Source organism: Pristis pectinata, chromosome 6 (genome assembly GCF_009764475.1).
Source record: "Pristis pectinata isolate sPriPec2 chromosome 6, sPriPec2.1.pri, whole genome shotgun sequence".
NCBI classification, from domain to species: Eukaryota; Metazoa; Chordata; class Chondrichthyes; order Rhinopristiformes; family Pristidae; genus Pristis; species Pristis pectinata.
The window spans coordinates 89,947,396-90,208,302 of NC_067410.1; the positions used below are offsets into that span (position 1 = coordinate 89,947,396).

The 260,907-nt window shown below is 40.4% G+C and overlaps 2 protein-coding genes across 6 annotated transcripts; one reads left to right on the top strand and one right to left on the bottom strand.

Annotated features, from left to right (window-relative positions):
* Positions 1 to 44,207: 44,207 nt before the first annotated feature.
* Positions 44,208 to 99,466, bottom strand: psmd2 (proteasome 26S subunit ubiquitin receptor, non-ATPase 2). The gene is made up of 21 exons (XM_052017868.1): positions 98,980 to 99,466; positions 92,792 to 92,848; positions 92,255 to 92,419; positions 87,638 to 87,759; positions 86,159 to 86,383; positions 82,568 to 82,726; positions 78,316 to 78,460; positions 76,670 to 76,730; positions 68,073 to 68,219; positions 67,889 to 67,995; positions 66,551 to 66,678; positions 64,022 to 64,109; positions 63,430 to 63,592; positions 59,223 to 59,324; positions 53,723 to 53,868; positions 52,757 to 52,840; positions 50,937 to 51,105; positions 48,999 to 49,093; positions 47,970 to 48,096; positions 45,624 to 45,742; positions 44,208 to 44,632 (listed from the first exon to the last, which is right to left on the bottom strand). Exons 1-21 carry the CDS (start codon positions 99,094 to 99,096, stop codon positions 44,450 to 44,452), a joined length of 2,709 nt encoding a protein of 902 aa, XP_051873828.1. The 5' UTR covers positions 99,097 to 99,466; the 3' UTR covers positions 44,208 to 44,449.
* Positions 99,467 to 117,806: 18,340 nt separating this feature from the next.
* Positions 117,807 to 242,765, top strand: LOC127571963 (endothelin-converting enzyme 2-like). 5 transcript variants are annotated; one of them, XM_052018739.1, is made up of 20 exons: positions 137,176 to 137,654; positions 138,714 to 138,827; positions 141,727 to 141,813; positions 153,826 to 153,970; positions 158,168 to 158,383; positions 192,291 to 192,415; positions 202,962 to 203,108; positions 203,448 to 203,513; positions 205,623 to 205,811; positions 207,549 to 207,691; positions 214,050 to 214,164; positions 216,881 to 216,991; positions 218,231 to 218,329; positions 223,099 to 223,176; positions 223,895 to 223,998; positions 224,496 to 224,606; positions 224,708 to 224,775; positions 225,869 to 226,059; positions 230,864 to 230,959; positions 237,596 to 242,765. In XM_052018739.1, the coding sequence occupies exons 1-20, from the start codon at positions 137,652 to 137,654 to the stop codon at positions 237,770 to 237,772; spliced, it is 2,385 nt and encodes a 794-aa protein (XP_051874699.1). In that variant the 5' UTR covers positions 137,176 to 137,651; the 3' UTR covers positions 237,773 to 242,765. The 5 variants fall into 5 exon arrangements, with proteins under 5 accessions (XP_051874702.1, XP_051874699.1, XP_051874704.1 ...); XM_052018741.1 differs by lacking the exon at positions 137,176 to 137,654 and adding an exon at positions 137,673 to 137,687; XM_052018740.1 differs by lacking the exon at positions 137,176 to 137,654 and adding an exon at positions 137,858 to 138,027.
* The last annotated feature ends 18,142 nt before the right edge of the window (positions 242,766 to 260,907 follow it).

Below are 260,907 nucleotides of genomic sequence, written 5' to 3' on the forward strand. Positions count from 1 at the left end.
AATGGGACATTAAAACAAAGTATTGGCTGACTTTTTGGATGGACCGAAACAGGTTTTACAGCTTGCAGAATTTGAGGTTCTAGTTCTGAGCCAAATTTATCTTTCTGACATGAAATTGCATCTGTCCCCTACCTGTCCATTCCATTGTGCTTTGCTTATCTATGTCCTCTTGGGGCATATCAGATTCCTCAGTACAGCTTGTTCTACCCCCAGCAATAAATCTTGCTGTACATCCCTTAATTCCTAAATTGACATTATTTATGCATGTAGTAAATGACAGCAGACCAAATACACATCCCTGTGAAACACAACTTACCTCACCTTTCAGTGCATGAACTTCATTTCAGCCCTGTTTTTTTTCTCCCCTTAAACAAATGTTTAAGATATTTCTCATATCCATATAACTTTACCTTTGTCATCAATGACTTAATCAGTTCATTTCAAATGAATGAAATACAATAAAACTGCAAAACAAAAACAGAGTGCAAGAACTATTCAGTAGGTCAGGCAGCATCTGTCCAAAGAGAAACAGAGTTAACAGTTCAAATCAATGACCTTTCATCAGAACATTTCCAATGATATTCGAATATCAATACAAAGCACATCTAAATCGTATACTTTATCTGTCACATCACTTAAAATTTCTCCATGGTTAGAACTGTATGAGACAATTTTTAGCATTCCCTGTTGGGTGGTCCTATTTAACTAATGTTTTGACAAGTGATTAATCATTTAATGTGTTATTAGACAGTCTAGTAATCAGAATCAGGTTTATTACCACTGACATATGTCATGAAATTTGTTGTTTTGCGGCAGCAGTACATTGCAAGACATAAATTACTCTAAGTTACAAAAATAAATAAATAGTGCAAAAGAGGAATAACAAGGTAGTGTTTATGGGTTCATGGACTGTTCAGAAATCTGATGGCGGAGGGGAAGAAGCTGTTGCTGAATCATTGAGTGGGTCTTCAGGCTCCTGTAACTCCTCCCCAATGGTAGTAATATGAAGAGGGCATGTCCCGGATGGTTAGGGTCCTTAATGATGGATGTCGCCTTCTTGAGGCACCGCCTCTTGAAGATATCCTTGATGGTGGGGAAGGTTGTGCCCGTGATGGAGCTGGCTGAGTCTACAACCCTCTGCAGCCTCTTGTGATCCTGTGCATTGGAGCCTCCGTACCAGGCAGGGATGCAACCAGTTAGAATGCTCTCCACTGTACATTTGTAGAAATTTGCAAGAGTCTTTAGTGACATAACAAATCTCCTCAAACTCCTAATGAAGTAGAGCCGCTGGTGTGCCTTCTTCATGATTGCATCAATGTGTTGGACCCAAGATAGATCCTCTGAGATGTTGATACCAAGGAACTTGAAGCTGCTCACCTTTTCCACCACTGACCCCTCAAAGAGGACTAGTGTGTGTTCTCCCGACTTCCCCTCCCTGAAGTCCACAATCAATTCCTTGGTCTGGCTGAGTGCGAGGTTGTTGTTGTGACACTACTCAACCAGCCGATCTATCTCACTCCTGTAAGCCTCCTCATCGCCATCTGATGGCGTTTGCTATCAACTCAATTCAAGACTCACTGGCCTACAATTTCTGGTCTTATCTCTGTCTCTCTTTTTGCACCTCATGTGCCTCTGTTTTATTTTCAATATATTTTGGAAAACCATAGAACAATACAGCACAATACAGGCCCTTCAGCCCACCATGTTGTGCCAACCTTTAAACCACACTTAAGACTATCTAACCCCTTCCTCCCACATATCCCCCCATTTTAAATTCCTCCATATGCTTATCTAACCATCTCTCGAACTTGACCAACATACCTGCCTCCACCACCGCCCCAGGCAGCGCATTCCATGCATCAACCACTCTCTGGGTGAAAAACCTCCCTCTGATATCTCCCTTGAACTTCCCACCCATTACTTTAAAGCCATGCCCTCTTGTATTGAGCATTGGTGCCCTGGGAAAGAGGCGCTGGCTGTCGACTCTATCTATTCCTCTTAAGAGTTTGTATACCCCTATCATGTCTCCCCCAATCCTCCTCTCCAAAGAGTAAAGCCCTAGCTTCCTTAGTCTCTCCTCATAATCCATACTCTCCAAACCAGGCAGCATCCTGGTAAATCTCCTCTGCACCCTTTCCAATGCTTCCACATCCTTTAGGCAACCAGAACCGGACACAGTATTCCAAGTGTGGTCTAACCAGAGTTTTGTAAAACTGCATCATTACTTCACAGCTCTTAAACTCGATCCCACGACTTATTAAAGTTAACATCCCATAAGCTTTCTTAACTACCCTATCCACCTGTGAGGCAACTTTCAGTGATCTGTGGATATGAACCCCCAGATCCATCTGCTCCTCCGCACTACACAGAATCCTGTCATTAACCTTGTACTCGGCCTTGGAGTTTGTCCTTCCAAAGTGTACCGCCTCACACTTCTCCAGATTGAACTCCATCTACCACTTCTCAGCCCAGCTCTGCATCCTATCAATATCCCTCTGCAATCTTCGACAGTCCTCCACACTATCCACAACACCACTGACCTTTGTATCGTCAGCAGACTTGCTAACCCACCCTTCTACCCCTCATCCAAGTCATTAATAAATATCACAAAAAGTAGGGGTCCCAGAACCGATCCTTGTGGGACACCATTAGTCACAGCCCTCCAATCTGAATGCACTCCCTCCACCACAACCCTCTACTTTCTACAGGCAAGCCAATTCTGAATCCACACGGCCAAGCCTCCCTGATCCCATGCCCTCTGACCTTCTGAAGAAGCCTACCATGTGGAACCTTGTCAAACGCCTTACTAAAATCCATGTAGACCGCACCTACTGCACTACCCTCGCCAATCTTCCTGGTCACCTCCTCAAAGAATGAGACATGATCTTCCCTTCACAAAGCCATGCCGGCTGTCCCTAATCAGTCCATGATTCTCTAAATGCCCATAGATCCTATCTCTAAGAATCCTTTCCAACAGCTTACCCACCACAGATGTAAGGCTCACTGGTCTGTAATTCCCTGGACTATCCCTACTACCTTTTTTGAATAAGGGGACAACATTTGCCACCCTCCAATCCTCCAGTACCATTCCCATGGACAACGAGGACTCAAAGGTTCTAGCCAATGGTTCAGCAATCTCCTCCCTCACCTTGCGGAGCAGCCTGGGGAATATTCCATCAGGCCCTGGGGACTTATCTGTCCTAATATTTTCTAACAGCTCCAACACATCCTCTCTCTTGATATCTACATGCTCTAGAACATTAACCTTACCAACACTGTCCTCAGCGTCATCAAGGCTCCTCTCCTTGGTGAATACTGAAGAGAAGTATTAATTGAGAACCTCACCCACTTCCACAGCTTCCAGGCACATCTTCCCACCTTTGTCCCTATAAACTATAGTTTCTTCTCTACCTTCTTTACAAAAATATGAATTCTTGAGTACCTTTGGTATCATTTCCCTTTCAATAATAATTTTAACTAACTCTTCCAACCCCAATTTGAGGTCTTCTATAATCCAAGTATCTCAAGAAACTCTCAGGCGGAATAATATTCTTACCATTTCTTCATTCTCCCTTAACATTTTATTTTATTATATGAGGAACAGGATGATTCTGAATTTGCATAACTTTTGTGAAAAATATGTATATAGAACATAGAAAAGTATAGCACAGGAACAGGCCCTTTGGCCCACGATGTCTGTTCTGGCAATAATGCCAATCCTAATTAATCTCACCTGCCTACATATGATCTATATTCCTCCTGCCTGTCTAAATGCCATTTAAACATTGCTATTACATCTGCTTCCACCACTTCCCTGGCAGCACATTCTAGGCACCTACCACTCTTTGTATAAAAAACCTGCCTCGTAAATCTTCTTTAAATTTTCCCCTTCTCACCTTAAAGCTTTGCCCTCTAATATTGGACATTTCCACCCTGGGAGAAAGACTTTGACTATCTACCCTATCAATGCCCCTAATAATTTTATATACTTCTGTCAGGTTGCCCTTCAGCCTCCAACACTCCAGAGAAAACAATATAATTTATTTATCAAGTTATCTCCTTATAGCTAATACTCTCTAATCCCAGCAACATCATGGCGAACCTCTTCTGCACCCTCTCCAAAGCCTCCAGATCACTCCTATAATGTGGTAACCAGAACTCTATGCAACAGTTCAAATGTGGCCTGACTAAAGTTTTATACAGCTATAACACGACTTCCTGACTTTTATACTCTACACCCTGACCGATGAAGGCAAGTATGCCACATGCTCTCTTACTTGTGTTTCCATTTTCAGCAAGCTATGCACTTATACCCCAAGATCCCACTGTACATCAATGCTCCTCAGGGTCCTGCCATTTACTGTATACTTTCCTCTTCTATTTGACCTCCCAAAGTGCAACTTGTCCAGATTAAGCTCCATCTGGCATTTCTCTGTCCATATTTTGAACTGGTCTATATCCTGCTGAATCCTTTGACAACATTCCTCACTGTTCACACTCCACCAATTTTTGTATCATCTGCTAATTTTCTAATCAGCTCATCTACGTTTTCATCCAAGTCATTTATATATATCACCAACAATAGAGATCCCAGCACTGATCCTTGCAGAATACCGCTGGTCACAGACCTTCAGTCAGAGTAACACCCCTCCACCATTACCCTCTGTCATCTATGGCCAAGGCAATTTTGGATCCAATCTACCAAGTCTCCATGGAACCCATGTGCCTTAATCATCTGAGTCAGCCTACCATGAGGAACATTGTTAAAAGGTGTAGGTAATTAAAATTCTGCCTCAGCATATACTGATATGGAGTGTACCATAGCTTGAATAATATTAGTAGAATGTAATTTTGCATTCCACTGGTAAACATTTTCTATACTTCTGCACAGAGAGTGGTGGGTGCCTGGAATGTGCTACCAGTGGAGGAGGTGGAAGCAGATATGAAAGGAAAATTTAAGAGGCATTTAAATGGACACAAGAACAGGCAGGGAACTGAGGGATATGAACCATGTGCAGGCAGATGGAATTAGTTTAATTTGGCATCATGGTCAGCCCAAACATGGTGGGCCGAAGGGCCTGTTCCCATGCTGTGCTTTTCTGTGTTCTGCATTCTAGGTTCTATCACATCATCAGCTTTGAAAAGTGTGATACTCAATAGGTTTTGGCTCAAGATTAGGAATGCCAAGGTTAAGAGTTGAACATCCATTCCTGGAAATCATGAAACTGAATCCAATAAATCTGGTAAAGTTTGTACTTGCACCAGGAAACATCTGTATTGCAAAAACTCAACTACTTGCTTTTAATTACAAGTAACTCCAGTGTTATTCTACATGGTTGAAGTTAACAAATGAAGAGATATTTACTGAAACATTCATCCCCAATCAGTACTAATGAATACTAATGGCAGTAGTATTGAATTTAATGGAACCAAATTTCAGAAGTGGAGAAGAATATGCTGCTGACAGAATAAAGCAAGATCAACACTAACCACTGGGGACAAATTTCCTGGCATCTGCCTCAGAGGAGGACGAAGAGAATTGCCAGATGCAAATTCATTCACCATAATGTTTTGTAACCAATTGACAACAACTTAGATATTCTAAAAGCAAAAAACTACTGCAGATGCTTGAAATCTGAATTAAAACCAAAATGTTGGAGATGTTCAGGAGGTCACGCAAAATTTGCTAAGAGAGACAGTTAATGTTTCAAGTTAATGACCTCATCAGCTCATCAGTTCTGATGGGGATCATACAACTGAGATATCAACATTGTTTCTCATATTTTTCTCATTGAGATAGAAGGATGCCTTTCAGCCCTTTATGCCAGATCTCAGTCCCATTATCCCACATATTTCCCTGTATTTCTCAAACCCTAACCTATTCCCCCACACATGTCCATAAAAGCACTCCCTCCTTCCCTATTCTCCCACCAGCCAGCTACTTCGGGGTAATCTATGTGACCAATTAAGCTAACAACCAGCATGTCTTCAGGATGTGGGAGAAAACCAGAGGACCTGGGGGAAACCCACACATCCACAAGGAGAACATGCAAACTCCACACAAAGAGCATCGGCAGTCAAAATCAAACCCATGTTGCGAGGCAGCTGCAATATCTGCAATACCTCTGTGCTACCCCTAGTGCTGCCTGATCTGATGAGAACATTATGCATGGTAAGGACTTCTTAGGGAGTCCACACCGCCTGATATCGTACGTGGACAGGACTGTTTAGAGGGATGGAGCTTGGGAAATAAGAGCTACCCACTACTTTCATGGCTACTGTCAGCTGTGTGCACTCCCCTCACTCCAGCTGAACATCAATGCAATAATGCTACTACACAACCAGGACAGCAGTACAGAATGCCTTTAGTCTGCTTAAAGATAAGCTCCAACTATTCAAATCAGTCTAGGGGTCACTACACTATACAACCCACATTGTAGTCTTCTGCATACTCCAACAGAGGACAACTGATGCCTGAGGACCATAAACGACAAGAAGAAGGCTAGCAGGAGATGAAGGATGATGGTGATTCTGAAGGGGGGATGTTCCTGTTCAATTATATGCACCGGATTGTTACAAAGTAGAAGGGAGACAATGTCTCAAAAAGCAATTCCCTTATAGAGGCAAGGTTCACATGAACGCCCAAAAGATGTGAACCTCTTCACACTCCATTTGCAACCACTACCACAGTACACAAATAAGGAGTCCAGTGATCCCAGATGAGGCTTCATATTCTCCTACATGCTGCTTTGAAGGTCTACCTACACTCCTTACATCAAGGAATTAATATCTGCCTTACCTAAATATTCTTCTATTTCCTGATGGCACACTATTTTTTTTTCCTTTCCTTTCTTCTCTCTGGTTACCTGAGTTAAAATAAGATACTTTAACTAAGACAAATGTTTTTGTGGTTAAATCTGTCTCTAACTTAACAAATGACATTGTTACCTGATGATATCAGCATGTAGGAAAATAATAAAAAGGATTTCCCACTTTTTAAATATACCTAAATCCGAGGGTGGAAACAACAATTATTAAGTGGATTTTATTAACTTAAAAGATTCATTATTTATCATCAGTTTAACATCAGTCTTCTTAATGGTATAAACTACCTTGATATTTTTGGCAAAGTCCTTTGTAAAAATATCAAAAAAAGCTGCAGATGCTGGAAATCTAAAACAAAAACAGAAAATGCTGGAAATACTCAGCAGGTCTCCAACTTGAAATTTTGACTCTGTTTCTCTTCACATAGATGTCGTCTGACCTGTTGAAATATTTGTAAAACTATTGGGTTAGTGGTTCAACATCGTTAAAACATATTACCATTTTTTAATAAGTGGAAATTTATTGACAATAAATATTAAGATAAAGAGCTGGAATTAATTTCTATTAAATATTAGAATCAAGAGTCGAAATTAATTTTTACAGACTTACTTTTGTGAATATAAATGTAACTCCGAAAGTTATGTGACAATAAATATGTAATAAAATGTAAAAGTAAAATCCACCTTACATTTTAAGGCAAGTATTTACATCGAGGTTTACAACTCTCCCAGGAGTATCTCAAAACATTTCACGTGAATTAGTTTGGAAATGCAATAACTTGTTAGATTGGAAATGACTGCTATCGTTTTGGACAAAAGAGGATTCCATATTGAAGGAAATAACTTGTTAATACATTTTAAGTTTGCTTATATGCAGAAGACAAGTTGGACCAGAAAACCTTTTGTTGGATATTTAATGTCTGTTTAAATCACTAGAACAGGCAGATATGGCTTGTCATAATGGTCTTTGCGCCCAAAGTGAGTGTAAACACCATGTTGTGAGTCATTTACATTATTGGATCCACACAGACCTTTGTCCCTTGTATGTGGAATTTATACGTCATGTTGATTCTCTGCAAGCTCTTTTCCTAGAAGACTGCTTGCGGGAGCTGAACTGCTAATGCCACTTAAACAGCAGCATTCTTATTTGAGAACACAGGGAAGGATTTCTGGTGGATAATCTGGAGAAACTGAGCCACTGGATGCTAATGCTGTGCTGAAGTTGTTAGTGAAGGAACAGGAGAAAAAGAGAGTTTCTTTCCTGTCTTAAAAGCCATAGTCTACCAATACTAATCTGGCAGGAGTTTGATGGGGTCACTGATGTCTGCACCATGAAGAAAGTCACTTAAGTAATACTACAGAAAAGGTTTCAGTACTGAAGACTGTATAACCTGTCTGCCATTTCCTGCTGTCCCTTACAAAGCATCCAAATATTGTTACAGCCAATTAACTACTTCCCATGTAGAATTAGTTCCCATGTACTAATTTGTGGGCCACATCCCCTGGTCCCAGATTGATGACAATGAAAATATTATGCTCTGAATTTCCAAAAAGGGTGCTTTTAATTTCCCCTTTAAACATCAGGAAATTTGAGACTCAGGTGGGAATGCAGAAGCCCAGAACTTCCTGATAGGTTTTCACTGGGATTTAGCCATCTATGTTGCACCACTGGACTCAGTCCAGGGGCAGAATGCCAACATCCTGCAATTCCTCTGCACTTACGCTGGGGAATCTGCTTTGTGCTGGGTCATGAAGGAAGTAGTGGAGGGGAGAGGAGTGTTGAGGCTGGATTGATGCCAACTGTTGATGCGAGAATTGGAGAAGTGAAGACTTGTAATGCTGACTGCTTCTCTTGAGAGACCATGAAGTACAGCCTACATCTATCCAGGCCCCTGGGAGCTTTCGAAAATCTCTTTACTATGCTCAGTGAACTTGTTTCAGGTCCTTTCATGTCTGGATGGAGCAAAATTTTCCCTCTTCACCTGACCTCTTCAATTAGCACCTTCAGGGTTTGTCAGCCATTCAGTTCTGAACAATTTCTGTTTCCAGTGATGAAAGTAAAAAATGGTCCATCCCTCTCAGAGACACTCTTGGCCTGTATACGTCTGGTTGCCCTCTGGAAGTGGGCAGGGAACTTCTCAGTGAGATTCTAATAAAATCAAGTAATAAAATACCTAAGGTAATTTATAACTCCAAATGATGAATTTCATAATTATCCCACTACCTGAATCAAAATGGTAGGTCTTTGCATAGCAGTAATAAAGGTTTTATAGGAGGATTAATAGCACTCCAAGGTTTAGGGTGGTTGTTTATATGCACAGCAGTCTGTTCGAACTGTTCTGTACAATAGTAGCAGTACTTTGATACATCTTAACGATACTGCAAATCTTCACAGGCAATCAGTGGCCATTGGGGGTAGGAAATACCTAGACAAGCTGAGAGACATTTTCTGTGCAATGTCATGACACACAGGTGAAATTATGAGTTTTTTCAGTAATGTCAATGACAGCTTCATGTTGTATGTTGGTAAACAGAAAGAAAGTCCATTTTCCCAGCCATACTGAAAACAGTGACAACTTGTATCTACTTCTATTTGTAAATAAATCTGCTACATGCACAAAATATAACCCATTGACAATCAGATAACGGTACATTATGTGGGGTTTAAATTGGATAGCAGAGGAAAACACTTGTTGGTACACAATAAACTCATATCCGTAAGTGTCACCCAAAGTTCTGTTCCCACCTCATTATCATGAGCCACCCCTCACCCTCACTTTGGTAAATCAGACCACCAGGCTGTGTTCCTCATCTCTGCGTACAAACAGAAACTGAAACGTGAGGATCCAGCACAGAGAGTCGTGCAGTGCTGGTCTGAGGTAATAGATGAACTTCTATGCAACTGCTTTGAGTCAGTGGACTGGTCCATGTTCAAAGACTCAGCTGCCAGCCTTGATGAGTATGTCACCACCATCACAGACTTTATCAGCAAGTGTGTTGAGGACTGTGTACCAAAGAGGACAATATGGGTGTTCCCAAACCGGAAACCATGGATGAACCGGGAGATCCACTCCTTACTGAGGTCAAGGACTGCTGCACACAAATCTGGTGATCCTGACCTTTACAAGAAATCGAGATACGACCACTGAAAAACTATCAAGAATGCCAAGAGACAATACCGGTTCAAAATAGAGTCCCAGATCAGCCGTCAGTTATGGCAGAGCTTACATGCTATAAAGGACTACAAAATAAAATCGGACGGCATAGTCAACAACAGTGCATCCCTTCCTGATGAGCTTAATGAATTCTATGCGTGTTTTGAACAGAAGGGGAGTGAATTGTCACCTCACACCCTGCCAGCCTCCAATGCACTTGAACCCATGGTCACCATTGAGGACATAAGGTCAATCTTCCAGAGAGTGAACCCGAGGAAAGCATCTGGCCTGGATGGTGTCCCTGGCCGTGCGCTCAGATATTGTGCTGATCAGCTGGCAGGGGTATTTGCAGACATACTTAACCTCTCCCTGCTTCAATCTGAGGTTCCCACCTGTTTTAAGAAGACCACTATCATGCCGGTACCTAAGAAAAGCAAGGTAACACACCTTAATGACTACCGACCGGTGGCTCTGACATCCACCATCATGAAGTGCTTTGAGAGGTTGGTCATGGAATGCATTAACTCCAGCTCCTGGAAAACCTCGACCCACTGCAATTCACCTACCGCCATAACTGATCTACAGTGGATGCCATCTCCATGGCCCTACACTCATCTCAGGAGCATCTGGACAATTTTGACTACTGTTTATTGACTACAGCTCTGCCTTCAATACTATAATTCCAAACAAACTCATCTCCAAGACCTGGGACACGACACCTCCCCCTCCAACTGGATCCTTTACTTTCTGACCAACAGACTGCAATCGGTGAGGATAGGCAGCAAGACCTCCAGCACAATTATTCTCAACACTGGCACCACAGAAGGCTGCGTCCTTAGCCCCCTACTCTACTCCCTATATACTCATGACTGCGTGACCAGATTCTGCTCTAACTCCATCTACAAGTTTGCAGATGATACCACCATAGTAGGCCATATCTCAAATAACGATGAGTCGGAGTACAGGAAGGAGATAGAGAGCTTAGTGACATGGTGTGATGACAACAACCTTTTCCTCAATGTTAGCAAAACAAAAGAGCTGGTCACTGACTTCTGGAAAGGGAGCGGTGTACATGCACCTGTCTACATCAACTGTGCTGAGGTCAAGAGGGTTGAGAACTTCAATTTCCTTGGAGTAAACATCACCAATAGCCTGTCCTGGACCAACCACATAGATGCCACAGCCAAGAAAGTTCACGAGTGCCTCTACTTCCTCAGGAGGCTAAATAAATTTGGCATGTCCCTTTTAACACTCACCAACTTTCATCGATGCACCATAGAAAGCATCCTAACTGGATGCATCACGGCTTGGTACGGCAACTGCTCTGCCCAGGACCACAAGAAGCTGCAGAGAGTTGTGGACACAGCCCAGCACATCATGGAAACAAGCCTCCCCTCCATCAACTCCATCTATACCCCTCACTGCCTTGGTGAAATCAAAGACCCCACCCACCCGAGTCATTCTCTCTTCTTCCCTCTCCCATCAGGCAGAAGATACAGGAGTCTGAGGGCACATACCTCCAGGGTCAAGGACAGGTTCTATCCCACTGTGATAAGACTATTGAATGGGCCCCTTATATGATGAGATGGACTCTTGACCTCACAATCTACCTTGTTATGACCTTACACCTTATTGTCCAACTTCAATACACTTCCCTGTAGCTGTGACACTTTACTCTGTATTCTGTTATTATTTTTACCCTGTACTACCTCAATGCACTGTGTCATGAATTGACCTGTATGAATGGTATGCAAGAACAATTTTTCACTGTACCTTGGTACAAGTGAAAATAACAAACCAACACCAATACCAATTTTAATTTCCCATCAGCACTAACTGGCTGCTTATTGTCTTAGCACATGTTCAGCAGGCTGAGTTTCAAGAGCATCTGGTAGCAGCTGAAGGCAGCTGGCCCAAACTGAATCCATGTGTGTAAGCACTCCATGGCTAAAGCTATTCCAAGGTTTTGAGAGCTACCTGGAAACCATGGCAATTCCTGGGCAACAGCAGCCATTCCAATTTTCAGACGCAATTCTGGAGGGAGAGGTCCATAAGATGGAGAGAAGGAAGGGCTGCCTTCCCACAGGGGTCAGGTAGTCTTTCAAGTTCACAGAAGAATATCACACAGAGAACACCACAAGGAAAATGTATGGAATTTTGCAGAAAATTGATTAACTTTGTGTACTTTGTCAACATCATGAGAAGAATATCACAGTTGAATCTCCCATCAACTGCACCCTCATCTCTCACACACTCTCATCAGTCACCTGCCAACAACCTCTTCAATAAGGGCCACACTCCTACATTCTTGTTCCTACACTCCTACATAGCCCAAGCCTCACATGCAGAGCTCACTGTTCTGACATGGCACAAGTATCACACAGATGTCACAAACCCACTTCAATCTCTTGTGGGAGAAAGTGAGGGGTAATTGGCATCAAGACCAGCAAGCTGTGAGCTATATGCAGGGTCTAACTGCTCACTGCCCTGGAGGACATTATTCAGCTGGGCACTAACAGAACTGGCCTGTGGCCACACAAAGACCATTGAAGATGGTGACGTGTCAAAACACTCCTCCACTTGTGTCCAAATCCATTCACCACAATCTCTTTTGAATTATAATCAGTAAATGCTGAATGCATGAACCCTTTAATTCTCCATCCACACTCCCCGTCACCTTCAGTTTTCCTGTTTTTCAGAGTCACTGGAGTACCAGCTGGACCATAACCAGTCAGCAGTGAAGTAGATACCCAGTCACTCAATGTGACACACACGCAGCCACTAACTTTGATACTGGTGCAGCAAATTGTAGAGGTCAGATCTGCACACTATGAGTCACTGGGCATGAGAATCCTGAAGCCAGGGCAATAAGAAAGGTAGCCCAGCAGCCAGTTCTCCAAAAGCTTAACGTACACGTGAGTTTTGCACCAGGGGACTCAGATGAGGATAGGTGGGGTGACCTACGGACAAAGGCTGATGGTTATGTATGTAGTCTGTTGGCAGGAATGGCTGAGTGAGGGCAAACAGCTTTTGGTGGGAAATGGAGCCTATTTCTTTGACATGGAAATGAGGCTAGTTCCATATAAACACATATGGATCCAATCATCATGCAACATCTGATGGCCGATGTCTGAGCTTCCATTGCACAACAGGCAATTGCCGGCCATAGTAGGCAAGGCCTGCATGTAATGTACTTGAGAAGTTGGTGGCAAAGCCACCTTTTTGAACTGTTACAGTCCTTCTGGTGAAGGTACTCCAGAGGAGCCAAGAAGCAGTTTTGCGGAAGGGTCAATGTCCTGAAATGTTAACTTTGTTTTTCATTATTGCTTAACCATCATTTTGTATTACTAATGCCACATTAGTAATAAGTAGCGAGTTTCAGCATTTTGGAGCATTAGTCATATATTTCCAAGCCAAGGAGGTTTGTGACCTTGGAGGGAAACAGGTGGTAGAGATTCTTGTTCACAATGCATTGATTTTCTCGATGGTGGAGGCTACACCTTGGTAAGTGCTACCAAAGAAAGGAAGAATGTAGAATGGTGAATGCAAAATCCATACCCACTGCCCGGGCTCACACGTGCTGTTGCTACCTGAAGCTTTGTAACAATAATGAATGCCTTCTTAAGACTAAAGAAAATATAGAACATAGATTCATAGAGTTATACAACACGGAAACAGGCCCCTTGGCCCAACTCACCCATGCTGACCAAGATGCCTATCAATGATAATCCCATTTGCCTGCATTTGGCCCATATCCCTCCAAATTTATCCTATCCATGTACCTGTCTAAATGCCTTTTAAACATTGTAATTGTACCTGCCTCTACCACCTCCTCTGGCAGCTCATTCCACATACCCACTACCCTCTGGGTGAAAAAGTTACTCTTCACATCTCCTGTAAACCTTTTCTCCTCTCACATTAATGACAATGACATTATTGGATTGCTGTAAAACCAACATGTCTCATGATAGGGTCTATCAACCCTATCTATGCCCCTCATAATTTTATAAACTTTTGTAAGCTCACCCCTCAGCCCCTTTCGCTCCAGGGAAAACGGTCCTAGCCTATCCAATTGCTCCTTATAACTCAAGTCTTCCAGTCCAGGCAACATTCCTGTGAATCTCTTCTGCACCCTCTCTAGCTTAATCATATCCTTCCAATAGTGTGGTGACCAGAACTGCACACAATACTCCAAGTACAGACTAACCAATGTTTTGTACAACTGTAACATGACGTCCCAACTCCTACACTCACTGCTTAACCGACGAAGGCAAGTATACCATACACTTTCTTCACCACTCTGTCTACCAGTGTAGCTGCTTTCAGAGAACAATGTACTTGTACCCCAAGGTCTTGCTGTTCAACAACACTCCCCAGGACCCTGTCATTCACTGTATATATCCTGGCCTGGTTTAACTTCCCAAAATTTATCGCTTTGTACTTGTCTGAGTTAAATTCCATCAGCCGTTCCCTTGCCCACTTTCCCAGCTGATATAGCTTCTTAGGTAACCTTCTCCGCTATCCACTACACCAACAGTTTTGGTGTCATCTGAAAATTTACTAACCATGCCACCTACATTGTCTTAGTAGCTAAGTGGTTACTGAACCAGTTATGCACAAATGACCTGGAAACTCATGTTGAAATTACACCACAAGAATTTTAAATTTAACTTAAATTTATCTAATTAAATATATCTGAAATAAAAAAAATCTACTGCAAGATGACAATGACATTATTGGATTGCTGTAAAACCAACATGGCTCACGAATTCCCCGAGGTAAGGAATGTGCTCTCCTTATCTGGTCTAGCCTACACCTGACTCCATTTGGTTGACTCTGGCAGTCAAGTATATTTACGGATAGGCAATAACTGTTGATCCTCACAAGTGAGGCTCACATCCTGGGAATGAATGAAAGAAGAAAGCAAAAATAAACTTCTGCCTCCTACACTAACTTTATACATCCCCGTGTGATGTAAAACGCTGTGTTGAGTGGACTGAGGTAGCATTTTAAAACAAAGTGAAGTGGATTTTTGACCTGCTATGTAAACTGGCATTTGCAAATGCAAATTGAGCTTTTTCTATAACTGGTGGGAAAACCAGATTGCCAGTTGTACACTGTGCAGCAAGTTGATAATCTACCTGCAGAACTTTTGCAAGTTAAATATGTCAATATATGGCACAATTACACCAGCTCTCCTGATTTGCATCATTCATATTAGAGACATACATATGGTGATAGCAACTGGAGTCTCGTAGAAAAGATATAGAAGACATGGTCCAAATGATCTCTCACTGCCTTTTCACTTTGACATATGTCTAATGAAAATTACTTTTTTACAGTTCTTTCCTGACTGATTTTATTTAAAATATTTCATGTCAACTTGACCTGTGCTGAACAGTACTGAAGGTAAATCATCATTGCCAAAATACTTTTAAAAAAGTCATATTGCAGGCCCAAACACAACCCTGCACCAAATACATCTAGGTGGCCCTGATCCTTTGTTTTAACGGGCTTTACATTCTTTATACCTGGTGAAACTACCATTTTCTAAAAGGTGGAACTTAAAAAGAAGTGTTGCCATTTCACTCAGTTACATCAGCTGATTTTTCAGGTTTTGTACGAAAGCATGTACACAATGCCACAAAGTCTTCATAAAGCTAGAAAGTTTACATTTTTGATAAAGACCTTAAAGAACATAACAAAGCAGATCTCCGTCATGCAGTTACACCAGATTCTGCTGGCACTTTCAGCTGTCATTTGTCTTACATTTTTCAGTCTACTAATTGTTTCAGCCCTGCCTTTCTGTTCCCTCTTTGGTCTACCAAGGGCCAAATGTATCACCATATTTCCTAATGATGGGTATAAAACCAAAACTTAAATTATTATCTCGTTGCTCATATTCCTATGGAGCCAGACTCAGCTGAACGATGCAAAGGTTTTCAGGCTGGCTATCCAATAACTCAGCCAATGGAGACTGTGATTCAGAACTAAGGACTCTTGCATCAGCTCAGGGATTTCCTATAGTCAAAAGTCTGAAAAGATTGTAAACTTCAGTAGCATCTTGAGATATTATAATCAGTGTCAGTGCTTTGGGTGAGGAATGGGCAAAATCAAAATCAGAATTGGTTGTGTTGAGGACTAACTTACATACACTCATCTCTTGATTAAATATAAAAATTTCATGATGTACTAGAGGTGCCTGGCATCAAATCTAAGCTGAACATAAATCAACATCTTGAAAATGGAACAGGGTAAGTTGAAGGTAGCTGCCTCCACATTCTTTATCTTCCACACCATTGGGTAGAATTCATGATACATCTATGAATACTGCCCAGTCTGCCCAACCTCTTGAAGAAAGATTTGGAAATGTTTCTCTCGTACTTGCTTCATAGGTAGACCAAGCTAGACATTGGGGAAGCATCTAATATTGTGTACTTATTGATATGCATCACGACTGAGCACCTTCACACAAAACATTGCAGTTACCAAGGGTGTGAAATAAAATGGAAAATGCTGGAAATCCAAAACAAATCCCTAGCAGCTATATATTTCAGTGGATGCTGACAGAGCTGCTGCATATTTGATTTTTCCATCAAGGTATCCTGAATGTTTCGTCTCGGACTTAAATTGCCTCTATACCACCTAACCTTACTAGAGCTAATCCTAGACTTGCTTTGTTATGTTTTTTATAGTCTTTAACATAAAATACAAACAACCTAGCTTTCTGAAGCCTTTGTGACCTAATGTGTGCTTGGTTTGGTATAAAACCCAACAGATCAGATGGTGCAAGCGTCAAACCTCAGTCAGTGCTGTATTAATTGATGTTAGCAGATGACATCAATGTTACAGAGTCATAGAGAAATAGAGATGTGCTGCACAGAAATGGGTCCCTCAGTCCTCCAGGACAATGCCGATCTTTTTTTCCCATCTATTCTAATCCCATTTCTGCACATTAGGACCATATCTTTCTTTGCCTTGCCTATTTAAGTATTGGTCTAAATATCTCCTAAACATGGTGATTGAACCTGACTTCACCACCCCCTCTGGCAGTGAGTTTCATTCTCTCGTAATAAAAAAAATTCCCCTCAAATCTCCTTTAAAACTAGTTCCTCTCACCTTAAACCCAATGGACTCTTGTTTTTGATATTCTACCATGGGGAAAAAAATTGCCTCTCTACTCCGTCTATGCCTTTAATAATTTTATATACCTCAATCACCATAACTAATGTCCTCCAAAACCAGCAGTATCCTGGTGAACCTCTTCTGAATTCTTTCCTGTGCAACCATGTCCTTCCTATAGTGTGGTGACCAGAAATGCACACAATATTCCAAATGTGGTCTAACCAGTGTTTTGTAAAGTTGCAACACAATCTCCCAATTTTTATATTCTATGCCTTGACCTATGAAGACAAACATGACAAATGCCTTCTTCATCACCCTATCGACCTCTGTTGTCACTTTCAGGGAACTATGGATTTGAGCCCCAAGGTCCCTCTGTTCATCAACATTCCTTAGCACCCTATCATTTACTGTATATGTCCTACCCCTATTTGGCTTCACAAAATGCTTCACCTTGGACTAATTGGGACTAAATTCCATCTGTCAAGGCACCATCTGATCCATATCCTGCTGTAACCTTAGGCAACCTTCCTCATTATCCGCGACACCATAAATTTTTGAGTCATTTGCAAACTTACCAATTATACCTCCTACATTCACACCCAAGTTGTTAAAATATATCACAAACAACAAGGATCCCAGCACTGATCCTTGCAGTACACCACTGGTCACAGACTTCCAATCAATAAAGCAACCTTCCACCACCAGCCTCTGCCTCCTATGATCAAGCAAATTTTAGATCCAAATGGTAGGCTCACCTTGAATCCCACATGGCTTAAACTTCTGAACCAGCTTACCATGCAGGATATTGTCACATGCCTTACTGAAGTCCACGTAGATAACATCTACCACCTTCATCAATCTTCTTAGTTACCTCCTCAAAGAATTCAATCAAATTAGTGAGAAAGGTTTTCCCTACATAAAGCTGTGCTGACTTTCCCTAATCAGCTCTTGGCTTTCCGAATGTACATAAATCCTATCCCTTTGGATTTTCTTGAATAATTTCCCTGCCACTGGCATAAGGTTCACTTGCCTGTAGTTACCTGTCTTATCCCTGCTGCCCTTCTTGAATAAAAGAACACTGTTAGCTATCCTGGAGGAGAGAAGGAAACAAAATCATTGTACTGCTCAGTGACCAGACTAGGAAGGGTAGCAGCTATGTTTAGTGGATAAAAATGTCTTTCTTTCAAAATTATACTTTATTTCTAACATTTGTAATACACAGTATAATGCAGCACATTCATTTGTACAGGACTTCCTATTTATGTACAAGGTTTTTATAGTACCTATGTAACATCAGCTTTCCTTTAACATAATTTCTGTGAGCAAACAGTCTGAGATTTTTTGCACTATTTCCAGCACCCGCCCCCCCCCCCCGACCCAGTGAAAAATGGAGGGAGGGGATTCCTCAAGGAGTCTTCGCAGCGGCTGCACCAAGCTCAGCGCATCCTTCAACTTGTTCTCAATCTTCAAATGTGTCAGGCTGTAATGTTGAGTCATGGACAGCACTTTCCCACTGATCAGGTAGACCTGAGGGCATCTTTCATTGAGCTAGTGATCTTCCTGCGGTAGTTGATGTTTGTCTCTCTATGCACCCCTAGAACAGTCCTTGAAGCACAGACTCTTATGTTATGCAACTATTTGGGAAGTAACTTGACAGAGGTCACTACCTCCCTTTCCAGACCTTCTTGGCAAATGTACACTCCATAAGAACATAAATGCAATATCATCCACACCACAGCTGCCTTTTGGATAGCATGTAATGGCATTGAGACTCTGGCTGTGGAAGAAAGACTTGACAGAAGGCTTCTTCTCACCACCAGCCAAGCAAGGTCCCAGCGCTTGTCTAAATGATCTGGTAAACTTTTGAGTAACTGCTCAGGGGACTGTCCAATAGGACCCATTAGGTCTCTCCTGCATGGCTTTAAGGAGGTTCTGTGCAGACCATGGCCTTTTTTGACTTTTAATCGAAGGCGTTCTTCTGTGCAAACCTTTCCACAACTGAATGGAATGTTCCACTGCAGCATGCCCAGACCCTTGGTCAATGCACAGCTTGATGCAGCCGTACACAAAGGGAACCCCCAGGACTAGGGCCACATGAGATACAATTTCCCCCTTTCTTTGGAGATTTAGGCATTGCATCTCTGGGACACAATCCAGATGAAATGAAAGATGGCTTGGGTGACTGCTGCAGCCCAGGAGTGGGGAATGGGCCACACCTACACCGCATGCAGCAACCTTGCAGCTGATGACCAGGTTTATTCCCACAAGGAGCGGCTCTCCCACAGTCTCAGTCTCTGCCTCACCTTGGCTGTATGCTCCACCCAGTTCTTGGTGCAAGCCCAGCTCCTCCAAACCAGATTGGATATGGATATGATTAAAACCAGGGTAACCTATGAATCTTCTGAATTGCAGTAATAGGCTGGCACTCAAGGGTTAATTTTCTGATGACACATTGTAGTACAGAGTCTTCCCCAGTGTGAGTGCAGCCTTGGAATCCATGGACTAGTGCCATATCATTCTCAGTTCACGTGCATTCATTAAATCTTCCAGTCGCTGTCAAACTTCTTCCATCTGTTTGGGTCAATGTAGAAGATTCTGTGACACCCTTTCCAAAGAAGTATACGGGCTTCATACTATCCAAGGGCAAAATACTGCAGATGCTGGTAATAGAACATAGAACATAGAAAAACTACAACACAATTCAGGCCCTTCGGCCCACAAAGCTGAAATAAAAACAGGTGCTAGAAATATTTGCCAGGTCAGGCAGCATCTGTGGAGGGAGACACCTGGATGATATTTTACGTCAATGACCTCTCATCAGAAATGGGAAAAGTTATGACTATAACATGTTTTAAGTGGCAACGGAAGTTCACACAGTGTTAGCTAATAATAAGAAAAAAAACACATCAAAACAGGTAAACTAGATGTTCACTTCATTACTGTTTGAGGAACTTCTGGTGATTAAATAGATTACTGCACTTTTCTGAAAGTATCAATGACTGAATCCTAAAAAAAATTCACTGGCTCCAAAGCTCTTTAGCCATTCCAAGGTTGTGAATTAATTTCGTTGGTTGTTACTTCCTTTGTTTCCACATTAACAATTGCCACTGAGTGGGAAGTATTGAAAAGCTGTTGCATAATCTATTTCACTTTCTCTAAAAGTGGGACAGGAATACTAGTATTCAAATCTGCACATGGCAGTTACAAATAAATTCAGTGATTTGTGGCGACTCACCGTCTAGTCGGGCGAACCGGCTCGGCAGTCGGGTCGCGCGGCGTCGGAGCGACGAGGCCCAAGATGGCGGCGGGCCTCGTCTTTCCGAGCGACGGGGAGAACCAGCGCGCGGGAAAGTCCTGATGATGTAGGACTTACGTCATTGCCGGTTGTTTTGGGCGGGAACATTCTCCCTTAAAGGGCCCGCGCAAGGCGGAAAAATAAACGAGTTCTGTTTGGCAATCCTCCGAGTAGAGTCTTGTTTTATTCCGCGGTAGCAACCGCTACATTGGTGACCCCGACGGTCCAAACGGCTTTTGGACCCGCGAAATGGACGACAGCGCAGCAGCCAATGCAGTGGCCCTCAAGCTGGCCACCTTTTGGACACTTCGGCCCAGCGTCTGGTTTGACCAGGCCGAAGCGCAATTCCACCTTTGGCAGATCACCTCCGACTCCACGAAGTACTACCATGTGGTTAGCTCTCTGGACCAGGAGACAGCCGCCCAGGTTGGAGACTTCATCCAGTCGCCTCCGGAGGAAGATAAGTACCCGGCTTTCAAAGACCTTTTGATCCGGACCTTCGGCCTCTCCCGTCGTGAGCGCGCCGCCCGCCTGCTTCATCTGGATGGCCTGGGGGACAGATCCCCATCCGCCCTAATGAATGAGATGCTGGCATTGGCCGAGGGACACAAGCCATGCCTGATGTTCGAACAGGCCTTCCTCGAACAGCTCCCCGATGACATCCACTTGTTGTTAGCTGACGCCGACTTCAGCAACTCCCGTGAGATGGCCGCCCGGGCAGATGTCCTGTGGAGGGCCAAGCGCGAGAGCGGTTCGTCCGTCAGTCAAATCACCAGGCCGCGAGCCCAACGCCCGCCTCGCCCGGCCCCAGCAACCGAGCAGCCACGCCCCAGGAATGCAGACGACGACACGGGTGACCAGCTGTGCTTCTACCATCAGAGGTGGGGTGCGGAGGCCCGTCGATGCCGCCCACCCTGCAAGTTTCAGGGAAACGCCAGGGCCAGCCGCCGCTAATCGCTACGGCGGCTGGCCGCCGACAGAGCCTCCTCTTCATTCAGGACAAGAAATCTGGACGGCGTTTCCTTGTTGATACTGGAGCGGAGGTCAGTATTTTGCCCCCGACAGGCCGCGACACTCGTGACAGGCCACCAGGTCCTCTACTCAATGCCGCCAACGGTACAACGATACGGTCTTTCGGCACCCGTACGCTTCAATTACACTTTGGCGGCAGCCGTTTTACCTGGACCTTTACCCTTGCCACCGTCGCCCGACCACTCCTAGGAGCCGATTTCCTTCGGGCCCACAACCTGTTAGTCGACCTGCGAAGGAAGCGGTTAGTCCACTCTAGCACTCTCCGGACCTATCCCCTGGGAGAAATCAGCCCACCAGCCCCGCGCCTGGACTCCATTTCCCTTTCTGGCAATGATTTCGCCAAGCTCCTAGTTGAATTCCCATCGATTTTGGCACCTTCGTTTACAAATTCTAGGCCCATACACGGGGTACGACACCACATCATTACCACAGGGCCACCCCTTCATGCCCGTGCACGACGATTACCTCCAGACAAGCTCCGCCTGGCAAAGGAAGAGTTCCGTCACATGGAGGAGCTGGGGATTGTTCGCAGGTCAGACAGCCCCTGGGCCTCCCCCCTGCACATGGTCCCCAAAGCCACCGGAGGGTGGAGGCCCTGCGGCGACTACCGCAGGCTGAATGACGCCACCACCCCGGACCGCTATCCCATCCCTCACATCCAGGACTTCGCAGCGAACTTACACGGGGCCCGCATCTTTTCCAAAGTGGACCTCGTTAGGGGATACCACCAAATCCCGGTCCATCCGGATGACGTCCCCAAAACTGCGATTATCACCCCATTCGGCCTGTTCAAATTCCTTCAGATGCCGTTCGGCCTTAAGAACGCCGCGCAGACCTTCCAGCGGCTGATGGACGCGGTAGGCCGAGACCTGGACTTCGTGTTCATTTACTTGGACGACATACTGATCGCCAGCCGTAACCGCCAGGAACACCTTTCCCACCTCCGCCAGTTGTATTCCCGCCTCTGCGATTTCGGCCTCACAATCAACCCGTCCAAGTGCCAATTCGGACTTGACTCTATCGATTTCCTCGGCCACAGAATCACCAGCGACGGGGCAACACCCCTACCCGCCAAGGTGGATGCTATCCGCCATTTTGCCCGCCCCGACACAGTCAAAGGCCTACAGGAATTCCTTGGGATGGTCAACTTTTACCATCGTTTCATCCCTGCAGCAGCCCGTATCATGCGCCCTCTGTTCTCGCTGCTGGCTGGTAAGGGCAAGGACATCACCTGGACTGACGAGGCTGCGGCCGCTTTCGTTAAGGCCAAAGACGCCCTGGCAGACGCCACGATGCTGGTGCACCCCAGGACTGATGTCCCGACTGCCCTCACGGTAGACGCGTCCAACACCGCGGTAGGTGGGGTACTGGAACAGCTACTCGAAGGCCGCTGGCAACCCTTGGCATTTTTCAGCAAGCACCTTAGACCGCCCGAACTGAAGTACAGCGCTTTTGATCGGGAACTTCTAGCGCTGTATCTGGCGGTCCGGCATTTCCGATACTTTCTAGAAGGCAGGCCTTTCACCGCTTTCACCGATCATAAGCCTCTGTCCTTTGCCTTCTCCAAAGTCTCCGATCCCTGGTCAGCTCGTCAGCAGAGACATTTATCCTACATTTCCGAGTTCACAACTGACATTCAACATGTCTCCGGAAAGGATAATGTCGTTGCTGATGCACTTTCCAGACCAACCATCCACAACCTATCCTTGGGTGTCGACTACACGGCCCTAGCTGACGCACAGCAAGCCGACGACGAACTGCCCAGCTACAGAACCGCAGTCTCGGGTCTGCAGCTCTGAGATTTCTTGGTTGGTCCAGGTCAGCGGACCCTACTTTGCGACGTTGCGACTGGTCAGCCCCGCCCTATAGTCCCTGCAGCCTGGCGGAGACGCGTTTTTGACTCGGTACATGGGTTGGCGCACCCGTCCATCAGATCTACTGTCCGACTGGTCGCCAGCAAGTTTGTCTGGCATGGCCTGCGCAAACAGGTCAGTGAGTGGGCCAGGACTTGTCCGCACTGCCAGACGTCAAAAATCCAGCGACACACCAAGGTCCCACCACAGCAGTTCGAGCCTACCCGTAGGAGGTTCGACCACATACACGTCGACCTCGTGGGCCCTCTGCCGGTTTCAAGAGGAGCCCGGTACCTCCTTACCATCGTGGACCGGTTCACAAGGTGGCCGGAGGCAACCCCCCTGACTGACATCACAACTGATTCCTGCGCCCGGGCTCTGCTCACAACTTGGGTCTCAGGTTTTGGCGTTCCGGCCCACTTCAGACAGAGGCACCCAATTCACTTCCAGTCTCTGGGCTGCATTAGCGAACCTGCTAGGGACGCAGCTGCACACCACCACGGCCTACCATCCTCAATCCAATGGGTTGGTGGAATGTTTTCACCGCCATCTGAAATCGGCCTTGATGGCTCGCCTGAAGGGTCCTAACTGGGTTGACGAGCTGCCTTGGGTCCTGCTCGGCATACGCACTGCCCCCAAAGAAGACCTCCGCACTTCGTCAGCTGAGCTTGTATACGGGGCGCCACTAGTTGTCCCCGGGGATTTCATACCTGCCCTTCCGGACCAAGGGGAACAACCCCCAGCAGTCCTACAAAGACTGCGTGAGAAGCTTGGCGCCTTGGCCCCGATTCCCACCTCACGGCACGGTCTAGCCCCATCCTGCCAGCCCAAGGAACTACGGGACTGTAAGTTTGTTTTCGTTCGCAGGGGCACACCTCGGGCGTCATTGCAACGACCATATGAGGGACCGTTCCGAGTCATACGGAATAACGGATCCACTTTTATTTTGGACATTGGAGGCAGGGAACAGGTTTTCACGGCGGACCGCCTCAAACCGGCCCATTTGGATCTACAACAGCCTGTCGAGGTTGCCACGCCGCGACGCAGAGGCCGCCCCCCTAAGCGGCAACTGGCACAGCCCACGGACCTTGGGGACTGTCTCGCCGGTTCTGGGGGGGGGTTGTGTGGCGACTCACCGTCTAGTCGGGCGAACCGGCTCGGCAGTCGGGTCGCGCGGCGTCGGAGCGACGAGGCCCAAGATGGCGGCGGGCCTCGTCTTTCCGAGCGACGGGGAGAACCAGCGCGCGGGAAAGTCCTGATGATGTAGGACTTACGTCATTGCCGGTTGTTTTGGGCGGGAACATTCTCCCTTAAAGGGCCCGCGCAAGGCGGGAAAATAAACGAGTTCTGGTTGGCAATCCTCCGAGTAGAGTCTTGTTTTATTCCACGGTAGCAACCGCTACAGATTAAAATTAAACCCATTTTATATACCAATGTAAATAGCTTCCCATATGTTTGTGTATCTCCAGTTTTGTCACCATGAAGTTAATTACACAAATATTCTTGGTTTTATTACATTGGAAAATTTAGGATTTTTAGTGAGGATTTTTGCTATTTTTTGGTTACAGGATTTAATACTATGAATTTTTCCAAGAACATACATTATAATTTTTTAAATATTTTATCTTACACTCAAGTGAATGGAACATAACAGATGAAGATTTCATCTTTTCAGTATTTCATTTAATGATGCTGACAGAGACATCTGAAGAGTGCACATGCGCAGTTAAACATGGAAATCCAGAAGCTACCGTCAGTGATTCTCTGCTCCTTCATAGAATGCATCCTTGTTACAGCCTTCAGAAATTATGACCAGATAACAATTTTAGGACTATTCTCATTGTATAATATCCTGAAAGTGTTGCATGTTGTGTTGGTGAATTTTCAGAGGTTTTCTTAGCCATAAAACTGCTGAGCAATTAACTTTGACTCAATGGATTACAGTTCCCTAAAATTAATACTTAATGTGATGAATGTTAAAATAATAGTATTGAGTTTTTCCAATCCTTAAAAAATGATTTGTTAATAATATTTCAGCTTTGACAGTAATCTCATAGAGTGTGAACTTACAGTCAATTCTTTACCCTGTGCTGTATAAAATGTTTAAAACATTATTTTAACAAGTGTCCTTTTTACTTCCTGGTTTCCTGACCATAAGAATTCTTCAACATGATTGACTGGTTAAACAGCTTGATGAGATTACTGTTGGTGGACATGAAGGATCCTTTTGGACTGATACCTGATAGCAATGGATGAAGTCCAAGTCATAAATCCCTTCATTTTTGTATGCAGGATTCTTCAAGGTCAACAGTGAGTGCTGCATTTTCACCACTGACTGCAAAAACTCAGGCCTTTGCATTTTCCCTTTTGTAATATCTGGACTCTGTGTTTCCCAGTATTCTCCATAAACCTTTCTTGTTTCTCTTAAACAACATCCACAGCAGAAGCTGGAAACCTGTTCAACAGGTTTAGTCTACACTAGGAAAAGAAGAACAACCCATTGTACAGACTAGTTTTTCTCATAAATAAATTCTAAACATAATTCCTGGTCCACCCTCACCAATTAAGTTACAATAATTAGCCTACATAAATGAAATCCAGTCTTTTCATTATTCTATGAACATCAATCAAATAATCTCTGAAGTATAAAGACCAAGCTCAATGAGGCTACCTGGGCAAGTGAAACATTTTAAACAGGGATTAACTTCCCTCCAGCCTCTCCAAACCCTTGCTATCTGCCACCAGCTGAGTTGACCAGAACTAGTATTGGTATATTAATTGCAGCCTAACAAAAGTCTTGTTCAAGGACAAATAATACATAGTTTTAATATAAAAGCAAAACACTACATATGCTGTTCCAAGGCGAATTGTCCTCCGAATACACTGTTGAATTTTGTTTGCTTTAGCCACAGATAAAATAGTTAAACTATCAAAACAGCAAGTAAATACAGCTGTGTTTATTAACAGGTGGTTTAAATGCACTATTCCAGATTACATTAGTTTCCTCATACCTTGAGGGCAAGTACAGTCAATTGGCTTATGATATATTTTATTTTCTTCTAGTCAGTATATTTTTTACTAGACAGTAACAGTAAATTAAATAATTTCTATCTGTTGACTCATCTATCTTATCATTAAGTGAAGAGGCCATTGAGGATTATTTTGAGTTGGTCTCAGAGATTCAACATGTATTGTAAACATTGCAAGTGCATATGACTTCAAAGTGAATTGGTGGGCCAGAGGGACAGAAGACCTTTCGAAATGATGTTTGCTTTCTTCTTGCTGGTAGCTTCAGAGCACTAGATGAAAGCTGATGTAGAGTCATAGAGTAATACAGCATGGAAACAGTCCCTTCGGCTCAACCCATCCATGCTGACCATGGTACCAGTCCCAAGACAGTCCCATTTGCCTGTTATTGGCCCATATCCCTCTAAACCCCTCCTATCCATGTATTTATCCAAATGTCTTTAAATGTTGTTATTGTCCCTGCCTCAACCACTTTCTCTGGCAGCTCATTCCATATACACACCACCCTCTGCGTGAAGTCTTTGCCCCTCAGGTCCCTTTTAAATCTTTCACCTCTCACCTTACCCACCATGCGTTGTACCAACTCAACTTATCAATTTACCAATCATGCCTTGTACATTCACATCCAAATTGTTTATATAAATAATGAGAAACAAAGGACCCAGCACTGACCCCTGTGGTGTACCACTAGTCACAGGCCTCCAGTCCAAGAAACAACCTTCGACCATCACTCTCTGCTTCCTACCATTGAGCCAATTATGAATCCAGTTAGCTCTCTCTCCCTGGATCCCATGCAATCAGAACATTTAACCTTCTTTGGTTATATGGAAAGTACCATGGATTATCTCTTTTCCCATATTATTGTAATTCCCAAATGTAAAAATCACCTCTCACTACTGGGGGCCAGAGGACTCCACTTCTCTCTTGCAATTGTTTTGATATTTACCCATAGAAACACCATTTCCTACTTTGCAAAAATGACTGCACTTGAAAAGCATTTCATTGACTCTAAAGTGCTTTGGGATGTGGTAAGACTATGAAAGATGCTGTGGCAATCCAAATCTTTCTTTTTGACTGAGGTAGTTACTGTGCTGTTGGGTCAAAGAAAGCTGACTAAATGAGGCTGGGTGCAAGAAATTCCTGCAGAGACATTAAGAAGAATTATAACTGGAAGTGGGATTTGGCCTACACAAGGCCAATGGTTGATTTCAAAGAAAGCTCTCTGGCAAGTTCATACAACCATCACTAATATTCAACCCATTAAGCCCTGGCGTTAATGTGGTGAATTTGCATCATACTCTTTGCTGGGCCAATACTTCTTCATTGAGATGAGATGCACAAGTGGACTCCACAACTAAACCACCATCGGATGATTGGCACTCAAGGGAGGAGAGACTAGAGGGCCATGCGAATGGAGATGGCTTTGGATGGATAGGAGGAGGCTCGAGTAGAGCATATCTCCAACATAGAACAAAAACCCTGTATCTGTGACTTTCAGTTCTCCTGTGATACAAGCCAACCTTTCATTGGTCTTGCTGCCTGTATTTTATACCTTTTCCTACTGACCCCTATTCTCAGTTTCCAACTTCTCAATTACTAACCCACTTTAAAAGATCACCTCTCAATTCAGTGTACTTTGATTTTTGATAAGAATCTTGTGTGTTATTTTTCCAAAGCCCTGTTGGAAAACATCCAGAGACATCAAAAGCAAGCAACCTCCCGAAAAAAATTAATCTACTTTCAGTTATATGACCTATGCTGACTCTATTTTTCAGCTATCATTCATCTATCTGTCCAATCACTCCCCCGTGTTGGTAAATACACAGGAGCTGAGAGATCAGCTGAAGGTTTTGTGATGATCTGGAAGCTCCCTCACTTCTTATATAATATAGTGGCTTGTGTGTTTCTGATGTCTAAATGGTGTAAGCTCACTAGACCCATCAATCCACTTTCCATTCACATGTGCTGCATTTACCTCCTGAGCTACAATCAGTTCCTTGATCTACTTAGCTCTTAATGCTGCACAAGCAACATGCCAATAATTCTCTTCTTTGTCATTGATGTCAAGGGATTCAATAAATAAGAATTTATTAAAAATCTGCATTCAACATCTCCATTTATTTCATGTACTGCACATATTTTTAAAGTTTTCCACATGGAACAATCATTTAGGTCATTGAGAGTTTTTGTTAGAAGTTTCTGAAACTGTTGCTTCAGCACAGGCCTCGATGGAATGGAGCCAATTTTTCAGTACACAGTCATCAGCACTGAAGTCTGCCAAAGCTTGTGCAACCTTTGTACTGTAACCTTTTATTTCAGATACTTGGTGCATGAGTCTATGCACATGTCTATGAGGGAATGCTGGAGTTAAAAGTACTGTTATTATATATAAAATAGTATATATAAAAGCTAGAAAGGGTACTGAAATGATTCACAGGAATGTTTCCTGGACTGGAGGGGTTGAGTTTTAAGGAGAGACTGGATAGGCTGGGCCTGTTTTCCCTGGAGCGAAGGAGGTTGAGGGGTGATTTATAGAAATTTATAAAGTTATGAGGGGCATAGATAGTCTAGTCTTTTCCCCTGGGTAAGGGAGTCTAAAACTAGAGCACACAGGTTTAAGATGAGAGGGGAAAGATTGAAAGGGGATCTGAGGGGTAAGTTTTTCCACACACAGGTTGGTGCGTATATGGAACGAACTGCCAGAGGAAGTGATAGAGACAGGTACAATTACAATGTTTAAAAGACATTTGGACAGGTACATGGATAGAAGATGTTTAAAGAGATATGAGGCAAATGCAGGAAAATGGGACTAGCATGGATAGGCATCTTGATCAATATGGACAAAAGGCCTATTTTCATGCTATTTAACTCCATGAATCTACTGCAAACCTAAACAAGAGGCTAAAGTGTGGAGGGTTGGTGTAGCCAGCTTGGCGGCTTGTGGATGGTGTCTACAAAATTCTTTTTGCTGGAAGCATAAAATTAAGCTAGCTCTGACTGGCCTGTTTTCTGACGTGGAGGTCGGTTATTTTTAGTTTATTGTTTGTCTCCAGCTGCAGAAATTCTCAAACTTCAGGTGGGAGTGCCCTTGGCAGGATCTGAACAAATTGTGGTTTTTCTTCCGTCTTGGGCTAACCAAGGCAAAGATCATTTCAAAAAAAGCTACAGTGAGGGGGAGAGACTACATGTGGTTAATTTAGGCTTCTTATCCAAATTAATTTCATGATATTTGGGCAGTGGGTAGTTGGACAGCTGTTTCAGTTTGTGAGGGGACTATTGGTTGCAGAGAAGGGGAATGGGATAGTTACACCTTCCTCCCTTCCTCTGTCCACAATCGTTACAGGCAGAAGAAGATCAGGATGGGAAAGTTAATCAGTAAGCTTGTCAAACCCAACGTAAACCCATAACGAGTGCACAGACTTTCAGTTTAAAGAGGCAGGAATAGCACCCTAGGTATGGGTGGGAATGTGATTATAATATTTAAACAAAGTTTGCTTCTGTAGATATTGGGAAATATTTGAATTTAGTAGCTACGTGCCAAATTTCCTCGGCTCATGAAACCCACTGTTAAAAGGAAACACGAGCTACCAGCTCCAGCAAGTTAATGATTAGTATTATTGAATATCATTCCCTTTACAATGAGAGGGAGTTTGGCAATACTTAAAGAAGATGAACAGGAAGAGGTTGACCTTACATTGTATGAAGGAAATGCCTCTGGTCACACTCTAACTCTCACTGAACATTCTGGTACAAAGTTTACTCGACAGCAACAAAATCCAACAAAGGCTCGGCAGAAAATCTGACTAATGCGCTTCTCAGCTTCTACTTGCGATGTAAACCTTGAACTGCTTTCCTGGGGGTTCAGAGAAGTCGAGCTATTTATTGAACCAATCGGTTATCACGGACTTGGCAAATGACCTATGTGTGAGGTGTAATCTGCAAATTCCAGGCCTGAATTTGCATACCATAGAGGGATTGAAGTAATCCATTTAATTGCTGGCTATCTCCCCTCACACACAACTTTAATTAAACTGCACTTTTTCCTTGTTGCCTGTTCTAGCCATTCAAAAAACAAATATTGGTGGTCCATGAGTTCCTTTCCAGTTGCTCAAGCAACTTTCTGTTATGATCTGTTGCTCCTCCCTCCATTTTCTAACCCCTGTGGTGTTCAGACCTGCACAAGACTTTTAGAAGCCCCACCCTCAGGATCTCTCTCCTTGTTGCTGCACATTCAGAACCACCTGAATCTCCATCAATTCAGTCCCACCCACCCAACACCTTCATAACAACCTTCTCTGACTGTCAAGAGCAGTAGCCTTCTGTTGCAGGCTGAAAAGACAGCTGCATGGTAAGGAACTGGAGTAAAGTAACATTGAGGCCTGCCATTAACCTCAGCAGGACCACCACATTCCAGGCATTTCTGGCTTTCCAGTTACAAAAACCTGCCCCTCCTCCCTCTCAGTACATATTATGGTACAGGTTTTGATGCCTAGAACATGATGTGAATGCAACCAAATGTCATCATCAGCGGTCATATTTCACTTACTTTTACTGTTACAAAAAAATGTTTCATAGGCTCAAGGTCAATTAATTTTGGAAGTTTTCAATAATTGTTTGCAGCTTGAAAGAGCTTTCAAAATAAAAGTTTTCAAGAAGTAGCATGTGTAAGTTAAAATGGTAAGAGTGAGTTATACCTCTATTATGATAGATATAATAAAACTTGAAACTTGCAGAGGACACTTTGCAACATTGGAATCCTTTTTACCTTGCGGGCATGAATAGCCTTTGAACAATTCCTACAAAGCAAAACAAGCTTCTTGATTAAAACTACAAGTTCAAGTGTCCCTCCCACAGCTCACGGTGTCAATATTATACAACACAGAAGACAAAAATTTACTTCACTGAAAGAGTTAAAGTTGTAGCCCCAATATTCATGGTAGTTTTACTATCAAAACACAGACATTTTTTTTGAAAGAAGTAGATTAATTCTGATTATTTTATAAGCTATAAGAACATAGGAAGAGAAGATTCAGCCTCATAACTTAATGTATTGGTATTGAAGTTCATGTTGTGTTTCATTTGTTGCCTCTTAATTTTATGATATTTTGTTGCAGAACTGTCATTTGCCATGTATTGTTTTCCAGGTAGTGAGATGCTTCAGTGGATTATCCTGTCTGGAACACACAGCGGGTGAATGGATAATGATTCACACCAAAGCTGTTCCTCCACTCAGCTGTCAAACTTAGGGAAAAAGTGTAAAAATGTTAATTTACTAATTTGTGACTTCTTTTTAACTTTTTCTTTCTGTCCTTGTCTATGTCATTCATTCATCTCAAGAGAATTTTAGCTATTTTGCCAATATTTATTTTCATTCCCCTGCCTTTGTTATGTCCCTGTCCTCACAACTGGATTTCATGTAGTTCCTTTACTTCTTCCTTTCCTGTGGTGAACACACTTGCTAACTTGTCACTAGTCCTATTGTCATGATCAGGAGCTCATTGTGAACAATTAATGAGTGAACTAATGCTCCTTGGAGAGCTTGAACCTGAACAGCTGTCCCCTTTAGAAAGTGTAAATGATGGAGCAATTTTGTAAGCTCAAGTCTATGTATTAGTTTCAGCTGGCCACCCATTTCTGATTGAAATACCTTTGAGGTAGCCTGCAGCCCGCTGAAGTTCGTGTAATATTTTGCAGTATCAGTTTATTTGAATAAATAGCATAAACTCCCAGTATAGTGTTGAAACTGAGCCAGCAACAACCAGATGTGGACACACAATATGTGGCCACAATGTACTTTGAAATTAATTTTTTCATTATGAGACTTAAGGATGAAGACCAAAGGTTTTAAATTTAATAGATGGTATAAGGAGCTAATCTGGGCATAACAATATTGGAGGAACAGAAAATATGAATGAGGGATATGAATAATTTCGATTTTATCAAATATAAAGAATGGGAATTCTGCAAGAAAGTCATTAGCTTTGTTGAGTTTAAGGGTGATGAATGCCTAAGAATGAGGTTCAGCAGTTAAGGAACGAATGCAGATGTGGAGGCAGACAATGTTGCAGAGGTGGAAATAATGTGATGGTAAGAATATAGGATCTGAAAGCCTGCTCAGATAAAATGGAAAGACTGGGTCAGCCTGATAGAGTGTCACTGAGCCAGTTGGCATCAGTGGCCCTTCTCCTTCCCCATTTAGATATCACCTATTGGTACCATTATCCAACCCTATCTCACATAGGGCAAGTCGTGCCTTACTAACTTGATTGAGTTTTTTGACGAGGTGACGAGGGTGATTGATGAAGGATGTGGATGTTGTCTACATGGATTTTAGTAAGGCGCTTGACAAGGTCCCTCATGGGAGGCTCATCCAGAAGATTAAGATGCATGGGATCCAAGGTGAATTGGCTGTTTGGATTCAGAAGTGGCTTGCCCATAGAAGACAGAGGGTAGTGGTTGAGGGGACTTATTCTAGCTGGAGGTCTGTGACTAGTGGTGTTCTGCAGGGGTCCGTACTAGGACCTCTGCTGTGTGTGATGTACATAAATGACCAGGATGAAAATGCACATTGGGGGGGTCAGTAAATTTGCAGATGATACGAAGATTGGTGGTGTTGTGGATAGCGCAGAAGACTGGCAAAGGATACAGCAGGATATAGATCAGTTGCAGATAAGGGCGGAGAAATGGCAGATGGAGTTCAGCCCGGCCAAACGTGAAGCGTTGCACCTTAGGAGATCAAATGTAAAGAGAAAGTACACTGTCGATGGCAAGACCCTTAACAGTGTTGATGACCTGAGGGATCTTGGGGTCTAAGTTCATAGCTCCCTGAAAGTGGTGACACGGGTTGATAGGGCAGTAAAGAAGGCATATGGCGTCCTTGCCTTCATTAGTCAAGGCATTGAATTCAAGAGTCAGGAAGTTAAGCTGCAGCCTTATAAAACTTTAGTTGGGCCATATCTGGAGTATTGCATTCAGTTCTAGTCGCCCCATTATAGGAAGGATGTCGAGGTTTTGGAGAGGGTGCAGAAGAGGTTTACCAAGATTCTGCCTGGATTAGAGGGCATGTGTTATGAGGATAGGTTGGACAAACTTGGGTTGTTCTCTCTGGAGCGGCGGAGGCTGAGGGGAGATCTGATAGAGGTTTATAAGATTATGAGAGGCATAGATAGAGTAGACAGCCAGTATCTTTTCCCCAGGGTTGAAATGTCTAATACCAGAGGGCATACATTTAAGGTGATAGAGGATAAATTCAAAGGAGATGTGCGGGGCAAGTTTTTTACACAAAGAGTGGTGGGTGCCTGTGATGGTGGAGGCAAATACAATAGGGGCATTCAAGAAGCTCTTAGAGAGGCACATGAATGTGAGGGAAATGGTAGGATATGGACACTGTGTAGGCAGAAGGGATTAGTTTAGTTGGGCATTTTATTACTAATGTAGTTGGTTCGGCACATCATTGTGGGCCGAAGGGCCTTTTCCTGTGCTGTACTGTTCTATGGTCTATGTTCTACAACCACCTCTTTTGAGCTGTCTTAACAACTGAAAGCTGGAAAAAAAATATTGAATATATACATTGATATACAGAGAAGGTTATAATATCAGCCAAGTTGTAAGTGGATTAGTTTTCTGAGATCCTGCAAATGATTCAGGCTGATGTTATTCAGATTGTTGCATAAATTGCCTGACGGGTAGCAAGGTAATTCTGCTGGTGATCCAATAATGTTTATTCTTAAACCAACACCGTGGAGAATGAGAAGCAACACCAATGAGTCCCAATGAAGGCTCTCGGCCCGAAGCGTTGACTGTTCATTTCCCTCCATAGGTGCTGACCTGCTGAGTTCCTCCAGCATTTTGTGTGTTGCTCTGCATTTCCAGTATCTGCAGTCTCTCTTGTGTCACTACTGAGAATGATTTCATTAACATTAATTTCAATGTAGTTTCCCTGCACTTTCTGGGCATAAATTGACTTTGGCTCTACTTGAGTTTCTTGGAGCCACATTCAGCTGAGTGCTCCTTTGATGTCACTCTCATCTGGCAGTCACTCTCATCGCATTTCTGGAATTCAGCTCTATTGATTGGTGGCAGTTTGACGAACAATAGTTGCCGTGGGTTCATGTGCTCTGCCTTTTGCGAACAGCACATGGGTGAGCAATTTTGCATATTGTTGGGTGGATGCCAGAGCTGTAGCTGTGCTCAAACACTTTAGCTCCATGGAGAACAATGTTTGGCTGGTGGGATTAGTGCATCGAACCTGCCTGCACTTCCAGTCCATGGTATATTCGCCACTTCCACAGCTTGCAAGGTCTGCTCCTGGCCCAACTAGCTGCCTGCCTATGCTTGCCACGCTAACCGACCTGAACATCCTCCAAGATTTTCTCCTGTCTTGAGAAGTTTCCAGATGACTTGGACTCCACAATGCTTGTGGTGTTAACTGTGCAATCTTGATTGGTTAAAGAATGGATTTTTATTTGTATGCTGCATTCAGAAGGATATTCAGTACTCTTTTAAAATTGCTGGAACCTCTCTCTAATTAGTAAGGAGACAGCGTTTTTATTTGAATGGTTCAATCAAAAGACAGCGGTCACTAGCTGTCTTAATGGCTCCAGTGACTACTGGCTTTTGATTGTACCATTCAGATAACAACCGCTTCTTCTTGGCAATCACGGAGACACACCGGCACTTAAAAAAGTATGGGAGATGTGGAGTCATCAGCGAGATGGAAAGCAACACTCAAGACATAGCAAATAGAGCAGTGAGGGGGCAGCAAGGGGGCAAATGGATCAGTGAGGATTCTGACATTTGTGCGTTTAAATATAACTGAAAATATCAGTATCCAGTTATGCATGTTTAAAATGAAATATGCTTGTTGTGAGTGGCCCTTGGCTTGTAAATCTGACTTTTTCTGTAAAAATAGTTGTGCACCACTGGTTTACGTTGCAATAAAATCAGTTTTGGAGCATAGGTTTTCGGCTTTATGTGTGGGGCATGTGGTTATTGCTGTGTCTGGTGCTCTAAGGCAAATGTCGGATAGAGTGAATTAAATTGGCTGAAGACTGCCATCAGTGGCGGTGGAGCCTTAGAAAGCAAGGAGGATCATCCATTCTGTCCTGACTCAGGATAGTTGCAAACACTTCAGCTTTGTCACAGACTGGGCTCCACAATCAGTGCAGATGTTTACGGGAACCACGCCTCCTGTTAATTGTTTGATGTGGCAGGATGGCAGAATTTTCATGTGAATGGTTGTTTTTGAGATTGGTTTGCTTAGTCTATATTGTGTAGTGGACACAAAGGCTTTTTCTGTAGATTTATCAAGTTAAAACTCATGTTCAGGTACTGTTCCTGACACGCTCTTTAACATGCCTTGTTGACCCAGTGATGGTAATCTGACTTGCTGGTTCGGGCTGAGTGACGGTTATGTCATTTTTGAGATGCTAGATTTATTCTTAGTTCATCCCTCTTCGCACAATGCTTGTGTCATTTGTCATGACGGAGGGTATCCTCAATGTGAGGGCAAGCCCAGTCTGACAGCTAACTCTTCAAGACTTGGTCAGAGGCGATATCAATAAGACACTCTTCACAATGGACATTGAACCCTCACCCCCACCTTCTCATACAGGGTGCTTTCTGTGCCTTTTCGATTCTTTGTGGTAGCTTCAGGTTATGATTAACAGGAACTGATTCATCATCTGTTTGAATCAATGAGTTTACATGGGGTCATTTTCCAACATTTAGGATTCCTCCCTCCCAACTCTGTGTCCCATTCTGTTATGCAGTAGTTCTCTTTTGGAAGAAGTCACATCCAAGGCTGGTGATGGAGGATCTGTGATGTTGGCTGAGAGGCAAATCTGTAAGTATGCCTTTGCCAGGCTGTTGCTTGACTACCTGTGAACTAATTCTCCCAGCCTTGGTAAATATTAGCTAGAAAGGCTCTGTAATGCCAACTGGCTTGAATGTAACTTTGTCATATGCTGATTTGGTGCAGGTGAGTGGTCCATCTGTTGTTATGCTACTTAGGAGTTGATTCGGCTAAAAAGGCTAAAAAGGCTTGGTAGGCCAATTCAAGAATCAGTCATATTAGTATGGGATTGGAGTCACAGATTTATGTAAGGACAGCTTTTTGAAATTAGCAACAGGCTGACAGAGAGGCACACTCAAACAAACTGGTTAAACTTACACTTGTCCAAATTGCACATTAATTTCATGAATATATCATTGTAACTTCCTGCTCCAACTAAACTACATGCTGCATCTCATAATTCAAAGTCATCTGCAAATTTAATGTATAACCTTCAATATCTTCATGTGAAGTCATAGTGTGTAAACAGTCGTTACGGGATGATCAATCATTCTGTTAATAATTTAGTACAGGAAGCATTGTGATTTTACAAAACAAGAGGAACATAAGAAATAGGAGCAAGAGTCAGCCATCTAACCCTTTCAAAAACATGGGTGATCTTCTATCTTAATATAATTTTCCTGCATTATCCTTGTATCCCTTAATTCCCTTGATGTGCAGAAACCTATCAATCTCTGTTTTGAAGAACCTCCACACTCTCTGGAGTAGAGAATTTCATCATCCTCTGAGTGAAGAAATTTCTCTTCATCCAAATGGCCTACTTCCTATTCTGAAACCGTGTCCTTCATTCTTGATTCCTCAGCCATGGGAAACATCCTCCCTGCATCTACTCTGTCAAACCATTTAAGAAATTTGTACATTTCATTGAGATCTGCTCTCATTCTTCTAAACTCTAGAGAATAAGGTCACAGCCTATTCGACCTCACCTCAAATGGCAAACCTGCCATCCTGGAACTAGCCTTGTGAATCTTTGTTGCACTCCCTCCGTAACAAGCACATACTTTCTTGGGTAAGGGGAACAAAACTCTACACAGCACCACAGTTGCAGTCTCACCAATACATTTGCAATATCGCTTTCTTACTCCTGTATTTAAATCCTTTCATAATAAAGGCTAAAACACCTTTTGACTTCCTAATCACTTGCTGCACCTGCATGTTGGATTTCAGTCCCTTTGAACGTCAATGCTACCCACCATTTAAAAAATACATTGCCTGTTATGTGGATGACCTCATGTTTTTTTTCCATGTTCTATTCCATTTTCCATGTTCTCACCCATTCACTCATCTTGTCCAAAGTCCACAGAAGCCTCTTTACATCCACCTCCTCATTCACAATCCAACAAGGTTCATTGTTGTTAGCAAACTTGGAAATATGACATTTGGTCCCTTCCATCAAATCGTTGATATGGACTGTGAAAAGCCAGGACCCACGCACTGACCCCTGCAGTACCCCAGCAGGCACCGCCTGCTAACCTGAGAAAGATCCATTTATCTCCACTCTTTGCCTAAACAATAAACAATTCCCAATCCATGTCGGTATATTTCCCCTAATTCCACATTTTCTAACCAGTTGAACAATCTTCTGTGTGGGATCTTATTGAATGCCTTCTGACAATCCTATTATATCACCTTCACTGGTTCATCTTTATCTATTGTAGTTACATCCTTAAAGAATTCCAACAAGTTGGTCAAACATGGTTTTCCCTTCATAAATCAATGCTCTGTTCAATCCTTTTCTCCCCCCCACAGTGTTGTGTTATTACATCCTTCATTATAGATTCCAACATTTTCTTTACCTCTGACATTAGGTTAACGGGTCCACAGTTCCATATTTTTTCTCTCCCTTCTTTGTTAAGTAGTGGTGTCAGATTCGCTACCCTCCAATCCACAGGTACAGTTTCAGAAGAGGATAACTGGAGCATCCACTGTTTCTAAAGCTACCTCTTTCCAAATTCTTGGATGTAAATCATCAGGTGCTTGCGGTTTATCAGCTTTCAAGATCACCACCTTCACTCGTACTATTTTTTGACTAGTACTTAGTTCCTTCAATTCTTACTTAGCTCTTTACACTCTAACTCATAGGTTTTGTTTCTTCTTTGACTGCAGACACAAAGTAATTATTTAATTGTTCTACTACTTTCTTATTCCCCATTACAAAATTCTCCTGCCTCTGTCTGTAGGGAGAATCCTATTATCCTGGCAATACATAAAATACTTGTCCAAACAGTTCCCCTGTGTGCTTTGGAACTGTCAGGCTCTGGTCCATGTTTGAAACCCAAGATCAAGTTGCAAGTTGTATTAGGTAGGAACAGGAGAAATGGATACAAGAGGAGGGCTGCAGACTATGCAGCCCCATGATCAAATTGATAAGTTGCACAGGTGGTTTTAAATAAGTGGATATATCAATTGAGGATTAGTAAACTGCTGTGGGGCAGTAGTTGGAACTAGTTCAGACCTAATCTCCAGTGCTTTCTGTGCAGTGTTTGCACATTCTCCGTGTCTGTGTGGTTTTCCCTGGGTGCTTTGGCTTCCTCTCACATCCCAAAGGCATGCTGATAGTTTAATTGGCTCTTATTAACTGCCCCTTGTGTTGCTGGGTAGCAGGAGAATCAAAGGGAGTTGATGAGCATGTCAGAGAAAATAAGTTAAATAAGTGGGGGGATGGATTGATGGGCTCACTCCGAGGGTTGGCATAGACTTGATGGGCTGAAACACCTCCTTCTATGTTGCAAGAAAAAGTGAAATATGCAGCTTGTATGTCTGGAAAATAACATGTAATCCTGTATAACTTCTTCCATATTTTTGCAAAAGATTTAAGTGGGGAGCTAATGTGGAAACTCTGAGGAATAGGCAAAGGCTTCCCTGAAAGCTAGCTACAAAAATACATTCTTATAAATCCATGATTTGATTGAGAGCTTTGACAAGGTTTCTAAGAAGTAACCTGTAGTTGCTGAAGCACTCAATTTCCAGCTGGTGAAGCCATTAGTTCTGTGGGAAACACTGCACCTCAACACTGCAGTCAGAAATCATATTGGCAATGAACTCACGCATTTTATGGGGCATTAGAGTGCTTGGATCTGTTGTGAGCTAAGGGCTCAAGTTGCAGATTCCCATTTATAAATATTTATTTTTCCTCTTGGACTTTCAACCATTTCACCTTGCTTTCCAAGTGAATGGGAAAGATTTGAATGAACAGAGCACTCTCATACTACTGCATTGAAGTGCCATCCTAGATTAGATTGCGGCTCTAGGCTGGGATTTGAACCCACAATCTTCTGACTCAGAGGTGAGAGTGTACCATCAACCAAGGCTGACACTGCAGAACCAGAGAGAACCAAATGCTAGGAAACCAGAATCTGTTTCTCTTGGAACAGTGCCATAGGATGTTTAACTTTCTATTTGAGTCACCAGAACGAGCAATGGTTTTACTTTAAAAAGAAAAGCATCTGTGACTATACAGCAATTCCTCAGGCTTGCACTTAATGTCAACTTAGAAATGACTTTAACTTCAACTCAGTGCATGTACTCCCAGCTAGTTAAACTGCTACACAAATTCCTAATAATTTCATATTTTCTTATAGCATAGGAGGCCATTTGGCCTATAGTCAATGCCAGCTCCCAGTAATCATATTCCTCTTATTTTCCTGTAACCTATTCTTTTTCACATGTCCATCAATTCCCCCTCAACCATCAATTTTCTTGCCACCCATCTACAGGAGGAGTAATTTATCTACAGTCTGCACTGGAGGTTAGGATCAAACCTGGGTCCCTGGAGCTGAAGCAGCAGCACTATCTACTCCATTACTATGTTGCCCTGAGCACATCTTTGGGAAGGGGGGGGGGGGGGGGGGGTAACTGAAGCACTTGAGGTCTTGATAATATCCAGGTCACTAGAGATTTGAGAAGCAATACTACCCACTGCATAACTGTTCCATCCTGGAATTTAGATTTCCAATGAGGCTATTATTTTGCAATCAATCTCAGTGCAAACTGAATTCTATCTTGTAGTAACATTTCCTCTTGCATCTTGAGGTGGGGCATTAACATTTACACATAAACCACATTAATGGGACCATCAGTTATAGACCTATTACTGAGCAATTGGAATTCTTCCCACTCTGGTCCTACCAGTGTACTAATAAGCCATATAGCTTTAAATGATTAAACCTCAGCACTACTGTTGTACAAACATGGAAGTTCCTAAGCTCCAACTCTTGCCAAAATTTTCCCATGTTCTCCATGATTATGTTGGGTGTGTCCCAGAAAGAATGCTTTCTGTGTCAGAGAAACTCAAAGAGCTCAAGCTATTAACTTGCTTAAGACTGGTTATTGTTTTTAAATAACAAAAAGCAGCACCAATTGCTCCACAGATGGTTTAATCCAAGAAGGATTCAATAATCTGATAGCTGTTAATATGCATTCACATTTTATTTCATTTTGGTAACCGATTATGGTTTTCTTCACAAATTCTAAATGTTATTATAAGTTGAAATTATTTTTTAAATATTTGAGGGCAGAAAACATTTGTTTAGGATGAAAGTTCCCGTCAAAACCATTGGTGGAAGCAGAATTCATCATACATATAATTTAAACGTGGACATATATTTTGAAAAGTTTAAAAGGGTAGAGGGACAGAGCAGGGATTTGGGATTAACTGGATAGTTACCTTACAGCCTGCACAGGCATGTTTCTAAATGCTATGAATACCAAGTCTGAAAATTCTGGCAACAGTATTTCATTTCCACCTCCCCTTCTCTCCCCACCTCACCCAATTACTGATGCTTCACGTATTGTGGAAAAACCCTGTCCCAGAACCCTCAAAAACCAAATAGACACATCAATGGCAATCAAAGATCAGGGATAGACTAATGTATTTTGTGTTCAAATTCAAGACAATGCATATTTAAAGTAGAATGAAAAATATAAATTAAATATCAATTAATTATACAAGAGGAATTTAGGTATAATTTATTATTCAATGAAATTTTCCAGTCAATATAGGCTGTTATTGACAGTTATAGGACAGATCTCAAGAACATGTGAACTTAGATCAAAACAAGTTTACTAATTTTGCACAGGTCATACTTCAGATTTCATTTGAAATCCTGTGCACATCACTAGAGCCTTGAGGGATATATTGGTGGAAATTGTAAGCAAATGTGATATACAAAGTGGCCTTAAATGGATGACTTGGAGGGTTACTTCAGAGGACAGTAAAGTCCCCCACTTTGCTGTGGACCTGTGGGACACATCAAAGGCAGCAGAAAATTTCCTTCCCGAAAGGACTTTCATAGTGGGTTTCAAGACAACCTGGCTGTTTCATGATTACCTTCACTGATTCCCAATTTAATTAATCTAAATCCAGTGATGAAATTTCAACTACTCTCTCTAAATCATTAGTCCAAACTCTGGATTACAGATTCTGCTAAAGTGCCATCCTACCCTTTATATAGGCAAAATCATAAAGACTGGGTCAACATTTGTTGGTGTAAATTATCTTATATCATTTGGTTAATAACAGCATAGGATAAGAGGATCTTATAGAATTTTCTTTACCAATTAAATTTATGACCAGAACAAAAGCAGAATAGGGAAGATGTTAGGGTGAAGTAGGGTGAGGATGCAGAGGAAAAAAATCAAAAATAAATTGCAGATACTGGAAAAGGTAGAGGAAAATAGTTAGAATAAGGGACCCTGAAAAGTCATGTCTTTTTTTTAAAATAAAACTTCTGGGACAATTGGCTATCAATAGGCACGAGTCTACGAGTCTTTACTGTTCATCTTCTGGGCTGGGGAAGTTTAGTGGAATTTCAAGAACAAAAATCTCATCATTAAAATAAGCCCTGCAATAAATATCAGTCCTTACTTTCTGCAGGAAGTTTAATTTATCTTTACATATGGAAAAATACTTACCACTTTAATAGGATTGCAGAATTGTGAACCTTTAACTTTTGCAATGCAAAATTAAATCTGCTTTAGACCAAGATGGGATATTTGTGGGATAAATTAGTAACTGTGCACCAAAAATGTAGCTTTGGAATGATTACACACCCTCATGGTCAATCATACAGACATGTATACAAATTCACTTTGTACTTAAATTGACATATGTATATTTAAAAAGCACATCAGATCTGATTAAGACAATTCAAAGTTACTTTTAATTGACATTAAAATAATTAAACAGAGTTGACGATTTGTGCAAAGTTCACAGCTAATTTTAAAGGTATATTTTGAGAGACTCTGAATTATTATATAAAATAATTGTAGTATTGACAGGTTTTACTAGACAAAGAAAAATAACTAAACTTGCTTCAGTATCATGTTAATTTTGCTGCTTCCTTCCATGCAGAAGGTATCCTATGCTGAGCTCCAGCCCAAGAACCTTCCAGATAATGTGTGCTTAAATTTTAACATTTTGGTTTTTAGCTCGGTTTTCAATTGAGGAGTGCTATGGAACAGAGGGACCTAGGTGTACAAGTACATAAGCGGCATCACAGGTAGACTGGGTGGTGAAGGCAGTGTTTGACATGCTGGCCTTCATCAGTCAGGGCACTGAGTATAGAAGTTGGGACTTTATTTTACAGTTGTATAGGAGTTTGATGAGACTGCACTTGTGAGAGTATTGTGTACAGTTTTGGTCACCTTGTTATAGGAAAGACATTATTAAACTGGAAAGAGCGTAGAGAAGATTTATGAGGATGCTGCCAGGACTTGAGGGCTTGGGTTATAGGGAGAGGTTAGGCAGGTCAGGACTTTATTCCTTGGAACATGGGAGACGGAGGTGTGACCTTATAAAAGGTGTATAAAATCACAAGGGGCATAGATAGGGTGAATGCTCAAAGTCTTTTTCCCAGGGAAGGGGAACTAAAAACTAGAGGGCATAGGTTTAGGTGAGAGGTGAAAGATTTAAAAGGGACCTGAGGGGCAACTTCTTCATGCAGAGGGTGGTGTGTATATGGAAAGGGCTGCCAGAGAAAGTTGTTGAGTCAACTACAATAAAAACATTCAGAAGACATCAAAATGATTAGGAGGGGTTTAGAGGGATATAGCCCAAATGGGTGTAAATGGGACTAGCTTGATCGGCACCATGGTCAGCATTGGACGAGTTGGGCCGAAGGGCCCGTTTCCATGCTAATCATCACCCTTGGCGAAACCATATTTTCTATTAAAAATGCCTTTTAACAAATGCATCAACTTCATATTTATATGATAAATTGTACCAAATTGTTAAATAATAATTTTGTTGGAGTACAGAAAATATGAAGTTGAATGGGACTAATGAAATTGCTTCCCTGGGAGCTGGCATTGACCTAAATGGCCTACTCCTGTGTCATTGTAAGATACATGATACCTGCACACTCGAAGTCATCTACTGAAGCCTGCGTTTTCACTAATACAGGTTTATTCCCCTCCCCAAACTCTTATTGAGATCCCCCCCAGTCACATTGCTGATTGTCATATTGAATTAACTATCCACAGTTAATAGAATATGCCAGTCGACAACATGCTTGTCAGTCTATATACAGCATCTGCACTATAAAAGCCACATAGTTATTCCAAATTTTATTGTTGACATTATACTGCCAAAAGATTTATCAATGTAAAAAATAATAAAAACTAATAAAAGTAGATCATTGGGTGACAAAGAGGGTGGGGGTTCCTTCAATTGTCAGTAAAACAAAAATCAAACCCTATATACACCTTTCTCAAATTCCTTTTCTTCATTCAAAAAACACACCAGAGGGAGGAAGAGAGATTGTTGCAGTTAAGCCCAATTATTTTCTTAACTGATTTTCACTTGCATCAAAAATTTGTTTCAATAGGGATCAAGTGGAGCTTGATCAGAAACATGGAAACAATTCATTTTGTTCTGTTTGTACAAGATGGTTTGAAAAGTTTTTTTCTGATCTAAATGTCCCCTCCCTTTGATAATTAGTTTAAAATGGTTATGTTATACATCATATGCACTGATAACGTTTAATATGGAACATTAAGTAGAACAAAAATCACTAAAATATTAACATTGCAAACAAACCTAGATTTATGGACCAGAAATAAGTTTATTTAGATACAGTAGAATTATAACAAAATTTAATGAAGTACATCCATCATGCGACAAAAGTAATATAAAATATAGAAGCTCTGAACCAATACTCAAAACTGGCTCAAGAGTAAAGTTGACAATATTTCACCAATGGACCAGCAGTATTTGCAGGCATAGATTTATGGGTGACTTCTCCAAAAGAAATTCCATATACAGAGGGCCAAATATTAGCTAGAAACTACACACTATAATTGGGATTTTTGCGCAAAATGACAAACCCCTCAAGGATTGGGGTTAGAGGTATGTACTCTTCAGTTGCCAACTCAGCTCTTTCACCATGTGCTAATAGCACAGGTGTGGTGTGTGTCTGGAATCCTGTGATAGTCTTGGGCTTTCCTGCTTGCCCTACGACATCCACAGCCTGCAACAAAAAAAAAGTTAATAGATCTTTAACAATCCGACTTGCACTTTAGATACCCAGTCCTTCTCTATTTCCCCTTAAGCCTGTCTAATATTTCTCCTAAAATTGCTTGCATAAACTACAGTGATGTGGAAGAATAGTGTTATTTGAGCTCTAATATTCTTCAGGCACTAGTCCAATACTTATCACAATGCCTCCCAATCTAATACCTACCATCCACGCTCCCCACCCATGCACCAAGAAAAAGGAGGGATAGAAAGAAAAGATTAGCTATTTTCAATTTTTCGTTCCCACTGATATCAGCAGACTTTGAACTTGATATACAAGGTATAGTGCTTGGATACTTATACTATATGGCACAGCCAACATGTCCATTACTAAAAACACACATTAAATGAAATTAGATAGGAAGGAAAGCAGCTTGAATTTAACTATATATACTGATAAGTGTTTAAACTGACTAAATCTAACACATCAGGAATTTGCTCTTGAAAATAACTCTAACGAACAAATCTACCACCTTGCACAAACATGCTGTCTGCAAGAAAAAGTACAAAATAAGGAAGTATTGCTTCTCTGTTTTTCCAACCATAATCTCGTTTTGCTGTTGGAGACTGGCATCATCAACTCATTCCATACCTTTTGTAATTGAAACTTTTGAAATTGAAAGGTTTTTTTCTGTTTCTCATCTTTCTTTTTGGAAGATTTTACCAATGCAACTTTACAGATAACTTGTCTTCTATTTTCCCCAAAGGAAGAAGGATGCAATCAGAAACCCTCAACAGGGAAGTACAGTTATGAATTTAAACCTAAAAACTCTAAAAGAAATTGTCAGGACCGATGTGTTGCATCTGCATTCTTGACAAGTGCAAACAACTCAATGTTCTGTAGAATTTGTATTTTGCTGAAATGAACCACACTCTTTATAAGAAAGCTAATATTGGAAGCATAGATTTGAAAATAATGATGACTGCAGCATCTAAATTCCTACCTGGCCAACACGGACCGATACCGGCAAAGGATGGAGCTCTTCGTCGAAAGTAACTAGCATACGAGGCTGCATTGCAGCAACCAGTCCATAGAGAATATAATGAGACTTCCCAAGAATTACTGCAAATAAAAGAAGTATTTTTAAACTGCTCACATCAGTTAAGCATTTTTGCTTTTTTTAAACTTCCTATGTTTTCAAATTTTGCAAAGGTTGTATTTCCCCAGATTTAGAAATGGGCTGATAACGGGCAAGTACAGTGCACCAATGACAGACAATGACATAGCTAACTTCAACAAGACAGTCTAACCATAAACTTTCAGTTGCATTAACATCACTAAATCTTGCATGATTAACATCACGAAGGTCAAGATTAACCAGAAATTTCACTGAATTAGACACAAATACCACAGCTACAAGAGATCAGAAATGGGTTAGTCTGCAGCAAGTGACTTACAAAACTCATCAACAAAACACAAGTCAGGTGTGCAGCGCCAACATTATTCAAGTAGTTCAATATCATCGAGAACAAAGCAACCCATTTGACAATCTAAAAATTCAGTCCCTCAACCACTGGTAAACTGCGGTTGCAGCGTGTAGCATCTGCGAAATCCATTGTAGTTACAACTTCTTCAATGCCACCACCCAAACATGCAACCTTTGCCTGGAAGGATGAGAGCAGCAGATGCATGGGAAAGCCACCAACCTCAAGTTAACCTTCAAGTCACACACCACCATGACTTGGAAATATAAACTCCTTCATGGTCACTGGCTTTAAATCTTAGAATCCTCTACATAACATGGCAGTAACAATTCAAGAAGGGCAGTTAGGGACAAATGATAAATATTGGCTTGTCAGCAATGCCCACATCCTGAAAATGAAATCTACATTGCTACAGTTATTCTTGCACTTGCCCATGTTAAATGAACTGTATAAGTTTGGATTTATTCATTTAAGCACTAAACTCCCTTTCCAATATCAATGCTTTCCCTTTTGCGAATCAGCATGTTTTTCTTTAAACTAGTGTTTTTCTTTGGGTACAACCTTTGCCTACAGTTTACCCATTTCACTTCATCAGATGCCAAAGCTCAAACATTTTTAACAATGCAACAAGTGCTTTTAAAAACAGAACATGCCAGAAATACTCAGCAAGTCAGGCAGCATCTTTGGAGAGAGAAAGAGAGGACTAAAGAAAATGCACAATTATTTACCATCAGATCTGGGATTACTTTGGTACTTCAGATCATTCTGCATTTTCACTGCCTTAGCTATTGTAACCTTGTACTACCACTTTTTATCGTTTAATCTCATCCTTCCAGAGAGCCTCCCTTTTGTTCTGACCTCCTGCCCTTCTCAAAGTGTCCTCTCTTAAGGTTTTTAAAAAGATCTTTTAAGTTTTAACTATTGACAGATTCTAGGAACTCTAAAGGAATAGTATGGTGTTACAATTCATCAATGATACACCAAATATACACACAACCCTTTTATACTTTCCACTTTGCCTTCATTATTTTAATTTTCTTGTGAATTCCTTTAATTGAAACAGCTGTCAGCATGTTGCTAATTCAATTACTTCCAAGTAAAATCTTTAACCAATTTCCCCACCCTAGCTCAAATCTAAGCTAACTATCTGCTGCCACTGTGAACCAAACACAAGGACTGCAGTTTAGTATATAAGCATGTTGAACAATATGCAGATAGCCCAAAATTACTTCCTCAAAGGAAACTAAACAGAGGTACAAACTATTGTTCCACTGAAACTCTAGATGTTAGTAATACGAAATGGTTTAAGAATACCACCGGTGACAGTGAAATTGTTACAAGAAAATAAAATTTATTTCAGTAATTAACGATGATACCTTCAGGTGAAAACAGAGATGAGGGACTGAAATCTCTCAAAATCTCCACCCAGAGAACTCTGGTTGCCAAGACTTTAATATCCAACTCTTACTGTATATCCAATGCTGAGATTTTTGTACAGCAAGGGGAATCATGTGGAGACTGGCAGGGAAATTGAGTGGAGGCCAAAGATCAAATCAACCATGATCTTATTGGATGGCCTATGCCTGCTTCAATTTCCAGCATGATGTCAAAGCTGGTTATTTCAGACTCAATTAGACAGGTGGCTTCAACATATTGGGCTTAATCTCCAGCACTGAAGGGATTGGTTTATTTAAAGGAGTTTCAAAAGGGACAAGATTAGATTTTAAAAAGCTGATGATAAGTGTAACTTTGAGGGCTAATTTCAACTTCATGATGTTCTAATTTTATATTCTTTCAATTTTTAGACATCAAAATATTAGTAATAATTGTTAACCAAAGCTTTACACAGTAACCTGAAAACTTACTGTTCTTTACATCAAGGAAAGAGACCAGTACGGTGAGAAGACCAGCCACTGCTACTTGGCTCATTAGTTGTCTATCACTGTGGTATGGACAGAGTGTGAGTGTTCCTTTTCCAAGGTGAGTCAAACCCTAGTCACAAGAACACAAAACAAAATTCAATGTACTTTTGACATCAAATTCCTAATAAAATATCAGTACAGCAAAGGCAATTAATAGAATTTTATCTATAGCTAATCCAGATATATTCATTTTTTTTTAAAATGCCCACTAATGCAATGCCATATCACTGTCAAATATTGCACTGGCTAGCAATTGGACAAGATGGCTACTGTCACTTTTCCCTTCTAGTGAATCAAGTTGCTCCACCTAGTGTTCCAAGTAAGAATCGATCAAATGATTGCAATTGAAAATAAAGATCATCATTTAATGCATGAGCTCAAATGTATATTCCAACATAATGTGGAAAAAAAATACTCCCTCCTGGCAATGATCATGGTTCATTTCTTCCCAGAGAATAGACTTAATTAACTGTTAGCATTAACCATTTGGAAAAAAAAACACCAGTGTACAAATTAAAAATTTAATCCACATCAGCACAAATCTATGGCTTTTTCACTTCACTTTTTCAGACATTATTCTCCTTTATTGAAGGCATAAAAAGTTATTTTGCCATTGTACAGTTTTGCTTGCATACCAAGTTTCTGCTGTACCTTGATCAAATTGATACTATACATCTGAGCCTTGTCAATGTGATTCCTTCCATTTACATTTTGATTCACATAAAACAGAGAGTGCACCAATAAATACAGATCAAAAACTCGATTTTATAGGGGGGCAGTGACAGAATTGCTGGTCACTACAATATTTTAAAACTAAATACATCTTGGGATTGATTAAAAGATTAAAATGTGCAAAATAGTTGATAAACAAATTATTTGAGTTGTACATCAATAGGTATATGTCAATGTCACTTCAAACTATTCACTACCCTAAAACCATAAACAATTATGATGCAAGAACAATGCACCCACCTGTGCTATTCTAACCATGAACAGATTATTTGGATCCTTCGCATGGTACTGTGCTAATTGCCTCAGCATGGCAGCCAACCTGGCATTGTTGGTACCTTAAATAGAAAGATTGTCAGTGCAGTAGTGTACCAAATATACTCATTCACAGCATTTATTTCAGAAAGTCTTGCAATACAAAAAAAAATCACCTATCCTGACAAGGACTCTAAGGAAGCAAAGCTCCAAAAATAGGAGGGTTTATGAATACTACAGAAATCAAACTTGTACACTGAGATGTACAAACTGGAATGAGGTTTTTGAGTTTGACATTAAATAATTAAAAAATGAATGGCAATGTTAGGTTCAGATATAGTTTGGATCAAGACATCCAAATCTTCAACACGTCAAAATAACAAAGGGAGAAAGCTTTTGGTGGCTCTAAATCAATAACATTAACATTTAGCAGGAGAGATTATCTTTTATTTCAAGCCTGTTCAAATAAAGGAGTAGTTGTATTAGATCACTAATGTAAACTGTTTCCATTATCAGTCATGTTTGCAGCACTGCTCAGCATTCACAAGTACTAAAACGGGACTCCGATGTTCTGGAATGGCATCTGGGCAAGTCACCAAAATTAATACTATTACAACACTTATGTATGACACACTGCAGGTGGATTGTGCAAGATATGAAAATGCACAGAAATAAAGGAATCAAAATTAAAAGTTGCATGGTGAATTAGTTTTGCCAGTTATTATTAGTGGCCATCAATACTGACAACATTATTTCCAATTCAAATTCTAAACGAAATGTTTCGAGCCTCGGCTCAAAATGTAGGCTTCTAGCGAGAGTCCCAATATGAACAAATATCAAGGGGTTGTATCCCACTCAATTAAGGAACTAACCACAAGGCAAAGTACATAATGCATGAAGCAGAAGATGGCGGCTTTGAGGTTTCAACCAATGGAAAAAATATTGAATTTTTAGTACCATGATTTTAAGCCAATCGTCAAGCTTTCTGGCAACTTGCGTTGTCTTGTCCTCTGAAGTAGTTGAACAATCTTTGCCAGAAAATACCTAATCTCTGCTATCAAATTTTAAGAGGGCAAGTGAAGTTCTACTGGAACATTTATGAATTCAACTGAATGCCATCAAAGGATAAAATCTACAGAAATGAAGCATGAACCGAACTTGCAAATTCATCACATCTTGAATGGCAGTACAGTTCCTGCATGTCATAGCTCACATTTATACAGCCACATGCACAAATAGAACAATATTTCAAAGTACTTTAGAGATGCAATCAAACAAAAATGGAGGCCAAGCCAAAGGAGGAGACATTGGGAGGAATCAATAAGAACTTTCTCCCTTTGTGTAAGAACAAGAAATGCTATGAGTGAACCTGTGCCAGGTAGATATCGTGACTGATGTCAATAACTAGACAGGTTTGTTAGCAACCAAAATTCATTCTGATGTTTCAAAAACTAAACATTTAACCTTAAACAAAAAAAACCCTTAAATAATTAGACCTACTGGAGTGTGCAAAAGCATGGTTGTGGTCAGAATTGTTAGCAGGCCAAAACAGCTTATATACTGCATAGCACCTAGTTTGGAGTCATATCGCTGGAGATGTACTTTGTATCTTTCAAAGCTACTGTGTCTATGACTTCCTATGTCAATTTGGCTCAATTGTGTGCTTAGGGGATCTCAGGACTGGCAATAGTTTAAAATATATAGAAAAGTATTATGTTGCTAATTTTTATGACTTTAAAGAATAATAAGCATCTTTTAAGAATATTGATGGTACAGAATCAAATTTTCACTCAATCATTCTGCTCATCTCAACACGACAATGAAGTTTCATGATACCAGAAAGCTATCTGAAGGCAGATGTGGCATACTTCTATCATTTCCACTTGAATGGTTTTAGTTGTAACAGCATTACTGTACATTACTTACCACTTCCAACCATACCCATGGCAAAGATAGAATTATGAGAAACTTCTGCATCAGCATCATGAGAGAACTTGCTCAAAGTGTCCAGTATACTCAACCGTGGATTAGAGACTGAAATCAATGCCAGTGCCAATGGTACAGCCCGTCTTAAAGTAGGCTCACCATACCGTAACTACCATAAAAAGAAAATCAACACAAGTCTTAAAGGGTTATAAAACTATGCACAATTTTTTGTACACTGTATAGTTTTAGTTTTATCCTACATTACAATTAAAGTGGCACAAGTGTCATCAGAATAATTTATTTTGGTGACATGCGGGCCTTTGACAAAGCCAGCAATTATTATCCATCACAAATTTCCTTGAATGTAACATTATGCTTGAGCATTTCAATTGTTAGCTAAGAGCCAACCTCATTGCCAAGGGTATGGATTCACATACTGGTTAGACCAGATAAATATGAACATTTCCTTCCTAAAAGGACATTGCTAACCCAGTTAGGTGTTTGAGACAATCCAATTTCCCCAAAAATCATCATAGAATTTGAGTTCAAGTGCCTGGATCAATAGTCTAGATATCTGGATTATGGGTATATTAGCTTAACCATGATGTTACTGTACTCCTTTCAATTAAAAGGATAAGGAGGTCACTATTTTAATTCAGGGCATAGGGAGTGAAGATGAATGTGATGAAGACTTTTTAATTCCTTTCAGAGGATGTTCGAACAATGAGCGAGAGATGGTAATACAGTGAATCCTTGTCCCCTTTTAAGGGTGTTATATTTATATTCTTGAAGCGTTTCCTGAATAGGTCATATGTCATTGATCTTCTCCAGGAGATGGGCTTATGCAGTTACAACAATTTAAAGGATAGGAAAAATGTAGAGGGATTCCTGCCTATGCAGGTAAATGGGATTAGTGTAGACAGGCATCACGGTTGGCATTACGAGGTGGGATGAAAGGACCCATTTCTGTGTTGTACAATTCTGTGAATTAGAAAAAAGACAAGTGAGGATTGGTTGAATGGCATTGTCTGAGAGCAAATGCCAAGATCTTCATCCAACTGGCAAGTTGCTCAAGTTCACTCAACTGTCCTAGAACCAGTCTCTTACATGGTATTGGGGACAGAGGTGGAGGTGGGGTGATGGTGCTGGGAAGGACCTCAAATTTCACTAGGAAACCATCTTCCAGTGGTTAGCTGTCACTCAGTGTAACGTAGGGCCCGTCTGAGCAAAATTCACAAGAGAGCTGCTGAGTTGCTTTTAGTGCCTGCACGTAGCTTACTGACCGTCAAAAGACCATTGCTGACGTTCACAAACATTCAAAATCTAGCTAAAATTAAAAGTAATGAAGGAAATGTTACATTATTATACATTAAAAATAAACACTTAGCAATACCACAAAATAATTAATTAGTATAGAAAGTTAGCTTGCATTTATTCTTCTTTCCCCAACCAATTTTAGAACAAAACTGAACTCCATGTGGAATCCAATGGAGGAGTGCAAATGCTTTTTTGGATCAGCTATTAGCTGAGCAAGAGTGTGGGAATACCACCTTCACTCAGGAGTCCTGGTTCTGCTGGTCAGTTATGAAGGTAAAAGACGTAATGTAAGCAAGACCATGAAGTTAGTTAAAGTATTGCATGTCTCAACATTTTTAAAGCACTAAGCCCAAAAACATCAACTTATTTAACATAAATATGGAGTTCTGTTTGATACTTAATGGGGAGAATTTCTCCTTGTAAATTAAGACTTGAGATATGGTCTTAAAATGACATTATCAAAATGACAAATAAGTTTCTAAACCTGCACTTATCAAACTTACGAGATGTCCAAACGTGCGCAGAGCCATTTCTGCTCCAATCTCTTCTCCCATGGCAATTAAAGCAATACCAAGCACTGCCACCCCCTTAAAAAGAATGAATTACAAAATATTTGTATGGGGTTGTTGGTTGTTAGTCATTCTGATCACCAAGATCATTAAAATGTAGTTCACCTGCATACTTTTTAATACATTTTCCTTTTATTTATTTTTCGTACACAACTATAACAAATTAAAATGAATCTTAATTAGAATCAAAGCTTGTCAAAAAAGGTAACTTTTTTTGGATACATATTGCCCTGAACTAATTTTAATTTGGAAGGGCATCATTTAATGGTTGTAATGCCAATCCTAGTTGCCGATGAACAATTGTAAGGGCATCTTATTTAGAAAGCCTCTTATTTTTTTTCCTTATCTTGTTGTACGAGGTTGCCTCATACTTCAGAGGTCAATTCACAAGGTAAAAATCATAAAAATTAATCATGAATCATTTGGCACATTTTCTAGTTGTTTACTTCCCAAAAAAAATGACCCATTTCATTCATGAGGAATTTTCAAATGAATAATTAAAATCAAATTATGTCATATTTATTTAAGTAATTTATATCTCATTCTCTCTCCCCCTATTTCTCAAATTCTATATGTTTAATAAAAATGAACTGAGTCGGAAATAATTCAGCAATTTTCATTTCAACACATTGGTGGAATTTGATTTTTGATTTTTTTTTATTTACAGCGTGGTAACAGGCCCTTCCGGCCCAACGCCGCCCATTTTTCTTTAAACCCAAATTAACCTACCCGTACGTCTTTGCAATGTGGGAGGAAACCGGAGCACCCGGAGGAAACCCACACAGACACAGGAGAATGTATGCTACCGTGCCATCATGCAATAGGAAACGTTAACCTTTAGATACTGATTACAGTTACATTTCTAATTCGATTAATATTTTCTGCCACTTTGCACAATACCTGATGTGCTCCCATATCTGCAGCATTTTCCTTTTTGTCCTTATCTTTCTCTTTCTTTTTGTCTTTATCATCTTCTTTTTCTTTTGAATCAAAATGCTCACTGCAAATGTGAAGTAACTGCTGGACTTTCAGTACATTACCAGAGCCTGTAGAATTTTAAATGCAACAAGGTAAATATATAATACAGCCCACAAATTGTAGAAATAACTTCTAAAATTCCTCACTTCCTATAATCTTGCACACATATCTAACAAAATAGCAGGCAGAAGAACAGCTCTCATGCTTAAGTTTGAATAATTGTCAAGGATTCTTAAGTTTAAGTGTGGGCTGAATCAAAAGAACCAATACTAAAAATGAAGAAATTATTGTAAATATATAAATGATTTGAATGGGGGCTGGTTAGCAAGTTTGCAGATGACACAAAAAATAGCAGCATTCTAGATAGCAAGAAAGATTGTCAAAGGATTGAAAAGGATATAGACCAGTTGGAAATGTGGGCAGAGGAATGGAAGATGAAGTTTAACTCGGACAAGTGTGAGGTATTGCATTTTTGGGAGGTCAAATGTAACAGGAAAGTATAAAGTAAATGGCAGGACCCTTGGAAAGATTGACGTATAGAGGGATCTTGGGGTGCAAGTCCATGGCTTCCTGAAAGTGGCAACACAAGAAGGTAAGGTGGAAAAGCAGCTGTACAACATACTTGCCTTCATCCTTCAGGGTGTTGAGTATAAAAATCAGTAAGTCAGCATGCAGCATTTGGTTAGGCCACATTTGGAGTATTGTGCAGAGTTCTGGGTTGCCGCATTACAGCAAGGATGCGGAGGCTTTGGAAAGGGTGCAGAAGAGGTTCGCCAGGATGCTGCCTGGATCAGAGAGTATTAGCTACAAGGAGAACTTGGACTGTTTTCTCTGGAGCACTGGAAGTTGAGGGACATTGATAGGGTAGGTAAGTTAATCTTTTTCCCAGTGTGGAAATCTCAAATACTAGAGGACATAGATTTAAGATGAGAGGGGGAAGGTTTAAAGGAGATTTACAAGGCAAGTTTTTTTTTTGAAAACAGAGTCGTTCGTACCTGGAAAGTGCTGCCAAGGGTGGTGATAGAAACAGATACGATAGCAACATTTAAGAGGCATTTAGACAGGCACATGAACAGGCAGGGAATGGTGCGATATAGACCACATGCAGGCAGATGGGATTTGTTTGGTTAGCACAGACATGGTGGACCAGATGGCCTGTTTCTGAGATATTCTGTTCTATGTAACAATGGATGCAAAAATCAATTTGTAGCATGCATTGATAGATCATTTCCTTTTTGAAGGAAATGGTACTGAATTTACCTATCAGGTGGTATAGCAGCAGAGGGAAGATTACTGCTGTCGGATTTTTGCCTTGCTAGCCCAATATTCTCCCTGCTCTACAAGCAGAAAATTGGTGGCCACCCCATCAATTAAATATTAGTAGTGGTGATGATGGAAGAGCATAAAACTAGCTCATAGCCTGAACTTTCTGACTTGTGGGATTACCTGCAGAGGATCAATGGGAAATGTAGTTATCATTCCTAGTATAGCAGTGGACATCGAACTGAGGTCATTGAATGAAGGGGGATGTCACTGATCGGGTCCACAGGATTCTTGAGCGGGAGGGAGAGCAGCCAGAAGTTGTGGTCCATGTTGGTACCAACAACATAGGTAGGAAGGGGGATGAGGTCCTGAAGAGTGAGTTCAGGGAGCTAGGCAGAAGATTGAGGAACAGGACCTCAAGGGTAGCAATCTCAGGATTGCTGCCAGTGCCATGCGATAGTGAAGGCAGGAATAGGAGGAGGTGGCAGATAAATGCATGGCTGAGAAGCTGGTGCAGGAGGGAGGGTTTTAGATTTCTGGATCATTGGGATCTCTTCTCGGGAAGGTGGGACCTGTACAGAGAGGACGGGTTACACCCGAACCAGAAGGGGGCCAATATCCTTGCGGCGAGATTTGCTAGGGTGATTCGGGAGGGTTTAAACTCGTTTGTGAGGGGGAAGGGAACCAGAGGAGTAGGTCAGAGGAAGAAGGGGATGGGGAAAAGTTAGATCAAACAGGTAGAGAGGCTTTGGGGAAGGAGAAGCAGAATACAGGCTATAAAAGTAGTAAGGTAGATGGACTGAAGTGTGTTTACTTAAATGCAAGAAGTGTCAGGAATAAGGGGGATGAACTGAGGGCTTGGATAACTATGGGGGACTATGATATCGTGGCTATTACTGAGACGTGGCTGATGTCAGGAGAGAAGTGGATATTGAATATTCCTGGTTTTCGGTGTTTTAAGAGGGATAGGGAAGGGGGGAGAAGAGGAGGAGGGGTGGCGATACTGGTCAGGGACACTGTTATGGCTGTGGAAAGGATGGATGTTGTAGAAGGATCATCTCTAGAGTCCGTATGGGTGGAAGTAAGGAACAAGAAAGGAGCAGTTACTCTACTAGGAGTATTCTATAGGCCCGCCGGTAGCAGTAGAGATATAGAGGAGCAGATTGGCAGGCAGTGTTTGGAGAGAAGCAAAAATAACAGGGTTGTTATAATGGGAGACTTCCTAAATATAGACTGGAACCTGCTTAGTGCCAAAGGTTTAGATGGGACGGAATTTGTTAAATGTGTCCAGGAGGGATTCCTGATGCAGTGTGTTGACAGGCCGACTAGAGGGAATGCCATGTTAGATCTAGTTTTAGGAAATGAACCAGGACAGGTGAAGGATCTATTGGTGGGTGAGCATTTGGGGGACAGTGACCATTGCTCCATAACCTTTAAAATTGTCATGAACAGGGACAGGTGCAGAGAGGACAAGAGGATTTTTAATTGGGGAAGGGCGAACTATGAGGCTATAAGGAGAGAACTTGGGAGTGTAAATTGGGATGTCCTTTTTGAAGGAAAATGTACCATGGAGATGTGGTCGATGTTCAGGGATCTTATGCGGGATGTTAGGGATAAATATGTCCTGGTGAGGCAGAGAAGGAATGGCAGGGTGAAGGAACCGTGGGTGACGAGAGAGGTGGAACGACTTGTTAGGGAGAAGAAGGTAGCGTACATGAGGTATAAGCAGCAAGGTTCAGACAGAGCCCGTGAGGAATATAGGGTAGCGAGGAAGGAACTTAAGAAAGGGCTGAGGAGAGCTAGAAGGGGACATGAAAAGGCGTTGGCTAGTAGGGTTAAGGAAAATCCCAAGGCCTTTTTCAAGTACGTGAAGGGTAGGAGGATGGCTAGGGTAAAGGTAGGTCCGATTAAGGACAAAGGTGGGAGAATTTGCCTGGAGGCGGCGGAAGTGGGAGAAGTTCTCAATTCAGTATTCACCAGGGAGAGGGGTCTTGATGACGCGGAAGGGAGTACTGGTAGGGGTAATGTTCTCGAGGTTGTAGATATCAAGAGAGAGGACGTGTTGAAGTTGTTAAATAATATTAAGACAGATAAATCTCCGGGGCCTGACGGGATTTTCCCCAGGCTGCTTCGAGAGGCTAGGGAGGAGATTGTTGAACCGCTGGTAAGGATCTTTGAGTCCTTGTTGTCCACAGGGATGGTGCCAGAGGATTGGAGGGTTGCGAATGTTGTCCCCTTGTTCAAAAAAGGTAATAGGGATAGGCCAGGGAATTAAAGACCGGTGAGTCTCATGTCTGTGGTGGGTAAGCTGTTAGAAAGGATTCTAAGGGATAGGATTTATGAACACCTTGAGAATCATGGACTGATTAGGGACAGCCAGCATGGCTTTGTGAAGGGAAGATCTTGCCTCACAAGCCTGATAGAGTTCTTTGAGGAGGTGACTAGGAAGATTGATGAGGGCAGTGCGGTGGATGTGGTTTACATGGATTTTAGTAAGGCGTTTGATAAGGTTCCTCATGGTAGGCTTCTTCAGAAGGTCAGAGGCCGAGGGATCCAAGGAAGCTTGGCTGTGTGGATTGGGAATTGGCTTGCATGTAGAAAGCAGAGGGTTGTGGTGGAAGGAATGCCCTCGGATTGGAGGGCAGTGACTAGTTGTGTCCTGCAGGGATCGGTTCTGGGACCTCTACTTTTTGTGATATTTATAGATGACTTAGATGAGGGGGTGGAGGGCTGGGTTAGTAAGTTTGCGGACGACACTAAGATCGGCGGTGTTGTGGATAGTGTGGAGGGCTGTCGGAGCTTACAGAGGGATATTGATAGGATGCAGAGCTGGGCTGACAAGTGGCAGATGGAGTTCAATCCAGAGAAGTGTGAGGTGGTACACTTTGGAAGGACAAACTCCAGGGCAGAGTACTGGGTAAATGGCAAAGTACTTGGCAGTGTACATATTCACAGTTCATTGAAAGTTACCTCACAGGTGGAAAGAGCAGTTAAGAAGGCCAATGGGATGTTGGCTTTCATAAGTCGCAGGATTGAGTTTAAGAGCAGCGAGGTGATGATGCAGCTTTACAAAACTCTAGTTAGGCCACACTTAGAGCACTGTGTTCAGTTCTGGTCGCCTCATTATAGGAAAGATGCGGAGGCGTTGGAGAGGGTACAGAGGAGATTTACCAGGATGCTGCCTGGATTAGAGAATATTGAATATGAGGAGAGGCTTAAGGTGCTAGGGCTTTATTCACTGGAAAGGAGGAGGATGAGAGGAGACATGATAGAGATATATAAGATATTGAGAAGAATAGATAGACAGTCAGCGCCTCCTTCCCAGGGCACCAATGCTCAAGATGAGAGGGCATGGCTTTAAGGTTATGGGTGAGAGGTTCAGGGGAGATGTCAGGGGGAGGTTTTTCACCCAGAGAGTGGTTGGTGCATGGAATGCACTGCCTGGGGTGGTGGTGGAGGCAGATACATTGGACAGGTTCAAGAGCTTGTTGGATAGGCATATGGAGGAATGTGAGATGGAGGGATATGCAGGAGGAAGGGGTTAGGTAGTGTGAGGGTGGTTTGATGGACAGCACAACATGGTGGGCCGAACGGCCTGTTTTGTACTGTATGGTTCTATGGTTCATAGCAAGCACCCCATCTTCCTTCCCTGAGGCCCTTAACTTCAGCTGGATAAATGTGGATTACAATCTTTCTTTCAATGAGGAGAAGGATGTGTACTAGTTGACCCCTTTTCTGGAACTATAATGGATGATCTGCTTCTTGCACAAGGAAGAAGTTCCAATCCAGGAAGGGTGGCTGATATTATAAATTGGTCAGCATCATGAAAGATAATCCAGCCTGGTGCCTTGATACCATCAAGATAAAAACACAATAATGAGAGTGTTCAGGAAAATACGGCAAGTATGCATCTAATTATACAAGCCTTTAAAATTAATCAAACAGTTATCCAAGGAAACCTCCATTGTATAATTCAGAGGCAGATCAAAACAGAAGGTTAGGAATGGAAAAACACACTATAACAATGCAGTTTATTTTATTCTTGCAAAATGAAACTATTCTGTTAAAAAAATGGATGAAAACATGTTACCCAAGAACTGACTGCAGTCTGAAACATGGTCAATTGGATTAAATTGGTTGGATTTGTATCCAGACTAACCTGCATATGCACAGACATCAACCAAAGTATTGGCAAAGCTACGGAAAGGCTCGGAAACCACTTCTAGGGCAGCCAAAATTGCCTCAATGGCCTCTCCTTTTCCTGCAAACCATAAATACATGGCATCAACTCCTTTATCAAAGAAAGGTGGCTTTATTCTGATGACCATTTTTGTCTGCATAAAAAAAAAGCTACTAACGTGCAATTACAACAAGAAATACAAAAGATAAACTACAAATGCAGCAAATCTGATCGAGATACACATTGCTTGATCAACATTTTAAAAGGGAAAAGATAGTTTTGTCTAGAACATAGAACAGTACAGTACGGGCCCTTCGACCCACAAGGCTGTGCTGACCTATATAAACACCTAATTCCTGATCAATCCAACCCTTCCCTCCTACACAGCCCATAACCCTCCATTGTATTTTCTTCCATGTGCCTATCTAAGAGCCTTATAAATATCCCTATTGTATCAGCTTCTACCACCACCCCTGGCAGTGCATTCCAGGCACCCAACACTCTCTGTAAAAACAAAACCTACCTCTGACATCTCCCCTAAACTTTCCTCCTCTAACCTTAAACTGATGTCCTCTAATATTGTCTATTTGGCAAGTATCTTCATTAGCCCTTATTGAAAAACTTAGAGATGCAGGAACAGACACAAGTTATAAAACAAAAGCACTTGGCACTACTGGTGCACACCAAAGTGACCCTCAAATGTAACCAAATAGTTCTAACCAAGTACACCTATCCTCCACCTTTTTAAAGGCCTCCCTATTTCCTCCTCTTATACAATCAAATATCGATTGTTGACAGTTTCTGCATTGATCCTTAATCCTGGAATGAAGAACACAACTCTATAGACATTTCCTCTCAAATGTTATAAATCTCTCAAATTTAATTGCATCCATAATTCCTCATTCTAGACCCAAGTACTAGAAAGTCTGATTGTACTTACCCTTCCCAGCTTTGATAATTGTGTGCATTTTTACTACATCATTCCATAATTTGTGCTGCTCTAATATAGATGTTGTGATTGTTTTTTTTGCATGCTTCCTTATACAGAAAACAAAACAAAAAGGAATAAACAGGCTGGGAGGCTGTGACCAGTATAGAGTTAATATTTTCCTGGGTGGGGAATCCAGAACAAGGGTTCAGTGTTGTGTTGCCAGCTGTTAGATTGGTAACAGTGTGGGCTCTAAGGAGGATGACAGGAGGTGTCTAGAGGATATGGACAAGCTAAGAAAATGGGAGAAGACATACAGATGGAATATAATGTGGAAAAAAAATGGGGTCACCCATTTTGAAAGAATAAAGGAGGAAAGCTGGGAGTATCTGGAATATTTGTGTACTGATACTTGTCTCCCTACCCCCAAGGGAGAATATTTTTTTCAGAAGGAGTGCAGTAAAAGTTAACCAGATTTATTGGTGGGGTATCTTGAACAAGGGTTCACAGTGTCAAAATAAGGGACAGCTATTTAGGACAGATGAGAAGAAATTTTTCACTCAGTGGGTAATGATTCATTGGCATTCTCTATCCAAGAGGGCTATGTCTCAATTGCTGAGTAAATTCAATTCAGAGATTGAAAAAAATTTAGATAAATGGAATCAAAGGATGTGGGTTTAGTGCAAGAAAATGGCACTTAACTAAAAGATCACTCATGATTTTATTGAATCACAGAACATGCATGAGGGATTGAATAGCCTACTCCTGTTTCTATTGTTATGTACTTAAATCAGGTAGCATCCCCAACCTCTTAGATTTCTTTATTAATCTCCCAAGTAGTGAATGTCAAAAATTATTAGGTTCTATGTACTTCACATCCATTGGATTAAACTATCCATCATTACCATTTGCTGATCAAAGGGTACGGAAATCATGTACGGAATCTTAACTATGAATGTGTAGTACCTAGAATACTAAAAATCTTCTCAACACGTTAATTTGCAATTACACAATTTAGTCCATTTTCTTCTGCAAAAATAGACTACATCAATTAACGTTCTGTCCTCTAACACAAACACACAGTGCTGTGAAATGTAACTTCTAGAGTCTCGACTGCTTCCTACTCCATTTTCCTCTAAATAGTTGTGTGCATAATGCTGGATCTCAATTCTGTATTCTCAGATTTACCTTTACTGAAATCTTTTTAATCTGCCATAATGTTGCTCATTAGCTTGTTCTCAACCACCTAAGAATTCAGCACTTTGCTAATACTCCTTCCCCCCCCCCCATAAAAGTCCCATGCAAAGCAACCTTCAAATTGATAATATTCTGCAATGTGCCTTTGCAACAAAATATTTCTTTGTAAATATGTCACTGTTTTAAATCATCAGCTTTAAATCATTTTCAACTTTATTCACATCTTCATTTAGTTTATCTGTTAATTTTTTATTGGCCTCCCCTCTACAATTTTAGTTTCTGATTTATTCAAAAACAAATATACTTGTACTGTAATTTCAAATTGCTTTTTTAAAAAACTCGCACCATTACCCGATGATTCTGTATGTTTAAAATATCCTTTCACCTCAAAGGTAATAAAAAGCTCAATACTTTCAAAGCAAATGAAATTTATAGGGCAATACAAATGCAAGTTTTCCCCATTTGCGTTCTCTCTAAGTTGGTAGCTCAAGGCGAGATGAACAATAAAGACACCTACGTTAGACTATTGTTTGTTGACTACACCTCTGCCTTCAATACTATAATTCCAAGCAAATTTATCACCAAACTCCAGGACCTGGGACTCAACACCTCCCCCTGTAATTGGATCCTTGACTTTCTGACCAACAGACCGCAATCAGTGAGGATAAGCAGCAACATCTCCAGCACGATTCTTCTCAACACTGGTGCCCCACAAGGCTGTTTCCTCACCCCTCTTATACTCATGACTGTGTGGCCAGATTCTGCTCTAACTCCATCTGCAAGTTTACAGCTGATACCACTGTAGTAGGTTGTACCTTAAATAATGATGTCGGAGAGCTTAGTGACATGGTGTCATGACAACAACCTTTCACTCAGTGTCAGCAAAACAAAAGAGCTGGTCATTGACTTCAGGAAAGGGGGCGGTGTACATGCACCCGTCTACATCAGTGGTGCTGAGGTCAAGACGGTTGACAGCTTCAAGTTCCTAGGAGTGAACATCACCAATAGCCTGTCCACGTAGACACCACGGCCAAGAAAGCTCACCAGCGCCTCTACTTCCTCAGAAGGCTAAAGAACTTTGGCATGGCCCCTTTAACACTCACCAACTTTTATCGATGCACCATAGAAAGCATCCTATCTGGATGCATCACAGCTTGCTATGGCAACTGCTCTGCCCAGGACCACAAGAAACTGCAGAGAGAGGTGGACACAGCCCAACGCATCAGGGAAACCAGCCTCCCCTCCATGGACTCTGTCTATACCTCTCGCTGCCTTGGTGAAGCAGCCAGCATAACCAAAGACTCCACCCACCTGGGTCATTCTCTCTTCTCTCCTCTCCCATCAGGCAGAAGATACAGGAGCCTGAGGGCACATACCACCAGGCTCAAGGATAGCTTCTATCCCATGGTGATAAGACTATTGAACGGTTGCCTTGTACGATGAGATGGACTCTTGACCTCACAATCTACCTTGCATCTTACTGTCTACCTGCACTGCACTTCCCTGTAGCTGTGACATTTTATTCTCTATTCTGTTATTGTTTTTACCCTGTACTACCTCAATACACCGTGTAATGAATTGATCTGTATGAACGGTATGCAAGACAACTTTTTTCACTGTACCTCAGTACAAGTGACAATAATAAACCAATACCAATAAAAATACACCAACACCTTGCTAAAAGTGATCCTTCAGAAGTAATTTCCAACAAGCCTGTCTATCATGGGAAGCATACAACATCTCAGACCGGAGGACTCAGCATGGTTAATGGATAGAAATCAAGAACTAGAAATGAATTTCGCCCTTGGAAAAACTGAAGGGTATTGATCTAACCTATAATAATTAATTAAGCAGGGCACAGATCAAAAACCTTAGTGGTCTTTATGTTATAAGCAACTGCCTGACATTAGCAAAATCCACCTGAAATTTATAAACTGAATTATACTGCAACATTAGTCTGCATATGTCACATATGAAAGGACATAATTTTTGTGAAATCCAAAATGCTATCAAATAATAATGTTAAGTTAGCGCTTGCTTTGCGGCAATAGATATCCTTACCTAGATGGTTGAGACCTAGGCCTAATGGCAGCCACCTTGCATAAGTGTCTTTCAACTCTTGCTCAGATTTTTCCATTATAGTTTCCAGAATGTTGGAATTGACATCCCCATTGCAAGAGCCCACTGCAATCATTCCACATGCTAAAGCAGTCACACCTATTACCTAGAGATTATATTTGAAATCAAATGATTAGACAACTGCTCAAAATACTGAAGTTTAAATGATTTAGCATAATTGTTAAACTGGAATAGGGGGCAGCAAATGAAGAACCTACTTCAATAATGCAAGCTAAGTTTCATTACAACATTATTAGGATTCACGGTGGTCATTTGGTATAACCCCTTGAATCTCCATCTTCAGTTAACATAAAATCTAAGCCACTCTGCCATCTATCAAAAACTATTATTCAACAAACATACACTTCTGACAAGCAGATCAAACCCAAACAGCAGTGAGAGTGAGTATTTAAATTATTACTGTGTGGATCAACTAGTCCAACCTTATGCAGCACTATATCAAATAGATTTAGCCAGTCACATGAAAACTAAGCAATAACTCAATTTACAATACTAGGAGTTTCTTTTACCATACCTCCATGCTGGATTTAGAATCTCGAGTCACGGGAAGCAGCAGAGCCAATACATCCTCCCGATTAGAGCCTGCGTAAGCAAGCCCAAGCCTGCCAACCATAAAGTTGAAGAAATTACACAATGATGCAACTTACACAAATGATAAAAATTCTGAAAGAGTAAACCTTAACAACTGTGCATTTTGCATTTCAGTACAGTTCAGCACTTTGGATCACCAAGCACCTTCCAAATGTGCAGAGAGTCACCAGACTGTCCTTGGTGGATTCTGTTGAGAGCAGTGCGTTGGCAGTGATCAAAGGCGGTTGATGTCACGAACCTCCACTGTGATTAGTGCTGGGGCATTTGTTTCAATTTTGTCTTCACCCTGCAGATAGTGGCTGCCTTTTCTCAATGTGGACTGTGAGGGTTTAAATACTTTTGTGGAGGTTTTGCGAAGTCTTTCTGAATGGAACAGTTGGTGTTACTTGTGACTTTTTCCCGTCTCTGCTGCACCTCTGTTTCACAACTAGCAACAGAAATGATGGCGCCTTATCTGCTCTGTGAAGATCCTTAAGAGCTTTTCCCACTCACAACACTAGCCCAGTATCAAGCATGTGAGAATTGAGGTGCCAATAGTCAATGAACACCAAAAACAAATTGCATATGCTGAAGACCCTAAGTAAAACCAGAAAATACTGAAAACACCGGTCAGGCAGCATCTATGGAGAGAGAAACAGTTAACATTACAGGCTCAGGACCCTTCATCAAAACTTGGAAACAGAAAAATCAAGTTAGTTTAGGTAGCAGAGAAGGTGGGTTAGGGGGATGATTGAACACAGGGAATATCTACGAAAGGGTGAAATTGGATCGACTGTGGCACTTATGGGGCAGCTTAGATCAGATTAAGCTTGTTTCTCTGTGTAACGTGCTGCTAATGGTGTGGGACATGTCCAGCAGGCCAAACTGTATCAAAGAGAGTATCTGGTCTCAGAGATATTCCCTTTGTTCTACCATCATCCCCCCCATCCCCCTTCTCTGCTATCTAAACTAACTTGTTTTTTCTCTTTCCAATTTCTGATAAAGGCCCCTCGAACTGAAACATTAACTGTTTTTTCTTCCACAGAATCAGCCTGGCCTGCTGAGTGGCTCTAGTGTTTTCTGCTACTGGTCAACTCCGTCCCAAAACCAAGATTAAACTTCCGTAAGGCTTCACAGGCCACCTTCACAGTCATTGTTGAAGAAATACAGAGAATACCACTACTTCCAGATACCTACAGTTGCTTTGCTCAGCTTCTGAGCAAAAAAGATACAGAATATATCCCATGCTGGCCTCAGAACAGTAAAACACTACTGGCAAAACACTGCTGGCAGAGTTCAGCACCATCCAGCACTTGGATACAGCAATGGCACCACTGGATTTCCCAAATAAAGATAGAATAGCATGACGAGAAACTACAGAAAACCTGAAACAGTCTTACACAATGGCCTTCAAATGTAATTTCAAGAATTAAATTGCACTGCAAAACTCCCAGGATCATTAGCATTTTTACACAAGCCTTTCTCAACACCTACAAACCAGACATTCCTTGCATTAAATCTCTCAAGTTTATCTGTGCTGACAACACAGCATGGCTTACATAAGCAACAACACAAGAGGATGCAAGCAGGACATTAACAAGGAGCTTGCAACTACTGCAATATTTCTTACTTTGGCTTGCAGAAGTGGATGTGCCCATACCCAATTGGGATGTTGGCACTGCAAACAATCTTCCAGAGCACTTATTGGCACATGTAAACAGTCAAAGATTGATCTTGCTTCTAAAATTTCAAATAAACATCTGGCTGGAAAATGTTTTTTCCTCTAATAAATACTTTATGTTGGTCATATATCTGAAATGAAATAAAATACTAGAGAGGGAAAATAATATGGGAAGGATATTTTGAATTTAATAGAAATTGAAAATGAGTTATGTTAAAAAATGACGGAATATGACAAGCATAGAGAAAGTAAGTGATGCGGTTTGTTTCTGCAGAAATGAATTATTACATTAAAAATCTCTCATACTGTGATATTAATTATAGTAATGCAGAGCTGAAAAACAACAAAAATCTGAGTCATTTCAGGTTCAGGGAAATTCCAATTTCCGAGGGCCAGACATGTACATCTGTGGTTGTTTTATTATCAGATGATTTATTATTTTAGTTATCCTATTGTCACTTAAAGATTCTAGCTGGGGTATACCATACTGGATTACTAGAAAATTAATTCAGTTGGTGACTTAATTAGGTGCCATTTCTCCTAAATGCTATGTCCTTGTAAAGGACGTGCATACAGATGGAGCTCATTCAAAGCAATGAATGATTTTTTTTATTTCTCTCTGCCACAGTTCAAAATACATCTACCATAAATTTGCAGAATGCTGAAAACAGCACCAGGACAACAACTCCAAAGTCAATGTGCTTGGGGAAAAAAAAATCAGGCATGCACTGCATCAACTAGTGTCAGTTGAGAACTAATTATTTTCTGTGCTCTAATAAATACAACACTTACCCAAAGATTGCTCCAATTCTCATTGTATTACTGCTGTGTAGGACATAATCTGAGAGAAGAGCAAGAGCTGGATCACACTCATTCCGGACACCAGAATTTACAATACCACATGCAAGCAAGGCACCAGACTGGGGGAAAAAATGTAAATTGATGACTAGTAGTTTGATCAGATGGATACATTGTAAAACACACTCAGTCAGGACTTCTACATTTTCATAAATTGTTTTTGCACTCCTTGTTTATTCTGTCTGAAAAAGTTACAGGAGAAGTTAGTACAATTTTTTTCTTAGTCTTCTAAACAGTAATCATCTCAATAGATTATAGGTAAAATATTCCTGTTGATAACCATATACTATACTGGACAGATCTGTCTTAAAATATATTTTAAAGTGTTATTTCTTTATTTATATCTGGTGTCAGAGAACTCCACACTTGAAAATGATCTTCAATGAAGCTTGATCCAAAATAGCAATAAAAATCTACACAGATCTCTATTGTTGCAGTTTTAATAATCCAGTATCACATTAACATCTGCAGTTTTAATAATCCAATAGCACATCAACATTCCAACTATTTAAAAAATAGCTTTAACTACCATGACATTATAAATTTCAACATGGTACTTTTCTCAAATGCATGAAATAGACAATATTAAACTGTATCTAATAATGTCCTCTTAGAAATATTCAAATGATGCATTTGTTGGGCAAGTTATAAGCAGCTGAGAGAATTAGTATTCAAATTTTAAATTAAAGTATTTACTTTTGAAAAAACAGTATGACACATTCACTTAATTCATTAATTTTATGTGCATGCAAATAGTTTCTAATCAGAAAAATAACTGGTAGAAAAATAAAACTTAACAATCTTTGCATCAGTTACAAATAATGGTGTTTATAAGGCATGAATCTTTAAGGTATCAAATATTTGTGATTGCATGATATGGTATATATTGCTACATGTCAACTGTTCCATTGATTTGGGAAAAAATACACAATTCTCTCCAATCCAAAGCTGAGAGACTAGACACCAGGAATGTTACCAGGTTTCTGGGGAATCAAATCAACTAGCAGCAAAAATCACAAGTAATCTTGGCATCAACATTACCTCTTCAAAATGTTTAATGAGGTAGTGGCACCATGAAATAAATTCACAGTTGTGAACAAGCAACTGTCTGCATTGTTTATTAGATGGTGCGAAATGTGGACTGCCCCCGCAACCCCCCCCCCCCCCAACCACAACGTCTCCACTTACGTAGCCGTGAAATGGTATCTAAGGCAGTCTCTTCTACTCTATCCAGACTAAAATAAGTTTAAGCATATACCTCAGTTGACTCACCTTAATGTAGTCTTCTGACGAGTACAAATACTTGTCGATTTGTGTCAATCCACCATCAACATCCCAAAGCAGTATCATTCCCAATGAAGCTGCAGCACTTAGCATACCTGGCAACAGACAAAATGGGTTAATGAAAAAGCTCACATCATTTATGGCACTTCAACACCTGTCAGGATATACTCACCATGGTCTTTGTTTTTGTAAAGCCATTTATTACCATCTTCTGTCAGCAGTTTATCTTGTCCAAATGCAGCATTCACAAAACCGTTAACAAATGAAGAAGCTAGATTCATTCGAGCAGAATCAATCTGGGAGCCAGTGCTCCCGAAACCTGCAATTTAAACAAAAAAAAATTGAGGCAGCATAATTAAATAGTAAACGTATAATTTAGTTTCTTGAACAATTTTTCTTCATAAGCACATTGCAACATTCTCACATTGAATATCACTACATGCATTAATGTTCTGTAACTAATAATTCTTAAATATTCCAGTATTTTTTCCCATTTTGTTATTTTCCTCCACATTTCCTTTTCCCTCAAGGGACTAATTATCGATTTGCTTCTATTTTTCCACAAGTGGGAATTTGCATCATGCTTAAATGAACACCTTTCATACATAAATTTTATACCATGTTTTGGTGAGCATCTTCAACTTGTCATTGGTACTGATTTCAACTTTTACTGCAAGTGAGGGGTAGGCTCAGGGAAGTAACTTAGATTTTTACCTCACGTCTAGGCATCTGGACAAACTTCTCACATATACAAACTCATCTCTAAAGTCCTAGACCTAAGCACCCACCTCTGCAACTGGATCCTTGATTTCCTGACTAACATACCACAGTCGGCAAGGATAGGCAGTAACACCTCCTCCACGATTATCCTCAACACCAGCACCCCTAAGGCTGTGCCTTCAGCTCCTTACTTTACTCCCTATACACTCACAACTGTGTGACCACATTCTGCTCCAACTCCATTTACAATTTCACAGATGACACCACTGTGGTGGGCCAGATCTCAAACAACGAGATAGAGTACAGAAAGGAGATAGGCATCAAGATAACAATCTCTCCCTCAATGTCAGCAAAGCAAAGGAGCTGGTCATTGACTTCAGGAAGCAGGGCAGAGTACATGGTCCTGACTGCATTAATGGTGCTGAGGTAGAGATGGTTGAGAGCTTCAAGTTCCCAGATGTAAATATCACCAACAATTTGTCCTGATCAAGTCACGTGGACACTATGGCCAAGAAAGTACACCAGCATCTCTACTTCCTCAGAAGGCTAAGGAAATTCAGCATGTCCCCAATGACCCACACCAATTTTTACAGATGCACCATAGAAAGCATCCTATCCAGATGCATCACAACTTGGTATGGCAACTGCTCTGCCCAGACTGCAAGAAATTGCAAAGAGTTATGAATGCAGCCCAGTTTATCATGAAAACCAGTCTACACTTCCTGTTGTCCACACTGGTCATTCTCTCTTCTCCCTCTTCCCATCGGGCAGAAGATGCAAAAGCTTGAGAACACATACCGCCAGACTTGAGGACAGCTTCTACCCCACCGTTATAAAACTCTTGAACGGACCTCATACAAGAAAAAGGTGAACTCTTAATCGCTCAATCTACCTCATCATGGCCCTTGCACTTTACTGGTCTACCTGCACTGCACTCTCTCTGACTCAACACCTCCTTCTGTAATTGGATCCTTGACTTTCTAACAAACAGACTGCAATCAGTGAGGATAGGCAGCAATAGCTCCGGCACGATTACTCTCAACACTGGTGTCCCACAAGGCTGCGTCCTCAGCGCTCTACTCTACTCCCTATACACTCATGACTGTGTGGCCAGATTCTGCTCTAACTCCAACTACAAGTTTGCAGATGATACCACCGTTGTAGGCCGTATCTCAAACAGCGATGAGTCAGAGTACACGAAGGAGAGAGCTTAGTGGAATGGTGTCATGACAACAACCTTGTCCTCAATGTCAACAAAAGAGCTGGTCATTGACTTCAGGAAAGGGGGTGGTGTACATGCACCTGTCTACATCAATGGTGCTGAGGTCGAGAGGGTTGAGAGCTTCAAGTTCCAAGGAGTGAACATCACCAACAGCCTGTCCTGGTCAAATCACATAGAAGCCACGGCCAAGAAAGCTCACCAGCGCCTCTACTTCATCAAGAGGCTAAAGAAGTTTGGTCTGTCCCCTTTGATTCTCACCAACTTTTACAGATGCACTACAGAAAGCATCCTATCTGGATGTATCACAGCTTGGTACGGCAACTGCTCTGCCCAGGACCGCAAGAAACTGCAGAGAGAGGTGGACACAGCCCAGCGCATTACGGACACCAGTCTTCCCTCCTTGTACCCTGTCTTTACCTCTCGTTGTCTTGGTGAAGCAGCCAGCATAATCAAAGACCCCACCCACCTGGGACATTCTCTCTTCTCTCCTCTTCCATTGGGTAGAAGATACAGGAGCCTGAAGGCACGTACCACCAGACTTAAGGACAGCTTCTACCCCACTGTGATAAGACTATTGAACTGTTCCCTTATACAATGAGATGGACTATGACCTCATGATCTACCTTGTTGTAACCTTGCACCTTATTGCACTGCACTTTCTCTGTAGCTGTGATATTCTGTACTGTTATTGTTTTTACCTGTACTACATCAATGCACTCTGTACTAACTCAATGAACTGCACTGTGTAATGAATTGACCTGTATGATGGGTTTGTAAGACAAGCTTTTCACTGTACCTTGGTACAAGTGACAATAGTAAACCAATACCAATAAATGTAACACTATATTCGGCTTTTTTTTTTGCATTTGTACTACCTCGACGTACTTGTTTATGGAATGATCTGTCTAGATGGCATGCAAACAAAAGCTTTTCACTGCATCTTGGTACATGTGACAACAATAAACCAATTACCAATTTAACTAACAGATCAGTTATTGGGTGGCTGGGAAACTTTTGTTACGTGCTGCTTGTTGAATTACAGAGAAGATGGGCCAAAAGATTGGCTTGGATGTGGTGGGTTGAAGGGCTGTTTCTGTGATGTATGATTCTATGACCGAATGATGAATGCTGATGTCAGACAGAAGAAAACAAATTATTCATTTGGCATTTTTGGTCAAAGGATGACTCCTTAACCTTTACCATAGCCTTTGAGAGGGATAGGAGCAGACGATATGGAAAAGTATTTAATTGGGGGAGGGGGAATTATGATGCTATTAGGCAGGAACATGGGAGCATGAATTGGGAACAGATGTTCTTGGGGAAGTGCACAATGGAAATGTGGAGGTTGTTTAGGGAGTACTTGCATGGGCTTCTGGATAGGTTTGTCCCATTGAGGCAGGGCAAGGATGGTAGAGTGAAGGAACCATGGTTGACGAGAGACATAGAATATCTCGTCAAGAGGAAGTAAGAAGCTTATCTAAGGTTTAGAAAGTATGGATCAGACAGGGCTCTGGAGAGTTACAAGGTAGCCAGGAGGGAGCTTAATAATGGACTTGGGAGAACTAGAAGGGAGCATGAGAAGGCCTTGGTGAGTGGGATAAAGGAAAACACCAAGGCATTCTACACATATGTGAAGAATAAGAGGATGACTAGGTAAGGGTAGGACCCATCAAGGATAAAAGAGGAAACATGTCCCTGGAGTCGGTAGAGGTAGGGGAGGTCCTTAAAGAATAGTTAATGAAGTATTCATCAGTGAGAAAGACCTTGACGTTTGTGAGGCATGTCAACGTGAGGAAAGAGGATGTGCTGGAACTTTTGAAAAGCTTTAGGATAGATAAGTTGCTGGGGCCTAACAGGATATATCCAAGGAAGCGAGGGAAGAGATTGCTGCGCCTTTGGCGATGATCTTTGTGTCCTCACTGGCCACAGGAGTAGTGCCAGATGATTGGAGGGTCGCAAATGTCATTCCTTTGTTCAAGAAAGGGAGTAGGGACAACCCTGGGAATTATAGGCCAGAGTGTCTTACTTCAGTGGTGGGCAAATTACTGGAGAAGGTTCTTAGAGACAAGGATTTATGGGCATTTGGAGAAGCATAGGCTGATGAGAGACAGTCAGCATGGCTTTGTGAGGGGCAGATCATGCCTCAAGAGCCTGAATGAATTCTTTGAGGATGTGACAAAGCACATTGATGAAGGTAGAGCAATGGATGTGGTGTACATGGATTTTAGTAAGGTGTTTGATAAGGTTCCTCATGGAAAGCTCATTCAGAAAGTCAGGAGGCATGGGATTCAGGGAAACTTGGCTGTGTGGATTCAGAATTGGCTCACCCATAGAAGACAGAGGGTAGTTATAGATGGAGCATATTCTGCCTGGAGGTCGGTGACCAGTGGTGTTTCGCAGGGATCTGTTCTGGGACCCCTGCTCTTTGTGATTTTTATAAATGACTTGGATGAAGACATGGAAGGGTGGGTTAATAAGTTTGCAGATGACACGAAGGTTGGTGGTGTTGTGGATAGTGTGGAAGGTTGCTGAAGGTTACAAGACATTGATAGGATGCAGAGCTGGGCTGAGAAGTGGCAGATGTTCAACCCAGAAACATGTGAAGTGATACACTTTGTAGGATCAAATTTGAAGGCAGAATACAAGGTTAATGGCAGGACTCTTAGCAGTGTGGAGGAACAGAGGGATCTTGGGGTCTACGTCCACAGATCCCTCAAGGTTGCCGTGCAGGTTGATAGGGTTGTTAAGAAGGCATATGGTGTGTTGGCCTTCATTAGTTGGGGTATTGAGTTCAATAGCTGCAAGGTAATGTTGCAGCTCAATAAAACTCTGGTTAGACCACACTTGGAGTATTATGTTAAGTTCTGGTCGCCTCATTATAGGAAGGATGTGGAAGCCTTAGAGAGAATGCTGAGGAGATTTACCAGGATGCTGCCTGGATTGGAGAGCATGCCTTATGAGGATAGGCTGAGCGAGCTAGGGCTTTTCTCTTTGGAGCGAAGGAGGATAAGAGGTGACCTGACAGAGGTGTACAAGATGATAAGAGGCATAGATTGAGTGGACAGTCAGAGACTCTTTCCCAGGGTGAAAATGGCTAATGCGAGGGGGCATAATTTTAAGGTGATTGGAGGAAGGTACGGGGGATGTCAGAGGCAAGTTTTTTTGCACAGAGAGTGGTGGGTGCGTGGAACACACTGCTGGCAGAGGTGGTAGGGGCAGATACATTAGGGACATTTAAGACTCTCAGATAGCCACATGAATGATAGAAAAATGGAGGGCTATGTGGGAGGGAAGGGTTAGATAGATCTTAGAGCAGGATAAAATGTACTGTACTATAATGTTTTAGGTTCTAAAATAGGTCAAATTCATCACTTGCATTTACATTTTTAGCATTTATCATTGATGATCATGGAAGAATAAATTGAATTTTTAAACCACAGTACAACAATAAATTTAAAATGGTTTTACAGAAAAATTAGGAATTAGCATGCATTTCCTACAGTATCAATTCTACAATATTAACTCATTATAAAGATTTCTATCAAAGCCAAATGGAATTGCAGTAGAAAATCCGTACAGAACACAAGTTAATTTCAGTTAGTAATTACCAACTACTACCCCACCCCATTCCCCTGGGTCTGTCCACACAGAACATCTATTAAAAAGAAAAAAATGTTGAAATTATGCCAAGAATTATACATGTAATAGATTCATGGATCTGTCTCTTAAATGATTCTTATCTATCCAAGTCACAGCTTCTCAAACAACCCGATTGCCTCTACATAGCAAAGACTGCTCTATTTCAGGTTTTCTATATTTCACCTGCTATTGTACAATAGGCTCTAAACTAGACTACATGGATGTCCTATACACAGGTTGCTGTTCTTCAAACTTCAGCTCATCTGAAATTATATTATCTTAATTCTAGCCATTTGTCACTTCCATTTGCCAATCACCAAATTGTGTATGTGCAAGGGATTTGGAGCCATCGGGCTCAACTTGACTTTGCTGGTGATTACACCACATAACTCTCCTTCCTCTTCTGATCTTGCTCCAAGTTCTTTTTATTCTATTCTTTCTCAAGTGCTCAATTCCACTTGCTTCAACAAATTCCCAGTGATAGTGAGTTCCACATTATTAATACAAATTTCTCCTATATTCTTTATTAAATCAGTATTTTATTTTTCATGACTGTGTCCTGCAGTTTTACAATGCAGTTCACTCATCACAAATCTTAAAACCCTATTAGATCTTTCTTTTCCTGAAAAAGTCCTCACCCTGCTCATTCTTTCCTGATGGCTACATATTTTCAATTTTGTTAAGATTCCTTCTACACTTATTCCAGACCCATGATTTTGACTGAGCACTGATAAAGAAACACCAATAAATTTTTAAATCAGGGAATAATATGCAGGCAACAAATTATCACAAAGCTGCTAACTTTGATTTTGTAGGTAGTAAAACGTCGTGGGTTTCAGAATTGCTGTTAACTAACCCTTGGTTATGTTGCTGCAATGAGTGGTTCTGGCAGATCCCAAAAGAATTGGAATTGGTTTATTACTGTCACATATACCGAGATACAGTGAAAAACTTGTCTTGCATACCGTTCATACAGATTAATTCATTGAGGTAGTAAAAGGTAAAACAGTAACAGAATGCAGAATAAAGTATAACAGCTACAGAGAAACCGCAGTGCAGGTAGACAATAGATGCAAGGTCATAACAAGGTAGATTGTGAGGTCAAGAGTTCATCTTATCGTACTACAGAACCATTCAATTGTCTTATAACAGCAGGAAAGCAGCTTGAGCCTGGCAGTAGATGCTTTCAGGCTTTTGTATCTTCTGCCCAATGGGAGAGGGGAGAAGGGAGTATGTCTGGGGTGGGTGGGGGTCTTTGATTATGCTGGCTGCTTTAACAAGGCAGCGAGAAGTATAGACATAGAGTCCATGGAGGGGAGGCTGGTTTCTGTGATGTGCTGAGCTGTATCTACAACTCTCTGCAGCTTCTTTTAGTCATGCGCAGAGCAGTTTCCACACAAAGCTGTGATGCGTCCGGATATGATTTCTATGGTGTATTGATAAAAATTGGTGACGGTTGACAGGGACATGCCAAATTTCTTTAGCCTCTTGAATAAGTAGAGGCACTGGTGAGCTTTCTTGGCCGTGGCATCTCTGTGATTAGACCAGAACAGACTATTGGTGATGTTCACTCCTAGGAACTTGAAGCTATCAACCCTCTCAACCTCAGCACCATTGACGTAGACAGGAGCATGTGCACTGCCCGCCTTCCTGAAGTCAATGACCAGCTCTTTTGTACTGCTGACGTGGAGGGAAAGGTTGTTGTCATGACTCCATGTCACTAAGCTATCTATCTCCTTCCTGTACTCTGGCTCATCATTATTTGAGATACAGACCACTACAGTGGTATCATCTGCAAAGTTGTAGATGGAATTAGAGCAGAATCTGGCCATGCAGTCATGAGTGTATAGGGAGTAGAGTTAAGGATGAGCCTTGTGGGAGCACCAGTGTTGAGAATAATTGTGGCGGAGGTACTGCTGCCCATCCTTATTGATTGTGGTCTGTTGGTCAGGAAGTCGAGGATCCAGTTACAAAGGGAGATGTTGAATCCCGGGTCTTGGACTTTGGTGATGAAAGGAGCTTTGTGAACAGATTATTAGTCAGCAAGTGCTTTTTGATAGCACAGCGATGACAGTTTCCAATACTCTGCTAATGAGCAACAGTAGGATAATAAGGTGGCAATAGATCAAATTAATTTGCCATGCTTTTTGTAGACAGCAATACCTGGCCAATTTTATACATTAAGTAGATATGTATTATAGTGGCACAGAAAATGATCAGCTAGAGATATGCCCAGTTCAGTAATACACATCATCGTCTCTATATAGGGGTATTGTAAAGGGCCACTGCCTGTTTTTTTGCATCTGGTGCCCTTAGCTGTACTTGATATCATACGGAGTGAAGATAATTGTATGAAAACTGGCTTCAGGTGATAGTTTACGTGTTGTATAGTTGTTAGTGATTTATACAGCCATCTAGCCAGATCTTGGTTTCTGTACACTACTTAATACCCCACTTTCCAAGGACCAACTGGCCTCAAAATGAATCACTACCTCACATTCTTGAACTAAACATTCATCCTTGTACTCAGCAATATCCAGTTTGACTTCCTCTTTAGAGGTGTGGTCATCCATATAATTAACAGTTGGTGTCATTTGTAAATTTTGATACAATATCTACAATGTACATGTTTAACAGAACTGAGAACACCATTTCCCACTTTCTAATAGTCAAAGATGTTTTAATTAACTTCTAGGCTTCATTTTTCACTTTGTGGTCACCTTTCAATCTATTAACTGGCCCTTGACGTGGATTTACTTTAAGAAATCCACGCACGGTACTTTCAGTATGTTCTGTCTATAGACTCTCTGGACGTCCAGTTATCAGGATTTTTGGATCTTTCCAACTACCAATGTTCAAGCTTAACTAGTCTGTAATTGCTTGCAATTAATTCTATCTTACTTGAAGATGGGAATTATAACTACTGGTTGCCAATTCTTAAGCAGATTTCTGGTTTGCTATTGAATTTAATATATGAATGCAAATTGCTATAACACAGAGTATAATAAAAAGGCAGATAACAAAAACATATTTCAGGGCTAGACATAGCAAACTTCTTCAGTTTCATTCTTACAAATATGATATACCATCTGAAATCGAAGTGCGAATGCATTGTAAATGCACAAACCTATTCTAAAATAGTTGAAACAATATCATTTCTACTTTTAAATTAATGTTTAGAAACTTACGGTTATTTTCTAAATGTGTCTTGTAAATATCCTCTGGAACTTTAGGCTCCATAATGTCCAGCTAGGAAGAGAACATATTTGTCTTAAATTGCAAATTTTCATAGATTTCAGTTTCTCCAAGGATTGCTTATTTCTCTAAGACTTCACATTGTTCTTTGAACAATTGAACTTGACCTTCCCCGATCTCTGAGGCTAAGTTCAACACTCCTAGAGCTTGTTCCCCTGATCACAATATCATTCCTAAAATCTACCATTAATCTGGCTTTTAATCACTGGCAGTTCTTCCTGAAGCCTCAGTAGAACATCTTGCAATCTTCGCCTATGGCAAACCACTAGAAACGTGGGCTACCACTGATGAACACAAGTAAACAATAGGAAGAAAGTGCAGTTTGCACATTAATTGGGATATGCACCTATCCCAACACATCATGACTTGTCCAAAGAGCAACGTCTGATCGAAGATGTCCAAGATACTGAAGTCAGAGACAGTAAAAGACAGAAGTAGTGCAGAAATATTGATATGAATTGTGGATGTTTCACTTGTAGAAAAATAAACTCCCATGTCCAAATAATCTGAGAAGTAAAGGGATGTCCTAGTGGAGCTAGTGGAAAAAGTTACTGGGAATAATTTTCATGAAACTTGCAAAGAAGGGAATTCATTAGAGAACACTTGATAAATTGAATGCTGTATGGTTCCAGAAGGTAGAAATGACTAGTACGAATTCAAACCAATGTCTTATAGCAAAGTCAAAAATACTACGCATCAGAAGGGCTAACACTACAAATTTCTGCATTCTGTGTTATAAGCAATATCACTGGACACCCTGATTGGACTGTTAAAGGTACATACTCCTGGAGAACCTAACCCAAGAATCCACACCCTTCTGTAACCAGATTATGAGCAAAATTCCTGCCAGCTCTGAAGCAAAATCTTGCCTTTAGACAGTTGATGCTGCCTCTCAGTACCCCGTCTCTGCTCATTTCCCTTGTATGCTAGATGCACGAATTGTAGGACTTACCTGGAATAGTAACTAAAAAATTCTCTAAACAGACCTATCTTTACAGCATCAGGTGCAGCACACATCGAGATTTGCAGAGTCATTCTTGGACTGGGAAGCCCCGAAAATACTTGCACTTTGTTTTACATAATGCTCAGATTACCTAGCGTCAACTAACATTGGATTTACTTCAGTGATATTTGTGTGATACTGAGATACCCAAAAGGTTACCTCTTCAGAGGAATCCTGTCAATAGTCTGATAATTACTTCCTGGAGGAACCACAGCAACCTTCCTTGATGTACAGAGAATCAATAGTGCAATGAATATCAGTAGCTTTCTATCCTCAGAATGTTTCCCCACCTTATCCAGATAATCTCTAGGGCAATGCCTTCCACAAGTTTCTTCCAATTTGTTTGTGTGCATACAATATAAAAGTTGGTTTATGCTTTCCCATGAAACAGTGAACATAAAATATATATGGATATATAATATATATGTTAATCAAACACATCCTATAATCCAATGATAAAACATTTCATGTTTATTCAGGTTCAGCATTCTCTAGTCAAAAAGGCTACAGAACACACTTAGCTCAGTATACAACTCAAATTGAACAGTCTTCTTGTTAAATTCGAAAACTACTTACTTCTCGTGCAAGGGCCAAGAAATTACTGTTTAATTGGACATTCGACATTATTTCCGTCAGATCTTCATAGTCTTCCACATCCTCATTTAGTTCCAAGAATACACCATGACGACCCAACATAAACGCTACTTGCTTCTGAATTATACTATGGATCAAGTGAAAGGAACAATATTAAACAATGGTGTTTTGGCAGCTTAGCATCACTATTTACTTTGTACCAGAAAAAGAGTGAACTCTAATGAACGCCCACTATGTTTCCAGAAGATCCTGAACCCAAGTAGGCACACATTTGTGAGACTTTCATATTGTCTATTAGAAGAGCCATCAGTCAAGCCCAAAATGATTTACCTTTTCTATCTAAACATACAAATATTGATCAAGAGTGATTGGCCTTATCAAAACAGATTTTTCTCATTTTTAGTTCAAGAGCACTAAAGCAAATTTTAGTCGTCTGCTAAAGGAGTACTACAGATTTTCAATGCACCAACACATCTATATGTTCAAAATACCAGCAGGATTAGGAGCAATGTACTTCAAATTTATAGTAACCACATCCTCAATTAGTTGAAATATTCTTACAGAAACAGAATGAATCTCTAATATTTGCACTTTGTTTTGCATAGTTCTCAGAAAACCTAGTGTCAACTAATATTGTATTTATTTCAGTGCCACCTGTGTGATAACAAGATAAAGAGGTTAACTCTTCGGGGAATCCCTGTCAGTGGACTGATAATTACATCCTAGGAGGGACCATGGCAACCTGTCTGATGTACAATGAATAATACAATGACTGTCAGTAGTTATTTCATTTTGGCTATGGGCAATACTTTAGAAGATACTGCAGATCACTGGTGAACATCTTGGGAATAATTACTGGATAGACATTTTAAAGTCAGGTGATACTATGGAGGAGTATTTTAAATTCACATTAATCTGAACTTTTAAGTCAGTTAAACACTGATGCAACCTTAGTTAAGTCTTCTGTTCCTAAAACTAATCAGTGATTTTAAAATTCATATTGCCTTCATTTTCACTATGGGCATACCTACTTTAACTTAAAAAGATTTTTTAAAATAAAGGCAGAGACCTTTTTTTTCCTAAAATGAAACAGAATTAGCTAACTGAAAATCCTTTAGCGTGATCATCAGTATCCATTACACAAGTGAAATAACTCTGCTGGCTAAGCAACAATATCCAGGAAATTGGCAACTTATTAGTTCTAGCTTGAAACCCTGTTCTGGGTGCAGCGTTATTAGATCCATACCAGAGACATTGACAATCCTGGGATCCCAAGTTCTGAGTGAAAATTCAGCCACAATTCTCACTCTTGACCACTATCTGGCAGGCTCTCCTGAAAGTATCAGAATCACTGCTCACTAATTTTGGGCTCAGTAGTTCTGACCTCTAGTCAAGGTTGCTGGCACAAACAGTGACCATACAAGTGAATTATCGTTGGTTGCCCAGCAAATCGTATCTATCGCACAGGAAAAAAACAAATCAACACCATGAAAATGACATGGGAAGATGGCTGACTAGAGAGATGCTTTACAGACTATCAAGAAATAATCTGTAAACGTAGGTCATATAACAGGATCTGTCAATCCACTTCAACCTTGATCTTTCTTTTCCCAGAACTCTCGATTCCCTTGCTGTTCAAATGTCTATAAATTTCCACTTCAAATACATTCAATGGCCCCGCTTCCACTGTACTAATGTTGAATTTAACAATTTCAGGTAACCACCCTCTCTCTATATAGACACAACTGTCCCTTTGTTTCACTTTGGGTTTTTTTTGCCCCAAATCTTCTATCACTGCCAGTTTTTTAAAAATAATTGTTATAATGCCAACTTTGATTCATACCCTATTCCAGACATTCCCTGTTCTCTTCCTACAACTTAAAACCCTTTTTCTCACTTTTCTGGTTCTGATGAAGGGTCCTTGACCTGAAACACAGACTATTCCTCTCCTCATTGATGCTGCTTGACCTTTTGAGTGCTACCAGCATTTTCGGTTTTTGTTTTAGTAATGCAATTATTTTGTTCTTGTGACCAGGACATCAAAGATAGTTTCCCTCCTTTTCTAAATAGCAGCAAGTGATTTCGTGTTTACCTGTGGGGAACCAGAGGCCTCCACTTACTGTTTCATTTCACTGTAGTTCCCCCTTAGATCAGCACCATGAGGCCAATCCTGATTTTTGTCCTTAAGACTTTGGAATGGGAATGGAATCCAGAAATTTGAGAGGAGAGGTGCAAGTGCTTCCACTTAAACAACAGATGTTATTGGGTCAGGGAAGATTTGGAACTTTTCTCCATCAATAACCTTTCAATGAACTAAAAAGTTTTTATCTAGTTTTCTTGCATAATTTAAACTGAACAATGCAATATTGAGACAGAATTGAACAGCTTCTATTTTAATGCTAAGTTCCCACAGAAGAAACAAAATGAAAGCTTTTTGGTGTAACTTCCCTAAAGCCACAGTTGTGAGGAAAACTTTCATCGTACTTCTCAAATATAGCCGTGTTCTTGTTCAGTAATGAGGGACTGCTGCTCTGTTGGAGACGCCTAGTAAGACCAAGACGCATCTGCTTTCTCAGGTGGGTGTATATGATTCCACGGCAATATTTAAAATGTAGATGAAATACCACAGTGTCTTGGCCAGTATTTCCCTCCCTCCACCCATCAACCAACAAAAGTAAAACAGATTATTTGATCATTCTTGATTTAATTGGTTTTTGGGATGTGCCAGCACTTATTACCCATCTATAATTGTTCTCAAGATGATTACCTTATTCCAGCTGAGGGTTTACTAATTTATTTCAGAGGGCCATTCTGAGTAGACAATATTACTGTGGATCTAAAGTCACATGCAGACAGACCAGTAAAGTACAGAAGCGAACAAAAGTGAGATTTTCCAACATTCCAGTGACTGAATAGCTACCATTATCAAAGCTGGCCTTTCTTGTATTTTGATTTTTTGCATCAGCTGTTGTGAGATTTGAATTAACGTCCATTTTTCATTTGTTCTGGTTTCTTGCTTACTAGTCTGGTATCAAAACCACTATGCTACAGTACCTCTAAATTCACACTTGTAAACTTGCTATGATCAAGCTAGCTGCTGCAATTTCAACTATACAAATGCAAATCAATGCAAAGCTCAATAGCTGTAAACTGCTATAGGAGATCCCAAAGTTTTGAAAGGCCAATCTTTCTCTTAACATCCCAAAATATTTACCCAAAGTATTTTGTACAGTAGGAATCATTCTGTAGGCATTTGCCACACTTCCACACAAAATTCCACAAAAAAGCACAGTGATGGAGATTCTCCTGGTGAAGACTGCAGGAGAATCCCTCAGTGCTTAAATAGTGGTATTTTATATTCTAATGAAAGTTCACAAAGCCCTAAATTTAACATCTCAGTGTCGCATCTCTAATAATGCCACACCTTATTACCACTGTATTGAAATGTCAAAAATTATTTAGCTTGTGCCAAAGTTCAAAGAAAACCCAAAACCCAAATTAAATGTACATATCCAAAGCACTGCTAAGCTAATAGCAGTGTTAAATTTTGGAAACAAGGTTGAAGAGTAATAGGCTCACTTATTGGAATGCAACTATCCTTGTCCAATCAATTTTTCATTTGTAGTCCCAGTGCTAACCAGTGGTCAGTTCACAATTATATTGAATTCCACTGTATTAGTGCAAGTTAGATAATTTAGTTGAACAAAGGTAATAAATTAATGACTAATTATCTCAATAGCGAGCTTCGTTACTGTAATTAAAAGCTTTATGGGGAGATTATTGTGCTCAGTAAGTACCAAATCCAAAGAAACATCAAGAATTACTTTACATACCACTTAACAACTTGCACAATCATGTAATAATACTCAAGGTATAATTAGGATTTTACTTTTATAAAAGTAGTTCTAAACATGCCCATCTTAAATATTAACATGGGAGAAAAACATTTTCTCTGTGTCCTGTTTCCAAATACCCTACAGAGTAAAAGCTCTGCTCAGCATGACCCTAACCAATACAAAGATTCTACTTATCAGTTTCTGCCATTAGCTGATTTCAGCTGAAGCAGCAGTGTGGATATTACCATTGTTCTCAGTATTTAACTGTTGCTTGGATTACAAAATAGTTTCTAGGAGAAAGCAGTCAAAGACTGCTGGTACCCAGGGAGTCACAGCTCAGCTCCACCAATCAACTTTACAAGATACATTTTAACAACTGATATAAACGGATTACATACACATCTTTACAGGAAGCAAAAATACTTTCGACTAATTTCATGTTATTTAGCATCAGTGCAAGACGCAGAGCCTCAGGATAGCGATTGAATTTTCGGAAAATACTAAGAGCACATCGAAGCAGTTCAGAATTCTCAGGATCAGGAACATAACTGACACAGCTGGAAAAGAGCAAAAAAGAATCACAAGTTGCAAATTTGAAGACACAAACTTTGAGAGTGTCAATAATACTTAATAACTTAAAATGAATAACTTAATAAATGATGATTATTCTCAACACTGGTGCCCCACAAGGCTGTCTTCAGCCCCCTACTCTACTCCCTATACACTCATGACTGCATGGCCAGATTCTGCTCTAACTCCATCTACAAGTTTGCAGATGATACCACCTTGGTGGTATCAAATAATGATGAGCTGGAGTACAGGAAGGGGATAGACCTTAGTGACGTGGTGTCATGACAATGACCTTTCCCTCCATGTCAACAAAAGAGCTGGTCATCGACTTCAGGAAGGAGGGCAGTGCACATACTCCTGTCTACATCAATGGTGCTGAGGTCGAGAGAGTTGACAGCTTCAAGTTCCTAGGAGTGAACATCACCAATAGCCCGTTTTGGTCCAACCACATAAAGGCCTGGCTAAGAAAGCTCACCAGCGCCTCTACTTCCTCAGGAGGCTAAAGAAATCTGGCATGTCCCCTTTGACCCTCACTAATTTTTAATCGATGCACCACAGAAAGCATCCTATCCGGATGCATCACGGCTTGCTATGGCTGGGACTGCAAGAAACTGCAGAGTTGTGGACACAGCTCAGCACATCATGGAAACCAGCTGCCCCTCCATGGACTCCACACTTCTCACTGCCTCCGTAAAGCAGCCAGCACAATCAAAGACCCCACCCACCCAGACATTCTTTCTCCCCTCTCCCATTAGGCAGAAGATACAAAAGCCTGAGAACATGTACCACCAGACTCAAGGATAGCTTCTATCCTGCTGTTATAAGGCAATTAGAACCATAGAACCATACAGCACAAAACAGGCCCTTCGGCCCACCATGTCGTGCCATCCATCAGACCACACTCACACTACCTAACCCCTTCCTCCCGCATATCCCTCCATCTCACGTTCCTCCATATGCCTATCCAACAAGCTCTTGAACCTGTTCAATGTATCTGCCTCCACCACCACCCCAGGCAGTGCATTCCATGCACCAACCACTCTTTGGGTGAAAAACCTCTCTCTGACATCTCCCCTGAACCTCCCACCCATAACCTTAAAGCCATGACCTCTCGTCTTGAGCATTGGTGCCCTGGGAAGGAGGCGCTGACTGTCTACTCTATCTATTCCTCTCAATATTTTATATACCTCTATCATGTCTCCTCTCATCCTCCTCCTTTCCAGTGAATAAAGCCCTAGCACCTTAAGCCTCTCCTCATATTCAATACTCTCCAATCCAGGCAGCATCCTGGTAAATCTCCTCTGCACCCTCTCCAACGCCTCCACATCCTTCCTATAATGAGGCGACCAGAACTGAACACAGTACTCTAAGTGTGGCCTAACTAGAGTTTTGTAAAGCTGCATCATCACCTCGCGGCTCTTAAACTCAATCCCGCGACTTATGAAAGCCAACATCCCATTGACCTTCTTTACTGCTCTTTCCACCTGTGAGGCAACTTTCAACGAACTGTGAATATGAACCCCCAGATCCCTCTGCTCCTCCACACTGCCAAGTACCTTGCCGTTTACCCTGTACTCTGCCCTGGAGTTTGTCCTTCCAAAGTGTACCACCTCACACTTCTCCGGATTGAACTCCATCTGCCACTTGTCAGCCCAGCTCTGCATCCTATCAATATCCCTCTGTAAGCTCCGACAGCCCTCCACACTATCCACAACACCGCCTATCTTAGTGTCGTCCGCAAACTTACTAACCCAGCCCTCCACCCCTCATCTAAGTCATCTATAAATATCACAAAAAGTAGAGGTCCCAGAACCGATCCCTGCGGGACACCACTAGTCACTGCCTTCCAATCCGAGGGCACTCCTTCCACCACAACCCTCTGCTTTCTACATGCAAGCCAATTCCCAATCCACACAGCCAAGCTTCCTTGGATCCCTCGGCCTCTGACCTTCTGAAGAAGCCTACCATGAGGAACCTTATCAAATGCCTTACTAAAATCCATGTAAACCACATCCACCACACTGCCCTCATCAATCTTCCTGGTCACCTCCTCAAAGAACTCTATCAGGCTTGTGAGGCAAGATCTTCCCTTCACAAAGCCATGCTGGCTGTCCCTAATCAGTCCATGATTCTCAAGGTATTCATAAATCCTATCCCTTAGAATCCTTTCTAACAGCTTACCCACCACAGACATGAGACTCAACGGTCTATAATTCCCTGGCCTATCCCTATTACCTTTTTTGAACAAGGGGACCACATTCACAACCCTCCAATCCTCCGGCACCACCCCCGTAGACAACGAGGACTGAAAGATCCTTACCAGCGGTTCAGCAATCTCCTCCCTAGCAATTGAACGGTTCCCTGGTACAATAAGATGGACTCTTGATCTCAAAATCTACCTCGTAATGCAACTTATTGTCTACCTGTGCTGCAGTTTCTCTGTACCTGTTACACTTTATTCTGCATTCTGTTATTGTTTTACCTTGTACTACCTTGATGCACTTTGTAATGAATTGATCTGTATGAATGGTATGCAAGACAAGTTTTTCCACCGTATCTCAGTACATGTGACAATAATAAACCAATTCCAATCTTCATTTTGTGGCCAACTTTCCAGTAAATTCTAATGCAAACTAGATGATAGATAGAATTTAAAGGTATGAATGATAATTTTTCTAAAAACTTCAATAAGATTGTGATACAAAATTTACTGTAACTCATTTCTGAGAGCACCTTTTCTGACAGCAAGTTCCCACTCTACTCATAGTGAGGCAAAACTGGCATGCATGTGAAGCTGAATTTCTGAATCACAAAGGAAGAAGACAAGATTGGTTCTTACACGAGCTCAAACGAATTAAGACCAAGTGGCCTCTTGAAGTCAATTGGAGCTAGAGGGCAAGGTATAATGAGACCAGAGGATACTGGCAAATAACACTCACTTTCAAGTAGCATTTGACCTGAATATTCAAATTTGATATTTTGAGTAAGAAAACTTGAGTAATTTTTGGAAAGTGGGGAAATTAATAGAGTTAACATATTAGAATTTCTTAAGTTTAGGTTAGGAGTTGGAGTGTGCAACACTGCTATAGTGCAGTAGCTCCATTAGTTAGATAGAGTATGACTAATGGTCTTACCATTATAAATACAAATATTATAATGGTAAAGATCAACTGAAAGTAATATTAAAATTTTAAAAATACACAACATAAAATACAATATTTTTACATGGATTTTTGCATTTCTAGCCAGCAAAAGGTTAAAAAGCTTTGCCTTCTAATAAAGGATAAAAAAGCAGTCAAAAGCTGAAATTGTTCTAGACACATCCAACAAGTTCAGGATGTAACTAAAGATGCAAAAGCAGCTTAATTTTCAACTGTTATCTCATGTTACAATGGTGGCAGAACGAGGAAGCAACATACCTTGTTAAATACAAGCAGACTTTAGAATATGCATTTTCGTCAATATATTCTTCCAGCATATCAAGACGTTCAATTTCCATGAGAAGGTCACATGCTTCATGTTCAGCATTGTGAGCCATATTATAGGGAACTACTGCTTTTACCAGAGTGAGCAATACTTCATGTTGAGCTTTATCATTCTCGTCTATCTCCTGCCATTCTTTTGCAACTTCACCAGCCAGATGCCTAGAAGAGGATAGTAATTTTAATATCAAAAATACATCCTTATTAACAAGCAAATTGCATTGGTTTTAAATAGTATTGCATCAATTGCCAATCCTTAAGAAAATATCCTTCTCAATATTTCAATTCTGATACACAATCCTAAATACAGATAAGTGATGAAGGGGGGGAAAATGTTAACAGGGAAAGTTAATTGACATTAAAAGGTCATCAAGATATGAACACTAGCTACAGTGCAAATAGGAATTTTGAATGTGTCACTTACTTCTCCATCCACGCATGGCCTCAGAAGGCAATCTTACTCTGGGCTAGACAATCTGAGATTCCCCATTAATATCATGGATGCAAAGTGAATGCTAACTATCATAATGAGTTAAACTAACAAAATAGCAAATAAAAATAAAACCATACAAGATTTGAAAGTAAAAAAAAATCAGGCACAGTGTTGAAGCTTAAAAGAAAAGGCAGTAATAAATGGACTAAACTCTTGAGCATATAATGATGCTTAATTGAAATGGAATATCTTTCCCTCAATAAACAAGTTAGTTCAGATCCATTATATCATTTTAAAACTTATTGCCAAAGCAAAACTTCCAATGATCATAGTTCTACTTTGGATGTATAATGACTGTTCAGGCAAGAGGTACTCTTCATTGTTTTACATTTCAGTGTGCAAAATAAATTATTGAACACTTTTAGTATTTAGTTCCTCTTCCTACCCTTAGTCATTTTACTTATTTATAGTTAAGTCACAAATTAGTGTAATTGTACAGATTCAGAGTAAAGATATGAATAAATCAAATTATCAAAGCATAACAAAACACTGGAGGAACTCAGTGGGTCAGGCAGCATCTACGGAGGGAAATAAATAGTCGACGTTCCGGGTGGAGAGAAATGTTGACTGCCCATTTCCCTCCACAAATGCTGCCTGACCTGCTGATTTCCTCCAGTGTTTTGCTCCAGATTCCAGCATCTGCAGTCTCTTGTCTCCAAATATGAAAGCATGCCTGGATTTGTACAAGACTTAGAATGCTAGCATATACAGAGCAGTCAACTGGCCTGCCAAGTCTGAGCCAATAATTTTCTCATAACCCACTCAATTTATTCGCTTTTTCTGGCTAATTCTCTATACTACTTAATAATCGTCTTGTTCAAGTACCTAAGTTGCTTGGTAAAATATTCATGGGCTTTAGCAAACAAAATCACAATGTCTAAACAAGAAAACAATCACAAAGATCAATATTTTGTTAAACACACCTGACATATTCATGCCCCCAAGAAGCCAGTTCTTCCTGAGATCCTAGAAGCCTATATTTCAGACATTCCCGTTCTCCACTCATCGTCATGGCTAATACTGACACAATGTCAGCACAGAATCGCTGCAAGAGACAAAATACTTTTACTATAGCGAACACACAACAGTCCTCATTGAGGGGTCAGTGGTGGAAAGGGTGAGCAGCTTCGAGTTCCTGGGCATCAACATCTCATAGGATCTATCCTGGACCCAACACATTGATGCAATCACGAAGGCTGCATGCCAATGACTCTACTTTGTTAGAAGTTTGAGAAGGTTTGGTATGTCACCAAAGACTCTTGCAAATTTCTACAGATATACGGTGGAGAGCATTCTGACTAGTTGCATCACCACCTGGTATGAAGGCTCCAACGCACAGGATCGCAAGAGGCTGCAGAGGGCTGTAGACTCAGCCAGCTCCATATCGGGCATGACCCTCCCCACATCAACAACATCTTCAAGAGGTGATGCCACAAGAAGGCGGCATCCATCTCTAAGAACCCTCACCACCCAGGGTATACTCTCTTCTCATAATTACAATTGGGGAGGAGGTACAGGAGCCTGAAAACCCACACTTAACATTTTAGGAACAGCTTTTTCCTCTCCGCCATCAGATTTTTGAATGGTCAATGAACACTACTTCATTATTCCTTTTTCTCCTGCATTATTTATTTATTTAATAATTTATAGCAATTTTATGTCTTTGCACTGCACTGCTGTCGCAAAACAACAAATTTCACGACATACAAGTCAGTGACAATAAACCCGATTCTGATTTTCACTTTTCAATTTACAGTTAAAAAGCCCCCCTTAAATGAGATACATGTGTTAATATCTAAGTTTGCATCAATTCCAGAAAACAGGTACAACTCCACAGCATTAAATTGCCACCATTTGAGACATTGCCCTTTAAATCCATCTGGTGAAGCAGATGAAAATAAATAAACTACTGATGCGGGAAATCAGAAATAAAAATACAAAATGCGGGAAACACCCAACAGATCAACCTGTGTCTGTGGAGAGAGAAAATGGGTTAATATTACAGATGGATAATCTTACAGCAGATTTGTACAGGTCTGCTACAAACAGAAAAAGTTGTCTGAAATTGTTGCATTCAATAGAATCCCCAAGGCTGCAACACACCCAGACAAAATAAAGGGTGGTTCCTCAAGCTTGCACTGGACCCCATAAATAAGTCAATGGAAGTGGGATGGAGAATTCAAGTAGCAGGCAATTGGTCAGGGTTGTCCCCTTGGAATGAATGGAAATGCTCTGTAACGTGGACAGTAGTAAGGGAGAAGACAAATTACAGTAACATTACACTATTACAACACGGCCCAATGTAAGCTTGAGAAAAACACATCTTCTGCCTGGATACATTGCAGCTTTCTGGACTCAACAGTGAACTCTCCAACTTTAGGTAACTTATTCTTTGTCTGTTTCAGAATTGGTCATTTCTGCTCATCATAACTTTCGCTCAGTTTTTTTTCTTTTATTGGTTTGGTCTGGCCTGCTGCGCATCAGCAACACATTACTCAGACAGAGAAGCATAACCTGATCCCAAGTACTATAAATGCTACATTAACTCATTTGTCTCAGTCTTGATATCCATCCCCCCACCACCTTCTCTAACAGTGAAAACTAAATTAGGGAAGAAATTACAAGGGCCATAGCCAAGATATTTGTATCTTCCTTAGCCACAGGTGAGGTACCAGAAGACTGGAGGGTGGCTAATGTTGTGCCTTTATTTAAGAAAGACTGCAAGGAAAAGCCAGGGAACTACAGGCCGGTGAGCCTCACATCAGTGGTGGTAGAGTTACTGGTGGGGATTCTGAGGGACAGGACCAACCAGCATTTGGAAAGGCAAGGACTGGTTAGGGATAGTCAGTATGGCTTTGTGCATGGGAAACAGTGTCTCATGAATTTGATTCAGTTATTTTTTTTGAAGAGGTGACCAAGAGGAGTGACAAGGGCAGGGTGGTAGACGTGGTCTACGTGAACTTTAGCAATGTTTATGACAAATTCCAGCATGATATGCTGGCTTGGAAGGTTACAACGCATGGAATCCATGTTGAGCTAGCCAACTGGATACAAAATTGGCTTGTTGGAAGGAGGCAAAGGGTGGTAGTGAAGGGTTGTTTTTCAGTTTGGAGGTCTGTGACCAGTGGTGTGCTGCAGGGATCAGTGCTGGGTCCACTGTTGTTTGTCATCTATATTAGCAATTTGCATGATGTTGTTAACATGGTTGGTAAGTTTGCAGGAAGTTGGTAAAAGTGGTGGTGGAGTGAACAGTGAAGAGGGTTATCCAAGTTTACAAGGGGAGCTAGACCAACTTGGGAAGTGACCGAGAGAATGGCAAATGGAATTTAGCTTCAAACAAGTGTGAGATGTTACACTTTGGTAAAATAAACAAGGGCAGGACTTACACAGTAAATGGTAGGGTCACGGAAAGCGTTGTAGAACAGAGAGACCTAGGGGTGCACAGTGGAGACACAGATAGACAGGGTGACGAAGGCATTGAAGGCAAGCATGCCAAACATCAGTCAGGACAGTGAGTACAAGAGTTGGGACGTCATGTTACAGCCGTACAAGACGTTGGTGAGACTGCACTTGGATTACTGTGTGCTATTCTGGTTGCCCAGCTATAGAAAGGATATTAAACTGGAAAGTATGCAGAAAAGACTCATGAGGATTTTACTGGGATTGGAGGGCTAAAGCTACAAGGCAAGACTGGGTAGGCTGGGACTTTTTTTTTCCCCTGAGCATGGAAGGCTAAAGGGTGAACTTATAAAAGGATTATAAAATCATGAGGGGCGTGGATAAGGTGAATGGCCACTATCTTTTTCCCTAGGGTAGGGAAGTCTAAAACTAGAGGGCATAGGTTTAAAGGTGAGAGGGGAAAGATTTTTTTTTAAAGGAATCCGTAGGGGCAACTTTTTCATCTCTTGTCCACAAGCTTTCTGTGTGGTACCTCATCAAATGATCACATTCATCCATCTCAATACAACCTGGAGATATCAGACTTTCCTGATCAGTGCTATAGTATTTAACAAAACTTGCTAATTTTCTCTTCTGGTGGAACTAATCCCTGTATCTTGAGGATTACCTCAGTTTCCCAATATTAGTATCATCTGGTTGACTCTTTATTGTAAATGGAACTCAGAATGGCACAATTTGCTTTAGTTTCTGAATACTTTACTTTTATACACTGTGTTTAAAACCCAAATTCCTACTGGTCCTTTTATTGCTTTTGTTTTTACAAGCACTTGCTTTTTCACAATTTCACTTTCACTGCTGGTAGTCTGTGTGCTTAAATCTGCTCACACCCTTGAAATCTTGAGTTTTCAATCACTGTTTACAAATCATTTTCTTTCCCACTATGTGTCTAAATGTAAACATTACTGAGGTGGACCTGTATTGACTCCTGGAGTTCCTTCTCTTGTCTAACTAATGCATTGCATTTTGTTCACCAACCAGCTTACCTATCTGTGCACTACATTTCCTCTTATGCCACATATTTGAATAGCAAGTATATTGTGAAAAGAAATATCAACTGTCCTTGGAAAATCCACATGGACACCAACTGCATACCCTTTAGCCATGTAATCAGTCACTTCTAGTCAACATGTTAAGAGCTGCACATAGATCGAGAAGTGACAGATTACCTTTACTGCAATGATTTTAGGATGGTATTTATGATTCTGGGAGTAGTTTGGAACTGTATAAAAAGAGCGAAACATGGCTGAAAGGATTCAAACATGATATAGGTAGGGCACGTACAGTAGGTTACAGGTTAGGAGTTATGAAAGAGTGGCGACACTTTTGGGCTGCCCCCAGAACACACTACTCAAAAAGATGCATTTCACTGCATGTTTTGATGTACACGTGACTACAAGATACAAGCATCTTTGCATAGAATGTTCTGGGGGAGCCTGCAAGTGTTGCCACGCTTCCGTTACCAACATAGCATGCCCACAACTTCCTAACCTGTACATCTTTGGAACGTGGGAGGAAACCGAAGCACCCAGAGGAAACCCACGCAGTCAGGGGGAGAACGTACAAACTCCTTACAGACAGTGGCCGGAATTGAACCTGGGTCGCTGGCGCTGTAATAGCGTTATGTTAACTGCTACACTACTGTGCCTGCCCCCGGATCTAATAAAGATATCTTATCTTAATTTGGGAGTATAATACTTTCAATGACTGAAGAGGAATATGTGTGTTTAGTCAGAAATAAATCTTGGAATAAACACATCTAACTAAAAGACATCTATCAATGTTACCTTTTCCCTCAAGAAACTAATGAAAACTGTCTGAAGCATACCAAATGCTTCAAATTTGAAAATAATTACTTCACAACAGTTCCATTGAAGGGTCCCAGATCTGCAAGGTAAACTGTTTCTCTTTTCATAGATTCTGCCCGACCTGCTGAGTTTTTCCAGCATTTTCTGTTTTTAATCGCAGATTTTCACCATCTGCAGTTTTATTTGGATTTTCAAACGTAACACTCAATTTATAATTTGCAATATTACAGAATCAAAAGATGAGATACAATTCCTACCATCTAACAAAAAAGTTACCTTATTTTCTCCCGGTGGCATTTTTTCATAAATTTCTTTCAGTTTTTCATAATGTGGTCGAAGGAACTTAAGTGGCTTAGGAACAGATGTCATTGAAGTGGTAGAAGAACGAATCTGCCTTCGGAGTTCCTCCAGCGCAGCTCGATAAAGTTGAGTGTTTGGTTCCTAGGAGTTAAAATACCCAAGAATATAACATTCTTCTAAATTATATACAGTTTTATTCAAGCCAACTTTAAACACATCTTATAAAAAAGATATTTTCAAAGCATCAGAGAAAATAAATGTTTACATAGCCACAAAATATTCTTTAAAGTATTTAAGATGAAGACTGAATTTGCAAGGTTTACTTGGTCATCAAAGGAACTTTGCAAATTGAATATAAAACACAAGACTAGCACGAGTCTTTTGCATGCTGACAAAATATTTACTACCTTATTATTTGGGGTACTGTTTACATTTCGCACAAGAGAAAATGAACACCATTGGCTTTTAGAGCACCGAGTTAACACAAAAAGAGAAGGGAAAAAGAGGACTTACACTCAGTCTTTCCACAAGCATCTCCAGCTCTTCTTGCAGCTGCTTATCCTCATCAGACTGAAAAAAAAGTTTAAAAAAAAGGAAAGTTGAAATAGCTACACAGCACTCCATGAAAACTGAAATTTGAAAGCTGCACACTATGAACATAGTAGAAACTTGGAAAAGCATCTTGAAAATAATTTTTGAATGTTGATTCAGATTTAACTTGGTTTCCAAACACTGGATTTGTAGCAGTTCATCTGCTGGAACACAAAAATAATTTGTTTTGTTCTTCTCTAAATGTGTAAGCAGTTATTGAAATATGCATCTTTCAGGAATGATCCAGGTTGTTAATTAAGAACCATGCTCAGCAAGTCACTATACGCGAGCCAGGCAAGTTTAATTGCAACCCAGCTTTCAGCAGCACAAGCATAGCTTTTCCTCCTCTGAAGCATTTACAATCCAAAAAGTTAATTAACTCCCTATTAACTATGGTCTGGAAAGGGAGCAGCATAAGGAGCAACTATAAAATATAGAAAATAAACAAGCCCTTCCTTTCTCAACATCAATTTCCTTCTTCCTCCCAGTTAAATTACACTGCAGTCCCTAATCTTGCATGACTACATGGCTTTGACTCTTCTCATGCAATGCCACAGGAGACCAACAACAGTTCTATTTAAATTACTTTTGATCTGTATTTTAAATCTATTGTGGAAATTGGACAGCAGAGTCTTGCATCACAACCAAGACTCAGACATAAATCTACCTGAGACAATAGGTTGAAAAGCTCCATTCACTCTTATTTTAAAGTATTTTTACATTAAGTGATTTTGTATATTTTCAGTTTGGTTCTTAATTGGGAAAGCTCTGTCATTAAGTTGTTGTTTGCACTGAACACCATTCACATCCAAAGGTACTGATAACTAGTATGTCCTCAGAAAAACAAACACACTGCGAGATTGGGTTCAAATATGCTTGCCAATATTGACTTCTTTTTCACTTGCCATCTGATATCAATGTTTCATTTCCCTGGACAGACATTTTTGCTCTTAAGGTCAGTAACTACCAAGTAGTGTCAAACATAATAGGCTATGTAGCTCCAAACAAACAACTATATCAGATATTCCATTAGATTGCATCCTGAATGCAATGCAACTGTTTTGTCACTCAGCAATGTTAAAAATGGCAAATGACATCCAAATCTGCCAAATTACCTTCCAGCAGCAATTAGAAAATTTGAAAATCTATCGCCGCTGGAAGGTACACAAGTCAATTTTGCTTCCAAATATGATGAAAACTACATAGCGATCCATCCTGGTTTTGCAGATCTTCAAAAGTAAAGACAACATACCCTTGTTCAATTGTGGATGTTTCAAGATAATTAGATTGAGGGATAGTAAAGTTAACAGTGATACTAAATGGATACCCTCTGTTGTAGGACTAAGACCACTTTCCTCCACCTCTTTTCCAAGGTAATTTGCTGCTGAAAGACTCATTAACTATTGTTACCTCTAGACTTAACTAGTGCAACATTCCCCTGGCTGGTCTCCTTCTTTATACCCATTAACTTGGTCATCCAAACTTGTTTTCATTGCCTCAATTTTCAGCCACTGCTCTTGGGTCTGTTGAGTTTCTGACTTAATGTCTAATCTCAGACTTTTTTTTAAAAAAAACATTTTTCATTAACATAGTATCAATTGCAAAAAAAAGTCCACATTTTTGCCATCATGCAGATTCTTGATACATCCATTTTCCCTATCACTGTCATCACCCTGGTTCTGAAAAACACCCTTCACCCACTTTTGCCAACTACTGATCCATTGTCAAACTTCCTTTCCAACCTTTAAATATGTAGTTTCTTCTCAAGAGGATTGGCAATTTTCCCACAACACATTGTTTGAACCACTCCACTCAGGTATTTTCCCATGGCCTCCAAATCAAATCCACAAATGGCACCTTACTTGTCTGTGATGAACTCTCACTTCACTCTTCCGAAATTGTCTGCCCCCTTTGAGGCAGGTGACCACCATCTGTCTACTGTCCTATTCCCACTGACCAGTCTCTCTGTCCACATACCAGAAATTCAAATGCATTCATAAGTTCCAATATACACCAAACTTACTGCTTGTGGCTGCTATTGCCCATTTGTTCTTTTATCCCATTACTTGTCTCAATCAATTTTTCAAACACAGATCACAAAACATTTTTCTTGCAAAGTTAGAACGAAAAAATTATACTGACTAAAAAATGAAAAAAATCTGGAAATAGGGTTAAATATTTGCTGGGAGAAAGGATGAGTTACTGAAAGACAGACATCTTTTTTGCAAATAATGGCTAACCTTTAGCTACAACATTTTGTTTTTAAGTCCTTCTTTTCTGGTAGGATTAAAAGCATAGTTATCTCGGATTCAGAAGTTTCTGAAAGTGTGCAGATTAGCCAATGTTGCGAGAGGCCACACGAGCCAAATGTTGCAAAACGTGCTTTCAGCTTTAACCAGACGCATTACCTTCAGGTCACCGTAAAACAATATTTTTAAGAAATCACCTAATAATACTTTGCTCTTCCTTGGAATGGGGATATGCCCAAAATATTCAAATTAATAAGATGCAAGAATGACGCTTGAAGTCTTGCACTGTCATGACACGACAGAATTAAGGGCTGAGAGTATGAGCAGAGAAACAAAAATAACACTTAGACATGAATAGCATGATTGTTTTTTTTGGAACACCTCAATTTCAGGGACAAAGCATGGTGAAATAGGCAAGTATCTTGAACACATTATTAGGACGGTTGGAATGTGGAGCAAATGGACCCATGGACTCCCTCCCTTGAGAGTGCACTTTTAATTTATTGCTTACTTATCTTTGTCAGAGGTTAAGGATGCTAGTTCCATTCAAGGACCTGAAAATTTGACTGAATGTAAAAATATTTAAAAAATGTTGAACTTGTCACTTCAACAGCATTTACACATCATCCTTCAGTTCTTCTGGTGTTTTCCAAAAGTAAAACATGATGAAAGGAATGTGAATTACATTCAAATTTGCATAGAATTTTAGATTACCCAATACTATGCAATTCGCATACAAGTTTTATCAAGATGGTCAATATGTTTTACAACATAACCAACAGAAATTTTTGAGTTTTCCAATTAATAATAAAAAACAGTTGTATTACTCTAGGATAACTATCACCTAGAGTTACAAGTGTTGTAAATTTTATGTGATGAGTCATACAGCATGGAAACTGGTCCTTTGGCCCAACTTGTCCATGCTGTGTTGTTGAGTGAGCTAGTCCCATCTGCCCATGTTTGACCCATAGCCCTCTAAACCTCTCCTATACATGTATTTATCTAGATGGCTTTTAAATGTTGATAATGTACCCGCCTCAACCACCATTTCAGACAGCTCATTCCAATACGCACATTCATGTGTGTGAAGCTGCTGCCCCGATGTCCCTTTCAAATCCTTCACCTCTAATCTTAAACCAGTGCCCTACTATGTGCCTTCACCCTGTCTATGCCCTTGATGATATTATGTACCTAAATCAGGTCACTCCTCAATCTCCTACGTTCCAGGGAATAAAGTCCTAGTCTATGCAACTTCTCCTTGTAACTCAGGCCTCCAAGTACAGGCAATATCCTGGTAAATCTTTTCTGCACTCTTTCTAGTTTAACAACATCTTTCCTATAACAGGGTGACCAAAACTGTACACAATACTCCAAGTGCGGCCTCATCAACGTCTTGCATAACTGCAACATGACTTCCCAATTCCTATACTCAATGCCCCAGCTGATGAAGGCCAGCGCGCCAAATGCCTTCTTCACCACCCTATCTACTGGTGACACTTTCAGCGAACTATGCACTTGCACTCCTAGGTCCCTCTGTTCCATAACACTCCCTGCTAACTGAAGATGGCACATGGAATTGACTTCCTCTAAACCTGTCCTATCTGCTTACCTGGATAGGAGAGATTTAGAGGGTATGAGCCAAAGCTTCAGAAGTACTTAGTTGTAGCCAGGTGAAACTTCCTTGGTCTTGACTCAAGATCACCACAAATTCGAAACATTTACAAAACATATATTGGAGTCTCAGAACGCACTGGCATACAATGGAGTTTAAGATAATAACAGCATGGAGCTTACAAAATAAATCAAAGCAACACCTATGTCTGACATTTGCCGTCCATGAAACAACATGGTACTGGTCAGGTAGCCAGTGTTCTATTATTCAATTCATAGCCAAAGTTAGCGCAATAAATCCACTCAGATTGCTAGAAAGTCTTTTCCAGTACATTCTCATTATCCTTACTTACTTTGACATACAAGTACCACTGTATCTAACCAACTGAAAAACCATCAGAAAAACTAAGATAAGGCCTTTAATAGTCCTTATCATATAAGTAATATTAAGTACTGTAGCAGAAGTCTACTAAACTTTTTATCTGACAGCATCCTATAGTTTATTTTTTGGGGGAGAAATTGTACTTTACTGCTCCATGGTGAAATATTTGGATTACAGAAAGGCATGTTAAGTCATTTTTGTTTAATTTACACTATTGCTAAAAACAGTAACTGGTCTTCAGAATGTGCCAAGCATTTTATAGTTAAAGATGTGATCAGAAAAAAATGTCTGCATATTAAATCTTTTGAAATAAGGTCTTATGCCAGATGTGAATAGTGGGATAAAACCAAGTACAGTAAATGCAACAATAAAGCTTCTGCTCCAAACTGCTTTTACTTGTGTCAAAATTTCAAGACCATTGACACAAAATTAAATTTACTCAATTTATATATTTAAATCCTATTGCCCATATTTCAAGAACACTAAATTTGCTATAAAGCACCAGGATATTGTGAGATTGCAGAAGGCACTACAGTAAAATTTTAATACTCTGGCATGAGTGTTCAGAAATCTTGATAGTTCAGCTTCTGGCTCATGCACTAGTCCAATCTGTGAGCCATGGGTCCAGTGTACAAATGGCATCTGGAGCTTGGCCAGGGCTTGGGAATGGACTGTGTTGGCCAGAGCCAGGGTGTGGAATGTTTATTTCAAGCTCCTTTTAAGCTCACATTGTTCACTGGAAAATGTATTATATTGCTGCGCAACACGTGTAAAAAAAAGCAAATTAAAATTGTGTTTGGATATTAATTAGTAATATCCATATGACTCTAACAACCAAACAGACCGGAAAATCTGAGTTTGTCACCAGCCAGATCACAAGGGTGCCAGATCATTGGAGTTTTACTGTATACAAGTGCTAACCTTTAAAATGTTTTAATTCCAAAATTATTTATTCACGTAATTAAACTTGTAATGGACATGTCCACAAACACAAATTGTACTCAGCAGCACAAGAGGCCGTGTTCACTCAAGATCGCTTATGTTTACTCCACAAAAAGGCACATCAACACAGCATTCTATATTATCTTTGCCAGTCTGCTGATTTTATACAGTCAATGAAGGATACTCACTGTTATCAGGCAGGTTATGGAGCAGCCAATTGAGCTCTGTAAGGTCCCCAATAACAATGATTGCGGAACAGCCAGTGCCAAATAACCTCAAGAGCTTTGATTTTAAGACGCTTTCCACTGAAGCCCTCCTTCAGCGTTGCCTTAGACTTGTCAGTCTCGGTGTTTTATGCTCGTTTTTAGAGCGAAACATGAGCCCAGAACTTTCTGAATGAGAATTTAATTGCCAAATTAAACTACCGAAAGGTGGGGTTTAGTCCTCCTGGAAACGTCAGAGGCAGAGAGTAAAATTGATGAAATCTCATACAATCTTCTCCGCTTAAACTCTTTAAATTTTTAAGAAAATGTAACGAGATGCTGCGAACGTCCAGGAACCATTATGAATATGAACTACATTCTTGATCTTAGGTAAATTTGCAGCCAAAAATAAACGATACGCTTTGCCGGTAATAAACAGTTATCACGACAGCAGTTAAGAGGCACTGATTCCGGCCTACCTTTTGCGAGAAGCCCAGGGCCAGCTCACCCGCACGTAAGGAGATGTAGCCGAAACAAGAGACTGCTTGGGGAGCCGGCGGGAGAGCACTGAAGGAGAGGGAGCGGTGGAGAAGGTCCGGGGCTGAGCAGGCCTCACCCTCGGGCCTCAGTGACTCTGCACCCACCAGCATTGTGTGTCCGCAGTGACACAGCAAACTCGCGGGCGCCGAAGGCGGCCGCCGCTCGCTCGGTAAGATACGTTACCAGCTCTTGCTCCTGCTCCTTGTCGCCATTGGCCTTCTTGTCCTTCTCCTTGGCCGCGGCTGGCTTCTCGTCGCCCCTGCGCGCCGCCGGCTGCTGCCCTTTCCTCGCGTCCTCCATCACGGCGCGCAGCACCTTCCACAGCCCTCCCGAAGGATGCCGGGAAAGAAGCAGCGGGGGCCGCGCTACGGCGGCTCGCGCTCGTACGCCGTCCGCCCCCGACCGTCCGCTGTCCACCGTCCAACTCCCGCCGTTCGCCCCCGACCGTCCGCTGTCCACCGACCAACTCCCGCCGTTCGCCCCCGACCGCCGTTCAACGTCCAACTCCGACCGTCCGCCGTTCAACTCCAACCGTCAGCTGCCCACTGTCCACCTCCAATCGTCCGCTGTCCACCGTCCACTTCCGACCGTCCAACTCCAACCGTTCACCATCCAACTCCAACGCCGACTCAACCGTCGAGGAGAACCGGCGAAGATAGTGCGATGAAGAAGAGCAGAATAACGAGAAAATCAGGGGGAAATAAAGGCGGCAAAAATGAGAGAAGATCTAGAAATTTGCCGAAGGATAATGGGAAATCCGTTATAAGGATGATCTGTTCGGGGAAAAAAAGTTTGACCTTAATAGCCCCCAAAGTATGAGCGCATTAGGGACGGTTCTTCTTTAGGTTAGTTCATGTTTAACGAATTTTCTGATAAGGTGCGATTCTCTTGCCGAGCTTTTAGCTAAAAAGTTTTCGAAATGTTTTATGAGGCGGATAATTTGGAATGATAGAGGGAAGAAGAGGTGTAAGAAGGTGGTGCAGCCAACAAGGATTGAGATTCTTGTCAGTCAATAGGTAAGGAGTACCTCTCGCTTAATTTTCACCACCTTCTTACTCTTCTACCCCTACTTCTGCTTGTCAGGATAGAAAGCATATGAGTTAAATACTGAGGCCCAGTAGCCTGAGAGGGTTCTTCAAAGTGTATAGCAGGGACAAGTATTGAACTGCATCCATTCATTTACAATTGGCCACAATTCCTCCTTCAGACTCGCAGAGCTACATGCTATCTATGGAGTGCAAAAACCCCTTTCCCTTTTTTTTAAAAAAAAGGTTTACTTACATCAGTTTCATCAGGACATTCATACAATTTTAAAAAGAAAACATTGTCATCCTTCACCAGGATGCTGTACAGCCTCTGTGGCACCCACCTGTAGCAGAAGACCTCCAGAGAGCTAGTGGGCACCATGCACTCCCTCTCCATGGATATTCAGGTACAGACATATCCTCGAAAGAGCGGCAATTTATCAACTTGGACAGAACCCTTAACAGCCCACTGCCTGCACTTGTGAATGGCCACCACGCCCAGGTCCAGGAACAGACCACGAGGAGGACCTGACTGACTTGTTCCCCTCCTGCCCCCCCCCCCCCCCGATACCCAAAGGTCAGGAGAGTGGGGCTGAAATGCAAATAGAACTTGATGAACAACCTCTTCAAACACTCAAAAGCTCCAACCTCTCAAAACAGACTCCTCTAGGCTGCAGAAATGCCAGGCAACCTGGGAATCCATGAATCAACTTGAAAATCTGTGCATGGTACTGCTCTGTGCAACACTCTCCACCCCAGGACCCAATGTTATGCTTAGGGATTTCACTCAGTGAGAGCAATTGCAGATGGCTATTCCTCAGACTGGAGGAAATATCATGGTGTTCCCCAGAGATCAGTGCTGGGACCAATGATTTTCTTAATACATATCAATGACTTGTACTCAGATATAGAGGGCATAGTTTTCAAATGTGCAGATGATACAAAACTGGGAAGCACAGTGAATTGCAAGGAGTAAAACAGGACATAGACAGGCTGGTGGATTGGCAGTCTTATGGCAGCTAAAATTTAACACTGAAAAATGCTAAATGGGACATATCAGTAGGAAAAATGAGGAGTGGCTTTATAAACTAGAGGATTCAGTTCTAAAAGCAGTACAAGAACTCATGGGTGTATATGCAAGAATTGCTGAAAATGGCTGTGCTGGTTGAAAAACAAATGAGATCTTGGGCTTCATAAACAGAGGCAAAGTTATAAGATCAAAGAGTTCGGGAGTCTGTTGGTGGCGCACGATGGATTAAGTCATAACTTGGCTTTGGTTCAGGCACTTTTCAATCTATTATTTACCACCCTTTAATAAGCCTTTTACAATACTGGCACAAGTTTAATCTTGATTTTTAACTGTGAAAATGACCACCAGATCTAAAGCCTCTGCTAATGGTAAAGGTATTGGAGACCAACCTACTTTGGAAGCTATTTCTAATCTGGACAGAAAGTTTGATCAGAGCTTTGCCGAATTGAAGTCTATTTTAAAAGACTTTGAAGAAAAACAAAATACTCATCCAGGAGAATGCCAAACAAAGGCAATTAATTGCTGAACTCGACCAAGCTGGTAAAGAGAGAGATGCCAAACTCCACTCACTTGAAAAAGGCTTAATTACGACCAAGCAAAACCTGGAAAAGCAACAACAGAGGATCATCAACCTGGAAGGACGCAGCAGGAGGAAAAATTTAAGGATCATCAATTTTCCAGAAAATACCGAGACTGATAACCCTACGGAATTCTTCTCTAATCTTTTGGTCGATGTTTTTGGTTCCGAAATGTTCCCTCTTCAGCCCATTTTGGATAAGGCTCATAGAGCATTAAGATCTAAACCTGCTCCAGATCAAAAACCTTGGCCAGTAATACTGAGATTCCATTTTGTCAGTGTCAAGGAACTCCTGATTCGTACCGCTCGTAGATGTGGAATGATTCAATTTAAACAATGGAAGTTTTGAATAGTTGAAGATTACACCCCAGAAGTTATGAAAGAAAGGCTGACCTACAAACCAATTATGGCTCGTCTTTATCAAAGCAATTATCATCTTGCATTATTATTCCCAGCAAGGCTGCGAATTACACTGCCTGATAAATCTCGTAAATGCTTTAAATCTATTGAAGAAGCCAAGAATTTTCTTTTGAGTTAGCTTTTAATTTTAGAAGCTAAGAAATTGCGGAAGAGACAGTGTTTTTCCTTTGATTTACTACCTACTTGTTTTATTATCTAATTAATTTTTAGATTTAAACCGTTCTCTTTTCTTTTAATATTTTTAATGTTTTGTTTTAATAACAATTAAGAATTTAACAAAATGACTGATCGTTTGCTTTCTTTTCGAAATAATTATTAAACCGTATTTTTTAACTGTCGGCTGTTAACACCCTTTGGCTCTGTTTCAATCTCACAACTATGTTGTGAGTTCGTTATCTCTGTTTGTATTATGTTGTTCATTTTTAGACAAAACATGGGTGGTTTATATATTTTTTCAATTTGGACTACTGCCACCAATAGAACAGGGGTTAGTTCTATTAGAGGGTAGCTTACTGGCTGCCTATTGGCCAGTTTTCGGGCTGTTGGGGGAGGGGGGTGGGGTTGTTTTTACGTTTTTTTCTTCTGGGCTAAACTACAAATTTTTCTAAATTGTCATCACATCTGTTTCCTCCTTGAATATTTTCTTCACTTCTTCCTGTTGGTAAGATTCGGAAATAATCAAGATTAACCCTTTACATACCATATTTTTTAATCTGTTAAAATGGATAAGACTATTAATTTTATTTCATGGAATGTTAACAGCTTAAATAATCCACTTAAATGCAAGAAGATTTTTAAAGTTTTTCATAGATTAAATGCTCAGATTATTTTCGTTCAGGAGACTCACATCAGGAGGAAAGATAGTCAACGTTTTTTTAGATTTTGGAGGGGTCAACAGTTCCATTCGAATTCACAAGCAAACATGAAAGGAGTTTCTATTTTTATAGACTCAATTTCGTTTGTTCATCATGAGACAATATCAGACCCAAATGGTAGATTTTTATTAATTACTGGTCTGCTTCATAATAAAAAAGTTGTTATGGTTAATGTTTATGCACCCAATGTAGATCACCCTGAATTTTTTAAACATCTATTTGCATTTTTTCCTAATTGAAATGAATACACTCTGATTATGGGTGAAGATTTTAACTGTCGTCTAAACCCTTCCATGGATAGATCTGTATCAAATCCTGCACTTCCAAACAAATCCGCTGTCTTTATTAATTCCTTTTTAGTTGAATCTGGAATTTTAGATGTTTGGAGATTTCTACACCCATATGATAAAGAATTTTCATTCTTTTCTCATGTTTACCATAACTACTCGAGGATTGATTATTTTTTTATTGATGCTAGATTAGCTCCACTTACAATGGACTGTAAATATGATGCAATTGCCATTTCTGATCATGCACCTTTGATATAATCAATTAAATTACCAGATGTTTCCTTTGATGTCAGACAATGGCGATTTAATCCTTCTCTATTACGAGACTCAGATTTCGTCCAATTTATCAAAGAACAGATTTCATTTTTCTTTTTAACTAATTTTACTGAAAAAATTCCCAGTGGGATAATATAGGATACTTTTAAAGCATATATCCGTGATCAAATTATTTCATATTCCGCTGGTTTGAAAAAACGAAGTAATAATGAAATACGTATATTGGTTGACAAGATTAAAGAAATCGATAAAAAAATATTCTGATACTCCGAATCTGGAGCTTTTTAAAAAGAGAACAGAACTCCAATTACAACATAGTTTATTATTAACATCTTCAATTGAAAATCTACTACTTAAAAACAGAAGTCAATTTTATATACATGGTGACAAATCCGGTAAATTATTGACCAACCAATTGAAAGCTACTTTACCTAAATGTCAGATTAATAAAATTCGTAAATCAGATGATACCTACACGATAGATCCTGTTCAAATCAACAAATCCTTTCAAGAATTTTATTCTTCTTTATACCAATCAGAATCCCCTGAGGATCCTACATTAATGTATGAATTTTTAAGAGATCTGAAGATTCCTCAACTATCTTTAAATGAATGTTCTACATTAGATGCTCCCATTTCGGAGGAAGAAATAAAGAAAGTAATATTTTCAATGAACTCAGGTAAAGCACCTGGCCCTGACGGATATACAGCTGAATTTTTTAAATCCTTTTCTGATATTCTTGTTCCCTGGTTAGCCAAAATTTTTAAAGATGCCCTATCAGTGGGTAAACTACCACAATCTTTCTATTCTTAAAAAGGATAAAGATCCCACTGATTTGTGCATCTTATAGACCTATTTCTTTATTAAATGTAGATTCAAAAATATTTTCCAAAATATTGGCCTTTAGACTGGAAAAGGTTCTCCCACAAATTATCTCTGAAGACCAGACAGGATTTATTCAGAATCATTATTTACATTTTAATATCAGGAGATTAAAGAATATTATATATACCCCTTCATCCCAAATTCCAGAATGTGTTGTTTCACTAGATGCTGAAAAGGCATTTGACAGAGTCGAATGGGAATATCTATTCACTACACTTCAAAAATTTAATTTTAGCTCTAAATTTATATCTGCAATTAAAATGATTTATTATACACCTATGGCTTCAATACTTACTAATAATCAAAGATCTTTGTTTAGGCTTTTTCGAGGTACTAGACAAGGTTGCCCGTTAAGCCCTTTATTATTTGATATTGCTTTAGAACCCTTGGCTATTGCACTTCGGGACTCTTCAAATGTATGTGGCATTACTCGCGGACAAATGATTCATAAGATATCTCCCTACGCAGATGACCTGTTACTTTATATTTCTAATCCGGACGAATCTATCCCCGCAGTACTATCACTACTAGATCAGTTTAGTGTTTCTTCTTGCTATAGATTAAATCTTAATGAGAACGAACTTTTTCCATTGAATATGCAAACCTCAATTTATAGGCAATTACCTTTTAGATTGGTAACTGACTATTTTATGTATTTAGGTGTTAAAATTACCAAGAAACATAAGGACTTATTTAAAGCTAATCTATTGCCTTTAATTGACCATGTTAAACAATTATTTACTAAGTGGTCTCCACTGTCTTTATCATTTGTAGGCCGAATTAATGCGATTAAGATGAATATTTTACCAAAATTTTTATATTTATTTCAAGCGATTCCAACTTTTGTCCCAAAATCTTTTTTTGACACTATTGATTATAAAATTCTTTCATATATTTGGCAGAATAAAAACCCAAGGTTAAGTAAGAAATATTTACAAAAACTAAAAAAGGATGGTGGTTTGGCCTTGCCTAACTTTAGATTATATTATTGGGCAATTAATATCAGATATTTAATTTTTTGGATACAAGATTTTGTTGTAATTCAATGCCCCAAATGGGTATGCCTTGAGCACCAATCAGTTCTTGAATTGTCATTAGTTTCTATTTTAGGAGCTTCACTCCCTTTTGCACTTACCAAATTAAGTAAACATACAACTAACCCAATTGTTAAACATACAATACGAATATGGTTTCAATTTTGTAAATTTTTTGGATTGAATAAATTTAATTTGTCAAGTCCCATTCAATCTAATTTTTTCTTTCATCCATCCAGAGCTGACTCAGCTTTTTCCATATGGAAAAGGAAGGGAATAGTATGTTTTCATGATCTATTCATTGATAACTGTTTTTCATCTTTTGAACAATTGTCTAATAAATATAATTTGCCTAGATCACACTTTTTTCGATATTTGCTGATTAGAAATTTTTTAAAAACTACTATACCCTCTTTTCCGACACCTTACAAAATTGAAACTACGGAAAAAATTTTAGGTCTTAATCCTTATCAGAAGGGCTTGATAGCAATAATTTATGACTTAATTACGAAAATATGTCCAGAATCATTAGACAAAATTAAGAATGAACGGGAAAGCGAACTCCAGACATCTATACCTATAGAGGCTTGGAAAAAAATTCTTCATTTAGTTAATACATCTTCAATGTGTGCCAGACACTCGTTGATACAGTTTAAGGTAGTCCACAGGACCCATATGTCCAAAGATAAGTTGGCTCATTTTTATAACCATATAAATCCTATATATGATAGATGTAAATCGAATGTGGCTTCTTTGACACATATGTTTTGGTCCTGTCCTCTTTTGGAAAAATATTGGAAAGACATTTTTAACATTATTTCAAACGTACTGGAGATTGATTTACAACCTCACCCTATCACTGCAATTTTTGGATTACTGAGGATAGAGTCTGGCCATTTATCTGCTTCCGCTAACCGTATGATTGCTTTTGTTACATTAATGGCCAAACGATCCATTTTGCTTAAATGGAAGGATCCAATACCCCCTACTACTTTTCAATGGTTTTCTCAAACTATATCATGTTTAAACTTGGAAAAAATTAGGAGTGGTACTGTCGATCCTTTGCTTAAATTTGAAGATATTTGGAGTCCATTTATTCAATATTTTCACATGATGTAGATCCCCTTTCAATAACTTTCCAACTTGGAGGAACGGAGTTGATGACATAATATTGCTCTGTTTCTACTGAGAAATCTTAGCCCAGTTTTTTTTTTCCTTTTTTTTGTTGTTTGTTTTATTTTGAAATTTTTTTTCTTTAGTTTAGTTTATATTGTTTTCAATTTTTCTTATTGATTTGGCTTTTTTTTAAATTTATATAATAAATCTTTTTCTTTCCTTTCTTTTATGTTATATTCATTTACTAAGAGATCGTTGAATCTAGTTTTTTTTATATTTTATTGTTCTTTATGATTATCTATGCTATGATTGTTATCCTGATCTCTTTATATTACATGTATAAATATTGATGCTATATATCAATCTGTATTAATTTGAAAACTAATAAAAAAGATTGAAAAAGAAAGAGTTCATGATGAACCTTTATAAAAGACCGATTTGGCAACTCAACATTCCAGAATATAGATTTCTCAAGTATGACGGGAGGATGTAAAAGAGGAGATGACATTGAATATTCATTAAGAATTCCACTACTGAAATAATGACAGAGGATATCCTAGAAAGCTCTTCAAATGAGACCACATGGATTGAATTTAGGCACAATAAATGGGCAACCACGTTCCTGAGGGTATACTACATGCCTTCCAACAGCATGACTCGTTTAGGAATGATGTGAAGACCTTAGAGAGGATATGTAGGACATTTTTCCAGAATTCTTCCAAGAATTAGAGACTTTAGTTAATTGATAGACTTGAGAAGTAAGATTGTTCTTGGTCTAACAATTGCTGAGGGGAAAATTGGATGCATGTATTTAAAATCATGTAGGCAGAATAGGTAGAGTGAAACTGCTGCCATCAACAGAAGGGTCAAGAGTAGAGGAAACAGAGTGAAAGTAATTGGTGAAGGAACCAAACATGATATAAACAAAGAAAAGCTTTTTTTTAATGTAGTGAATGGATAGGACCGGTTGGTGGTCAGGATAGTGAAGGCAAACTCAATTGTGACATTTAAAAGGAACTGCACAAGACAGAAGATACTGGAAGTACTAAGCTGATCAGGCTGCATCTGTGGGAAGAGAAACAGAGCTAATGTTTAAGGTTGAAGAGCCTTCATCAGAACTGGGAAGGAGACAAAAGAAGCTTGTTAAGCTGCAGGGAGGAGAGGGGGTTGTTGTCTCTGATAGGGCAAAACCATGGGGATAAACTGTAAATGGGGTTATCTGGCCAATGAGTGAATGGGAACAGTTGGAGATTGAGGATATAGACAAAAGAATGTAGGAATTGCAAAATGCAGAGCAGGAAGACATGCCTGGCAGATTAGGCTGGGCATGTCATCCACTCCCAGAGGAAAATAAAAGGGGGAAAAAGTTAGAGGTTGGCACTTTGCACAACTCCATCAACAAGCATAGTATTGGAAAGAAACAAACTAGCTAACATGAAAGCAGAAAGTTGGAAACATAAAAACACAAATGGCAGAAGGAGTCCATAAGACCCATACTACACAAGTTTGTGGTTGATCCTTTACCTCAGCACCATTTTGTTCTGTACTAACCCTATATTCTTTAATTTCCAAAAAAAAATTGATCTCTTTCTTGAATAAACTCAGCAACTGAGCCTCGGGAACCAAAGATTCCAAAGAGAATTCCAAAGATTCACTGCCCTTGGTGTAAAGAAATTCTTCCTCATCTGTCTTGAATGGCCAAATGCCCACTGAGGGGAAACCTCAGCTCCATATCTATACTGTCAAGCACTTTAAAATCTCCCCTCCTTTTCAGTAAGTCTAGAGTATGCGCCCAGTCTGCTTAATCTCTCCTCCATCCCACAAATAAATCTGGTGCTCTCTATTTCAATACTATACTTCCACAGATAAGGAAAGCAGATCTGTACATAATATCTCACCAGGGCTCTACATAAATTGGAGTAAGACATTGTTATTCCCATTCTGAAATGCAATAAAGGCCAACATACAGGTTGCCTTCCCTCCATGCTTACTGCACCTGCGCATTAACATTAAATACTTTGTTAGCAAGCTTTGTTATCTTACACCTGGTGCCCTCATCAGATCATTGATACAGATTATGAACAACACAGAAATTGTGAAGGAACCTAGTGGGTCAGGCAGCATTTATGAAGAGAAATGAACAGTCGATGTTTTGACACTCTTCAGCTGGACTGCAAATCATGAACACCTGGGGCCCCAGCATCAATCCAAAATTTCAACTCAAGCCAGTTCTCTTTCATAAATCCTTGTGACTTTGTCTAATCTTATTAATGTTATTTCCCAAGTACCCTCCTATCAATTGCTTAATAGTAGATTCCAGCTTTTTTCCTACTACTGGCATTAGCCAGTTGGCATATTTTTTCTCATCCTCCTTCCTTAGATAGTGTTGTTACATTTGTCACCTTTCAATCAGTGGGAACCATTCTGGAATCCAAGGAATTGTAGAAGATGATAACCAATGCATCCATTACCTCCATAGCCACCTTCTTTAAAACTCTGAGATGCAGGTCATCATGTCCTAGGGATTTATTACCTTCAGGTTCCATTAATTTCTCCAATACTATATACATTCTTACAATCTATTTTTATGTTTCTTGCTAACCTTCACATATATTATACTTTCCTTTTCCTTATCAATGCTTTATTCATCATTTGACCTTGGGTGCTGTCTGTGTGGGGTTTGCACATTCTCTCTGTGACCACATGGGTTTCTTTTGGGTTCTCGTTTCCTCCCACATCCCAAAGATGTGAGGGTTGGTAGGTTCATTGGCCACTGTATATTCCCCCGAATGTGTAGCTGAGTGGTAGGGTTTGAGGGGAGTTAATGAGAATGTGGAGAGAATTAAATGGGATTGGTGTAGGGTTAGTATAAACCCATTGATTCATTCTCCAGGTTTTGCTGCTAATTTGGTTTGCCCACTCAATATGTAGATGAAAAGTTCCTCATGATTCTCGTATCACTCTTGTTACATGCACCTCCAATTTCTTAAGTTATAGTATGCCCAACATTATCATTGTTTTATGGTGCCTACATGTAGCCCTTTGTTTCTTGCTAGTGCTACATCTTGATCTTCTGAGCTAATATCCTTCCAATCTACTGCCTTTCTGTGTAGAAGACAATGGGAAGGGAGCTCTGGTGAACAAAGGGTTACTCTCTCTCTCTACTGGTAAACAGCTTGAGCCACCTGCTCGTGTAAGGAGTTGCTGAGCTTGGCTGATAAGGAGTTGCTGAGTTTCAAGGCCACAAGAACAGGGTTGTTTCAGACTAACTGTGAAAGATGTGTTAACCTGTCTGGCTGCACACAGCAGCCTCGGCTTGACCAATGATAGCGTGAGCTGGTCAAGCATACCCAAGTATGGGTATGCCTGTGCAGTAGGTGGACACCCACCGGAGAACAATGTATTTAAGTTTGTTAGCACCCTGTATTCCTTGAGTCGGGCCACATGCAGGGAAGAGCAGCACTGACTGTTTGCTCCTCCATGTACCCCCACTCCCGCTAGCATTAAACAATAAAGAACTTTTTCTATGCTCCTTGGTTCTGCTGTTGTTTGCTTTATTACAGCGTGGGTTGACTTTCACTGGGCCAACTTTATTCTCAAAGTTACCCATCCAATCTAAAAGTTAAGTGCCCTGGAATACTTAATTCCACCCACCCCTGGACATTCTCTCTTCTCCCCCCTCCCATTGGGCAGAAGATACAAAAGCTTGAGAATACGTACCACCAGGCTGAAGGACAGCTTCTATCTGTTATAAGACTCTTATAACAGGCACGGTAGTGTAGAGGTTAGTGTAACGCTACTACAGTGCCAGCGACCCGAGTTCAATTCCAGCCGCTGCCTGTAAGGAGTTCGTACGTTCTCCCCGTGTCTGCGTGGGTTTCCTCCGGGTGCTCCAGTTTCCTCCCACATTCCAAAGACGTAGGGGTTAGGAAGTTGTGGGCATGCTATGTTGGCGCCGGAAGCGTGGCAACACTTGCGGGCTGCCCCCAGCACACTCTACGCAAAAGATGCATTTCACTGTGTGTTTTGATGTACATGTGACTAATAAAGAAGTCTTATCTTAATTCCCAATCTTGATACTTTGTAAACACGTCTCTGTAATAGTTTTTAGATCACATCTATTTATTTCCATTTGTGTTATTAATTCATTTACCTTGTATGAATGCTATATGTATTCAGAAAGAGAGCCTTTAATTTTGTCTCTGCACCATTTTTCCCTGCTCTGAATTTAACTGGAAGTATATTCTAATGTTTGCATTCATTGTCTCCTTCTGACAGATTCTGGACATCCCATTTTGCTACCCTGCATTTTTTCTTTGCTTTGCCATTTCTTTCTAACTTTCTAAATTTCTTCTCACCAAAATCTTCACCCACTATCATTCCCCTGTTTGCACCAACTATTTAAAGTCTTATTCACAGCTCTAGATATTCAATTTGCCAGGATACTGGTCCCAACCTGATTTAAGTGAAGCCTATCCAATAGAACAACTCCTTATTTTCTCAGTTATGGTGTTAGTATCCTATTGTGGAATATTTAACATCTACACTCAGGCCTGTTTGTGCGGTATTACTATATAACGCAACACTTTTTTTGGTTAAATTCAAAGAGCTTTTATTTTACCCCAATGGGAAGTCAGTCACTGATTGTGTGAGAGTCACTTCCATGAGGTCAAATTTACAAGTGCTTCTAGACATCACATCCACTCAGTGCACCCCATTTGTTCATCTTCAGTCACTATTCATTACATCACAAGAAGTAATCACATTTTCTTATATCTGGCAACTTCTATGGTAGATTATCTTGTCTGAGGTTGTACCACCTTTATGTATATGTATCCCTGGGTTGTTTTTATCTAAGATTTTGTTAACTCTACTGCAAGCTCATTGAACTTGTTAACTATTCTGAGCCCCTTGACCTCATCAAGCTTATATCCAATCATTCAGAACAGACACACTACTATGTCAGCACAAATTGATACCCCTTGGCATGCTGTGGTAATTATCTATCTTATGCTGGGCTTAACCATTTCCTATTATCACTTGTACAATTTGTTCTTGTTTGCAACTTGAAATTGCTTAATATTAATGTTAACCCATTTCATGCCCCATCGATTGAAACCCATTTCCCTAACACCAATATCTGAGCCAGGCATTTGATTCTCTGATCTTAGTGATCCATGGTAATGCATGTGGCCCAGGTAGTAATCCTGACCATATCATCCTTGCAGTGCTGCTTTGTAATTTAGAGTCCAGCTGCTCATGTTCCTACAGCAGAACCCCCTTTTTCTTATCCACATCATTGATTCCAACAACTGGATCTTTCCTCTCCCACTCCGAGTTTCTCTCCAGTCTGAAGGAAGTGTCCTTAATCTTAATAGTGAGCAGGTAACACAGTCTTTGGGAAACATGTTTGCAGCTGCAGAGAACAGTAACTCATCTCCAACTATACTGTTCCTATTATCATGCAATTTGTTTTCACTCCCTTAGCTTCACTAAGTGTTATGGTCAGTTTGCAGTCTCTGCTCTTATCCATACAGGCTGCAAGAATCTTGTATTTGGGTACAAGCACTGAGGCTCCTACTCTGCTCTTTTTGGATCCCTGAACCGACCTTACCCATAATCATATCCTCCTGTCTACCTGGACTGAGCAATTCTACAGTAAGTACTCTATGGGAGTGTGACTGCCTTTTGGGACAAAGTGGCCAGGTAACTCTCCACCTCCCCGTTGCTTTGCAGCGTTTGAATCTCAGACTTCAGCTCATCAACTCTGAGCCAAATTTCCTTCGGCCGCAGGCTCTTACAGTGGTCACCAAGGATCCCAATGATTTCTATCAATTCTCATAGCAGTGGCATCAAGCATATCACTTTGCCATGTCTGTCTTAAAATATTTATTTTATTTAATCTGTCATTTAATCAATCATTTAATTCTGTCATTCTAACCTCAAAGTCCACAATCTGCAGACACTGCACTTCATAGAACTCTGTACTAGAAATACACTACTTTTATTTGGGACCACAGATTTATTATTTCAGGTAACAGCGTGATTCACTTGACTTCAATTAACCAGCTCTAGGTTATCCAATAAATTTGGGAGATGCAAGGCTCCTTGTTTTTATCACTGCAACTTAACAGTTAGTGACAAGCAGATTTAACTGTAAATCTGAAGTAAATCAATAAGTTTAAACTGAAAATAAAATCATCCCATTATTCACCAAAATCCACACTAATTGGATGCTGTATTCAGAGGATGCTGTGCTGAGAGCACCCCAGAGGTAGGGCATTGTCTGAAAATAGAATAACAAGTCAATGATCTTTCATCAGAACTAGGAAAAGAAACAAGTTTTAAGTTGTAAATAAAAAAGGGCCAAGAGAAAGAAAATGAACATCTGTGATGGGGTGAAAGCCAGGAGAGATAGCTCAACACATGTACTGGTGGTGGTAGCTGAAAGACAACGGTAAAGCTATATCTGGAGAAAATGTAAATCAGAAGAGACAGTTAAAATATGAAATACCAGAAGAGGAGAAAATATAACTGAGTACTGGAAATGTGAATATAGGACTGGAGGGATTGATAATCCAAAATTGTTGAATTCAATATTGAACCCTGAAAACTTCAATATGCCAGGTCAGAAGGTGTTGTTCCTCAAGCTTGGTGTTGAGCTTCATTAGAACTGTATAGGATGTCAAAGGCAGAGATGCCAAAATGGGCATGGGATGGAGAATCAAAGTGACGGGCAACTAGAAATTCATTATCACCCTTGCAACTTGAATGGAAGTATTCTGCTAAGTTGGCCCTGAATTTGTATTTGTTTCATGAACATAGAGGAGACCCCATCAGGGATAGAGGATGCAGAGTACTAAGTTGGGAGAAGTACAAGTAAATTGTTGCTTCACCTGAAAATAATGTTTAGGTTCCTGGACAACAGGCAGGCAGGAGTTAGGTAGGCAAGTATTTTGTTTCCTGTGGTTTCATGGAAAGTACCATGAGAAGTGAAGACAGAAGAGTGGATTAGAACATTGTGAAGGAGACACTCCCTTCAAAATACTGAAAGGAGGTTGGGGGGGGGGGGAGGAAATTGATGTGTCTAGTGTTGATATCACATTGAAGATGTTAGAATTTGTAGAGAATGATCCGCTGAATGTGGAGACTTGGGATAAAGATGGAAGCAAGAGAACCCAAGTGGGAGGAGAGTGGGTGAGAGCAGAAGTACAGGAAATTGGACAGACATGGTTGAGAATCCTGTCAACAATAATTGAGGGGAAACAATAATTTTGGGAAAAGACATATTGAAAGCACTCTGTGGAAAGTGCTGTCATCAGAACAGATCCAATGAAGACACAGAAACTGGGAGAATGGAATGGAGTCCTTACAGGAAGCAGGGTGGGAGTAAGCATAGTTATGGTAGCTGTGGAAGTCTGTGACCTTGTACTGGATACTGGTTACTAACCTATCCCATTAGATGGGGATAGAGAGGCCAAGAAAGGGAATGCAAGAGTTGGAGATGTGGGAGGTAAAAGGTATAGGACGAGAGAAGTTGGCAATAAAGGCGATGAAAACTTTTGAGCCAGAAATATGTACCAGAAAGAGGTGAGTTGGGAAGAATGTTGGATTTGGATTGAAATAGGAAATGTTCACCTTGTTTCATCCTCTCCTCATCCCTTTCTCTGCTACAATGGATATAATAGACACTCAACACCAAGTTTCACATATGCCAGTATACTCCTAATTCTAACATATACGTAACATAGTAAATATTATTAATGACCTTTTAACAATTCCACCTGAAATTTTATTAATATTACATATTCTCTTTTGTGAAAAATCACAATTTCAAACTTAATTTATACCTCTGATATAAAATAGAAAAAAAAATACTTCAGGTAGCTTAACAAATATATTTATTCAACAAGTGATGCAACAATCAAATTAGTGATAATGTCTTTGTAGCTGCAATATCATATGTAAACTCCATCCGTTGGTTGATATATCATTGATGTTAGACTTCAATTTCCTGTTGTTTTGGCTCGACAATTCTATTATCTGTCTGTGTCTCGTCAATAGTAATAACAGATGACTGACTGCTGAGAGAAGAACTTTATGCTATTTAAATGTCAACTGATAATGTCAGTGATAACATTTGGCATTCTGAAGCAGATGGTTGTGGGTTCCAGGGCATAATCCCAGAAATTCCAGGGCATAATCAACACTGACACTTCAAGGCTGTGTCCTCAGCCCTCTACTCTACTCCCTATATACTCATGACTGCGTGACCAGATTCTGCTCTAACTCCATCTACAAGATTGCAGATGATACCACCGTTGTAGGCCGTATCTCAAACAACGATGAGTTGGGATACAGGAAGGAGATAGAGAGCTTAGTGGCATGGTGCCAGGACAACAACCTTTCCCTTAATGTCGACAAAACAAAAGAGCTGGTCATTGACTTCAGGAAAGGGAGTGATGTACATGCACCTGTCTACATTAACGGTGCTAAGGTTGAGAGGGTTGACAGCTTCAAGTTCCTGGGAGTGAACATCACGAACAGCCTGTCCTGGTCAAATCACGTAGATGCCATGGCCAAGGAAGCTCACCAGTGCCTCTATTTCCTCGGGAGGCTAAAGGAATTCGGTATGTCCCTTTTGACACTCACCAACTTTTATCGATGCACCATAGAAAGCATCCTATCTGGATGCATCACGGCTTGGTACAGCAACTGCTCTGCCCAGGACCACAAGAAACTGCAGAGAGTTGTGGACACAGCCCAGCGCGTCATGGAAACCAGCCTCCCCTCCTTGGACTCCCTCTATACCTCTTGCTGCCTTGGCGAAGCAGCCAGCATAATCAAAGACCCCACCCACCCGGGTCATTCTCTCTACTCTCCTCTTCCATCAGGTAGAAGATACAGGAGCCTGAGGGCATGTACCACCAGGCTTAAGAGCAGCTTCTACCCCACTGTGATAAGACTATTGAACGGTTCCCTTATATGATGAGATGGACTCTGACCTCACGATCTACCTTGTTGTGACCTCGCACCTTATTGCACTGCACTCTCTTTGTAGCTGTGACACTTTACTCAGTACTGTTATTGTTTTTACCTGTACTACCTCAATGTACTCTGTACTAACTCAATGTAACTGCATGCGTAATGAATTGACCTGTACGATCGGTATGCAAGACAAGTTTTTTATTATACTTTGGTACAAGTGACAATAATAAACCAATACCAAGTACTATTCTAAGTGAACTCTAAGGTTTAAGTAAATTCTAAGTGAATGTTGCACTATCCAAGGAAGCATTCTGTGGACAAGTTGGGTATAAAAGATCCTATAATATTCCTCAAGAGTTGAGTGAAATTTTCTACAACCTTGACCAACATTTATTCTAAAGCAACATCACTTAAACAGAGGGATTATACATATACTTCATTGCTATATGTGGCACTTGCTGTAGGTAACTTGGTTGTCAGAGTTCCCTGCATTTCTGCACTTAAAAATACTTTATTGGCTGTGAAACTCTTGGGACGTTGTAATTGCTTGAAAGGACAGGACAGGTTTGTTTTATATTTCACAGGCTTTACTAAAACAAGGACTGCATTTTAACATGAAGTAACAGTTAAATAGATACATAAAGTGAATGGCCCTGAAATTAATTACTGTTCCATATCACAAATGCCTCATTTATTAATTTTGTTTTTTGAAGAGATTCAGTCGTCGAATTTATTCAAACCTTTGATATGGTTCGTCAACTACTTCGAGTGTCTTTATTTTGACGAGAGCTGAATTTCCATGGTGCGAGATGTCCTCACGGTGTCGCTCTGATTCTTCCTGTTCAACGCGAATTCCAGAGACCACAATTCTATTGTAAAGAGAATTATTTTTTCCCCCCAACCGAAGGTTCATGCCATACTTAGATTGTTGAAAGTCAAATCAAATCCATTTAATACCCCTCTATTAGAGATGCAAAATGGCATATTATTAGTCTAGAAAAGAACGCGTTTTATTACAAGTGGCGATAAATGTTGATTACAGATGTTACTGCATTTACCATCGCTGAGAGTAACACACGGAGGCTTCCAAACAAAAACAGCTCTGTGCAGTGATGGCTGGTCTTCGAAAAAGGATAATTGTCTCGTACGTGGCTTCCCTTACTATTTGAATGTGTAAAAATATTGGCTTCTTACGCAACACATTTTTTTAAAGGTTCGCCAAGTGCTGGGAGCTGTTGGTTTCTTCACGTTACGCTAATATAGATTATCCTCAATTTAAATATGGAAGCATTGACTGCACCCAAAGCTTGGCTTATTATTTTCAAACATGGTTGCAATTCAAAATAGTTTAATACATTTCACAAAAATATGCACGATATTTCCAATTGAAAACATTGACATATTAAAATATATCTAATTCCAAACTCTACCACCATGAGGTATTACTGTATTTATGGTTTTGCTGAACTTTGAACCTGCACGATTAAGCAGGACTTCGGCCTACACACCCACGTATCTGCCATAAATTCTGAACGATATTCTTAAAGGTCGAAATCAATCGTTCATAAATGTGCAATGCGAAGTACTGTATTAAACCGCAAAACTCACAGCCATTTGCCGTGATCTGAATTGCCCGGAGGTCAACTTATATCTTTTTCTCAGGCGTCTGTTGCTAAATTCAATTATATAATTTTCCATTTTAAAACTGCGTCATTAAAATGTCACTAACTTGCAAAGGCCTTCATTACTTACAATTTCTCTCCTTTTTTCATCATAATGCAGGTACAGTACTCTGCATATTTCGGCTCAATATCAATTTTAAAACCCAAGAGCTGCATTTCGTAAGAGTGCGAGTTCAATTTTTTTTAATGTGGGTATACTGGTCAGCACTTGAAGGATAACAAATAAATGCGACCCATTCCAGTGGAATTAATCATCAGCTCTGCTGCTGAAGTTTCCGATCCGAAAGTTCATGTTTTTCAGTTGGATGTTAATCCAGATATGTCCATTTCCCCATTTTTTGCTTGAAATTAGTCTTCAAAGACAGTAACAACAGATTTTCTGCAATAATCTGATTTTCGTGCTTCTAGAAGATCTAAAACGACAGCACAGAATGAGACCATTCCGCCCATTCTGTCTACGCAGGTCAAAAATTAACCAGGTTATTTCCATTTCACAGCTTGTAGACCTGCAGGTCATGTTACTAAAACTGAGCATACCTCACTTTATAAAGAATAGTTTTAAAGCATTGAAGTCTGGATTTTAATATGTCGTTATAAACTTTTATGAAAAAAGTCCACCGTTTGTTGGTATGGTGACGATGTTGGGGCAGCGCAGATAGTGGGTTCTATTTCATTATTCAACAGAGCAGTTGCAGATTCTTTTCAGAGAGTCAGATTTGACTTTCTCATTTGCCAAAAGAATATTCTGAAGCAAAGATTAACACACTGGCCAGTTGCTAATGCAGGAGCTGGCTCTGCCCTTGTCCGAGCTTTGTCCTATCTGAATTAACTCAGGGGTCATAAACCCCACAGGCGAAAGACTTCTGATCACTTCCACTGACAGGTCAAAACCTCATTTGCATTTAGCTCCCAGCTTTCGTGACTAGTAATGAAATGGAAAATACAGCTGCGTTTTCATTTGAATAAGTCATGGCCAGAGAGTGCAGACTAAACCGCAATTGTTTTTACCACACCTGATGTTGCCGGCCCTTTCCCAGCCACAGTAGATTTCTTGTCATAGTAACCAGTGCGCAATATGTGATTGGAAGAGCACCTCAGCAGACTGCTGGGCCTCCAAGGCGCGGCCATCCTTATTCTCTGCACCCCCATTTTCACTCATCAGCACGTCGTTTTTTTTAAGAATCTCTATTTTTGTTTATTTAATAGATCCTGGACCACTTCCCGTCGGGAGCAATTATACGATAAGCCATGTCACTCACCTATATTTACAGCGCAGAAATGTTTGCGGCTTGATAGATCGAGATACATCTCCAGAATGAACGTTGCTCTACAAAATCTCAACGATAACGTAAGTTCCACTCCGGCTTTATAGCACATTATATGCGGTGTGATAGATAATGTGAACGGCGCATGCAATAGCCGTTATATGATCGTGCATATTAAAGAACAATTCACTTTCGAAAATATCCTCAGAAATAAAGCACAATTCCAGTTTCTCGTGCATCTAATAAATATTTTAGTTTTTCGTGTTAAACATAAATTGTTAGCCATATTTAAATAATCACATGATTCCCATAAATGCGGTGCCAGTTCATTGCACAAAGATGCCAATGAGATTTAATGGAAAAGTACAGTTAACGTGGGTAGATTGGTTGTTTATGCTTTCGGCATGAAGAGGCAGACCTTATATATTCATGATTAAATGTTTTAAAATTTACCTTCCACAAACCATAAGGGACATTGTTGTCAATCTTTGAACAAACAGTGAGTTTTTAAAAAAATATATATAACTGTAAAGTGTACCATAGTTCATTTTACTGGACCGCAGAATTCTTTAAATCATATGTAAAAGAGATCAATCTCGATCCAATGTAGAAAAAAAATGAGGTCTAGTGTCAATTTGGTTTTACGTAAATCAATACAACTATTGCTCAAGATGATAATAAACACTTTCAAATAAGCATCTTAATTACACGAATCCATGTCTGCACAAACGATCAGAAAGTCTGGGGTTAATGGGCTCAGGGTAAGTTGACATGTTCCATACCAGTCATCTTAGCGTTGCATTTATTTTGTTTAACATTAATTTAAGATCTCTGCTCCGTTGTTCCTGGCCAGATTTGTACTCCGGAATGGAAGTGACCTCATGTAAAGCGAAGGTGGATCCAAAAGTTACAAACGTTAGTAATTCGTGTAACAGGTTACCATTGCCATGGCTGCCATTTTATTGCTATAACGGGGCAGTTCCTGTAAAATGAGAACATTCAAACCATATCTTTTATTAATATGATCTGATTGCCTTTTTTTGTCCAGGACTACGACACCTAAATAGTAGTGAATTGGTAAATTTGCAGGATTAAGGATTTCTAAACGCCCTTTTCCAATTTTATAAACATATTGCAACTCATAATTCAATTCACTACACTTTCCATGCATTAATTTACCTGTTCTTCAATGAGATTATCTTGAATAGTAAACAATTACCTACTTTTTGCAAAAGCAGACATGAGCTTGGAAATCATGTACCAATGAAAGCTTGGAGAAATAACGTATGGTAGTTTCTGGACTTTGGGATGAGCCTGATGTGTTTCTATGGATTAAACGTTCTTAACAAACGTCTTAACATTTGCAGCCATGCCTATACTTAAATGAGAAATGTTTTGTTATTTTATTGACTTGGAAAAATACATTAATTGATACAGTCTTCTCTTAAAACATTAGCATAATACAGCCATGAGTGCTTTAATGACACAATGCTTCAGGGTTTATGTGAAGACATAACAAAGATGCAAATTTGTCAGAGGAAGTGTGTAGTTGACTAATATTAATATAAAAAAATTGTAATTCTGAAAAAACATAGTTTCCTATTGTGAATTTAGAAACAGAGAGAATGGAGCACCAATCTGAAAATCATTAGAGATGAGGCAAGGCATATGATTAGCCTGTATAAATCCAGCAACAACAATGCAAAGAACAACTTCAATTCATATAGCTCTTTTACTGAGTCAACAAAGTCCCAAGATGCTTCATGGGGTATCATTAAACAGGAAAAAAAAACAAATGTTAAATAGGGGGATATAAGGACTGAAGGTGAAGCGGCTGGTAAGAGATTTAAAGGAGTGCTTTAGGTGAGAAAACAAAAGCTAGAGAGGCAGCGAGGGTTTAGGAGGGAATTCTTGAGGCAAAATTGATATTTTTCATTTTATAAATCTTTTTATTGAAATGAAAGCTTGGAATCAAAGAAAGCATCAACTATTAAATAACAGTACATGAAAAGAATGCAGAAGCTGTTTGCGACACTTGTGGGCTGCCCCCAGAACACCACGCAAAAAGGTGTATTTCACTGTGTGTTTCGATGTACGTGTGACTAATAAAGCTATCTATCTTACCTTATGTTTATGTAAATTGAGGGAATTCCCCCAATAAAATGACCAATTAAGTTGTGCTAAATATATGATACCAAGCAAAGAGAAATACTTCTGAAGGATCCATTCCAATGATGTTTTATCCATTCCAATAATGTTCTATGGATTCTGTTAATATGGTACAGGCTGTAATGGCGCACATGTAGTGGAGGAGCACAGGATGTACTGTATTTAGTACTATACCAGATAATGCTGTATTTCTTGAATGCTTTTGAATCTCAACCCAACTGTGCAAGTGGAGAGTATTTTGGTTTGTAGATGATTGAAATTCTTTGGGAATTAGGAGACAAGGCACAATACCCAGCCTTTGACCAGCTTATCTAATCATGTTATTTGTGGCTGGTGCAGTTGCCCTTCTGATCAATGGTAGCTTCCAGGATGTTCATGGTGGGCATTCAACATTTAGGATTGCCATTACTATTGAGGGAAGGTGGTTAGCTCTCACTTGTTAAAGATAGTTGCTGCCTAACAGTTACATAGTGTGAAATTATTTGTTATTTATCAAGGACTAAAGTCTGTAAGGACGAAGGCCATTAGCTTGGAAAAATCAATATGCAGAATTGCTTTGTGTGGACTTAAGAAGCAAAAGGGACAGAACAGATTAGTGGAGTGTCATCCTTCAAAATTCCAACAGTGATGGAACAGCTTCTACCAAAAAGGTTGCAACTGTATCCACATTATTGAAGAAGGCAGGAGAAAAAAAAATCAGAATTATTGACCAGTTAGCCTGACCTCAATTTAGTCATAGAGTCGTATTAGTAGGGAAAAAGCTTGAATCTATTATTAAATAAAGGACACTTGGAAAATACCTATAGGATTTTGCAGAGTCAACATGGATTTATGAAAGGGAAATCACATGTAGGTGGCGAAGAATGCATATAGGATAATCACCTTCATTAGCTGGGCATAGGATGAAAGATCGTGAAGGTCAAGATACAACTTTATAAAACTTTGGTTTGGCCACGGCAGGAATATTGTGTGCAGTTCTGGTCGCTACACAACAGAAAGAAAGTGATTGCACTGGAAAGGGTGCAGAGGAGATTTACCAGGATGTTGTTTCGGATGGAACTTTTTAGTTATGAAGGTTTCCAATGGCAGAGCCTGGTCATGCTGAGATTCCCCTACATTATGCTGGGAAATAAATCTCTCAGATTCCTTGCATGCCAGCCCCAGCCCTGGCATTGATTTGGAGTCCTCATATATTTGAGTAGGGATTCCCATCGTGGAGCTAAGGAGGAAAAAGGTAAATTCCTCTTTAAAGATAACTTCTGAAGGATAATTTAAGGATTTTTTTAGTTTAATTTTACCTTAATCTTTTGAATTGATTCTTGGTATTTTTATTTGGATTTATTTATTATTTATAAATAAAATATTTTTCATTTATTAGAGCAATTTTAGTAGTTTTAAATGCATCTGAATATTAGAGATATTTAAAAGCTGCTTTTTCGGCTTTGCCTCCTATCAAGATTTATCAGATTGTTCTAAGGGAGGGGCCTCAGCAATACACTCCCCGGGGTGTGCTTGCTACTCAAGCCTCTCCATGCTTCACTGGACATCACCCGAATGTGGACAGTGAATATGAATGGCCCTTCACATTCAGCCAAGTAAGCGCAAGGAGAAGGGAACTGTGGGCAACAAGTTCTGGCTGGTGGACTGAATTCAGTTTCATTTGGCCTATTGACTTCAATTTGCTAGGATCAGGATGCAATCTTTAACAAATGATATCAAAGTTGGTGACTTGGATTCTCATCTCTGGATTTCCAGTATGTTAACTTATGATAACTTATTTTGATTGTATCATCTCTAAGCTTCTTCATTCATTCTGAGATTGTGTATTTTGAGTAACATTTCCAGTAATCTCATCAAACCTTTAATAGAAGTTTGCAAAGTCACCAATATTTCCTCATAATCACTAATAATATATATTTGTGTTTCTTCACAAATGCATGAATTATTTTCTAATTTTGTTGTGCTTTCACAAGTCCTTCACTTTTACCAGTGCCCATGTGACACAAAGTCACATATGAAACAATGTCATTCACATCTCTATTGACTTCCACAGCATCTGGCCTGAGGCAACTGTCAACATTGATAGCCACAATGAATAGTGTGAATCCTCTGGCAGAGGCAAACTGACATCATCTAGTAAAGATGTGCTGTCTAGCAAACAGCAATGATAAGACCCTTCACTTGTAAACAATCCTTTTGGCATTCCTCTGATACACGTCATAACATACAGGAGATGAGGAAAAGCAAGGCAGGGAACAAAACATAACTCAGTCACCGGAAGTAAGTTCAGTCTCTTCAACACATCTGCCATTAATATCATCCAGAGCTTGGTAAACAGGAATGTGTACCTGCTTATACAGGTCATTTCCAATATCCATATCAATTTCTGGTGTGGTGACATGCATGTTGGCATTCTATAAAATTGCACAATATGATCCAAGCATTATTGCAATGAAAATCAGCTAGTTGTTAGAATTGATGACCAACACTAATTTTATGCTCGAACACTGAAAATCTAATCCCCTACATCCTTAAATGTATTTCTGCCAAACTTGCTATACAATGACATTTTCAATAATATGCTCAGATATCCTGCACAATCTTTCTGGTGAATAAAATTAACTTCTGTAATGATACCTTTCCTCCCGAAGATCTCTCTTCCAGCTTATAAGTATCCACAGACTGCTAGATGAAGGACAATTGTCCCAGAGTCCAGTCAACCAGAAACCTGGTGTAGGCAGTCTCACAGAGGGACAGAACAAGGGTGGGGCAGAGGGAGATATGGAACAGATAGAGGTAGAGATGTATAAGGTATTGGGTTGGTTGCCTTAGAGGAAGGTTTGAACAGTTTAGGATTGTATCCATTGGAGTCCGTGAGAGAGAGATGAGTTGATTGAAAAATAGAAGATCCTAGGGGTCTTAACAGGACAGAGGTGGGGTAAAGTATCTCTGTCGAAGGGACATGAGTACTTGGCACCCTCTTCTTTAAAGGGTGATGGAAACTCAGTCCATGAATATCTTTGTGACACAGATAGATTCGAAAAGCAAAGAGAATAAAAGTTAGTGGGGGTAGGCAAGAATATGGAATAGAAATTACAACCAAACCGACCATGATCTTATTGAATTGTGGGGCAAGCTCAAGGGGCTGAGGGTCCTACTCCTGCTCCTAATTCCTACGTTTATATGTTCATGGATTTATATCTATCAACCAAAATCTTTAAACCATTTATCACCTTCCCTGTACATGCCCTGACCCAATAGACAAGATAAATCCATTACAGCAGCTTGCAAGACCTTTTCAAGGACCTTTAAGTGTCAACATATTGCTACAGATGGGGAATCATAAATAAGCCAGACCTGTTAAGGCCAAAAGGTTTCCTTCCCTAAGTTTACTCTACAATATCTTGGTTACTGGTTACTTAATTTTTCATTTCAGCTTTATTCGCTGAAGTTTAATTTCCTAGTTGCCTTGGGGGATTTGAGCTCTTGAACCTGGATGAGAGTCCAGGTCTTTGGATTCCTTATCCAGTAACATAATGCCTATGCTGCCCTAACTCACAAAGACCATTAGAATAGTGTTCTTGACTATTTTAATAATTTCGTGGTATAACGTGACACTCACTCTTCCCTTACCTTTACGTCAAATTAATTTAGTTAATTACAGAGGGTAGGAAAGTAGGTTGAAGGAGATACAAGCCATATGGAAAAATGAGCTGGATTACAACATGAGACAAAATGAATGCTGGACAGTGAACTCTATACATTGTAGCAAGACTACGTGTTACATTAAGCAACCAGTGAAGCCAATCCTCTGTAGCGCTTCATTAAATTATTTTAATTAAATCATAAATTTATTATATGATTTGGCAACCAAAAACTCACTTCAAATAGTGTCTCTCCTTTGATGACAGATATCCCACCTACACCCCCACCCACGTCTGGCAATTTACAGAAGCTATTGCATCTTGCAATGAATGTGTAATTGACAGACCCTAAAAGATTCAGTAAAGCTCACCACGGGCTGGAATGTCTGGATCTTTTCCTACACTTACATGACACAATGTGTGCTGCTTAGCAAACCCTTGCCAACTCTGCTGAACTTGGCAATCCCTCTCACTGACAAATGCCATGCCTTGCTGTTGTGATGAGCTTGTGATGGGATGTCATCTTTCTGGCCCTTGCAAGTGTACTCATGATGGCTGTGTTAAAGGCACAACTCCCTCTCTAAAGCTGTTTTTTTTGGTCAATTTCACAGTTAGAGTCTGACAGCTAAATTCCTTTTACAATTAATGAAAGTGGAAATAAATTTAAATAAAATAAGAGTTTATTTTATGAGTTAATTGACTAGGGTGATGGAAACAGGACAACATCATAAAACATCCATGAATCTGATCTTTAGTGCAAGGTAGCAACATATTATCTTATTTGAGATTATGAAATGTGTCACATACATATTTCTGTGTGCATCACTACTCGATTAAAAATCCCTGCAGAGGGTTATTGCACAATTAATTCTACAAATAAAAGCAAGGCCAACTCCATGGTTACTGGCAGAGAGTGATAAAACCACATTTGATATTCTCAGCATCAATATTAAACAGTGAGGTGGACTTTGGTGCACTATGTCTCCACTACATACTGTATGGGAGGTAGGTATTGTGAAGGATTGTGTTCTTGGTGGATGTAGAGAGGTCTGAGTCTGTGTGCAATACCCAATGGGTCACCACTTCATTCAAAATTTTTGGCTCACCAGCTAGACGAATCTCAAATTAGTAATTAGCCAAAAATAAGTCTTGATGGCTTTTTTGTTTAAATAAGCAAACTTTTTACTAGATATAAGGAGCTCATTAACATCTATTTCTACTATGTAGATAAGGAACTGGTCTTTCAAACTCTAGCTGCTTCTGTGTAACATCTGCCCTCCCATTCCAACCCTATTCCCACCCCCCCCCCCCGAACCCAACCCATGAGTCCCTGATAGAGCCAGCGTACCCGTTGCTTCCTGGGATCCCACTCAGCTAGAAGCCTCCAGATTCGGACCTTCTGCCATTTACCAAATCATTACCTTGAATGATCTGACCAACCTGAACACTGCTCCCTGATCAGCCAGCTCTCCAGATCCCATGTCTAAACCCCCCTGCCCCTTCACAATTCTCTTTATGGTACCTTTACCACTTTTTCTCTCTCTTCACCAGAGAAATAAAACACATGTTGCAGAGACTCTGCACTTCATTTTGTTATTTGTGCACTGGTTATATTGGATTTCCTGAGTGGACCCATTAAAGCATGCCATCCAATTTTATCTCCACTGAAACGTACAAGACTGTTGTGCATTGACACAGGATACCCCATGTCTGAATCTTCTCTATTTGCTGGATCTGATGAAGCAGCAAAATAGCTTTCTATCATGTGAAGCTCAATTTGAATTGACAGTCTGTTCAGTGGACTAGAACTGAAATCTGAATTTCTGTTTGAACATCTCCCTTTGGAGGGATGCTATAACTAGAAAGATACCGAGGTCCTTTACAGCCCAATAGCTAGCAAAAATTAATCTTTAGTTTAGGGATAGCAAAAAAGTAACCCTCTTTGATGAGGGTTACTTTGAAGTGATTGGATTATTAAAGTCAGGAAAAAAACAGCAGGAAGTACTTGGCTTTGTTTTCTTTTTAAGACCTTTTCGGAAGATAAAATATTTATTTTAATGTTTTCCATCATGTCTTTCAGTATATCAGGGCTTGTGTTTTGTTTCTGTAAACAATTCATCATTCCCTAGTTCTAGACTGAGCCATTGACCCTGTTCCTACCCAGGGTTGTATTCAGCTAGAAGTTCCCAACATTAAGCAGTCCTGGTGCACTGGAATATTTTGATAGAGCCTGGATCACCAGTAGCAGATACCACTGGCAGCTGCAATGGTCAGGAGATTCCAGCTTCCACTGGTGAGGTGAGGACCTATCTTCAATGATAAGTGAGCAGTTGAGGGGTTGGTAGTCCAGCATTCTGTAACCAACTATGTTAATCCATCCAACCCAATCATACATAATGAAAACCGCAAACAGTCACAGCAGTAACTGCTAGTTGGATGTTCTGGTGCTTCAGCACTCATTCCAGAAAAACTACTCCTTGGTTGAACCAAATGTATTGATATCAGGTTGGTCAAGATAATTTACCTTTCCTATCTTTGTACGGAAACATCTTACCATTATAGCAATATTGGTATTGGTATTGGTTTATTATTGTCACTTGTACTGAGGTAGAGTGAAAAACTTGTCTTGCATAGCGATCGTACAGATCAATTCATTACACAGTGCAGTTACACTGGGTTAGTACAGAGCGCATTGATGTAGTACAGGTAAAAACAATAACAGTACAGAGTAAGGTATCACAGCTGCAGAGAAAGTGTAGTGCAATAAGATGCTAGGTCACAACAAGGTAGATTGTGAAGTCATAGTCCATCTCATCATATAAGGGAACTGTTCGGTAGTCTTATCACAGTGGGGTAGAAGCTGTCCTTAAGTCTGGTAGTATGTGCCTTTAGGCTCTTGTATCTTCTACCTGATGGAAGAGGAGAGAAGAGAGAATGACCCGGGTGGGTGGGGTCTTTGATTATGCTGGCTGCTTCGCCAAGGCAGCAAGAGGTATAGACAGAGTCCATGGAGGGGAGGCTGGTTTCCGTGATGCACTGGGCTGTGTCCACACTTCTCTGCAGTCTCTTGAGGTCCTGGGCAGAGCAGTTACCATACCAAGCTGTGATGCATCCAGATAGGATGCTTCCTATGGTGCATCGATAAAAGTTGGTGAGAGTCAAAGGGGACATACCGAATTTCTTTAGCCTCCTGAGGAAGTAGAGGCACTAGTGAGCTTTCTTGGCCATGGCATCTACATGATTTGACCAGGACAGGCTGTTGGTGATGTTCACTCCCAGGAACATGAAGCTCTCAACCCTCTCAACCTCAGCACCATTGACGTAGACAGGTGCATGTTCACTGCCCCCTTTCTTGAAGTCAATGACCAGCCCTTTTGTTTTGTTGACATTGAGGGAAAGGTTGTTGTCATGACACCATTCCACTAAGCTCTCTATCTCCTTCCTGTACTCCGACTCATCGCTGTTTGAGATATGGCCTACAATGCCGGTATCATCTGCAAACTTGTAGATGGAGTTAGAGCAGAATCTGGTCACACAGTCATGAGTGTATAGGGAGTAGAGTAGAGGGCTGAGGACGCAGCCTTGTGGGGCACCAGTGTTGAGAATAATCATGCTGGAGGTATTGCTGCCTATCCTCACTGATTGCGGTCTGTTGGTCAGAAAGTCAAGGATCCAGTTACAGAGGGAGGTGTTGAGTCCTAGGTCTTGGAGTTTGGTGACAAGTTTGCTTGGGATTATTGTATTGAAGGTAGAGCTGTAGACAATAAACAATAGTCTAATGTAAGTGCCTTTACTGTCCAGATGCTCCAGAGCTGAGTGTAGGCCCAGGTAGATGGCGTCCGCTGTAGACCTGTTTCGGCGATAGGCGAATTGCAGTGGGTCAAGATTGTCTGTGAGGCTGGAGTCGATGCGTGCCATGACCAGCCTCTCAAAGCACTTCATGATGGTGGGTGTCAGAGCCACTGGTCAGTAGTCATTGAGGCATGTTACCTTGCTTTTCTTTGGTACTGGGATGATAGTGGTCTTCTTAAAACAGGTGGGAACCTGAGATTGAAGCACGGAGAGGTTAAATATGTCTGCAAATACTTCTGCCAGTTGATCAGCTCAAGATCTGAGCACACGGCTAGGGACACCATCTGGACCAGATGCTTTCCTTGTGTTCACTCTCTGGAAGACTGATCTTACGTCCTCAACGGTGACCACAGGTTCAGTTGCATTGGAGTCTGTCAGGGTGGGTGGTGACAATCCACTTCCCTTCTGTTCAAAACACGCATAGAATGCGTTAAGTTCATCAGGAAGGGATGCGCTGTTGTTAACTATGCAGCCCGTCTTCATCTTGTAGCCTGTAATGGCATGTAAGCCCTGCCATAACGGATGGCTGGTCTGGGACTCTATTTTGAGTCGGTATTGCCTCTTGGCATCCCTGATAGCTTTCTGAAGGTCATATCTCGATTTCTCGTACAGATCGGGATCACCAGATTTTTCGCAGCAGTCCTTGACTTTAGTAGGGTGTGGATCTCCCGATTCATCCATGGTTTTCTATTTGGGAACACCTGTATTGTCCTCTTTGGTACACAGTCCTCAACACACTTGCTGATAAAGCCTGTGATGGTGGTGGCATACTCATCAAGGCTGGCAGCTGAGTCTTTGAACATGGACCAGTTCACTGTCTCAAAGCAGTCATGTCAGAGATCATCTGCTTCCTTAGACCAGCACTGCACAACTCTCTGTACCAGATCTTCCCGTTTCAGTTTCTGTTTGTATGCAGGGAGAAGGAGCACAACCTGGTGGTCTGATTTACTAAAGTGAGGATGAGGGGTGGCTCGGAAGGCCTCTTTGATGGTTGTATGGCAGTGGTCAAGGGTGTTAGCACCCCTCGTGGAGCAGGAGATGTGCTGGTAGTATTTTGGTAACACAGTCTTGATGTTGGCCTGATTGAAGTCACCTGCGATAATGAAGAGGGCCTCAGGGTATCCTGTCTCAAGGTCGTTGACCACGAAGTATAGCTCATTGAGTTCAGGCTTCATGTCCGTCTGTGGTGGGAGGTAGACTGCCATCAGGATAGCTGAAGTGAACTCCCTTGGCCGATAGAATGGTCGACACTTCACCGTTAGATATTCCAGGCTGGGTGAGCAGGAGCTCGCCAGGACCATCACGTCCAAGCACCACAAGTTATTGATTAAGAAGCAGACCCCTCCGCCTTTAACTTTGCCTGAGGACGCTGTACGGTCCATTCGATGAATTGAGAAGCCCTCAGGTTGAATAACACAGTCAGATGAGGCAAGTGTAAGCCACGTTTCAGTGAGACATAGTACACAACGGTCCGTTAGTTCTCTTTGGTAGGTCGGTCTTGCCCTTAGTTCATCAACTTTGTTTTCAATGGACTGGATGTTAGCTAGTAGTATGCTGGGGAGGGGGGGGGGTGTCTTGTATCCACGTTGTCTCAACCTCGCCTGCAGCCCAGCCCTCTTGCCACATTTCCGAGATATGTGGCGGTGACTCTTCGGTCCTGAAGTGGAGCCACAAGGTAAGTTATTGTTTAGAGTCAGACCTGTAAGACCTGGAGTGGAATCCCCTGGACTGGATGGTAAGTAACTTCTCCTTGATAGACTTTGAAGACCTGGATCGGGTACTGTTGTCACAGGGTTAAATTCAGTACTTAGTATGTATAAGGATTCAGTATGTGTAAAGATTAATTGGCATGATCTTACTCATACATTTAGATTTTGGGAGCACCCTTAAATTTATTTCTTCTTGCTAGCACATACAAAATTTATAACTAGCAAAATATATTCCTAGAAATGTATTTTACTTGGCAAACTTTTGGAGTATTGTGATCAAAACATTAGATTATATATAGTCCATTAAATTGTTTGACTGCACTAACTGTTTTGGAAAATCTACCTTGTTATGGCCCTTGGATTTTATTTATCTACCTGCACTGCACTTTCTCTGTAACTGTAACACTATGTTCTGCATTCTGGTTTTTTTTGCCATTTGTATTACCTCCATGTACTTATGTATGTATCTGTCTGGATGACAATTGTCTGTGCCTTTACAAGTATTGCAGAATTATGCAAAAAGTCGTCAGCTCCACTGTCTAGTCATACAGACCATTTTGTTGGTTTTATAGTTTTTGGTCAGCTGACTGCTGGTTTGTGGAAACCTTTCCCTATGTTTAGGAACATAAAGCAGTAGTGGGATCTTCTTGCAAGGTTATTTAGAATCAGAATCAGGTTTATTATCACTTAACATATATTCTGAAATTTGTTGTTTTGTGGCAGCAGTACAGTGCAAGAAATAAAGACATAAAAATTACTATGAGTTACAAAAATAAATAAATAGTGCAAAAGAGGAATAATGAGGCAGTGTTCATGGGTTCATGGACCATCTAGAAATCTGATGGCAGAGGGGAAGAAGCTGTTCCTGAAAAGTTAAGTGAGGGTCTTCAGGCTCCTGTACCTCCACCCCGATGGTAGTAATGTGAAGAGGGCAGGTCCCAGTTGGTGAGGGTCCTTCTTGAGGCACCGTCTTTTGAAGATGTCCTCGATGGTGAGGAGGGTTGTGCCCCAGATGGAGCTGGCTGAGTCTACAACCCTTTGCAGCCTCTTTTGATTCTGCACATTGGAGCCTCCATACCAGGCGGTGATGCAACCAGTCAGAATGCTTTCCACCATACATCAGTAGAAATTTGCAAGAGTCTTTGGTGACATAACAAACCTCCTTAAACTCCTAATGAAGTAGAGCCACTGGCGTGCCTTCTTCATGATTGCATCAATGTGTTGGGCCCAAGATAGATCCTCTGAGATGTTGATGCCCGGGAACTTGAAGCTGCTCACCCTTTCCATCACTGACCACTCAATGAAGACTGGTGTGTGTTTTCCCAAATTCCACTTCCTGAAGTCCACAATCAATTCCTTGGTGTTGCTGACATTGAGTGCAAGGTTGTTGTTGTGACACCACTCAACCAACCGATCTACTTCACTCCTATATGCCTCCTCATCGCCATCTGAGATTCTGCCAACCACAGTGGTGTCATTGGCAAACTTGTAGATGGCATTTGAGCTGTTCCTAGCCACACAGTCGTGAGTATAGAGAGAATAGAACACTGGACTAAGCACACATCTTTGAGGTGCGCCTGTGTTGATGTCAGTGAGGAGGAAATGTTACTACCGATCTGCACTGACTGTGGTCTCCCAATAAGGAAGTCAAGGATCCAGTTGCAGAGGGAGGTACAGAGGCCCAGGTTTTGAAGCTTGTTGATTAGTACTGAGGGGATGGGACAATGGTGTTGAACGCCAAGCTGTAATCGATAAACAGCAGCCTGACGTATGTTTTACTGTTGTCTAGTTGGAGCTCCAAAGCTGAGTGGAGAGCCAGCAGATTGCGTCCTCTGTAGACCTGTTGTGGCGGTAGTCAAACTGCAGCGGGTCCAGGTGCTTGCTCAGGCAGGAGTTAACTCTAGCCTTGACCAACCTCTCAAAGCACTTCATCTCAGTAGATGTGAGTGCTACCGGGCGATAGTCGTTAGGGCAGCTCACCCTTCTCTTCTTGGGCACCGGTATGAATGATGCCCTTTTGAAGCAGGTGGGAACCTCCGACTGCAGCAATGAGAGGTTGAAGATGTCCTTGAACATCCAGCCAGTTGGTCAGCACAGATTTTCAGTACCCTGCCAGATACACTGTCAGTGCCTGATGCCTTGCGAGGGTTCATCTTCTTGAAGGATGTTCTGATGTTGGCCTCTGGGACAGAGATCACAGGGTTGCCAGATGCTGTGGAGATTCACACAGTGTTATTCTCCCTCTCAAAGCCTGCATAAAAAGTGTTGAGCTCATCAGGGAGTGAAGCATCACTGCCATTTATGCTGTTAAGTTTCGCCTTATAGGAAGTATTTGCATGCAAACCCTGCCACAGCTGTCATGCGTCTAATTGTGTCTCTAACTTCACAGGGAAATGCCTTTATACTCTCACGATGGCCTACCGTAGGTCGTACCTGGATTTAGTGCAGGGTTCTGGAATGCTGGTCTTGAACACCATAGATCTAGCCCTCAGCAGACTGCGAATCTCCTGGTTCATCCAGGGCTTCTGGTTTGGGAAAACTTGGTGTGTTCTTGATGGCACACACTCATCCACACAGTTCTTGAAGTCAGTGACAACTGTGGCATTATCATTGAGATCCAAAGACGAGTCCCTGAATATGGTCCAGTCCACTGATTCAAAGCAGTCCTTTAAACAGTCCTCCGCCTCCCTTGACCATACCTTTGCAGTCCTCAGCACTGGTGCCGCGGTCTTCAGTCTCTGCCTATATGTTGGGAGTAGAAGTACAGCCAGGTGATTGGACTTGCCAAAGTGCGGGCACGGGATGACACGGTAAGCGTTCTTGATGGTAGTGAAGCAGTGATTGAGTGTGTTAGAGCCAAGTTGTGGAGATCCCAACTTGGAATCAGAAGGCTTAGTAAATGATAGCTGACAAAGATTTGTTAAAAGCAAATCATGTTCGACAAACTTGATTGAGTTGTTGAATGAAATAATAGGTGGTTTAAGAAAGTAATATTGTACTGGGACTCCAAAAAGCTGCTTCATTGTGTCTTGTAGATTGTAAGCTCTGTAGCCATGCCTCACTGTGGTTATTGGAATGGAATTTAGAGAATGTAGGTTGGGTAATGATCAAGTATACTACTTTTTTCCTAAGGTACTTGAAAATTTTAGTGCACATCTTAACAACAGCAACATATGTGAATCCCTCCAAAAGGGTTTCTGCTCCTTTCCACAATACCAGGTGAGCGCTAATCAAAGTCACTAATGACATCAAATATGGTTTGGATAAAGGTATTCAACACCACCTTGTCTTTCTTGATTGACAGTAGCTTTTGAAACACTTGATTGCTCCATCCTCCTCTGATGTCTCTCCACTGTCATTCAGTTTGATGGGAATAACAGCTCTGTGAAGTGCTTTCTGCTACATTAATGCCTCCTTATAAATACATGTTTTTGCTAATGTTCCTTTAGAGGTCCTGCAGCTAAATGAATGGAGCCCGTCATTGCATATAGTAATCTGCAGATTTCCTGAGAAGATAGATTTATGTCTATAATATGCTACGTGGATACATTTCTACAAAAAAAACATTTAGATGGGGCCAGTGCAAAATAGTGTCAGATGGGTTCAGCAATTGATATCTGATTCAGTCTATCAGCTTACCAGTTGAAAATTTTCACAAAATATTCATTCTGTTAACAAACTCAAAAAGTTTTTGGTCATCTTTAACTCAGGATATAAATTGAGTTTTAACAGAGACACAACAGCAAACATTATTAATGTTCCAAATCTTCCCTGTTTCTCATTTGTTGGTTCAACTTATCAGCAAATTCCATGGCATCCCTAGTGCTCAAACAATGTGCATCCTTTACCAGCTGACAGCCATAATCTGTTTGCTACAACAGTCCACAATAGTTTTCCCTCTCTGTGGATATTTTTGACCTCAAATTGTCTCTTGCATGATCTGAGCTGTATTTATAAAAGACACACAATACAAAGGAATTTCTGCTCATCTGGTACTTTATGTTGGACAAGTAGTCTGACAATTTAGTGACGATGAAAGGTCAAGAGAAGTGTATGTAAGGCAAAGTGGCATTTCATCAGTGTTGTGTTTTTGGATGACGAATCCAAGGGGCAGCACGTAGATGTGAAACAGAGTGCTAACCAAGGTTGTATCTTTGGGAGATGGGGGGTAATGGTGTCCTCACAGGGAAGGAAGTCCTTATGGGTGATTCTCTGATTATAACTGGATAGAAAAGAATGGAACCAGGTAATTGTGGTCCCACTTTCTGCTACCATCAAGCTGAATGATAGAGTCATAGAGCAATACAGCACAGATACAGGCCCTTTGGCCCGAGGAGTCCATGCTGACCATGGCATTCACTCATCAATTTCCCGTGTTTGGTCCATATCCACCTAAGTCCTCCCCCTCCATGTAGCTATCCAAGTTCTTCTTAAATGATACAATTATACCTGCCTCAACCACTTCCTCTGACAGCTCTTTCCATATACTCACCACACTGCGTGAAAAAGTTGCCCCTCAAGTCCCTTTTAAATCTTTCCCCACTCACCCTAAATCTTGCCCCTTAGTTTTGAACTCCCCTACCCTGGGGAAAAGACTGCTACTATCCACCTTATCTATGTCCCTCACGATTTTATAAACCTCTAGAAGGTCACCCCTCATTCTCCTACGATCCAATGAATAAAGACATAGCCTGGCCAACCTCTCCCTAAAACTCAGGGCCTCTAGTCCTGGCAACACCCTCATAAATCTTTTCTGCACTCTTTCCAGTTTAACCATGTCTTTCCTATAACAGGTTGACCAAAACTGTATACTGTACTCCAAGTGTGGCCTCACCAATGACTTATACAACTGCAACATAATGTCCCAACTTATACTCAGTGCCCTGACTGATGAAGGCCAGCGTGTTAACCGCCTTTTTCACCGGCCCTGTCTACCTGTGACACTGGGACAAAACATAATTAAACATTAATTATGTTTTAACAGCCTGGGACAATTAAAATATGCCCAGCTCAAAATGGCATCAGACCAAATACCAATTGTATTAGACAAACAAAAAAAATGAAAGCTTGTCTTGCACTTAAAGAGCAGTGTGAGTGAAAGATCGAGGTCAGTACCTTTAAAAATGAGGTTGGTGCAGGTTTGAACCATTGCTGAAGCTGAAAGATGACAAGATATTTTGCAATATATCTACAACCAACAGTTTTTAAATATATCATCCAATTATTTTCTTCTACAGAAGGATGCTGAAGCTTCCATATGGGCAGTATTTCTAAATTAAAAACAATCACAAAAAATGAATTATATATTTATAGAACATAGAACAGTACAGAACAGGAACAGGGCCCCTTGGTCCATGATGTTGTGCCAAACTAATTAAGGTAATGATGCCTAATTAACTAATCCTTTCGGCCTGTACATGGTCCATATGTCTCCATTCTCTGCATATTCACGTGCCTATTTAAGAGCCACTTAAACACCTTTATCATATCTGCCTCTACCACCACCCTTGGCAACACATTCCAGACTCACACCACTCTCTGTGTAAAAAAACCTGCCACGCACATCTCCTTTGAACTCCCCCCCCCCACCTTAAATGCATACCCTTTAGTATTAGACATTTTGACCCTGGGAAAAAGATACCGGCTGTCTATCTATGCCTCTCATAATCTTATAAACTTATGTCAGATCTCCTCTCAGTTTCCACTGCTCCAGAGAAAACAGCTTGTCCAACCTCTCCTTATAGTACATACCATCTAATCCAGGCAGCATCCTGGTAAACCTCTTCTGCACCCTCTCCAAAGCCTCCACATCCTTCCTATAATAGAGGGACCAGAATTGAATGCAATACTCCAGATGTGGCCAAACCAGAGTTTTATCAAGCTGCAACATAAATTCCTGACTCTTGAACTCAATGCCTTGACAAATTAAGGCAAGCATGCCATATGCCTTATTTACAACCCTATCAACTTGTGTGGCCTATTCATAAAAGGTCAACCAGGAATCACTACATATTTTGTTGTATTGCTCATTTTTTGATGTGAGTGTTGCTGGCAAGGCCAGCATTGCTCTTCCCTAATTGTCCCTGAGAATATGGTGATGAATCACCTTCTTGAATTGCCATAGTCCTTCCAGTGAAGGAACTCCACAATGCTATTGGATTGGGATTTCCAGGATTTAGACTCAACAGTGAAGAAGGAATGGCAATATATTTCCAATTCAGGGTAGTACATGCGGTACAAGGCACCTATTAAATAATCATTAACCATATTATGGAATAAACAAAAAGTTAAAAAAAATTAAATGCTGGAAATCTGAAACAAAACCAGAAAACAATGGAAATACTCAGTAGATTAGGCAATAACTGAGGAGAGCAAAAGCAAAGTTAACATTTCAGGTCAAAGAATTTTCATTGATAAAGAGAGGTTATCAGTCTGAAATATTAACTCTGTTCCTTTATCCATGGAAGTTGCTTGACCCGTTGAGTATTTCCAGTATTTTCTGGTTTGATCATAAACCATTCTAAGGATATACATTTAAAATGCCCCTCAATGGAAGGTCAAATTTATATTCTTGCGCATGTCCCTGAATGTTTTCAAAAATAATTATCCTCATAAGATTGAGCAGGGCAGGAAGACAATTGAAGACCAATTTTATGATTGAAGAAATCTTTCTCAGCTTCCTCTTTGATTGGTTGCTTATCTTTTCTCACATGAACTGCATTGGGTGCAGTATCATTGAACTGAACAGGGAATTGGATATAGTATGATAGAACTACATTATAATTCTATATTATATTCCAATATCAGGTGAGAAGGGGTGAGTTCAAAGGAGATGCGCAGGGCAAGTTTTTTTTACACAGAGTGGTGGGTGCCTGGAATGCACTGCCAGGGATGGTGGTGGAGGCAAATATGATAGAGGCTTTCAAGAGGCTCTGAGGCACGTGAATGTGCAGAGAATCGAGGGATATGGACATTGTGTAAGCAGAAGGGATTAGTTTAGTTTGGCATTCAATTACTGGTTTAATTAGTTTGGCACAACATCATGGGCGTTAGGGCCTGTTCCTGTGCTCTACTGTTCCATATTCTATGTAACTGAACTGGGAATTGGATACCGCATTATTGAACTGAATTGAAAATTAGATATAGTATCACTGAACGTAGGAGTATCATTGAACTAAGCAGGGAATTGTGTACAATATCTTAGAATTGATTTGGGAATTGGGTACTGTATCATTCAACTGAACAGGGAATTGGGTACAGTATTATTGAATTGTACTGAGAATTAGGTACTGTATCATTGAACTGAGTTTCTTGTCCTTTCTTCAGACGTAAAGACCACAGGCCCAGTAAACTTGATGGTGTAGAAAGCCTGTGTTTTATACCTATGCTCTCTGATATATGCACACAAAAGATACGGTATCTGGAAATTATTGATTGGTAGCGTAAATGGACCAATATTTGTATAAGATGCATTTTATTGTATTAATAAAGGCTTTAATCCGTTTAAAATAAATGCTTACATTAGAAGATATAGTGAACAGATTGTGATATGGTAAAAGATTGATCTGATCACCCGGATTAAACAATTTAATTAAGCAAGTTCTTGGAATGTTTAGTTCGAAGTTTGGAGTCTTTGCAAAAAAAAAGTCACGCAGCGAGACGTCTCCACCGATTTCTGAGGCTACGCATTTTTCGAGTGCGCAACACCCAGCGTGTCTTCCGCTTCCTCGAGTGCAATCTCCCTTTAAGGCTGAGCTTGGAGTGTGCCAGTGGAGTTTGTGCGCCACCTTGCAGCTCATTGGATGAGTGCGAGGAGCCGGGAAAAGGGAAGGGTTTCCTTTCCTACGTTGCTTGCACGAATTTAGCGAAAGGCATTGGGCCAAACCAAATCCAGACCATCTCTTGAGACAATAGCCGGGTGCGAGGAATTTGTTACTTCCGCTTCGGGTCAGTGTAGCCGGTGCAAGTGTGAAGTAGCTGCATTCGCTGGACTCGGAGTTCTCAGGCACAGATCGAGATGGTAAGTGGAGCAGTCACATCCTACCTGATACTGGTAACATTCACTCTCCGATATTTACTGCTAATTTGTTGTCACAATTGAATTAGATCCTGAAAAACAGTTATACGGTGAAGGTCGAATGCTCTCAAAAACAGTGGAATACATCATTAGTACAAGCGTCGATTGTAAAAATATTCTGGCCATTTCCATTTTTCTCCTTTGAAGGGGAGGACTGTTTCCTTGGACATATTAACTAAATATCAGGCAGAAGAAAGCATGCTCTTGGTGCACAGGTTTCTATTGGCTCCCCAGCGATATCTAGAGAGACGGATTTTCTCGGAGTCCAAACTACAAACGCGGTGGCAGGCAAATTATTTAATTCATTTTTAAACGTGTATGTATAATGGTTTTGGCATTTACTTATATTCCTTTATACACCCTCAGCTGGGGAGTACCCATTTCTCCACTCAGGCAAAGGGACCTGAGCTTGTGCATATATACACCGCCTTTCCGTTTTAATAGTCTCGACCCACTTGAGAATCCGTTCCCGAGGTAACAATAGCAAGCGGGCAATGCGATACTGTTTGCAACCCCACGGTAGCCACAGTGAATTTCCAACACTTCTATCGAATAACTTACCCGAAGCGGTGTCGAGCAGCGTGCAGCTGGCCGAGTGTTTGTCCTCTGTACCCGGCTTTCGGCATACGCGCCCTCCCGGACAGTTTGCCGACAGCTGGTGCAGCTGAGAGGTGGAGAGGGAGAGGAGGGGGTACTGAAACGAGATTGGCTGCTCCCCCCACCCCCACCCCCACCCCCACCCCCTCCGGCTCTCTCTCTCTGTAAACATGTGGCAGCGGGAAGGATGTTTGCGGAATGCAGTCACTAGCAAGCGATCGCCCGCCTTTCTTTCTCCCACACACATCTGCCCAAATGGATTTGCTTTTCATTTGGGAAACCTGAGGCGGGGGCCGCGCTCAATAGCTCTAATTCCACTGTCATTAGAGCTAACAGTAGCCAACTAATTCCACTGTCAGAATTCTCCCCGCTCATACTTTGGTTTGATTTCCTGATGGTCACCAGGAAGACGACGGGCACAAGCTTATCCGCAGCTGTGCGCTGTCAATCCCGTATCGCTCATTGGCACCATTCCGGATGCAGCCGTCTTCAGAGCAAAGTTTTGTGGAGCCGCTTATGGTAATACAGACTTATTAATTATTTGAATTTCGGCAATTTCGCTACTATTGTGACCTTGCGCAGAAATATCTGTCGCGCTGTGATATCCCAGACTTTCTAACACAGCTGTTGATATTCGTGATACTTAGCAGTTTAAAACAATTTGTTTTAAATCACCATTTACATTTTGTTGGGAAAGCTTTTAACGGAGATTAATTTGTTTATAATTTGTAACGCGCCTGGCTTCAGCGTTTTGGTTCAGAAACGAACTGTTCTTACAAAAGTATGATTTAAAAGTTATTTTATATTATTAATCAAAAACATTGCTGAAAAATGAACCTCGCAATAATCCATCTGGTCCAGACTTCCAACATGCAGTTTCCAAGATGAACCTGTGTGTAATAAATTCTACCAAATTCTAATATCTAGTTTGGAAAATGGAATCAAATTGCAAGTGGGTGAAAAACATTTTAAGTTTGGCTTGTTAAGGCCTGCCTTAAATGGTAATAAGATTCTAGAAGAACATTTTTATCTCCTGAAACTAGTAAATTAGCAGACAGCTTTTGGCAAACTCGAGCAGATAAAAACAAAGCAAAAAACTGCAGATAGAAATCTGAAATAAAAAAAACAGAAAATGCTGCAAATACTTGGTAATTCAGGCAGCATCTGTGGAGAAAGAAACAGAGGCAACTTTTTGGGTCAATGGTCTTTAATCAGAACTAGGAAATGTAAGAAAACAAAAGCACGTTTTAAGTTGCAGAGAAAGAGTAGGGGTGAACGAGACGAGAGAGTGAATAATGTAAATGGAGGTGGTGCCAGCTGCAAGATGGTGGTGAGGGCTTATTAATTGCAGTTGATATGAATGGAGGAGATAAGATATCTTTTATTAGTCACATGTACATCGAAACACACAGTAAAATGCATCTTTTGTGTGGCGTGTTCTGGGGGCAGCCCGTAAGTGTTGCTATGTTTCCAGCACCAACATAGCATGCCCACAACTTCCTAACCCATACGTCTTTGGAATGTGGGAGGAAACCGGAGCACCTGGATGAAACCCAAGCAGACATGGGGAGAACGTACAAACTCCTTACAGACAGTGGCCGGAATTGAACCCGGGTCACTGGCACTGTAATAGCGTTGCGCTAACCACTACACTACTGTGCCTGTAACTAAGAGGGAGCTGAATGAGACGGGAAAAAGTGCTGGAACTGTGAAGTACAAAACACTAGAGTCATAGAGTTATACACCACAGAAAACAGGCCCTTTGGCCCAAATCGTCCATGCCGATCAGGTTGCCTACCTGACCTAGTCCCATTTGCTTGTGCTTGGCCCATATCCCTGTAAACTTCTATTCATGTAACTATCCAGATGTCTTTTAGATGTTGTAATTGTACCTGCCTCTACTACTACTTCTGGCAGCTTGTTCCATATATGGACCACTGTCTGTGTAAATGGGAAATAAAAAAAGAGTGCTGGAAATACCCAGCAGGTCAGGCAACATCTGTGCAGAGAGGAAAAAAACTTAATGGGCTGATGAACTTTCATCGGAACTGGCCAGTTGTGACACAAACTGTAATGGCTGGATATTTGAAACTGTCGAATTCACTGTTTAGTCCTGAGGGCAGTAATATACCTAGTCACTAAATGAGATGCTTCTTTGTAATGTTATGTTGTGGTTGTTGGAACAAGATCATTAGATCTTATGCTGAGCTTCCTTGAAAACATGGACAAGCACTGCTTCTATCTGCAGAGATTAAAAATTCTTGAGATATAGTAACCTAACACCTACCTGTCATACTTGAAAATTGTTTCATGATTTTATTCATTTCATACAACCTAAGTCATCTGTTCAACATAAATTCTTCTGTACATAAGCAGATGAATTATTGTTAAGGTATCTGAAATACCAGTGACTGTTCAATACTGTACAGAAAGCCATGAAGAGCGATAATCAGGGAGAATTGACTCACTAGTCATTAGCTCTGTTCAGATGCATCAAGTTCAAATGAATTTGCAGTGGACATGTGCAATAAGATACACAAGAGAGGCGAGGTCAAAATACTGATCCCAACCCTTCCTGGACCATCAATGTATCCTGTCCAAAAGCTTTTTACACAATAGATTACCACTTACTTGCATGTGTCTGGGGAAATAGCAAACTATTTCTAACAGTGGACTCCTGATAGAGTTCAATTTTTGTGCGAACCTTGACACCTGTTCACATTTCATTTCAGTTTGCATTTTTATAGGCAGTAGCTTATGTCAGAAGTTGGAAAGTTACCTGTCTTAGCTTTTTCTGGATATTGTAAGAGATCCGTTGTGTTCCAGCCTGACAACCTAAAAACAAAAGGAACTCCTTTATCATTCCACTGCTTGTTCTGATTTGACTCCTGACTGAAAGTGTATGGAGAATCTCGCACCACTTTGCCATGGTAAACAATTCTGGTGTAATGCTGTCAGATTTTAAAAGTGCTGCTTGATCTTTTGAACAAATAATAATTTAGCTTTTAAGAACATATTGAGTGATAATAGTCCTGCACATACTCCCAGGTGGGTGAGAAACTTTTGGTATTTGTATAGACATGGCTGTGAAATTGTGGTTTGAGGAAAGAATGGGAGTTAACCAAAATCAGCTGAAACTTGGTTTAGTTACCAAAATTGACTGGTAGCACAGTATCATGGTTGTAATTCCTGCTCAGATTTTTGGATAAACTTTTCACAGCAGGATGCACTTGTTCAACTTTTAACTTTTCTTTCCTTGGAGAAATAACTGCCTATTAATTCATGCCATGATCCATAGTTTCAAACACTGCATCCACATGAGACATGTAGTTTATGTGTAGTGCCTTCAGCTTAATATGTTATTTTCTGTTTAAGGTCACATTTAATTAAAAGAATGATTTCATCCTTAATCTCACAGATGTCAAACTACAAACGTGCAACTTTAGAAGATGATGATGTCACAGATGCCACGACAGAAGGAAATGCCTCACCAGAAAGCATTGAGGTTTGTAGAATTGACTGGAATTAAAATGTTATTTCTATTCAACATTGTTTTTCAGGCCATTGTCCATTTCCTTTATTTGTATGTATGTTGAATGTTTAGGAAGTTGTTTTATGATAATGTAGTTCCAGTTTCTGCAATAACAATACACACAGAAAGTGCTGCTAGTGCTGTAGCATAATCATGAACACTCACATTGCCTTAGTTTGTTTTCTATTGAGCATAAACACAGTGATAAATAGTTTCTTCTTTGATGTGTAATGGAATTCTATTGAGTGCAATTGTATTTCAGTAAAGAAAACAGGAACATTTATCATTACCTTGACAAACCAATGCAGATACGACTTTTTCTGCTTCATGTGAGCAATTTTTGAACTGTTCTAAATTTGGACAAAGTACAAATTTATTCATAATGATATATTTGAGCTGAAATGTCTCAATTTCTTGTCAGGGACTATATGCAAGGTTTCCCTTCCCACTAATTTTAGAATTGGCTGATCTTAGTTTTAGACCATCAGCATGTCAGATCTTTTTTTTCTCATTTAACTTGATAAGATGATCTGTTATTCAACTACTTTGAAGTTCTACAGCTATATGATCTCATTGCTATAAAACGGAACTTGTCTGGATCAGCACAATCATTTGCAGGTCAGGGTCAGATTAACTATTTGCTTAAGCCTGACTTGTATGCCACAACTTCATAAAATCTGTAGAAGGACCAGTGTTTCTTACATTCCACATGCTAGCAATTCTTGGTTGAGCATGTCAAATTACTGCTGAATTGCAAATATTCTGATGTTAAGGTACACATCCTGTCATAATGTAACAAAACAACAATTCTGGCATGACTGGCAATGTGAGCAATGTTGCAATAATGTCTAAAGATATTGGTTTCAAAAAGGTGTTGATAAGCCATTTGCCTACAAGTTTGGATTCTATGATGATACTACAGCAGGTAATAACTTCTATTATTTGACAGTGAATTTAAACAAATCTAGTGGCTTTGTATCTGCCTGTGTGATTTGTTGACCTTCCTCAAATATGGGCACTGCATTAATCTAATCACTTCTCAACCTTAAATTCCAGGGAATACAACTGCACTTTGTGTAATCTCACATTTTAATTTAACCCTTGAAATCCTAAAAGCATTTGAAATCTATGCTGTACTCTCCAAGGCCAGTAACTCCCTCCGAAAGGTGTGGTCCCCAGAGCTGTACACCCTACTTGTGGACTAAACAGTTTTGTATAATTGAGATTCCATCCTTTTGTTTTGAATCTCTAGGTATAAAGGGCAGCATGTCATTAGCTTTACAACATTATTTTCTAAACCTATGCATTACTCCTTAATAATCATGCAGGTCTTTTTAGACTGTTACTGCTTTTAGCTTTTCATCATTTGGAACATAGAGCAGCACAGCACAGTACGGGCTCTTTGGCCCACGATGTTGTGTCGACCTATATAAACCTTATCCACATTCCATCTGTCCCGCTCTCTACTTCACCTCCTGTAACCCCCTTTCTTTCATCCATGTGCCTATCTAAGAGTCTCTTAAATGACCCTATCGTATCAACCCTTACCACCTCCCCTGGCAGTGCATTCCAGGCACCCACCACTCTCTGTAAAATAAAACGTACCTCTGACATGCCCCCGAACTTTCCTCCACGCACCTTAATTGGGTGACCTCTGCTATTGGCTATTACTGTCCTGGGGAAAAGATGCTGGCGGTCCACTTTATCTATGTCTCTCATAATCTTATATACCTCTGTCAAATCTCCTCTCATCCTCCATCATAATGTTTCCCTCATAAGAGATGTTCTCCAATCCAGGCAGCATTCTTGTAAATCTCCTCTGCACCCTCTCCAAAGTTTCCACATCCTTCCTATAGTATGGCCACCAGAACAGAACACAATATTCCAGATGTGATCTAGCCAGAATCTTATAGTGCTGCAACGTTACCTCTCTGCTCTTGAACTCGAGGCCAGCACACCATACACCTTTTTAACCACCCTATCAACTTGTGTGCCAATTTTGAGGGATATATGTACTAGAACCCCAAGTTCTCTCTGTTCCTCCACACTGCTAAGAATTCTGTCATTAACCATGTACTCTGCCTTCAAGTTAGATCTTCCAAAATGTATCACTTCACAATTGAACTCCATCTGCCACTTCTGCCCAGCTCTGCATCCTGTCAATATCCCGTTGCAACCTACGACAACCTTCTGCACTATCTACTACACCACCAACCCTCGTGTCATCTACAAACTTACCAACCCACCCTTCCACTTCTTCATCCGTCACTTATAAAAATCACAAAGAGCAAGGGTCCCAGAACAGATCCTTGCGGAACACCACTAGTCACTGACCTCTAGGTCAAATACTCCCCGTCAACAGCCACCCTCTGCCTTTTGTGAGCAAGCCAATTCCGAATCCACTCAGCCAATTTTCCATGGATCCCATACCTCATGACCTTCTGGATGAGCCTACCATGGAGAACCTTGTCAAATGCCTTGCAAAAATCCATATACACCACATCCACTGCTCTACCTTCATCAATCTGTCTTGTCACTTCCTCAAAACTCTCAGGCTCGTGAGGCATGACCTACTCTTCACAAAGGCATGTTGACTATCCCTTATAAGACTATGCGTCTCCAAATGCTCATAAATCTTGTCCCTAAGTATCCTCTCCAATAGCTTCCCAATTTTCGGAAAAATATTATCCCTTTGCATTTTCCTAGATTGACATCTATTGGCTGCTTTTGCACATTCACTCAATCTGTTTACTTCTAAAGCATGGAAGGAAACTATTTGTACCAGTTCAATGTGAGAACATTCTGATGTTAAAGCCTTATCCTGTCATAAACAGAATGTAACAAAACAACAATTCTGGCAAGGTGAGCAGTGTTGCGATAATATCTAATGATATTGGTTTCAAAAAGGTGTTGATAAACCATTTTCTTAAAAGTTTGTATTCAATGATGATGATACTACAGCATGTAATGAGTAGAGTTGAAAGTAGGCCATTCATCCCTTTATGCCTGCTCCGCATTCAATAATATCATGGATAATCTTTTAATTTCAGTGCAATATCTTTTAAGTTCAGTGCCTTATTCCTTGATTCTCTCAGAATCCCAAAACCTCTTGATTTTTGTTCTCAAATATATAGAGCAGCTCAGCCTCCACAATCCTCTTGGGTTGAGAATTCCAAACACTTAGTGCTCTTTGGTGAGTAAAAGAGTATTAAATCTTTGGAATTCTCTCTAAATGGTCTACCTGTTACTTTGAACTTGTGATCCCTGGTTCAAGACACAGGAAACATTATATCTGCAAAGGGATATGGCCCAAACACAGGCAAGTGGGCCTAACTCAGTCAGGTGACTGTTGACATGGATGAATTTAGCTGAAGGGCTTGTTTCCATACTGTATAGCTCTATGACTCTATTTACCCTGTACGGCTCCACAGCAATTTTGTATATTTCAATAAAATCATCTCTCATTCTTCTCAACTCGAGTACAAGTCTAGTTTGCTTCATTTCTCCTCTGATGACAAACTTGCCATCCAAGGAGTCAGTCTGGTGAACTTGCACTGCCCTTCTGCAGCCACAAATATATCCTTCCTTGAGTATGGAGATCAGATCTGTATACAATATTCCAGGTACAATCTCACTAGTGAAAGAAATCTGGAAGGTAACACAGAATTTATATCTATTTTAGGGGTCATATATCTTGGGCAACTTGGATGAAATGATATTCCCTCCTTCATATTGGAGATCATGGTGCTGTCAAAATAATTTTGGGATATACTACAGTTCAATTCTTTCAATGAAATACTGGGGAAAAATTGTGTTACTGATGGAGGGAGTGGGTAATGAGCCCAGGAATGGGAATGTTGATCAAGTGGACTACTGTGTCCTGGATGGTGTTGAGCATTTTGAATTGTTACATATGCCTTATATGGGCAAGGGTGAGTACTGCACCACACTATTGACATGAAACTTGTAGATGGTAAGGAAGTTTTAAGATCAGCAACTGAAATATTTGGTGTGGCCTCTTCTAATTGTGAACAGGAGTAGGCTCTTCATCCTTGATTTGTATGTGTATGTCAACCTATTTTTTAATTGGCACTGTTTTTAATTGACATAGTCTTGTAGTCTCTCCAACACAGGAGAGATTTCTAGATTTTCACTAGCCTTCATGAGTAGCTGCTTCATGATTTCACTGTTAAACAGCCTAGCTCTAATTTTAATGATTCTATGTTATTTTGCTCCTCAAATCCACTATGACTTCAGATACTTAATCAGATCTCCCTTCAATTCTCTTGAGAGTACAAGCTAGGTGATACAACCAATCCTAGCAAATTATTCCAATAATCTATTCCTTTAAGCCTTGGTATCTTTCTATGAGTCCATGCTGTATACTTTCCAGGTTAATATATCCTTTTTTGTGGTTTGGTGCTGAAAAATAAATACATTACTTCAGCTAGAGTCTTCCAAAGCTCACATTTAATTGATTCCCAAAAGGCATTTTACTCTCTAATCAGCATTCATTTCTGAGTACTGGTGGGGGTGAGAGATTTCCACTGGAGATTGTAGCCAAAATCCAAGTCTGCACCACCATGGGTGGCTCAATTGTACAGGAAGGGAGGAGAAAGGGCAAAGGAGCAATAGTTACAGGAGCAGATAGGCATTTCTGTGGTTGCAAAGATGATTTCAGGATGGTACATTCCATTCCTCGTTTCAGGGTTAAGAATATCATTGAGTGACTGCAGAAAATTTTGGGTGGGGAATGTGAACAGCCAGTGATCATTATCCATTTTGATACCAGTGACTTCAGTTTTAAAAAAAAGGAATTAAGTTCTGTAGGCAGATTTTAAGGATTTCAGAAACTTTAAGAAGCAGGACCTGAAAGGTAATTTCCAGATTATTCCCTGTGTCACACACTGCTAAGTGTAGCCACCCTGGCCTTTCTCTTTTCTCTCTTCCACCTTGTGGGAGAAAATACGGAGCTTGTATTTATTGTTGTATTTATTATTGCCATGTATACTGTTTATTCTGTGAGCTTCATGCAAGCAAGGAATTTCATTGCACCCTGGTGTATATGACAATAAACTAATCTGTATCTGTAAATAGGAGTATAGCACAGATTTTAAAAAGTGGCTGGAGGGATGGTGCAAGAAGGATGGGCTTAAAATTGCAAGTACATTGGGACTAATTTTGGGGGAGGTGGGACCTATAAAGGCCTAATCGATTGAAACCTGGTGCCAGGACCAATGTGTGCAGTGGAAGATTCAAAATTGCTTTCGGGAGATGGCTACAGGAAGGTAGATTTGAAAAGAAGAAGCAATAAAGAATTGGGAGATATAAGTAACACCAGAACAAGAAAGTATAAAGTTTTAGCAAAGACCTGACTTATAGTGAGTAAAAAGTAAAAGTCTAAGAAATGTTCACAGTACATGCATGTAAATGCAAGAAGCTTCTTCAACAAAACTGGTGAGCTGCAGGTCCAATTAACTACATGGAATTACTATACTGTGGCAGTAACACAGCAAGCTTTAAAAGAAAAGGGTGGGAGTGAGTTATAAATATCCCTGAGCACAATAATGTGTACAGGAGAGACGTAGAAGGGAATAAAGGTAGGGGAGGGATGGTAGTCATTAAAGAGAATATTGCAGTGTTGGAGAGAGAGGATGTCCTGCAATGATTAATGACAAAAGTTATCTGTTCAGAATTATGAAAAACTACAGAGATGCAATTACACTACAAGGATTATTCTATCAGCTGCCAAATGGTGGGGACAATATTGAGGAGCAAATTTGCATGGAAATTACAGAAATAGTGATAGTGTTATATCAAAGAAAAAGGCTTATAATTTGCCAAAAAAGACCCTTCAGATTTCAGTAAAAGAGAAATGCACAAAACTCATCAAATATTGGTAAGGAAAAGGAAAGAAGAATTTGACAATTTAGCAAAAAATATAAAACTGAACTGTAAAGTCTTCTATAGATATACAAAGGAAACAATGCAAAAGTTAATATGGGTCCTTCAAAGACTGAGATGTGAGAAATTATTGGGCAAAAAGGAGATGATTGAGAAATTATTCAGAAACTTTGAGTGCATTCACAGAAAGAGAAAGCCTTCTGGAAGTATTGGGTAACAACGAGTCTAGAGTACATCAGGAGCTGAAAGAAATTAGCATGAATAAAAAGTAGTATTGGGTAAATTAATGCAACTCAAAGCCAATAATTTCCTAGATCTGACCTGTATTCCAAGATTTTGAAAGAGGTGGCTATGGAGATAATGGATGCACCGGTTTTCATCTTTCAAAATTCCTTCGACTCTAGGACGGTTCCCACAGATTGGATGGTTGCGGATGTAACTCCCACTATTTAAGAAAGGGTGAGAGAAAATAGGGATCAGGTAGTAGGAAATATGCTACACTATAATATTATACAGCTGGTAACAAGGTCTCATATTATAATTCAGCATAGTCAACACATTTATTAAAGAAGTCGTGCTTTACAAATATGTTAGATATTTTTACAGTTGTAACCAGTAGAACGTATAGGATAAAACATTTGCTCCAGATGGGATACATTCTATGCTTCTAAGGGAGGAAATTTTTGCAGGACCCTGACCATAATCTTCCAAACATTTATAGATTCGCAGATGGTGCATGAGGGCAGTAAACTACAAACATTACACTTTTGTTCAGAAAAGGGTGTATAGATAAACTTATTAATTACAGCACAGTCAGTTTATCCTTAGTGTTAGGGAAACAATAATCAAGGATCAAATTAACAGCCAGTTGGAAATATGTCAATTGTCTAGAGAAAGGTAGGATGGATTTGTTAAAGGCAGATAATAATGACAAAATACAAAAGCATGAAGAAGCTTTTCTTTTTTCAAAAAACCTGATTTGACCACAACAGGAGAATTATGTCCTGTTCTTTGTGTCATACCTTGGTAGCGATATAGTTATTGGCTTATACAACTGCCTCCCTTAATCCAAATCATTTGTATGGTGAAAAGGTAAGGCTCTAATTTGGATACTTGGGAAACATTTTGCCACATCCTACCATTTGGCTACCTTTCTTTTATCATTGCTTTCTGTATCCTATCTCCCAAGCAATCCAACTTGCCTGTGTTGACCAAGGTGCCTTTCTGAGCTAGTTCAATTTGCCTGCATTTGGCCCATCTCCCTCTAAACATTTCCTATCCATGAACCCATCCAAATGTCTTCTAAGTATTGTAATTGTACCTGTCCATACCACTTCCTCTGGCAGCTCGATTCCTATACCCACCACCCCCTGTGTGGAAAAATTTGCCCCTTATGTCCCTTTAAATCTTTCCCTTCTCCCCTTAAACCTACCTCATGATCTTATGAACCTCTGTGAGGTCACCCTTCGGCCTCCTTCACTTCAGGGAAAACAGTCCCAACCTATCTGGTCTCTCCTTATAACTTAAGCCCTGTAGTCTTGGCAATGTCCTTGTGAATCACAACTTTCCTATACTGTGGCAACCAGAACTACATACCATATTCCAGGTGCAGTCTCACCAATGTCTTGTAAGTCACTAAGGTGACATCCCAACACTTGTACTGATTGCCCCGTCAGATGAAGGCAAATGTGCCTTTTTCACGACCTTGTCTACCTGCATCGCCATTTTCAGTGAACTATGTACTTGTAACCCTAGTCTCTGTGTATGTTCTGCCCTTTGCGCTTTGTTATATTCCATCTACCATTCCTTTGCCCACTTTCACAGTTGATCAAGATCCTGTTGTAACCTTAGACAACCTTCTTCACTGTTCACCACACAACTAATTTTGGTGTCATCGGTAAACATAGTAGCAATGAATCTTTTGAACTCTCTGCCCAAGAAGATTAGTCACTATAATTCAAGAAAGATTAATAAATAGTTGGATATTAAGGGAATCCAGAAGTATTTGCTCAGCACAGGAAAGTGGTGTTGAGCTAGAAGAAACAGGCATGAGGATCTGAATAGTAGGTAATCCAAGCCAGGGACCCAGCAATTTCTTCCCTTGCTTCCCACAATGTCCTAGGATACACTTGGTCAGGCCTCAGGAATTTATCTCCCTTTATGCAACTCAAGACTGCCAACACCATGTCTTTCCATGAGCGGAGAAGGCTTGAAGGGCTGATTAGCATACTTCTGCTCAAGACTGTTCTTGCCTACCATTGTGTCACAAGAGGAAGAACGTGGACAGTATCCATCAATCCCTAGTCCAAATGCCAGTAGCCTTCATAAAGTTCAATTGGATCAGTTGCGCATTAGTTACCTTTCATAAATCCACACAAGCTCTCTTTGATCACTTCATCCTTAAGGTGCTCAGTCATGCTGTCCCTGAGAGATGCATTTAATAAACTGGCCTTTCTAGGAATAAATCTTAGATGTCTTTTTCAGGTTCAGATACTTCAGACTTCTCTCACAGCTCCAGTTAGCCTTAATGTTTTTCTCTATGCTTCAGTGCCACCTTTTTTTTATTGGCAACTAAAATTAGTCTGGGTACTAAGGATATTATAAGAATTGAGTGATTTGTAGTTGAAGACTTTGTCCAATTGCATTCATTTTTTATTTATTTGTGTGGTTCAACATTATATTGGTTTTGCTAATGAGTTTGTGCAGTGCTGAGCTTGTTCACCATCAGGTCTGCTGAAATTGTATCATTTTGTACTTCATAGCTATTTCAATATGGGCTAGAAACAGAACTTTGCCAATTAGCACTGCTTCTTGATGTACTTTCTTTTTGTGTTACATGTTTAAACATCTTAAAGTTATTTTGCTCATTTATATAGTCTGTTTAACATTCCTATAATTACACTAAGTAGACATTTTAAAATTTGCTGCCTCTTCTAATTTAGAATCTTTGCAAGTTTAATGAATTTGCATTTAATGTTTGGATCCAAATGATTGATTTAAATTAGAAGCAGGTGTGATTCTAATTCAGAGCCCTGGAGTGGCTATTTATTCTTCTTCACTCCTCCATTTCAACATGTATTCAGTAAACATGAACTCATTATCTCCTGACCTTTAGGCAATTTCTTCTCCATCCCAAGATTGAACTTAATTTAGTAGATTTTCAATTGAAGCTTCAGCAGATGCCTTATGGAAGGCTAAGAATACAACCTAATCATTTTTACTGCAGTTCACTTGAGTTTTCACATTCTCAAATCAATCAAGAAGATTGGTCATGCAGGATTTATTGTTTCTAAAGCTATCTTGCCTTCAGATAATAGTTGTTATGCATATGCTCTTAATTTTACTTTTGATAATCAACTGTTATTTGACGCTGAATTTAAACAATTCTATTAGCTCTGTATCTGCCTGTGTGATTTGTTGACCTTCCTCTGGTATGGGCACTGCATTTATCTAATCACTTCTTCTCAACCTTCAAAGTTCCATGGAATACAACTGTACTTTGTGTAATCTCACATTTTAGTTTAATCTTTGAAATCCTAGTATCATTTGAATAAATCTGTGCTGCACTGTCCAAGGCCAGTAAATCCCTCCAAAAGGTGTGATTCCCCAGAATTGTATACCCTACTTGTGGACTAAACAGGGCTTTGTATAATTGAGATGCTATCTTGTGTTCTGATTCTCTAGGTATAAAGGGCAGCATGTTATTAGCTTTATAAAATTATTTCGTGAACCTATGCATTACTGTCTAATGATCACGCAGGTCTCTTTAGACTGTTACTGCTTTTAGCTTTTCATCATTTAGAATAATACTATACCTTGCATTTTTCCTAGATTGAAACCTGTTGGCTCATTTTGCACAATCACTCACTCTGTTTACTTCTAAAGCATGGAAGTAATTTGTACCAGTTCAATGCAAGAACGTTCTGATGTGAAGGCCTTATCCTGTCATAAACAGAATGTAACAAAACAACAAATTCTGGCATGACTGGTGATGTGAGCAGTGTTCAGAATCAAACCTGATTCTGATTTTCACTGACATACTGTATGTTGTGAAATTTGTTGTTTTGTGGCAGCAGTACGGTGCAGGACATAAAAATGACTATAGGTTACAAAAATAAATAAATTGTGCAAAAGTGTTGCAATAATGTCTTAAAAAATATTGGTTTCAAAAAGATGTTGATAAACCATTTTCTTAGAAGTTTGCATCGATGATTATACTACGGCATGTAATGAGTAGAACTGAAAGTAGGCCATTCATCCCTTTATGCCTGTTCCACTATTCAATAATATCATGGATAATCTTTTAATTTCAGTGCAATATTCTTGCACTGACCCCATATTCCTTGATTCTCTCAGAATCCCAAAATCTCTTGATTTTTGTTCTTGAATATTTAGAGCAGCTCAGCCTCCACAATCCTCTTGGGTTGAGAATTCCAAACATTTAGTGCTCTTTTGGTGAGTAAAAGAGTATTAAATCTTTGGAATTCTCTCTAAATGGCCTACCCATTATTTTGAACCTGTAACCCGTGGTTCAAGACACAGGAAATATTATATCTGCAGAGAGAGATGGTCCAAACACAGGTAAATGGGTCTAGCTTAGTTCGGCACCTTGGTTGGCATGGACAAGTTGGGCTGAAGGGCCTGTTTTAACAATCTAGTTAATCCCAATCCCTGCCTTTTCCCCATGGTCTTTATGGGTACTTGCCCAGCTCCCAAATGAATACCACAATTGAATACATCTCCACTATTACCTCGCTAATTTCTTGTGTTACTTTAGGTTCTTTCACCAATTATCTTCATACTATACCTGCTAGTTCTTGACCCTTTTGTCAACTGAGAGAATTTTTCTCTACCTACTCTGTCTATACACTACATGGTTTCAAATATATTATCAGAGCTTCTCACAAACTCCCTTGTTCCAAGGAGAACAACCCCAGCTTCTCCCGTTTAATAGATCTATTCTCCACTCTATCTAAAGCCTTTACATCATTCCTAAAGCCTGGTACTCAGAACTGTTTGCAATACTCCAATTTAGCTGAACTAGTGTTTCATAAAGGTTCATCATGATTTCCATGTTTTTACATTCTATGGCTCTGTTTATAAAACCCCCCAATCTAAATGGCTTTTATAAATCACCTTCTCAACCTGCTGTGCCACTTCAAATGAATTTTAATCATATACTTCCTCTGTCTTGTATCCTTTTTAGAATTTTGCCACCCAGGTTATATTGCCCCTTCTTCTTGCTCTTCCTACCAAATTGCTCAGCATTTCATCTGCCTTCTCTCTGCTCATTCTGCAGCCTTGCTCTATCCCCATTGAAGTCCATTACTGCTCTCTTCATGGTTCAGCATACCTCCAAGATTTGTGCCATCTCCAGTTTTAGAAATTATACCTTGTTATATATTGTTGATTTGGAATTAGGTTTACAAGAGAAAACAGTAGTCCTGGTACTGACCTTTGAGGAACTCCACTGTATACCACACTTCTAGTGGGGGGGGAAAAAAAATCTTTCACTGCAATATTGTTTCCTGTTACTTAGCCAATTTTCCAATCAATCCACACTTCCACATGACTGCCAATTCTGTCCCTGATAATTGTATACAGAGGTTTCCCCAACAATGAGGTTATTTTGATTGGTCTGTAGTTACAGGGTTTATCTCTACACCCTTTTTCTGAGATTTAGAAATTCACCTGGATTTTTTTTTAAAAATGAGTTTATACTGTATAGAGTTGAGATCAACTTTGTGATAGAAATGTTTATAGTCAATGAAAGATTTTTCATATTGTAGTTTTTTAAAAAAAATTCTCTATCCTTCCATTATTTTTAGCAGCTTCCCTGTTAGACAGGTTCAGTTTAAGACATCTTAGTACTGTGGTTTTTTAAAATTATTCTCTTTCTCTGTTGTGGGTTTCATTGATATTGCAAAATGGTATACATATTGGTTTTCTTTTCACAAATGTAACCTTTGGTTAAATTATTAGCTTTTAGTTTTGGTATGGGCGATATTAGATGATGTGATAGTATTTCTGTTTGTGCTGAAAGGAAAATTACTACTTGTCTGTAATTTTTCTTTTAAATAGGTTGGGTTTAGAAAAGGTAAATCGCTTTCTCTGGGGCCATTTGGAAGAAGAACACAGCTGGAACTGACCTTGTTAGTTGTCTTGTTGGTTGTGGTCATGGCCCTGCTTGGTTGTATAATTACTCTAGTAATAAAGAATACCCAAGGTAAGGTGTGATTGAATAACCTTAATATATGTTAACCTTTATTTAATTACTGTTTTGATTGACACATCTCCAATATGTAGTAACAATAGAAGTTTTTCACCTTCATTTCTTACACATTTTAAGGATTTTGTGATTTTTAAAATAAATCCATAACATTTACTTAAAATCTAAACTTTTGGGACATCCTATGATGTAGTTTTAAAATCAAATTGTTGTAATGTAGAAAACGTAATCAATTTGCACACTATACTGTTTTAAAGCTGCTATGAGATCAGCTTTAACAATTTTTCTTGAGAGATAAATATTGTACATGTGAATGCAGTGGGCCCATTTTTCACAGAGATTGATTTCACCCACTTGAAACAGTTGGGGAGTGAATTACTGATTGAACACTACTATTGACTGGCTCTTGCTTCTTGCGCTTCATTATTATTCCAAGAGTGAATGACTACTGTGGAAAATCCAAGACAGAACCAATGAAGTGTTTTCTGCACTACACTAAGTAACAAAAAAAATGATTGCCGAATCTAATCAGCTACTTTCTCAGTTGGTATTGCACTTCCAAACTTTTGATCTGGGTCCTCCAGGCACATACACCTGGAGATCAAACAATGTGCAGCATTTGTTTTGTTGTCACATGTGTAAAACTGTATTGTGATTTAGAAAAGGACAGCAAACTCCTGTGTGATGAGGATTGAGATCTGCTTCATTGTTACACAGAGTTTGACCCTGTGGGGCTGCTGCTGAGAGCAAAGTTAGGTACTTGCTTTAAATTTTCGTATTTAGTGTTCAATACTCCTCGCTGTCCCTGCTACATCCTTGGGCTTACCAATCGTTTTCCTATCTAGTGATTTCCTCACTTCAGATCCTCTTTCCCTCTCCCCAACATCCCACATCCCCATTGATCTTTCCCTCAACACTGTTGTGATCCTGTGTAGCATTCCCACCTCAAGGTCGCTCTCCTACAGTCTTATGTGATTTTTTTTCCAATATACGAAGGCAGGAGTTTGAAGAGGAAAAGCCTTTTTGTGTGTGAGACTATTCTGTTGCTCTTGATGCCTTAAGCTTTTTCTGTTGTAGGTACATATAAAACTGGATTTGGGCCCCATGCAGTTTCACTTCAATGCACATTAAAACTTCCAGTCTATAGACTTGAATTTAATGTGAAATATTTATTTATGAGTAGAATTATTTCTCCAGAAGACAACTTCACATTTTTGCACTTGTAGCAGTGTTTCCGAGGGGAGGTTTATTAACATACTATGTATGATGAAAGTCATTATGATGCTGGAGGAACTCAACAGGCCAGGCAGCATCAGTGGAGAAAAGCAGGTAGTCAACATTTTGGGTCAGGACCCTTTTTCAGGACTGAAGATGGGAAAAGGGGAAGCCCAAAATTATAGGAGGGAAAAGCAGAGCAGTGATAGGTGGACAAAAGAGGGGAGGCGGGTTGGGCACAAGGTGGTGATAGGTAGATGCAGGTAAGATATAGTGATAGGCAGGTGCAGGGGAGGTGGGGAAAGCAGATCCACCGGGGGATGGGTCAAAGGTAAGGAGAGAAGGGGGGGGTAGAAAAAAAAGCTAGGAAAAGGAAGAAAAGAAGCAGCATGGTTGGGAGGGTGTGTGTGGAGAAGGGGTATGGGGATTACTTAAAGTGGGAGAATTCAATGTTCGTGCTGTTAGGCTGCAAGGTTCCAAGAAGGAAAATGAGGTGCTTTTCCTCCAGTTTGTGCTTGGAATTCTCCTGGCAGTGGAGGAGGCCGAAGACTGACATATCTGTGATAGTGTGGGAGGGGGAGTTGAAGTGACTGGCAACAGGGAGATGTGATTACGGACAGAGTGCAGGTTTTCTGCAAAATGGTCACCTAGTCTGTTTGGTCTCGCCAATGCAGAGGATGCCACACTTGGAGCACTGAAAGCAATAGATGATATTAAGGGAGGTGCAGGTGAACCTCTGTCTCACCTGAAAGGACTCTTTGGTTCCCTTGATGGAGGTGGTGTAGGGGCAGGTGTTGCACCTATGGCAGGGCAGTGGAATGTTCCTGGGGTGGGAGCAGGGTGGGGGGGGGGGGAGCAGGGGGAGTGAACTAGAGAGTTGCAGAGAGAGCGGTACCTGCAAAAGGCAGAAAGGTTTGGGGAGGGGAAGATATGGTTGGTAGTGGGGACCTGTTTGAGATGGAGGAAGTGGTGGAGAATGATGTGTTGAATATGTAGGCTGGTGGGATAAAATGTGAGGATAAGGGGGACCCTATCCCTGTTGGATCAGGGAGGGGTTGGGGTGAGAGCAGAGGTGTGGGAAATGGCAGAGATATAGGTGCGAGCTCTCTTGACCACAGTTGAGGGGGAAAGCCTCCATTAGAAAAGAAGTTGGACATCTCAGATGTCCTGGAGTGGAAAGCCTCATAGTGGGAGCAGATGCGGCGCAGACAGAGAAATTGAGAAAAAGGGATCGCATCCTTGCAAGAGACAGGGTGGGAGGAGCTGTAATTGAGGTAGCTGTGGGTGTCAGTGGGTTTGTAGAGTCATAGTATATATGACTATTTATATTTTTAAATTGTTCCTTGTTTATGTGGAGGAGCTCCATATAGAACTAGTAATATAACAAGGGAAGGTCATTATAGTGGTTAACTCTCCCATTTCTTATGTGAACTAGCACTATTATTTATGGTGCAAGCGTATGAATAGTAGTTGAAATCTATGTTATGTGCATTGTCCTTTATTATGGGATAGAATACTAGACTATTAATGGTCTGTCCATCATCCATCAAACAGACAAAAGGCATTTCTACCATTTTGTCATTCTCCAGTGCAAGGAAAAAAAGATACATTAATGATCTCCACCTCTTTCTCATGCAGTGCTTACTCTCAACCAAAAAAAGTAAAAGGTTAGAGCAGAAAGTGTGTGGACCCAAATTCACAAATGTAATCTGTTGAAGGAGGTTAATTGTGTCCAGTAAGGCTAGGAGCACCCAAATTTTCTTCCCTGAATTTCTAAAGTAATCTAATCAATATTCAGTTCAGCTGTTTCTCAGTCTGCACCAATCAAAGTGTAATTTTTTTTGATTGAGACCCAAGGCATCATGCATGGTAGAATAAGGCTGTGGCCCATTCATAATTATTCATAAATCCACTAATCAAAGCAGGGTAGGAGAGCTCTCTCCTATTCTTTAATCCCATAATCAATACCATGAAAAATGAATTATTTGGTTCCTTGTGCAACCTTGTGAAAATTACTCATCAATTTCTCCCATATTACAGCAGTGACTTTAGCTCTAAATCTATTTCATTGACTGTGAACCACTTTGATTCATAGTTAATTTCTGTCTTGCATTTAATCTTCAGGGGTTCAGGCTTATCGAGAAATTTAAGTCTTTGTTGACTTTGCCACTTAGAGATGATGGGGGACCAAAAATTAACAGTTCAAGTACTTGACATTTATTGCAATGTGAACATTATAAATTGATGTTAAAATATGTTTTTAATACAAATTTCACTTCAACTTTCAAATCTCATTTTCTCATCTTTGCTCTCTTGCTGTTGAACATCAGTCATGGCTTAATAGATACTTGCCAATGTTTCAGGAGGGTGTATGTTCAAGTTCTTTTCCAAAGACTTGAGCACAGAATTCAGGCTGATGCTCCATCTGGTACTGAGAGAATCCTCTAAATGAGATAATTAATCTAATCTGTGTTTAAAGATGGATGTAAATGATCCCACTGAACTATTTTGAGAACTAGCAGGGGAGCTATTCTGATGTCCTGGCCAATATTTATCTTTTGATCAACATCACCAAAAAAAGTAACTGGATTATCTGTTAATTATCACGTTGTCCTTTGTGGGAGTTAGTTATACACATTGGCTGCTGTATTTCCTGTTTCACCATAGCAACTACTCTTCAAAACTACTTTTCGATGCTTTGGAGCATCCCAAGGTTATGAAAAGTACAATTGAAGTGCAAGTCATTATTTTACTTTTATTACATTATGATTGAACCTTTTCCATCTTGCTACATCCTTCTCTCTCTCTCTCAACTAATTGATTTAGTTGAATGATGCAATGCATGAGGATCATGTTGATATTTTTCAGTTCTGTTTAACAACATCTCAGGAAAAGGGCAAAATCCCCAAAAATTAGGATTAATTTATAATTTTGCATTTATGAACTTGTATGATGAAAATGGCATGCTTTTATTTGCAGATCCTTCAAATATATATTGTCTGACTGAAACGTGCATTACTGTGGCTGCTAAAATAACAGAATCCCTGGACCGTACAGTGGACCCTTGTCATGACTTTTATCAATATGCGTGTGGTGGATGGATAAAGAAAAACCCACTGCCAGATGGAAGGTCACGTTGGAATACTTTCAATAGCCTGTGGGACCAGAACCAGGCGGTCATGAAGCACTTATTAGGTAAATACTTTTTTTAAAAAAAAAGAACTGCTGATCTTATTTCAACATCATTCAGATCTGAACAACTAGTTGGGCTGTATATTTATTACACACTAATACGTTAGCATATGATTTGTCATCCTTTTCTTGCACTCACCTCTATGGTGTCTTTTATCATTTAAAGCGTCAGTGTTTATTTTTCTTTATGATTAAAAACAGAAGCTACTTTTAGGTATCATTATTTTCTGCAGTACTAAATACAAAGCATGTATTTTTATAAATCATTGTGACAGTGTTCACCAGCTTCCTTAGTCATTTTCAGTGCACCTTTTATTAATAAATGATCGAACTGAACTGATTGTAATATTACAGTACTGGAAGCACTGATTTTTATGCAAAAGTGTTTTTAAAAAAAACTACACATAAATAACACTCCCTTTGTTTAGCTCTCCCGTGTGTGAAGCAGAACTTCTAAGGTATAGTTACATTCAATATAGATTTGATTCTAAAATTGTGAATTTTGGCATTTTAAGTTTTCTGTAACTGATTTTAATTAAAAAGTGCATTATGAAGAGGAAGGGATAACAGGGTTATAAATACATGGTAAAATATTGCGCGTGCAAACAAAGTCTTGACACAAGCTACATTCTGGCAACAGTGTTTATATATTCAAAAGGTCATTCTTAAGTCTTAACAATATGGACATTATTGATTTGTTTCACTTAGTGTTATCCAAACGAGCAATAACTAACTCTTCAACATTGTGTGGTTACAGTAGAATTACTGTATTGCAAAAGATGCTGGCCTTGAGACAAGCAATCCCTGCCAAGTTGGAGTGGCTGATAGTCTTTGTGCTAAGAGAGATCATCCCAAGGCTCTTGGGCATAAGTAAAATATTTTCAACACAAAAGCTTCATCTGTCTAGCTGATAATAGGGCAGATTCAGTGGCAATACATGTGTCAATGATTTTCATGCTTTTGCTTCTGCAGTTGTAAACAAGCTGAGGCTAAGACTTGTCTGCTATTCATCCACTGAAGGGGAGGAGAACTCCTGAAGTGAGTTGATGTGGTGGTTGAGAAGGTTTAGATAAAAATGGGAAGTAATGTTAAGATTCAAATCTCTCTTGAAGTCACTTTGGAATAATTAAAGAATATTTCAAAGATAAATAAAGTATGTCTAGAAGCCAATTGAGCCATTAGGGGATAAAATGTGATCAGTGGTTGTGTTCATCTGCAAGATCATGTCATTTTACAAGAATTAGCCTCAATCATTCTTCCATTGTCAGAAGTCTCTACTGACCTTTGCTGGGAAGGTTCCTCTGTCTCGTGTGAATGAGTGACTAGTTTATATCCCTTCAAGCTCATGATAAAATTTTCTGGATTTGGAGACTGCATTAATACTAACTTGGTCTTTGTTCCAATATTCTTTGAATTTGGAAGATTGTAGGCAGCACTGCAAACAGAAAGCATTATTGAGTCAGCTTACTGGGAGGTAAGGAACAAATTGCTGCATCAACTATCTTCTTTGAGAGCACCTCCCAACTCTTCAACCTCTGTTACCTTGAAAGACTGGTTAGAGGATGTATGGAAAAGCTACCACCTTTTAGGTTGTTCTCACAGTCACACACAACCTGACTTGGAAATGTTGCTGTTCCTTCATTACTTCAAGGTTTAAATCCTGAAACTCCCTGCCTAACATGTCTGTGGGAGCGCTTACCAGATTGATTGAAACAATTCAAGAAGGTGGCACACCACCACCTTCTCAAGGGCAGTTAGAGATGGACAACAGATGCTAGCTGTCTATAAAGCTGCTATTTCAGATTTGCTCCTAATTCTTTATAATTACTTGTTACCAATCTTAAACTATCTTTGCTGCTTAAAATTGAATATTAATCAATTTATGGTATGCGAGTTGCTCTTCAAGATTTAATAGTACTTATGTACCTGGAACTTAAAGTATTTGATCCATAGTCTCCAGTTATTTATATTAAAAACTGTATGCTCATGGATTCTGGGTCACAGCGGGAGGAATGGCTTTGTGATTTATCTTAAACATTTTGTGCTTTTGATTAAACTCACTAGAAGCCATGTTGACACTACCCAGGAATGGAACAAGAGGAAGAAGTAACTGGGTAAAAAAAAACTTGTGCCCGAGAGGAAGTAGAATTATTGCTGGAGATAGTAGTAACATTAGTGAAAACTGTTAGAAAGCTGCCTAATAATAGAATGTAACACAATTTAATCATTTGTTTTTACAATAAAGTTATAAAACATATCAATACTGAGGAATTTACCACAGTGTCAAATTATGTATTTGTCATTTGATCTGGAAGATTAATAAAATAAACAAATTTCATTTGACAGTAAATCTTTGAAAGAAGCGTTTTCATGAAGTTAAAACAAAACCAAGAAAAAATCATTTGATGCCTACACCAGTAGATAAGACATTTATTTTAATTTAAAGAAATAAGACTTGATAAATTCCATTCCAGGGAAGGCAAACGATTAATTTTTAGTCATGCAGTTTATTATCTTATTTTTGATACTACTTCAAGATCTGTTAAGTCTTTATTTCCTCCTGCTGCACTTTTTCCTTGTCTGTTTCCATCTATCACCTTTCAGTTTCTGTCTCGCCCCTCACACTCATTTCCATATGCTTGTTATCTTCCCTCTATACCCTCCGTCCTGGTGCAGGGTATCGAGCCAAAAATGTTAACCATCCTCTTCCCTCCACAGATTCTGCTTGACCTGATGAGTTTTTCCCCGCAGTTTGTGTTTTGCTCCAACTCCTCCAGTGCTGTTTTTTTTTACTGTACTAATTTCCTCTGTTTCTCATTCTTGCTCAACCCTTTATCCCCTAGTATTTCTGGCAGGTATTTTCTCTCTTCTATGAAGTTGATGAATGATAGTGCTGTAATTCCAAATGAAGATGGTGTATGATTTGGAGTGAAATTTGAAGGTGATGGTTTTCCCCTGCTGCCCTTGTCCTTCTTGCTGTTTATATTTCAGGGGTTGGGGAGATGCTGCTGGAGGAATGTAGGTGAGTAATTGCATATTACTTTAGACAATGCACGTCTCAGCCACTGTGTGCCAACGGTGAAGGGAATGAATGCATTAGGGTGGTTAAAGGAGTCCCAACCAAATAGGCAGCTTTCCCTGGATGGGATTGAGCTGCTTAGGTTGTTGGCATTGCACTCAATTAGGCAAGTGTACTCTGATTTGTGCCTTGTAGATTGTAGAAAGATTTGTGGGCTTGGGAGTTACGTCTTTTGCGGCAGGATACACAGCCTCTACTCTTGTACCTATGTTGAGGCTAGTCCTGTTGAGATTCTAGCCAGTAGTGATACCAGGATTTTGATGGTGGGGAATCAGTGATGTGAACAGTGTTGAATATCAATGATTGGACTCTTGTTGTTGATGATCATTACCTGTCACTTTTATGGAATGAATATTACTTGCCACTTGTCAACTCATGCCTGAAAGTGGTCTGGGTCTTGCTGCATGCAGGCATGGACTGCTTCCCTTGCTGAAGAGTTATGAATTGATTGAATACTGTGCAATCATCAGTAGACTTCCCCACTTCTGACCTAATGATGGAAGGAAGTACATTGATGAAGCAGCCAAAGATGGTTGGACCTAGGACACTGTCCTGAGGAACTCCTGCAAATGATCTCTTGGGGCTGCGATGATTAACCTCCAACAACGACTTCAGCCATTCGAATATTTTGACTTGATGTTGACCAGTTTTAACACTTGTTCATTCATGCCATGTTCAGTTGACTGCTGCCTTGATGTCAAGGGCAGTCACTCTCACCTTGTCTGTAGAATTCAATTCTTTGGTCCATGTTTCGAGGTTTGGGGCCAAGTGCTTCTGGCAAAACCCATACTGGGCATCGATGAGCAGATTACTGTTGAATAAGTGCTGTATGACATCTACTTTTGTGAAGTCAAGTCAAGCTTATTTTCATATACACAGGTACACTTATGCACAGGTGCAATGAAAAACTTGCTGCAGCAGCATCACAGGCACATGGCATTACAGACACAACACTTAAAAGGAAAACAAATTGTACAAAAAAAAGAACAATTAGAACAAAGAAAAACAAAGTCCATTGTAATGCAAAGTGGTCATATAGGACATGGGCAATTTTGCATATTGTTGGACAAGCATACAGGAACAACTTGGCTGGAAATCAGCTGGTTCTGGTTTGCAGGTCTTAAACTGGGATGTTATCCGATCTAATATTGCCTTTGCTGTAACTAGAGCTTTCAGCCATTTAATATCTCATGAAGTGTGAATGGAATTGACTGAGAACTGACTAAGATGGTGAGGTTCTCAGCAGGAAACTGAGATGGATCATCTACTTGGCATGGGGGATATTCTCAGAGCTGCCGCCTCTTGTTAATTGTTTAATTATTTATTATGATTTTCAAGTAGATGTTGAAGCATTGCTCATAGGTACTGGTGAAGGCTTGGTAGAGTGTTTTAGTATATCCTGTGGAAAATACAGATCCAGTCCATGTTCTTCCATGTGGTGAATGCGCTGATGAGCGTAATGGTTGGTACCGATTGATGTCAACACCTGTTGGAGCTGCTCAAATGAAAACAAATGAGTAATGCTGCTGAGGTACCTTGATGGTGGTGGAAAATCAGCTGTTTCTTCTGCATTACCTCTCTTCCCTTCTCCACCAACATCTCTCTCCCTGTTATCCATTATTTCCCCCACTCGCTCTGCTCTGGGAGGCAGCTGCCTGCCCAATAGATTGGGATCGATGATAACAGCTAAACAGACTGAGATTTTAGTTGTGTGGGATTTCAATTGCTATTTATTGCAAGATTCAGCATTGTTCCTTTTTATAGTGGGGAAAAAAAACCTTGAAATCAAGGATATGTACCCTAAAGGGCCAATTGGGTTATAGCTGAAATTCATAAATAGAATGATTATAAATTCAGCAATGCCTGCACTTTGGGGTGTTTGTCATTTGCATTCAGTCAGAATTTCCACTGCATTTGCTGAATGCTATAAATCAGAAGTAGTTGGGTAGTAACTTCAGTGCTGCCTACAATTGTGTGAGCATCATATCCCTCATAAAGAATGATTTGAACCGGAATCTACCATATACATCCAGGTCCCTAAATGAAACCAAAACGGAGTGTACAAAGTCGAGCTCCATCACACTGTTGCAGGTAGTCACCCTCAACAATGATTGGTTAGGCACAAAGAGAATCTGTATTAACTGATAATTACCTTTTATTGGTTCAGTTAAAAACAAACGTGCAACTCATACAAAACTAAATACCTGTGTGCACACCCACAAGGTTTCTCTGATCCTCCCTGAACAGTCAAAGGATAGAAAAGGTAATACCTGGGAATAGGCGTTTATGCTGGCCAGGTGTTCCTCTTGATCCTGATGTAATCTCCCCATTTCAGATATGGGGTCATCCACTTCTGCAGTGGTTGGTCTCAAGAGATTTCATGGCTTCTACACCTGAAACCCTCCATTCTTATCCTCTTTATCAGAATGAACTGTTGGGTTTCAATTTTGTTGGCTGTGGCTAGCTTGTGTCAACTTCCTATTGGATTTGGCCCAAGGCTACAAGCAACATTACTTTATTGTTCTTCCACCAGACTTGTGCCTCATGTCCTTTCTTTGTTCTCCCTGAGTCAGGCCAGTTCAAATGAGTTTAGCCAGGTCAGTCAAACACTAGGCTCGGGTTACTTCAGGTCACAGGCTGTTCTTTCCATAAGCCTGCCATTTCTACCTAACTGAATAAACAGCTCATAAACTCTTCTTTGAAAATGATCTCTGGTTTAGCAGATTATTGGTAGGAACTTCACTGTGTCCACTTTCAATTGCTCTGATCAAGCTACCCCTGAGCAAGAACCAGTTCATAAAACGGTTCACAAAATGGTGACCACAAGAATAGTCTCACAAAGTGGCAACCTCCGTTCCTTCCACTACATGGCAAGATCAAAGACATTTAGTTTGTCTACTTCGTCTGTCCTTGACTCATTCCAGTTAGATGTTTTGCAGATTTTAATTCCTTTATGGCCAACACACATACAAATGTATCTCCATCAACTCATTCTGCCAAGCATCTGTTGCATTTGTCAATAACCAAAATAACATTTAACATTTCATATAACATTTAACATAACATTTCCTCCTCCATCTGCCAGAACTGATACTCACCCTCAACAATTTTTCTTTCAGCTCCTCCCATTTTCTCCAAACCAAAGGTGTAGCCATGGGCGCTTGCATAGGCCCCAGCTATGCCTGCCTTTCTGTCAGCTACATGGAACAGCCAATATTCCAAGCCTTCACCAGAAATACTCCCCAACTCTTTCTCTGCTATATTGCATTGGGGCCACTTCCTGCACCCATACTGAGCTTGTCAATTTCATCAACTTTGCCTCCCAACTTCCACCCTGCCCTCAAATTTACTTGATCCTTCTCTGACACCTCTTTTTCTCTCCCCCACCCCTTCTGGATCTCTTTATCTTCCTCCCCGGAGACACATTAACCATAGACGTCTTTTACAAACCCACTGGCTCCCACAGTTACCTTGACTACACCTCTTCCCACCCCGTCACTTGCAAGGATGTTATCCCCTTTTCCCAGTGCCTCTGCCACATCTGTTCCCATGATGAGGCTTTCCATTCCAGGACATCTAAGATGTCCTCTTTTTTTTCCCTCAGTAAGTGGGGTTTGCCTTCCACAACCATCACTGGAGCCCTCAGCCACATCTCCTCCATTTCCCACACATCTGCCCTCACCCCATTTCCTTCCCCTCCAACATAACAGGGACAGGGTTTCCCTTGTCCCCATCCTATAAGCCTCCACATCCAACACACCATTCTCCACCACCTCCAATGGGATCCCACCATGAGCCACATCCTCCCCCCCACTTTCCAGTGATCACTCTCTCTGCCACTTCCTTGTCCGCTTGTCCCTCCCCACTGATGACCGGCACTTATCCCTGCAACCATGCAAAGTGCTACACCTGTTCCTACATCTCCTCTCTCACCACTATTCAGGGCTCCAGACAGTCGTTCCAGGTGAGGCAGCGCTTCGCTTGTGAATCCGAGGGTGCCATTTATTGCATCTGGTGCTCCTGGTGTGGCTTCCTCCATCGGTGATACCCGACACAGATTGGGTGACTTGGTAGTTTCCAACTTGATGGCCACAACATCAATTTCTCTAACCAGGTAACCCCTTCCCTCTTTCTTCCCACCCCCCCCCCCCCCCCCCCCCCCCCGTCTTCCCTCATTCCTTTTGGCCCCCTCACCCCTTCTCTTTCCCCTCATGACCTGCCCATCTATTCCCCACCTCCTTCCCTTTTTTCCATGATCTACTGCCCACTCCTACTGGATTCCTCCTCCTTCAGCCCTTTGCCTCTTCTAACTATCACCGCTCAGATTCTTGCATCACTCCCTTTCATCCCCCTTCCCCCTCTCACCTGGACTTACCTGTGCTCCTCCCCCTCCCCACACCTTTTTATTCCGGCTTCTGCCTTCTTCCTTTCCAGTCTCGATGAAGGGTCTCAACCCGAAACATCAACTGTTTATTTCCCTCCATAGATGCTGCCTGACCTGCTGAGTTCCTCCAGCATTTTGTGTGTGTTGTAACATTTAAAAGGCATTGGGAGTCAGTCTTCAAATACATCATTGGTCTCAGTAAAAATAACCCCATTACATGTCCAACTCATTCATGATTTTTACTTTGATCATTTTGACTTTCAACATGTTTACTGTAGTTTGTTGTTTTCCCCAAAATTAATCAGAATAAGATTACAACGTTAACTATCACCATATAATTGGTAAATTTCAGAGCATGTTGCTTTTGTAGGGTGACCTACACTTTAAAGGTGACTTTGTACATCTTAGAGTTAGTAACACTTTTAGAAAAACAATTCTTGTAGTTGGCTCTTCCTTTTAAATTATCCATTTGAGATGAGAAATCAAAGTCTGAATTCTACATTATATTGATGGCAATGCTGCATTAGCTTTTAATTAACTTGTGAATGGCAGAAAATTGATATGGTGCCACTAAGTGAGTTTTAGACCAGAAAAAAAGGTAGGAGCTTGTTGTTAGATTGTCTTTTATTGATTCAATACCAATTATATTCTGCCTGTTTGGTCATTAAAGTTAATTAGATTTGACAGTGGATCATGGTTGGTGTTTTTTCATTGCTAAAGCCTATGATGTAGTCAAAATCAAGTTTATTGTCAATTGCACAAGTATATTATGCACAGGTGCATTGAAAAACTTACTTGTAGCAGCATCATAGGCACATAGCATCATATAAGCAGCATTCGCAAGAAAAACATAAATTGTACACTGTTTTTACAAGGAAGAACACAATTACAAGAACACAGAACAAAAGTAGAAAAAAAGTTTTTTTAAAAAAGTCCATTTTAGTGCAAAGTGATCAAAGTAGTCAGGGTTGCTAAACTGTAGTGATTAAGGTTGGGCTTCTGTACCTCCTGCCTGATGATAGCTGCAAGAAGATGGCATGGCTCTAGATTATTATGTTCCTGCACATCTGAATTGCCGTACCTGACCATGATGCAACCAGTCAGCATACTTTCAACAGGATATCTGTAGAAATTTTGTTAGTGTTTAGTGACAAGCCAAACCTCCTAATAAAGTAAAAATGCTGGCACGCCTGCCTTGTGATTGCATATATGTGCTGGCCCAGGACAGGTCATCTGATATGTTAATATCGTATGTCCAGGAATTTAAAGCTGTTGACTCTCTCCACTGCCGGTTTCTCCCAATATAGACTTGCGCATGTTTGCCCTTCTTCCCCTTCCTGAAGTCAACAATCAGCTCTTTAGTTTTACTGACATTGAGTGAGAAGTTGTTGTTGCGGCACCACTCGACCAGGTGTGATTCATCCAACAACAGTGGTGTCGTCAGTGAATTTGTATATGGCATTGGAGCTGTGCTTAGCCACACAGTCGTGTTTATAGAGAGTAGAGTGTATCCTATGACTTCATTTCCATTGATTTTTTTTTTGCCTTGTTGAATAGGATGTGTTTTCATTCAAAACACAAAGATTAATACAGCTAAGACTTGAAATATGCAAGTGTAATTTGAGATGGTATTTGTAGTTATATAACATTCACAGTTACATTAACTGATTTGCAGTTTTGTCATCTAAGTAAAAGGTGAACCAATGAATCTCCATATAACAGATGCTTAATTACACAATTAACACTTAAAATTCAGGTAAAAGCATCACATATGACTTTGGCTTAGGCTAGAGTGTGATCTGATAACAAAAGGGAATTTATTAAAACCTTGCTTTGATCTTGGGATTTGTACTGGATTGCGGGGGATCAATTTCATTAGTTAATAACAAAAAACTTGACCAAGGTGTTGTTATATGACTTCAGTATAAAAAGAAAATGAATGGTGTGCAACTCAGGTTTCTGATTTAACCATACTGTCTCAGTTTTAGCCAAATGGAATTGGAGTACATACTTTGAATATGCTGTTGCAGAAATGACTACTATATTCAAGTAAAATTTTATATTTTTTCATTCTAGTACCTGGTTCATGAACCTATAATCACAGTCCACAAATATTCTTGCCAATATTTAATATTTCTCTCAATAAATGCTTTTAAGTTACAGTTGATCATTTATTATAACCTGCACACAGCTTGCTAGAAGTAGCTAAGTACTGTCTACCTGATAGAGAAAGAATGTTTATTGCATACCAAGGAAATAGAAACTATTAAATGAATTTATCAGTGATTTGGCTCAAAACTCTCAAGCATGGTGTGCTAAGACTTGTGTCAGACACGTTGACCAAAGTGAATTCTAATACCAAATCTACGTATTGTTTCAATGAAGTTGTAGGTGCACTTTCCTTTACATTTTAAAACATTTGTAAATGGGGGTCAGATTTGTTATGTTGCTTTCTGTTTCATTGATATTTATAACTCCATTTGAGATAAAAAGGAAAAGATTTGTGCACCTTCACACTGCTTGTTGTCATGATGCTGACATGGTCCTCTGGAGACTGTACTCGCATTGTCTCTGGGAGATTAAAAAGAAACTTTGACTGTTTTCAGCAACTTAAAAGAATGGAAACCAAAGGAGGATTGTACTAAACCTCCTTTATTGGATTGTACATGTATGAAGTTATTTTGTCTTCATATCATAGGAATGTGATATTTACACATTCTTAAATTTGTGTCTAGACACTTTAAAATTAGGCTTCCAGCTATCAACCTATTAAATTGCTCTTGCCTCACTGACGTTTTGTAAAAATGTCTTCTATCCAGTAAGGGTGGATTTATGGGGCGTTTGCACACTTTTTAATATGTTATATATTGTTTCCTCTACCACCCCCTCAGGAACAATTTACTCAGTTTCCATCTATTTTAGTTCTGACGTCTATGACAGAAGATTACATCTCTCACAAAAGTATAACTCAATCTTAATGTTATTGTAAAGTAATATTAATCTAGCACTTACAAATTTATAAATGTTGGGTAGATGGAAAGTAACCGAATTTACTGTAACCCAAGTAAATTAATAATCTCTGAGCTGACACTTTTCATTGTGTATTTGATTGATTTGTGCCTTTCAAAAAAAGGATATTATCAAGTTGTTTTAACATATGCAAGGGTGACTCAGATTCTTGTTAAGACATGAATTTAGCCTGCTGATTACATCACCTGTTTCCCCAGGCAATGAGCCTATTGCAACTGGTATTCTAAGGCAGATTCCTATCTTGTATTGAACAGGCCTTAACTGAATACACAGGAAATACAAGAACACAGATCTTTGTCATCCCATCTGTATACTGGGGAATACGTTTATTTTCCACTGTTTTAACAAAAAAATATTGAGGGATTAGAGGTTGAGTCTGACACTTGGTAAAACTAAGGACCTATTAAAATGAACATACTTTATGTTTCAATTCCAATGAGTGTCCAAACACAAAAAGGGCCAGGATGATGGAAAACTTGTGGGATTTCATATCTAGAAATTTAATAATGCTCAAATATATTTTGGAAAGACCAATTTACTGATTTGATTCATTTTATTTAAGACTTAAGGTGTTAGCTGAAGACTAATTTCGTATTTCCACTTAAACGATGGCCCAACAAAAAAATTTATTTTTGTCAAATTGGTAATGATGAATCATTTGTGTATTATACAACAGCTAGAATTTTGTTCAGCTAAACTGATTAACCATTTGTTTACTGCAGGACTACAGACATTCATAGCAATGGCAAAGTAAAAACATTCTCCTTACTCTGCACTTGACCTCTTCCAGAGCAATCTCAAACAAATCCAACTTGAATGCTTTCTCTCCACATCTATATCCCCTTTTCCATCAATTTAAGATCAGCAGTTGACAAAAGTAATGTTTGGAGGCAGTTCTTTGTATTTAACATCTGGTCACAAGGAATGATGGATACAGAAATTGCTTCTGCAATGCAAAGGAAGAGCATTGAAGTGGGACTTGGAATTGTTCCAGCAGTGACCATGTTGAATGTTTTCAATTGCCTGATGAAAACCTCTGTGTATTTGATATGCAAATGATTTACAAAGTAAAATGATTAATGTACAGCATCCTGGAATTCCAGACATAAATGAGTAGTCAAAAGCAAGGTAACGTGCCTCAATGACTACCGACCAGTGGCTCTGACATCCACCACCATGAAGTGCTTTGAGAGGTTGGCCATGGCACGCATCAACTCTAGCCTACCGGACAACCTGGACCCATTGCAATTTGCCTATCGCCGAAACAGGTCTACAGCGGATGCCACCTCCCTGGTCCTACACTCAGCTCTGGAGCATCTGGACAGTAAAAACACATACGTTAGACTATTGTTTATTGACTACAGCTCTGCCTTCAATGCAATAATCCCAAGTAAGCTTGTCACCAAACTCTGAGACCTAGGACTCAACACCTCCCTCTGTAACTGGATCCTTGACTTTCTAACACAGACCGCAATCAGTGAGGATAGGCAGCAATACCTCCAGCACAATTATTCTGAACACTGGTGGCCCACAAGGCTGCATCCTCAGCCCTCTACTCCCTATACACTCATGACTATGTAGCCAGATGCTGCTCTAACTCCATCTACAAGTTTGCAGATGATACCACCGTTGTAGGCCGTATCTCAAACAGTGATGAGTCAGAGTACAGGAAGGAGATAGAGTTTAGTGGAATGGTGTCATCACAACAACCTTGCCCTCAATGTCAACAAAAGAGCTGGTTGTTGACTTCAGGAAAGGGGGCGGTGTACATGCACCTGTCTATGTCAACGGTGCTGAGGTCGAGAGGGTTGAGGGCTTCAAGTTCCTGGGTGTGAACATCACCAACAGCCTGTCCTGGTCAAATCACATAGATGCCACGGCCCAGAAAGCTCACCAGTGCCTCTACTTCCTCAGGAGGCTTAAGAAATTTGGTTTGTCCCCTTTTGACTCTCTCCAACTTTTACAGATGCACCATAGAAAGCAGCCTATCTGGAAGTATCATGGCTTGGTACGGCAACTGCTCTGCCCAGGACCGCAAGAAACTGCAGAGAGTTGTGGACACAGCCCAGTGCATTGTGGACACAGCCCAGTGCATTATGGACACCAGCCTCCCCTCCTTGGTCTCTGTCTTTACCTCTCATTGTCTTGGTGAAGCAGCCAGCATAATCAAAGATCCCACCCACCCGGGACATTCTCTCCTCTCTCCTCTCTCCTCTCTCCTCTTTCCTCTTCCATCGGGTAGAAGATAGAGGAGCCTGAAGGCACGTACCACCAGACTTGAGGACAGCTTCTACCCCACTGTGATAAGACTATTGAACAGTTCCCTTATACAATGAGATGGACTATGACCTCATGATCTACCTTGTTGTGACCTCGCACCTTATTGCACTGCACTTTCTCTGTAGCTGTGACACTTTACTCCGTACGGTTATTGTTTTTACCTGTACTACATCAATGCGCTCTGTACTAACTCAATGTAACTGCACTGTGTAATGAATTGACCTGTACGATCGGTTTGTAAGACAAGCTTTTCACTGTACCTCGGTACAAGTGACAATACTATACCAATACCAAGCCAAAACAGATCTTTAAACATCAGCTTCCTGAAGTAGCTGGTTCAAATCTGGTCAGTGAGGCACTGCACAACAAAGGGTCTTCTAGCCAAGAGTCACAAACTGTGCCCACACATTCACTGGCTCTACCACATACCCATATCTTCAGCCAAGGAGCCTATTGAACCTGATATTATCAGGTGATCCTATCCAGAGAGAAGCAAAGGACTGTAGATGCTGGAATCTAGATGGGAAAAACACCATGGTGTTGGAGGAACTCAGCGGGCCAGGCAGCATCCGTGGAGAAAAGCAGACGGTCAGCGTTTCGGGTCAGGACCCTTCTTCAGTCCTGAAGATAGGAAAAGGGGAATCCCAAAATATAGGAGGGAAAAGCAGAGCAGTGATAGGTGGACATAAGAGGGGAGGCGGGGTGGGCATAAGGTGTTGATAGGTAGATGCAAGTAAGATTGATAGGCAGGTGCAGGCGGAGGTGGGGAGAGCAGATCCATCGAGGGATGGGTCAAAGGTAAGGAGAGGAAAAAAAAGGGGTAGAAAAAAGAGAGAGCTGAGGAAAGGGAAGAAAAGAAGAAGCATGGGTGTGGGGGAAGGAGTGTGGGGATTACTTAAAGTGGGGGAATTCAATGTTCATGCTGTTAAGCTGCAAGGTTCCAAGATGGAAAATGAGGTGCTGTTCCTCCAGTTTGCACTTGGAATTCTCCTGGCAGTGGAGGAGGCTATCCAGTGCCGACCAAGCCTTAACCAGATACACAAACACTGCACCTAATAAGAAAGGATAACATCTATGTACCAAGGAATACATTTATATCCTACTATTTTAACAAATGATGAGAGGTTAGTTAAAGAATCAAGTAGTCAACAAAGTTTAAATATTTATGAATCTCTGATATTGAATCAAAAATGTATTAAAATTTAAGCCAATAACAATCAGTTTAAAAAAAATTGAAACTTCAGAAAAGACGGGTTAAGTCAATTAACTGAAACATGTAAATTAGCTGAAACTTCCTCAGCACTGAAATAAATGAATATTTAGTGTGCAGAGACAGAGTGCACTTTAGTACAGTGTGGACTTCAGTGAGTAATGGACTTTCATAAGATAAGGCAATGGTGCATATTTGTATTTAAAGAATTGAATAAACTAAATTAATTATATTAAGATAGGTATACCATGGCAGGACATTCTGCTGTGAATAAAGGAGATGATGGATTTACAGGAGGGTGTGACAGAAGTGAGGGATGGGAATCCAGAGATGGCATTGGAGGAGCCTCAACCTTTGCACTTGTCTGAAAGTTATGAAATTCCTACAGCCTGTGTAAATGAGAGCTGTGAAAATGAGCATTGTCAGGGTGAAGGAATTCTCTTCATTTGAGTACCAAATCGCCTCTCTACTTTGAGACTGTGGCCCCTAGTTCTGGACTTATTAGCCAGGAGAAACATTCTCTTACCATCTACTCTGCCAGGCACTCTGAGAGTTTTGTATGTTTCAATGTAGTCGCCTCATTCCTCTAAACTCCTGAGATTTGATTAGGTTAATGCCTCCTCTCTTCATATGACAGACTTGCCATCTTTTTGCTCTGTCTTCTTGAGCAAGTGTATCTGTTTTTAGTTAAGGAGAGTACTATATGATTGTGGTAAGACCTCTTTAACCTTGTATTCCAATCCTCTAGCTATAAAAGCCAACATACAACTTAGCTTCGGCAGAGTTCCAACTTCCTGCAATTCCTCAGCGCCGATTCTGGTTAATCACTTGCTGGTTACCTAACAGCTACTGGCTGGTTGCTTGCTACCATGAACTACTTTTTCAAATGGGGGAAAAGAAACAAAAGATTAAGAGAATCTTTATCATTAAATTAAATGTATTGTGTCTTTTACTCGTGCAAGTCCACACTCTCAGACATTACACTGGATGGCAACGGAACAATAAATTTTTTGTTGAACTCAAATGAAAAATGTAGGTCATACATTCTTTTTATGCAACAGTTTAATTGTTATTGAGTAAATTGGGTTGTGCACATTGATGATGACTTCACATGCACAAGTATTGTAGAAATTATAATTGTGGTAGGCTGAATCCTGCTTGAGAATGTCTCAGTCAATTTCCTGACTGTTGAGACTTCAGTAGGATATAGGGGTTACACTTCAAAACATGCACAGAACTATGTAAAGGCACATTTCATGCAGAAATGCATGTGCTATTGAGTCCATTTTCTAAGCAGCTGTATTGAGATGTTGGGTAATACCACAAACTTGATATTCAAGGTTGTGTCCTCCTGGTTTGAAACATTGTCAATTGTGAACATGTATGAGCAATTTAATCTATCAATTTTCCATGATTTTCTTAAATATTCTTCCGGAAGGTTGCCCTCCACACCTGGAGATAACCTGCAAAAAGTGGATTCTATTATTCTATTCAGCATGTATGGGTGCAAACTTTATGAGCAGCCATTTTTTTTTAACTATCATTGTTGAGTTGTCTTCCACATACTAGATGATGCTGTTCCAAATACAATCACATATTCAGTGCTAGTTCAGTCATATATACAAGGTCCTAATGCTCTGAGGTCAGCATAGGTTTCTTTTTCTGTGTAGTGGAACCTCATATATGTTGCATTTCTGTGGTTTTGATTGAGAGATGAATGTATAGCAGACAGCAGCAAGATCTCCATGCTTTTTTCTGAAAAGTATCTTGAGGTTTTAAAGCCTATTTACACCACTGGAACAAATCTCTATCTCATGTTTTATTCTTAAAAAAACTGAACCTTTAAGGATCCCTTTGGACTGTAATCTCTGCCTATGGATTTGGGTAAGGAAACCAGGCTGAGAACTAAAGAGCATTTTTCTGTGGTAAATTGTGAGGAATAAATTTTTACAAATGCCTCCGACTTTGTCTTTGTAATGATCTTTCTCAGGAGTTTTAGCATTCATTTGCTTGGGCACTAAATCTATTCCATATACTAAGTGTGTTCTAGGGTGTTGTAATTTGTGTGCTGCTGTTAATATGATAGATAGTAACACCTGCTTATATCATTAAAATTGTTCATGTTGGTGATCATTAACAAGTATGTTGACACCTGTTAATGCACTGTTTGCTACTTATTGACTTGTTAGAGGATAATTGAAGGGTTTCTTCTGAAACTATTAGGCTTGATTTTTCTTTTAAATATTAAGTGGGTTATTGGTGCTTAAAGCTCACTTTACCACAACAGATGGAGCAGGAAAGTGGGTGATCTGAAACAGGCTGTGTGACTATGGGAAAGAGTGGTAAAACATATCCATAAACCATTTCAGAGACAATTCCTTATGACCCCAATATGAGTTCAAAGGGTTAATGATGACATTGACATTGTGATAAACTATGTATGCACTTGTGAAGGTAAAACTAAATAGTCATGTGTAGCGGTTGCTACCGCGGAATAAAACAAGACTGTACTCGGAGGATTGCCAAACAGAACTGGTTTATTTTCCCGCCTTGCGCGGGACCTTTAAGGGAGAATGTTCCCGCCCAAAACAACCGGTAACGACGTAAGTCCTACGTCATCAGGACTTTCCCGCACGTGGGTTCTCCCCGTCGCTCAGAAAGACGAGGCCCGCCGCCATCTTGGGCCTCGTCGCTCCGACTGCCGAGCCGGTTCGCCCGACTAGATGGTGAGTCGCCACACAACCCCCCCAGAACTGGCGATACAGTCCCCAAGGTCCGTGGGCTGTGCCAGCTGCCGCTTAGGGGGGCGGCCTCTGCGTCGCGGCGTGGCAACCTCGACAGGCTGTTGCAGATCCAAATGGGCCGGTTTGAGGCGGTCCGCCGTGAAAACCTGTTCCCTGCCTCCAATGTCCAAAATAAAAGTGGATCCGTTATTGCATATGACTCGGAATGGTCCCTCATATGGTCGTTGCAATGGCGCCCGAGGTGTGCCCCTGCGAACGAAAACAAACTTACAGTCCCATAGTTCCTTGGGCTGGCAGGATGGGGCTTGACCGTGCCGTGAGGTGGGAATCGGGGCCAAGTCGCCAAGCTTCTCGCGCAATCTTTGTAGGACTGCTGGGGGTTGTTCCCCTTGGTCCCGAAGGGCAGGTATGAAATCCCCGGGGACAACTAGTGGCGCCCCGTATACAAGCTCAGCTGACGAAGTGCGGAGGTCTTCTTTGGGGGCAGTGCGTATGCCGAGCAGGACCCAAGGCAGCTCGTCAACCCAGTTAGGACCCTTCAGGCAGGCCATCAAGGCCGATTTCAGATGGCGGTGAAAACGTTCCACCAACCCGTTTGATTGAGGATGGTAGGCCGTGGTGGTGTGCAGCTGCGTCCCTAGCAAGTTCGCTAGTGCAACCCAGAGACTGGAAGTGAATTGGGTGCCTCTGTCTGAAGTGATGTGGGCCGGAACGCCAAAACGTGAGAACCAAGTTGTGAGCAGAGCCCGGGCGCAGGAATCAGTGGTGATGTCAGTTAGGGGGGTTGCCTCAGGCCACCTCGTGAACCGGTCCACGATGGTAAGGAGGTACCGGGCTCCTCTTGAAACCGGCAGAGGGCCCATGAGGTCGACGTGTATGTGGTCGAACCTCCTACGGGTAGGCTCGAACTGCTGTGGTGGGACCTTGGTGTGTCGCTGGATTTTTGACGTCTGGCAGTGCGGACAAGTCCTGGCCCACTCACTGACCTGTTTGCGCAGGCCATGCCAGACAAACTTGCTGGCGACCAGTCGGACAGTAGATCTGATGGACGGGTGCGCCAACCCATGTACCGAGTCAAAAACGCGTCTCCGCCAGGCTGCAGGGACTATAGGGCGGGGCTGACCAGTCGCAACGTCGCAAAGTAGGGTCCGCTGACCTGGACCAACCAAGAAATCTCGGAGCTGCAGACCCGAGACTGCGTTTCTGTAGCTGGGCAGTTCGTCGTCGGCTTGCTGTGCGTCAGCTAGGGCCGTGTAGTCGACACCCAAGGATAGGTTGTGGATGGTTGGTCTGGAAAGTGCATCAGCAACGACATTATCCTTTCCGGAGACATGTTGGATGTCAGTTGTGAACTCGGAAATGTAGGATAAATGTCTCTGCTGACGAGCTGACCAGGGATCGGAGACTTTGGAGAAGGCAAAGGACAGAGGCTTATGATCGGTGAAAGTGGTGAAAGGCCTGCCTTCTAGAAAGTATCGGAAATGCCGGACCGCCAGATACAGCGCTAGAAGTTCCCGATCAAAAGCGCTGTACTTCAGTTTGGGCAGTCTAAGGTGCTTGCTGAAAAATGCCAAGGGTTGCCAGCGGCCTTCGAGTAGCTGTTCCAGTACCCCACCCACCGCGGTGTTGGACACGTCTACCGTGAGGGCAGTCGGGACGTCAGTCCTGGGGTGTACCAGCATCGTGGCGTCTGCCAGGGCGTCTTTGGCCTTAACGAAAGCGGCCGCAGCCTCGTCAGTCCAGGTGATGTCCTTGCCCTTACCAGCCAGCAGCGAGAACAGAGGGCGCATGATACGGGCTGCTGCAGGGATGAAACGATGGTAAAAGTTGACCATCCCAAGGAATTCCTGTAGGCCTTTGACTGTGTCGGGGCGGGCAAAATGGCGGATAGCATCCACCTTGGCGGGTAGGGGTGTTGCCCCGTCGCTGGTGATTTTGTGGCCGAGGAAATCGATAGAGTCAAGTCCGAATTGGTACTTGGACAGGTTGATCGTGAGGCCGAAATAGCGGAGGCGGGAATACAGCTGGCGGAGGTGGGAAAGGTGTTCCTGGCGGTTACGGCTGGCAATCAGTATGTCGTCCAAGTAAATGAACACGAAGTCCAGGTCTCGGCCTACCGCGTCCATCAGCCGCTGGAAGGTCTGCGCGGCGTTCTTAAGGCCGAACGGCATCTGAAGGAATTCGAACAGGCCGAATGGGGTGATAATCGCAGTTTTGGGGACGTCATCCGGATGGACCGGGATTTGGTGGTATCCCCTAACGAGGTCCACTTTGGAAAAGATGCGGGCCCCGTGTAAGTTCGCTGCGAAGTCCTGGATGTGAGGGATGGGATAGCGGTCCGGGGTGGTGGCGTCATTCAGCCTGCGGTAGTCGCCGCAGGGCCTCCACCCTCCGGTGGCTTTGGGGACCATGTGCAGGGGGGAGGCCCAGGGGCTGTCTGACCTGCTAACAATCCCCAGCTCCTCCATGTGACGGAACTCTTCCTTTGCCAGGCGGAGCTTGTCTGGAGGTAATCGTCGTGCTCGGGCATGAAGGGGTGGCCCTGTGGTAATGATGTGGTGTCGTACCCCGTGTGTGGGCCTAGAATTTGTAAACGAAGGTGCCAAAATCGATGGGAATTCGGCTAGGAGCTTGGCGAAATCGTCGCCAGAAAGGGAAATGGAGTCCAGGCGCGGGGCTGGTGGGCTGATTTCTCCCAGGGGATAGGTCCGGAGAGTGCTAGAGTGGACTAACCACTTCCTTTGCAGGTCTACTAACAGGTTGTGGGCCCGAAGGAAATCGGCTCCTAGGAGTGGTCGGGCGACGGTGGCAAGAGTAAAGGTCCAGGTAAAACGGCTGCCGCCAAAGTGTAATTGAAGCGTACAGGTGCCAAAAGCCCGTATCGTTGTACCGTTGGCGGCATTGAGTAGAGGACGTGGTGGCCTGTCACGAGTGTCGCGGCCTGTCGGGGGCAAAATACTGACCTCCGCTCCAGTATCAACGAGGAAACGCCATCCAGATTTCTTGTCCTGAACGAATAGGAGGCTCTGTCGGCGGCCAGCCGCCGTAGCCATCAGCGGCGGCTGGCCCTGGCGTTTCCCTGAAACTTGCAGGGTGGGCGGCATCGACGGGCCTCTGCACCCCACCTCTGATGGTAGAAGCACAGCTGGTCACCCGTGTCGTCGTCTGCGTTCCTGGGGTGTGGTTGCTCGGTTGCTGGGGCCGGGCGAGGTGGGTGTTGGGCTCGCGGCCTGGTGATTTGACTGACGGACGAACCGCTCTCGCGCTTGGACATCTGCCCGGGCAGCCACCTCACGGGGGTTGCTGAAGTCAGCGTCAGCTAACAACAAGTGGATGTCATCGGGGAGCTGTTCGAGGAAGGCCTGTTCGAACATCAGGCATGGCTTGTGTCCCTCGGCCAATGCCAGCATCTCATTCATTAGGGCGGATGGGGATCTGTCCCCCAGGCTGTCCAGATGAAGCAGGCGTGCAGCGCGCTCACGACGGGAGAGGCTGAAGGTCCGAATCAAAAGGTTTTTGAAAGCCGGGTACTTATCTTCCTCCGGAGGCGACTGGATGAAGTCTCCAACCTGGGCGGCTGTCTCCTGGTCCAGAGAGCTAACCACATGGTAGTACTTCGTGGAGTCGGAGGTGATCTGCCGAAGGTGGAATTGCGCTTCGGCCTGGTCAAACCAGACGCTGGGCCGAAGTGTCCAAAAGGTGGGCAGCTTGAGGGCCACTGCGTTGGCTGCTGCGCTGTCGTTCATTTCGCGGGTCCAAAAGCCATTTGGACCGTCGGGGTCACCAATGTGGCGGTTGCTACCGTGGAATAAAACAAGACTCTACTCGGAGGATTGCCAAACAGAACTGGTTTATTTTCCCGCCTTGCACGGGCCCTTTAAGGGAGAATGTTCCCACCCAAAACAACCGGTAATGACGTAAGTCCTACGTCATCAGGACTTTCCCGCGCGCGGGTTCTCCCCGTCGCTCGGAAAGATGAGGCCCGCCGCCATCTTGGGCCTCGTCGCTCCGACGCCGCGCGACCCGACTGCCGAGCCGGTTCGCCCGACTAGACGGTGAGTCGCCACACATGAGACATACAGAGGGTGGTGGTTATTTGGAATGACCAGCCAGAAGAGATGGTAGAGGCAGATACATTTACAATGCTTAAAAGGCATTTAGACAGGTGCTTAGATAGGAAAGGTGTAGAGGGATACAGGCCTAATGCAGGTAAATGGGATCAATGCAAATGGGCATCATAATTGGCATGGATGAGGTGGGCTGAAAAAGCCTGTTTCTGTGCTATATTATTCTAAAAATAAAATTGCATAAAAAGTAAAATTTACATTGTAGTAGTGTACTTAGAATATTTGGTTATTAATGGAAACTGCAAAATTTACAGCATCTGTTCGTATTCAACTTGCTAATTATATGACTTAATTGAATGAATTTTCTTTCTCCTGATTCTTTGCTTGCTCAAATTCAGGTTCAAAGAAATATTCAGTGTGTTTTTAGATTGTCACGTATCAAAATGACCCTTTTTCATAAAACCCCAGTTCCTGGCTGCTACTTAGAATAGTTTACATATACATAAAATATTAAGCCTCTGTTTTGATTCCAGCATTTTTTTTTCATTTCCGATTTTTTTACTAAAAGGTTAGTTTTCTATTCAAGTATTTAATTCCATTTTCTATGAGCCAGAGAAAGATTTTTTCACTTCGTGCATATCTCCTGTTCAACCAGGCCAATATTTGCAGTTCAAGCCTATTATCAGAACATACTTCAATGATTTAGCAGTTTGAAATGTGGTCTAGTAGCACTTTTTCAGGCAAATGCAAATTGTCCATTCCACTGTGCACATCAGCAGTACTAGGACAAAATTGAATCTTGTTATGTTCCTTTTCACTTTCCTCTGAATGACTTGGAAATGTTACACCAGATTTCCTCAATATATATTGAACGGTTCCCTTATACGATGAGATGGACTCCTGACCTCACAATCTACCTTGTTATGACCTTGCACCTTGTTGTCTGTCTATAATGCACTTCCCTATAGCTGTGATACTTTACTCTACTCTGTTATTGTTTTCACCTGTACTACCTCAATGCACTCTGTACTAACTCAATATATCTGCACTGTGTAATGAATTGATCCGTATGAATGGTATGCAAGACAAGTTTTTCACTGTACCTCAGTACAAGTGACAATAATAAAACAATACCATATTTGCAGTATAACTTCACAAACAGTGTGAGGCAATTAAGGAAGTTCTAGTGTTTCATTTTACTTGACTACCATGCATTGCGTTGTTATGTGAAATGCAAACTGATTGAAACGTTATAATCTTTTGGCCAGAGAGACTGGAAAGACAGGAAGCAGAAGATTGAATTATGAGAGAACTTATTCAATACTGGGTAGAACTGAATCCACAACAAAATTTAGAACACATTGCACAATTTTGCAATGAATTTTTCTAAGTTCCATCGGGCAAGCTAAGGTTTTGACATTCAAGCAGCGTGTTGCTGTCATTGTGCGAAAGCTTGTGTGGTTCTGCAAGCATTTGTTTAAATAGCTCATATCAGTTATTTGGGAACCTGAGACAAGCACGTATGTAACGTACTGATGTAATGGACAAACAGCAAGGGTTAGAGAGAGTGCAATGTGTATTAGTGATCCAAAAGTGTGCAAGTTCTTAAGGGTGGAAGTTTCTACATATGCAGAAAAATCTGAGACTGCAGTTTGTACTGGGTAGGAAACGTGGAATTATGTTACACAAAATGAAGCAGAAGTTTTGTTTTAGAGAAGCAACCCCTTAAAATAATATCTGAAATTATATCAATGATTGTTGTGTGATTATTGATGGGAACTAGTGAGTAATATTACAGCAGAGCAGAAGTGAACAGAGTTGTGGAGTTTCCTTCCCAAGATAGAATATGTGGACATGACTGAAAATTTTAGAGTTGGAGGAGGAGAAGTGGTGAGCAAAGTGAGCTCTTGATTCGTAACGGGTATTACTTTGCAGTAGAAGTGTAACACTGGATTAATTACAAAAAATTATAACTGATGAGAATGCTTTCTAACTGGTTTTAAGCTAGGTATTACTTCCCAAAAGTGTGGAAGAGGCAGAAGCTGCCTTCATGTTTAAAATGTGCAACCTGTGGAGATTCATTTTGAAAAGGCTTTTGGTGTGCTGTTAGAAATCAGAAGATTGCATAGAGAATCAATTAAGCACATTCATTACGACTGACACCACAAGTTACTATTCACATCAGCAGTTATAGGATAGTAAACTAATGGACTTGAGGAGCTGGCCCCATTTCCACATACCACATTATGGAGGTTAAATGCACTCTGTTCTACCATCTTCCTGTAAAATGAGTTTTAGAGCAAACAGCAAACTGAGGTAACACTTATTTAAAAAAAAGTCCATGTTATTGTTTGCATATTCATAGTCAAACTTCTCATTGACAAAAACATCAAAAAGACTATTCGTCCATCATCAAAGAAAATAGTATACAACCCTATATGCATTCCAGGGAGTGATTTTTTTTTCTAAATTTTGAAATACACGTAATGTGGAAGTTGTTTTATCTTCTTAATCCAACTATGGAAGGTCATCACATGAAAACTCAGCAGAGGAGCATATATTAGTAGAAGCTACGAATGATTTATACAAAGAAATGTCAGCCTGTCTGAATATGAAGTTGAAGATAAGTAATTGTGGTCTGCCAAATGTTTCTATGTAAGTAGACGTTGATACACTCAAGATTGACATTGAAAGAATCAAAATAAGACATAAACATTGATTGCCTTTGCTTGAGGTCTTCAGTCAATAATACGTTACAAATGCAACAAAAAGGGGAAAAATGGAGAAGATTGTATTCTAGTACAGTGGATCTAGAAGAGGAGGAAAATCAAAAAGCAATAAACTGGAGACTGGAAATCTGAAATAAAACAGAAAATGGTGGAAGTACTGAAGTCAGGAAACATCTATGGAGAGGGAAACAGAGTTTCCATCCCGCGCCCGCACTTTGGCAAGTCCGATCACCTGGCTGTACGTCTACTCCTGACGTATAGGCAGAGACTGAAGACCACAGCACCAGTGGTGAGGACTGTGAAGGAATGGTAAAAGGAGGCAGACGAGCTTTTACAGGACGGCTTTGAATTGGTGGACTGGACCATATTCAGGCATACATCTTTGGATCCGAATGAATGTGTCACGGCTGTCGCCGACTTCATCAAGACTTGCATGGATGAGTGTGTGCTGTCGAGAACATACCGAGTTTTCCCAAACCAGAAGTCCTGAATGAACCAGGAGATTCGCATTCTGCTGAGGACTAGATCTGTAGCATTCAAGACCGGCAATCCAGAACCCTACAAGAAGTCTAGGTATGACCTATGGATGGCCATCGTGAGAGCGAAAAGGCAATTCCATGTGAAGTTAGAGACACAATCGCATGCATGACAGCTGTTGTAGGGTTTGCATGCCATTACTTCCTATTAGGGGAAACCAAACAGCATAAATGGCAGTGATGTTTCACTCCCTGATGAGCTCAATGCCTTTTATGCATACTTTGAAAGGGAGAATAACACTACACCTGTGTGAATCCTCACAGCATCTGGCGACCCTGTGATCTCTGTCTCGGAGGTGACGTCAGAACATCCTTCAAGAGGGCAAACCCTCGCAAGGCGTCAGGCCCTGACGGTGTACCTGGCAGGGGACTGAAAATCTGTGCTGACTAACTGGCTGGAGTGTTCAAGGACATCTTCAATCTCTCATTGCTGCAGTCGCAGGTTCCCACTTGCTTCAAAAGGGCATCAATCATACCAGTGCCCAAAAAGAGCAGGGTGAGCTGCCTCAATGGCTGTTGTCTGGTAGCACTCACATCTACCGTGATGAAATGCTTTGAGAGGTTGGTCATGGCTAGAATTAACTCCTGGCTGAGCAAGCACCTGGACCTGCTGCAATTTGCCTGCTGCCACAACAGGTCTACAGCAGACACAATCTCTTTGGCTCTCCACTCTGCTTTGGAGCACCTAGACAACAGCAAAACATACGTCAGGCTGCTGTTTATCAATTACAAGTTGGTGTTCAACACCATCATCCCCTCAGTACTAATCAACAAGCTTAAACCTGCGCCTCTGTACCTTCCCCTGCAACTGGATCCTTGAGTTCCTTATTGGGAGATCACAGTCAGTACGGATTGGTAGTAAAATTTCCTCCTTGCTGACAATCAACACAGGCGCACCTCAAGGATGCGTACTTGGCCCACTGCTCTACTCTACACTTGCGACTATGTGGCTAGGCACAGCTCAAACACCATCTATAAATTCACCGATGACACCACTGTTGTTGGCAGAATCTCAGATGCTGATGAAGCGGTGTATAGGAGTGAGATAGATCGGCTGGTTGAGTGGTGTCACAAAAACCTCGCACTCAATGCCAGCAAGACCAAGGAATTGATTGTAGACTTCAGGAGGGGGAAGTTGGGAGAACACACACCCGTCCTCATTGAGGGGTCAAGCGGTGGAAAGGAAGAGCATCTTCAAGTTCCTAGGCATCAACATCTCAGAGGATCTATCCTGGTCCCAACACATTGATGTAATCACAAAGAAGGCATGCCAGCAGCTCTACTTTGTTATGTCACCAAAGGCTTGCAAATTTCTACAGATGTATGGTGGACGGCATTCTGACTGGTTGCATCACCGCCTGGTATGGAAGCTCCAATGCGCAGGATCGTAAGAGGCTGTAGAGGGTTGTAGACTCAGCCAGCTCCATCACAGGCACGACCCTCCCCACCATCGAGGACATCTTCAAGAGGCGGTGCCTCAAGAAGGCAGCATCCATCTTCAAGGACCCTCACTACCCGGGACATCCCCACTTCACATTACTACCATTGGAGTACTACCATTGGGAAAGAGGTACAGGAGCCTGAAGACCTACACTCAATGATTCAGGAACAGCTTCTTCCCCCCCACCATCAGATTTCTGAACAGTCCAAGAACACTACCTCAATGTCCTTCTTTCACATTATTTATTTATTTTTGTGACTTTTATGTGACATCTATGTCTTTATTTCTTGCACTGTACTGCTGCCACAAAACAACAAATTTCACGACGTATGTCAGTGTTAATAAATCTGATTCTGAGTTGACTTTTCAGATTGATGACCTTCCATCAGAATTGGAAGAGGAAAGCCTTGAATAAGATATCTTTAGTAGCAGCCAGCATAATCAAAGACCCCACCCACCCAGGCCATTCTCTCTTCTCTCCTCTTCCACCAGGTAGAAGATACAGGAGCCTGAGGGCATGTACCACCAGGTTTAAGGACAGCTTCTACCGCACTGTGATAAGACTATTGAACGGTTCCCTTATATAATGAGATGGACTATGACCTCATGATCTACCTTGTTGTGACCTTGCACCTTATTGCACTGCACTTTGCCTGTAGCTGTGACACTTTACTCAGTACTGTTATTGTTTTTACCTGTACTACATCAATGCACTCTGTACTACCCCAATGTAACTGCACTGTGTAATGAATTGACCTGTATGATCGGTTTGTAAGACAAGCTTTTCACTGTACCTCGGTACAAGTGATAATAATAAACCAATACATGTACATCGAAACACAGTGATATGTGTCTTTTTGCATTAGAGAATGTGCTGGGGGCAGCCCGCAAGTGTTGCCACACTTCCGGTGCCAACATAGCATGCCCACAACTCCTAACCCCTACGTCTTTGGAAAGTGGAAGAAAACCGGAGCACCCGGAGGAAACCCACGCAGACACAGGGAGAACGTACAAACTCCTTACAGACAGCGGCCAGAATTGAACCCGGGTTGCTGCCGCTGTAATAGTGTTACACTAACCACTACACTACCGTGCCTGAGTACTACTCACGAGGAAGATTAAAAGCTGACTAATTATACACACAACTGCCAGTTAGTATGCATCTGTTTCACTAGAGGAAGGAAATTTGTCCTTGGCAATCTGGCCTATGTGTAACTCTAGTTTCACAGCATTATACCATTATATGGGTAATAAGTGCAGGCCTTGCCTATGACACCCACATCCTGTGCTTGAATTTTTTAAAAAGTATGATGAGTTAAGTTTCATCATAATTAATTTAGATATGAGTAAACTACACATTAGTATTGGAATTTATCTGGTGTTTTTAATGTAGGAAGTACCCACACAAATAAATCCTGGTTCAAAAAAAGTTCCAAAGAGGACCAACTAAAAACTTGATCAAAGGTACACAGATGCAGTGAGGTTTTAACTGAGGGAGAGTTAGAGACAAAATCGGTTATAGGTTAGTTAAAGACAGCAGAGTTGGAGGTGTGCAGAAGCAGTCAAGGAGTTTGAAGTCCAGAATTTTAAAACATTGGACGACTAAAGTCTCAGTGAGCACGAGAAATTAATTATCACAATCAGCGTGGCTTAGAAAATGTGCATTTTGTATTAACTACTCTTTAAAGATGGTGAATTATGGGAAGCTGGCCAGGAGAATATTGGAGTGACTGATTATGGTGGCAGCAAAATGTAGGATGAAGGGTTTGGCGGCAGGTGTGGCATAAATAAGCAGTGGATTAGCGGATAATAGAGTTATCAGCCCAGAGTCGTCTACAATATGAAACAAACAAACAGTCTGATTCAGTCTGAGACAGTGGGCAAAGAGCAAATAGAATTAGTAGTAATAGTAGAGAATTTTTAGCTGGAAATGAGGAAAGTGGTTTTCTCCTTTTTGATGTATAATTGTCCAGTCGGATAATAAAATATAAATAACCTGGCACACTGGTTCAGCTATCACAAGGGACAAGTATGCCATACAAAGCAGTAAACTTACTAGAGCATGACTGTTATTTTCAGTATTTCCATCTTGATGGATATTGCATTGCTTTGGAATGCATAATTACCACAAGAACGAAACTACTTATAATTCATTAACTTGGAAGAATTACTATTGTACTATATACAGGGGTTTCAGAAAAGACAGAGGAGGGGAAAAGGGAAGTGGATGAAAGGTTTTATCATGTTGGAAAGGGAATGTTCTTGAAGAAAGGCTAGGACATTATTTCGAAATGAGAAGCAAAAAGGCAATGATTACACTATTAAGACTCCAAATAGTGAGAATAAGCTGGAGGAGTACATCTGTAGAAAAATTATAGAGATGTACAACTCAAGATCACAAGACAAGGGAGCAGAAGCAGGCCATTCGGCCCATCGAGTCTGCTCCAAGGAAAAGGGAAAAAGAAATGGGGAATGGGGAGAAAAAAAAACTATTCTAATCCCAATTTCCGGCCTTATCCCCACATCCCTTGATACCCTGACTATTTAGATATCTATCTATCTCTTCCTTGAATGCCCCCACTGATCTGGCCTCCACTGCTGTACGTGGCAAGGAGTTCCACAAATTCACCACCCTCTGGCTAAAGAAATTTCTCCTCATCTCTGTTTTGAAACTGTACCCTCTAATTCTAAGATTGTGCCCTCTGGTCCTGGACTCACCCACCAAGGGAAACATCCTAGCCACATCTACTCTGTCCTTTCCTATCAACATTTTAAATGTCGCTATAAGGTCCCCTCTCATTCTTCTGTACTCCAGTGAGTACAGTCTAAGAGCCGACAAACGCTCATCATACGTAAGCCCTTTCATTCCTGGAATCATCCTCGTAAATCTCCTCTGAACCCTCTTCAACGTCAGCACATCCTTCCTAAGATGTGGGGCCCAAAACTGTGCACAGTATTCCAAATGAGGCCTCACTAGTGCCCTGTAGAGCCTCATCAACACTTCCTTACTTTTATACACTATACCTCTCGAAATGAATGCCAACATAGCATTCACTTTCTTTACCACCGATCCGACCTGGTGGTTAACCTTTAAGGTACCCTGCACGAGTACCCCCAAGTCCCTTTGTACTTCCGTACTTTGAATCTTCTCTCCTTCTAGATAATAATCTGCCTGCTTATTTCTGCTTCCAAAGTGTACAACTGCACATTTCTCAACATTGAATCTCATCTGCCATTTCCTTGCCCATTCTCCTAAACTGTCTAGGTCCCTCTGCAACCTTTCTATCTCCTCAATACTCCCTACTCCTCCACCTATCTTGGTGTCATCCGCAAACTTAGCCACAAAACCATTTATTCCATTATCCAAATCGTTGATGTACAAGGTAAAAAGGAGCAGCCCCAATACCGACCCCTGCGGCACACCACTAGTAACCGGTAACCAACCAGAACAAGATCCTTTTATTTCCACTCTTTGCTTCCTGCCAACCAGCCAATACTCCACCCATTCTGCTATCCTCATCTTATTAATCAGTCTCTTGTGAGGCACCTTATTGAAGGCCTTTTGAAAGTCTAAATACACAACATCTACCGCCTCTCCCTTATCCACCCTACCTGTGATTTCTTCAAAAAACTCTGCTTTACAGTGGTAATATTGGGGGCTTAGATTTGCCAAAAAGTATTGCAGAAAATATTAGGGTAAAGGAGAAGGATGAATTTTTGAAATGTGTTCAGCTTCCTTTTCCAGTATGTTCTTGGCTCAGCTAAGGAGGCATTGTTGGATATGAGGTTGGGAAATGGATCAAGTGTCTATGGGAGAACTCCAGAGTGATCATTGGATCATAAGCTTGTAAGAATTGAAGGAAGATGAGGAATAATCTAAAGTAGATGATCTTCACTGGGATGAAGATAGAACCAAAGACTGGCAGGACAACCTGTAATGGAAAAATTGTTGATCTTTAGCAGGTAGATATTTCAGGTAGAGGCCATATATATTCCCACAAGAGGGGAAATTAGGGGAACAAAGCCAGGGCTCCTTGGATGATAAGAGAGATCAGGAGCAGGATGAAACAGAATGAAGGTATATGTTGCATGTCAGGTGAATTCTTCAGGTGAGAAATGGGCTAAATACAGTGAGTTTTGAGAAGTGAAGAAGTAACTAAGTCTGCCAAGGAGAGAATATGAGAATCAAATGACAGCACAAAAGGGAGCCTAAAAAATTATCTACCCGCAAATGCATGGGACCTATTAGGGACAAAGAATGTGATCTCTGCTTAGAAATGGAGGGAAGCTATGCTACTTAAATTAGTGTTTCATATGGATGTTTACTAGGGAAGATGGCACAGGTCATGGTCAGTGTGAAAATTAATTAGCAGGATGTACTGGAAAGACTCATTACACTAGGAGTGAATAAATTACCAGGTTCAGATGGATGATACCCCTGGTTGCTAAGTGAAGTGGGGGTGGACATAATGGAACAACTTGAATAACCTACCAGTCTTTTCTTGATACAGAGTAGATGCCAGAGGATTGGGAATGGCAATGGTAACATCCTAGTTTGATAAAGGGTACAATGGCATTTCAAGTAACTACAAGCTGACCATTTTAAGAATTAATGGTGAGTAAGGTTTTAGAAATAATAATCAGGGGAAAAATTAATGGGCTAATTGGAGAAGTTGGAGCAAATTATGGAGAGCTATCACAGACTGTATTTGACTAACCAAACTGATTTTTTTTAAATGAAGTAATAGACAAGGTAGATGCTAAATGTTTTCTTTTGTGGGGGAATCTGGAACCATCTGGCATAGTTTCAGAATTAGGGTTTATTCATTTAAAGTGAGGATAAGGAGGAATTCTCTCGCAGGATCTTGAACCTTTGGAACGCCCTACTCCAGAGAACATTGAAGGCTGAATCAAATAAATGGAATAAAAGGCTGGAATAGCCTGAGTCCTTTGGTCTATAAAGGAGTCAAGGGTTTAGGGGAAGCAGGTAACAAGATGGAGTTGAGGCCATGATCTCATTGAGTGGTGGAATACGCTCAAGGAGCCACGTGGCCTGTTCCTATCCTCCTTGTACGCATATTCCTTGGAAGAAAGGAAGTTGAGAGGAGCTTTGATAGAGGTGTACATGATTATGACAGTTTTAGATAAGATACGATATCTTTATTAGTCTCACGTACATAGAAAGACACAGTGAAATGGATCTTTGTGTAGAATGTGCTGGGGGGCAGCCCACAAGTGTCGCCATGCTTCTGGCACCGACATAGCATGCCCACAATTTCCTAACCCATATGTCTTTGGAATATGGGAGGAAGCCAGAGCACCCAGAGGAAACCCACGCACTCACGGGGAGAACATACAAACTCCATACAGACAGCGGCCAGAATTGAACCTGGGTCGCTGGCACTGTAATAGTGTTACACTAACCGCTACAGTCCCGTGGCAAAGAAAGCCGATTGGACTGGTGATGCAGATTTAGCACTTCCTTATGACAAGAGGCTGTTCAACCCACTGGGTCCCAGTGCAACAAGTCCCATTTCCCTCCCTCTTCATTTTCCTGTACCCCTGCAACTCATTCTCTGTCACAAGCCTATTCAATGTCCTTTGATTCTTTTGCCACTTACCTGCACTGAGTGGTAATTACGGTCACCCATAACTTATCAGCCTATCTTGGAAGGGGGAATCTGGAGCATCAAGAAGAAACCCATGTGATCACAGGAAGAACATGCAATGTCCACAAAGGCAGCACCTGTGTCAGGATCAAACGTGGTTTTCTGGAACTGAGACAACAGCACTAAGTGTTCACTAATGGGCAAGGAAGGCAAGAGGGAAATGAGGAAGGACTTTCTTGTGCAACACATGGTAAAGATCTGGATGAGAGTAGTCGAAACAGCCTGGATCAATGATTTGAAAGGAAATTGGGTAAGTAATTGAGACAAATAAACTTACAGGGCTATGGAGATAGTGCAGAAATAAGATTGACTAGATCCCTCTACAGAGAGTCAGTTAGCATGGGCAAAATGATCTTAACCTAGGCTGTAATGTCTGTATGGCTCAAGGAAGAGCAGTTCAGTTCGCTGTTTGCAGTGGCTGCTGAGTTTCTACTAGCAGCTCATGAACCCAATCATTTCAGTTTTTCACGTGATTCATCTTATTGTACCTCTTGTTCTGCCGGTGGGTTTGTGTGTCTTTCCATGACTACATCTTCAGCTTGTACCATGACAGCTGTTCTAACTCTGTTCAGTTCAGGAAATGTGTTATGGAACAACCATATCCTCATATGATCCAGGCACCTTGACAGTTTCTGTCTTTTAATTACATTTTGTTTGTTGTTCCTTGCTAAGAGCTGTGTGCTGGCATAATGTTGAACCAAACGTTGAATGGTTCTTGAAAAAGCCAGTTGCTCAATTTCTCTTTGCTGCTATTTGGGAGTCAAGAGTAGTCCTAGGAAAGCATCTATTCACCTACACTCTTATTTGATGGTGGTTGTAGAACATTTAAACAATAGTGGGGTGGTATCCTTTGCTACTCACAAATGTTGCACAGGTACTTGAAGGATCACAGGGCTATTGTCCATGACATACTATTTGCCAGGCCTCTTTCTCTTTCCTGCAGTGGAAACATTTTAGGTCATCTTTTACTTGAGCTTATGCTGCTGCTTCTTTGTTTTAAGAGGTGGTATAATTTGCCTATATCTTTGGTGAGTTGTACATTTCCTGGACTATACACTTAAGGAAGCCATTGCAGCTCTATTCTCCACAGTACTCGTCAGTTCTAGTGGTCTTCCTGCTATAACTTGCACATTATAAGCACACAGTTAGTAATAAGCTTTACATTATTATAGCTAGGTTATTTGACTGAAGCACTTGAATTGTTCTTGTATTGTCTCCTTTATTTCTCCATACAGGGCCTGTGCCACACTATTTCCCGGTTAGTATTTATCCCTCAATCAAAAACACTAAAACATAGATTATCTGCTCATTATCATGTTGCTGTTGGCAACGTTGCGCTCAAAAGGATTACCATATTTACACTGCAACAGTGACTATTCTTCAAAAAGTCAAAGTCCAGTTTATTGCCATATACACAAGTGCATGTATGCACAGGTGCAATGAAAAACTTGCAGCAGTAGCATCACAGGCACATAGCATCATACAAGCAGCATTAACAAGAAAAACATAAATTAAACATAAATTATACACAATTTTTACAAGAAAAAAGCCACAAGTTAAAACAAAAATATAAGTCTATTTTAGTGCAAAGTGATCAGAGTGGTCATAGTATTGCTAAACTGTACTGGTGCTTAGGGTTTTGCCAGTTGGTTCAAGAACCAAATTGTTGAAGGGAAGTAGCTATTCTTGAACCTGTTGATGTGGGACTTCAGGCTTCTGTACCTCCGGCCTGATGGCAGCTGCGAAAAGTACTTCATTGATTGTAATGTGTTTTGCTGTGTCATGAAAGTGCTACAGAAATGATTTATTTTATAGTGAGTACCTAACTAGTTCTTAATAAACCTAAAAAATAGTTGATACAATGACTGTCTTAATATCTGTTAAATATGTTAGGTACTGAAATCAATTTTGGGAATATTACCAAAATTGCCAAACTATCTTTTATTAGATAATTACATGTTCATGAAAACTCACTTTGACTCTCACCAACTTCCCCTTTGACTCTCACCAACTTTTACCGATGCACCATAGAAAGCATCCTATCTAGATGTACCACGGCTTGGTACGGCAACTGCTCTGCCCAGGACCGCAAGAAACTGTAGAGAGTTGTGGACACAGCCCAGCGCATCACGGACACCAGCCTCCCCTCCTTGGACTCTTTCTTTACCTCTTGTTGTCTTGGTGAAGCAGCCAGCATAATCAAAGACCCCACCCACCCGGGACATTCTCTCTTCTCTCCCCTTCTATTGGGTAGAAGATACAGGAGCCTGAGGGCACGTACCACCAGACTTAAGGACAGCTTCTACCCCACTGTGATAAGACTATTGAACGGTTCCCTTATACAATGAGATGGACTATGACCTCACGATCTACCTTGTTGTGACCTTGCACTTATTGCACTGCACTTTCTCTGTAGCTGTGATACTTTACTCTGTACTGTTAATGTTTTTACCTGTACTACATCAATGCACTCTGTACTAACCCAGTGTAACTGCACTGTGTAATGAATTGACTGTACGATCAGTTTGTAAGACAAGCTTTTCACTGTACCTCGGTACAAGTGACAATAATATACCAATACCACCGTTTACATCTTTTTCAAAGTTTGTGCTCATTTAGTTTTTTTCAAAAATAACGTGTTTTCTAGAGACTTTAGTGCTTTTGACAGTAACAGGCATTCCTACTTATTACGTGCCTCTAACTTAGATTTATTACAGTTTGTTTTATTTTTTTACACACAGAAAACACCACTCTTAACTCAAGCAGTGAGGCAGAGCGGAAATCCCAACACCATTATCTGTCCTGCCTGAATGAGCAAAGAATTGAAGAGCTGGGAGCACAACCTTTGATTGACCTTATTAATAGGGTAAGCTTTGCTCGGGAGTATTAGAAAGATGTTTATGATATTGTTTAGCCTATAAGATAAATTATTCTTACAATTTAAAATTTTAAAGTATAGTTTTGAAGGCTTTGATTCATTTTGATATTGTTTGAAGATGGTAGAAATATCCGTAACTGATGGTTTTGAAGTATGAAGTGAAGTTTATCTTTAATCATTTTATGCTGCTGAATTTCAGGGTTTTCAGCTATTTTTCCACAGATGGAATTTGGATATGACTTTTGTTGAAATACTACTTACAAATTAAGGCAACATAAAAGTTTTAAAGCTATCCGAGAACTACATGCTGAGTACCAGCAAGAAGAGAATTGGGTTGGTTTATTTACCAATTTAAATTATTACTAATGGTAATGAGTTACCACAGGGGGATCATTTTCTTGCAGATGCACTCAGTAAAAGTTTGTACCACAGGGCTTTGTAATGTCCCTTACCCTTGAGCTTTGTGTGCAGTTAATTTTGATTGGTTAGTGTTGACTCAGATCATGATTATAAGTTGTGTAAGGGCAGAATTATATTGGATGTTAGCCAGTTTTCTTGCAAAGAATAGTGGATCTATTGAAGAGGTTGCAGGTTTGTGCAGTCTGTTGCTAGCATATGGTAATCCTTCAAAGAGCTGACAAATTTCTGCCTGGGGTAGAAATACAATATCAGCTACTGAGTTACAGGTTAATGTGGGGAAAATACCTAATCATTTCCATTCTCGCTGGAAACATTGGTATTATCTAATGTAAAAGTGAAGATCAATCATGTTTGTAGTAGGCATCCTCTTTTATAAATGAGGACATATATGATCTATAGTAGTTTTGATGCCTAAGGAGTTTGCAGAGAAATTTCCAGATTTTTTTTCTCCTAGTTGCCCTGGGATTTTGACTGTTCTTTTGCCTCTCCTAGTGAATTATATGGCTGTGTGTGAAGGAAGAAACACAGCTGTGTGTACGGATTGGATGGACTATTAGATTTCCTGTTAGCTGATTATGTGTATTTGAGGCCATTTTGTGAGTTTATTGTTCATTTATGGAAATGAAGGAAACAGAAACATAGTAAATAAAAGCAGGAGTAGGCCATTTGGCCCTTCAAGCTTGCTGCACCATTTAATATGATTATAGCAGATCATCTATATATATTTGGTGCCTGAAGAACAAATATTAATTCCTCCTTGAATCTATTTAATAATTTGGCTTCAACTGTATTTTGTGGTGGAGAATTCCACAGGGTCACCATTCTCTAGAACAAATTTCTTCTCATCCCTGTATTATATACCTTATCCTTATCTTTGACCCCTGGTCCTGGATTCCTCCATTATCAGGAACATCCTTTCCGTATCTGATCTGTCCAGTACTGTTAGAATTATGTTGGCTTCTATGAGATCCCCTCTTATTCTTTAACTCTAGTGAAAATTGACCCAAACTCTCTTCAAACATCAGTCCTGCCATCCCAGGAATTGGTCTGGTGAACTCCCTCTGTTGTAAGATTAGGAGACCGAAAGTGCACACAGTACTAGAGGTGTCGTCCTACTAAAGCACTGTACAATTACAGCAAGACATCCCTGCTCCTATCCTCCAATCCTCCTGCTGTGAAGGCCAGCATTCCATTGCCTTCTGCACTTGCATGCTTACCTTCAGTGACTAGTGCAGAAGAACACCCAGGACTGTGGCATCTCTGTCTTTCCCAATCCATTGCCATTCAGATCGTAATCAACCTTCCTTTTATTACCACCAAAGTGAATAACCTCACATTTATCCATACGATATTCCTCTAATCTTTTCCTATCCGGGTGCTTGTCCACATGACTTTTAAATGTTGTAATTGTACCTGCTTCTATCACCTCCTCTGGCACCTCATTCCATATAATCACCGCCCTCTGTTTGAAAAACTTGTCCCTCTGATCTCATTTTAAATTTCTCTTCTCTCAGCTTAAACTTGTTGCCTCTGCTTTTAGACTCCTTCATCATGAGGGAAAAAGACTCTGACTTTCTACCAATCTATGCCCCTCATAATGTTATAAACCTCTAAAAGGTCACCCCTCAGCATTGTACACTCCATTGAGAACAAGCTAAGTTTGTCCAATCTCTCCTTGTAACTAATACTCTCTAATCCAGGCAACATCCTGGTTAACCTTTTCTGCACCCTCTTCAAAGCTTCCACATCTTTCCTGTCAAGTGGTGACCAGAATTGCACACAATCTTCCAAAAGTGGCCTAACCAAAGTTTTAAACAACACATAAAAAGCTGGAGGAACTCAGCGGGTCAGGCAGCATCTATGGAAGGAAATGGATAGCCGACATTTTGGGACGAGACCCTTCATCAGGACTGGAAAGAAAGTGGAGAGATAGCTAGTATAAAAAGGTGGGGGGAAAGGGTGGACCAAGTCCTGGCAGGTGATGGGTGGATACAGGTGAGGGGGGGTGATAGGCAGGTGGGGGGGGGGGAAGAGTGTGAATGATGTGAGAAGCTGGGAGGTGATAGGTGGAGGTGACATAGGTCTGTAGAAGATGGAATCTAATAGGAGAGAACACTGGAACATGGAATAAAGGGGAGGTGAGGAGGGGGACCAGTGGGAGGAATGTGTGGGCAAAGGGCAAATCGAGAGGGTGGGGTAGGGGAAAAAGATGGGGTGATGGGGGCCGGAGGGATAAGGGGAAATAAAGGGGGTGGGGGGTGGGAAGCTAGAGAAGTCAATGTTCATGCCATCAGGTTGAAGACTACCAAGGCAGAATATGAAGTGCTTTTCCTCTAATCTGCATTTCACCTCAACTTGGCAGTAGAGGAGGCTGTGGACAGACATGTTGGTGTGGGAATGGGAAGTGGAATTAAAATGGCTGGCCACTGGGAGATCCCGGCTGGTATGGCAGACAGAGCGAAGGTACTCAACGAAGCACCCCAAGTTCCCTTTGTACATCAATGTGCATTCTGTCAGGCCCTGGGGGTTGATCCACCTTAATGACTGCCAATATTAATGCTTCCTCCTTGCTGATAGAAACATGTTCCATAATATCAGCATACCCTTCCTCTAACTCTCCATCCTCTATATCCTTTTCCCTGGTGAATACTGACAAAAAGCAGTCATTTCGGACCCCACTCATATCCCCTACTTCCACATGTAGATTACCCCATTGGTCCCTGAGGGCACCTGTTGTTCTTTCCCCAGCTACCTTCTTGCTGCTAACATACTTATAAAAGGTTTTGGGGTTGTCTTTAATCCTGCTCGTCAAGACTATTTCATGTCCTCTTTTTGTTCTCCTCACTTCTTTCTTCTCTTCTATATCCTTAAAGTTCAAAGGACTCATTTGATACCAGAGAAACAGGACTGCGGATGCTGGAATCTAGACGAAAAATACTATGAAGCTGGAGGAACTCAGCAGGCCAGGCAGCATCCGTGGAGAAAAGCAGGTGGTCAACATTTCGGGTTAGGACCCTTCTTTAGGACTGGAGATAGGAAAAGGGGAAGCCCAATATAAAGGAGGGAAAAGCAGAGCAGTGATAGGTGGACAAAAGAGGGGAGGTGGGGTGGGCCCAGGGTGGTGATAGGTAGATGCAGGTAAGAGATGGTGATAGACAGGTGTGGGGGAGGAGGGGAGAGCAGATCCATTGGGGGATGGGTCAAAGGTAAAGAGAGAAAGGAAAAAGGGTAAAAAAAAGAGAGGCTAGGAAAGAAGAGAAGAAGCATGGTGGGGGGGGGGCGGGTGTTGTGGGGAAGGGGGAGAATTCAATGTTCATCCTGTTAGGCTGCAACATTTGTATCATTTGATACCAATTGCCTATACCTGATCGATCCTCTTTGCTGATCAAACCTTCAATTTCTTTTGTTAATTAAGGTTCTCTAATCTAACCGTCTTTGCTTCTTACCCTTACAGGACACGCTGACTCTGAACTCTTATTATCAAGCTTTTAAACTCTTCCTACTTATCAGAAGTTGATTCTCTCTTCAGCACCTGCTCCCAATCTACTTTCGCCAGGTCCTGTCTTAAACTGCTAAAATCCACCCTTTCCCAATTTAAGACCCTAACTCTAGGACCAACATATTTTTCCATGACTACCTTGAAACTTGCCAGACTATGGTCACTGTTCCCAAAGGATTCCTCCACAGATACTTCCACCACTTGCTCATTCTCATTCCCGTTCCCTAATACAAGTACAGCCCCTTCCCTAGTAGGATTCTCAACATATTGCTTTAAAAAGCCTTTATGGATGCAATTTATAAATTGCATTTCGTCTAAGCCCCTTACACTAAGGCAATCCTTGTTAATAATGGGAAAGTTAAAATTCCCCACTACTACTACCATATCGTTTTTACAGCCAACTGTGATTTGTCTACATATCTGTTCTTTTAATTCCCATTGACTATCTGGAAGCCTATAGAATAACCCCATAAAAGTGATTAGCCCTTTCTTATTTTTAAGTTCTACTCATAGGCCAATCCCTTCAGGGTATTCTTCCTGAGTACTGCCATAATGCACTCCCTAATCAACAGTGTGACACCCAGTTCCCTTTTTTAGCCTCCTCTCTGTCATGCCTGAAACTTGTATAACCCGGGATATTGAGCTGCTCTCATCTAAATCATTAATACATATCATGAATAGTTTGGATCCCAGCACAGATCCCTGTGGTATCTCACTTGTCACTGCAGGCTGCTTGGAAGAAGACAGGTTTATCCCTACTCTTTGCTTCCTCTTGGCAAACCAGTTCTCTATCCATATCAGTACCTCATTCCTAATCCCATGTGCTTTAAATTTGCTTGCCAACCTCTTATACAGGACATTATCGAGAGCTTTTTGAAGATGAACAATTGAGGTTAAGTTGCAATAAATTACATTTATGTTAAAAGTGGTTTAATAATTTGTATTTGCCTAGTGATTGAGGTACAGAAGGAATCATAATGGAGAGTGGTGTTCCAGGGTATTCTTGATATTGAACTCTTCAGTGAAAGGCAAATTCCTGAATATTTAACAAAAATGTGCTGTTTCCTTTTAACATTTCTGAACTTGAGAGTACATAAGGCAGATGGAAAATTTGTAACATTGCCCTTTAAATTTTACTTTTGATACTGTATGACACCTATGCTTTCAGTCTTAGAACATAGGACACTACAGCACAGCACAGTACGGGCCCTTCAGCCCATGATGTTGTGCCGACCCGTATAAACCTACTCCGTGATCAATCTAACCCTTCCCACAGCCCATAACCTTCCATTTTTCTTACATCTGTGTGCCTATCTAAGAATCTTTTTAAATGTTCCTATTGTATCAGCCTCTACCACCACCCCTGACAGTGCGTTCCAGGCACCCACCACACTCTGTGTATTTTTTTTTAAAAACTACCTCTCACATTTCTCCTAAACTTCCCTTCACTCACTTTAAATGGATGTCCTCTGGTATTGGCCATTGCCACCCTGGGAAAAAGCTGCTAGCTGTCCACTCTACCTATGCCTCTCATATTCTTATACACCTCTATCAAGTTGCCTCTCATCCTCCATCTCTCCAAAGAGAAAAGCCCTAGCTTGTTCAACCTTTCTTCATGAGAAATGTTCTTTAATCCATGCAGCATCCTGGTAAATCTCCTCTGCACCCTCTCTAAAGCTTCCACATCCTAGGCCCCCCCGCCCTTTTTTACCTCCCTCCCTATCCCTTTTGAAACATCTAATCCCTGGAACATCAAGCAGCCAAACCTGCCTTTGCGATAGCCAAGTCCCTGTAATGGCCACAACATCGTAAATCCATGTACTGATCCATGCTCTAAGTTCATCACCCTTATTCTTAATACTTCTCGCATTAAAGTAAACATATTTTAACCCATCCAACTGATTGCATTTATGCCTAGTCCACTGCCTATCCTTCCTCACAGTCTCTCTGCACAATACACTAACTGTTCCATCATCTGACCTAACATTCTGGTTCCCATCCCCTTGCCAACATATTGTTGTAGGTATTGTTGTTGGATGTTAACTGTATTGTTAACATCAAATTAGAGTATATCCTCCAGATTGTTTCAGATGCTTCCTGTTGTCATGAGTATAAGTTGTTTTCACAGATGTATTTTTTCATGTACGTGTACACTAGGCTAGCTATTAACTATTTTTATATTTCTTGCACAGAGTTTTATTATGCTTCAAGAGATTGATATAAAGCATTTGTCTTGTTAATCATCCATGGTCAGCAGTGCTAAATGTGCTGCATTGGCTTCAGTCAAATGAATTTCTGAGGTAGAATGTTAAATACTAAGTCTACTGTCTTTACTGAGGACAAATTTCCAGGCAATTATCCTGTAATCATTATAGATAAACATGTTATAAATATCAGGATTATTGAGAACTGTAAATATACTGGGGATTGTTTTCCTGCATGTTGATTTGGTGTGTTACTAGGCCTAATGTCTGACAGTTAGGTGGAATTAAATTTTTGTCACATGCACCACAGCATGATTTGTAGTTTCAACAGAATAGTAAAATAAAGCATTGCATTGTGTATGACGCAGTGATCCTATCCTTATAAAGTAAAGCATGCTTTGAGATGAAGAGTTGTGCCACAAGAGATTCACTAGCACTTGCATAAATGTTTTAAGACCACAAATGCAATTTAAATGCCATATTTAAACTGGTCTGACAGAACTCTTCTGCCAAACTTGGAAATAAAATCCTTTAATCTTTCTTGATTTGGTGAATTATTAAGTCTGCATTTTCCATCCAGAAAATATTAGTATTAAGTGAATGGGTGCAAATGTGGCAGATGGAGTATAATGTGGTAAAATCTGAGGTCATCCTTTTTGGTAGTAAAAGCAAAATATTTTTTAAATGGGGAGAGATAGAAAGGTGTGCGTGTTCAGAGATATCAGGGGCAAGCAATTAAGAACATATGGTATATTGATCTTTACTGGAACAGGATTTGAGTACAAGAATAAAGACACTTTGCTGAAATTAAATAAAGCTCTGGTGAGAGCAAACACAGAATGTTGTGTACAAGTCTGGTCTCCTGACGTAAGGAATGATATATTTGCAGTACAGTGAAGGTTCACCAGATTGATCTGTGGAATGAGGGGGAGGGTCCTGTGACAAGAGATTAATCAGATTGGGCCTCTAGAGAATTTAAAAGAATAAGAGATGATCTCATAATACAAAATTTTTGAGGGGCTTAACAAGACAGATGTGGAGTTGATTTTTCCCCTGGCAGGGCTGCATAAAGTTAGCGGTCACAGTCTCAAAATTAAGTGGCTGCTATTCAAGAGTGAGAAGCCAGCCAGTCATATACTTCCAGAACTGGAGGTCACGGCCACAGAGGTCTGCAGGCTTCTCAAGGACTTGTCACACCTCTCACGCCCAGGCTAAGATTATTACTGCAGATTGTTATTGTAAGGCACATGAATGCACACTTGGCAGCTGTAGACATTAATATACCAGAGTTTTCTTTTGTGCGGGAGAAGTTAAATATTAATTATTTAAGTACCTGAGCTTTTAATGTCTAAACTCTGGAATCTCTGGCAAATCTAGATGATTTTTCCAAGGATATCCAGGATGCCAGAAATAACAAGCCAATTTGTTCATGTAACTTAAATTACCATAGTACATTGATGTGTTTTTCTCTGCCTTGTCTCCACTTGTTCTTGAACAGATAGTTCTAGTTATCTGAGACAAATCAAAGGACTAAGATAGCCTGGAGTGGTGATTTTGATTAATAGCTGTCCTTGAGACCTACACAAAGACTGCAGCTTTTGTGGACATGGTCTCTGCTTGTTGAATTATCTGAAATTGCCCAAGAACAGTTAATGTGTCTGCTGTCTGTAGCAAGTGGAATCTGGCTAGCTTGATTGCTCAGTAGTGATTTCTTGGATAAAAAGGCAGTGGGGAAGTTTTACTGCAATAATGTGTGGGTTTGGGAGTGGGTGGAGAGCTGAAATCTAAAGAAAAACTCAGAAGCTTGCTGTAAGCAACCATTTTCCGGGATTTATTGAGGCAGACTAGGGGCAAGCAGCCTATTTGCTACAGGGAGGCAGGATGGCATTTTAAATGTTAATGATCCTGGAAGTCTTTGATTTATTCTTTGAGGTAATCTGAATTTGGGCTCTCTGGAAACTAGGCAGCTTTGGGTAAAAGTCATTGAGGGCCAGAAGGAACAACAATGCTTCTTCCCGGCTCTCCAGGATTCCCAGGGTTGTACCCAACTCCATGAAAACTCCTCTCCACAGCAATAATCAAACCTAATAGGCCCCACCACTCCTACTAGGTTTGATTATTGCTACCTCTCATAATGTGCTTGGAAGAATTTAAACTTCAATGATCATCAGGACTGGTTGCTCCGTATCCATACATGCAATTCCACATATTTTTCTCCATGGAGGAAAGCTACTACCTCTCACGTTGGTGCATTCCAAGTGGAAGATCCTGTGTCCTAAGGAAGATACTTAATTAAACAGAAATTGAACATTTTATTTTAGATTGCATCTACTGATCCTAGTCTTAATGATCAGCAAATTTTGTGATGTGGACAGTAGGAATTTTTCAAATTGGAGTTCATGAATTTTTGAATAATATTAGATGTATCACAACAAACCAAAAAGAGAAGAGATTGTCTTGGGAACACGGAAGTAAAGGAAAACATGGGACATCACAGAAGGTGTACTAGGAAATTACTTCCTGCAGACCATCCACCTGTTACTGTAAATATAAATGAATTTGCATTTCCCATTTTAAACCTACTTGCTATATTAATTTTTCTCAATGTTTCACACATGTACCTTTCTACCATGGGCCTGACCATGTTGCTGCAGTATGTTCCATTCTGTTAGACCACATGTCTCCCAGAGAGAAGTTTGTGCAGAAAAACACCTTTGACCACAAGTCAATCATGCAGTGGTCTGCACGGAATGTCATAGAGTTATGCAGCACAGAAACAGGCCCTTTGGCCCAACTGGTCCATGTCAACCAAGATGCTCCATCCAAGCTAGTCCCATTTGTTGGCAGTTGGCCAATAACCTTCTAAACCTTTCCAATTCATGTACCTGTCCAACTGTCTTTTAAAAGTTGTTAATGTACCTGCCTCAACCACTTCCTCTGGCAGCTCATTCGATATATTAACCACCCTCTGGGTGGAAAAAGTTGCCCCATAAGTTCCTATTAAATCTTTCCCCTCGGGTTCCTATTAAATCTTTCCCCTCTCACCTTAAACCTATGCCCTCTAGTTCTTGATTCCCCTGGGAAAAAGACTGAGTGTATTCACCCTATCTATGCCCCTCATGATCTTTATATACCTCTATAAGTTCACCTCTCAGTCTCCTATGCTCCAATGAATAATGACCTAGTCTGTCCAACTTCTATGTATAACTCAGTCCCTCAAGTTCTAGCAACATCCTTATATATCTTTTCTGCACTCTTTCCAGTTTAGTAACATCTTTCCTATGGCAGGGCAATCAAAACTGAACACAATACTCCAAGTGCGTCCTGTACAATCGCACCATGACCTCCCAACTTTTATACTCAATGCCCTGACTGATGAAGGCCAGCGTGTCAAAAACCACCTTCACCATCCTGTCTGCCTGTGACTCCAATTTCAGTGAACCATATATTCCAAGGTCCCTACATTCTGCAACATTTCCCAGAGCTTTGCTATTCCCTGTGAAAGTCCTACCTGAATTTCGCTTGCCAAAATGCAACACCTCACACTTATCTGAATGAAACTCCATTTGCTGTTTCTTGGCCCACTTATTCAGCTGAACAATATCCCCCTGTAATTTTTGATAACCTTCTTCATTGTCCACTATACCACTTATTGGTAAGTCCTTGAAGCCCAATGGGAAAAGGAGAGAGTGGTTCATGTCAGATGGTTCCCCAAGCAAACTATCAAAGTCATTTGATAGAATGCCTTATCACCAGAACTTTCAAGCAAATGCCAGGACTTTGGCTGGTGGTGAGAATGGACCTCTCCATTAAATCTTCCATATACAGCCAGAGTCTGAATCCTAGTGCACACTGTCTTTGAGATGGCTGTGGTCTTGGTAAGAATATCACTCAACTTCTTCTGGACATTGTGTTTACCAAGTAAGTCTGGGAAGAGATGCTTTTGCCTTTGTCAAGGTTCATCTCGAACCTTGTTAAGCAATTGTAAAATTGTAATTTTTATGAATAAAGTATATTTTTGCAAAAAACAATTACTTGCATGTGGTCTTCTTAGTATTGTAGAATTTTACTGAAGTGTTTAGTGACTGTGCAGTTTGATTAACTTTAGTTCAGTATGCAAGGTCATTTCTCCTGTCAGCCCTTCTTCCAGTGGAAAACTGAAACTATCATTATCCAAAAAAAATTACTAGAGTGCAGAACAACTATGAGCAATCAGTAAATTTTTTTTAAGTTTCTGTTTTTACTCCCATTTTTTCAGTAGAAAATATGGAATGTTAAAGAGGAAGAGTTCTTGGATTCAGCTTGGCTTTCAATTTTTTACTAATCTTGAAGCACTAAAAAGCAATAGAATATATTTCTTATATTATGGAAGCCATTATTGCTAATCATATTTATTCTGCTTCTAATGCAGACAGGAGGCTGGAGTATCACAGGTCCTTGGGATAAAGACAACTTCATTGAAGTGCTGAAAATAGTTTCTGCAACATACAGGACAAGTCCATTTTTCACAATTGATATTGGTGCAGACTCTAAAAGTTCCAACAGCAATATCATCGAGGTATCCAAGTTTGTGTTTGAAACAATTCAAAATTATAAAATATGTAAGATTTGTGAAGTAATATTTATTTATAAATGTATATGGTGAAGCTTGTCATGCAAGTCCACCCACTAAGCTGTGACAAAGTGATATCTTAAAACAGCTTCCTAGAATAAATTGCCTATTTCAGATAATGGGGATATTAAGAGATGCAAATGGATTACCAAGTGAAAGAAAATAACACTTGGTAATCTTTTCTGTCACTTTAGTTAATATCTTCTGGATTTTCTTTACCGCTCCATTAAGATACTTTTTACCATCGAAGTCAATACATTTTTGTCATTTTATTTTGTTTTTCAGATCGATCAACCAAGCTTGATTCTTCCATCTCGTCATTATTACCTAAATAAAACAGCAAATGAAAAGGTAAATCTGATGTGGAAAATTATCTTTATCTTGTTTCATCGTTAAGAGTTCTTTAGGTGTAGACATCAAGGAAGTGAATGCATCCAGACATACAAACTTACGTTATTTGTAAACGAAGTAGATCTGGTAATATTTCTGATTACGTTGACAACCTTATCTTGTACAACTAATTGGTGTGCAGTTTTCAATTAACATATGGAATTCAATAGTATTTATTTTAATATATGTACAAGTTTTTGGAAATTTTAAGTGAAGTGTTTATGTTTAATAACAAAACAGTCTAATTTTCAAAATTATGTTTACAAATGTATTGTAAACAAATATTTAAAGGAAAATTAACCTGACCTGTGTTATGTAAAATTGAACTTTGGTTTATTATTGTCACTTGTACCGAGGTACAGTGAAAAACTTGTCTTGCATACCATTCGTACAGATCAATTCATTACACAGTGCATTGAGGTAGTACAGGGTAAAAACAATAACAGAATACAGAGTAAAGTGTCACAGCTACAAGGAGGTGCATTGCAGGTAGACAATAAGGTGCAAGGTCGTAACAAGGTAGATTGTGAGGTCAAGAGTCTATCTCATCGTATAAGGGAACCGTTCAGTAGTCTTATCACAGTGGGATAGAAGCTGTCCTTGAGCCTGGTGGTATGTGCCCTCAGGCTCCTGTATCTTCTGCCTGATGGGAGAGGGGAGAAGAGAGAATGACCTGGGTGGGCAGGGTCTTTGATTACGCTGGCTGCTTCACCAAGGCAGTGAGAGGTATAGACAGAGTCCATGGAGGGGAGGCTGGTTTCTGTGATTTTCTGGGCTGTGTCCACAACTCTCTGCAGTTTCTTGTGGTCCCGGACAGAACATCTGCCATACCAAGCCATAGTGCATCCAAATAGGATGCTTTCTATAGTGCATCGGTAAAAGTTGGTGAGTCTCAAAGGAGACATGGCAAATTTCTTTAGCCTCCTGAGGAAGTAGAGGTGCTGGTGAGCTTTCTTGGCCGTGACGTCTACGTGGTTGCACCAGGACAGGCTATTGGTGATGTTCACTCCAAGGAACTTGAAGCTCTCAACCCTCTCAATCTCAGCACCATTGATGCAGACAGGTGCATAATTCAATTATTTTTAGTACTTCAGGATGAGTTCCTTATTTTCAGTACTGATTTGTAAATGCATTTTGATAGAAGAATAGAAAAGGGTAAAAATAAATACTCTCTGCCATTTTGAGCTTTCAGTAAGTGGAAAACCATGAAAGAATATAAGGCTGATTTTAACGTTCAGGGAACTGAAATTCAATGAAAATTAGCTCTGCATAATTGCACGCATTTTGGCCTGCACTTTTTCAACCAGTGGAGTCTGAAGTCGATATAGGAGAAATTGCTTGTGCCCCTATCAGAAGGGAGTTCTGTCACATTGCTAATAGAGAGGCAGTCTGCCTGCTTTCAGATTCCTTGCCAGACACTGATATTTATGGAAGAGCAGAATGAAGACAAAGGTGATAGATGATGGAAGTTCTACCTTGGCTCTGCTGTATACTATAATTGTACCTGCTGATCTGTGGGTTCAGATTCTATGGCTTTCAATGATATTGAGGCAGGTCCTACCAACACTGGATTAAATTGCACTCATTTGGGTAAATTAATTTTCTCTCCTGTCCATTGGGTTGACCAGACTACAGCATAGGCTTGTATAGCAGCTGCCTGTGTTGAAATCAAGGCCTCTGCCTTGATGGCTTATCCTGCTAACGATCATGGATCTAACCTTAGCCTATTGTAAAGATGAAGTTCCTTATAGCAAGTCCTTGTAGGAACTACTACATCAAATCTACACGTCTTAAGAGGGTTTCCACTTCACTTGCAATAAAGTTAAGGCAATTGAGCAAATAAAGCTCCAACGGAATAACCAGCCTTAGTTTCTCCACACCAGATTATTATCTAAAGAAAATATTGATGTCTTGATGTTGTGATTTCACTTCCAATTACTTTAGACTAGCTTACATGGGCATCTTGGTCAGCATAGAGAGTTGGGCCAAAGGGCTTGTTTTTGTGCTCTATGCTGTGTTATGCTATGTTGTGCTTTCTCTTATAATGTGTCACTTTTTCTTATTTTGTAGGTACTGACTGCGTATCTGGACTATATGGTTGAACTGTGTGTGCTTCTGGGAGGGGAATACAATTCAACATGCACTCAGATGAAGCAAATATTGGAATTTGAAACTATTATTGCAAACATCACAGGTCCCCAGGATGAACGTAGGGATGAAGAGAAAATATACCACAGGATGACCATTGCAGATTTACAGGTACATAAAAGGCAGTACTTTTGGATCGAGTCACCTATTTTATGTTACTTTGCCCACCGTCAATAAGTTAGAAATCTTGAGGGGTAATTGCTTCAAATTGAAAATTTTATATTTAAAAGATGATTCTAAAATCTTTCTAATGTGATACAGAATACAATTAATTTTTGTGAAGCTTTCATTTTAATTGTATTATGTCATGTCGCTATTACTCACTATGAAAGGTACTTGCACATGACCACTGCTCATGGACGTGATCTTTAATTAAGCTTATGTTATAAAGCATCTAGTAACAGGTCCAAACTGAGGTGCTCCTTTGCCTTTAGGAGTTTTGTCAGCTTCTGGAGAGTCAAAGTGTGATATTTTCTTGGATAATGGCAGCAGGATCGCAAGATGTATTGTAGTCGAGCACTACCTCATTTTCAATTAATTGTAATCCATTTTCACTCTGGAATTAATAAGAACACTATGGTACTCATGTTACTCCCATTTTTACCTTCATAAAATGCTGTCATCAAGCGTTTTATCCAATTGTTCTTCTGCAGGTGTTGCCCTTGTATGAGGTGTGCCCTTTCCTACTACACAGACTTTGCAAATCACCTGATGTGAAAGATATATCCCAGAGCCACCCTTACAAAACCATATAAGTGTCACTTCACCTGTGCTTGTCTGTGCTTCAAAATTCCCTTTAATTGGAAGAGTCCCCCAGATAGGAAAGTGTTGTAAAAATATATAGAATGTTCTACAACAAGGCTCTAAATTTCACCACCTCCCTCCAAAAATTCATACAAGACTGGGGTAACCTCTGGAGTAACAGATGAATGACTGAGTTGATTGAGATGACAGTGTGCTCAGTGATTGACTATGGGAGTGCTTATTTGTGGGAACACTATACAGGAGTTAACAGTGGACTTAACATTGCTTCTAGAAACCTCATGATAAAATAATGAAATCAGCAGTAGCTGGTGCATTGAAATAAGTGAAATTATAGGTTGGTCCACAAAATTATGTATCTCCACCGCATAATAAACCAATTACCAAGCCAATTACAAATTACCAATTCAGCATGCTGTGGGCTGGGCCTCCAATTAACTCATTCCTGATCCTCCTTTACCACCTCCACCTACTCTTCTTGAATCCTTGTAGTACAGATCTCTCATCATGTCAAATGCTAGTGTTCGAAAGAGTTTGATGGAGTGACACTGCATTGTCTTCATGATTATCTTCCTCTGGCTGTCTGAACAGTCATCTTATTAACCTAGAAAAAAAGAGGTATGCACGTTAGCATGTAGTTGTGTAGATGAACAATCGCAGAACGGTAGTAAACAGCATCAGGTTGTCATGCTCAGTACATGCCAATAGTATCTGGTATTTCTGGGGAAGAGGACCACCTTTTTTTCCTGTTGAGTTGCTGATACAAGGCTGCAGGTTGGCTACAAATGAAAACCTGATGGCACCATTGGTGTTCCTGTTTTCTAGAGACATAAAGCAAAGTTATATCAGCTAAGCTGATAATGTGAGTTTTAGATAGTTCAACTGAATTTATTCATAATTATATTACATTAATAGAAAGAACTAAAAAATTACTGAAGGTACAAATAATGGTTTCGAGAAACTCAGTTATCATTGACAATAAACTCAATTCTTGAGATCAACTTGAAAATTTTGTTAAAAAGAATAGAACTTGTTTAAAACATCCATAAATGTTCAAATACAGGCTTGTTTGTGTTTTGTTCTCAGAATTTAGCACCTGTCATTGATTGGTTGGATTATTTATCATTTGAAATGGCACCTCTGGACCTGAATGACACAGAACCTGTAGTTGTCTATGCCAAAGAATATCTGCAGTTGATGTCTGACCTTATTAATAATACTGACAAGAGGTAACCCAGATAAACTGTTTGTTGGTTCATAGAGCTTTGTTTAATTGTGTTAATTTTGACCACTTGTCTTTTTTGCACTGAGTCCAGTTGGCTAGGCATACTTGATTGCCATTTAAAGAAATGGCTCAGTGCAAAAAAGACCTGCAAGGAAGATACCAGAATTACAATTCAAACCTAGTGGGAAAGGATGAATAGACTAGGCTTAAAACAAAATGCTGCAGGATAATTCAATATAGGTCTTCAAGGTTATGGGCACCACTGTAAGTATCATTTTTAAATGTGGGAAAGAGGAAAAACTAGAGGGCACTGAAAACCAATAAAGCCATAGGGATTGATTATTTGCATCACAGAGTAGTGAAGGAGATAAGCAGGAAAATAGTGGATGTGTGGTTGTCATTTTCCAGAAATCTAGATTACGAAATAGTTCCTGCAGATAAGAATGGCAAAAGTAACACCTTTATTTAAAAAAAGGAGAAAAAAACCTGGAAACTATGGACTGATTGGCTTAATGCCAGTAGTAGGGAAGGTGCTGAAGGCTATTGTAAAAGATTTGATAACGGGGCATTTTGAAGATGAGGCACAGTCGATATGGAGTTCTGAAACCGAAACTGTGTTTGACAAATGTATGGAGTTTCTTTGAAGGTGTAACTTCAAGTGTTGTAAAATAGTTAGGAGAGAACCAGTAGACTGGAATGTGCTGCTTGGGGTGGTGGTGGAGGCAAATACAATAGGGGTGTTCAAGAAGCTCTTAGATGGGCATGTGAATGTGAGGGAAATGGTAGGATATGGACATTATGTAGGCAGAAGGGATTAGTTTAGTTGGGCATTTTATTGCTAATGTAATTAGTTCGGCACAACATTGTGGGCCGAAGGGCCTGCTCCTGTGCTGTACTGTTCTATGTAGATATGGTGTACCTGGATTTTCAGAAAGATTTTGGTGGAGTCTGTATAAAAGTCAAGTATGCAAAGTTAAAGTGCATGTTATGGGGTTCAATGTATATACGTGGATTAAAAATTGCTGAACAAAATAGGAATGAATGGTCTTTTCTGGAGTGGCAGGCAATGTCTTGTGGGGCACTGCAGGAATCTATACATGGGCCTCAGCAATTGACTATATGGGAAATGTTGCATAATTTGGATAGATGTGAAGTTATCCACCTTGGTAGGAAAAAAAATATACAAGTGACATATAATTTGCATGGTGTTGGATTGGGGCAATACTGATGTGCAAGGAGACTGGGGCGTCCTTGTACATCAGTCATGGAAAGAATACAGGTAATGCAAGCAGTTAAGAAGGCATGTTAGCTTTCACAGCAGGAGGATTTGAGTACAGGAGCAAGGGTGTCTTGTTACAATTATACGGGACCTTGGGAGACTACATTTGGAGTGTTGTGGGCAGCTTTGGTGGCCTTACCTAAGAAAGGATATACTTGCCCTAAAGGAGTGTGTTGAAAGTTAGCAAGACTGATTCCTGGGATGGAGAAGAGACTTAGTTAATTGGGTTTGTATTCACTAGAGCTTGGAAGAATGAGAGGGGATCTAATTGAAACTTAGAAAATTCTGACATGTCTAGACAGACTGGATGTGGGGGAGATGTTTTCTCTGGCTGGAATATCTAGATTGATAGCTGTTACATTAGCTCCTGGGGTGTCACAGCTTCTGGTTTCAAAGCAAGAAAGTTAGGACTGAAGTGAGGTAAACTTTCTTTGCTTAATGGTGAACCTGTGGAATTCTCTACCACAATTTTAAGGCAGCAATAGATACACTTCTAGATGCAAAAGACATCAAGCAGTAAGGGGAGAGAGCAAGAATATTATTTTCATACAGATGATCAACCATGATCGGTGTTTTATTCCTATTTTCTGTGAATATATAATCGTCACCAAAAAATCAAATGGTAAATATAGAAGAAACTGCACAGAGGGTTGTGAGAATGTGGAACTTCTTTCACAGGGAGTAGATCAGGTGAATATTATTACTTCACTTATGAGAAGGTTGGATAAGCATTTGAGAGAAAATGAAGTAGGGAGCTATGCAGATAAAATTGGCTGATAAAGGATCGCATGGACTTGTAGGACTAAAGTACTTGTTCTATGAAATTATCAATGTAATTGATTTTGAATGCAGAAGCTCACTAAGTAAAATTGCCAAGATAGAAATATTCATAAGTTTTCATGGGTCAAAGGCTCCAATAACTCTGGGTGGAACAGCATCTACTTAGTGGAAGTTATTGAGCAGGAGGAAGTAAGAAAGAAGTCGATTGAAAACTTAGGAATGGCTTGGAAGTACATTGCTAAGAATAGAATACAAATTATATCTGCCTGCTTTATATTGCTGATTCAAGTCACATCATCAGATTAGGTTTTACTCTTTTAGTGTACCAGTTGGCAGGACTTCATACCTGGCAAGTTACACGTGTGTTGGCACCTTTATAGCATTTCAGAAGCCTGGTTTGAATATATTTGAGAGATCCAATTTGAGTGATTGCATTTGCCTCTTGAATTTGCTGCTAATTTATAATGGTGGTCCAGGTATTCTGTCCAAACATTGCATAATCCATCCACTCATTATCAAACTGAAGCCATTGCTCCTAAAAGTGTTTTCTTGTGTTTGGCCAAATCTCTCCTAGTTTACTAAAACTAATAGTAGGAAATCTGCTGTCCTTACCCAGTCCTGTGTGTTGCTCCAGACCTACAACAATTCAATTGACTCCTCACTGCAGGTGGCCTGGCAACTAAATAAGTCTAGCAAACCATTCATCATATTAAAACCACTATGTTGAAACAGAAGAAGGATGGAAAAGGACAAAGCAAATGGCATGGACACTGGCACCAAATTCAGATATAGCTAAGTACTCCCAGCTCAGACAAGTTGCAAAGTCCTACTCTCAGATGTCTAATTTGAGAGAGCCTGGTCAAGCAACAGTCTAATGTAATTGTACTCTCAAAATTATTCCTTACAGGTAATGTGCCAAAAACTTCCATCATAATCCCTTGGTACCTCCTTGCCCAATTATAATACACACCCAGCAGAGGTAATAGTACAATGAGGAAGGAGTAATCCTGGGAGCCCTCATTTATTCCAGACTCATAAATAACAGGCCAGAATGGGCAAGGAACTCTCTTCCTAATTACCATCAACTGTTTTTGTTCAGTTAGTACTCATCCACGTTGAGCTGCATTTGAAGGAAGCAATTAAAGTAGCAGAGAATAGATTTTGGATGGGGGATTTCAATGTCGATCAACAAGAATGGCTGGGTCGCACAATCATTGACCAACAGCCTATGTCCCGAATGATGTAACTGCCAGACTGGTTCTGCAGTAGGTAATGAGTGAATTAATACACAGGATAGACATAATCAACTTCATCCTCACCAATCTATCAGTGGCAGATGCATCAGTCCGTGACAGCACTGGTAGGAGTTACTGCTGTGTAGTCCCTGTGTGGACAGAGTCATATCTTTACACATTGAGGACACTTCACCTTGTGTGGAAGTACAATTATAGCATATGGGCTAGACTTGTAGCAGATCTGCCCACTTAAAAACTGCAATTTTCTACACTATCCACAGTCACCAATCTTTGTGTCATCTGCAAACTAACTAACCACCCATCCATTTTTTCATCTGTCATTTAGATGTATATCACAAACGGCAGGGATCCCAGTACAGATCCCTGTGGAACACCACTAGTCACAGACCTCCAGCCAGAATAAGACCTATTAACCATTACCCTCTACCTTTAGCCAATTCTGAATCCAAATGGCCAAGTCACTGTGGATTCCATGCATCTTAATCCTCCAGATGTACCTACCAAGAGGGACCTTGATGAATGCCTGACTAAAATTTACGTAGACAACATCCACAGCTCTATCTTCATTGATCACCTTCGTCAGCTCCTTGAAAAATTTAATCAAGTTTGTAAGACATAACCAGTCTCACACAAAGCTGTGCTGGCTGTCCCTAATTAGGCCATGGTTTTCCAAATGCTCATAAATCCTATCCCTAAGAATCCTATCCAATAGCTTCCCTACCACTGATGTGAGACTCACCGGTCTATGATTTCCAAGATTATCCCCATTTCCCTTCTTGAACAAAGGAACAGCATTAGCTACTCGCTAGTCCTCTGGGACCTGACCTGTGGCTAGAGGAGACACAAGGATCTTGGTCAAGGCCCCAGCAATCTCATCTCTTTCCTCTCTCAGTAATCTGGGGTATATCCCATCAGGCCCTGGGGACTTGTCCACCTGAATGTTCTGCAAGAGACCCAACACCACCTCTATCTTTATCTCAGAATGCCTAGCATACTGTATTAGCATGCTCAACACAGATCTCACTATCCTCCACGTCCATCTACTTGGAGAATACTGACGGAAAGTACTCATTAAAGATTTCACCCATATCCACCACCTCCAAGCACATGTTCCCTCCTCTGTTCTTGAGTGGTCTTACCCTCTCCCTAGTTACCCTCTTGCTCTTGATGTAGGTATAGAATGCCTTGGGATTCTCATTAAAGCTACTTGCCAAGGACTTTTCATGGCCCCTACTGGCTCTCCTAATTCCCTTCTTGAGTTCTTTTTTGGTTTCTTTATATTCCTCAAGAGCTCTGTTTGATTGCATCTTTCTTCTTTTTGAGTTCTGTCCACATAGACTCAGTGGATGATCCCTCCATTATGTCTTCTCTGAGTGCAGCTGTGATATTGTCCCTGATTAGTAGTGGAAGTCCTACCCCTCTTTTACCTCCCTCTCTATCTCTTCTAAAACACTGAAACCCTGGAAAGTTAAGCATCCAGTCCTGTCCCTCTCTCAATCAAGTGTTTGTAATCACCACAACATCATAGTTCCACATAGAGGATCATCATTTCTTTCCTGCATAACAGCCCAGGTGGGAAATGTTTTGTGGGGGTGGTGTGTGTGTGAGGATTAATTAAATACAATGCAGCCTTACTCTTTTTGCTACTAGCATCAGATAGTCACTTGATGATTGTGATTCTAGACATGTGCATCAGCAGGGAGAGGATAGTGTTGTATCCATTGTGAAGCCAATTCTCTCCATCGCCGTTCCTCAGTTCAGAGGTGAGCATTCTTTGTGACTGGCCTACCTCACCAATTTAAGGTGTTTGAGATGGGTTTCCTTGTAGCGGACCAAGGTGGATGCCTTCTTACCTACGAAGTCAGAAGACTGAACGTTCATTCACCATTCCAATTCCAAGCTCATAAATGAAGTTACCAACTCACTGCAATACTGTTCTGAAGATTAACTTGGCTCTTACATTCCAGATGAGATATAAAACCGCAGCATTGTTCAGGTGAATGTTAAAGATCTGTGGGATTTCTTCTGTTTTCCTGGCCAATATTGCTACTCAAACCAGCAAAACAGTGATTCACTGACTATTCATCTTATTATAAAATTGCCAGCAAAAATGACCACAGCTTTTCAAAGCTGCTGTGGTCCAGTTTCAATCCTGACATCAGCTGATATTTATGGGGAGTTTGCACAATCTCTTATGACTGCATGGGTTTCCTCCCATAGTTGAAAGATGTGCAGGTTGGTAGGTTAATTGGCTACTGTAAGTTGACCCTAATTTGTAGATGAGTAGTAGAGTGTGGGCATGTGGGAGTTGAGGGGAATGTGGGGTTAGGGTAGGATTAGTGTAAGAAATGGGTGCTTGATGGTTGGTGTGGACTTGGTAGGCAGAAAAGCCTGTTTCCATACTGGATAAGTCTTTGACTTTGCAATGTTTCTACACAGATGCATGAACTTAATTGAAAAACTTATTACGATCTGCCATACATTATTTACTATAAGATCAAGATACAATTGTTCAGTAGACTTTTCATTCCTTCATGAGTCTGGTCTGTTAATTCCAATTATAAATATTAGCAAGCACAGGATGGGGAACGAGGGATTCAAGTTTATCTGTCTAAAGGATGATTCTAGCTGATTTTTTTATATGCATTATATAAACATTAATTTTTTCTGAAATTTTAGATATTTTCATAGTTTTTATTTTTATTTGTAAAGTTTCCTTTGAATGTTGAAATTAGCACATCATTCAGTACATAGGATAGTAACTACAATGTCACTTAAATGGGAATTTGCCAAAAGATGTTGCACGTTAATGTATGATTTGAGTGTTCTGGCAAACAGTGAAGGAGCCATTTGAATACAAAGTCTTTGCAGTGATGACATAAAATGAATTAAAAGATTAAGTTTTGATATTAAATAGTTTCATCTTGGATTAAGATTTTGTTGTCTTTTAACAAAATAAGTATTTAGCCATGTGATATAGATTGTAATTTCAAATATTGGACGTAAAGCCTAAATCATTAATTTTTTTATTGTTTGAAATCAATTAGCATTTTGAATAATTACATGATGTGGAAATTAGTACACAAAACAGCAGCCAACTTGGATCAGCGGTTTGAAAATGCAAATAAAAAATTTATGGAGGCTCTACTTGGAACAAAAAAGGTGAGATTTCAAAGTTAGGTTGATATCTTACTTTTCAGATAATACAGATTAGAGTTTAAACCATTTAAATATAAGAATTAAAGTTTATCTCTATATTTGCAGTGGTCTTAATTTCTATAAACCCAGTCAGTTTATTCTGTTGTTATTTTCATTTGTTCAGAATAAAAGGTATACAATTCCATTCTAAACCGCACTGCCATTTAGGTCATTGCAACAAATGCAATCGGCCTTTTGGGAAGTACAGGCTGTCCTCGGGTTACAAACACCCTACAAAGGAATGAGCTCCCTTCATATTATTAACTTCAAAAGTTCAATGTACATAGATATATTTCTTCTTACAAACGGCAGAACAAGTTCCCTCTCCATTTTTAGTAATTTTTCATTCCTATCAGTCTTGTGTGCTTTTGATGCCATTCATTACAATACTGTGGAGGTATGGTTACCATATCAAGAGATTTCTGTGTATTTTCTGACTTACGGACAAAATCAACTTCATGGACATCTGTAAAAACAAAACCTGTTTGTTATCTGGGGATGACCTGTTTATGAAATGTTTGCAATTCTTTTCCAATTTTATTCATTAGGTAAATTTCTCCTGATCCTTGTCATGGATTTAGAAATGTTGCCAAATGGTGGTTTATAAATTGTTAAATAAAAAAAACCTAAAGAGATTGGCAAGCAATTGTAATATTAGAAATCAAAGTAGCTTTAGGCTTCCACACCAACTTTAGAGTTTAAAACACAATTACTCTACTTGAATTTTGAACACTAGTTGCAATCAGGCTTTTGCTAGCCATGTAGGCAGACTTCCCATAGTGGATGTTCTGCAAAAAGCTGTGTGACCTGGTCATTTTGACATCTGCAGGCAATAATTCAATAGTTTTTGGTTACCTTGTACACTCATGTGCCACCATACACGTAGAACTCACTGGTTATAAATGATTCTGGATCTCATGCACATAGTACTATATTTAAAAATTAATTTTATTTTCAAGTAGATTGTAATTAATTTTGATTCATTTGCATGTAGTATATAACCAGTTTTAGTAAATGTTCATAAACAAGATTTGAATAAACTTTGGGGCATTAATGTTCAGCAAACATCATTGCAACCAGAAACTTCCGGGATAATTTTCTTGGAATTGTTGGTGATAAAGGAAGTCGATGTAATGGAATTTTTCTGAATTTAAAAATTTCATAACTTGTGCATTATCTTCTGCATTGTAGAATATTGGAGTATTTGACCACCCACAAACTAGTTTGGGAAACAGGCTGATGGGTCTGTTACAAAATTTAACATTAGTTTATTTTTGCATCTGAAAACATTGGATTGTTAATTATAATAACTACTGAAATAGAAAACTTCTCAAAATAATCCATCATAAATTTAGCTGCTTTTCAAATAGTACTGTTTGGAGAAATAAGGTTCAAAGTGCACCATGTTATTATTGTGCTTTTTGATCTTAAATATAAAATATTCCCCAAACTTGTTTTGACTGCTGGCTGTAGAGTTTCTAGATTTTCCTGAAATAAAAGGGAGCATTTAATGTCTAATCTAGCCTCTGAAAAGTTAAGGATAATGATACCATGAGTTGCTTGTTTGTTGCACAGAAAGATTTGTAAGCCACAATAGTTCAGACTTTAGGGTAAAATAGCAGAACGAGATGCATATTTCAGGTTTAAGCCAAATGACTTCTTGCATTTTTTTTTCAGGCCATACTTCATGGTTCAGCTTAGCTGCTGTTTGAATACAAAATTTGCTTATAAAATGCCATCATAATTGTGGTGAAAATTTATTTCTTATAACTTTTTTTTACAGTAGATGGGTATGAACTAAATTAATCAGCATTAAAATGAACCTTTATTGCTTGATATCTGGCTTTGGTATTTCTTTGTATGTTGCAAAATACTCAGTGCTAATCTGTAAGAGGCCAATTTGTGTGAAACTTTCTTGTGGTGACCCGAATATCACTGCTGGTTAATTATCTTCTCAGTAGTGTACAAGGTCTTATAATAGTGATAGCATATGATAGTAAGCTGAAAGTTGCAGTTGATATGAAACTTATTTGTTAAAATTTGTGGACAGGAATTTCAGCTTTACAATATCAAGAATAGCAAGGTGGAACTAACAAACACTAGAATGAAAAGTTGTGTTGGATTCATTAGCATCTATAAGATATGCATTCAGTATTTTTTTCCAAAAAGAAAGACAAATCTTAATAAATCTTTATCATCAGGATATCAGCTTATGATGATTATTCTAAATGGCACCATTACATTTTTGTAAGAATCGATTTTTACAGTGCACAGTGGCACAATGAGAGAACTGCTGCCTCACAGGTCAACTGACCTCCAATGCTGGCTGTTTGGAGTTTGCACATTCTCCCTGTGACCACAGGTTTCTCCAGGTGCTCTGGTTTCCTTCCACTTCCCAAAGACATGCAGATTGGTAGGTTAATTGGCCCTTTGTGTGTGGGGGTGTAGTAGAAACTGAGAGGATTGATGGAAATTTGGGGAAAATAGAATTAGTGTAGGATTAGGATAAATGGGTGCTTGATGGTTTGCGTGGACTCAGATGCTGTAGATTTCCATGCTGTATGACTGTATGACTATGACTAACTCTATGACTAACAACAAAATATCAAATACATTTCAGGTTGCATTCACTAAGTATACTGAATTAACACTTGCATTGCGAAAACCTGTTCTCTTTTAGTCCTGTACTCCTCGATGGCAGACCTGCATTGCAAACACAGACGACACTCTAGGATTTGCCTTGGGGGCTTTGTTTGTAAAGTTTACATTTGACAAAGACAGCAAAGTAATAGTAAGTTTCTCATATTTCAATTTTCTTATATTGGGCAAAGAAATGTACCATTAAAGAAACTTCATTAATACTTTTGAATTAATAACTTGCTTATAACTAAAACATCCCTGATCTCTTCTAATTTACAGGCTTCAATATATCAATTATATAAATTAATTCATTTAATTTCTCTGAAAATTAAACACAATTGATGCTATTTTGTGGATCCTGATTTATATTTATTTTACTACTTTGAATTGCTTCTGGGAATCAAATGATTAAGACCTAAATGTGAGATTTCAATGTGTATAATTTCATCTTGATCCTATAACGTAATACATATTTAGTTACAAGCTAGGTGAACACACAGCAGGTCTGGGTCTTGCATTCATCTTGGACTGAAGGGTTACACAGATTGAAGTAGTTGAACCACAATTTTAATTAGAATTTAAATTGGATTTAAGTTCATACAGTAACTGGAAACTGAATGCAAATAAGGTAATACAAAAATACAAATTAAGAATAGGAGTAGGCCACTTAGCCCTTAAGTCTGTTCCACCATTCAGTAAATACATGGCTCATTTTGATTGTCATCTCATATCCACACTTCCATCAACTCCTGGTAACATTTTGCTTATCAAGAATCTATCTACCTCTGCCTTAAAAATATTCAAAGACTGTGCATCCTCCACCCTTCGAGAAAGAGAGTTCCAAAGTATCATGACTCTGAAAGAAAATATTTTGCCTCATTTCTGTCTTAAAAATGTCTTATTTTTAAACACTGACCACTAGCTCTAGATTCTCCAACTGGAGGAAAGCATTCTCTCCATGTTAACCCTGTCAGAGCTCTTCAGGATTTTATGTTTTAACCAGATCCCCTCTCATTCTCCTAAATTCCAGTGGGTAGAAGCATAGCCTGTCCAACCTGTCCTCATAAGACAACCTTACCATTCTTGGTATTAATCTAGTAAACCTCATCTGAATTGTTTCCAATATTCTAACATCTTCCTTAAATAAGCGGACCAGTAATGTTCACAGTATTCCAGATGTGGTCTCACCACTGTTCTACTTTTGTACTCATTTCTGCTTGCAATAAACAATAACATTCTGTTAGCTCTCCCAAAACAAATCAAATGACTGCACTATTTACACTTTCATTCCAAATCTTCCTGATTTTTAATTTATGTGCTAACCGCATTTAGCTATTAAACTGTGGGCCAGTTTAGCTTTTTCAATAACTTCGATTAATTCTCTTCCTAGGCAGAGGAGATGATCAATCAAATTCGAACAGCATTTAAAGAGGGCCTGGAAAAGCTGACGTGGATGGATGATAAGACCCGCCAAGCTGCTGAGGAAAAGGTTTGTTTATCTTAAACTGTTTTTGGTTCCAAGACTATTATAAATTTTTGATATCTGGACCAGAACATTGTAATTGAAAGTTACAAAAATCTTCGTCTGCTGTATATTGGCACTGTGGACTTTAAGTGGGGGGAAAAAAGTTACTTTTTTCATTGAATTTTATATTTTGGCTACTTTTGCTGCTCTTCTACTACTGCCGGCTGTGTGGGATCCATGAAGCCACGTGCTGATAATGCCCAGAAGTTAAATACATTACATCTACCTCTAAAATTCTTCTTATTAACATTTCTATGGAGCAGAGTTGATGAAACCTGAATTATTAGCTTAAAAATTGGTGTAATAGCCTTGCCCTCTTTTTTTTTTTGGCCCATGTGCCCTGTCAACATCTGAACCTCCTTGTGACCTCCATGGAGGTGCTTTAACTGAATGTAAATGCATGACAATGGTATGTGAAACTCCCATGTAGTATTCTTACAAAACAGCAGGATAAATGTAATGTTTAAGATGACCCAACCTATAAGGTATGCAGGTTACCAGGATAAATCAGATATATGGAAATGAGGAGCTATTAGACCAAAACAAGTGCTCATATGACCTTGGCTTAATACAAGACTCTGGCACCCTTATGGGAATTTCAGCCTTCATCCATTTAAAAAAGTTATAAGAGCCAGGTGCTGTAATCCCAAAGGCATCCCCTTAATCATCATTGGTGGAAGTGGAGCACCGGGAGCAGATTGGAGAAAGAAAAGGAGGCAGAATATTGTAGGGACATTGTTTACAAGATTTCATCCTTGTCCCACATTCACAACAAGGAACTTGCAGGCTATAATGGCCTTATAGAAATCTTTGTAGGCAGGCAGCAGCAAAATAGGCAATGGGGGAAGCTCTGCCAATACTGCATGAAGAATGGAGGTCACAATTGAACTCGGAGGTTATGTGTCTACCATTTTAAGTAGCCACAGGCAATTGTGTGCCACAAGAGAACATCTCCAGAGTTGTCACATCGCCAGGATTTTGACAATTTATCCAGTTTGGCACTGGAAAAGCCAACAATGGAATAGAGAGGGTCATTCAGTTTTATGCTCTTGCTGCGTTTTCCAAGTTCATGTGGCAGTTAAGGCAACAGTAACTCTGTGTGTTCTATGGCTAGTCCTTAAACTTCCTAAATGGAAAGGGTGACCACTTTAATTGTGCAGCTTGCATGTGACAACATCCAAAGCATTCTCTCTGTTAGCGAAGGACTAACTGAAAGTTTGGGAAGTGCTTTCACCCTTCCGGAGCTCTTCAAAGAAGACAAGCACACAAACTGGTGCGTTGTTCATGTCAGTGTCCGATGCTGTCTTGGATAGCTACCAATAGGCCCATCCTGCCTGCTAGCTCATCAAGGATATTTGTCAAATTCTTCCCCTTGCAGTTTCAGAGAACTATAGCTGGGTATCACTTACAACCCAGGGCTGTGTGTGTTAATAAAACCAGGACCTCATAATGTACCTCCAAGTGTCCCATTAAGTAACAAGCTGTGAATAATTGATGCCCTTCGTGTGCAAATCCTACAGTTGCCAGGACCACACATGTTAAGTAGATAAATAGATGTAATTTGTACAAAATATTTAGAGAAGAGGTTAGTATTTTTTCTGGAAATTCTTGTTTGTATATATGTTTAATTTTAATGAAAAAAAATTGCAATAGCAAATTCTTTACCAAGAGAGGAAGTGCTTCTCATTGAACAACATATTTTCTTATTTTATTCCATTATTTTCCTGCTTCAGTTGCTGTACTTGTGGGGAAACAGTACTATGCTCATCAACTTAAAAAGTCAATTGCTTTCTCGAGGATGAAAATGGAACCTTATTTCACTTTTTGACAGTAATATCTGAGGACAAATTGACCAAAACCTAGCTGTAAATTAGCCTTCCATTTTAATTCGCTTGAAAAGGTTGCTGCTAGCACAAGTAAATAAATAAGCATAACATGATAGCTAGCAAGTAAAGAGGAGAGTGGGAGTAATCGGAAAGCAGTCATTATTACATCCAATTTGGTAAACTCTCAGGCTTTGAAGTTTTTTTTTCGGCATGGAAACAATTTGCAGAGATGATGGTTGTTTTCCCTTTTATTTTTTGCATTTGTTTGAGTTTTTTTTCCTGCAATAGTTCACTTAATGATTTCTGTTGCCATGGAATTTGTGAGACATGCTGAAGTGGCCAAGTAGCATGAAAAGAGGTCATTAGAAACCAATCCAGGCATCTTGCAATGGTTTGCATCTTGCATTTTCTGCCTCTTCTCAGCTAGCAAAAACAATTACATAAATCAGGGCTGCAAGATTAGAAGAGAAAGGAATGAATTGGTTTTGTGTTCATTTCCAAACATGAGTATTGAACATTGGTTTCCTATTTTATTTAAGAGAAACAAAGTCAAAGATGTGCATTCTTGTGTAAAATAAAATCATAGTTTATTTCAAAATTTCCCTTTTTTCATCACTTCACGGCTTGCTTCTGTGCTATATGACTCTATGACTTCAAACCCATCAGTTTGATTTGTGTACCCCCGGAATGAGGTTAGAGAGAAGAAAAAACTAGAAATGTAAGATGCAAAACTGGAATGGCTGAAATCGGAGCTGAGTCCTAAAGGCTGCAATGTCCAGTCAGAAGGTGAGGTGCTCTCCCTCAAGATAATGTTACACTTCACTGGACACAGTAGGAGGCCAAAAACAGAGAGGTCAGTTGGAAACTCAAGTGCACCCTTATAGATTGAATACAACTCTTTTCCAACTGGTATCCATATTTGGCTTCCCTGTTGACGAGGAAACCACATTGGAAGATTGAATGCAATATTCTAAACTGGAAGAAGTAGAAGTAAATTCCTCCTAACCTGGCCGCCAGTCCCAGAATGGTAGAAAGGGAGGAGGTAAAAGGTTAGGTGCTACATTTGCTATTGGTTGCATGGGAAATTGCTATGAAATGGGTATTGGAGGAACTAGGTGAATGGAATATAGGAGGAGCAGTCCCTTTTGAATGCTGAAAGGGAAGGGGAGAGGCAGATATGTCCTGTCATGGTATTGAGTTGGAGGTGTCAGCCATTACAAAAGATGATCCATTGAACATAGAAGCTCTTGGGCTGGAAGGAACTTTATCCTTGTTCTAGGTGGGAGAAATGGAAGTGAGAGTAGAAGTGTAAGAAATTGAACAGGCATGGTTGGGAGCTCTATTAATTGTGGTTGAGGACAAAAGAAGAGGTATTGGAAGCTCTAGTGTGAAACGTCGAGTGGTCAGATTGCCTTTCCACGGCTACCATTGTAATGATCATTAATCATTTATCGTGTAACAGATCTCTTGTTTACACACATTCTCATCTAGCTCCTTCGCCTTCAGAACTGAAAAGGCATAGTAATTATTTTGGCAGTACACTACCACTGTTTCATTGCCTTGCATACATAAATCAGTTCTTGGAATCTGAAGGCAACTTCAGCATATAAATGATACATCATGTGTACATATTGCATTCGTTGTATTTCTAATACCCAGCTTTCTCAAAGGTATAATAGCCGCATTTTGTATAACTGTTTTGTCACAGCTAGTAATTCTGAACCACATCAATGTATGGTAGCATGGCAACTGGAGGGGAATTTTATGTGCATCTATATAGACATCCTTTGTGGTTGCACACCAGCTGTGAGTGAATAGGGTAAAAGCCCTCATGGTTGACAAACGCTCCTGGGTCATCCATGGGCTTTGTCAGTGATGCAACCAGAATTACAAACCCAAATCATTGTTGCCCCTGGCAGAAGAGCCATGAGTCACCTGGGGCATAGTAGTGTTTGTACCATGTCATTGCAATCCTCCAGATGTCTCCTGCTGTGCCCTTGAGGCTTCAAGGGGGAAAATAGTCACCACATATAAGGCATGGCCATCAGATTCAGTTTGGTCTTGTTCTCATTGGTTGCAAATGTCTGCCATCTCCTGATGCAACTCTTCAAACACTTGTTCCAACAAGTCAAGGAAGCTTATTCTCTGTTGTTCTGATGGCCAACTTGGTCGGTGCTCAGGTCCAAATTAACACTGCGCTTATCAGAATCCAAAATACAGTTTGGATCTCAAAACTTCCAAACTATAGATAATGCCTCCAGAATGTGTAAAGTAATCCCTCAGCACAAGTATTATGGGGGAGAAAACCTTTCCACTACTGTGCAAGAGAGTACAGTATATATTTCCATGTTCCAGGCTTCAGATCCATTGTCTGGCATATGCTTCTTACCTTGCTTTGACTAGTGAGTGCCAAGTAACCAAATGAGCTGAAATCAAACTCCACAACCCAAGTTAATACTTCTGTAATTAATATTTTGAAATCAACAAGCCTTCTTCCTGTGGGGTTGATTGCATGTGCATAACTCACTGGAGGTAAATGTAGATCTCGACGGGCTGAAACTCATCCTTTTATATCTGTCAGTCTGGCAGTCATGGAAATGGCACTTTATAATGCTTATTTTGGCACTTCAGCTATTTATTTGGTAGAAGAAATTGGAATGGCTTGTTTGCATCTTATATACTGCAGTGGTTAACCTTTTGTAATGATACCATTTATAGCAGTAACTAATGCAGCCCCTTGGCGTCATGGAAATAATTGTATATTTTAGTTTTCCTGGGATTCTAGCAAATGGGTGTTCATCTGAATTTCTTTCAGCATAAGGATTAACTTGTTTTAAATGGTTACTTAATAATATGTTATAAATCACTCATCCGATACATTTTGCTTTTTGTTCCCTTTTCTGTTAGGCTGATGCCATTTATGACATGATTGGTTTTCCGGACTTCATTTTAGATAGCAAGGAATTGGATGAAGTTTATGATGGTGTAAGTAAATAAAAACTAAAAGGTTTAAGATATTGAAGCACTGTAAAGGAACAATTAATCTGATATACAAGCATTTTAGGTGTTTTTCTATGTAACTGGCCAGGAAGGCCTAAAATCCATTGTGCACTTGAGGTACAGTTGAACAACTTGTTGAGACCCAACATTATTTGTGAGGTTCAAAGCATCAAAACTGCTTCCAAATAATATGCTTCACCAAGGCCCATATGCAGCTAGAATAACTGGACCAATATTGGGGAGAGTGGTGAGTGTTGTCTGTTAAGTATAACACAAATTTAAACTCCCTTGGCTTTCTCCTTGATATAGGAACTTTCTCATATCACCTTGAGATTTGCACAACTGATTAGAATGCTGAGGAAGATAGTTGGCCTTTTTCTAAAATGGGAGGACATTATTGACTGGTAGTGCCTAAACCAGCCCCCGTCAACAATGGGGCAATGAAGTGACACCAAAATATCTAATAGAACTAACTGCATTGTTTTCCTAGTTCGGGGTAGTAGGATGAAAGTGCACAGTGTACCTATGGCGTAGTTACTCCAAAGGTTTCTTACGGGATCATGTTACTTGTCCACTGTTTAAGAATTATCAATCAAATTTGGCAAATAACAAATGAAGCTTAGCTCCATTTAAATGTAGATCATTTTTTTTAAACATGATGATCATCTTCCAATAATCTCTATTTTTTCCATTGTTACACCAGTATGAAGTATCAGAGGATTCATTCTTTCAAAATATGCTGAATTTCTACAACTTTTCGACCAGGGTTATGGCTGACCAGCTTCGGAAAACACCAAACCGCGAACAGTAGGTGTTTTGACATTTCTGTTTACCTTGTATTGTAAAAGAATGGGTTCATATATACTTTTACATTTTTTTTTAATTAATCTGCTTTAATTAAACAAGCTGCTCAGATAATGGGCTAGATCATGCTGGACCAGACCCACTGCCCACCTCTCCACACTTGTCTTTTCCAAATGTGCAGGGCCAAACAAGCTAGCCCTCTGTACCCGAGAAGCATTTGATGAGATGGAGGAGACCACTACTGTTAAAGGCTTTGCTAGAATGTCTTAAAATTAAAATTGTTTAAAAAAACATAAATGTAATTAAAAATGCCTTAAAATGTTTAAAAATAATTAAAAGCATTAATTAACTTCTCTTTGGAACCTTTTTGTCACTTTCTGAGAAATGTGAAGCAATAATAATTAATGCCTCCCCATGAAAGTCTCTGATAATTGTACACAGAAAAAACATAATTTAGAGCAGATGGAATAATCAGTCCGGTACTTCTCTTTTGTGTATAGGTGGAGCATGACACCTCCTACCGTTAATGCATATTATGTACCAACAAAAAATGAGATAGTCTTTCCTGCCGGTATTTTGCAAGCACCATTCTATGCCAGAAATAGTCCAAAGTAAGTACTTCCTTTGATTTTCTTCGAGGAGTGATATCTTCATTAAATGTCCATCACTGTCAAGATTGAATTACTGATGTTTCTTTTTGACTTGACTATAGGGCTCTGAACTTTGGTGGCATTGGAGTGGTGATGGGTCATGAATTAACACATGCCTTTGATGACCAAGGTACAGCAATAGATACAAACCCTGAAATCACAGCTTCGCAATACTGTCACTGAAAGTTTGCAGGCATAAACTTGTATCTCCTACCAGGGCTCACCTTAACTAAGAAGGGGATTATTTAAATATTAAGATAGACACACTGGCTCAGTGGACCTCCATAATTTTGGAGCAGTTTACTGTCTCCATTGAGATGGGACAGGCCAGGCTTATGCAGGATTTGCATGATAAAATCAAACATTACTCAGCTTCTGCTGAGTTGGAGCCTATATTCAAGCTAGATTCCAATTGCAGTTAACCTATCTGGTTTGAATTACCATAGTGGGGTGCATCTGCAGGTTGAGAAATGATCTGTATTTATCCCTTAAGAAGTGAGAGATGTAATGGACCAAGAACCTGGTGACACCACTGGACATAGCTGTAAATATAACAGAAACAGGAAATACTGGAAATACTCAGCAACCTTGTAGAGCAAAAACAAGAGTTATCATTTCATGTGAATCAAATTTATCACAGAACCATAGAAACGTTACAGGATAAAAGGAGGCCATTCAACTGATCTAGTCTGTAGAAGCTCGTCAGTCCCCTTCCTTGCTCTTTCCTCAAACTTGCAAATTTTTCTCATCCAATAGCTAACCGCTTCTCTTTTGAAGGCACCAATTAATTCTCATTTCCATTCGCATCTGGAGTCAGTGAATTCCAGGTCATAACTACCCTCCATGTTAAAAAAAACCTCATATCCCTTTTGTAAATTTTACCCCAAAATTTTAAATTGATGCTCTCTGATCCTCAAACTACCACCTACATCCATCAAATCTCTTCTCAACCTTTTGTAATAAAAGGAGAATAGTTTAATTCTATAGCTGAAATCTCTCATCCATCCAACAACTTTACCTTTCAATGTAGTGTTGCACGTGGGTGTGTGGGGGAAAAGTACTCCTCTGACAAAAATTCTCATAGCAAACAAGATGCTAAATTTGGCAGACATGTTCTTCCAAGTCTTCTGTCATTATTTTAAATTTTCACTACAGATAAACAGAATTTACGGGCCATAGTATTATATTGGCTATATAGTGTTATGTAACATTATCTTGTGCAGGCAGAGAACATGATAAGGATGGCAACTTACGACCATGGTGGCAAAATTCTTCACTTGAAACTTTTAAGAATAAAACTGCATGTATGATCAACGAGTACAACCAGTACACTGAAAATGGAGAACATATCAATGGAAAGCAGACACTGGGCGAAAATATTGCAGACAGTGGAGGCCTCAAAGCTGCGTATCATGTATGTTGATCATTTCGTTTTTAAAATGTAGGCACATTTGATATCTTGATACCTTGCAAATAAAGCAGGCTAGAAATGATACAGATAGGGCTGTGAGGGGAACTTGTACCAGTTCTATTGCACACCGGGCCCAGACATTATGTGCAACTGAACACTCCTTTTGTGCTTGTTGCAAGCAAAGATTTTTTTCTCACCAGTGTAAAATTGGGCTGCAGGTTGTGGTAGATCTTGAGTGGGTGGAGTAAGGTAAAGAGGATCAAACTCCATTAGAGATGTGAAACTGTAGACTGTGGTATAGAGATGTTATGGTGAGATGGATTAGAAAGGATTGTGGTTGGGGGAGAGACATGAGTAGGGTGTAGACACGATTATGAGAAACAGAGGATCAAGTGAGGAGAGAGACAGGATCAGTAAGTGTGGCTGATGTCAGCGAATCCTGATGTCAGGATTTGGGTCAGCAGTAGAGATTTCTTGGAGGAAGGACAGGCGGGAGAGGGGGGTGTCAGGAATTTAGGGGAAGGGGTAGAGGTGGAAAAGGGGTCAATGACCAAGGTGTCCTGAGAGAGGATTGAGCTGAGAGTGGATGTAGGGGTCATTTGGTGGGCAGGTAATTGAGGATTATACCGGGGCTAGGTGGGTATTGCCTGTGAGGTTGGCAGGTCAGGGGGTGGAAGAGTCTTCAGGAGAGAAAACGCTAAGAAAACCATTTCAAAGGGGATAGACTGGGAGATGATAAATGCCCTAGATTGCTGGCAGCATATCCTATAAGTTTGGGCCCTTGGCTCCCTTTAATTTCTGCTGAAATTGGCTTCAGTCCTTCAGTTAAAGGTTATATCAGAGTACATTACTGTTTATATGCTTCAGATATGGAGAAGAATTTTGTGCAAGTGACATCAAATATGTTTTGCATGTCATTTTATGTCATTTCTTCTGCTCAGTAGTCTCCAAGTATATCTGAGTAATATGCACAGAGGATCCAGAAACCATTTCCTGAGGTATGCTGCGCTAAATGCTTGATTGGGTTCTTGATAAAATTCTCTTGTGTAGCACTCAAAAATAGTGTATCTCACAATAGACATTCTAAGCCATCCAGCATTACCAACACACAGTTTAGTTTCGGAAGGCGTTTCATAAAGCACCATGTAAGTCATCTATTATTGAAAGAAGACAGATCATTGGCTGAAGGAAAGGATCAGACAAATGTCTTATGAGATTCACTGCAGAAAATAGTGAAGTACTACATTCTTGGGGGGAGAAGAGAATGGTCAAATCCTTAATAGCTTGGTTAGCATCCATGGATGGCAGGCACACAGGGACAGAAATTCCTTCTAACAGTATCAAAAGTACAGAATATATCATAGGTGCACATCTATGGCCTTTGCCATTGCATTGAAGGTATGATATGATTTAATTATGATCATTTGATAGCTGTGACTGCCCAAATATCAGTGGAAATATTGCAGGGTTTTAGGGTGGTGATTTATATGAATTCAAAGCATTTCATCTGCTCACCTGCAATCAGGAATCTGATTAATATGGCCAGTGTTGCAGCTGAACCTTTTCAAAGACAAAGGGACATCAGTGTCATACACCCTATTCTGCCAGTTGATGCTGACAGTGTGTAGGGCGTAACAAAAGTGGAAAAGCTCAACTCGCCTGATGTGACAGTGGAGGAGATCAACAACTGCAATCTGTGAAATAGGGCTCCAGACTGATATAGAACACAGAACAGTACAGCACAGGAACAGGCCCTTTGGCCCATGATGTGCTGAACTAAATTAAATGCCTAACTAAAATTAATCCCTTCTGTCTACACAATGTCCATATCTCTGCACATTCATGTACCTGTCCAAGAGCGCCTTAAACATCTCTATCGTATTTGCCTCCACTACCACCCCTGGCACTGCATTCCAGGCACCCACCACTCTCTGTGTAAAAACAAACAAAAACAACTTGCTCTGTACATCTCTTTTGAACTTGCTCCTCTCACCTAAAATGCATGCCATCTAGTATTAGACATTTCAACCCTGAGAAAAAGATACTACCTGTCTATCTATGTCTCTCGTAATTTTATAAACTTCTGTCAGGTCTCCCCTCAGCCTCTGCCACTCCAGAGAAAACAACCCAAGTTTGTCTAACCCCTCCTCATAGTACATGCCCTCTAATCTAGGCAGCATCCTGGTAAACCTCTTCTGCACCCCTTTTAAAGCCTCCACACCCTTTCTATAATGGGCCAACCAGAACTAAACGCAATACTCCAGATGCAGCTTAACTAGAGTTTCATAAAGCTGCAACATAACTTACCAACTCTTGAACTCAATGCCTCAACTAATAAAGGCAAGCATGCCATACGCTGCCTTTACCACCCCATCAACCTGTGCAGCCACTTTCAGGGAGCTATGGACGTGGACCCCAAGATCCCTCTGTACATTGACACTGTTAAGGATATTGCAAGCTATTAAGGATTTGACCATTCTTTTTTTCAAGAATGTAGTACTTCACTATTTTCTGCAATGAGTCTAATCTGACATTTGTCTGATCCTTCCTTTCAGCCAACGATCTGCCTTCTTTCAACAAGTTCTCATTTAGGACCTCACCCATATCCTCTGCCTCCAAGCACCTTGTTCCCTCCTTTATCCTTGAGTGGTCCTACCTTCTCCCAAGTTATCCTCTTGCTCTTGATGTATGTATAAAATGCCTTGGGATTCTCTTCAATCCTACTTGCCGAGGACTTTACATGGTACTTCCTGGCTCTCCTAATTTCCTTCTTGAGTTCTTTTCTAGCTTCATTATAATCCTTAAGGGCTCCATTTGATTTTAGCTTCCTAAACCTCACATACGATTCCTTTTACTTCTTCACCATATTCACCACGTCTCTCGACGTCCAAGGTTCCCTTACCTTGTCATTCTTGTCCTTCCTTCCACTGGGACGTATCAGTCCTGTACTCTGTGCAGTTGGTCTTCAAACACCCTCCACATGTTGGATGTGGATTTACCCAAAAACAGCTGTTCCCAATTAACTCTCCCTACTTCCTGCCTAATGCTCTTGTAACTTGCCCTGCTCCAATTTAATACTCTCCTGCAAGATCCATATATATCCTTATCTATAGCCATCTTAAAACGTAAGGAGTCATGGTCACTGTTCCCTAAATGTTCTCCCACTGAAATGTTAGACACTTGGCTAGGTTTCATTTCCCAAAACCAGGTCCAGTATGGCCCCTCCTCTTGTTGGGCTATCTACCTAATGATTTAAGAAACTCTGCTGGATGCACCTAACAAATTCTGCCCCATCTAAGCCTCTTGTAGTAAGGAGGTCCCAGTCTATATTGGGGAAGTTGAAGTCACTCATGACAACAACCCTGTTGTTTTTACACCTTTCCCTAATCTGCCCACATATCTGTTGCTCAATGTCTCAGTGGCTATCCCATCAGAGTGATGAAACTACAGAGCCCCCCCCCCAATAGCCTTTCTTATTTTTGAGTTCTACCCATATAGACTCAGTGGATGAGCCCTCCATTATGAGTGCAGCTGTGATATTGTCCCTGATTAATAGTGCAAATACCACCACCCTTTCTTTTTACCTCCCTATCTTTTCTAAAACACTGAAACAGTGGAACATTAAGCATCCAGTCCTGTCCCTCTCTCAGCTCCAGATTTCCAGCATCTGCAGTCTCTCTTGTGTCTCCTGTCCCTCTCTCAACCAAGTCTCTTGTAATGGCCACAACATCAGAGTTCCATGTACTGATCCATGCTCTAAGTTCATCACCCTTACACTTAATATTCCTAGCACAAAAATACACTTCAAACTGTCTGTCCCATCATGTGTATTAACTTGCTCCTGCCTGTTCTTCCTTACAGACTTGCTGGTCATGACATCCACCTCTCTCTCAATCCCTCCTTTGCCATCCCCATGCCAAACTAGTTTAAACCCTCCGAAGTAGCACTAGCGAACCTCCCAGCCAGGATATTGGTTTCCCTCCAGTTAAGGTGCCACCTGTCCCTTTTGTACAGGTTACTCCTGTCTCAGAAGAGGTTCCAATGATCCAAAAACCTGAAACCCTGCTCCTTGCACCAGTTCTTCAGTCACACATTCATCTGTTCTATCTTTCTATTCCTGCCCTGACTAGCACATGGCACCGGGAGTAATCCAGAAATTACTAACTTCGAGGTCCTACTTTTCAGCCTCTTTCTTAACTCCCTATACTCACTGTGCAGGACCTCTTACCCCATTCTACCTATGTCGTTGATGTCAATGTGCACAACTATCTCTGGCTGCTCACCCTCCTCCTTGAAAATGTTCTGCAGCCAGTCCGAGACATCCTCAACCCTGGCACCTGGAGCAACACACCATCCTGGTGTCTCTTTTGCAGCCACGTGTCCCTCAAACTATTGTGTCTCCTATTACTATTGATTGCTGTGCCCTGATAGGTCATTCCGCAGTCCCCCCCCACCCCCCAGCAGTATCCAAAGGGGTGTACTTCTTACTGAGAGGATGGCCAGAGGGAATCCTGTACTGTCTGTCTGTTTGCTCTACCATTCCTGGTGTAGTAATATATAAATGGATAAGAAGCTAGACTGATGGGAATCATATATAGAGGTTTGGGTAAGATTAGCAATAAAATATTGAGGCAAGGAAATATTTAAGTATCTTAATGGGGAAAAGGGGAATGAGGGATTGGATTGAGGAGCGGCTGATGAAAATAGTTTTCCTGAAGATGAGCAGGCAGTAACCTTTAATATATTCAGTGAATTTTGACATGCTTAAATTAACTGCAACCTTAACCATAATTTGTGCAAATTTCAGGCTTACAAAGCTTGGGTGAAACAGAATGGAGAAGAGAAAATACTGCCTGCTCTTGGACTGACCAACCACCAACTCTTTTTTGTAGGATTTGCACAAGTAAGAAAAATGAAAAGTTAGATAGATTGGAAGAAAATTACTTTACTGCTTATTGTTATTTACACTTAAGGATTTTTGTTGACTTTTAAAAATTCACATTGAATATCAATTTTTGAAACCTTTTTGAAAATGAAGGTCACCTTCAACATTGGTCTCAAATGACATTTACAGTTGTTCTGTCAGCTATTTTAATTGGGATCGGGAGGATCAGTTGGGAGATATTTGTAGAGCACTTACTATTTTCAGCAATGTAGGAGAGAGATATTAAAAGGCAAGACATTGCCAGCATTAACATCACTGCAGCTACTCGCCTAAGCTACTCCAGTAGTATCTCCCAAACTTGTAATCTCTGTCAACAGGAAGGGCAAAAGCAACAGGCACCTGGTCCACCACCAACTGCAGGTTCTCCTCCAAGTCGCGTACCATTGTGACTAGGAAATACATAGCAGTTCCTTCATCATCATTGGATTTAAATACTGCAACTCCCTATTCAACTGCACTGTAAGAGTGCCTTCATCAGAAACACTGCAGACATTCAAGAAATTGGCTCACCACATTTTAAGGGTATTTAAGGATGGGCAGTAAATGCTGGCATTGCCTTTAATGCCATCATCCTGTAAATTATTGAAATGGAATAGAGGCAATTTTCAGAAATTCTGCTTTATATGCTACAGGTGTCTGCATGAGTTTCCTCCAGGTGCTCCAGTTTCCTCCCACATTCCAAAGATGTACAGGTTATGAGCTGTGGCCATGCTATGTTGGCACTGGAAGAGTGGCAACACTTGTGGGCTGCCCCCAGCACATTCTCAGTGATGTAAAAAGACGCATTTTGCTGTGTGTTTCAATGTACATATGACTAATAAATAAATATCTTATAAATGGATAGGTAAATGACATAAAAACAGTTAAACTGTGTGAATAAGGGGAAAAAAACAAATCTTTGAATAGGACATTAGAATGCAATGGCAGATTACCTGTATGGCCCAAATAAGCATTCTTTATTCATACACACAGAGTAGGAGAAAACTGAATGAACTGGAAGCACAAATTCAACTTGGATGACATGATATTTATATCTGATATGACTACAAGACAGTCTACACTGGTAATTAAACATACCAGGTCATAAGGTCTACAGAAAAAAATAGAGAAAATGGTCGAAGAAATAAGAATGTAAATAATTGACTTGGTCATAGTAATTTAGAAGGAAATCACTTTGATGATAAGAGGACGTAAGGTAAGCAAACAGTGTAGTGTTTCTAAATAGAATTAAGAAATTGCAAAAGCTTTAAGAATTCTTTGGAAGTTTATGTATAGGCTACTTAATGTCAGATATGTTGTAGGAATTGTGTTACTATAGAGATTAGCTATAAGTCTGGTAGTAGTTTTAAAGCAGAATAATTACCTTGCAGCAGTATATATGGGAGAGGGAAAGCATCCTGGAATCCCCCAGGAAATCTGTATTGAATTAAGGACAGACACTCTGCAAAGTTAGTGTCACGAACCAGCAACAAAAGAAACACACTGAGCATGATTCAGTGTTAAAAACTATTTTATTAATCACTACTTATGATAATACGTAAAATAAAAGTAAAAATGTTAGTATGTTAGAATTCAAAAATGTTAAACCTCGAACGTTAACCCCAAAACTAAACTCTTCGTGTGTGTGTGTGTGGCAAAGTCCAAAACTCCCAGTTCCGGAATGGTTCTTAAAGTTCAGTTCCACAAGCCATAAGGTGAAACATGAGCAAGGGCTTCTTCAACAACCACCGTTGTCTGAAGATAAGACGTAGACGTAGAGAAACATGGAGAGAGTAAATACGAAATCCAAATGTTCCACGATGGAACCCAAACGACACTCCAGTGTTTACTCGGTAGTGACTTCCTCACCCCGAAAAGCATCCGAATCGTGGTCGTCCACACACAAATACCTGTTTCCTTCTACAGGTCAGCAACAAAGTGAACTCCACCGGATTACTTCCAACTTCCATACATGGATTTCAGTGGCAGACACAGTTATTGTTTCTCATCCATCGATAGAGAAAACTAGCAGGCTGGTGTCTCTCTCCCTTCTCTCTCTCTCTCTCTCTCTCCTTCTTCTTCTAACTTCTTCAACAACGTCATTACGTCCTTTATCTTCTATTGACGTAAGCACGCCCCACACACACATACACACACACTCTCTATCTTAAAGGGACTTTCACTGAGTCCGTAACATTAGTAAAAGACATTCAGTAGCAATGAAGTAAATAACATTATTGATGAGTAAAAGTGCCCAGTTCCAGAAGTTTTCTACCCTAGAGGTTTAAATAAATGCGATGAGAACGTTACATATGCCCTGACTAGATTCTTCCAAGTTCTCCATTTGGGAACTTTTCCCTTAAATTGCAAAATTGTGCATGTCATTCAGCTATTTAAGAAATACATTCCTGAAGGCACTTGGTAGAGTCCCTCAAAAGAGACCGTTGACTAAGGTTGAGGCCCATGGAATTGAATGTAAGTAATTGCTTGCCAGTCTAATAATTGATTAAGTCTAATCAGAAGGAGACAAAGTAAGGAGAAGAAGAAGATATTTGACAGGATTTGATGAGAAGGTTCTTAGTCTTAGAATCATGCACCAAGGAAACATGCCATTAGGTCCACCATGTCGACACTGACCAGTGGGCACCCAGCCATATTAATCCTATCTTCCAGCACTTGGTTCATAGCGTTCAGTGCCTAGGTGATTCAAGTGCTCATTTGGACATCTCTTAAATGCATTTAGGGACTCTGCTTCCACCAGCAGTGCATTCTAGGTAGTCCCAATTCTCTGGATGAGAAAGGTCCCCCTCAAATCCCCTCTAAATCTCTTATCCCTTTCCCTAAGACTATGTTCTTTTATTCACCTCTGTTAGGGGAAGAACATTCCTGCAGTCTACCCTATCTATACCCCTGATAGTTTTATATACCTCAATCATGTCCACTCTTAACCTCCTATGCTACAGGGAAAACAGACCTAGCCTCTCCAGACTTTTACAGGGTCCTGCAACTGTTCACCATAGAGTTATACAGTATGGAACCAGGCCCTTTTCCCCAACTCGTTCATGCCAACCAAGGTGCCTCACTATGCTAATCCCATTTGTCTGTGTTTGAATCATATCCCTCTAAACCTTTCCTATACATGTAACTGTCCAAATATCTTTTTAAATATTGTAATTGTACCTGCATCTACCACTTCCTCTGGGGGCTCATTATATATATATCATGTGGAAAAATTTATCCATTATATCCCTTTTAAATCTTTTCTGTCACACCTTAAACCTATGCCTTCTAGTTTTAGACTCCCCTCCCCTGGGAAAAAGACAATGACTATCTAACCTACCTCTGCCACACATAATTTTATAAACCTCTATACTGTCACCCCTTCAGCCTCCTTCGCTCCAGAGTTAATGGACCAACCTCTCCTTATAACTCAAGCCCTCCAGTCCAGGCAACATCCTTGTGAATCTTTTCTGCACCCACTCTAGTTTAATCACGTTCTTCCTATACCATGCCAACCAGAACTGCACATGATACTTCAAGTGTGGCCTACTCAATAAGGCCTTGGCTAATGAAGGCATGTATACCATATGCATTCTTGACCATACTGTCTACCTGTGTCACCATTTTAAAGGTATTTGTACCCCAAGGTCTAATACTCCCCAGCATCCTGTCATTCATTGTGTATGTCCTGCCCTGTATCACTTTGCACTTGTCTGAGTTAAAGACAACTTGTCTGAGTTACTTGTCTTCTACCAGCACCTTCCCCCACTCTCTACAGCCCTGATTCCTGTCTGTTTAATATTTCACTGCCCTTCAACTCTGGCCATTGACAAGGGCTCTTGTGAGATACCTTTGGGGATTTGAATACCCATTGTACATACGGGTGAATGCACACAGTCTTCTTCCCAGGGTTGGGGGAATCAAGAACTAGAGGGCACAGGTTTACAGTGAGAGGGGAGAGATTTAATAAGAACTGAGAGGCAACTTTTTCACACAGAGGGTGGTAGGTATGTGGAACGAGCTGCCAGAGGTAGTGGTTGAGGTAGGTACATTAACATTTAAAAGACATGTGGACAGGTACATAGATAGGGAAGGTTTAGAGGGAGATGGGCCAAATGCAGGCAAGTGGGACTAGTTTAGATGGGCACCTTGGTCAGCATGGACTGGTTGGGCTGAAGGGCCTGTTTCCATGCTGTATGACTCTATGACTCTAAACTTCATCAAATTTCATCAGCCATTCCCTTGCTCACTTTCTCAACTGATCTAGATCCTGTTGTACCCTTAGACAATCTTCTTCACTGTCCACTATACCACCAATTTTGGTGTCATCTGCAAACTTGCTAATCATGCCACCTATATTCTCATCCAAATGATTAATATATGTGATGAACAGTAAGTGCCTCGGCACTGATCCTTGCAGCATGCCATTGATTACAGGTCTCCAATCCGAAAAACAGTTCTCCACTACCACCCTCTGCCTCCTACCACCAATCAATTTGTATCCAATTTCTTGTCTCACCCTGAATCCCATGTATTCTAACCTTCTGGACCACCCTACCATGCGGGACCTTGTCAAAGGCCTTGCTGAAGTCCACGTAGAGAATGTCCACCACCCTGCCCTTGTCAGTCCTCTTGTTCACCCCCTCAAAATTTCAATCAAAGCCATGCTGACTGTCTTTAATCTGTCCTTGTCTTTCCAAATGCAAGTAAATCCTGTCCCTCAGAATCCCTTCCAGTAACTTTCCCACCACTGATGTAAGGCTCACTGGCCAGTTTTACCCTGGCTTGAACTTGCAGTCCTTCTTAAATAAAGGCACAACATTAGCCTTCCTCCAGCCTTCCAGTAGCTTACTCATGGTTAATAAAATTACAAAAAATCTATGCCAGGACCCCAGTAATCTCCTTCCTTGCTTCCCACAATGTCCTAGGATACACCTGGTCAGGCCCCAGGACTTATCCACCTTTATGTGCATCAAGACTGCCAACACCTCCTTAGTAATGTCAATGTGCTTCAAGCTATCACTGTTCTCTGAACTCGCTTGCTTCCATGTCCTTCTCCATTGTAAATACAGACAAGAAGTATTCATTTAAGATCTTGCCTATCTCCCATGCATCCACACACAGGTTCCTACAATGATCCTTACTGGGACCTACTTTCTCCCTAGTTACCCCTTTGCTCTTAATGTACTTGCAGAATATTTTAGGATTTTCAGTTACCTTATCTGCCAGGGATATCTCATGCTTCCTTTTCACCCTCCTAGTTTCCTTCTCTCTCCTACATCACTGTACTCCTCAAGGGTTCCCTAACCCTGCCAGTCTTGCCCTTCACTCTAACAGGAACGTTCTCACCCTGAACTCTTTTTTCAAAAGTCTGTTACCTTCTAGGTCCTTTTACCTGCTAACAGCCTTTCCCAGTCAAACTTTGCAAGTTCCTGTCTAATGCCATCAGAATTGGCCTTGCCCCAATTTAGGACTTTAACATGTAGACCAGTCCTATCTTTTTTCCATGATCATCTTGAAACTCTTAGAGTTACAGTCACTAGTCCCAAAGTGCTCCTCCACTGACAACTATATAAACAACTTAGATGAAGGCACAAAGCCATGTATCCGAGTTTGCCAACAACGAAGTAGGTGTCATTTTGCAGTAATTCACAAGAATTTGTTAATACATTAAAGGAATGGGGAAAAGTGTGCACATGAATTTCAATGCAGGCCATCTGAAGTTATTTGTTGTTGACCTAAGCATGGTGATCCATTTTCTAATGTTAAAAGGACTGAAAAAAATGTGGGTCCATATACATAGATTATTAAAATGTCAATGATAGGCATAAATTAATTGAAAAGGTCAATTGCTTTAATATCCAGAGGACTGGAATAAATGGAGCAAAAGTTAACCTATGGCTATACAAGGTCCTGGTTAAACTGTATCTGGAATTCTATGAGTAGTTCTGGATATCACTCCTTAGGAAGTCTGTACTGCCCTTACAGGGAGTGCAGCTTAGATTTACCAGAATGCAGCCTGTACTGCAGGAGTAAAAACACATGGAAAGATTACACCAACCAAGGTTGGATTTCATTAAGGGATAACTTGTTTCAAAGTTATAGATATTTAAGGGGGATTGGTGAGGTGTGGAGAGAAACTACTTTAGTTGGTTTGGGAGTCTTGGGACTGAGAGGGCATAGTCATAGAAAACAGAGGCAGACCCTTCAGGACTAAAATTAATAAATGCTTATACAAAACGTTACAGAAATTTGGAACACTCATCACCTTGCATCAATTGTTGTTTGTGGAAAAGTCCAAGATCAATATATTATTGTTAACCAAAGGTATCAGAAGATAAGGGCCAAAGAGGAATGCATGGAATTAATCATGGATCAGTGGTGGTCTTGTTGCGTGACAACACATGCTCAAAGGATTACCTCTTCAATGATCCTTAAGTCTTAAAATTTTGTGTATGAGTGTGATATGCTACTTATGAAATTGAGTTGCTAGTCATTTTAAATTACCATGTGAAGGTCTGCTATTTAGAGTGATAGATGATTAAAACAGTACAAATTATTTTTTTTGATTTACAGGTAAATAACGCTAATAGACATAATTTTATTATTGAACAGGTGTGGTGCTCAGTGCGTACGCCAGAGAGTGCACATGAAGGCCTTATTACTGATCCGCACAGCCCAGATAAAGTTCGTGTTATTGGAGCATTATCAAATTCCAAAGACTTTGCTGAACATTTCAATTGTCCCTCGGGAACTCCAATGAATCCCGGAAAACAGTGTGAGGTGTGGTAGTTGTGGATGCCTAATGTTGGAATTTTACACTGGATAATCTCTACAGAAGATTGGAACAAAAATACACTGCAACACTGATCCAGGAGGAAATTATAATAAAAGAAGACGTACAATATATTGTGCACTTTTATAACTAAAATGTTAAGAATACTAAATGTTATAAACACATAGTACATGTCTTGTGTATCACTAGCCTGTGGGATACAAAGGCTAACCTATTAAATGGGAGAACAGTTTATAGCTGCTTTTTGAGGAAATAAAGTGGAATAAATTGATGTATTTTAGAAAATCTACATGATCCAGGGGATGGGCTGTAGATACAAGCTTATTTCCTACGCAGATTGATAGTGTCCATATCATTACAGAGTACCTTGAAGCTGTGCTTTTTTAATTGAACTGAAATTTTTAGCTTGTTTGGCACACTTAGGGATAGATTTTGAAATATTTTATGCTACAAGTTTTAATCTAATTGAGCAATGCCATTCAAAAACCAAAATAACAAAATAAATCATACTTGTTCCCTGTGAATTCGATATTACGGTTGAAACTGAATAACCATCTAGTGCTTCATGCAGACATTCTGTATTTTATCTATTGTTACAGTGGAAGAGTGTATGTTCTGAATCCCACTTTCTCATTACCTGTCCTTGCTAATACAGCAACAAAGAAAGTTTAAACATACTGCTGGTTTGCATAACTGTGGTAGTGGAAAGATCACAGGTCTTGGTACAAGTGCTCAATTTCAGATTATGATAAAACAGAAAAGAAAATTCTGTATTTAACGGTAAAGTTGAGGCACATTTAGTGCATAATGTAAGAATTTTACTTTACTGACGTAACAGCTGAAAATGAATCACAATCTTGGATACAGCTAAAACATCAGTCTAATCTGTGCAAGGTATAATCTCACATTTTTAAATGCTGTATGAACAAAATATTAAGAATGGGAATGCAACCAAAATAACAACTTTTTTAAAGAATACTGCAATTTTCAGTTTAAGATCAGGATGATGGAAAAGGATTTTGAAGAGTAGGAGGCAATGGAGAGTGATAGTTTTTTTTAAAATATCAATATACAAGGAGACAAACACAAGTGGAAAAGTTTAAAGATGAATGAGGTATTTAATGTTACTCTGCCAGCCAGACCCATTCATCAGTCACAGCTGACAATGCGCATGAGTATCACCAGTTATCTCCTGTAGTGTTATGTACAACACTTTATGATAAGCTTTGGAACTTCTGGCAGCAATCAAGAGAGCAGCTAATTTTTAAGTACCAAGGGTCAACAAAAGTAAATATTACATTATGTTATAGACATTATAAAGATAGTTCAAATGATGTTATTGAAAAGGAATACCTAGGTAATACGTGTGGGCAAAGATAGCTATGTAAGAAGTGGTCTTTTGTAATTAATTCAGAATCTTATACATCACAGCTTAGATGTGGCTTTTAAGCTTGTAAGAGCTACCTTCAAGTCTATATTAGAGTAGATACTTGTCGGTTACCTCTTCCTCTTATTCCAGTGCCTTTGTGTAACTTGCCCTTGGAATATGGAGAGTCATGAGTGATCTTAACTGGAATTATCCTTTAGTGAATTATAGTATCCTTTACCTACAAGGTTACTGGTCCTCATTTTTCTTCTGCCGTGGCTGTGGAGATTTAAATCGTAATTGTTCATTATGTATTACCTACCCAATGCTTTGGTCATCATGTCAATAATGTTTAATGTTAATTACTTAGGATATTGTCTAATTTTGCTGCTAAATACTTATTTCTAAAGAACCAAAGATGTATGACATCAAACTGATTGGCTGTGTGCATCAAAGGAATGGTGGAGGGCCAAGAATAAGCATTAGAAATTCAGGACATTAAGATCCTAAAAGGGATGTCCTGTTTATACTGATTACAGATGGCATTCAACTTTAATTTGAAGGACCACTTAGTTGAGACTTCTACCTTTTATAGGAGATTCCCCACTTACCCTCCCAACCCCTCCACCCCCTTGCTCTTTATAGTACTGAGGAGAAAGAGCACAGTATGCTCCAACACCTCAGGCAATTTAAAATAACCCATAACAGTGCAGAAAAGGCCCTTCAGGGCGATTGTTGCATTTTGTCCCGTTCTCTGTGTATGAACACATCGCTTCCTGGAAACTTTCTACAAAGGCATAAACTCACCTCCTGGTTTTAGCTGTGTCATTATGGGAAAATTCCATTGTATAGAACAGCTTGTATAATCCTGCAGCATATCTTGGCTCCTTTGCTCTAGGGGCCAATAATGTACTTTTATGTTCTAGGTAATTACAAACACTTGCAAAAAGGTTCTAATTAGTGTTTTTCTTTGGGGGAAGGGATGGATGGATATACTTAACAGTTCTCTGCTGTGAAATTAACTGTTTATAATCATATGCATGAGTTGCTTGTAAACAATTCACCACTATTGGATATTCGGGATCTTCGATGAACAAGCAAGTTAAAGTAAATGAATTTATTGTGAAAAATAATCAGCAAATCCAGAAAACACTTCCTTGAAAATTGACAACAGTGGCTGAAGCTCTGCTAGGTACATAACACAGGGAATTACCAAAGCTGTAAATTAGAGAGTGAATCGGTAATCAAGTTGCATCAAACTTGGTAACTAAACCGTGCATCTGGAGAAGGAAGAAAAGGCTTAAGGGGCTATAGGTGGGCTTTATGACTGAGTTGTGACAAGAAGTTCTGAATTCAGTACTGCAAAGTCTTTAGTGATTTTTGGCTCATAATGTTGATCTGATGTTGAGCCCAAGTCAATCCATGCCTAAAGTCCTGTACTTTACCAATGTGATTTAATCTATGCACAGAGCTGGAAACTTGGCATTCCCCTTTGAACAGTATGTTGATGAGCAGAGATTAGATGGCATCAGACTGAAGTGATACTCAACAGGACTTCAGTGTAGTCAATGTAAAATGAAGTGAATTCATCATTAGACTGGAGACCTCCCCACCCTCACTTACCTGCCTCTTCAACCTTTTTCAGAGTCGTAGAGATGATCTTACTTTCCTTTCCCTTTTGGAGGCCTTTATGAAACCCAAGTCTCTTTTCACCAGAAGTTGGCTTTGGTGGGGGAATCATCAGGGATAAAGGTATCTCGGAAATAGTTTATGTGCATGATTTTGACAATCCATGTTATTTCCATTCAAGTTTTCAACCCAAGACATAACCCCTAAGACTGGTTTTCAGTATGACAGCTTTCTTCTTCCTCTGCATGTCCCCTACTCCATTTTCCAGCACAATTTGTCAGAACGTGTATTTGGGTCAAAATCCTATGGACTGTGGCCCACTCCCATGGAACTGTGCCTTAACTTTGTCCCTGATGGCTAGACTTTCCACCTTAAAATGTATTCAGTTTAATTTTCTATTTTCCCTATTGTTAGAAATCAGAAAAAAATCCAAAAGGTTAATTATTACAACAGATGACTATTTTTACTCATCAATATTTTATGCAATAGATAGGTTAGATGAAAAGCAGATTGATTCAGTGGCTATATATATATAAAAGGTTTTCTGTTTTCGTTCAAATATTAATGACCTACTGCACTCCTTAACATCCACTCTTTGAGATTCATGCTTGAAACAAAATCTTTCCTTCAACTCTTATTAATTTGTAGACCTAACATTATTTTTGGACGTGTAATTACATTTTAAGATACATTTGAGTGGCTTTTGAAACATTCTATGATTGAAAGACTGAAGTTGAGCAAATAATATAACAGAAATTGACTTGATTTAAAAAAATACTGAACCCAAGAAGGTAAGAAATACAAGTGGGAGTAGGCCATCAGCCACTCAAGCATGCTCTGCTATTCATAAGAACATGGCTGATCTGATACTGGCTTCAGCTCAACTTATTTTGCCTGTTTTCCATTATCCCTGTCTCTACAGATCAAAAGTCTGTCCATCTTGTCCATTAGTATATTCAATGATTTAGCCTCCACAGCTCTTTGATTTACAACCCTCTGAGAAAAGAAGTTCATTATTCCCAAGTAAAATGGATAACCCTTATTTGCAAAACTAGATTACCCTATGAAGGAAAATGTCCTCCTAGCACATACCACCTTAAGAATCCTCAGAACCTTACGTTTAAATAAGGTCACCTCTCATTCTTCTGAATTCCAAAGAATATGGGCCCAACCTGCTCAATATTTTTCATAAGCTTACCTGTTCCACCCAGGAATCAACTATGAAAATCTTCTGAATTACCACCGATGTAAGCATATCCCAACTTAAATAAGGATACCAAAACTGTACACAGTTTTACACCAAGTGTGGTCATATAGCCCTGCATAGATGTAGCAAGATTTTCCTGATTTTACGCACCATTCCCTTTGCAATGAAGGCCTGCATTCTTGCCTTAATGATTACCTGCTGTACAGCCTGCTTTTTCTGTGTGTTTTATGTGTGAGGATACCAGATTCCTCTGTATATCAGCATTCTGTAATCTCTCTCACTTATACCATATTCTGCTTTTCTACCTACCAAAGCAGAAACTTTGAACCATTTAATAGATCAGTAAGTTTTGAACTAAACACTTTTCAAGAGTGTTTTTGATTGGTCTTAAGATCAGAATGGTATTATGAGAGTTTGTGACATGATGACTAAGCAACAAATACCCAAGTTTTCACTGTTTTTTGAAATACACTATCAAGATGTATTTGATTTAAAAAATGTGCTGTTTGTATTTAACACTAGACAAGCTGAAGATTTAGAATATGTCATGTTTATATGATTCACTATCATACTAATAGATGAGACATTTGAAGTCACTAATTCGTTACCTCTTTGGGCAATTAATCTTTGAATCCAAGAAATTTCTTTCTTTTTGAAAATGTCATACTGTAAGAAAAGCCTTATCTTGAAAAAAATTGTCTGCTTCAACTTCTGTGGAAACACCAATGTAGAGTGGTATTAAAGCAGTATTTATGTACACATTAATAAAGCACTCTGAATATCTTAACATTTCACTGTGTTGATTACTGAAAAATACTTTTTGCCATCCAGAGATACCAATGTTTCATGCTCATTCTAATGCACACATGTACTACTGCATGGAAAATTAGAATGCTGCATTTTAAAGCTACTTAATAAAGAAGGGTCATGAACATATTGTGCTTCTCCAGAGATATAGAAGAAGGATGAAGAGCATTAAACAAAACAGCAAATTTCATATGTCATCAGTACATTTTATTGTTTTGGTTAAATATTATTCCATTGTTGCACCTGATAGTGACAGTAAATTTAGAAGTATTCTCTGGCATAATACAAACAGACAGTGCTGAAAACATTCAGCAAGTCAGGCAGCATCCGTGGAAAGAAAAACACAGTTGATATTCCAAGTTGGAGACCCTTTGTTGGAACTGTGAGAGAGAGATGAAAAAGTAATTTTAAGTTGCAGAGAAAGTGATGGGGAAAAACGAACAGGACAAAGGGAATATCCGTGGTAGGGTGAGACCAGGTCAAATGAGTTAGTTGTGCAGTTAGAGGTTGATTATGCCTCACTGAGGATGTTTTTGCTTTCTTAGGTAACACAAAGAAGCAGAATCCCTCTAACTGCTGCATTTACCCATTTGACCTGAATTATCCCTTTGCTGCAATTTAAAATACTGCCTGTTATGCTGAGGTTTTTTCTGCATTTTTTGCTTTTATTTCAGATTTCTGGTATCTGCAGTTTATTTTTGATTTTTGTTTTCTGGCATAGTGAAAATACACTTTTCTTGAATAACCTGCTTTTTAAAGGTATATTGGAAATTAATGTCCCTTTACAGCAATGTTACTTAAAATATTAACCAATGGGCTAAATACTGTTGCTGCTTAAAATCCATTAGGAATGGTATGTCCATAATTAGATAAATTTGAATGTTTGATGCTGTAGCCCTCTGGTGGACATTTGAACAATTACAATATTATATAATCTGAAAACAGAAACTGCTGGAAATATTCAGAAGGTCAGGTCACATCTGTGGGCAGAGAAACACAGAGTTAACATTTCAGATCGAAGACCCTTTGTAGGAACTGGGAAGGAAAGAAAAGAAATGCATTAAAATGCAGGGAGGTGGGGGAGGGGGATGTCTCTGATAGGGTAAAACCGAGGTGACCACAGGGATAAGTTGTAAATGGGGTTATCTGGTCAATGGATGAATGGGAGCAGTTGGAGAGTGAGGACATAGCCAAAAGGACATAGAGCAAAGAATGTAGGAGTTGTGAAATGGAGAACAGGAAGACAAGACCAAGGGCGGCACGGTAGCGTAGCGGTTAGCGCGACGCTATTACAGCGCCAGCGATCGGGGTTCGATTCCCGTCGCTGTCTGTAAGGAGTTTGTACGATCTCCCATGTCTGTGTGGGTTTCCTCCCACATTCCAAAGATGTATGGGTAGGTTAATATGGGTTTAAAATGGGCGGCGCGGACTCGTTGGGCTGGAAGGCCCTGTTACCACCGTGCAAATAAAATTTTTTTAAAAATTTAAAAGATCAGGTTGGGCATATCCTCCATTTCCAGAGAGAAAAAAGAAAATAAAGGAAATAAAAAAGGTGAGCCAATTTCACTGATGGATGACTGATACAGATCAAGAATTCTAGTTACCAGAAATTGGAGAGTTCAATGTTGAGTCCAGAAGGCTGCAATATACCCAGTTGGAAAATGAGGTTCCTCAAGTTGTGTTGGGTCTCATTGTAACAGTACAGAAGGCCAGAGACTGATAGGTTAGGGTGGGATGGTAAGTGATGAGCAACAGGAAGCTCGGGGTCACCCGAGGACTGAATGCAGGTAATCCACAAAGCAGTTACCTAATCCGCGTTTGGTTTCTCTAATGTAGAGGAGACTACACTAGAAGTGCAAGTGAATCACTGCTTCGCCTGGAAATACGGTTTGGGTCCTCGGATGGTGTGAGGGGAACAATCGAAAGGACATATGATGCATCACTTGCAGTTACAAGAGAAAGTGCTGTTAGAAGGAGGGTGGTTGGTGGGAATGGAAGAGTGGATCAGGGACTCACAAAGGGAATGGTCCCTATGAACTTCTGAAAACGAAGGAGAGGAGAAGTTTTGTCTTGTGGTGGAATCTCTGAAAGTGGCAGAAATTGTAGAGAATGATCTGTTGAACCCACCCTGCCTCTTGTAAGGAGTCTAGTCTTTTCTCCCAGTTCCTCTGTCTCCATTGTATTTGCTCTGATGATGAGACTTTTCATATAGATACCTCTGAAATCCTTCTTGCTGAACCATGGCTTCCCCATTGTTAACAAAGCCCTTGACAACATCTCATCCATTTCCCAACCCTCTGCTCTTACCCTCTCTCCTTCGAGACAAGAAGCATCGAGCTTCCTAGTCTTCAGCCTGTATATTCAAAAGATCATCTGCACAATTTCCAGCAACAGACATATTTTTCCTCCTCCCCTTTCAACATTTCACAGGGACCCTTCCCTTCGCTTTTCAGAATGTCAATGTCAGAAACTGAGGACTGGTATACAGTTGCTGATGTAAAGGAACTTCTCTCAGCAATAAACATCTAACTAAGCTCAAAGGATGTAGATTGCTGTAAGGTTTCAGTACAATTAATCATAATTGAGGCTTAGTAGGTAAACCTAAGAGATTATTGAGGAGCAATGTAACTAAGTTATTCCCTTTTTGCTTTCATTCCCTATTAGAAATTGAGATGATCTTAAGCTTTCTCCTTTAGCCCTGATCATTAAATAAATAATAAAGCAGTTCTTTAAATATGCAAAACTGCTTATTGAATTATTATTTTTGGTTCTGCTTTCTACCTTTGGAAAATTGAATGGAAAGCCAGTGGCTCAGATCACATTAACAGCTAGGCAGATGATCAGTAGAGAATTGCCAGTTAGCTGCAGGGCATGCATCAACACATTCCAGTCTTCCACAATTGCACATTGTAGCACAGAACTACAGAATCCTGGTCAGATGCAGTCACATCTGACCTCTTGTTCCGCCTTGGGCATTGAGTCCAGGGACGTTCCATAGGTTACTGAAGAAGGGGCTGGATATGCTTCATATCTGCTCATGAACTTTGTCCCTGTCATTGCTGGCCTGTCTAGCACAGCCCCATCAATATAAAGGGGCCTCTGATCTTCATTAAAAAGGTAAATGATGGTAAGTGGTTTGGATTTTTACTTCATCTCAATTAATACTTTTCAAAAATTAATGTATTAATTAATTTTAAGTGATTTATTATATTTAAATTTATATTTTAATTGTTGTTACTATTTACATTTTTTCCAAGTGTCCCAATGATTAAGGACATTTGGAAACATTGAAAAGGCCTGCAAACTATGGCATGTTGGCCTCTGATTTGGAATTCCTTTCCTAATGAAACACATTTCCTCCTTTGAAACTTAAAATGTTCTGCAGCTCAGCAGCAATGGCAAAAGAGTTTGCAATTAAATTCTAGAGCCCAAATTAAAAAAAGTACTGTCCAGTAATGATGTGTAAAAAGCAATAACATCATCCTACAGGTTTCACAGTTCATGGGAATGCTAGTATTGTGATGGAGGGAAATTCCAGAGTCTGCTAAATCCAGCTGTGCTTATTTACACGCAACAAGGCAATTAACAGGGCAGGTGGGTTATGTGAAGGATTGTGCCCCAGCCATAGAACCTAAGTCACATCCTCTGAACTGCTACCATGATATTTACCTCTCTGCATCTTTTGAGATGATCGACCACTGTATCTTTCTCTAATGTCTCCCTCCAATAGACACCTCAGTAAGACTGCCTTTGCTTGGTTTCCATCTTGCCTGTCCAAACATACAGAAGTAGCTTCCTGTCTCGCTCCCATAGTTATCTGTGGGATCTCTTTCCTTAGACCACATTTTTGTGTGATCTAAATGACACACACAAAATGCTGGAGGAACTCAGCAGGTCAGGCAACATCTATGGAGGGAAATAAACAGTCGACATTTTGGGTCGAGACCCTTCATCAGGATGGATCAGGTCAGTGATCCAAATTATGTCTTTTTGTGACATCATCCACACTCTCTAATACACCCCAAAGCATCAACAGCTGTATTCTCCTTCTGTTTATTACCACCCATTTCCCTCTTCCCTTTGTTCTCATTTAAAGAGATATTCATTGAAAAGAGTACTACTATTTTTATTTACTTCCATCACTGTCAGTGTATCTTTCACATCCATACTATTTTTTCTCTCAGCATCTGGCTCTTCCTCTTCAATGTACATAGTGCTCCCTCTCCTTATCAGCATTCCTTGCCCCCAATCGTCTCTTGTATTCTGCTCTCTCCCTGGTAGTCAACTTGGACTCTGCTGTTGTACACTGAACTTCCATGCCTTTACTTTCATTCTCATTCCTCTTTCATTTACATGTATCCCTGTTTCATCCCTTGGCATTTATTCACACCAGCCTATTTCTACCCCAGTCCATAGGTTAATTTACCACCCAGAGCACTAGCTCCTCTTCTTGCTCTACTATCAGCACTAATATCCCTGGATTACTAGCTATGTATACCGGATACAAAAATAAACTATGGGAGATCCAAATGTAAAATTAAAAATGATGGAGATGAATAAAACACACATTTTCACTAGCACTCAGCAGGTCAGACAGCATTAGCAGAGGAAGAAACAGAGCTGTTGTTCCAGGTTGATGACTTTTCATTAAAATTTTATGACAAAGTGGTATCCATCCGACACATACACTCGGTCTTTCTCTTCATGCTGGCGAAGGATTTCCAGCATTTCTGTTTTGATTTCTGTATATTGGAGTTTGAAATTAGTGGTTTCAGATACATTTCCACTTACTGACCCAGAATCAGGCTATGCTGGATTAGAACTGAAATTATTTATGGTTAAAAACCTAAAACAGTATGGAAATGTGTCTAATACTTATTCAAATTGGATATTCAGCATATGCATTTTAAACAGCATGGAAAATGAAATGCAGACAGCAATGGAATAAAAACTTGCCAGAGTTAATCTGCATGGAATTCATTTATGAGTATATAACCTATTTGTAGATGTATTTCTGACATTTTATTCTGACATTTCACAGATCTAACTTGAAAATGATTAATTGCCTCTCCAGTGTCTACAGTTTCTTTTTAAAGGGAGTTACTGATCCGTTAATTCATTACTATAGGTAATAGTTTCACTCAATGTACAATTTTTGGATGTGGAATTCAAAACAAATGCATTAAAATCCACTTCATCAAATTTATTCTGTTTCATGTAGTTATTCACAACAGGTTGTTTCTTTGAAAAAATAATTTAGGAAGGTGATTTCAATATATATAGTTAATTATTGATTTATAATGTACAAATAAAGCAACTTGCTGTGAAAAGTGAAATATATTGCAGATTTAATAAAACTGTAAATTGGAACAACTGAATATAGTATTAAATATTAGAAAGGATATCATGTTCTGGCATGATAAGACAGCTAGAGGAGCTTTTCTGTGAATACTTCTGTGGGTACAGTAGCTTACCTCCCCACACTGACAGATATGACTTGTGTTGATGTTATATTTCAAACAGAAAAACCTCTGCCAATTTTTTTACAGAATGAGGGAGCTTTAGTGGGATGCAATATAGGAAGCCTTCAATTCAAAAGTAAAGGATTTCCCTTGACAAAGTAGTTGATAAGTAGTGAACATGGATTTAAGTTAATGGGCTGAAGGATTAGAGAGTAGTTGAGGAAAACAATCACCCAAGAAGTGATTGGCATCTGAAACTCACTGCCTGGCAGGGATAGCGGCGCCAAACTTTACGTTGAATATGTACCTGGATGAGCGTTTGAAAGACTACAGACTGGAAGTTGGAAAGTAGAACTAATCTAAATACAGCAGAACTCTCTTATTGCAACACCCTTGGAACATTGGTGGTGCCGGACTTACAGATTTTCCAGATTATTGTGTGTTACTCCGTTTTGCACCAAAACACACTTTTAACTTATCTGTTTTAAAGGTGCTCCACAGTCATATGACGAATTCTCCACTGAACCATGTGAATTTATGGGGAATATGAGAAACAGAACCTGATCAATCTAAAGGGAGTGCAGGAAACGGAGCCCTAGTGAGTTTAAAGGGAGTGAGGGAAACAGGGCCCTGCTGTGTTTAAAGGGAGCATGGGAAATGTGGTACTGGTATGTTTAAAGGGAGTGGCGAAAACAGGGCTCTGATGAGTTTAAAGAGAGTGTGTGAAATGGAGCCCCAGTTAAGTTTATTGGAACACAGGAAATGGGGCCCTGTTTATGGAGTTTATGAAGTGCTGGAAATGGGGCGCTGGTGAGCCATATGACAAACCACAGTCATTTCCAAAAATCAGATAGCGTTTTACTGGAGTGTTACTGCAGCTCCACTTTTGACTGACATAGTTACAATAGGCCATATTTCTGCACAGAAAATGTCCACGATACTGTCTTTTGTTCAGACATCCAAATTCTTAGGTGACCAAACTTTTTTTAAACGTTAGAGTGGGAGAGCTGCAGATGAAATACACCAGTGTACATTTCTTCCAATTTAATATTAAAAGTAAAATGATCAAAGGAATCTAAACAGTGGAAAAAATAGCTACCGTTAATGTCAAGGTTTAGTTGTCATCAATCTTACTGTGCAAGCTTCAGTCTGCAAAAACATTTAGTTGACCTAATTTCTTTGATCAAAATGCACATGAAAAAAACATTATACCAGTAAAAATGTGTATTTAATCTATAGCAAAATCTGACATTTGTTGAGAATAATATGTTGCTACTATTTTAAACAAATCAGTTCTGAAAACATTTTCAAAATTTACTTGAATCTTATATGGTTATTTCTCATTTCTTAACTATTTTGAAAAGATCCACATGTTCACATTTGAAACACTGTGATAATTGTCAACTTGCAGCATGTTTCATGGCACCTTGTTTCTGATAACTTGTTCCCATTTTACTTACTTTCTCAATGAACTATAGTTATAAGGTTTGAAAATGGTTTATGCTTAGATTCTGTAATGTCGCCTATCTGATGGGAAACTTAATTGATGATAATATTATTAAATATAAACTGAGGCATGCAGGGCATCATTTGTTGTGCTTCATCCATCTGATTCTACAGACTCCACACTCTGTCATGAGGGCATGTAAACAAAAGAATAATGATGTTTCTGAGCATAGAAATACTATAGAGCATTACTTTATATTAAACATCCAATGTAACCTCTAAATATGTCACTTTCTTACTGTGGTAATTCAGTGATCCTGTTATTTACTTCTGAATTCATGGCAAACATTTTATGAAGTCCATTTCGTCTATTTCACAAGTATCGTTATAAAGTCAGATGAGGTATTGTTTTAAGATGACATTATAAAACACTTCCGTTTTGCTGGCTGATGAAAGAATTTATATTAGGTAATAAATGATGCTGTAAAAGCAAATATGTTTGAGCAGAACTTATGCCAGATTGCCATACCAAAAACAGGAATACAATTCTTTAAATGTATTCATGGAAAGCCAATGTTTATAGCTGCCCTTGAGAAGATGCTCATGGGAATCTTCCTTAAACCACTGCAGTTTCAGTGGTGAAGATACTCCCCTAGTGCTGCTGAGGAGGGAGCACCAAGACTTTGACCCAGTGATAATGGAGGATATATCCAAATTAAGTTGGTATGCAACTTAGTGGGACACTTGAAATAGGAATTATTCTACAAATTTCCTCCCCTTCTTAAAGAGGTTGGAGGTTTGAAGATACTCTTGAGGAAATCTTTTTAAGTTTCTGCAGTGCCTGTTCTACAATGGCAAACATTGCAGATGTGACAAATGTGGAGGGATGAATATTTAAGGTGGAGCTGAGAGGTTGATCAAATGGAATGTTATTTTCTGGATGATCATTGGCTTAACTGTTCAGTTATCCAGTGTTCCACTCTGCTCCTGATTTGTGCGACGTAGAAGGTGGTAAATCAAGCAGTGCATTTGTCATGATAGATTAAGTACTCTCTGACCTTTTCCTGTAGCCACAGTATTTATCTGGTTGGTCTAATTAAAATTTTGGTCAATGGTGTATTTTGGCCAAAATTGATGGTGGATTGCTTGATGAAAGCTTTGCTGCCAAATATCTACTTTCCTGGTTGGTATGGTGGAGAAAGGACTGCAGGTTTCCTTAAGGATATTAGTCCTAAAGGAAATAAACCAAATGGGTTATTTGGCTATTTGGCAGTTAGATGCCACTTGAGAATTCAAGAATTCAGCACTACCTGCCTACCCCTCCTGGTGGCCACTCATCTATCTGACTGAACCTTTGGTGTAATAACCTCCATGAAACTCCTGTTTATAACACTTTTTGCCTCCTGTATGCTCCTCAGTGAGTCAAAATGCCGCTCCAACCAATCCATGAAGTATGAGCAGAGCTGCAGCTGGACACACATCCTGCAGACAGAGTCAGCAGGGACACTTCCCATTCCCTGACCTCCCACCACTCACAGGAGGAGCATACCATTTCATTGACTGCCATTACTACCCCTTTAGTAAACCGGAGGACTTAAGCAGATGGAAAAATCTTATCTCCGTCATTAGTCTGAACATTAACACATGTTAGTTTGGCATTAAGCTACAGTCTTTCTGTTTATTGCTTTTACCATCTCAATCTCCTTGAATCCAGAAAACATATGGTGGCATTGATGAAAAGCAGTATGTTTTTGCTTCAGGGAATCATTTGATAAATATTTGGATAGTTAGGCATTTTGAGACATCCTGATCAGTGGCAATAGGGTGGTAGCAATCCAAAATGATGAGGAATAATTTATCTAGTCTTGATGCTGTGCTGGATACTATTTACCCAAGGTCCTACTGTTGGCAGGTCCGACTACTTGCTGAGATTACACTGTGAGCTCTTTTTATGTGTAAATCAGGATTCCACACAGTACATTTCAGGATACAACTGCACATTCATCAGTTTCTATTAGACTCAGGTGTAGAGGGACCCAGAAAATGTAGGTTTTCATGTGTTTTTGATCGACCTGAAGGAAGAAAGGCATTCCTTTGGACTGCACAGATGCAACCTGGCCTGCACATATCCTGAAGATTACACCGGAGAAATCTGATTCTCTCTGTGTTAGTCTAATGGCTGCAAAACATTACTTCTGTGCGAATATCTAATCTATTTTGTCATTTTCCCTTCCCCTCTGCTTCAAAAGACTCAGTTTGGTGTTGACACACAATAATATGGGTGCCGTCTACCACATCAAGTGACTGTTCTCCAGCAGGGGTCCATCCAATGACCACTGCCTGCATTGAGATTTTGTAACATTCCAACGGCAGTCACTGGATAGTGAAGGGTAGGAATCTGAGATAATATTTTCCCCTCTTAGACCATGGCATGCTGAAGAAAATTGTAGCTGATGCCCTGACAGAAATCATCCTCCTGTCTGTGTGACTTAGTTTGTTTTTCTTTTGAAAGAATGATCTTTCCAGGTGAGTCCTGGAGTAGAAAATACCATTTCATTCTATATTACATCATGTTGACAGACTAACAGTAAGGCTCTGGGACATGTCCAGCAGGCCATCAGCAATACATTACACCGACAGAGAAGCTTACTCTGACTTAACTGCCCCTTAACTGTCATAGTAGTTTATCCAGTCTCAACCTATCAGAGAAACTCCCCTTTGCTCCACCCAACCTCCTCTACTGTCTCCCCCACCCCCTTCTCTGCTACCTAAAGTTTCTTGTTTCTCTTTTTCCCCTTTCTGATGAATGGTCCCAGACCTGAAACTTTAACACTATCTCTCTTTCCACAGATGCTGCCTGACCTGCTGAGTGTTTTTATTTCAGATTTCCAGCATCTGCAGTTTTTTGTTTTTTTTTAAATCTATAGTATCACTTAAGAGTTGGCTGGTCAGGCAGCATTCCAGAAAGTAAAAAGTGTTATTGAAATGTGCAAAGACTTTTCACTTCCATTAGGATAGAATGCTATAATATAAAGAAAAACTTAACTGATATGCTTGCTACCTGCTTAAACTTCCCCATATTGCACTTCGTAGCAGCTATGCCACAAATTAAACTTCACAGACCATTTGCTTTGTACCAATCTCTGTTCCGAAGATTTAGTTATTTTGGCCCACAAGACAAACACAATATGAACTGTGACCAGATGTACATTTGTATCCTGTTCCTCAGTAGTAGAAAATTAATGCTGTGTTGTTATCGGTGTATATTTATGAAACAACCACATTTAATATTTAGCACATAAACTAATTAAAATGCTTCAAAATGTTTTGATTGTATGTAGTTTGAAAAAACAAAAAAATCTAGTGTTGTGAAAAAAGCATCAATCATGAATGCCAGAAGTCTTGTCGCAAGATCTCTCGCACTCCACACTGGCTTCACCTATGATTTGAAAATGTAACTTCCCTTTAGTTTTTAATGTCCATTATGAATTACTGCTAGTTCAGTGCATATAGGTGATGCCAAAAAGATAGTGATCTAGAAAATGTAATGCAATGTATTCAAAGTCATGAAGACAATTGTGTTGAGGAAGCACTTGTAGAACAGATTGTCAAGGCAGATAGCATATGTGCACTACCTGGTGAAGTGATCTACTTGGATTACTGGTGCCTGGAGTGCCTTCAGAGATATCAAACATGATTTGCATTGAAGAGTTTGGTGAAAAAAAAGAGACCAAGAGATGAGTGAATTCATAATTGATTGAATTTACTATTGAATGTTAAAGAAAAAAAATCAACTGATTATACAACTTCACATATGTAAGTAGTTTGAATGACACACTAGCTCTATTTCCTTTATAAATGGAAGCCGTGTAGTGTATATGTTTAGGTTCAGAATCAGAATTGTTGTTTCGTAGCAGCAGTATAGTGCAAGACAAAGACATAAAAATTACTTTAAGTTACAAAAAATAAATAAATAGTGCTAAAGAGGAATAACAAGATAGTGTTCATGGACTGTTCAGAAATCTGATGGCGGTGGGGAAGCTGTTCCTGAGACATAGAATGTGGGTCTTCAGGCTCCTGTATCTCCTCCCTGATAGTAATAACGTGAAGAGGGCATGTCCCGGATGGTGAGGGTCCTTAATGATGGATGCTGCCTTCTTGAGGCACTGCCTCTTGAAGATGTCCTCGATGGTGGGGATGGTTGTGCCCGTAATGGAGCTGACTGAGTCTACAACCCTCTGCAGCCTCTTTCAATCCTGCACATTGGAGCCTCCATTCCAGGCGATGACGCAACCAGTCAGAATGCTCTCCACCATACATCTGTAGAAATTTGCAAGAGTCTTTGGTGACATACCAAATCTCCTCAGACTCCTGCGTCATGTGATATGAGTCCAATACACTGTTATTTAATTGAGAATGACAGCCTCCAATGAAGGATGTTCTGTTCATAGTTCTATTGCTGCCCATTTGCTAATGCTGTAAGCATTATCAAATCGGCAGCAATAGAAATACAATACTTACAGCAACACAAAAATTCCCATAGGCACTAGGTGCTCAATCAATATTTTAAAAATAGGATGTTCAATATAACCTCCATCTTTTGGTGATGAATACCTATATTTATGAATCTCTGGATCCCACTTTATCAATACGTTCAGCAATTTTCAAAGATTTATGTACATATACAGCAGGACACTGTTCCTGCTCACCATTTTAATTTATGTTGTCCCTTCTCATCTTCCCCCCACAATGTATTGCTTCACCCTTCTCTGTATCTCACCTCCACCTATCTGCCCAATCTGTCAGCCTACCTACCTCCTCCTGCATCCTCCTCACTGTTTGCCACACCATCAAGTTTAGCAGCACCTGCAAATTTTGAAATCTCATCCACAAAGTAATAACCAAGTCACTTTTATATATCACAAATTAAAATGTGATCTTGACTCTAGTATAGAGAACACCACTGTCTACTAACCTCCAGTGCAGAAAACACGTGTTTACCAAGACTCTCGACTTTCTGTGCTTGAGTCAAATTTTTATCCAATCTGTCAATACCTCCTTTTCCCCAACCTACAGATTGAACTGAAAACTCTCTCCACTCCAGAATCAAGATCACACAAATCCTACTCATCAAATTACAGCACACAGATGATGCTTGTGTGCATACACATTCTGAAACCAAGCGCCAGCTTATAGTTGACCTCTTCACTAGTCAAAAGGATGACACTTACATTATAAATCTAAATCATCTATCATCTGACATTGACACACAACACTACCCTGCACAATCTTGGAAAAACATACATCTCTCCCTACATCTCAGGAGCAACCTCTCAATAAAGATAAAATTCACCACTGCCCTCAGTGCACCAGCACAGACTTCACTTGGCAGAGGGCCAAGATCAAGACCTCAAACCTGGCACCAAGCTCATGGTCTACCAAGCAGCAGTGATCCTTGCATCATCAGCATCATGGATAACCTTCTGTAGGTATCACAGAGCATTGGAGATATATCACCAGTGCTCTCTCTACAAGATCCTCCAGGTTGATTGGAAGAGTAGCTAAACCGGTGTCTTTGTTTCAACCCGGTCCCATGTCCCCAGCATTGAAGATCTAATCAGGATCAGCCAGTTCTGGTGGGCCAGTCACGTTACTTGCAATGATCAAAACTAGACTGCAGAAACAGCCGCTCTACTCCAAGCTTCATTAAGGGACGAGATTTCCAGGAGAACAAGGAAAACGTTTCATGGATGTTCACAAAGTCTCCTTGAAAAAACATAGTACTCACTAACATATGGGAATCCATGGCCCCTGAATGCTCCAAATGGAGAAGGAGCACCCAGGAAAATATTAATCTTCTTAAGTTTCAATGACAGCACCATTCACAAACAGCAGAAGGAATACACAGAATTCCAAACAGCCCACCCATACTCACTGTGGAGTACCTCCTGCCCCACCAGAGTCCACAGATCCTGCACAGAACTCTTCAGTTGCCTCAGACCCACACAGAGTATGAGCCAAAGCAAGTCATCATCAGGCCTAAGGAACTGCCTAGGAAGAAGGAGAACGTGTGTATACTTCAATAAACCATCTGGCAGCAATAATAATTGTCACCAGATGCACAGTTGGTGGGGGAGATTGCAGCAAAGGGTCCATGATTCATCATTTTCCAATCAAAAGCATACAGGTGAGGAACAGCCTTCTCTTAGGATCGGATCCGGTAATGCAGCATGTGTGCTGAAGTCATGTGTTATCACTTTGCAGTATATTGTGGTTAACTGTTTCCAATAAAATCTAAAGATCCAATTTGATCTTCTCTCAAACAATTTAACAAAAGACGGAAAAATTTCTTCATGCAAAGGGTGGTGAATCTTTGGAATTCTCTATTCTGAAGGACTGTGGAAGCTCAATCACTGAGTTCATTCAAAACAAACTGGTTGATTTCTAGATATTAAAGGAATCAAGGGAAATGGGAATCATGCAGGAAAATAATGCTGACTAACTGCTGCACCAAACATCTCTTTATTGAGTGATTGTTCTCATTATGAAATGATTGATGCTGTCTATTTTTTTTCTCAAATGGTCTGTGAAACAAAAATCCAAGAAAAGCTCAGTGCAATGTGCTCCCTGCATCCAATTGCACTTGAATTGTTTGCAGACAATGAAATATTTAACTGCATAATTAATTAATGTCTTAGAAAAACATTGAATACAACTTATTCAACATGATTCTACCACTTTAAATGAGTAACTAACCATATTTATTTATACGTTTATATGTATAAAAATACAGATTTTTTTATTTTTAAACTAAATTGTAGAAATTAATGGTGACTAACTGGTAATTATGTTTTCGAATTTACTTGCAAACATGGTGTTGATGAATAGTATGCATTAATAGTCAACAGCACATGAGCAAAAGATGTGTGGGAGTATTTCTAGCTCTATAATTCCACCCAAATAACAACGAGGATCTCTCTTTATTCTTAAACATACTTATTCAAATCAAAATCTCAATTTACATGTGTGTGGGTTCTTCATTTGGATAACAAGTTTCTCAAATCCAATGGCATTATACTGTCTCTACTAATTATTTTAAACAGCTTGTGGGCTGAACTTTCTAATGTCAATGAAAAATACCACACTTTTAACAAAAGAGAAATGGTACTATGGGACGGGGAGTGCTGGTGGTTGTGTATTGAACCATTTCACTGAGGCAATTGAAGCATTGAGCACAAAATTAGAAACAGAAGAAAGAACACAGTATCTTTTCCTCCCCGTGTCCCATCTCCATCATCAGGATCATATTTTGGGAAGATCATTTTTGCAATGCATGAAACCTCATGCTTCCATCACATTCATCTTCAATATCCATGGCACAGGTATAACTATTTCCTATAATGCTGATTGTTCTCAAACTGCTAGGTGATACAGAGTAAAGAGAATAACAGTATTAGAAATAAGCCATGATCAACTTATCATGATTGTTACAAATGAAATTTTACTCATTTAATTTCTGAACAAAAAACATTTATCAACAAAAAGAGGTGCAAATTTCTACTTAAAATTGTAGCACACACTTACATTTTCATATTTCAAGGTCAGGCACAAGAAAGATAAACATTTCCTTCAAATGCTTCCCTCTGATAAAGTAACTAGTCCAGGTAAAAATGGTATTCTGGAAGTATTATTTGAAAATTAAAATTGCTCTTCCAATCGATCTTAAATAAGTGATTTGTAAGAAAACTGGCTGATGTGGTGCCCATCCAGGAATTAAAAGCCGATCCTCAAAACTACAGGTGGGATAGTGTAGAGGGAGTGGTGCAGGGTTAGGAAGAGGGGTGGGGTGAGTGGGGCTAGTGGAAAAAGTTGGTGGGGTAGGGGTGGCAGAGAGCATGTCTGCAGGTGTGGGAATGCAGGACGCTTACTTCAGCAGAGGGGGACAGGCGCGAACGTTCAGGAGAATGGCCAATGATCCAACAAGTGGGTGGGGGACGTTGTTGCACATGGCATTGAATGGATACCTGAATCAGAATCAGAATCAGGTTTATTATCACTCTCTTATATGACATGAAATTTGTTGCTTTGCCGCAACATTACAGTGCAAAGACATAAAAAACTATAAATTATAAAAATAAATGAATAGTGCAAAAAAAAGGAACAAATGAGGAACAGTTCATGGGTTCATGGACTGTTCATAAATCTGATGATGGAGGGGAAGAAGCCATTCCTGAATCATTGAGAGTGGCTCTTCAGGCTCCTGTACCTCCTCGCTCATGGTAGTAACAAGGAGAGAGCATATCCCGGGTGGTGAAGGTCCTTAATGATGGATGCTGCCTTCTTGAGGTGCCGCCGCTGACCCCTCAATGAGGACTGGTGTGTGTTCTCCTGACTTCCCCTTCCTGAAATCCATAATCAATTCCTTGGTCTTGCTGATGTTGAGTGTGAGGTTGTTGTTGTGACACCATTCAACCAGCCGATCTACCTCACTCCTAAATGCCTCCTCATCGCCATCTGAGATTCTGCCAACAACAGTGGTGTCATCGGTGAACTTATAAATGGTGTTTGACCTGTGCCTAGCCACACCGCCATGAGTGTAGAGAGAGTAGAGCAGTGGGCTAAACACGCATCCTTGAGGTGCGCCTGTGTTGATTGTCAGCGAGGAGCTGCAGTCTGGGTGGAGGAGCTGCAGGAATCCAATAAATGGATGGAAGGGAGAAATCATAGTGTTGATTTGTCCAACAGACACAACCTTCACCATACAACAACACCAAGAGAAATACTGGTGGAGCATTAACTGCTGTACAAGCCTTCCAGGACTTCAGAAATGTCTTTGACTCCATGAATTGAGAGGGACTGTGCAACGTCCTTCTAAAACTTGCTGCATAAAGGAATTTGTATTCATCTTGCATCTTCTTCATGATGATATACAAGTGGTAATCTTAACCAATGGGTTCACAGCAGATCTAACCTCAGCCTCGGTCTGTGTTCAGATAGGCTGCTTCTTCACCAGCAATTTTCTCAATCTTTCTTGCCACAATGCTGCACTTCATTTCCGAAAAGTTTCCTGCTGGAATTGAGGCCGTCTGGAGGACAATTGGGGCACTGTTCATCCCACCTCCTCTCCAGAACAAAGGTCATCTCAACTTAATGTTTGAGTTGCTGTACACAATCAACACATGTCCATGTGACTGAGCTCCAAGTCATTGTTGACCCTTTGGCTGAAGCATATGAGAATTGTCCTTACAGTTAACATCTGCAAAACAAAGGTCCTCTACAAACTTTTCCCCCACTGTAAAGCACTGCCCCCAATAATAAAGATCCAGGCCAGACGCTACAAAACATAGACCATCTCCCATATCTCTGGGTCCATTTCTCCCAAGGCTGAGATCAACAAAGGAACTCACTGTCACCTTCAGTGATAAACATGACCCTCAGCCATACTGAGTAAAAGCGTTTGAAGCCCAAACACGGCACAAAGTCAGAACTTCCTTCCATTCCAATTCTATGGGTTATGAGGTGATTGACGAAACCAATGTAGCTTCCGCAGGCTTGGCCATGGTTGTGACAGGAGGTGCTTGATAGGGAGGACAGTTGGGTCTCTGGGAGATAAGATAAGATAAGATAAGGTAAGGTAAGGTAAGGTAAGATAAGATAAGATCTTTATTAGTCACATGTACATCAAAACACACAGTGAAATACCTCTTTTGTGTAGTGATTTTGGGGGGCAGCCTGCAAGTGTCGCCACGCTTCTGGCGCCAACATAGTATGCCCGTAACTTCTGAACCTGGACGTCTTTGGAATGTGGGAGGAATCCGGAGCACCCGGAGGAAACCCACGCTGATACGGGGAGAACGTACAAACTCCTTACAGACAGTGGCCGGATTTGAACTCGGGTCACTGGTGCTGTAAAGCATTATGCTAACCACTATGCTACCGTGCCTCCTTCCACCACTTTCAATGGGCTTTTCTGTTTCCTGACAAAGACTCCAGGTTGGCTGTGCCATCTCTTCCTCTATTTTGGTTAATCATGGGATAATGTATCCCATTAGTCTGTGAGGGATTTACATCTTTTTTGAGGACACTTTGAGAGTACCTTTGTCCTCCCAGTAACCTATTAAAGTGTTTTGAGTCTGGTGTCAGAGGGTGAGCTTTAAATGTGGTTCAGTGGCGCTGTGAGGTAATAGCACTACCACCTGCACCACTGTAATTGTATCTTGAAATAATAATTTTTAATGTTTAATTCCACAACCTCTAATATTACAATGTCAGTGTACGTGGGCTCTTCTGAATTACAAGCCATCTGAAAGGCAACATATCAGTGGGTGTAAGTACTGAATCAGAGCTTTACATTTAGTATTGTTTCAGCCCAGAGGCTACCTGTGTATAACTCCCTACATGTTAAGCTACTGTTCTGCCATTGCAAAATAATCAAGAAGGTAGATTATGATGCTGAACTACAAGTGATGAGGTCGGGAATGGAGTGGTCTGGCAAAACCCACACAGGAGACTGTTGACTGGTGAGGAAGCATTGTTGTCAACACCTTCCACCAATTCACTCATGACTGAGACTAGACAGATTGGGCAGTAATTAGCTTGAGTAGATTTCTCTTGCTTTTTGTGAACATAACATACCTGGGTAATTTTCTACATTGTTAGGTGTTGTAACTGTCCTGAAACAGCTTGAATGTTGTCTGGTCCAATAGGCTTTGGTGTATCCATTGTTCAGAACATAAGAAATAGAAGCAGGAATAGGCCGTTTGGCTCTCATTCCAGCTCTGCCATCCAATGAGATCATGTCTGATCTTCTACCTCAGCAGCACCTTCCTGCACAAACACCATATTCCTTGATTTCCTAATATCTAAAAATCTGTTGCCATTTCTTGATATCATGTGGGGGTAAATCAAATTTCCTGATGACTATGATAGTACGTTCAAAGGAGGAAGCCAAGAAGGATAATCCATTTGTCTGATTGACATGTCTATTTGCCTTTAGCATATCCTTAGCACTCACATGCTGGACACCACCATCATTGAGGATGGGAAAATTCTTGGAGTCTCCGCTTCCCACTCACTGTTTAACTCTTGACTACCAGTTATGAGTCAATGTGGCAGTATTGCAGAGTTTTCATCTGATTGGTTGTTTTTTTTCTGTGTAGCAAGTACATAATCCTGTGTTGCAACTTCATCAGGATGGTACCTCAAATTGTCCTA

Bases quoted from the DNA above. Each gene is read 5' to 3' on its own strand.
- psmd2 (XM_052017868.1), bottom strand. From the start codon at position 99,096: ATGGAGGACGCGAGGAAAGGGCAGCAGCCGGCGGCGCGCAGGGGCGAC. The intron at 64,110-66,550 runs GTAAGTGTTGTA...TATGGTTGGCAG, and splicing joins AGAATTGGAGCAATCTTTGG to GCTTGGGCTTGCTTACGCAG. The intron at 52,841-53,722 runs GTATTGTGCAAA...ATTCTTTTTAAG, and splicing joins CAGATATGGGAGCACATCAG to GGGGTGGCAGTGCTTGGTAT.
- LOC127571963 (XM_052018739.1), top strand. The intron at 158,384-192,290 runs GTAAATACTTTT...TTTTACACACAG, and splicing joins GGTCATGAAGCACTTATTAG to AAAACACCACTCTTAACTCA. The intron at 216,992-218,230 runs GTAAGTTTCTCA...TTCTCTTCCTAG, and splicing joins ACAAAGACAGCAAAGTAATA to GCAGAGGAGATGATCAATCA.